The 286,310-nt window shown below is 40.7% G+C and overlaps 2 protein-coding genes and 2 long non-coding RNA genes across 7 annotated transcripts; 1 reads left to right on the forward strand and 3 right to left on the reverse strand.

Moving 5' to 3' along the window:
* Positions 1–8,077: 8,077 nt before the first annotated feature.
* LOC140850433 (uncharacterized) lies at positions 8,078–24,788 on the forward strand. Its single transcript, XR_012133269.1, has 3 exons — positions 8,078–8,190; positions 8,302–8,373; positions 23,490–24,788. It is a non-coding gene; the product is annotated as an uncharacterized lncRNA (long non-coding RNA).
* Positions 19,260–96,672, reverse strand: LOC140850431 (AN1-type zinc finger protein 4-like). Of its 4 annotated transcripts, none has more exons than XM_073241160.1 (10): positions 95,873–96,672; positions 79,370–79,664; positions 64,053–64,128; positions 62,835–62,902; positions 59,403–59,589; positions 41,562–41,709; positions 25,639–26,811; positions 25,078–25,132; positions 21,445–21,562; positions 19,260–20,444 (listed from the first exon to the last, which is right to left on the reverse strand). In XM_073241160.1, the coding sequence occupies exons 2-10, from the start codon at positions 79,548–79,550 to the stop codon at positions 20,309–20,311; spliced, it is 2,142 nt and encodes a 713-aa protein (XP_073097261.1). In that variant the 5' UTR covers positions 79,551–79,664; positions 95,873–96,672; the 3' UTR covers positions 19,260–20,308. The 4 variants fall into 4 exon arrangements, with proteins under 4 accessions (XP_073097261.1, XP_073097260.1, XP_073097262.1 ...); XM_073241159.1 differs by lacking the exon at positions 95,873–96,672 and adding an exon at positions 93,660–94,099; XM_073241161.1 differs by lacking the exon at positions 95,873–96,672 and adding an exon at positions 65,741–65,805 and having other exon boundaries at positions 79,370–79,491.
* A 193-nt stretch (positions 96,673–96,865) lies between these two features.
* Positions 96,866–176,649, reverse strand: LOC118969541 (WASH complex subunit 2-like). The gene is given in 34 exon segments (XM_073241163.1): positions 96,866–97,125; positions 97,127–97,209; positions 98,547–98,579; positions 98,582–98,732; positions 99,536–100,150; positions 104,021–104,233; positions 104,583–104,645; positions 105,617–105,678; positions 105,681–105,735; positions 106,292–106,378; positions 106,506–106,631; positions 119,575–119,745; positions 121,087–121,132; positions 121,134–121,237; positions 125,164–125,266; positions 129,642–129,796; positions 131,538–131,672; positions 133,263–133,364; positions 136,835–136,921; positions 137,958–137,986; positions 137,989–138,081; positions 139,807–139,980; positions 140,350–140,409; positions 141,429–141,486; positions 141,947–142,038; positions 142,041–142,061; positions 143,331–143,417; positions 143,954–144,077; positions 146,233–146,280; positions 148,257–148,315; positions 149,051–149,144; positions 151,319–151,492; positions 164,565–164,627; positions 176,545–176,649. Coding segments are annotated over 34 exon segments (3,651 nt in total). The 5' UTR covers positions 176,575–176,649; the 3' UTR covers positions 96,866–97,071.
* A 245-nt stretch (positions 176,650–176,894) lies between these two features.
* LOC140850432 (uncharacterized) lies at positions 176,895–178,628 on the reverse strand. Its single transcript, XR_012133268.1, has 2 exons — positions 177,675–178,628; positions 176,895–177,584 (listed from the first exon to the last, which is right to left on the reverse strand). It is a non-coding gene; the product is annotated as an uncharacterized lncRNA (long non-coding RNA).
* Between the last annotated feature and the right edge of the window lie 107,682 nt (positions 178,629–286,310).

Consider the following 286,310-nt stretch of genomic DNA (forward strand, 5'->3'; position numbering starts at 1 on the left):
GTTCAGGTGGGGATCCTTTGTCTTATAAGAACTCATCTTTCACGTCACTAAGGGACGTAGATCATTACAGGCTGATTGCCTGCCTGGCTTAATTGCCCTGGGCCATAGAGCAGGTCCGTGCGCTCTGCATGGTCTCTAGATCAGCTCCTGGTGGGCGGGGGTTCTTTCTACCCCGCCTCCGCACTCCACACTGCTACCTTGCCTGCAGGACCCCACCTGGCACCACCTGAGTGAGAGTCGATCAGATATACCTTTGCAAGTTTGTGATTCATCTCTCTGGCTTCCCTAGTTGAAATGAGTTTATTTGTTATTTATCATTTTAGTGCAGAAATTTTCAAAACTATGCAAAACAGCGTCGTGAACATCCATTATCAACAATTACAGACTCATGGCCGATCTTGTTTCATCTTAATCCTGACTCACTTCCCCATCTTCTAGACTATTTTAAATCAATCTCAAACATCATATCCTGAAATCCAATAACATTTTAGTCATATCTGTGAGAGATAATATCTCTTTTAAAATACTACAATACCAATATCATATATAAAATTAACAATACTTCTTTAATACAATGAGATAATCAATGATCAAATTTCCTCAATTGTTTTATTTTAGCCATTTGTTACTTCAAGATTCAAGTAAAGTTCATGCATTGACACTGGTTAATATATTTTCATCTATGTTCTTTTTCCTTGTAATTTACTAGTTGAAGAAACTGAATCATCTTCTACAGAAATTCCTATAACCTATAATAATCTAGTTGTTGCTAATTTCATTCCAGTGATGCCCTTAAAATATAGGTATTCTCTAGATAATTAAGTTTAAAAAAATTGATCAGATTTAGGGGTTTTTTTGGCAAGAGCACTCATATGTGGTAATGAATACTTCTATCAGGAGACACACAATTTCTGGTTTGCATTTTTTTAGAACCAGTTATTTAATCAAAAGTTACCACATAATGAAATTCTTTCATTCCTTCTCTGCTTATTACGTAGAATACTTCTATAAAGTGAATGTTCTCCCAACAACAACTTTATTATCCTGAGGTGGAATTATATAAGAAAAGCTATATAGGCTGGATTATTCTCCTTTATCAGTTTTAAAATAATGCATTGATTCCATAGCATGCTTGAAAGGGGATGAATTAAGGGTCTTTTTTCTCCTAGAATTTTTATGCACTTCTGGATTTAAACATTTCAATTCATAACAAATATAATTACCACTGATGTTTAAATTCTTGCACTTTCTGCCAGTGGGAGCTTCTTCAAGGTGGTTCCTGAGTGTCTGGGCATAACCTCAGTAATTCTTGGTAGTTTCTCTGCTTTCTGGCATTTCAAGGTGCCCCAGATTCAGATGGTACATATCTTGTTTCAGATTTAGAAACACAACTTCTCCAAGACGTCTGTGTTCCATTTAATTTAAAATGATATTTAGAGACCCCAATATAGTTGATAGTGGTGCTCTTTATAACTCAGTGATCATTTCTAGGTGCAAATAATTGGGAAATAAACATTATTTTTTCTTTTAAGAGAAAATACAGGATTGATCAGATTTAGGGATTTCCAGTTCAGATTGAGAACTACAAGATTTCACTAAACTTTATGAATCTTAGATCAATATATCCTTCTTCTCAAGATAGAAATCTTCATTTGTTTTATCTCACCATAGATGGACACCAATCCAAAAATAGCAGTAACAGACAATGTTTCCTGAAAGCTGTTTAAGATCTTCATTCAAGTCTTTTTGTCCTTAGAGTTTATCCCACTAAAGACACACAAATTATTGTGTTTCAAGGTTATTTGAAAAAAATTCTCCATGTGTGTTTAGGCAACCAAATCAATCCATAGCCAAATACATAGCTTTTGCTTTATTTTGCCCTCCATTTTTAGGAATTGATTTTTACCAAATACAATTTTGTTTTATAATTATGCAAAATATTTGCCTGTCATCATCAAAGTCAGATGTATAAAACGGGACATATTTTTTAAAGGGTAGATTTTAACTCTGTCTTCTGAACCTTGTTTCCTCCCTCCTCACAGTTTTGTTATTTTTTATTCCTCTAATTTTAATTTAGGAAAATATGCATATACATCCATATGCCCCAATTTCTTTGATAAATAGTAGCGCACTACTTTTTTTTCCTCTACTTTCTTTTTCTTTCAAGTTAATATTGTGTAGTTTCCTCTTTGTATGTACCATAGCTGATTAAGTTAATGACCTTCTGGTGCATATTTAATTTTTGTTTTTGTTTTCACAAATCATGCTGCAATGAAGACCTTTATGCATGCAACTTCTAGCATTTGTTGCTAGAATTTCAGCATTTATTTAATTTTTATAATGAATGGATATCAAATTTTGTCAAATGCCTTTTCTCCATCCTGGAGATATTTATAGGTTTGCCTTTTTTCTTCATAATTTTATTAGTATGAACAGATTATGTAAATGGTTTTTCCAATGGTGGATATTTCTACAATATATGCCTCTTTGCAATAATAATTTTTAAATGTGCTATTAAATTGTTTGCTTTTATTCATTTAGGATTTTTGCATCAGTATTCATGAGTGAGAGTGGTCTGTGGTTTTTCCATTTGGTTCATTCTTGGGCAGCTTTAGGGTTAGAAGTTATCCTTATGTTCTAGTTTAAGATGCCCTCTGTGAACTGATCCCTTGCAGACATTAACCTCCAGCCTACACTTCTGCCCTCAACTCCAGATCCATTTATCCAGCTGTCTTTTTAACATCTTCCCTACCCTGTTGAGCATTTCAAACTCAGCAATTCCAAAACTGAGCTCCTGCCCTTCCCTTCACACTTGTTCCTCTGTTGTCTCCCATCTCTGGAAATGTTGGCTCCATCCTTCTAGTTGTTCAAGCCATGAGCCTTGGAGCTTTCCTGAGCCACTCCTCCTCATAGTCCAGGTCAGATCTATCGCCAATTCCGGCCAATTCTACTTTTCGTATATCCACCCAGAAGGCAGTCACATCCCACTTCTGTACCACTGAAGCCCTCCTCCCACACCACCGTCACCACTCACTTGGGTAACTGCACTCATCTCCTAATTGTTCTCTCTGCTTGTGTTCAGACCATTTTTAACACAGAGGCAGGGACAATTTTTAAAGATCCATTTGCAAAGTGTGCCTATTTAATTTCAACTGTGAAGTGGCTCCCCCCAATGCACACACTTTTTGCAGTGGCCTGCAAGGCCCTATATGGTCTGGTCCCCTGTCACCTCCCCTCTGCTTCTGCTCTCCACTCACTCGGCACTAGTCACACCACTATAGGTCACACATGCCCCAGCAGCCTCCATCCCTCTGCTGAAGACATTTTCCTCCACTGGCCACATGGCTTTCTTCCTCACACTGCTGGGATACTTGCTCTAATGTCACTTTCTCAGTGAGGCTTTCTTGGACGAAGCCTTCTCTAGCCAGCGTTCATCCCCACTCTCGTGGGAGCATTTATCATGCGGATCCCGACTGTGCACCCCGTTCACTGGTCCATGGTCTGTCCTGTTCACTGCTGCTCACTCCCCAGAGCCCAGAAGAGTGCTCTGCTCACAGTGTCATTCAATAAATACCCGCTGAACTTGTTTCCCAGGGATTAACCCACCTTGGTCATTATCTCATTTATAGTCATTGCTGGATTAGGCTTGCTAGCATTTTGTTTAGGATTTTTGTTTCTTCATTCACTAAGGAGATTGAGTTGTAAAATTTCTGCTCCTTACTTGGCTCTTGTCTGGCTTTGAAGGAATTTGAGCGTATTTCCTCTTTAACTACTTTTCCTGAACATTTTATATAAGACTTGAGTTGAAATTTACTCTCTTGTTTTCTTCTTTCTTGTTTTCTTTGTGAGATTTTTTTTGTAAAGATTTCACTTAAATTTTTTATTTTATTCATGAGTAATTAGAATTAAAGTTAAAATTAAACTAAGTATTCAGTTCTTCAATCCCAGCAGCCACATTTCAATGCTCCACAGCTGCATGTGAGTGGACAGCATAGATATGGAATGTTCCCATCTTCTCAGAAAGTTCTACTGGATAGCACTGGTCTAGAATATTCTTCTCCCAGATATTTTCACGGCTGGTTTCCTTTTGCTCCCAGATCCTAGCACGCATGCCTGCGCCAGCAAGGGGCTTTCCTGATGGATGATACAGTGTGAGTGGGCCCGCCACCCACAGAGCTGTCACTTTCATTTTACTCACAGTCCCAGCACTCTCTGAAAAAATCTTATTTCTTCATCTCCCCCGACTATCGACATGTACAGTCCATAAGAACAGGCACCTTTCTGACGTGTTTACCACTAAACCCCAGAATGCAGACAGAGTGCCTTGGACAGAGTAGGTGTTCAAAAATGATATGTTAAGTAAAGTAGATTAAGTGATCAGGGACACTATGAATGGCAAGTTGAAACTTTTACATAAAAAGAGATAAAGTTGTACATATTATTATCTTAACCTTTTGATCACTTATGTCCCACTTTTTATCCTTCATGGTTTCATTTGTGCCTTTTTATTCTCTCTTACTTATGTCTTATTAATCAGTCTCACCAGAGGTTTGCTTATTCCATTAGCTTCTTTCCAAAAAACAGCATTGACCTTACTGATGATCTCTAGTGCATATTTGGTGTCTCTATCATTTGTATTTGACGTTATTTTATTATTTCCTTTCTTCTGCCACCTTTGGGTTTGTTCTGTTGATTTTATGCTAACTTCTTTTTCTTTTAACTTAGCCCAATAATGTAAAGACATCTTTTCTTTATACCATAAATAAAATACTTAAATGCCCTTTGATGTAATATTTTAGCTAGTACTATGTGTTTAGATATGTTTTTTTTTCATTTTCATTAAAGTTTAAATACGTTTACATTTTAAATATGCTTAAAATGTCTATGTCTTCTTTGATCCCTGAAGTAGTTAGAAGAAGACTTTTTTTGACTGGTTTCTTTGTTGTTAATATTATTCCAAAATGTATGAGGCTGTTTTTAGTTGCTTTGCATCATGGTGAGGGAAGTTTTTTTCTGCATGTTACAGATTCCTTAGAATTTGTTGGGGCTTGCTTTAAAGCTTAATACTTAGTCAATTTAAATAAAAAAATATATATATATACCATGTGTGCCTGAGAAGAATGTTTATTCTATAATCACTAGGTACAATGTGCCATATGTGTCCATTAAAAACTTAATTTGAAACATTTCTGCTGCTCACCAAAAGTGAGTCTGTGGTGACCCTGGTAGGAAGCCAGTAGTAAAAAGAAAGTCCCTTCTTCTCTTCTAGTCATGGGGTCATCCTTGCTCCCCCAGTTGGTAGGGCCTAACAGGAGGTGGCTGGCCAAAGAGAAATGGAGGTGAGTGCCAGCCCCAGCGTCGCAGAGCCAGAAGTAGGAGGCCAGTTTCAGAGCCAAGAGAGAATGTCCTGATAACAGGTGCATACATGCTATGAAATGATGATCATGATTGACTTACTGATGGACATCTGAGGTTCCAAAATACTCTACAGAAAGCATCACAACATGATCAGTCCAGACTCGGGAGAAAAATCTCTACTCTGACTTTGTATAAACAGCACCTCCAGGGAAGGAAGGAGCAGTGAGTCAATAACTCTTTTGAAAATAACTATTTTGAAAAGTTGAATGATTTCCTGTGTCTTGCCTTTTCAAATATCTCTTTCAGGCTGGATGCATTTGAAGTGTTTCTCATTCAGTAGGAAATGACCATTGTTCAGTGAAATAAGCAGAATTTCCACAATATGGAAGAGTCTCCCACACAGTTTTGATTTGTCCAGATGGTCCACACCATCCTGCCCGAGCCTGTTTGTTGGGGTCTCTTGCTCACAGCCTGATTAGCAAGGCCACCACACTTTGTGAACTATGAGTGATGGCTACGGGCATACTCTGCTGGCAGGTGGTAGCCGCACAGAAGAGACAGAACCAAATGTTAATGTTGAAAGGCTGACTATGGTAGAATTACTCCACTGCTTTTTCAAGGTAGTGTCCCATTTCCATCGCTTTGGCCCAAAGTCTCAGAGTTACCCCACCCCTCTGCTTTCTCATAGCCTGTCAGTCCTCAGATGCAGGTGACTTTCATTAGGCATCTGCAGACGTCTCAGTCCTTATCTTCCCAAACATCCCTTTATAGGACTCCATCAACCCAACCCTTGTCTCTTCACACGCAGGCTCCCTGCTGAACAACTTCCCTCACACTACTTTCTGGTTGACCTGCGTGACTCAGCAGAAAGCCTCAGGGCCACCATTCCCGGTTCGTACAAGCCACCGCCTAAACTCCTTAAACAGCTTCCAGCCTCCTCTCGCTGCTGTCTGGTCTCCCTGTTTTGCCCTGCCTCTCCTGCTTTCCCACATTAACCCCGTGCTGCTCATCTTGTGCTCTTCTGACATGTACGGGTCCCTCTCCCCTCTGCCAGCATGGCCAGAGAAGGAAACATCTTCAGGGGAAAAAGTATTTTTAGGAAACTAGTCCCTTGGGATGTTTTCATCTGAAACAGAATCATCCTGATTACCTTATCCAGTATCATTACTTGGTTATCTAACGTGGTCAGATCAAAGTTCTTGTTTTGTTTTGTTTTTCATTCCCTGAGGGATAAAAACATGGTCATCATTACCCACAAATTATAAAATAAATAACCATCTATTTCATGAATGCTTCCTTGAAAATTGCATATCTTTTCTAAGACACATAATTTGCAGGGTCCAGTATAAAATTAATTGCAAGATCCCTTGTTCAAAAATTGTTAAGAATTTTAAGTCGGTGACAGTAGAGCATGACCATTCCGGAGCTCAAAGCCCTATGAAATTTCACAAGTTGCATGTCCATGACTCCAGCCCTGATCCTTCTGTTGTATGTTTGACTTTTTTCCACGGGGAACCTAAGAAATATGAGCTAAATGCAATGCTTAAATATATACACTACATTACCTGAGGCTTCTAATATCTCTGACACAGGCAGACAACCCTCTTGGGTAAGGGCACAGCCCTGGGAATAGGAATGTATGATTCTAATTGTGTTGCCACCACTTCCTAGTGGATTACTTAACCAATCTGTAGCTTCAGCTTCCTCTTCTGTAAAGCTGGGATAATAATAGCACCCACATCATGAGGCCCTTGGAGGGATTTAATAATTTAATACAAGTAATATGCTTAGTGCCTGGGATGTAGCATACTCTAAAATAAAGTTTGGTCTATTAAAATAACCTCTTTTTTAAAAAAGATTTCTGATTTCATTTTTTATCCTTAGTCAAATACTTCCAAAATGTAGCTACACTGTATTACAAGGCTTTGAAGTATCAATTAGAAAGAAAAAACCAACCAATTTAGAAAGTAACACAAATTCCACTTAGGATTGAGGTATAAACAAGAAGCGTGTAAACCTTGGTGTTGAGCCTAAATTAATTTATTGATTGATTGGTTGATTTGATTCTTCATTCTTTCACAAAGTATTCACTCTTGCCTATTGATTTCTGAGGATTTAGAAAGGCATAGATGAACAGAGCAAAATCCCAACTATTGCGACACTGTGTAATGCAGCCCCACAAAAGAAGTAAACACACGCCCGAACGGATGCCCGAAGGGAGTGTGATTCAGTTGTAGAGGAGGGCATGACGGAGAGAATTTGGCAAGTCTTTTTAGAAAAGGTGATGGTTAAGCTATCTCTAAAAAGATGAATCGTCATTTCCCAGGAAGATTCATTCAGGGTAATAGTATATTCAAAGGGCTGATGGTGCAAAAGGACAGGCTGTAACCAGGACTCACAGGATGTGTAGAGTAATAGAAGCGTAAGATACAGATTAGGGGGAAGGACAAAGAAGTGAGACTCGCGGCTGTAAGCTATGCGGTTGCCAGACCTCAGGAATGGCTTCCCACTGTACTCTCTGGAAGCATGCACCATGTGGGCAGGTGGGTGGAAGGTGGACAGTGAGATACAGTAGATACCTGACAAACTGACTGCTCAGAAGGTCATGAGTCCTCCTTGTCTGAGTGGCATATTGGCACACTGACCTTGTCCAGTGAATGTGACCCTGCTCCCCTCCTCTAAGCAAATGACCCAGTGGCTGGCACCTGATATGCAGATCAAACCAGGCTGAGAGAAGGTGTTCTTGTTAGACTAAATCAGTTTGGTTTTTGCAATAGAGGAGATAACTTTCTGTGCTGGACCCAGTACCAAATAGAATTTGGAATTGAAATGGTTTGTTTTATGTAATGTCACTTTAATATGATAACCAAATTTAGGAATCTATCTTTTGGTAGACTGTGTATGGTAATTTTTTTGTTTTTGTTTTTGTTTTTTTGATCATAGAACTTAAACTGGAATTCTGGCTTGTGATGGTAAGAAGGGTTATTGCTTGATGTGTACTTGCATTGGAGAGAGGTAAGTTGTTTTTTGGTTTGGTTTGGGTTTTCTTTTTTCTGTCAGGCATCCACTTTTTGACTCTAAGTCTACACTGAGCATTCCACCTCAAAAAAATAAATCTGTAAAAAGAAAAGGAAAGAATACATGGAAGTGATCCAATCTCCTTGCCAATGATGGCTTATTTCTAGTGTGGATGTCTACCCTTGTTCTCAATTCCCTAGGAGCTCCATACTGGCTTCAGTACCCCTAGTCTCAGCTCCATTTTCAGTGGACAATTTGACAATATGATATAAGCTTGCATTTTGAGGTTTGAATGGTTTCCAGTCCATTTTAGGGCTATCTTCATTGGTGGAATTTTGTCAGATAACTGACTGCAGAATTTTGTCAGATAACTGCTTGCAGAATCAAGCAGAACACCAGCCAGCAGGGTCTTAAGAGAGGAACTCATAGGGAATCCAGGTCACAGGTAACAGGTAATCTGGCATATGATGTGGGTGAATTACAGAGGCTGTGTTCTTTTCAGTGTTGTCACCAAAGCCCTGTGGCAGTCGGTAATGCCAAGCCCTTGCTAATATCAGCTTTTATATTCCTTAGAAGTCACAGATTAGTTGATAATTGCTGTTTCTACCAAATCAGTTCAGAGATTCGTGGGGGAAAATCCATTTTGGGCTGATCTCATCCTGGTCATGCCAAATATCTGTGGGGTTAATTAGATTCATAGATCTCTGTCTATATATATGCAAGAGATAAGGGTTCAACAGGGATACACATTCTTCCAGTTTTCAGTCATCCTTGAAGAGTTGCGGCACAGCTAAAACAAGCTGCTTTGCTGCATTTAGAATGCATTAGACTAACTTCTGTGTTTATGGGGAGGCAAAATCCTGCACTTGGAAACCAACACCGTATTTGACCATATTGTCTGTTTGCTAAAGAGTAAGTTAAGAATCTTACATTTTTAACTTCATGGGTATTAAAATACAATTTTTAAGATGGAATCCTTCCTGCCTTTCACCATGTTGTTCATGTCTGGGCCTGCATGCTAAAATAGTTGTGTAGGTTACAAACTACCTAATTAGGACTGAAAGGATGAAAAAAGAGCATATAGGTAAATGCAAAAAAATAAGCTGGGCCTGCATGATTAACACAATAAAGAAATAGGCTATGCTGAGGTACCCTCCTTTATCTGGGGAATAGTCAAACATTCCAGGCCAAGTTGCTCTTGGCTTTTTGAGCTTTAATTGATAAATTTTGGGTCCTCTTAGTGGACTTTCTGGCCTTTTTCTCTGTCCACCCCAATCATATCTATTTTCCTGCCTAATACAATTATGTCAGCCCCTGTAGGGAAAACGGAAGTTCCATGGGTAGGATCGTCACCTGATACCCATTGTGTACATGCAATGATGTAATACTTAGCCAACTGTACAGGCGTATGCTTGCATACCTGTTGGAAATAAGCTAATACTGCTGGTATGACTATAAAAGAGATCCCCTGGTAGAAGAGCAGAGCCTAGACAAGAGAGCAGAAGCTGGGCACAGAGGCAGAGCCTGGAATAGAGGCAGCACATGGGGCAGAGACTGGAGCTGAGGCAGAGACTGAGACAGGCCTGCCACATGCAGAGGCAGATGTGATTCTAGCACTTGGTCAGCCACCATGAGAATAAAGCTTAGTATGAGCCGCTTTTTACCCCAAACATTTGTTGTCATTGTGGGGTAAATTGCATTATTTTCAGAGTCTCCTGCCTGTCCTTTGTCCTTTTACATATACTGCTGCAGTTTCTCACAGCATCCAGGGCAAGAGGTGGGGAGAGACTGTTCGCTCTTCCCCTCTGTTGCATAATTGGTCTGGCACCTGTCAGTCGCCAGGGATCCACCCACAGAGTTTCTCCGGGAAGGGGCTGGCAGAGAGGTGAGCCCACATGCTGCCTGCGGAGTTGGAGGGTGAGAGCGGCAGCCAGAGGGGCCTAATGGAGCCAGGCCTTGTGGTGAGCAATAAAAGGTTTTCTCCCAACCTGGCCTTTCCCCAGACTGATTTCGGTTACACCAGTTTATTTGCCCACCCCTGGTGGGAATATGTTTCCCCCGGGAGCCACAATCATTTTTCCATCTCACTTACCTGGAGCTGAAACCCTCAGGTGAGACAACCCCCAATATATTCCCAATGCAGAAGAAAATCCAAAGTTCTGGCCTATGAAGTCAGCCATGATGTAGCCCCTTATTGCTTATGGTCCCCTCACTTGTGCAGCGATCTAGACTTTAGTGGCCCCAAGATGTGCCACTTTCGCATGCAGATTCTTTTGAGGTGAAAACCATCAAGGCCCAAAAGACTAAGGAAAATACTTTGACCACCATCCCCACCCCTCCCCCCAACTTCAGAAAAAGGGATTTAGATAAAGGAACTGCTTTCGGAGGAGGGCTATCACAATAGATAGCTATATTATAATATAAACTAGGGATGATAGATAGGAAAGAATGTGACAGAGCATTTGGTTAAATTTTCCTCTCTGCCCCAATTGATTCTGTGTAGCCCATCATGTTTTTTTTAATCAAACATTTATTCTTTTCATATTCCTGTGGATTGCTTCCCTTTTCCTTATAAGTCTCAGATTCCTGCTCCCTTCTCCGTTCAGGATGACATATGTACCTTATTCTCCCTGTCTTTGCAACCCACATCTATGGCTCCCCCATACATATATAACCAACTTTGGGTTTTCTTTATCTGTCTCACATCAATTTGATTCTTAGATCAGCTAGAAAAACTTTGAGGGGTAGATGTTTCTTCCTCCCTGTTAGGCTGGAGGAAGGAAAAACAAGGACATGCAAACAGAACAGAGAGATACCATGAAAGGAGAACAGACCAGACCCCAAGGTCTGTGCCTTATATGGAAAGGGGACAGCTCTTCCTGAATTCAATCCCTCTGATGTGCCAACTAAGACCCAGATATCAGCCTCCTCCCTCTTGGAAGAGAAAAGTTTCTAGTTGTCTATTATGTCACCTTTAGCCAATCATACCTCTCCATGCCCCCTAGGATAGCTTGCCCACTCACCCCGCTCCTAACCCCTTATAAGCCCCCACCTCCCTGACTGGGTGTGACTTCCCCAGCCTGTGATAGCCAGACCAGGGAACATCACCCAGGAATTGCGCTCAAATAAACTGCCTGGCCCTTTGTTTCTTCTTGTTGCCTGCTTATTTTGGCTAGAATTTATCTTACATTTGGTGCCAAAACCCAGGAAGGAGCATGAGCATGGGGCCCCAACTGGCCATCAGCAGCCCTGCCCCCTCCTTCCCCAACCCAGGACCTCTGCTCTCTGCTGCATGGACTATTTTCCTGTGAATCCCTCAGTTTCCCCCGGTCTGTTTCCCTCCCTAACTCCGTTTCACCTGGTCCATTAGAAATTGTAGCTACGTCCAGGTTGGGGCATCTGGCCCTTGGGTATCCAGCCCACACTCTGCAGGCATCTGGCCCGCCCCTGTCCCTGCGGTGTGGGAGACGTCCCTCACCCAGGCTCCCAGGCAGTCTCCCCTGACTTGGTGCACTTGGGATGCTGGGTGCTCCTCTCAGGGGGATTAGTTGGGGAGTGACACAGACATGGGGAACCAGCCCTCAAAAGCAGAGCCTCAAACCCCACTGTGGTGTCTCATTTCTAATTTGGCTACTCTGTATTTGTCCTGGGAAGTTCGCAAATGGAAGCTAGTCTTTCTTTGCTCTGAGGCCGGGCCTCAGTATCCCTTGGACAATCAATCTCGCTGGCCCCCTGAGGGAACTTTCGATTTTGGCCTCCTCACTGACTTAAGTAATTATTGCCACTGGAGCAGAGAGTAGGGTGAAATCTCATATGTGCAGGCTTTTTGGACTTTGCACACCCGCCCAGACCTTTATGTCAAGTGTTCAATGACTCAGGTTCTCCGGGCCTGATCTCCAGTTAAAGATTGTCAGCCTCTTACTCTGCCCAGTCCTTCTTCCTTTTCAGATCCGCCGGAGGACCTTAGTCTCCCACCTCCCTCAGCTCACTACCCCCACCCCTCTCTGCCACCATCTTTAAGTCCTTTGTCTTCACACATGTCGCCGCCATCTTAAAGTCCTACATTCTCAACCATGCTGCCTTCCTGCTCCTCTCCTATTTCGGTGGCTGCAACACCCCTTGCCCCTCTCCTTCTGCCTTCACCGCCTTCTTCCCCACAGGAACACGCTCCTCCCACCCTCCGGTTCTGGGAGCCACGGACAAAAAGCTAAAAAGAAAGAAAGCAATTAAATATCAGTAACTCAAATCTTTATATCAGTTTGTCAGTCTGTGTATATGTTTTTATATGAAAAGTGTTGCTAACTGTAGTCATTATGTCTCAATTTGTAAGTTTGTGTGTCTAAGTGTGCAAATGAAAAGTATTTTCCTACCTCCGGATGGTATTAATAAAAATTGATTTAAAAACAAGCACTTGTGAAAATTGGGCATTCTAAAACTTCCAGAAAATCTGATAAAAAATGTTAAGCATTAATGCTAATTTGGGTTTGGCTGAGGCGGGCATGTCCTTGTGGTTATCAGCTGCCTAAGTTTACCTAAGGTCATTTAAATTGATGTTATCTGCTAAATCTTTTAAGAATAAAATGCTTAAAGGCTTTGCTTTGTCTAATATTCAGTAAAGATCTTGTAAGTAATCTAGCATAGTTGTTATGAATGAGTGAACTAAATAAGTGTGGCAAGTGAACACCTTTTTAATTGTGTGTTAGTGTGTATACCTATCTACAGCCTGAGAATCTTTGTGGTAACCTAAAACCTTAAAGTTTTGCTAAGTTAAGAAGATATACTTTGTGTTTAGTGAGAGATTGTGCTGTAAAGCTCATAGTTACAGAAATTATAAAATGTTCATAAATTTGTCAATCTAAAGAATGCTATTGTAACAGTTTACAATAGCCTGCTTCTCAGTGTTCACTAGAAATTAAGGTACCTAATGGTTTTAAGTTCTAATTAAAACTACTTAAAGTAATAAGGAAAACATTTCTGCATCCTAAAGAATGTGTCTTTTGATAAGAGAAAGTAACTTCGTTCTAAAGTACAGCTGTTTTTACAGAGAGAACTCTAAATGAAAAAAGAAGGGTATAGAAAGTTTATAGAAGAGTTTAATATGGTGTGCTATATATATAAAGTTAAAGCAAATGAGTCTTGGTATGAAGTACACAGCAAAATTAAAATTTTGTATTCAGTTAAAAAGGACAAAGTTTTTTTTAACTGTTAGTCTGCTCTTAATATTGAAAGATTGCAATGGGTTCTCTAATTGTTTAATCAAAGCAGTTTCTCATGCTTAAAGTCTCAGTGAGTTGTCAGAGTAGTTAAGAAAATGAAATCTTAATATTAAAAGAACTAAAAGCTAAACTTTGCTAACAACTGTGTAACCTTCTTTATTTGCCTTTGAGGTACTTTGTTGTCATTCTAGATAAATGGATAAGTATTGCTTCATGGCAACCTATAACCCTATTTAAGCAAGTGCCAAAGAAACTTTCTTCTGACAACTTCCCAAAATCAAGTTCAAAAATGTACTTTCACCTCTAGTTAACTCTGATATTTTCCAGAGGGCCCCTGGAACATGTCAGAGGAACTTTTTCTCATTGGACAAAATATTTGGCTAATTTGGCTTATTTATCTGATATATATTTACCTAGAAAGCCCTGTCAAAAAGAATGATGCTAAACTTTGTTACTGAATGTTTTGTGTTACAGAAATTTCCAAATTTCCTTATGACAACTGTCTTATAGTAAGCTCTCATCAGATCTTTAACCATTGTCATATGTAAGTCTTTTGTCATCTATACTCACTCTTTATTACTCCTAAACTAGAAAGAAACTAGATTTCAGCAGAACAGGTATTAGTTACATAGGATTAAGTAAACTAAGGAAGATGATTTTGTGGCTTTTTGTTTCAAATGTTGTTGATAAAGTGCTTTAAGTTTTTTCTCTTAAGCTGACAATAGTTTAGTAAATGACTGCCTTTATAAGCAGAATTGAAACATTTATCTTTCTCTCTACATGATCTCTCCAGAATTTAAAAACTTTCAGTGACTATTTTTATATTTCATGGCAGTATGTTTATTTGCATAAGTTCAATAAGAACCTGCTTTCCTTGTAAGAGGACCAAATAAAAACACAGGTTATACTACCAAGACTTTGACTAGAATGTCATACCTGAGAGACACGTGCATAAACTCAGGTATGAACAGCTTTAAGGAACTAAGGTTGATTTAATAAAGCCAACAAAGCCCCTTAGAAGAACTGGCCTGGTACCTTGCTTACAGAGTTCCCAGCAGCCTTACCAGGTGAGTAAGGAAGGTCACTTCCTGGCAGGTGCAGGAACCTCATGATGTCTTGGGAACCTCAAGAAGAGAGGGATTCACCCAAATGTACAGTACTGCAGGCACAACCTGATGGCAAATCTGGCTGGGCTTTCTGGCCTCAAGAAGCTTTTAAAGTCCAATCTGAAATTCCTTATAAAAAGTTCCAGCAAAGCATATTTAAAAGAGCCTATGTAATCAATTGCTCTTCTTGCTGCACTTCTGCAAATATTCAAGCCAACTGTTAACTATTTTCTTAATCTGGCTACTTCCAATAAAAATGAGGGTGATTTTAGAGAAAAGTATGATTTCAATAATGCAGTCTTATCTATACTAAATCCTAATACTAGTCATTGAGATGTAAACTCGATCCAGAATTCCAGTCCCCCATAATGGCCCGGCTAATGCCCCTACTGGGCCCCTTAATAACAGTTTGTGGTTTACTCTTAGTTGCCCCTTGTGTCCTAAGGTTCCTCCAGCAGTGGCTAACCCAGATGATCCGGGTCGCCACCAACCAGATGTTACTTCACCGTTACGCACCTCTTCCCACTGAACCCCCTCCTTCAGCCTGATACCAGCCTCAAACCCCCACCACGCCCCTTGTCAGCCAGAAGTAGCCAGATCGAGTCGTCACCCATTATGACCAAAAGGCTGGAATGTTAGGCTGGAGGAAGGAAAAACAAGGACATGCAAACAGAACAGAGAGATACCATGAAAGGAGAACAGACCAGACCCCAAGGTCTGTGCCTTATATGGAAAGGGGACAGCTCTTCCTGAATTCCATCCCTCTGATGTGCCAACTAAGACCCAGATGTCAGCCTCCTCCCTCTTGGAAGAGAAAAGTTTCTAGTTGTCTATTATGTCACCTTTAGTTAATCATACCTCTCCATGCCCCCTAGGATAGCTTGCCCACTCCCCCTGCTCCTAACCCCTTATAAGCCCCCACCTCCCTGACTGGGTGTGACTTCCCCAGCCTGTGATAGCCAGACCAGGGAACATCACCCAGGAATTGCGCTCAAATAAACTGCCTGGCCCTTTGTTGCCTCTCGTTGCCTGCTTATTTTGGCTAGAATTTATCTTATACTCCCTAACAAGGGGATAAAACGAATTCAAGGAGCTCAGTTAGGAAGCTATTGGAATAGCTTAGGTGAAACCTATAGTGACATGGACCAGGGTAACTGCAGAGGCATGGGTGAATTTGAAATAACTACTGTAACAAACAATAACTGATCACTGTGGACTAAGAATATGTCTCCTCCAAATTTACATGTTGAAGCCCTAATCCCCAGTGTGGCTGTATCTGGAGTAGAGAAGTAATTAAGATTAAACGAGGTGATAAGAATGGGGCCTTTGGTATCATAGGATTAATGTCTTTACAAAAAGAGACACCAAAGAGGTCCATGTCCACACACCCAGGAAAGGCCATGTGAGGACACAAGGAGGCCAGGAAAGAGAGAGCTCACCAGAAACCTACTCTGCTGGAACTTGATGTGGGACTTTTAGTCTCCAGAAGTATAAAAAATTGATTTCTGTTATTTAAGCCATCCAGCCTGTGATATTTTGTTATGGCAGCATGAGCAGACTAATACGCTAATAACTGGGAACTAAATATTGAGGTAATGTGTTACCATGCAAGATTCCTCATCTGTAATAACAGAGTGTCAAAAAATAATTTCTAAATATATTGGCGGGGCTGCCCATGGTGAAATTTTTACTTTCATTTTTTAGCCTTATATAATTTTTCTTAAACCATGTACTTTAATTTCATCTATGATTTTAAAAGTTTAATGTAATTTTTAAAGAAAATTCAAGAACATTATACTATTTCCCAGATTCCATTCATATCTACATTTATGATTTTATTGTATGTACCCTTTCTTGTCAATTTTCAGTCAACTTGTAACTTATATCAATTTTACTTCACTTTCAATTTAAGCTATTTATATTTCTATGATTCACATTAAAAATATGTAATTATTTTAAAATGTACCTCTATGTAAATCATCTTATCTCCTAACAGTGGTAGAGGTATTACAGTAGGTAGTTACTAAGGTATGAGCCGCAGAAAAGGAGAAGTGCAAACTGCTAACCTCTCTAGGTGGGTTCATACCCACTCTTTGCCTAAAACAAGAAGCCAGCCAGAGCCGGGAAATCCCCAGGTGGATGTCTGCACACGAGAACTGAGACAGGTTGGAGAACAACCTTGGCCCATTCACATGAACATACTGCATCTGGGGAGGTCTCTCCCTGCACACTAGGTGCAACCTCAACCTCGACAGGGAAGGGTTCTTGATTCTGATCAGGAAAGAATTCACACACAGGCCAGGCAAGTGTAAATAAGGAAGGAATTTATTAAAGCAAGAGTAATAGTGGATGGTGGCAGCCATACAGTTAGTAGAGAGCAAGGAAGAACAGAGGGAAGAAAGAAAAGCTCAATGAACTCCTGCTCAGCATGAGGCCAGTCCCTTGCCAACTCCTGAAACTAGGTCACCTGGCATCTGCTGTCTGCTTGAATCTGCATGGTTCAGGAACTAACCCCTACTACCCCAGGATTTGGGGGAGCTGCAGAGCACTGAATGGAGTGAGAGTATGTCTGGGAACTTCCTCAAAGCAAAGAAAGGAGATTTTCATGCAGGCTACTAAAGAGTATGACTGTACAGCCACAGTCCCATCCAGGTCACTACAATGTGTTCTTTCATACACAACAATAGTAGTATTATACACAGCAGTAATAGTAATATAACTCCATTCAGGTTCCCGGACCCAATTCCAACGTGTGAATGTGGGAGAGGGACTTCCTACACATACACCGAGCAATTGTCAAACACCAGCAGGATGTAGAGAACTCAACTAAATTCTGATGCCGTCTGCCCCAAGACAACACCTGATTCCCCAGGTTAAGGGCTCCAACCTACAAGACTGCCCTCCATCCTCTACTCCAGACACCAGTTGCAAGCCCCAGGCTGTTTGTTACCTGTATTTCTGACCTATGGGCTACAGATTGGAGGTTCCAAAGATCACCCCCCTAGTTTTGATGAATTTGCAGGTGGCTCACAGCACTCAGGAAAACACTTACGTTTACCAGTTTAATGAAGGATACTGTAAAGGATACAACAGCCAGATGAAGAAATACATAGAACAAGGTCCCAAATAATAGAGCTTCTACCCTTGTGGAGCTTGGGGTCTGGCTTGGTGGCACAGGGAGGCATTCCAGTTCCCCAAGCACAGAAGCTTTCTCCAACTGATTAGCAGAATCCAAGAGAGTGATAAGCTCTTTTTTGAGGGCTTCATTACATAGTCATAATTGACTAAATCATTGGTCATTGGTTGATTCAACCTCCAGCCCTCACTCTTGGGTTGGGGTCCAAAGTTTCTCATTAACATGGCAAGACACCCATTTCACCTTTAAGACTCTGCAGTATTTTCAGGAAATGTGGATGAGACCAAATAAACCTGGGAAATATGAATTAGGTCATCTGAATGGCCAAATATGTATTTCTTATGACTCATGATATCACGGTCACCCAGGTTACTGGAACTTGCGAGCCCTAATTAGAGATCTTATAGCCCTTCCCTACCTGTCTGAAGTAGAACAGAGAGAGAGAAGACTAGTACTTAAGTTTAGAAAATTGAATGAACTAGTAAAGTAACAAACACGCTTACCAGTAGGAAAAGGTCTCTCACAGAGACAAAATGCTGTAAGTTAGCAGCAGGGCTTTATTTAAGGCAAAGTACACACTTGAAGAAAGGGGAATGCAGGCAGCCTCAGAGAGGAGGCATGCTTAAAGGTTTAGGATTCTTGTTTTTTAGGGATTTTAAGGATGGGATAAAGGGCCAAGGGAGCATAGCTTTGAATGTGGCCTCACAGTGTCCATCTCCAGTGGGAGACATTATGTCTTCAGGGATAGTCAGTCCTCTTAAGATTCTGTATGATAATAAACTTAACATAAGGAATTTATTGATCCCGTTCTTCTCCAAGATAGTGGTTACCCTCAGGCAGTGGGAACTTATCATGTAGGACTACTTGCCTGCCCTGCCTTAAAATAGGGTCAGTTGTTGACTAACTACCATAAAGTATGTTAGGAATCTTACCTCCTAACTCCCTGGTTTTAATATTCATATTTATTTATAGAATAAACAGGTTTTGGTCCACTTTTTAGCAGCCTGTCCATGTAACAGAGTTCTTCTATTTTCAATGTCTAAAGCACATGCTGTCTTGATAAGAGGGGAAAACTGAACTACTCAACACAGATGAAAATATTTCTCATTAGCCTGTATAGCTCCCCTAAAAGGTACAACATTAACACCTAATTGTGTCACTCCACTAACTTCTCACCTTTCCCTCTGTAAATGTATTTCTCCTTCTTGCTCAGAAGGAGCACCTTCAGATGTCTTTAGGAAAATGAAGGCATCTTTGTCCATTCAGTATTTAGTCTCATACAGGAAGTAGCGGAAAGGTAACCTAACTCTCCAGTTGGACCTTGCGTGGGGAAAGAAGCCTTGTACGGCACCTTCTAGTACCCCAACAGATCCCACCTGGGTTGGGCTACAGTTGCAGAGTCTACCTGTCTACCTGGATTGCTGCCTGTTATTTACAAGGGTTCAGGATCAGATCTGGCTAAGTTTCCATGAAGCAAGTGGTCTCCCAAAAGTTTAGCTGCTTTATAGGTTATATCTGGGAAGCAGAGCACCTTTAATGCCCTAAAAGAATACTTTTATACTTATAGTCATTTATTCCAAGTAGAACAAATTACTGATTTAATTAAATGATTTTATAAAGAAGGTATATATAAAATAAAAATTATTGTAAATAATCAAATAACCAAACTCATAATGAATAAACATTTATTTGAATTTCTCCTGGTAATAGCACTCAACATATAAGAAAAACAAACCAAGCTGTAAGATTTTACTTTAAGTATAGCCATTTTTCAAAAAGTGTAAAGTTGGGTTCTGTATTTAATGGCAACAAGAGGGACAGCTTCTGTTTTAAAACTACCATTCAAAAAGTAGTATTTTAAGAAATATATACTATGATTAACATGCTGTGTTTTATAGAATGGATACATATCTGAATGCCAATCTGAATACGGAAGAAATATATGTGTTAAAACTACACAAGAAAACCAAATGCTCTTTTTTATAAAAAACACCTTAAAATAAAAAGGCACTTGTTTTAGTAAACTCAATAATTTTTACATGGATTTTTTTTAAACTCCCACTTACCCTACTCCAATAAAAAAAAAAACAGGTAGATTTGAATAGAGCTATTACTTGATAGATCATTTCAGTGCAGTGTGGAAGCTGGTCACACAGTTAATGTTAATTTCCTAAAGTGCATCTTTTGAAGACTTGTCTAGTAAAATTGCAGTATCAAATATAACATAACACAAGACATGCAATAACAAAGCTAAATCATTATAAAGTTTTTCAAACTACTTTTAAAACTTTTGATTCACCAAAGAATAAAGATGTCAAATACAGTAGCATTCTCAGTCTCCAACATTATGCATCTTATACTTTTGTCATTTGGCAAATCTTTTGGAGCCGAACAAAAACAATGCCGTCTAAACAGTATTTCTTCTGTCACTGTAATACAATTCTTCAGGCAGAACAGTAGGCACAGAGCAAGAATTAGATTTTTGGAAGTTTTGGTGCATTTACCACAGGATTTGCTTCCTGTAAGTATCTCTTCCCTGCACTCTTGTAATCATAGGTGCAGCCATGAGTTTCTGCGTAGCGATGAGGTGCACAAAAGTTGCTTCCACATCTAAAGCACAAAAAAAGATTGTGTGAATAGTCATGTTTCTATTAGAGGCTCATCTCCAGGAGAGGTGACCCTGACTGCAGGTAGTCCAAAAGGAGCCCTTTGGTTCTCGTTAGCAATTACAGTGCCTTGCACTCATAAATAAGCACAGGAATCCCCCCAGAAGAACAAGTTAACCACCCATGAACAGGAGAGTTTAGAATAAAGAATTCATTATGGAATGAAACAGGGTATAGACATTTATGAAGTAGTAAAATTGCAAAAAGTAGTAGTAAATATGTCCACCAATCTCTTACATCTAGTAAACCTGGGAGAACTCTCAATTTCTGAGAAATTGTCTCCTAAGAAATTTACATTATATAAAACCTAACTATGCCATGAAGGGTTTAAAAAATATTTCTAGCAACAAAATAAGTTATTTACATTTGAACAGAACATGCTCTAAAAAAACAGCTGATATTTTTAATGCCATGGCCTTGGCTTAAGGGCAGACACCAATCTTGAAGCATATTAATCATATTAATCAATGCTAATGAAAAAAATAATTATAGGTAGAAAAAAAATCATTGTTTTGTAAATATATTATTCATCTGTTTTGAAATAAAAGTGTACCATATGATTTTTAAAATTTATAGTACATTAACTTTAAATTTACTCCTTTTTTTGTTCAATCTGAAACAGAATCTTAGAGGAGGGTTCCTTCCAACCCATATTCAAACAAAAAACATGTATATCTAACATTAAACTTAAAGAAAGTACATTCTCCAATTGGTTTCAATCTCCTAATTTAAAGGGCAGGGGAGGATCTCATGTGTTTGGAAATGCATGAGCTGCCGACTATTTGCTCTTCACACTAGCCAATTAGGAGTTCTATTCTAGGCTGCTATCTGAACAGCATCTTAACGATGTAATCAATACCCAACTTAAAGAGTGTCTTATACTGTGTTCCCAGGTGGAGGCACCGCAAAGAAAGCATCTCAGCTTTTCCAGCTAGCCAACCTGCCTGCATTCGTAGCTAGTAGCCAGTCCAGTTTTCTTTCCACAAAGGAAACAATGCTTTGTCGTTTTCTTCTTTGTGTGAATGGGGGCTTTCACAGGTGGGAGGTGATGAATACCTTCTCCTGTTTAGAGAAAGGGCAGCTAGATTAATACAGACATAAAATTCTAAATGTGAAATACTATTAAGCAAAACACAAAATGCGTTCCTGTCACTGCAAAATTCTATGCCATGAAAAATTTGGACTACTTTTTATCCAGAATTACTTACAAAATCTGCAAGTGAAGATGCAGTAGAACTTACATTTTTCGAGATGTGCTAGGTTTCTACTGACTGGGACTTACATTTTAATACTTTTTATACACACCAATACTTTTCTGATTATTTCAAAGAGCAATCAATAAAGTACTCCAACTTTGATAGATCACCAAGAAAAATGTCTGGTTCAAAATCACAGTTATAAGGTCTCTGTGAAAAACCATAATATGTAATAAAATCACCTTGTTCTTTCCCACCAAGAAGGAGCATCAGTATCATAACACTGGTTTTTCATGATTACACCATAACAATTAATCAAACCATGAGCAAGTTATTTACCCTTTCAAAAATTCAATTTGTTTCTTTTTTAAGATAAGAGAACATGTATTTTTTCTCCTAGGTTTCTAAGTATCAACTCAGTTTTCGTGTGTAAAAATCATTCTGAAAGTTTTAAATTTTATAATTATATAAAATATCACGTTATCAATAGTGACTAACATGGTGCCCTATTCAATTTCACAGTGCTATCTATACCTTTTCAAGAATATTTACTAAATTTGGTACTATTGTAACAACTTGACTTTTTAACTTAAAAATAAGAGAACATGTTATTTTATAAGAAATAACTAAATTTATTTCTTTAACTACTAAGTGAAAGGATTTTAGAACTGAGCAAAATTCCCACAAACCCCATTCATAAGTAGAGAGGCTCCAAGTCACTGTCCATTGTTACAATAACAATGCAAGTACTTGGTGGCACTCAAAGGCCAAGAAGCAAGAGGCAATGAAAGAAAACAAAGCACAGGGAAGGAATGAGAAGAAAAATGATAGAGTGTCAGTGGTACAAGTACCTATTGTCCACTACTGGAAAAGTTTGGGAGGCCTGGGCTTACTGTTTATCTGGCAGGTATAAGTCTCTGGACTGGAAACAAATATCTCATCACTTTTATGGAATGTCATTGATAACGCTAAGCACACTTGGAGAAGAAGGCACTTGTTGAGTTGGTGCCTGGGCAGCATTAGGGGCCATTCAGTTGGTTGTTTCAAATTTTTTCTAGTTTGGGGCAAGATCTGGGAACATATTTTAGACTGGTAATAAGGCAGACTTAATTTTGCTGGGATTGTATACCTAGCACCCAATCTGGGTTTTGGCGAAAGACTCAGCACCAATTAATTGTAATTCCAATGTTTTGAACCCTTGAAGGATTTGCAGGGAGGTTTAGCTGCCAGATACACAGTTATCTTCTTCAAGGGCACTTACAGTTATCAAGAACATTTCACAAAGGTGATGGGGTACTTTCTGCTTCTTAAAAAATAAAAAGAAGCATTTACATAGGACACATAAGAAAGACATATACTACCAGAATCCCTGTGGAAGCTCATCTAATTGCAATTATCTTTGAAATCAGGCTTAGGATAGTCTTCTTTAAACAACAGTAGGAAAATCTGTTGATGATAATTTAGTTTGGTGTAGTTATATTTTCATTTTCTTCTTTCTTTGGAGTTGCTTAACTCAATGTTTCCTGAATGTTTTTTCCTTCAGTAACTCCTGTGAATGTGTGAGACAGAGAACAGAGTAGGGACAGGAATGAGGTGGCACAGAGACATAATGCTGTCCTCTCCAAGGAGAATGTATCCCTCTGCCCACCAGAGAAAAACCACTTGTCAGTTATTTATTCTAGGCAATGAACTATCACTGATAGGTTCCCTACTACCAACAGGAAAAATTCAAATTCCTTTGACTGGCATTCAAAGTCATTTGTGTCCAAAATGATACCTTTCTAACTTTCCAGAGTCAAGTTCTGTCATTTACCACATCATACCCACTCTGAATGATGCACCAGAGCCATTCACATGTGCTGTCTCTTCTAAAATGTTCTACTCCACCTTGTCACCAAGTAAGACTCTACTTATCCTGTACGAAGATATCATCAATAATCAACTCCTCTCTGAAGCCTTCTCTCAATGTGTATTGAACATGTGAATAAGGAAGAAGCCAGTTTTTCAGTCAAGATATCAATCCCTTATCAGATACATCATTTGCAAGTATTTTCTCCCATTCCTCAGGTTGCCTTTTTACTCTGGTTGATAGTGTCTTTTGATGCACAATAGTTTCAAAAGAATTGAAAGCAGGGTGTCAAAGGTGTAGTTGAATACTCATGTTCATAGCAGCATTATTCTCAAAAGCTAAAATGTGGAAGCAACACAAGTCTCCATCCAAAGGTGCATGGATAAGCAAAGCAAAATGTGGTCTCTACATACCATGGAATATTAGTCAGTCTTAAGTATGGAAACACTGAGCCATGCTACAACACAGATGAACCCCGAGGGCATTTACTAAATGAAGTCAGTCAGACACAAAAGATGAATACTATAGTATTTAGAGTAGTTAAAACTAACAGAACATAGAATGGTGATTGCCAGGGGTTAGGGAAAGGAGGGAATGACACAATGAGGAGTTAGTCTAAAGGTACAAGAGTTTCAGGTTTTCAAGATGAAAAGAGGTCTGGAGATGGATGGTGGATGATGGTTGCCCAAAAAGGTGAAATGTATTTAATGCTACTGAATTGTATACTTTAAAATGGTTAATATGGTAAATTTTATGTTACCTGTATTTTACCACAATAAAAAATTTGAAAAAAAGTCGATGTATTAAGACTTTGGAACCTTGGGCCTCACACAGTAGTGGAGTGCAAACCTTAGGTATCTCTTTAAAGACAAAACTCCCATGACAACCATAATACATAAAGTATCCTTTGGAACCTTGGGGCTACAGGAGTGGTACATCTTTGGTAATGAGTTTCCCCCCTTTAGTCTGAGCATTAAAACACAAAAGATGATGATAGTAATGGCTTCCTTGGAAATAAGCACTGGTCAGTGCACGTTTAAGGGGTTACTGGTAAGTGCTAATGTTATAGGCATTTTTGCTACTATGCTTTAGAAAATGCTAGTGCTAGCGATTGTCCTTTTCTTTCATCCAGAAATAACCAATTCATCAAAAGGGGCTCTTACTACCACCCTTGATAGTATTGTGATGTTAACAAATACCTTTCTTGGGTACATCCTCACAACCCTCCCAGCCCCCCAATGTGGCTCTAGAGTGGCCAGTGTCTCGGCGGGTTGAGAACTACATGTTAATTCTTCCTTTATCTTGTCTTTTCACATAGACCATATCTCTTCCTCAATAGCAGAGACCTCCATTTAAATTTTTGTTTTATACTTTAAATATGTCCTACAGTGAATTTTCATAATCATTTCCTTAAGTGGAACAAAGTTTAGGCAGAGCATACTCTGTACACACTACAGAGAATTCTTATTTCTCTTTGAAAGGTCAGCAGTATGAATGAGATGATTTTGTTTTCAAAATCATCTGTGGCTTACCTATTCTTTTCCCTGCTGCTGTATTATTTCCATTCATTCCAATACCATGAGCAGACTACAATTAAAACACAAAACATTTATAGAGGTGAGTTAATGGAGAATGGAAGAAAAGTCACCAAACATGAAATACTTGTATTTTATTACAAAAAATGCTGTTGAGCTTTCATTTTTAACTATTTACTCTAATTTTTAATTAAATTAACATGGAACCTGATTCTCACTTCCAGTAATATTGTACTTATTATTTATCTTTGAATAATATTTCATGGTTCAAATAAAATTTATTTGAAGAAAACACTAATAAAAATATCATTTGAAAATCTGTGATAAATTATTTACACAAAATTATTTTCAAATTACAGTTTTCAATACAGGGTTAAAACATTACTTAAAATTCAACTGTCAGAAAGATTTCTACAAACTGGATAAACATTTTAAGAGAAACTTAGGAAAATAATTCAACCTTATGCCTCCTTAAGTATGTAAACAAAAGCCAAACCTTAAATATATTGAATCACTACAAGGATAACTAGTTGAACATACTGAAAGGCAAATACTTACTGAAAAAAATTCTGTAGGTTCTAACTGGGGAGAACTTTTCCTGAAGCTTTCTTCCTGAAAATGCTGGAGGTTTGCAGACAGCCCAATTCCAGAGGTCTGAAGCCTGCCTGCCCCACGTGTGCTCTGTAAACTGTCCCTACTTGCGCTCTGGGCCAGCAAAGCAAGAGAACCTGTATTATTTACACAATCAACAGGCTCTTTAGAAGCCTTGTTAGCCATTTCTGTGATATCCCTAGCCTCAACTTGAGAAATAATATCAGATCTTTTCCCAGGGGAATCAACTTTAACAGCTTGAAAGCAAGTAGACCTTGAGAAAGAAGAATCAGTTTTATTTCGAACATCCAATGACTGAAGGACTTTTTGTGAAGTAGAAGACTGGAGGTTCCCAGACGCAAAACATTTGGGTGGTCTCTGTGGTTTCACCACAGAATTATGTAGTGACATTGGTGTAGAATAGCAAAGAGGTGACAAGAGTCTTTTTTTGTGAGGACTTAAGTCATTGTGGTTGAGAACTGTAGTCTCTACTGATTCACCACTTAACCTTCTTGCAACATGTTCAAGATGCTCCTCTGTAGCTTTCAACCCTTTATCACCATTTGTGAGTAAGAACTCTGGATTTCCCTTCCAAGTGCCTTCTAAGACACTGCTCTGTTCATCACCATTTCCTTCTGCAAACGAAGCAAAAGAACCTACTTCAGGTAGAAGCGATTCTTCAGTTACACACTCTTCTAAAGTCGGAGATAAAACAGTGTCATTCTCATTATTAGATATCAAATTTCCTGAAAAGTGTTTTGTCTGCCTAGGCAAGGATGATCCAAGGTGGAGAAGAGGATCAACAAGCTCTTTGTCACTTTCCAACTCCGTATGGGGTATCCGAGGTCGCAGTTTGATGCTGCTATTGGAATGAGACAGTGGGTTACTCTCCCAGTCATCTTCCGTAGGAAAACCGCTAGCTATAGATGACGTGGGTCCATCAGCAGGGGGCAGAGCTGCCAAACTTGAAATTGCACCGCTGGATATTTCCCGTACATAAGCATCCCCAGGAGAAGGCAAACAAGGCTGCCCAATGTTGGGGAGAGCCCTTGACAATCTGTGGTGAGCAGCTGCCGTGGAACTACTAGAAGGTCGAGGAGCTATAGGTGGATGAGGTTTTACCTTGACAGCTTTCTTAGGCTAAAAGAAAAGAGTGAATATATAATTCCTACTACAGTAATTTTCTTGGCCCATTAACAAAAATTAATGAAGGAAGAAACTTATTTTCCTTTACATATTGACATTTTGGTTACCTCAGTTTAAAATGTTTAAAAATATCGAAAGCTTAAGCTTATGATTAAGAAGAATTTTGCTATTTTCCTTCAGTAAGTAAATTTTCTGAGAATGTTAAAGTAATTTGCTTCACTGATTTTCCTCATTTCTGATTATCTGTCAGAGTTTTGCTGAGAAGTAAACCCACTGGTAATATTGGATATAACATTGCTGACCTACTTTAGATATCCAACAACTTTTCCTAGTAAGATGGTATTTGGCTAGGTAGATATTGCAGAAAAGAGTTAACAAGCCTAAAGTGCTATCTGTGAAAAGGCCTGCTTGCAAGGTTGTCCCTTGGGTGGCTTCTGGGAACTTGTATTTCAGGATGACTCCCATCAACCTAACCAATAAGACTGTCTTCATTGTGCCTAACCTGTTTGTGCAAACAATAGGTTTACACTGACATTAAACTTTCCTTTTGGGAGTCTAGAATTTTGGTACATGCTAAGTAGAGGGTGCCTACATGAGCAGCCCCCAATAAAACCCCTGAGCAGAGATTCTGAAATGAGCTTCCATGGTAGACATCACTTTGCATGTGCTGACATAACTCATTAAAAGGAATTAAGCATGTCCTATGAGACACAACTGGTAAAGGACTCTGGGAAGCTTGTGCCTGGTTTCCTCTGGACTTTACCTTATACGTCTTTTCCCTTTGCTGCTTTTGTTTTGTACCCCTTTGCTGCAATAAATCGTAGCCATCAATACACCTATATAATACTCCTATGAGTGTTCCTAAGCTAATCATCAAATCTGCAGTGGTTTAGGGGTCACCAATACAGTAGGTTATAATAAAGGTGTCATAACAATTCCTGATGTTACGGATAAAGTTGCAAATTAAATATATGGAGTCTTAGCCCTTATCTTTAAGATATGAGCTGATATGGGCATCAGGATACAATGGAATACCTGATGACATACCATACTCCCAACTTATAAGAAATATAATTCAGTGGACATCAGTTGAGGCACAAACTAAAGGAGCTAAACATTCAAAGAAAGAAGAATCTTGGAAAGATACCTAAGCTCCTGTAGTCGCTTTTAGCCTAGGGTCTTGTCTTGCTACTCTGCAATTCTATACTCAGCAAAAATAAACTATTTTTCAAAAATGAAGATGATGACTTCTGGGCTTAGAGGTTAACAGTTGATGGCTAAATATGAATTTCCCTCATGCATCCTCTAAACAATCATACAGATGAACAATATAAAAAAATCAACCATAATTCATAATTTCATTAAACCAGGTAATAGATAAAATTAACTTCAAGTTACCTTAAGTAGGAAAATACCCAAATACAAAATCTAGGGGACTCTGCACAGCTTCTGCCTGTGGTGAGAGACAAGGGTGTGCAGTGAGAGAGAGGAAGGAAGGAAGGCAGGGATGGAGGGAGGGAGGATGGAAGGATTGGAAAGAAGACATGAAGAAAAAGAGTGGTGTGAGAGGAGCTCCAGATGGTGGTGTGACTAGGGCGGCAGAAATCTCCTTCCAAAACCATATGTATTTTTGAAAAACAGCATGTACAATGATTCCTAAAAGAGAGACCAGAAGATACCGTACAAAAGCCAGGCTACATCTACATCTGCAAGAAGTCGGAATCTCATGAAAAGGGTAAGCTACAAAGCCGTGACCAGGCAGAAGCCTAGCACTCTCCCCACCCCAGTGCAATGGTGGGAGGAAAAGAATCAGAGTAGGGAGGGACTGGAAGCACAGGACTGCTAATTACCAGCTCTAGTAATCTGCACCAGGAGCACAGACACACATTGCATGGTGTACTTGAGATTAGAGAAATGGAAAAGTAAAGTCAGAGACTGAGACTGCAAGTGGGTCCCCACAGCCGGCTCCCAGTGGGACAAAAGAAAAGCGGGCACTTTAAAAGTTTAAAGGGACAAGGGCTTAACAGGGGGACAAAATCGTCCTGGCACACTGAGCCCAGCAGGCTGGGGATTTTAAGGAACTTCAGGCACCATAACCCCCTGGATGGCAATGCAGCTCTGAAGCCTCTCACGGCGATAAACAGCTGGCCATTCATTTACCCCACTGGCATTGCAAGCAAACTGGCTGACTCACCACTGCTGCAGACCAGCTCCACCCACAGCAGCCACACAGAGTCTTCTCCTAGCACGCAGCTAACCAGGCCAGACCCAGAGGCTGCTGCCAGCATGCAGCTGACAGGGACAGGAAGAGGAAGCCGGTGTGAAGTCTGGAAGGCACGAAGGGGCACCGTTCTTGCAGGAGAACACACCTGGCAAGTTGGCAACCCCTCCACAGTGCTCTATGCTATCCCAAGGGCTTCCCACCCATGGCAGCTCAGGGGATTAACCCAGAGACTGATCCTAGAGTGTGGGTAACCGGCACAGGCAGCGGAGAAGGGCAAGGTGACCAGCAAGCCAGAAGAGACTTTGTTCTCCCAGCTGACACATGCACCACCAGCTGGCGATCACTTCTATCACCATTAAAAGGCTGAAGAACCTGGTCTTGTCAAAAATCACTCAAACAACCCCAGAGAGAGGGCCGGGCGAGAGAGATATAACCAATGTTCCTAAAAAAGGATTCAAAATAAAAGCCATAACCATGCTGATGGACATGAAGAGAAATATGCAAGAGCTAAGGGATGAAGTCCAGAGGGAGATATAAGAAATGAAACAATCAACAGAAGGACTTAACAGCAGACTGGATGAGGTGCAAGAGACTGTTAATGGAACAGAAATCAGAGAACAGGAATACACAGCAGCTGAGGGAGAGAGAAATAAAAGGATCTCTAGGAATGAAAGAATATTAAGAGAACTGTGTGGCCAATCCAAACGGAACAATATTCACATAATAGGGGTACCAGAAGAAGAAGAGAGAAAAAGGGATAGAAAGTGCCTTTGAAGAAATAATTGCTGAAAACTTTCCCAAGCTGGGGAAGGAAATAGTCTCTCAGAACATGGAAGCCCATAGATCTCTCAATACAAGGGACCCAAGGAGGACAACACCAAGACATATATTAACTAAAATGTAAAAGATCAAAGACAAGGACAGGGTATTAAAGGTTGCCAGAGAGAGAAGAAAGATCACCTACAAAGGAAAACCCATCAGGCTATCATCAGACATCTCATCAGAAACCTTACAGGCAAAAAGATAATGGCATGATATATTTAATGCAATGAAACAGAAGGGTGTTGAACCAAGATTGCTGTATTTGGCAAGATTATTGTTTTAAAATTGAAGGAGGGATTAAACACTTGCAAGATAAGAAAAAGATGAGGGAATTTGCTGCCCACAAACTACCTCGACAGGGTATTTTAAAGGGACTGCTCTAGATGGAAGTATTCCTAAGGCTAAATAGATGTCACCAGAGAAATCAGAGCAAAGAAAGCAGACAAACCAAATATTAAGTAAAGGCAAAAAAATAAAATCAACTATCCATAAAAGCAGTCAAAGGAAACACAAAAGAGTACAGAATAAAACACCTAACATATGAAGAGTGGAGGAGTAAAAATAAGAAGGGAGAGAAATAAAGAATCATCAGACTGTGTTTATAGTAGTGTAATAAGGGAGTTAAAATTAGATGGTTAGATAGCAAAGAAGATTCCCTTGAACCTTTGGTAAACATGAATGCAAATACTACAATGGTGATAAGTACATATCTATTGACAATCACCTTAAATGTAAATGGACTGAATGCACCAATCAAAAGACATAGAGTAATAGAATGGATGAAAAAGCGAGACACATCTATATGCTGCTTACAAGAGACTAACTTCAAACACAAAGACATACGCAGACTAAAAGTGAAAGGACAGAAAAAGATATTTCATGCAAACAATAGAGATAAAAAAGCAGTACTTGTATCAGACAAAACAGATTTCAAAACAAAGAAAGTAACAAGAGATAAAGAAGGACATTACATAATGATAAAGGGGTCAGTCCAACAAGAGGATATAACCATTATAAGTATGTATGTACCCAACACAGGAGCACTGACATATGTGAAACAAATACTAACAAAATTAAAGGAGGAAATAGAATGCAATGCATTCATTTTAGGAGACTTCAACACACCACTCATTCCAGAGGACACATCAACCAGACAGAAAGTAAGTAAGGACACAGAGGCACTGAAGAACAAACTAGAACAGATGGACTTAACGGACATCTACACAACTCTACACCCAAAAGCAGCAGAATAGACATTTATCTCAAGTGCAAATGGAAAATTTTCCAGAATAGACCACATAATAGGCCAAAAAAAGAGCCTCCGTAAATTCTGAAAGGTTGAAATTCTACCAACCAACTCTCAGATCACACAGGTATAAAACTAGAAATTTTACAAAGAAAACAAAAAGGCACACAAACACATGGAGGCTAAACAACATGCTCCTAAATAATGAATGGATCAATGACCAAATTAAAACAGAGATCAAGGAATATTTGGAAACAAATGACAACAACAGCAGCACAATGCCCCAACCACTGTGAGATGCAGTGAAGGCAGTTTTAAGAGGAAAGTATATAGCAATCAAGGCCTGTTTAAAGAAGGAAGAATAATCCCAAATGAATAGTCTAAATTCACAATTAATGAAATAGGAAAAAGAAGAACAAATGAGGCCCAAAGTCAGCAGAAGGAGGGACATAATAAAGATAAGAGAAGAAATAAATAAAATTGAGAAGAATAAAACAATAGAAAAAAATCAATGAAACCAAGAGCTGGTTCTTTGAGAAAATAAAGAAAATAGACAAATCCCTAGCCAGACTTAGTAAGAGAAAAAGAGAATCTACACACATAAACAGAATCATAAATGAGAGAGGAAAAATCATGACAGACCACACAGAAATACAAACAATTATTAGAGAATACTACAAAAACCTATATGCTAACAAGCTGGAAAACCTTGAAGAAATGGACAACTTCCTAGAAAAACACAACCTTCCAAGACCGACCAAGGAAGAAACAGAAAATCTAAACAGAGCAATTAGTAGCAACAAAATTGGATCGGTAATCAAAAAACTACCCAAGAACAAAACCCATGGGCCAGATGGATTCATCGCTGAATTTTATCAGAAAATAGAGAAGACATAATATCCATTCTCCTTAAAGTTTTCCAAAAAATAGAAGAGGAGGGAATACTCCCAAACTCATTCTATGAAGCCAGAATCACTCTGATATCAAAACCAGCCAAAGATGCCATGAAAAAGGAAAATTACAGACCAATACCCCTGTTGAACATAGATGCAAAAATACTCAACAAAATACTGCAAACCGAATTCAAATACACATCAAAGGGATGATACAACATGACCATGTGGGATCCAATGCAGGGATACAAGGATGGTACAACATTTGAAAATCCATCAACATCATCCATCACATCAACAAAAAAGGACAAAAACCTCATGATCATCTCCACAGATGCTGAAAAAGCATTCAACAAAATTCAACATCTATTCATGATAAAAACTCTTAACAAAATGGATATAGAGGACAAGAAACTCAACATAATAAAGGCCTTATACGATAAACCCACAGGTAACATCATACTGAACACCAAGAGGCTGAAAGGTTTTCCTCTGAGATGGGGAACAAGACAGGGATGCCCACTCTCCCCAATGTTATTCAACATAGTACTGGAGGTCCTAGCCACGGCAATTAGACAAAATATATACAGAAATACAAGGCATCCAGATTGGTAAAGAAGAAGTCAAACTGTCACCATTTGCAGATGATATGATATTGGACATAAAAAACCCTAAAGACTCCACTCCAAAAATACTAGAACTAATATCGGAATTCAGCAAAGTTACAGTATACAAAATTAATACACAGAAATTTGTTGCCTTTTCATACATTAACAATGAACTAATAGAAAGAGAAATCAGGAAAATAATTCCATTCACAATAGCATCAAAAGAATAAAATACCTAGGAATAAACCTAACCAAGGAAGTGAAAGTCCTTTACCCTGAAAACTATAAGACACTCTTAAGAGAAATTAAAGAGACACTAACAAATAGAAACTCATCCCATGCTCTTGGCTAGGAAGAATGAATATTCTCAAAATGTCCAACCTGCCTAAGACAATCTACAGATTCAAGGCAATTCCTATGAAAATACCAAAAGCATTCTTCAATTAACTGGAACAAATAGTTCTAAAACTCATATGGAGCCAGAAAAGATCCCAAAGAGCCAAAGCTCCTGAAAAGGAGGAATAAAGCAGGGGGGGATCTCATTTCCTAACTCCAAGTTCTACTACAAAGCCACAGTAATCAGGACAATTTGGTATTTGCACAAGAACAGATCCACATACCAGTGAAACAAAATAGAAAGTCCAGATATTAAACCAAACATGTATGGTCAATGAATATATGATAAAAGAGCCATGGATATACAATGGGGAAATGACAGCCTCTTCAATAGCTGGTGTTGGCAAAACTGGACAGCTACATGTAAGAGAATGAAACTGGATCATTGTCTAACCCCACACACAAAGTAAACTCAAAATGGATCAAGGACCTGAATGAAAGTCATGAAACCATAAAATTCTTAGGAAAAAACATAGGCAAAAATCTCTTGGACATAAACATGAGCCACTTGTTCACGAATATATCTCCCTGGGCAAGGGAAACAAAAGCAAGAGTGAACAAGTGGGACTATATCAAGCTGAAAACCTGCAAAGCAAAGGACACCATCAATAGAACAAAAACGCATGCAACAGTGTGGGAGAATAAATTCATAAATGACAGGTCAAATAAAGGATTGACATCTAAAATACATAGAGAGCTCATGCACTGTGAACAAACAGCAAATAATCCAGTTAAAAAATGGGCAGAGGATATGAATAGACAGTTCTCCAAAGAAGAAATTCAGATGACCAACAGACACGTGAAAGAATGCTCCACATGACTAGTCATCAGAGAAATGCCACAATGAGATAACACCTCATGCAATTATGCACAGAAATTTGTTGCCTTTTCATACACTAACAATGAACTAATAGAAAGAGAAATCAGGAAAATAATTCCATTCACAATAGTATCAAAAATAATAAAATACCTAGGAATAAACCTAACCAAGGAAGTGAAAAACCTATACCCTGAAAACTATAAGACACTCAAGAGAAATTAAAGAAGTCACTAACAAATGGAAACTCATTCCATGCTCTTGGCTAGAAAGAATTCATATTGTAAAAATGGCCATCCTGCCCAAAGCAGTCTACAGATTCAATGCAATCTGTATCAAATGACCAGCAGCATTCTTCAATAAATTGGAACAAATAGTTCTAAAATTCATATGGAACCACCCCCCGAATAGCCAAAGCAATCCTGAGAAGGAAGAATAAAGTTGGGGGTTCTTGCTCCCCAATTTCAAGCTCTAGTACAAAGCTACAGTAATCAAGACAATTTAGTACTGACACAAGAACAGACCCACAGATGAGTAGAACAGAATAGGAACTCCAGACGTTAACCCATTGGTAACTAAAAGTTACCAAATGGAAAGCGACTGGGTACGATGGGTGGGAATGGAGGGATAAGGGGGAAAGAGGGCCATTATGTTAAGCAGACATAATGTGTGTGGGGGGTGCAAGAGGAAGGCTATACAACAGAGAAGACAAGTAGTGATTCTATAGCATCTTACTACGCTGATGGACAATGACTGTGATGCGGTATGTGGTGGGGACTTGATAATGGGTGGAGTCTAGTAAGCATAATGTTGCCATTGTAATTGTAGATCAATGACACCAAAATAGAAAAAAAAAGAAAAAGAGTGGTGTGGATAATCTAGGGCTGATGGAACTAAGATAAACCTGCATGAAAGAAAGAAAATCCCACTTGATTATGAAAAACATGAAAACAGGTTTAAGATCTAGGATATTGTAACATAGGCTATTGAAAAATCAGAAATAATTGATCTGAAACTGTTCAGGACTTAAGGAGATAGTTTCAAGAGGACACCACTTCTGGGGGAAGAAGGCATAAGTCAGAAAGAAAAGGCACCCATTGGTTGAGAACTTGACAGTGAAGATATAGAAGGCAGCAAGAATGTGAAAGTAAAGAGCCTACAGACAAAAAACAAAATCAGAAAATTAGGAAACAAAACTCCACCCTCCAATAAGACAGCACCATTGATTTAAAAAACTGCATTTCACTGTACTGAGACAAGAGGATGCTTTTCAAATAAGATACTTTGCCACACAGAATCTTCACGTTTGTCTACTCACAATTGTTAATATTCATTAAAGCAAATTAAAACCCCCACCCCCCCAGAATCAGGAAGTAAACAGAAAAAGGTAGGCCAAATTCATACAAAGCTACTATAAAAATACATCAGAAAATGAGAGTGTCATTTCAGCTGATGAAAATTGACCTCCAAAACAATGAACCAAAAGAAAACTGATTTACAACACTCCAACATGAATATACTTGTTATTTTTTAAAAGTTCACATCATGGGAGGAGCGAAGATGGCGGTGTGAGTTGGGCAGTGGAAATCCCCTTTCAAAACCATATATATATTTGAAAATACAACAAATACAACTATTCCTGAAAGAGAGACGAGAAGGTACAGCACAACAGCCAGGCTACATCTACACCTGCAAGAACCCAGTGTCCCACAAATGTGGTAAGATACAAGCCGTGGCCTCGTGGGCCCCGAGCATGACCCCCACCCCAGTTCACTGGTGGGAGGAAAGGAGTCGGAGCGGAGAGGGAGAGGGAGCCCAGGACTGCTAAATAGCCAGCCCTAGTCATCTGCACTGGGAGCGCAGACACACAGTGAGTGGTGTGCTGGATACTAGGGAAATGGAACAGTAAAACCTGCAAGTGGGTACCCACAGTCGGTGTTCCTGGGACAAAAGAAAAGCGAGTGCTTTCCGAAAGTCTTAAAGGGACAGGAGCTACACAGCTGGAGGAAAGTGTCCTGGCACACACAGCCCAGCTGCTGGGAATCCCGGGAAACACCAGGCACCCTAACCACGTGGGTGGCAGTGCAGCTCTGAGGCCCCTAACGGTGAAAAACAGCCTTCCGCATGTAACCCCTCTGGCACAGCCCCGCCATAGCGAAGCAGTAGCCTGAGAGCATCCAAGCCCACAGGAGCTGTGCAGAGCCTCCTCCACAGCCGCCCAGCCCAGATGGAAAGGCCCCATCAGCACGCAGCTGCCCAGCACAAGCCGCTAGGGATCGCCATTCTCACAGGAAGGGAAGGCAACTGGCAAAAAGGAAGGGACTTTGTTCTCCCAGCTGACATATGCGCCAACTGCTTACAACTACCTCTATCACCATGAAAAGGCAGTAGAATTTGATACAGACAAGAATAACCCAGACATCCCCAGAGAGGGACCCTGGGGAGATAGATTTAACCAATCTTCCTGAAAAAGAATTCAAAATAAAGCTCATAACCATGCTGATGGAGCTGCAGAGAAAAATGCAAGAGCTAATGGATAAAGTAGGAAGGGAGAACACAGAAATAAAGCAATCTCTGGAAGAACTTAAAAGCAGAATGGACGTGGTGCAAGAGGCTGTTAATGGAATAGAAATTAGAGAACAGGAACGCAGAGAAGCTGACACAGAGAGAGATAAAAGGATCTCCAGGAATGAAACAATATTAAGAGAACTGTGTGATCAATCCAAACGGAACAATATTTGCATTATATAGGGGTACCAGAAGAAGAAGAAGAAGAAGAGAGAAAAAGGGATACAAAGCGTCTTTGAAGAAATAATTGCCGAAAACTTCCCCAAACTGGGGGAGGAAATAGTTGCTCAGACCACGGAAGCACACAGAACTCCCAACAGAAGGGACCCAAGGAGGACAGCACCAAGACACATAATAATTAAAATGGCAAAGATCAAGGACAAGGACAGAGTATTAAAGGCAGTCAGAGAGAGAAAAAAGGTCACCTACAAAGGAAAACCCATCAGGCTATCATCAGACTTCACAAAAGAAACGTTACAGGCCAGAAGAGAATGGCATGATATATTTAATGCAATGAAACAGAAGGGCCTTGAACCAAGAGTACTGTATGCAGCATGATTATCATTTAAATATGAAGGAGGGGTTAAACAATTCCAAGACACGCAAAAGTTGAGGGAATTTGCCTCCCACAAACCACCTCCACAGGTTTTTTTAAAGGTATTGCTCTAGATGGAAGCTCACCTAAGGCTAAATAGATGTCAGCAGGGAAAATAAAAGCACAGCAAAGAAAGCAGACCAACCAAATACTAACAAAAGGCGAAAAATAAAATCAACTACTCACAAAAGCAGTCAAAGGAAACATAAAAGAGTACAGAATAAAACACCTAACATATAAAAAATGGAGGAGGAGGAATAAGAAGGGTGAGAGATAAAGAATCATCAGACTGTGTTTATAATAGCTCAATAAGTGAGTAAAGTTAGACAGTAAGATAGTAAAGAAGCTAATCTTGAATCTTTGGTAACCACGAGTCTAAAGCCTGCAATGGCAAGAAGTACATATCTTTCAATAATCACCCTAAACATAAATGGACTGAATGCATCAATCAAAAGACACAGAGTACTAGAATGGATAAAAAAGCAAGACCACTCTATATGCTGCTTACAAGAGACTCACCTAAAACCCAAAGACATGCACAGACTAAAAGAGAAGGAATGGAAAAAGAAATTTCATGCAAACAATAGGGATAAAAAAGGAGGTGTTGCAGTACTAGTATCAGACAAAATAGACTTCAAAACAAAGAAAGTAACAAGAAATAAAGAAGGATATTACATAATGATAAAGGAGTCAGTCCAACAAGAGGATATAACCATTATAAATATATATGCACCCAACACAGGAGAACCGACATATGTGAAACAAATACTAACAGAATTAGAGGAGGAAACAGAATGCAATGCATTCATTTTAGGAGACTTCAACACAACACTCACTCCAAAGGGCACATCCACCAGACAGAAAATAAGTAAGGACACAGAGGCACTGAAATACACACTAGAACAGTTGGACCTAATAGACATCTATAGAACTCTACACTAAAAAGCAGCAGGATACACATTCTTCTCAAGTGCCCGTGGAACATTCTCCAGAATAGAACACATACTAGGATACAAAAAGAGCCTCAGTAAATTCAAAAAGACTGAAATTCTACCAACCAGCTACTCAGACAATGAAGGTATAAAACTAGAAATAAATTGTACAAAGAAAGCAAAAAAGACTCAAAAACACATGGAGGCTTAACAAAATGCTTCTAAATAATCAATGGATCAATGACCAAATTAAAATAGAGATCAAACAATATATGGAAACAAATGACAACAACAATACTAAGCCCCAAGTTTTGTGGGACGCAGCGAAAGCAGTCTTAAGAGGAAAGTATATCACAATCCAGGCATATTTAAAGAAGGAAGGACAATCCCAAATGAATAGTGTAAAGTCATGATTATCAAAATTGGAAAAAAGATGAACAAATGAGGCCTAAAGTCTGCAGAAGGAGGGACATAGTAAAGATCAGAGAAGAAATAAATAAAATTGAGAGGAATAAAACAATAGAAAAAAATCAATGAAACCAAGAGTTGGTTCTTTGAGAAAATAAACAAAATAGATAAGCCTCTAGCCAGACTTATTAAGAGAAAAAGAGAATCAATACACACAAACAGAATCAGAAATGAGAAAGGTAAAATCACAATGGACCACACAGAAATACAAAGAATTATTAGAGAATACTACAAAAACCTATATGCTAACAAGCTGGAAAACCTTGATGAAATGGACAACTTCCTAGAAAAATACAACCTTCCAAGACTGACCAAGGAAGAAACAGAAAATCTAAACAAACCAATTACCAGCAATGTAATTGAAGCAGTAATTAAAAAACTACCCAAGAGCAAAACCCCTGGGCCAGATGGATATACCATGGAATTTTATAAGACATACAGAGATGACATAATACCCATTCTCCTTAAAGTTTTCCAAAAAATAGAAGAGGAGGGAATACTTCCAAACTCACTGTATGACGCCAGCATCACCCTAATAACAAAAACAGGCAAAGACCCCACCAAAAAAGAAAATTACAGACCAATATTCCTGATAAACATAGATGCAAAAATACTCAACAAAATATTAGCAAACTGAATTCAAAAATATATCAAGAGGATCATACACCATGACCAAGTGGGATTCATCTCAGGGATACAAATATGGTACAACATTTGAAAATCCATCAACATCATCCACCACATAGACAAAAAGAAGGACAAAAATCACATGATCATCTCCAGAGACACTGAAAAAGCATTTGACAAAATTCAACATCCATTCATGATAAAACTCTCAACAAATTGGGTTTAGAGGGCAAGTACCTCAACATAATTAAGGCAATATATGAAAAACCCACAGCCAACATCATGCCAACAGCGGGAAGCTGAAAGCTTTTCCCCTGAGATCGGGAACAAGACAGGGATGCCCACAAGACAGGGATGCCCACTCTCCCCACTGGAGGTCCTTGCCATGGCAATTAGACAAAACAAAGACATACAAGGCATCCAGATGGTAAAGAAGAAGTCAATCTGTCACTATTTGTGTATAACATGATATTGTACATAAAAAACCCTAAAGACTCCACTCTAAAACTACTAGAACTAATATTGGAATACTGCAAAGTTGCAGGATACAAAATTAATACACAGAAATCTGAGGCTTTCCTGTACACTAACAATGAACTAATAGAATGAGAAAGCAGGAAAACAATTCCATTCATAATTGCATGGAATTTTGCACAGAAATTTTGCAAGGGAAACAAAAGCAAGAATGAACAAGTGGGACTATATCAAACTGAAAAGATTCTGTACAGCAAAGGACATCATCAATAGAACAAAAAGGCATCCTACAGTATGGGAGAATATATTCATAAATGACAGATCCAATAAAGGGTTAACATCCAAAAATATATAAAGAGCTCATGCACCTCAACATACTAAAAGCAAATAATACAATTAAAAAATGGGCAGAGGAGCTGAACAGACACTTCTCCAAAGAAGAAATTCAGATGACCAACAGACACGTGAAAGGATGCTCCACATCACTAGTCATCAGAGAAATGCCACAATGAGATAACACCTCACACCAGTAAGGATCGCCACTATCCAAAAGACAAACAAGAACAAATGTTGGTGAGGGTGTGGAGAAAGGGGATCCCTCCTGCACCACTGGTGGGAATGTAAATTAGTTCACCCATTGTGGAAAGCAGTATGGAGGTTCCACAAAAAGCTCAAAATAGAAATACCATTTGACCCAGAAATCCCACTTCTAGGAATTTACCCTAAGAATGCAGCCACCCAATTTGAAAAAGACAGATGCACCCCTATGTTTATCGCTGCACTATTTAGAATTGCCAAGTAATGGAAGCACTCTAAGTGTCCATCAGTAGATGAATGGATAAAGAAGTGTAGTACATATACACAATGGAATATTATTCAGTCATAAGAAGAAAACAAATCATACCATTTGCAACAACATGGATGGAGCTAGAGTGTATTATGCTCAGTGAAATAAGCCAGGCAGAGAAAGACAAGTACCAAATGATTTCACTCATATGTGGAGTATAAGAACAAAGAAAAAACTGAAGGAACAAAACAGCAGCAGAATCACAGAACCCAAGAATGGACTAACGGTTACTAAAGGGAAAGGGACTGCGGAGGATGGGTGGGAAGGGAGGGATAAGGACGGGGAAAAGAAAGGGGGCATTAAGATTAGCATGTATAATGTGGAGGGAGGCATGGGGAGGGCTGTGCAACACAGAGAAGACAAGTAGTGCTTCTACAGCATCTTACTACACTGATGGACAGTGACTGTAATGGGGTTTGTGCAGTGGACTTGCTGAAGGGGGTAGTGTAGTAAACATAATGTTCCGCATGTAATGGTATATTAATGATACCAAAAAAACAAAACAAAAGAACAACAAAATCATACAACCCTACAGAAAAATGGGCAAAAGATTTGAATAGACATTTTACAAAAAAGGGATATCAAAACACCCAATGAACATGTGAAAGTTGCTCAACTTCATTAGTCAGAGAAATGCAAATTAAGCCATAATGTGATGCTGCTATACATCAAGAAGAATGACAAAAATAAAAAAGGACCATACCAAATACTAGTAAGGATGTGTGAAAACTGCCGTTCTCATTCACTACAGAACAGAATGTAAACTGGTTCAATTACTTTGGAATCACTTTGGAAAACTAACTGTACCTAGTAAAGCTGAACATAGGTATACTCCATATCCACACCCAGAAAGAGGAGATACCCATAATACGCAAATATTAACAAAGTATCTAAAAAAGTAATTACTGTAAGATTAAGATGAGGTTCCTTTTATTGTCCTTCTTGGCTCTAGAACTACAAAATTATTAAAAATCATGAATTAGTTTAAGTGCAGCATAAATTACATTACATGTGCTGTTGGCCTAAAAACCCATTCATCGCTTTCAATATGTCAACAAATAACTGAAGGCAAAAACTTGAAATGAGTAATATTTTATGTATGTATGTATATATATATATATATATATATATATATATATATATATATATATATATATATATATATATATAATTTTTTTGGTCAGGACCATCAAAGAGAATGGCCTGGTCAAGTGCAAAGAGCGTCACCTTTTTGCTGGGATTCGTGTTCTCCATCTTGGCCTTCAGCAGCTTCATCTTATTCTTAGTTATTGAATTCTCGATGATCTGTTGCCCAGAGGGAGAATGCTCAAGTTCCTTATCCTCCGCAGTATGTGAACCATACACAGTGCCACGACTGCAAAGAAATAATGACTACCATTGAAATGTGCCTGATATCTGGCCCAACGGTTTAAAATATTCTATGTGCACTAGAAACCACAGATGCTGCTGCTGGTAAAACAATAAATCCGCCATGTCAGTGTAAACTCAAGGCAATTATACTTCAAAAAATATATTTCGTAGGAGAAAAAAATAAATGGGGAGGAATATCACGATCTAGCATTACTGTAAATCTAGGGCAGCCAAGCTTTTTCTGAAGCCAGTATGCCATAAGTAAAGATCTTTTGGCATCTGCTTGCTTATATTATTCCCACAGCAGGAAAATCCATTTCCACAAGAATGTTCAGATTTCATTTTGTCAGCCAAGGCAACCTAGACCATAGGTTGATCAGATTTCCATTAACCAGGAAGAAAAAGAAATTCACACAGAAGTCCAGATTTTTATTCCTCCTGAAAGGATTCTCTGTAAAAAAAGGAAGTCATTCAGACTTCATCAGAATATTTTCTGTTCTTAAAAAACAACAGCAACAAAAAAGTAACTTAAGATTTTTCTTGGTGTGTTTGGAGTAACCACCTAGAAGAGCATAGATTGTAAAATGAAAAAAGACACTCCAGTCATGACACAAATTATTAAATATGTAAAATATTTCAATTACTAACCAATCACCATGACATTTATTCACACCTCAACAAATTATTATTTGGGGGCCCTTCCCTTTTACTGCATAATATAATGGCACTTACCACACTACCCTCACATGTATTCTTCGATGTCACCCTCCCCTCTTACCTCCCATATGTAAGTAAGTGGGAAGCAGAAATTAGGTTTTATTCATCTTTCTAGTCTTAGCACCTGATACAGTGCCTGGCACATATCCAATAAATGTTTGTTGAATTGAACAGAAACATTACTTAAATTTCAACATTACTCAGCATTTTCAATAATGGGAATATTAGAATGGTAAGGGTTTGCTAAAAACACAAGCTTGGGATATTTGAAGAATGACTAAAATTTTAAATAGAGAAAAATAAGAACGTGTGGAAGTCATTCTGCCTGACTGATTTAAAGGAAAACTAAAGTTTGTATCTGGGGAAGGAAACCAAAGATATATGAGGGTTAAGATTTCTTGTTCTATATGGTTGTAAGAAATGAAAACAGTTTAGGATAGCCTTAATAAGGGGCATATTCCATAATGCTTCTGAAGTACATAGTACCACCACATGAAGGCAAAGTAGAGAGTGGAGAGCCCCATTCTTAAACTTTAATGGTAAAACTGATGATATTCTGAAATCATGGGTTACTTATATGCATAGAGGGCATGGGTATCACAAGGGAGAATGCTCGGAATAGGCTCCAAAACCAGTTTAGTCTCTAGTGCTTGACTCATGACCACCACTTCTACTATTTTAGATGCTGACTACAGTATAAAAATTGACACAACAGGCGCAATGCTGAATTAACATTGCTCTATTTACTGAATGCCGTCTGCCAGGTACTTGCCATGTATTATTTCCAATCCTCACAAAAACTATGTAAGGTGATACGGTGTCCCTTTTTATAAATGAAGAAACTGCAGTCAAGAGAAGTGATTTTGTTTGGACCAGAAAGCTAGTAAATAGAGGCCCTAAGATTGAAATCCCCTGATGTCTCATACCAAAGTCCATTCTTTATACAATTTCCTGCTGCTTCCTCAGGCACCAAGCAAGATGTTACCATGTCATGCTTGTGTACCCATGTAAGTGACAGAACTTAACAGTATGTGAAGGCTCTTGTCTTGAAGTTAACTATACCTGAAAAGGAAGGATAACTGAAGATTTTTACCAGTTCATCATTGGAGTTGGAAGGAATGACTCGAGTATACTCTATTCTTATTTTAACTTTACCCTGCAATACTTTAAGTACTTCTCTGTTACATCCTGTAGTATTTTAACTTCAAGTACCCATACTGAATACTGAAAGAGGTTCCTGACTCAACTTTCTGTCAGAACAAACTGGTCCTTTACTATTTTCCTGTGGAGAACAATATGTGCATGTATTTTCAAAAGTATAAGCACAATAAATATTTCATTGGATGTAGTTTAGAGAATTAAAAAACACTTTGAAATTCACCTATTTTTTTCAAATAAACACATTACTGTGTTTTCTTTCATAAAGCACAGATTCATGAGGGTCAGTTAGAAGCCCCTCACAACTTTTTTTCTAAATGGAAAATGTGACTAGACTAGGATAATACAGTAATTTATAAACTTAATCAAAAATATCTTTTATACTATTTAAATATTCCAAATATTTTCTTGGATTTCTAAATACTTTATTTAATGTTGTATTTAGCCTTTTCTAAATCTTTTAATCTAATAATACAATTTAAAAATGAGATGGACAAATGTAATATTTATTTCAACAGGAATAATTGTTTATTCCAAAGTCAATCCTTGTGTGACATTCATAGACAAGTTATCATTTAATTAAGTCTTGCAATGCCTCCTTTTATTTCTTTCCACTTAAAAAAGCAGTAGGTGGCACAATTAACTAAAAAGATATGAGACAAAAAAGTGACAGATACTAGATCTTGTATCAGAATGATTCAAATAAGCACCCAATTCACTCTGTTTCTTCTTAGAGCAGAACTTGGTAAACTACGGTGACAGGCTAAATTCAGTCCACCATTTACTTTGGTGTGGCCTACAAGCTAAGAATGTTCTTTAAATTTTCAAATAGTTGATAAAAATCAAAATAATATTTTATACCATGAAAATTATATGACAAAGTTGTGCCCAGAAATAAAGTTTTACTGGAACACAGCCACACACTCATGTGATCACATATTTCATATGGCTGCTTTCGTACTAAACCAGCAGTGTAGCCCCAAAAGATATATAGCCCTTCATAGCTTTGCATTGTATCTTGCACTACAAATGTGACACAATCAATATTCAACAGCAGTTTGAGTGCCACACGTATCATTGTACCATGATAGGTTGTTTTTACTGCTAGTATATATATCCAACATGTTAAAAAAAGAATGAATAGTGGACTTCAAGTGCTGCAGTTTCAAGGCACAGGAGAAAGTTATCAATTAAATGGCAAAGCATTCTGTGTATTATGCACTGTTACTATAACTGTACTAAAGAAAAACCATGCATTTGGACATAACCAGACTAAGGACTCATCACAGCATTTCAAACTTGCAGAAAAGCAAGTTGAAAAATCAGAAAATTTAAAATGGAGTATGTCATCAGAATAGAATTTCTAAATAAAAATGTACAATGCAAATGAGACAGCAGCCAAAATAAGTTCCTGGGTGACTTATGTACTAGCCAAGCTAAAACTCTGTTTACCAATAGTAAGTTAATAAAACCATGTTTGATCACAGCAGTTGAAGAAATGTGCCCAAAGAAAACAAACTTGTTTAAAGACCAGTCCTGAGGATTAAAGATGGCGGCATGAGAGGTGAGACAGGGGCATTCTCCTAAAACCACATATAATATGAAAATACAATTAAAATGACTAATCCTGAAAGAGCAACAGGAAAGACATCTGCGCCAAACTAAATACACCTGGAGAAAAGAATAAACCTCAAGGAACAGGGTAACATACAAAAGCCGTGGCCCGGTGGGACCCAAGGCCTTCCCCCACCCCAGCTCACCAGTGGGAGGAAGAGAAATCGAGCAGGGAGGAAGTGGAGGCCTGAGACTGCTGAATACCTAACTCCGGAGATGTGCTCTGGGAGCACAAATGTACATTTCACGGTGCTTACGTGGCACTCTTGTGATTAGGGGATTGGAAAGCTAAGACAGACAGAACACCTGGAGAGACTGAGATTCCAGCCAATTGTGGAAAGCAGGGATCCATATCTGGCTGCTCTGGGACAAAAGAAAGGTGGGCAGGCTGAGAGACTTCCTAAGAGCAAGAGGGCTGCTAAAGGGGCAAGGATTGCACAGAGCTTACTGCTCAGGAGAAAGGTAGACAAAATTGTCCGGGTGCACTCTGCCCAGCAGGTTGGGAACTTTCTCGATCTTCAGGCACTCCAGCTCCCTGGCTAGCTACCCACTTTGAAAGACCCCCTCCATGATATACAGCCTACTGCGCCTTTCTCCCGGCCAGCCCCCATGGCTCACAAACAGGCAAACCCTACCCAAGCATTAGGCCAGCCAGAGGGTAGCCACATCTACAGTAACTACAAATGCAAAGCATAGAGGCTTATATCTGTGTGCTCGGCCCACTGATTCTGCAGTGGAGCAGGCATAGCAGCTGGGAACCAGGAAACAGCTCTTTCCTCCCTCCAGGCACGAATACTGCACCCCTGCGAACCCCGACATTGCTTCAGGGGCAGAGCAGCTCCAGAAAGAAGAGTTTCTGGGCACTAGAGGGTGCAATATACAAATATGAAATGCCAAAGAAACTTGGTTCAAAGTAAAATTATGCATACAACACCTGAGAAAGATTCAGATGAAATTGAATTCATGAATTTTCCGGAAAGGGAGTTCAAAGTAAAAATCATTAACATGCTCATGGAGGAACAGAATAATATTCAAGAACTCAGGAATGAATTCTGGTCAGAGATCCAATCGTTAAAGAGCACAATTGAGGGTATTAAAAACAGATTAGATACCGTGCAGGAGATGATAAATGAAATAGAAATTAGAGAAGAACAATATAAAGAAGCTGAGGTACACAGAGAAAAAAGGATCTCTAAGAATGAAAGAATATTAAGAGAACTGTGTGGTCATTTGAAATGAAACAATATTCACATTATAGGGGTACCAGAAGAAGAAGAGAGAGAAAAAGGGAAAGAAAGTGTCTTTGAGGAGGTAATTGTTGAAAACTTCCCCAACCTGGGGAAGGAGATAGTCTCTCAGGCAATGGAGGTATACAGATCTCCCAACTCTAGGGACCCAAGGAAGACAACACCAAGACATATAGTAATTAAAATGGCAAAGATCAAGGATAAGGACAGACTATTAAAAGAAGCCACAGAGAGAGGATCATGGAAAGAGGGTGGCATGAGTAGTTCAGTGGAAATCTCCTCCCAAAAACATATATATTTATGAAAATACAATAAATACAACTATTTCTAAAAGAGACACCAGTGGATGCAGTACAACAGTCAGGATACATCTATATCTGCGAGAACTCAACATCACACAAAGGGGGTAAGATACAAGCTGCAGCCAGGCAGGACGTGAATGCTCCCCCATCCCAGACCTGGTGGGAAGAAAGGAGTAGGAACGGGGAGGGAGTGAAAGCCCAGGACTGCTAAACAAGCATCTCTAGAAATCCGGACGCGGAGCACAGACACAAGGTGCATGGGGTGCTGGATATTAGAGAAACGGAAAAGCAAAACCTGTGGAGAGGTCTCTGCAACTGGCTCCCCTGAGACAAAAGAAAAGCAAGTGCTTTTTGCAAGTCTTAAAGACACAGGGACCCCACAGCTGGACGAAGTCGTCCCAGCACACTTAGCCAGCTGCTGGGAATCCTGGGGAACTTTAGGCATCCTAAACCCCTGGGCAAAAGAGAAGCTCTGAAGCCCCTCATGGCACTAAGCAGCCTGCCAGTCATTCCCCCAACTGGCACAGACCCCGACACACCGGCCCAGTAGTGGGAGAGTGGCAGTGTGCGCCGGGTGTGGTGGCGCTGCAGGGGACTGGGAATGGCCCGCATGCACCGGCGGTACCAGAGGGGACTGGGAGCAGCTCATGCAAGCCCGCCATGGTGGCGACTGAACAGCCCGGGAGAGGCCTATGCGTGCTGGCGGCAGTGACGCCAGAGGAGACCGGGAGAGGTCCGCGTGGGAGAGGCCTGCATGCACCGGCAGGAGTGCCAGAAGGAGCAGCTGCGCTCCCAGCAGCCGACTGGAATCCCAGCCCGATGCACAGCGGCCCAGGCCAGATTCAAAGGCCGCTGCTGGCACACAGCCGCCTGGCAGCGGTGCTGCTATTGTGGAGGAGCCCACCTGGGATGCCTGCAACTCCCTGCAGGGCTCCGCACTGCTCTGATGGAGACCCTGCCCACAGCAGCTTAGGGGATTAAACCGGTGGCTGCTCCAGGAGTGTGGGTAACTGACACAGGCAGCGGAGAAGGACAAGGCAACCAGCAAGCAGAAAACGACTTTCTTCTCCCAGCTGACACACCTGAAACATGCCTATAGCCACTGCAAGAACCAGGAAAAGGCAAAAAATTTAGTCCAGCCCAAAATAGTTCAGACAAGCCCCGAGAGAGGATCTGCACAGACGGATCTAACCAGTCTCCCTGAAAAAGAATTCAAAATAAAAAGCATAAACATGGTGACAGAGCCACAGAGAAATATACAAGAGCTAAGGGATGATGTCCAGAGGGAGATTACAGAAATGAAACAATCTCTGGAAGGATTTATAAGCAGAATGGATAAGATGCAAGAGGCCACTGATGGAATAGACACCAGAAAAACAGGAATGCATAGAAGCTGATGCAGAGAGAGATATAAGGATCTCCAGGAATGAAACAATATTAAGAGAACTGTGTGACCAATCCAAAAGGAAAAATATCTGCATTATAGGGGTACCAGAAGAAGAAAAGAGAGGAAAAGGGATAGAAAATGTCTTCAAAGAAATAGTTGCTGAGAACTTCCCCAAACTGGGGGAGGAAATAGTTGCTCAGACCACGGAAGCACACAGAACTCCCAACAGAAGGGATCGAAACAGGACAACACCAAGACACATAATAATTAAAATGGTGATGATCAAGGACAAGAACAGATTATTAAAGGCAGCCAGAGAGACAAAAAAGGTCACCTACAAAGGAAAACCCATCAGGCTATCATCAGACTTCTCAACAGAAAGCTTACAGGCCAGAAGAGAATGGCATGATACATTTAATGCAATGAAAGAGAAGGGCCTGGAACCAAGGATACTGTATCCAGCACGATTATCATTTAAATATGAAGGAGGGATTAAACAATTCCCAGACAAGCAAAAAGTTGAGGGAATTTGCCTCCCACAAACCACCTCTACAGGGTATCTCAGTGGGACTGCTCTAGATGGGAGCACTCCTAAAAAGAGCACAGAACAATAGAAACAACATATGAAGAATGGAGAAGGAGAAAAAAGAAGAGAAAGAAATAATCATCAGACTGTGTTTATAACAGTTCAATAAACAAGTTAAATCAGACAGTAAGGTAGTAAAGAAGCTAACCTTGAACCTTTGGTAACCATGAATCTAAAGCCTGCAATGGCAATAAGTATGTATCTTTTAATAATCACGCTAAATGTAAATGGACTGAATGCACCAATCAAAAGACACAGAGTAATAGAATGGATAAAAAAGCAAGACCCATCTATGTACTGCATACAAGAGACTCACCTCAAAGCCAAAGACATGCACAGATTAAAAGTCAAGGGCTGGAAAAAGATATTTCATGCAAACAACAGGGAGAAAAAAGTAGGAGCTGCAATACTACTATCAGACTAAATAGACTTCAAAACAAAGAAAGTAACAAGAGATAAAGAAGGACATTACATAATGATAAAGGGCTCAGTCCAACAAGAGGATATTACCATTATAAACATATATGTACCCAATACAGGAGCATCAATATATGTGAAACAAATACTAACAGAATTAAAGGAGGAAATAGAATGCAGTGCATTCATTTTGGGAGACTTTAACACACCACTCACTCCAAAGGACAGATGCACCAGACAGAAAATAAGTAAGGACACAGAGGCACTGAACAACACACTACAACAGATGGACCTACCAGACATCTATAGAACTCTACATCCAAAAGCAACAGGATACGCATTCTTCTCAAGTGCACATGGAACATTCTCCAGAATAGACCACATACTAGGCCACAAAAAAAGCCTCAGTAAATTCCAAAAGACTGAAATCCTACCAACCAACTTTTCAGACCACAAAGGTATAAAACTAGAAATAAATTGTACAAAGAAAGCAAAAAGGCTCACAAACATATGGAGGCTTAACAACATGCTCCTAAATAATCAATGGATCAAGGACCAAATTAAAATGGAGATCCAGCAATACATGGAAACAAATAACAACAACAACACAAAGCCCCTACTTCTGTGGAATGCAGCAAAAGCAGTCTTATGAGGAAAGTACATAGCAATCCAGGCATAGTTAAAGAAGGAAGAACCATCCCAAATGAATAGTCTAACATCACAATTATCAAAATAGGAAAAAGAAGAACAAATGAGGCCAAAGTTCAGCGGACAGATGGACATAATAAAGATCAGAGAAGAAATAAATAAAATTGAGAAGAAAAAAACAATAGAAAAAAATTAATGAAACCAAGAGTTGGTTCTTCAAGGAAATAAACAAAGTAGATAAGCCTCTAGCCAGACTTATTAAGAGAAAAAGAGAATCAACACACATCAACAGAATCAGAATCGAGAAAGGAAAAATCATGACAGGCCACACAGAAACACAAAGAATTATTAGAGAATACTATGAAAACCTATATGCTAACAAGCTGGAAAACCTAGGGGAAATGGACAACTTCCTAGAAAAATACAACCTTCCAAGACTGATCCAGAAAGAAACAGAAAATATAAACAGACTGATTACCAGCAACGAAACTGAAGCGGTAATCAAAAAACTATCCAAAAACAAAAACGCGGGCCAGATGGATTTACCTCAGAATTTTATCAGACATACGGAGAAGACATAATACCAATTCACATTAAACTTTTCCAAAAAATAGAAGAGGAAGGAATACTCCGAAACTCATTCTGTGAAGCCAACATCACCCTAATACCAAAACCAGGAAAAGACCCCACCAAAAAAGAAAACAATAGACCAGTATCCCTGATGAACTAGACGCAAAAATACTCAATAAAATATTAGCAAACCGAATTCAAAAATACATCAAGAGAATCATACACCATGACCAAGTGAGATTCATCCCAGGAATGCAAGGAAGGTACAACATTCGAAAATCAATCAACATCATCCACCACATCAACAAAAAAAGGACAAAAACCATATGACCATCTCCATAGATGCTGAAAAAGCATTCAACAAAATTCAACATCCATTCATGATAAAAAGTCTCAACAAAATGGGTATAGAGGGCAAGTACCTCAACATAATAAAGGCCATATATGATAAACCCACAGGTAACATCATACTGAAGAGCGAGAGGCTGAAAGCTTTTCCTCTGAGACCAGGAACAAGACAGGGATGCCCACTGTCCCCACTGTTATTCCACATAGTACTGGAGGTCCTAGCCATGGCAAATAGACAAAACTAAGAAATACAAGGAATTCAGATTGGTAAAGAAGAAGTCAAAGTGTCACTATTTGCAGATGACATGATATTGTACATAAAAAACCCTTAAGACTCCACTCCAAAACTACTAGAACTGATATCAGAATACAGAAAAGTTGCAGGATACAAAATTAACACACAGAAATCTGTGGCTTTCCTATACACTAACAATGAACTAATAGAAATAGAAATCAGGAAAACAATTCCATTCATAATAGCATCAAAAAGAATAAAATACCTAGGAATAAACCTAACCAAGGAAGTGAAAGACCTATACCCTGAACACTACAAGAAACTCTTAAGAGAAGTCCTCTTAAGGACACTAACAAATGGACCCTCATCCCATGCTCCTGGCTAGGAAGAATTAATATCGTCAAAATGGCCATCCTGCCCAAGGCAATATACAGACTTGATGCCATCCCTATCAAATTACCAATAGCATTCTTCAATGAACTGGAAGAAATAGTTCAAAAATTCATATGGAACCACCAAAGACCCTGAACAGCCAAAGCAATCCAGAGAAGGAAGAATAAAGTGGGGGGGATTTTGCTCCCCAACTTAAAGCTCTACTACAAAGCCATAGTAATCAAGACAATTTGGTATTGGCACAAGAACAGAGCCACAGACCAGTGGAATAAAGAGACTCCAAACATTAACCCAAACACATATGGCCAATTAATATACGATAAAGGAGCCATGGACATACAATGGGGAAATGACAGTCTCTTCAACAGACGGTACTGGCAAAACTGGACAGCTACATGTAAGAGAATGAAACTGGATCACTGTCTAGCCCCATACACAAAAGTAAATTTGAAATGGATCAAAGACCTGAATGTAAGTCATGAAACCATAAAACTCTTAGAGAAAAACATAGGCAAAAATCTGATTGACATAAACATGAGTGACTTCTTCAAGAACATTTCTCCCTGGGCCAGGGAAATAAAAGCAAAAATGAACAATTGGGACTATATCAAGCTAAAAAGCTTCTGTACAGCAAAGGACACCATCAATAGAACAAAAAGGTATCCTACAGTATGGGAGAATATATTCATAAATGACAGATCCGATAAAGGGTTGACATCCGAAATATATAAAGAGCTCACACACCTCAAAAAACAAAAAGCAAATAATCCAATTGTAAAATGAACAGAGGGGCTGAATAGACAGTTCTCCAAATACTAAATTCAGATGGCCAACAGACACATGAAAAGATGCTCCACATCACTTGTCATCAGAGAAATGCAAATTAAAACCACAATGAGATATCACCTCACACCAGGAAGGATCACCATCATCGAAAAGACAAACAACAACAAATGTGGGCAAGGTTGTGGAGAAAGGGGAACCCTCCTACACTGCTGGTGGGAATGTAAATTAGTTCAACCATTGTGGAAAGCAGTATGGAGGTTCCTCAAAATGCTCAAAATAAAGATACCACTTGACCCAGGAATTCCACTTCTAGGAATTTACCCAAAGAATGCAGCACTCTAGTTTGAAGAAGACAGATGCACCCCTATGTTTATCGCTGCACTATTTACAATAGCCAAGATATGGAAGCAACCTAAATGTCCATCAGTAGATGAATGGATAAAGAAGATGTGGTACATATACACAATGGAATATTATTCAGCCATAAGAAGAAAGCAAATTGTACCATTCGCAACAACATGGATGGAGCTAGAGGGTATTATGCTCAGTGAAATAAGCGAGGTGGAGAAAGACAAGTATCAAATGATTTCACTCATATGGGGAGTATAAGAACAAAGAAAAACTGAAGGAACAAAACAGCAGCAGAATCACAGAACCCTAGAATGGACTAACAGTTACCAAAGGGAAAGGGACTGGGGAGGATGGATGGAAGGGAGGGATAACGGCGGGGAAATAGAAAGGGGCATTACGAATAGCTTGTATAGTGTGTGGGGGGGCAGAGGGAGGGCTGTGCAACACAGAGAAGACAAGTAGTGATTTTACAGCGTCTTACTACGTTGATGAACAGTGACTGTGAAGGTGTATGTGGGGGGGGACTTGGTGAAGGGGGCAACCTAGTAAACATAATGTTCTTAATGTAATTGTAGATTAATGATACAAAAAAACACTTAAGAAGGTAGATTTCATTTACATGTTTTTTCCACAATAAAAAATTAGTCATTAATAATGAAGAAAAAAAGCAGCCACAGAGAGAAATAAGATCACATACAAACGGAAGTCCATAAGGCTAACATCAGACTTCTCAGCAGAAACCTTACAGGCCAGAGGCGGTGGCATGAAGTACTTAATGCAATGAAGCAGAAGGGCCTCGAACCAAGAATACTTTATCTGGCAAGATTATCATTTAAATTTGAAGGAGGGATTAAACAACTTCCAGATAAGAAAAAGCTGAGGGAATTTACCTCCCACAAACCATCTCTACAGTCTATTTTGGAGGGACTGCTATAGATGGAAGTGTTCCGAAGGTATAATAGCTGTCACCAGAGGTAATAAAACCACAGTAAAGAAAGTAGAACAGTTAATTTCTAAGCAAATGTGAAATTAAATCAACGACCCCCAAAGGCAATCAAGGGATAGATAAAGAGTACAGAATATGATACCTAATATATAAAGAACAGAGGAGGAAGAAAAAGGAACAGAAGAAAAGAACCTTTAGATTGTGTTTGTAACAGCATATTAAGGGAGTTAAGTTAGACTCTTAGATAGTAAGGAAGTTAACTTTGAACTTTTGGTAACCACGAATCTAAAGCCTGCAATGGCAATAAGCACATGCCTATCGATAATCACCCTAAATGTAAATGGACTGAATGCACCAATCAAAAGACATGGAGTCACTGAATGGATTAAAAAACAAGACATATCTATATGCTGCCTACAAGAGACTCACTTTAAACCCAAAGACATACACAGACTAAAACTGAAGGGATGGAAAAGATATTTCATGCAACTAAGAGGAAGAAAAGAGCAGGTGTTGCAGTACTTGCAGCAGACAAAATTGCCTTCAAAACAAAGGAAGTCACAGGAGACAAAGAAGGACATTACATAATGATTAAGGAGTCAATCCAACAATAAGATATCAGCATTATAAATATCTATGCACCCAACACAGGAGCACCGACATATGGGTCCTAAAAGGGAATATATGATGCAGTGCATTCATTCTAGGAGACTTCAACACTCCACTCACTCCGAAGGACAGATCAACCAGACAGAAAATAAGTAAGGAGACAGAGGCACTGAAGAACACAATAGAACAGATGGACCTAACAGACATCTATAGAACTCTACACCCAAAAGCTGCAGAATACACATTCTTCTTAAGTACACATGGAACATTTTTAACAGATCACATACTAGGCCAGAAAAGAGCCTTAGTAAATTTAAAAGAGTGAAATTATACCAACCATTTCTCAGACCACAAAGGTATGAAACTAGATGCAAAGAAAAAGAAAAATTACACAAACACCTGGAGACTTCACAACATGCTTCTAAATAACCAATGGATCAGTGACCAAATAAAAACAGAGATCAAGCAATATATGGAGACAAATGACGACAATAATTCAACAATGCAAAATCTGTGGGACACAGCGAAGACTGTGCTGATAGGAAAGTATATTGCAATACAGGCCTACCTCAGGAAAGAAGACCAATCCTACATAAGCAGTGTAAACTCACAATTAACAAAACAAGAAAAAGAATAACAAATGAGGCCCAAAGTCAGTAGAAGGAGGGACATGATAAAGATTAGATCATAAGTAAATCAAATCGAGAAGAATAAAACAATAGAAAGAATCAACGAATGCAAGAGCTGGTTCCTCGAGAAAAAAACAAAATAGATAAACCCCTAGTGAGACTTATCAAGAAAAAAAGAGAGTCCATACACATAAACAGAATCAGAAATGAGAAAGGAAAAATCACTATGGACACCACAGAAATACAAACAATTCTTAGAGAATACTATGAGAAACTATATACCAACAAACTCGATAACCTAGAGGAAATGGACAACTTTCTAGAAAAATACAAACTTCCAATCTAGAAAAATACAACCCTACAAGGCTGACCCAGGAGGAAACAGAAAATCTGAATACACCAATTACCAGCAACAAAATTGAATTTGTAATAAAAAAACTACCTAAGAACAAGATCCCTGAACCAGATGGCTTCACCGCTGAATTTTATCGAACATTTAGTGAAGATGTAATACCCGTCCTCCTTAAAGTTTTCCAAAGAGTGGAGGAAGGGGGAATACTTCCAAACTCATTCTATGAGGCCAGCATCACTCTAATACCAAAATCAGGGAAAGACCCCACCAAAAAAGAAAATTACAGACTAATATCCCTGATGAACATAAATGCAAAAATACTCAACAAAATATTAGCAAACCGAATTAAAAAATACATCCAGCTGATCATACACCATGATCGAGTGGGATTCATCTCAATGTTGCAAGGATGGTACAGCATTCGAAAATCCATCAGCATCATCCACCACATCAACAAAAAGAACAGAACCATATGATCATCTCCATATATACTGAAAAAGCATTCGACAAAATTCAACATCCATTCATGATGAAAACTCTCAACAAAATGGGTATAGAGGGCAAGTACCTCAACATAATAGAGGCCATATGACAAAACCACAGCTGACATTATACTTAACAGCAAGAAGCTGAAAGCTTTTCCTTTAAGATTGGAAATAAGACAGGGATGCCCACTCTCCCCACCTCTATTCAACATAGTACTGGAGGTCCTAGCCATGGCAATAAGACAACACAAAGAAATAAAAGGCATCCAGATTGGTAGGGGAGAAGTTAAACTGTTCCTATTTGTAGATGACATGATATTGTACCTAAAAATCCCTAAAAAATCCACTCCAAAACTCCTAGATCTAATATCTAAATTCAGCAATGTTGCGGGATACAAAATTAATACACAGAAATCTGCTGCATTCCTATACACTAATGATGAACTAGCAGAGAGAGAAATCAGTAAAACAATTCCATTCACAGTTGCATCAAAAAGAATAAAATACCTTGGAATAAACCTAATCAAGGAACTGAAAAACCTATACTCTGAAAACTACAAGACACTTATGAGAGAAATTAAAGACACCAACAAATGGAAACACATCCCATGCTCATTTACAGGAAGAATTAATATTTTCAAAATGGCTATTCTGCCTAAAGCAATCAAAGATTAAATGCAATTCCTATTAAAATACCAACAGCATTCTTCAATGAACTAGAGTAAATCGTTCTAAAATTCACATGGAACCACAAAAGACCCTGAATAGCCAAAGCAATCCTGAGAAAGAAGAATAAAGCAGGGGGGATCTTGCTTCCCAACTTCAAGCTCTATTACAAAGCCACAGTTATCAAGACAATTTGGTACTGGCACAAGAACAGATCCATAGAACAATTGAACAGACTAGAGAGCCCTGATATAAACCCAACCATATATGGTCAATTAATATACGATAAAGGAGCCATGGACATACAAAGGGAAAATGACAGCCTCTTCAACAACTGTTGTTGGCAATACTGGACAGCTACATGCAAGAGAATGATAATGGATTATTGTCTAACCTCCCACACAAAAGTAAACTTGAAATGGATCAAAGACCTGAATGTAAGTCATGAAACCATAAAACTCTTAGAAGGTAACATAGGCAAAACTCTCCTGAATATAAGCATGAGCAACTTCTTCCTGAACACATCTCCTCGAGCAAGTGAAACAAAAGCAAAAATGAACACATGGGACTACATGAAACTAAAAAGTTTCTGCACGACAAAGGACATCACCAACAGAACAAAAAGGCATCCTACAGTATAGGAGAATATATTTGTCAATGACATTTCCGACAAGTTGTTAACATCCAAAATATATAAAGAACTTACATGCCTCAACACCCAAAAAGCAAATAACCCAATTAAAAACTGGGCAGAGGATATGAGGAGACAATTCTCCAAAGAAGAAATTCAGATGGCCAACAGAGACATGAAAAGATGCTCCACATCACTAATCATCAAGGGAATGCAAATTAAAACCACAATGAGATATCACCTCATACCAGTAAAGATGGCCTGCATAGAAAAGACTAAGAACAACAAATGCTGGCGAGGATGTGGAGAAAGGGGAAACCTCCTACACTGCTGGTGGGAATGTAAGCTAGTTCTACCAATGTAAGCTAGTTCTACTTAATTACAATTAAGTAAAATGTAATTCCCCCCAAAAAGAAGTCCATTCTTCTCATTAGAAGACCTGACTCGAACACACACACACACAAAGTACTCTAGTCCTATATTTTGAATTTTGTCAGTAAAAAATTTGTGGAAATTTTTCTCTTTTGCTATGTAAGTACCTACATAGTATCCTTGATTTTATCTCTTGACTTGAAAAACCTAAAATAGTCACTATCTGGCCCTTTACAGAGACAGTTTGCTGCCCCCTGTTGTAGAGTAGAAAGCTTCTCCTAGAATAGGCAAGATAAATATCTTTCAAGGTATGACCAGAAAAAGTTTTCTACTCCCTTTCTCATCCACTCTATCCCTTGTCCAGTTCAGATAGGTGAATAGAAAGGAAGAGAAAAATAAAAAAATTATTTTGAGAAGAATAGTAACAATTTTAAAAGAAATCCACAGCAACATTTGGGATATGTCTTAAATACAAATTGAGGCTGACTGGAGAAAAACTGGAGTAAAAGGAGGAAATGATATTTCAGGCAAACGGACAAAGATGTGCAAAAACATGGTATAATAAGGTATCTAAAAAATGATGATGATGACAGGTTGTAAAGGGTATTACAGGCTAAGCTGAGGAGCTTAGATTTTCTCCTTTAGGTAAGGAGAGCCAAAACAGGATGTTCTAAGAAAACCGAAACAGTAAGTTAGCACACAGCCTACGTAAGAGACACAGGATTAAGGCCGTAACCCTCAGTGCTTCTTCTTCTCTACTTCTGGCCCATTACGTTTATGCCATGGTTGTTTGTAGTGCTAACCAGACCCTGACATGTTAGAGTCAACAGTTAGCACCAATTTGTCACAGTCTGCTCTCTGTGGCCACGAAGAATCAGTCAAATCTTTCTTCCACATAACACTCTGGGTTGCGCAGAATCCTGATGAAATCTTTGTGATTTGTGATCCCTGGTGCTCACACTCTGGAGACTCTCCTATCCCTGAGTGTGGGCATGACTTAGGACTTGCTTCTGGCCAACAGAACATGGCAAGAGCAATGGGATTTTCAGATATAATTTAGGCCCCAAATCAGTTGATTCTGAGTTACTCAAAAGGGAGCTGAGGGCACCCTCTAGCCAAAAGCAGCAAAAACGCAGTAACATAACAGCCAGGAAATGAATTATGCCAGCAGTGTGAATGAGCTTGAAAGTACGTTCTCTTCCGCAGTCAAGCCTCCAGATAACAGCTCACCTTTGCCAACAGCTTGACTGCAGCTCTGTGGGACTCTGAGCAGAGCACCCAGATAAACTGCCTAGACTACTGACCCACAAAAACTGTTCCCCAGACTACAGGTTATTTTTTCTATGAAAGGTTTGGCTACTAGGTTTTTATATTGTGGGATTTAATTTATACCTGTAATACCTTTTTCTCCTGTGCCCGCTTGGCAAACACCTACTCCTCTTTTAAGGTCACTTCTACTCAGAACTTGACTTTTAACTGTCTGTCTTTCAGGCAAAATGAAGGCCCTCTCATCCGGTTTTCCAGAGATGCTGACAACTTGTTATACCAACTGCCAACATTGTATCATGGATATTATTTGTAGCAAATTACATGCTCCATGAAAGGAGGGACAATCACCTTTGTAACCCAGTGCCTAGTGTAGAGACTGGCTATAAAAGTTCAGTAAATGTTTAGTGACTTAAAGTGAAAGGTGATTAAGAATCAGAGGAAGACAGAATGCATGAACCCCTTGGTTACCTTGTCCAATTCCCTATTGCCCAGCTAGGTACCTTTAGGTTGTTTCCTTCTGATTTTATAAGTAATAACTCCTTCCCAATTTATAGAGTAGGAAAACAAGACTACGGAAGTAGAGACATCCACCTTTAAGCAGCACAGTTAAATTTTGAAAAAGGTAGCAACTTTAGGTTCAACCCTTTCTACTTCAAGTCTACATGATTAAACACTGTTAAAACAAGACTCTGTAATCTAGCAGGCACCCTAGCGTTTCATCAAGTGACAGAAATAAATCTTTTGTATAAAAAAACCCTACTCTGTAAATAACTTTCAGTTTTAAAATAGTAAATATCAACCATATTGAAGGACAATTTCAGAATTACATACCTGGGGCAGAGAGGGTAGGGGACAATGCATGAAATTTAGTCAGTCTTGGGAATATAATAAGACTATTTTGATGACACAAGGTAAACATAAAGGTATCATACGATGTTCTCTTTTTCTACGTGAGACATGCAAATGAAAACCTATTTACCTTAAAGTTTCAGATGATGGTGTTAAAGTGCCATCTCCCCTATCTACTACACGAAAGAAATTCAATTGATCTCCTTCTCGGTATACCAAAAATGTAACTTGTTTGTTGCAGGAGGTCTTCTCCCAGACTTCACCTCGACTGGAATCCATGCACTCAGCCATCTCCCTCAGTGGATCTTCCATAGGAACTAAAAATGGAAAAGCTGATAAACAAACATTCAATTTATATCAAGCTTTATGCCTCTTGGTACAGTGACAGGAGATAATGTGCTGAATTTGAATAACAATGCTGTGCATACAATATACACACGATACTCTTCAAAGAAGTTTCTGGTCTTTTTACAGTTAAGACAGCATTCCTTATGTGAAAGAAATGAAATGCATTATCATGCCTTTAGGTACAAAGACAGTGCTTAACCAAACACATGAGGTTTACACCTTCTTCCTGTATTTTCCAATATTGTTTCCAACAATTAATAATTAAAAAGCAATATAAATCTCACTTATTACTTTAGATTAAAAACACACACACATAATTGAGAGACATAATGTTAGAAATTCAAAGCAAACAAATCCCTTTTTCTTTCTGGTTTTATATAAAGAATGATTCTTCTTAAAACTGTTTTTTAACCTGAAGTTAAGGTAATTAAAAGTACACAATAAGAACACAAGGGGGCCAGTGAATGTACTGAAACCGCAGTGTGTGCAGTGCGTGATGGTCAGCATGTTTGTTTCTTAGGACCTCAGCTGTCCCGGTGTGAATCCATGGGCTTAGGCACAGCATAAGGACCAGGGTAAAGCCACCACTACTGACAGGCTCCAGCGGCCTAGAGTTGTCCTCTTGTTTGAATGATAGTGCAGCCATGATTACAACTTGCTCTCATCTACAGCAGCCACAGATTCTGCTCCTGCGGTGCAAAGGGCCTCAAGAGACTGGTAGTTCTTAGGGTGAATATTCTAAAAGACCCTGAACCCCAGACTTGGGAGTCTTAAGTAATGGTTACAGGAAAAAAAGTTCACTCCCAAAGACATTATCATGTCAAGCTGCAGAAACATTTGCTCTTTCCTAAAAGAGGTAATAATTTCTCAAACTCCCTTTCATTCAAGTAGCTTATTTATTAACAAAATCACAGCAGTAAGAAATACTAAATTCTGAAATTAACAAGGTGAAAAATTAAAGATGCTCCCATACTTTACATTCACTACCAAACCACAAAACCTCTGGAAATATAACAAGATTTAGGTGATTTTATAAAAATATTTGGAAGTTTGATCAACTCTTTCATAGGCACAAAATGTGTGAATATGTGAAGACATTTTTAAAACAAGTTCTTGCCATTTCTAAGTTAATGTTACACTTTCCACAGTATATTAAGAAAAAATAAAAACTATGCTACAGCTATCATAGAGCCACATGAAAGTCTTCCTTAAATCAACATAGTGTGCCTTTCTTAGGGAGGCATTAGGATGGAATATGTGTATGAATGAACATATATTTTCATAACAGAAAAATCATTTAGAGTTTATCAATTATAAAACATTGTATTTATATAGTTTAGTCTAAAATTAATTTTAGAAAGGAAGTATTTTCTATGCTTTTTTGACAATGGTTAGTTAAAAAAAAATTTTAAAGCTAAATATTATGGGAGCTCATATGGTAAGGGTTCTTTTAAAACAATTTTCAAGTAAGACTAAACAGCTAAAAAATATGGTTTCTTAAATACCATATGGTTAAGTTCTAGATCTGGGTACAGTTTTTCTTTTACACAAAGTTTTCAATGATGTAAGATAGACAAGAGCAAGCTTTTAATTAAAAAAAAGTTGATTTGATAAAGGCAACATTAAATATTTAATGTAAAATGTCAAAAAATAGATGTTTTCTAAATGCTGATTTTTCAGTTCACAAGGCACAGAAAGTTGGAGGGAAAAAAAGTATTATAAAGCTTCAACTATGTAAGTAGTGATACCTTTTATTTTCACTTTTTAAAAAAGCTTTTAAAAAGTGTATATGTATATATGTGCACGTGTGTGTGCGTGTGTATGTATTTTAAGTTAGAATCTGTAGCACTTACACTCCTCCTCATGAACATAAAATAATTTCAGTCCTAGTAAGAAAAGTGAGTGTTCTGATTATAATCATTCTGGCTTAAAGGTAATACTACACACAAATAGCCAACTTTCAGAAATATAATACAATGGAATTCACATGTCATGAAACACTGTATAATTCTATCTTATCATTGCTCAGTAACACTTTAGTGTTCTTGTACTGCCCTCAGAATTGGTATTATAAATATCACTTTATGCCACATAGGAATCTTTGTAAGTCCAATTAATAGAAAGTCCCTGATGTTAGGAGTGCTAGTTAATCAGCTCTAACATTATTAACTTTGTTTTTTCTAACTATCCAAGACAGTTCAACAGCCAAAGCAACACATGTCACAAAATCCTCCCAAATTAGCTAGGAGAAAGATGGTAATAACTCTTTTCTCTAACCAAAATTAGAAAGGATAGAGATAAAATCTGACTTGTGGAAGAAGTAAGTTAGCACTGGAATCAATATTAACCACCAGTTTTTTGGTTAGTGCAGGATCTGACAAATAGGAAGGCCCTCCCCAAAATGAGGCCCACAGAGCAGTCTAAGGATTCGTCTACTTGTTGAGGACTCATGTGACATATCTTAACCAGGGACCAGTATTGACACCCCAGCTCTTCCCATGCTAGAACTTTCTTGTTAATTAAGTCTCTGCTCACATCATCCTCTCAGAGAGCCCTTCCACAATCATCCTTCTACTACCCTACTTCCACGGACACTAACATGCTTTCCTATTTCTCCACAGCATTTATTACTGCTTAAAATGATGTCATTCTTTACACGTTTATTGTGGGCACTGTCATGAAGCAGGGATGTTTTCTCCCACAGAACATTGCACTGAACCTCTAGAAGATGTTCAAATGTATTCACTGAGTGGATGAATGGATTCACAAAGACTGTCCACCACTTTCTGAAAAAGGATTCCAAAGGGCCATGATAATATCCATGAAACCCAAATGCATCACAAACCAGGCTAACAAGCATCTTTGGAATTTCCTACAACAATCATTACTGAAGACTCAGTGGATAAAAAAAGCAACAAGACTGGTATGAACCTAAACGCAATGATAATATGATATTTACACTATGCCATCTCATTTCCCTTCACTGTACAGGTGAGGTTTATTTTTAAATCTCTCTGGGTTGAAACAGGAATCAGGAGATTTCTAGAATATGTGTTCCCCTGTGCATTTAGGCTTTAAATTACAATGCCTAGAGAAATAAGTGTGGTTCTTCTAAGAGAACCTGATGAAAACCCAAGGCTATAAAAACACCAACTGTCTTGAAGATTATTATTGTCAAATTAAATCAGTATACATCATTTTAACATACACCTACCTCTTCTAGTATTTATAGGTCCACCATGCATAGCCAATACCAGCTTCAGGGTACAACCTTCTGAAATGCTGTGGATAGTTAACACAGAAATAAACCACAATCATCAAAATGCATTCAGCGTCAAATGTACACATAATTACGTGCTGAGTTATCAGGCATACAGCCTACCCTCTAAAGCATGTTTTTAAAAGACATGTGAACGTGGAGAAGACACATAATAACTCTATAGCATCTTACTACACTGACAGACAGTGACTGCAGTGGGGTGGGGGTGAGGACTTGATAATATGGGTGACTGTTGAAACCACAAGGTTGTTCATGTGAAACCTTCATAAGACTGTATATCTATCAATGATACTCTAATTAAATAAAAAAAGACATGTGCATAAATATAAAATGTTAACTTTTTCTTGTATAAATAATGAAAAAGTGAAAAAGTTCTAGTAAGCCTTAAATATGACATGAAATCTCAGAATAGAAGTACTGGAAAGGTCCTCTGTGACCATCTGGTTTAGCCTTTTCATTTCACCTGTAAGGAAAAAGAGATCCCAAGAAGAAAAGAAGCTTGTCCAAGACCCAAAGTAGTAGAAATAGCAGATCTATTTAATAAGGTAGAAAATAGAAAAACAGCAAATCTCCAGGTTCTGTTGTTCTCCCAACTATTCCACACCATCACTGACCCCCTTGTTCTTAAGAAAAAAGTGAAGAATTATTATTTGAGAGAAGGGAGAATGACAGACAAAGGTCAGATAGCATCCCTGCAGTCACTGGTGTCACAGTGTCACTTAGTAACATAGTGGGCTTAATGAGGATGGGAGGCTTGGTGAAGAGTGATACTCTCTTACCCGATACTCTTGTGGAAATGGAAAGAAAAGGAATATAGCCAGGTGGGAATGGGTCAATATTCAAAGAAAGGAGCAAAGAAGGCCAGACCAGAAGAGGACTCTAAAAAGGATCTAAAAGGAATCTAAAAAGGACCTAAAAAGGCAGGGGCCAAATAGCATGGCATGAAAATGAAAAGGTAAAACAAAGGGGGCAAGGATCAGGTAGTATGGGTACTGGGCCCACACATCTTAAAGTTCAGGAATTACACTGACATCTAGGGATCAGAACTATTCAGAAGAAGATACATGATCCAGGGACTCAGAATAAAAACACTGGTATACAGAGTTGTAATACTGAAAGTCTATAAAATAGCTAATACGCAGTTACACTCACTTGTAATAATTCAAGCAATATTCATCTTCAAGTTCCATGTTATTCCAAATTAAATGCTGCTGACAGGTGGGAATACCTTAGGGGAAGGTTATAAAAAATGGTTAAAAATTCAATAGAATCTTCAAAAGAATATGATACAAAGCTACTTTATTAAAGAAATAATACACACTTTTAAACTAAATGCTTGGTGCTTAGCTAAAATTTGTAGAATCATGGATAAAAGGCTTGGTAAAAGTATATGTAGTTCAATCCACTCACTTTAGAAAAGAACAATGTTTCAGTAACTCTTGGCCTTGAAAGAAAGCATGACATTAGGGATCCTTCTAAAAGACAAGATATCAAGAAATCAGCCCTGAAGAGCTTGGGATTTAAGGCCTATAAGACATTTTAAATGCTGTAAAGTACAGTCTTTATTTGTTATATTCAGTGTTAAAAGCATATTGACTGTGTGTGTGCGTGTGTGCGGGGGGTGGGGTGGGGGTTTGAAATGGGTTAAAAGGTACAAACTCCCTGCTATTAACTACATAAGTCACAGGGATGTAATGTACAGCATGGGGACTGCAGTTAATAACACTGTGTTGTATGTCAGTGGTCTATATATACTAAGCTAGCAGACCTTAAAAGTTTTCATAACAAGAAAAAAAATTGTTTAATTATGTATGGTAATGGATGTTAACTAGACTTATTGTGATTATTTTGTAATACAGTATACACAAATATTGAATAATGTTGCACACCTGAAATTAATACATCAATTATACCTAAATAAAAAAATACGGAACATTTAATTTAGTTTACTGTCCTTAGGGATTTGTATTCTAAAAATCTGTTCTCAGAGTAACATGCCCATGTGGAATAATGATTCCTTATATGTGAGTTTATTTAATTATTAAGATGGCATCTTTCATATCTCTTCCAAATAGAAATTGCAATAATTTCAAAAAAGGGCAGAAAATATAATTTCCAATAAAAAGCATTATTAGAAAATTCCTTCCACCTTAGAGTTTGTGATTATAGTTCATTACTATATGCTTTTCTGCAGAGCCTGTTTCTTTACATTTTATGTAATATTAAGGGACTATTAAGGTAGATTCCATACTCCAGCAAAATTAATCTATTTTCTTGCAAATAGCACATTTGAATGCTCAAAGAAAATTTGGATTATATTAGCCAAGCAAGTGGGCATTATTTACTCAATAGAACATTTAATCGATATTGATATTGATGAAAACACTTTTCAATATCTCACATACTGTCTTCTCAAATTAATTTTGCTTATGATACTATAAAATAAATTGACCAGAACAACAACAGGAAGTGCTGTATGTACTGACATTTATCACTATAAGCCAGGCACAGTTATAAGTGCTTCATACATATTATCATTACTTAATTACAACAATCTTTTGAAGTGAAAATCAATATTATGTTCATTTCACAGGTGATACAACTTAAGTCCTGAGAGATTAAGAGACACAAAGAAAGTGTATAGATTAGAGATGCAAGGCCCATGCAGGCTCACTCCAGAAACTGCACTCTTAACCTTCATGCTGATCAGTCTCTAGAAAAATCAGCCTACATAAAGTAAAAGTATCTTTCTGGAAGCTATTTACTGCTTGTTGATAGACCTCAGTGTTTACTACATGTTCACCAAATGTTCCAAAAGATCACCATGGAATACAGCTCACCAGGGCTCAGAGGGTGGGTACACATTTATCTCCCCAATGGAACAGTTTGCTTCTTTTGCTTCCAGCTAAAAAAGAATGCCAGTAAGCAAAGGCTTTTAAGCTAGAAAATATTAAAAATATTTCACATTAAAAATATTTTAGTATTTAGAAACATTTTCGATGTGCCCAGGTCATCTTTTCAATCAAAGTTGTGGGATTTCAGCATAAGTAGATAAAGGAATTCTGGCAACATTACATAAATTTAATAATGGAAACTTTGTAACTGGATCGAAGACACAGTAACAACACTGCTTAGACACAACTCCTGTTACCACTTTTAATGGACTTAGCCATCATTCACCAGGCTAAAAATAATAAAAATAATAGAAGGTTGGTAGTCAAGCCAGGGTGGCAAGAGAATCCAAGACAACTGTGGTCCTGACAGGTACTTAACTTACTGAATGACTAAGACAAGGTCATTAACCTCAGTGAGCCTTAGCATTCTCTCTTGCACATTAAAATGGCCAGGGTTCTTTTTGCCACAAACACTTGTAGAATCCCAAATGTATAAAGCAAACCAACTTTGTTTTAAGATAGCATTGCCAGATTTAGCAAATAAAAATTTGGAAACCTTACTTAAAGGTGGCCCTTTGCTTTAAACCTCAACTCTTATTTATTGTACAACTAAATCCAGAAAAATTAATTCCTATAAAACAGACATGTTTTTCCAAAGAAACCCAGATTATATACATACACATTTTCTATTGTTATAAAACTTTTTACTATTTTATTTATCATAAAAGTAAGTCACTTGTGAAAAACTGACAACATAGAAATATACAGAAGAAATGTAATCCTAAACCAGTAGAATCTATTAACATTTTGAGGATATTGAGAAAAATATTTCAATGAAATGGGAACACATTTTGTGAGCTGTTTTATAAACTGCTTTTCTTACTTAAAATATTATATATGTATTTTCATATAAATAGATAAAAGCATACATTGTGTTTAGTAATTGCATGGTCCTTCAGTATGTGCTTTTGTCATACGTTACTTACCCAGCTCCCTACTAAGACATATTTTCACCTATCCAATTTTTCATTATTATAAACAAAGCTGTGGTAAGTGATAAAGTGTGAGTGTATTTGTGAATATGTATATGTATATTAATCTGCTTGGGTTGTCATAAAAAAGTGCCATAGACTGGGTGGTTCGAACAACAGAAATTTATTTCTCATAGTTCTGGAGGCTGGGAAGTCTAAGATCAAGGTTCCAGCAAAATAGGTTTCATTTTGAGCCCCCTTCTCTTGGCTTGTAGGCAGCTGACATTTTCCTGTGTGCTCACATGCCTTCTTTGCAAATGTGCACAGAGAGAGAGGGGGAGCTCTCTTAGCGTCTCTGCTCATAAGGGTACTAGTTCCATAGGGGGATGGGAGCTCATTTAATCCTAATAATAAATCAAAAGTATTTGTTTAGCCCTTTTTAGAATTTTCATGAAGATAAATGTCTTTGAGAACATGTTTACATATGCATTTAGAAAAGAAACCAGAAACAATAGAACTTATAGATAATTAAAGGGGGACCGTAGCTCTGATCTTCCAATATTTCCTCTCCAAACAATACAGAACAAGAAGGGAAATGACTCTACATAGAAACCATGGCTTCAGCTCTCAAAACTTGAAGACAGACAATGTCCAAACTTCAAAACAACTGGGAATAAAAAGGAGGAGTCACCCAATCCCAGTGCAGGGCATTCATGTTCCTGCCCTTGCAGGGCTGACTAAGGAAAATTTCAGAGAAGACAGAGAAGAAAGCTAGTAATGTTAAATAAACTTGATATAAAACCACCACGAGGAAGAAGCCATTCTAAGTTTGAAAAGTCTACAAAAAGGACTTGGGTAGATCAGAGTACTGAGTACAATGAAGGGACTTTAAAGCAAAGCAATATGAAGGAGCTTCTACGGGACGCAAGAGACAAAGAAGACTGTCCTTTAGTAATTCAGTGATCAAGAGGAAAAGGAGCAAGCGGTGAAATCTTAAGAGTCCTGCAAGACCAAAGAGTACCACAAAACTGGAGGACTCACAACTTACCCCCACCCATCACTGTGAAACAAACATAAAACATCTACTAAGATATCTGGACATTGTTATACAGAAAGCACTGGTAAACAGAATCTATGAAACATCCAATACCACAAAAATCAAAAGGGAAAAATTAAATACATAGAGTTAACAATAAAAACTAGAAAACAAAATTCCACACCTATCAACTGAGGTAAATCTGTGCAGAAAAATAACGACAAAGTAGAAGAAAACTGTAAGGTCATACCCCAAACAGAATTAATATATTCAAGCATTTGAGGACATGAAAATATATTCTGAATCAGAATTCAAAAATCAAAAGACAGAAAATGCTCCCCCCACCAAAAAACAAGGAGAAATGAAAAAGAGAGCAGACTGACCTCAGAAAAGAAATGGAGGAAAAAGGCAAAACTACATAAAAAATGATGAATAAATTATAAGATACCAAGAGGTAATAGATTCAAATACATATTTATTATGGGACAAGGCAGGAAATCAATCAAGAGAATGAAAATAGACAGAAGTAATAAGGGTCAGAGAGAAAGTAATAGAAATGTAAGACAGGTGAAGCAGGAATAATAATCATATTATTAAGGTCCCTGAAAAACAAAATAGTGGAATAGAATTAATATTTAGAACTATAATCCTGGGAATCTTCCAGAAGTAGAAAAAGATATGAATCTACACATTGAAAGGACCCACTAGGTACTTGAGAAAATTAACCCAGAACTATTAAGCCCAGGACATAGTCTAGTAATAAAATAATTTTATTACAGTGATAAATGTAAAATCCTCAACAGTTACTCATATACACATGTAGAAAAATCAAGTAACTCATAAGGCAGAAGAATTAGATTACACTCAAAAACAACAACAACAAAGAAAAAACAAATGGGATTTTTAAAATGAGCTGAAATGTCCCCAAAGAAAACATACAGCAAGCCAATAAGCCAATAAAAAAAATGCTCAACATCACAAATCCTGAGTGAAATGCAAATCAAAACCACAATAAAAGATCACACCCAACATGTCCACTATCAAAAAAACTAAGAAAATAACAAATGTTGAGAGCCTGTAGAGAAAATGTAAAACTTGTGCACTTTTGGTGGGAATGTAATATCCTGCAGCCATAGTGGAAAATGGTATGGAGGCTCCTCAAAACATTAAAAATAGAATTACAATATGATCCAGCAATTCCACTTCTGGGTATATATTCAGGATTTGGAAGAGATATTCATATACAGATGCTCACTGCACCATTATTCATAATAGCCAAGAGATGGAAGCAACCTAAATATTTGCTGATAGAAGAATGGATAAAGAAAATGTGATATAAATGTATAATGGAATATTATTTAGCCTTTAAAAACAATATCCTGTCACATGCTACAACATGGATGAAACTTAAAGACACTATGCTAAGTGAAATAAGACAATCCCCAAGAAAAAAATATTGCATGATGAGTACAGTATCTAAAGTAGTCAAACTCTAGAAAGTAAAATGGTGGTGGTCAGGGGCTGGAAGGAAGTGGAAAAGCAGAATTGTTCAATAGATACAGTGTGTGTCTACCACAGCAATAGAAAAAGTTCTCAACTTATAGGAACTTACCATAAAATTCTGCATCCATGGGATGCAACCACTGCATCTCAATGCTTTGATTAAACAATCGACTAAGAGGATAAGCTTCTTCCAACCAAGATATGACCAGAAAAACTTCAGCAAAAAGATTAATGTAAAGATTAGATATTTAAAAATATATAAATGTACATCTAAGACTAAAACAAAAGTGGGAATAAAGTTTGGAAGGCTAATATGATGTTAGATGACAAGTAGAAAAGATTTTCAACTTGCCACACAAAACAAACATCCAACTATATGCTGCAGGAAAAAAACACACCTAAAATAAAGTGATTCAGAAAGGCTAAAATAAGGGATGGTCAAAGGTATACAAGATATCAGAATCAAAAAGGGAGAGACGGTAGAGAGTCTGGTTAATAGGCAAAGTAGAATTCACACCTCAAAACATCAAATGTGACAATGAGGGATATTTTTTAATGCTAAAATTCATAATGGAAAAGTAACACTTACAGATATTTTTATGTACCAAAAAACAAGTGACTACCTTTATGAAACAAAAACCATAGAAGATGCAAAGAGACATCGAGGGAAATAGAACAGTAAGAGACTTTAATATACCTTTCAGTACAAATTATGCCAAGTATGAAAAAACTCATAGAGATAGAACACCTAACCAACTTAATCAATGAGACAGATCTTTATTACCCTATATAAGTAATATATCCATACTCAAGTGTTTATGGCACAAATACTGTTCAAATATTGAGTCAAAAAGAAAAGAAAATATAAGTCCTTTCCCACAAAGTGGAAATACTACAAAAAACACTCTCCGCTTGTGATGTAATAAAAGTTAAAGTTACTAACAAACAAAAAACAGAAAGACCCTTCCAACTGGAAATTAAAAGAGCTTCTATTAACCACCTCTTGGGTGAAAGCGAACATATAAAAATTACAGAATTTTTTAAAGCAATGACAATAAGAATCTAAAGTACACAGTTAAATCAGTAATAAAAGAGAATTTACAGCACCAAACACAAAGAAACTTTTTTAGAAAGCATAAGAAAAAATACAATAAAGTTAAAAGCAGAAAACAAGGTGGAAAATACAATAGCAATTAATAAATCAAAACCATAGTTTTTAAAAAGCATTAAAAAAGTGGACAAACTTCTAGCTGCCTTCACAAAGGAAAAAAAGGAAGGAAATCATAAACAAACAAGAATAGAAATGGTAATTTCCTAGGGAAGAATGTATTGACATAAATTGATGCCCGTACCAATTTCCATAGAAGAACAGGAGAATGTTACTCAGGAACTAAAGCAATAAAAACTACCAGGATAGACAGATTCAAAGGAATTCACTGAGCCTTCAAAGACAAACTAAACCCTAGGATATATGAATTTTTCAAGAGCACTGAAAATGAATGAAAACATCTTAATTTTTTTAAATGAAGAAAAATTTACTAATTTTTTTGAAGAAGCAAGTACAGCATCGACTACTAAGCCCAATAAAGACAGTACTAAAAAAAAAAAACTGAAGACTAATATTATTCATTTATAATGATATAAAAATGTATATATTACCAAATAGAATCCAATGGTAGGTCAAGAAAATAATATATTGTGACCAAGTGAGAGGTATTCCTAGATTGCAGAGTGGTTCAATTACTAAGAAATCTGTTAGTATCATCCACCACATTAACAGTACTAGGAGAAAAAAAAACACAAAACCCTATGTCCATGGGTGCTAAGAAACTCTCAGATGAAACTCAGTATTAATTCATGGTATGAAAAAAAAGTTAAGAAAATAGGAATTGAGAGTATTCTCTTAATACGTTAAAACACTAACCAGTTCCAGACACAAGTAAATTAAGTATCTTAACAGTTATCGTAAAATAGTATCTTATTTAATACTAGAGAATTTCTACTAAGATTGGGAATAAGGCAAACATGTCCACTATCTCTGCTACTATTGAACACACAGCAATAGAAATATCAGTCAATAAAATAATTAGATAAGAGAAATCAACTATAGGCCAAAGAATGGTTAAAGAAGTAGAGAATCTCTATTGTAGATGATATGATAGATAACACACACATGAAAAGATGCTCCACATTGCTAATCATCATGGAATTGCAAATTAAAACCACAATGAGATATCACCTCACACCAGTAAGGATGGCCACCATGCAAAAGACAGACAAAAACAAATGTTGGCGAAGATGTGGAGAAAGGGGAACCCTCCTACCATGCTGGTGGGAATGTAAATTAGTTCAACCATTGTGGAAACCTGTACGGAGGTTCCTCAAAAAACTAAAAATAGAAATACCATTTGACCCAGGAATTCAACTCCTAAGAATTTACCCTATGAATGTAGCAGCCCAGTTTGAAAAATACACATGCACTCCTACGTTAATCGCAGACCTATATATAACAGCCAAGAAATGGAAGCAACCTAAGTGTCCATCAGTAGATGAATGGATAAAGAAGATGTGGTACATATACACAATGGAATATTATTCAGCCATAAGAAGAAAACAAATCCTACCGTTTACAACAACATGGATGGTGCTAGAGGGTATTATGCTCAGTGAAATAAGCCAGGTGGAAAAAGACAAGTATCAAATGATTTCACTTATCTGTGGAGTATAAGAACAAAGCAAAAACTGAAGGAACAAAACAGCCAAGAATGGACTAACAGTTACCAAGGAAAGGGACTGGGAAGGATGGGTGGAAAGGCAGGGATAAGGGCAAAAAAGGGGCATTATGATTAGCAGACATAATGTGGGGATGGGCACGGGGAGGGCTGTACAACACAGAGAAGACAAGCAGTGATTCTATAACATCTTAGTACACTGATGGACAGTGACTGTATCGGGTATGTGGTGGGGACTCAATGATGGGGGGATCTAGTAACCATAATTTTGTTCATGTAATTGTAGATTAATGATATGAAAACAAAAAGAGAAATCTACTTTAAAAATAAGTAGACATATAGATTAATAAAAGCATGGGAAGAGATACATTTATTTTTTAATATACATCAAGCTGGTTTAAAAAAGTAAAGACATGGAGAAAGATATATCATGCCAACACTAATGAAATAAAGTGCCCTAATTAGTTCCAGCCATCCCACCAGGGTGGCCAGGGCACAAAGCACTACAGGACACTCCAGCTCAAGCCTACCCCAGCATTAGCCATCCTGTCAGGATGGCCCCAGCACAGAGAATACAATAACTGAAATGAAAAATACACAATAAGGAATCAAGAGCAGATTAGGGGATGCAGAAAAATGGATCAGCATATGGAAGACAGGGTAACAGAAAGCACCCAAGCTGAATAGCAAAAGAAAAAAAGAATTTTAAAAGTGGGGATAAGTTAAGAGACCTGAGGTAATATCAAACATACTAACATTTGCATTATAGGGTTCCCAGAAGAACAGAGAAAGGGGAAGAAAACTTATTTAAAGAAATAATAACTGAAAATTTCCCTATTGTGGGAAAGGGAACAGACTTCCAGTTCCAGGATGCATGGACAGACCTTAACTAGATGAATCCAAGGAGGTCCACACCAAGACACATAATAATCAAAATGACAAAGGTTAAAGATGATGAGAGAATCTTAAAAACAGCAGGAGAAAAGCAACGAGGCACTTTACAAGGGAGACTGCACAAAGCTATCAGCTTATTTTTCTGCAGAACTTGGCAGGCATTATATATCCAAACTGCTGAAAGGAAAAAACCTGCAAGCAGGAATACTACACACTACACCTGTTAAAGGTATTGTTCAGAATTGAAGGAGAGAGAGTTTCCCAGGCAGAAGCTAAAGGGGTTTATCAACACTAAACCAGCCTTACTAGGAATGTTAAAAGAACTTTGTTAAGTGGAAGAAGCCATAATTAGAAGAAAATTGTGAAAGGAAAAAAGTCACTTATGGAAACAAACATATAGTAAACATAGATAAATCATTTATAATGATAGTATGAAGGCTAAAAGTCAAAAGTAGCAAAATCAATTCTATCTAAAGAAATTAAAGGTTTCATAAAATAAAAATATGTAAAATATGACCTTACATACATATATAGTACATGGAAAGGGGAGTAAAAATGTAGTGCTTGTAGAATGTTATATATGAGCTTCATGGTAATCAAAAACTAAAAACCCGTAAAAGAGGCACAAAAAATAAAGAGAAAGAAATCCAAGCATAACACTAAAGAAAGTCAGAGAATAGAGTGAGAAAGAAAGGAATAGAGAACTACAAGAACCAGAAAACAAAACAGCAATAAGCACATAACTACCAATAATATCTTTAAATGTAAATGGTCTAAATTCTCCAAACAAAAGAAAGAGGGTGACTGAATGGAATAAAAAAAAGACACATCTATATGCTGCCTACAAGAAACCCACTTAAGACCTAAAGACACACATAGACTGAAAGTGAAGGGACTTAAAAATACATTTCATGCAAATGGAAGTGATACAGAAAGTTGGGATAGCAATACTTGTATCACACAAAATAGATTTTAAAACAAAGATTGTAACAAGAGAGTAACAAAAGCATTACATAATAATAAATGGATCAAGCATGAGACTATAATAATTGTAAATATCTATGCACCAACAAAAAAGCATCTAAATATATAAAGCAAATATTAACAGACCTAAAGGGAGAAATTGACAGTAATATAATAATAGTCGGGCACTTTAACACCCACTAATATCAATGGAGAGAGCATCCAGACAAAAGCCATAAGGTAACAGTGGCTTTTGAACAACACATTAGATCAGATTGGCTTAACAGATATATACAGATTATTGTGTCCTAAAACACCAGAATACATGCACTCTTCTTCAAGTGCATATGGAACATTCTCCAGGATAGATCATGTATTAGGTCACAAAACAAGTCTCAATGAATTGATAAAAAGAATGAAATCATATCAAACATCTTTTCCTACTACAACACTATGAAACTATAAATCAATTTTATGGGAAAAAACAAATGGAGGCTGAACAACATAGCATTTGTGGGGAAAATGAAAGTTCCTGCGGCCAGGACCCTCACCTGACCCTAAACTACTTGATGATGTAATTGGCCTACTGCTAAGCTAATGCTCCCACACCCACTGGTAATGAGCTATTACTGACTGAGTCACTATATAAAGAGCTCTGCCCAGTGCTTTTAGAGGAGGCAGAGACAGAGGTGGATTACAGACCTGCAGACTGATGGATACAGACCTGATTCTAGTGCCTGACCTACTGCCATGATAATAAAGCTGGGTATAAACTCTTTTACCCCAAGAACATTCTGTTATCTTTCTTCAGTCTCACCAAATCCATAGTGAACTTGCCCGGGCTGAAACCCTTTGGTGAGACACTATTAAACAAACAATGTGTCAAAGAAGAAATCAAAGAGGAAATAAATAACTAGACAAAAATGGAAATGGAAACACAATGGTTCAAAATGTTTGGGACACAATAGAAGTAGCTCTAAGAGGGAAGTTCATAACAATACAGGCCTACCACAGGAAACAAGAAAAATTATCAACCAGAAGAACCAAAGCCCAAAGTTAGTATAAATAAAGAAATAATAAAACCTAGAGGAGAAATAAAAGAAAGGGAGACCACTAAAGCAATAGGAAAAAAAGCCAATAAAACTAATTGCCATTTGTTTTAAAAGAAAAACAAAATTGATAAACCGTTAGCCAGACTTATTAAGAAAAAAAGAGAAAACTCAAAATCAGAAATGACAGAGAAATTACAAATAACACCTCAGAAGTTCAAAGGACTATAACAGACTATTGATAGCGGAGGTGCATGGGGAAGGCAGTATACACAGAGAAGACAAGTAGTGATTCTGTACCATCTTACTATGCTGATGGACAGTGACTGTAATGGGGCATGTGGTGTGGACTTGATAATGGGGGGAGTCTAGTAACCACAATGTTGCTCATGTAATTGTATATTAATGATACCAAAATAAAAATACATAAATAAATAAAATTTAAAAAAAAATAGAAAATAGAAAAAAAAAGACTATTGAGAAAAATTATATGCCAAAAAATTGGACAACCTAGAAGAAATGGACAAATTCCTAGAAGCATATAATTTTCCAGAACTGAATCAGGACAAAAAAAGAAAATCTTAACAAACCAATTATTAGTAATGATACTGGACTAGTAATAAAAAACCACAAACAAAAATTCAGGACCAGATGGCTTTGATTGTGAATTTGATCAATTCAATAAAAATTTAAAGAAGATTTAATATCCATCCTTCTCAAACTAATCCACAAAATAGAAGAGGAAAGAATGCTTCCAAATTCACTCAATGAGGCCAGCATTATCTGATATCAAACCAGACAAAAACACAACAAAAAGAAGCAGCAGCAGTAAAGAAAATTATAGGCCAAAATCCCTGGTGAACATAGATGCAAAAATACTCAACAAAATATTAGCAAACTGAATGAAACAATACATTAAGTAAAAGGATCATTCACCAGAATCAAGTGGAATCTAGTCCAGAGATGCAATGACGGTACAATATCCACAAATTAATCAACATGATACACAACATTATTTGATGAAAATTCAACAGCCATTCATAATAAAAACTCTCAATTAAGTGGGTTTAGTGGGAACATACCCAAACAGAATAATAGTTATATAAGACAAATCCATCTAACGTCATACTTAATGGCAAAAGCTGAAACCTTTTTCTCTAAGGTTAGGAGCAAGGCAAAGAAAACCACTCTCACAATTCTTATTCAACATAATACTCAAAGTTCCAGCCACAACAATTAAACAGGAAAAAGAAATAAAAGGTATCCAAACTGGTAACGAATAAGCAAAATTTTCACTATTTCCAGATAACATGATACTATTGACAGAAAACCCTAAAGACTCTACCTTAACAATTATTGGAACTAATAAATGAATTCAGCAGAGTTGCTGAAGGCTAAAATGTTCATGTAAAAATATGCTGTGTTTTTATATACTAATAACAAAGTAGACAAAGTAGACAAAAGATAAATTAAGAAAACAGTCCCCTTACAACTGCATCAAAAAGAATAAAATATCTAGGAATAAATTAAACCACAGAGGTGAAAACTCTGTACCCTGAAAACTCTCACACCCTGATGAAAGAAATCAAAGATAATATAAGTAAGTGGAAAAATATACCACTCTCATGGATTAGAAGAGTTAATATTGTTAAAAAGTCCACACTACCCAAAGCAATCTACAGATTAAATGCAATCCCTATGAAAATACTGATGGCATTTTTCACAAAATCCTAATAATTCTAAATTTGTATGGAACCACAAATGACCCTGCAATCTCAATAGCCAAAGCAATCTCAGGAAAGATGTACAAAGCTGGAGGTATCATAATTCTACACTTCAAACTATACTACAAAGCTATAGTAATCAAAATGGTATGGTACTAACACACTAGGCACATAGACCAATGGAATGGACTAGAGAGGCCAGAAATAAACATAAGTTTATATAGTCAACTCCACCCAAACCTGCCCACCCGGAGTTACACACAGATTAACCATTTTCCCCTGTAAAAACACAAATGTTCTACTAAATGCTTTACATTCATTAATTCATAATCCTAAGAAAAGCTCTTTGAGATAGGTACTATTATTATTCCCATTTTAAATTGGCACAACTGAGGAAAAGACATTAAATATTTTGCTCAACTAATAATCTGTAACCAGGCAGTCTAGCTTCAGTGCTCACGTCTCTTCAAAGCCCATTTAAAATCGCCATGTAGGTACTGTTCATTTCATGCTATAGCCTTGCCATTCCTAATCTGGTATTCTCTTCAAGCCTTTTTCTGCAGTTCCCTCCACTCACCCTCCTATCTCCTACTAAGCTCTAGTTCTAAAGTTACCAAAATTTACCAAAAGGAAAAGCTATCTGGCAGAGCAACCGTTTCCCTGAAGGATTAAACCAAGCAGAGTCACCTCTGCCCTCTTATCCTCCCCACTCCATATCTATTGTGAGGGTCTTTCCCATCATGTCAACCCCCAATGTAGTCCTGGGTAGAAATGGAAAGATCACCCAGAAAAGGACTAAAACTGATTTGTCATGGAGGATGCCTTCTTGAAGCCTCCTGAAGAATAGGATGACTGTCACTGCCCATGGCTGCAAGAAGTTACACGGAAGTAGGGGAACAGGAGGGAAGGAGGGGGTGAGGAGTATGAGGACGAGGAATGGCAATAGGAATTCAGATCTACTGACCACTAGTAGGGACTGAAAGTGTTCCCCACAAATTTATATCTTGAAATCTTTACCTCCCATGTGATGGTATTTGGAGACAGGGCTTTTGGGAAATAACTAGGCTTAGATGAGGTCATGGGAATGAGACCCTCATGGTGGAATCGGTGCTCTTATAAGAAGAGACGCCAGAGAGCTCATTCTTTCTCTCTGCCATCTGAGGACACAGACAGATTTCTGGTGGCCATCTACACGTCAGGAACAAAGTCCTCACCTACCCATGCTAGCACCCTTAACTCAGACTTTCACCTCCAGAACTGTGAGATAATAAATTTCTGTTGTTTAAGCCACTCAGTCTATGATAACTTTGTTATGACAGCCCCACCCAAGCTAAGAGAGTAGGAATTTTATGTATTGCCTCATTTAATTTCTAAAAAACTGCATTTGTCTTATAAATGTCTAAACTAGTCTAATAACTACAAAGTCTAAATGTCTGAACTGTCTAATAACTACAAAGCCACTGCTTTTACCCTAACAACACCTCCTCCTCCAGGGTGGACAAGAAGTCTGCATGTCAGCTCTGGTTCCAATCTATCAGTAACAAATTATTTCCCTTGGACATAATCTTCTCTTAAGATCAAATTGACTCTTCAGACATTAAGTGACCTAAATGGATGTTCTCTAAAGTGCTTTTGCTATATGGAGATTATTCAAAATGCATAAAGGGTCAGGGAGTGCAGCAAAATACAGAGATTATTTAGAACACAAGAAGGTTTTATTTTCCTTTTCTTAAAAATGCAGTATTACACCATCACATAAATAAATAAAAAATAGATCAAAGTCAAAATAAACTTTTCTCACTCCATTTTTTATCATCAAATCATTTGGGGATGCAAAAGCTTTACGTGCCATTACTGGATGGTCACTGAACATCCAGAGAAGTTAGTTACTGGAGAAGAGCAAATATTCAAAAGCTCAGATCCCAGGATCCTTGATTTTAGAAAGACAGAAAATTCCAACCCTCCTCATCCTACAATTCCCAACTTAAAACTCAACTAGAGGGCAATGCTAGTTACTGTCTTTATATTACAGCAAGTTCCAGCTGGCTCAAAAAGGCCCATTCATATTAAATAGAACAATTTAATGCTCTAGTCACTACTGGATTTTAACAACTATAAATGGCAAATACGACTTATTTCAGAAATCAGCAAAGTACAAAGGAAAAGACTAATTTTAACACACAGTAATTTATGACACTTTTCTCAAATACACAAACCACAAGAGACATTGCATAACATCCAGTATGCTTGCTATACCGAGGAAACTGCAAATATATGTAAATGTAAGCCCAAAGCTCTTCACAGAAAACCTCTGTATTACAAAAATAAGTATTCACAAAGCACTATAAAAAGGTAAACAAGCTCACTAAAAGGAATTCAATTCCTATTATCCAAGAAAAGTAACTAACTGTAAGGTAGTTACACAGAATTTGCATTCATCATAACCTGCTGAAAAACTATTTAAAAATATTATTTCATACTATTAATATGATGACAGCAATTTGCTTCAAAAGAATCCAGTACAAGAACAGGGTGGGGGAAACATACACATGCAAGCCAGATAGTTCATGAATTGATAACTGTTGAAGGAGTATATGGGGGTTGAATATATGTTTAACCTTTCTCCATAAGAAAAGTTAAAAGTCATTATACACTCTTGATGAAAAAATTTAATCCTCATATCCTGAAAATAAAGACTAGTACCTTTCAATCTTTGAATTTTTGCTTTCACAGAAATGACAGCTTCAAAGGGTGAAACTCTCAGCTCAAAACATGTTCCAGTCACTGTTTCAATGAAGAGCTTTATGGTATAGAAAGGAAGTTTGTAGTAAAATGGTCCCATGTTATCTTCATTGAAGAATGGAGGGTCTTTTCTGTTATCCATTACTTTGACTTTCCTAATTCCTCTGGACTATGTTGCAGACAACTGTATTCCAGTTCTAGCCAAGTCAGCTTTGAACATTGGTAATATGTATCATTCATGTTTTGAGTCTTGCACCTAAAAAACAAGAATATATATTTTTAAAGAAGCTTATCTGAAAGTCTCATTCCTCTATAAAGATTTTCTGAACAACTCTGGCCCATATCAATCTTCCAGACAGCCCCAGATTTCACTTTGATGCTTAGTATGTCTTATCTTGAACTTCTCCCATTTGTCTCTGAAACCACTCTCCCAGTTAGACTGAAAGATTAATAACAGATATATTCGGGATACTTTTCTGTATCCCACTAGAGCTCAAGACAGTTACTTATATATAGTACAAGATCAACAAATATTTGTTCTGTTGTTAATAATTAAACCAATGAACTTAATTTGTAGGTATATACTTGCAAGGCCTTGAAAAATTCATGCACATTTTTCTAAAACATGTAAATTGTTTTCTAACCCATACAAAGTATAACTTTATAACCATTGTACATTTGAATCACACTGGAATAGCAACCATCTTACTAGACTTCTTAAAAGTAAAAGTAGGACTCACTAAATGATCAATGAGCATTTGAGTTTCCAGAGGTTATCTATCAGTACAGCACTGAGATGAGGTTAATACTGGTAAAGGACACTAGACATAATCCCTACAGGCACATACAGTTACTTAATGAGTATGAGAGACAAACACACCAACAGAAGTCCTGAGATAAATTACAAGTATATGATCAGGAGACTAGGAATTACAAAACTGATAAATTGCTATTAATCAGTGAAAACGTTGTTAAAAGGGTCTTGAAAAACTTAAACTACAAGGACAGATGGATGATTCACATCTTCCTGGACAGGTAGGTAAATCCTTTTATTAGCCATATCTAGATATAATTGACATACCATAAAATTCACCCTTTCAGTCTAACATTTACTAGGCTTTAGTATGCTCACGGAACTGTACAACTATCACCACAATCATTTTTAGAATATTTTCACCACCCCAAAAGGAGCCCCATACTCTAGACATCACACCCAAATTCTCCTTTGCCTTCTCAGCCCTAAGCAACCACTAATAAACTTTCTGTCTCTATAATTTTGCCTATTGTGTACATGTCACATAAACAAATCATGCAATGTCATCTTTTGTGACTGTCTTCTTTCACTTACTATAATGTCTTCAACGTTCTTCCATGTTCTAAGATGTATCAGTACTTCATTCTTTCTTATTGCTGAATAATAGTCCATTGTATAGATATACCACTTTTATCCAGCCATCAGTTGATTGGTATTTTGGGTTATTTGCAATTTTTGGTTATTATGAATAATGGTATGAAAACATTCAATTAGAAGTTTTTGTGTGGACATGTTTTCCTTTCTCTTCCATACAGACCTAGGAATGGAATTGCTGAGTTATGTGGTTTAACTCCATATTTACAATTTGTGAACTACCAAACTTCCAGAGATGGTCTAAACCATTTTACATTCCCACCAATAAATGAGGGTGCTGACTTCTCCGCGTCCTTGTAGATACTTTTTGTCTTTTTGTTAAATTAAAGCCATCTTAGTGGGTGTGGGACTGCATCTTATTGTGGTTGTGATTTGCCTTTCTCTGATGACTAATGATGTTGATCATCTTTTCATGGGCTTATTTGCCATCTGTATACCTTCTTTACATAAATGTCTATTCAGAAAATCTGTTTAGATTCTTTGTCCATTTTTAATTGGGTTGTCTTTTCATTATTGAGTTGTAAGGATTTTTTAAAAAATGTTTTCTAGATATAAGCCTCTTAACAGATATAGGAATCACAAAAATTTTCCCCAGTTTTTGTGGGTTGCCTTTTAACTTTCTTGATGGTGTCCTCTGAAGCATGTAAGTTTTTTATTTTAATGAAGACCAATTTGGCTATTTTTCTTTTGTTCCTTGTGCTTTTGGTGTCATATTTTAATGGCTCTGCCTAATCCAGGGTAACAAAGATCTAGTTGTATATATTTTCCTAAGAATTGTATAGTTTTAGCTTTTATGTTTACGTCTATAGGCCACTTTGAGTTTATTTTTGTGGATGGTGTAAAATGGGGTCCAGCTTTATTCTTTTACAAGTAAATAGCCAGTTGTCCCAGCACCATTTGTTGGAAAGACTACACTCTTTTCACAGAATTGTCTTGTCATCCCTGTTGAAAACCACCTGATCATAAGTGTGAGGATTTATTCTCGTCCCTTGATTCCATTCCACTGATCTATGTCTACCCTTACGCCACTACCATACTGTCTTCACAGCTTTGCACTAAGTTTTGAAATCAGGAAGTGTGAGTCCTCTAATTTTTTTTTCTCTTTCAAAACTGTAGGCTATTCTGAGTCCTTTGAATTCCCATATTCAAAGGGATCACCTTGTCTACTTTGCAAAACACTGGTTTGGATTTTAATAAGGACTGTGTTGAGTCTGTAAATTAATCTGGAGAGTATGGCCATCTTGACAATATTAAACCTTCTAATCCATGGATGTGATGCGATGTCTTTCAGTTTACTTATAACTTTAATTGCTTTCAATGATGTTTTAAGAGAACAAATTTTGCATTAAAAAATATATTCCAAGAATTTTATTCTTTTTGATGTTACTATAGAGAAGGCATTGTGTTTCATTTTCATACTGATCACTGCTAGTGTATAGAAATACAGCTGATTTTAATATATTGGTCTTGATCACTGTAACCTTGCTTGGACTCATTGGTTCTAGGTTTTTTTAAATAGATTCCTTAGGATTTTCTACATACAAGTTCATGTCAAACAAATACATGTTTATACTTCCTTTCCAACCTTGATGCTCTTCATCTCCTTTTCTTACCAATTGCCCTGCACAGAATCTCCTATGCAAGGTTGAATAGAAAAGGTGACAGCAGACATCTTTGTCTTCTTCCTGATTGTAGGGGGAATTCATTCAGTCTATCACTGTAAGGCATGATTTTAGCTATGGAGTTTTCAGGGATAATCTTTATCAAACTGAGGACATTCCTTTCCATTCCTAGTTTGCTTAAGTGTCTGCTTTTATTTTATCACAGAGTATTGAATTTTGCCAAATACTTTCCCTTACAGTGTCTGTTGAGATGATGATGTCTTGTCTCTTATATTATTAATGTGGTGTATAACATTGATTAATTATTGTTAATTCATTTTATTATCATTAATCTATAATTACATGAAGAACGTTATGGTTACTAGACTCCCCCCTTCACCAAGTCCCCCCCAACAAATCCCATTACAGTCACTGTCCATCAGCGTAGTAAGATGCTGTAGACTCACTACTTGTCTTCTTTGTGCTGCACATTCCTCCCTATGTCCCCCCCCCCACATTATACATGCTAATCGTCAGGCCCCCTTTGTTTTTCCCTGCCCTTATCCCTCCCTTCCCACCCCTCCTGCCCAGTCCCATTCCCGTTGGTAACTGTTAGTCCATTCTTGGGTTCTGTGATTCTGCTGCTGTTTCGTTCCTTCAGTTTTTCTTTGTTCTTATAATCCACATATGAGTGAAATCATTTGGTACTTGTCTTTCTCCACCTGGCTTATTTCACTGAGCATAACACCCTCTAGCTTCATCCAGGTTGTTGCAAATGGGAATTTGTTTTCTTCTTATGGCTGAATAATATTCCATTGTGTATATGTACCACATCTTCTTTATCCATTCATCTACTGATGGACACTTAGGTTGCTTCCATTTCTTGGGTATTGTAAATTGTGCTACGATAAACATAGGGATAGGGGTGCATCTGTCTTTTTCAAACTGGAGTGCTGCATTCTTAGGGTAAATTCCTGGGAGTGGAATTCCTGGGTCAAATGGTATTTCTATTTTGAGCTCTTTGAGGAACCTCCATACTGCTTTCCACAATGGTTGAACTAATTTGCATTCCCACCAGCAGTGCAGGAGGATTCCCTTTTCTCCGCAACCTCGTCAACATTTGTTGTTGTTTGTCTTTTGGATGGTGGTGATCCTTACTGGTGTGAGGTGATATCTCATTGTGGTTTTAATTTGCATTTCTCTGATGACAAGCAATGTGGATCATTTTTTCATGTGTCTGTTGGCCATCTGAATTTCTTCTTTGGAGAACTGTCTGTTCAGCTTCTCTGCCCATTTTTAAATTGGATTATTTGCTTTTTGTTTGTTGAGGTGCATCAGCTCTTTATATATTCTGGATGTCAACCCTTTATCGGATCTGTCATTTATGAATATATTCTCCCATACTGTAGGATACCTTTTTGTTCTATTGATGGTGTCCTTTGCTGTACAGAAGGTTTTCAGCTATATAGTCCCACTTCTTCATTTCTGCTTTTGTTTCCCTTGCCTGGGGAGATATGTTCATGAAGAGGTCACTCATGTTTATGTCCAAGAGATTTTTGCCTATGTCTTTTCTAAGAGTTTTATGGTTGCATGACTTACATTCATGTCTTTGATGCATTTAGAATTTACTTTTGTGTATGGGGTTAGACAATGATGCAGTTTCATTCTCTTACATGTAGCTGTCTCAGTTTTGCCAGCATCATCTCTTGAAGAGACTGTCATTTCCCCATTGTATGTCCATGGCCCCTTTATCATATATTAATTGACCATATGTTTGGGTTAGTATCTGGGATCTCTATTCTTTTCTAGTGGACTGTGGCTCTGTTCTTGTACCACTACCAAACTGTCTTGATTACTGTGGCACTGTAGCTTGAAGTTGGGGAGTGAGATGCTCCCCACTTTATTCTTCCTTCTCAGGATTGCTTTGGCTATTCGATCTTTGGTGTTTCCATATGAATTTTTGAACTATTTGTTCTAGTTCGTTGGAGAATGTTGTTGGTAATTTGATAGGGATTGCATCAAATCTGTATATTGCTTTGGGTAGGATGGCCATTTTGACAATATTAATTCTTCCTAGCCAAGAGCATGGGATGAGTTTCCATTTGTTAGTGTCCTCTTTAATTTCTCTTAAGAGTGTCTTATAATTTTCAGGGTATAGGTCTTTCACTTCCTTTGTTAGGTTTATTCTTAAGTATTTTATTCTTTTTGATGCAATTGTGAATGGAACTGTTTTCCTGAGTTCTCTTTCTATTAGTTCATTGTTAGTGTATAGGAAAGCCACAGATTTCTGTGTGTTAATTTTGTGTCCTGCAACTTTGCTGTATTCCGATATCAGTTCTAGTAGTTTTGGAGTGGAGTCTTTAGGGTTTTTTATGTACAATATTATGTCATCTGCAAATAGTGACAGTTTAACTTCTTCTTTACCAATCTGGATTCCTTGTATTTCTTTGTTTTGTCTAATTGCCATGGCTAGGACCCCCAGTACTATGTTGAATAACAGTGGGGAGAGTGCGCATCCCTGTCTTGTTTCCGATCTCAGAGGAAAAGCTTTCAGCTTTTCACTGTTCAGTATGATGTTGGCTGTGGTTTATCATATATGGCCTTTATTATGTTGAGGTACCTGCCCTCTATACCCATTTTGTTCAGAATTTTTATCATGAATGGATGTTGAATTTTGTAGAATGCTTTTTCAGCATCTATGGAGATGATCATGTGTTTTTTGTCCTTCTTTTTGTTTATGTGGTGGATGATGTTGATGGACTTTTGGATGTTGTACCATCCTTGCATCCCTGGGATGAATCCCACTTGGTCATGGTGTATGATCCTTTTGATGTATTTTTGAATTCGGTTTGCTAATTTTTTTTTAGTATTTTTGCATCTATACTCATCAGGGATACTGGTCCGTAGTTTTCTTTTTTGGTGGGGTCTTTGCCTGGTTTTGGTATTAGGGTGATGTTGGCTTCATAGAATGAGTTTGGGAGTATTCCCTCCTCTTCTATTGTTTGGAAAACTTTAAGGAGAATGAGTATTGTATCTTCTCTGTATGTCTGATAAAATTCTGAGGTAAATCCTTCTGGCCCCGGGGGTTTTGTTCTTGGGTAGTTTTTTGATTACTGCTTCAGTTTCTTTGCTGTTAATTGGTTTGTTTAGATTTTGTGTTTCTTCCTTGGTCAGTCTTGAAAGGTTGTATTTTTCTAGGAAGTTGTTCATTTCTTCTAGGTTTTCCAGCTTGTTAGCATATAGGTTTTTATAGTAGTCTCTAATAATTCTTTGTATTTCTGTTGGGTCTGACGTGATGTTTCCATTCTCATTTTTTATTCTCTTTTTCTCTTAATAAGTCTGGCTAGAGGCTTATCTACTTTGTTTATTTTCTCAAAGAACCAGCTCTTGGTTTCATTGATTTTTTTCTCTTGTTTTTTTCTTCTCAATTTTATTTATTCCTTCTCTACTCTTTATTATGTCCCTCCTTCTGCTGACTTTAGGACTCATTTGTTCTTCTTTCTCCAATTTTGATAATTGTGTCTTTAGACTATTCACTTGGGTTTGTTCTTACTTCTTTAAATATGCCTGGATTGCTATATACTTTCCTCTTAAGACTGCTTTCGCTGCATCCCACAGAAATTGGGGCTTTGTGTTGTTGTTGTTGTCATTTGTTTCCATATATTGCTTGATCTCCATCTTAATTAGGTTGTTGATCCATTGATTATTTAGTAGCATGTTGTTAAGCCTGCATGTGTTTGTGGGCCTTTTTATTTCTTTGTACAATTTATGTACAAGTTCTATACCTTTGTAGTCTGAAAAGTTGTTTGGTAGAATTTCAATCTTTCTGAATTTACTGAGGCTTTTTTTGTGGCCTAGTATGTGGTCTATTCTGGAGAATGTTCCATGTGCACTTGAGAAGAAAGTGTACCCTGTTGCTTTTGGATGTACAGTTCTATAGATGTCTATTAGGTCCATCTGTTCTAGTGTGTTGTTCAGTGCCTCCGTGTCCTTACTTATTTTCTGTCTGGTGGATCTGTCCTTTGGAGTGAATTGTGTGTTGGAGTCTCCTAAAATGAATGCATTGCATTCTATTTCCTCCTTTAGTTCTGTTACTGTTTGTTTCACATATGCTGGTGTTCCTGTGTTGGGTGCATATATACTTATAATGGTTATATCCCCTTGTTGGACTGACCCCTTTATCATTATGTAATGTCCTTCTTTATCTCTTATTACTTTCTTTGTTTTGAAGTCCATTTTGTCTGATCCTAGTACTACAACACCTGCTTTTGTCTCCCTATTGTTTGCATGAAATATCTTTTCCATCCCTTGACTTTTAGTCTGTGCATGTCTTTGGGTTTTAGGTGAGTCTCTTGTAAGCAGCAGATAGATGGGTCTTGTTTTTTTATTCATTCAGTGACTCTATGTCTTTTGATTGGTGCATTCAGTCCATTTACATTTAGGGTGATTATAGATAGGTATGTACTTATTGCCATTTCAGGCATTCGATTCATTGTTACCAAAGGTTCCAGGTTACTTTCTTACTATCTGAGAGTCTAACTTAACTCACTTAGTATGCTGTTACAAACACAATCTAAAGCTTCTTTTCTATTTCTTCTCCTTTTTCTTCCTCCTTCATTCTTTATATATTAGGTATCAAATTCTGTACTTTTTGTCTATCCCTTGATTAACTTTGAAGATAGTTAATTTAATTTTGCATTTGCTTTGTAATTAGTTGCTCTACTTTCTTTACTGTGGTTTTCTTACCTCTGGTGACAGCTATTAAACCTTAGGAACACTTCCATCTATAGCAGTCCCTCCAAAATAGACTGTAGGTTTGTGGGAGGTAAATTCTCTCAGTTTTTGCTTATCTGGAAATTGTTTCATCCCTCCTTCAAATTTAAATGATAATCTTGCCAGATAAAGTAATCTTGGTTCCAGGCCCTTCTGCTTCATGGCATTAAATACATCATGCCACTCCCTTCTGGCCTGTAAGGTTTCTGCTGAGAAGTCTGATGATAGCCTGATGGGCTCTTCTTTGTATGTGATCTTATTTCTGTCTCTGGCTGCCTTTAACATTCTGTCCTTATCCTTGATCTTTCCCATTTTAATTACTATGTGGCTTGGTGTTGTCTTCCTTGGGTCCCTTGTGTTGGGAGAGCTGTGGATCTCCATGGCCTGAGAGACTATCTCCTTCCCCATACTGGGGAAGTTTTCAGCAACTACCTCCTCAAAGACACTTTCTATTCCTTTCTCTCTCTCTTCTTCTTCTGGTATCCCTATAATGCGAATATTGTTCCGCTTGGATTGGTCACACAGTTCTCTCAATATTCGTTCATTTTTAGAGATCCTTTTTTCTCTCTGTGCCTCATCTTCTTTGTATTCCTCTTCTGTAGTTTCTATTTCATTTATTGTCTCCTCCACCATATCCAACCTGCTTTTAATATGCTTCATCGTGCTCTTCAACGATTGCATCTCCAACCTGAATTCATTCCTGAGTTCTTGGATGTCTTTCTGTACCTCCATTAGAATGTTGGTGATTTTTATTTTGAACTCCTTTTCAGGAAGAGTCATGAGGTCCATATCATTTAAATCTTTCTCAGGAGTTGTATTAATAATTTTACTCTGGACAAAGTTCCTTTGGCATTTCATGTTTGTATATGGTGCCCTCTAGTGTCCAGAAGCTCCACTCTGGAGCTGGTCAGCCCCTGAAGCAGTGTCGGGGGTCGCAGGGAAGTGGTACTGGTGCCTAGGGGGAGGAAAGAGCTGTTCCTCACCTCCCGGCTGCTGTGCCTGTCTCCACTGCCTGAGCCAGTGGGCCGGTCACACAGGTATAAGTTTTTGTCCCAGAGCATTTGAATATGGATCCCTGCTTGCCACAAGTGGCCAGAATCCCAGTCTCCCCCAGGAACTCTGCCTGTATTAACTTTCCAACCTGGTAGTCATGCGAGTCATATGAAAGCACCATGAAATGTAGGTTTGTGCTCCCAGAGCAGATCTCCAGAGCTAGGTATTCAAAAGTCCCAAGCCTTCCACTCCCTCCCTGCTCTGTTTCTCTTCCTCCCACTGGTGAGCTGGGGTGGGAGAAGGGGGGAAGGGCTTGGGTCCTGCTGAGTGACAGCTCTGGTACATTACCCCATTCAGTGAGGACTGCTCCCTTCTCCAGGTGTATGCAGTCTGACGCCATCCTCTTTGCTGTTGCTCTCTCAGGATTAGTTGCGCCAACTATATTTTCTAATTGTATCCAGTTTTAGGAGGAAGACTCTGTCTCTCCTCTCATGTCGCCATGTTTTCTAACATTAACTTTTATATGTTGTACCAACATTGCATTCTGGAATATATTCTATCTCTAAAAGCCACATAGTCCTTCACATATGCTGCTAGATTTGGTTTAGTATTTTTTGAGGATTTTTGTGACTATACCATAAGAGATACCTCGTTTTCTTTATGCCTTTGTCTGGTTTTGGCATCAAGGTACTATTGACCTCATAGAATGAATTGGGAAGTATTCCCCAGAGATGTGTAAGTTTTGAAATGTATTTTAGATTGGGTAAAGTCTCACAAAGAGAATAAGATAGTAGTAAGTAGAATCTAGGTGCACAGAAAGTGAACACTAGGGAAATACAGGATTCAAGAAGAAAAATTGGAGGTGAATAAAGTTTTACATTTCCTTTTTTGGCTAAAGGATATGAGATATCACTAAAGTGATGCAATTTGCATAGCAATGTATCTAAAGGAGCAGTTATTTTTAAAAGATTGTGTTTGACTAATAACCTACATCTCCATTCCAAAGGCATGATACTTCATGCACATCTGAAATCTGGACACTAGACAGACACCTGAAATCCAGCATAGGCAAAACTAATCATCTTTCCCACAAATCTACTTGTCCTACAGTCTCCATCTTGGTAAAGAGCACCACCATCAACGTAGTCACTCAAACCAGAATACTAAGAATCATTTTAGATATTTTCTCCCTCCCCAAAATACCCAGAAGTGATCAATCCTAGCAGTACAATTCTTTCTTAATATTTCTGTAATATGCTACCCTTTCTATCCACACTGATTAGGGTTTAGTTCAGGTCTTCATTAGCTCTCAACTGAGCAATTTTAAAAGTCTAGATACGATCCCTGACTACTGTCCTTTATTCTTCTAATACATTCTCTATAATGCGAACAGTTATCTTTTCTTAAAAAGAAAGTTCAGTGAAAAGTGGATTAGGGTATCACACATTTCGAAAATGATTTTACTCTCAATTATCTACATTCAAGCACAAGGAAAGGTCACACAAAGTTCTAGAAATATTTTATATGTGACTTTGGAAAGCAATGCAGTGAAACCACTAACGCGTACTAAAGGAGGGAAATGAACCCAAGTTAGTATAAAACCTGAATTTTTTTCCCTTCAAATACTTTACCCCACTGCATAAAAACTGAACAGAAAGTAGAGTTCCCAAATACTCCTGGCCCCACACATGCACAGCCTCCCCACTGTTGGTTACAATCAACCACCCTATGCTGACTCATCATGATCACCGAAGACCACAGTTTACATTAAGGGTAGTTTTTGGTGTTGTGCATTCTACTGGATTGGACAGCGTATAATGACGGATCCATCATGTTATGGTATGATATGGAGTGTTTCCACTGCCCTAAAAATCATGTATTTCACCTATTCATCCCTTCCTCCCACCAATCCCTGGCAACCACTGATCTTTTTACCATCCCCATAATTTGCCTTTTCCAGAAAGTCATATAGTTGGAATCATACAGCATGTAGACAGCCTTTTCAGATTGGTTTCTTTCCTTTAGTAATATGCATTTAAGTTTCCTCTGGATCTTTTCATGGATTGATAGCTCATTTCTTTACAGCATAGGATAATATTCCATTGTCTGAATGTACTACTATTTACTTATCCATTTACCTACTGAAGGACACATCTTGATTGCTTCCAAGTTTTGGCAATTATGAAGAAAACTGCTATAAATGTCCACATGCAAGTCTTTGTATAGACATAAATTTTCAACTTCTGCGGATATACATTTCCAACAAGAATGACTGCTGCCTCTTACAATATGTTTTCTAAAAAAACTGTGAAGTGTTTTCCAAAGTGGATGTACCATTTTGCATTCCCACCAGCAATGAATAAGAGTTCCTATTGCTCCATATCCCTGCCAGCACTTGATGTTATTAGTGTTCTGGATTTTGGCCATTCTAACAGGCATACATGTAGACGTAGCTCATTGTTTTAATTTGCATTTCCCTAATGACATATGTTGTGGAGCAGTTATCTTTGTAAAATGTAGAACTGATTGTGTTATTTCTTCGCTCATAGCCCTACGATGGTTTCCCACTGTCTACAGAATAAAATTCAGACTCCTTAGAAATGCTCTTAAGATCATGAACTTCACCTTCCAGACCCATTTTATTTATACACATCTCATCCCATGTGTACCACCTCTGTACTTCAGTCATTTGCACCTGCAGCTTCAGAACACATCAGCCTCTTTACCATTGCTCCTGCTTTGCTCCACCACCCACCATCCCCAGGCTTAGCTACCTAACAAGCACCTAATCATCTTTCAAGATTCAGCTCAAGTAGCAACTATTTCACAAAGCCTATTACGGTTGCTCTCTTTTGCACGCCTACCTATCATATATTGCACCCGTTACAACTAATTTCAATTTTTTTTTTGAAAATAGACTTTATCAAGTCTACTTGTGGAAACAAAATTGGTGAAGTATGCACATTTTTAAGGTTTTTAAGAATTTTGCTAAATTAGCCACCTGAACAAAACTTCTATCACCACTGTTAGAGACCCATTTCCCAACACTCTAGTCAATACCAGTTACTATGCAAAACAAAATCCTTGCCAGTTTGACCAGGGAAGAATATATTTACTATATGTAAATTTGTCTGTCTTTGATTACCAGTGAGGTGGAATAATTTTTCAAGTGGTTACTGGTCATTTATGTTTCTTGAGAAACAGCACAGCACCTTGACTGTGTCTTGTTAAAGAATTACGTTTGCATATGACAAACTCCCACTTAACCAGTGAGAATTTTGAGTCTTCCTCTCTGCCTGAGCACCAGTCTGTCCCACAACTGGTTGCAGTACTTTTTAGTTGAGTATCACAGTCACCTGATACTCTGCAGTGAATTTTTTTTACAACCAGTTTCATTTTTAACATGTTTTTTATACTCTACTGAACTATAAGTTACTTAAAGGAAGGACCAATTCTGACTTACCAGCCTATCACCTTGCACACCAGTTCTGTTACATGGTACTCGTTAAAGATTTGTTCAAATAAAGAGTAAATAAATATTCAATCTCTCAACTGATACTTAAAACAAACCTGTGACATACGTAAGGTATCATCCCTGTTGTAGAGATGAAGGAATGTTTGCTTATGCTCCAGAAGTTAGTTTGGAGGAGTGCTGATTTCCCATGGGAATCTGTTATGATTCACTCCAAATTAAGTCCACCAAAGTTTATCCAGGTCATAACATACATGCACATACAGAGATTTCTGCAATAGTGTGAATTTTTATAACACTAATTGGATTATTAATCAGGGAACCTGAATTGCACTGTGCAGACTGCCAGTGGTTCTAAAGAGTTGGCCTCACAGGAAGACAAGTTTTGTCACTGCCAGTACAACTGCTCTGAGTGCTGTTACACTATCAAAATAATGAGTAAATATAATAATACAAAGCACCATGCTAATACTGCTGGTGATAGGGGTAAAAAGGTCATTACTCTTAAATAAATGGCTATATTATTTAGGTTTTATTTCTTATACCTTTAATACATTGAAACGCCTGTAGGAAAACTGAGTTTGTACACAGCTAATCCCTAACACCTCTTCTTGACCCCTCACGGAAACCGGTTTTACAGTATGATTAGGATAACATGTGGATTCTTAAGAATATACTTATCATACTGTATTATATTTTAAATAAGAATGTACTACAGAATTATCAGAGTCTGTTCCCCCAAAGCCAACAGGACTCCCACCTACACAGCAGCAGCTCTAGCAACACAAGTCAGGGGTCAGGAATGCTGAAATCACCATTACAGAAATAAAAGCATGGGTGACCAGGGCTTGCTTTTAGAGACAGAAGATAAAAGGAGCATTTCCTTCACACAGTATTCTCCCACAGCAATACCCTGAATATAATAAACAAGCCGGGAGTGGGAGAAGGTAACAGAATGAGAGATTTGGATGTCTTTCACCTATCACAAGAATAGGTAAAGTAACTACGGGCTGAAAGAAAGACAGCTGCCTAGTACAGCACTAACTGCAACAGAACACCCACCGTAAATTTGGCGTTTCAAATACCCAAAGGAAGCAAGGTTGGTAACCAAATGTAAAACTGAAATGTATGCCTAGAAAACAGTTACACTTTTCAGCAGTACACATCACCGTAACAGAGGACAAAATGAGGCCATGAAATCTGGTTAAGCCAGGCTGGAACACTAGACGACAGCAGAGGAGCAAATGGAAGCTCCAGCAGGTCAAAGACCTGGCTAGTATTAAAAGGTGGGTTTATAGATAGCTTCTGCAGTCGTGTGTGGTCATGCTAGACAGCATATTACAGAATCCCATGATGTTAGAAAAGAAAGGGCAATGAAGACTCAAAGACAGGATTGGAAATGATGCACGAACAAGAACAAGAACAGCTAATTTATGGGAGAGGAAGAGGCAGATGGCTGGTAAAGAGAAAAGTACTTCTGGAATTTTTACCAATTATTTAAAAAATAGATAGTTATTAAGAGTGATGGCATCAAAAAACCATTTCTCAATCAACTTCCAAAACCTCTCTCTTGAAAAACTTCTAAACAACACACCAAAAATAAAAGGAAGATAGTATAGCGCTGAATAATTTCAGAAACTCGGAGTCAGTTTTATCCTCTGTTCTATGGAATACTAGCCACAAAAGACATCTCTTTTAAACTTTTCCCCCCGCATAGAGATCCAGAATCCTCTGTAGCCATTAAAAATATTGACTTGTAATGAACCGTTTTTTACTAATGTGTGAAACTATCCCTAAGTTATAAAAACGGGTTACAGAATTATATACACATCATCCATACGCTAAACTCTAGGCTGGAATCAATTTCCTAGTGGGACAGGGAAATCCTTCGGATCCAACTTCTACAGGAGCCTTCAATGCACAGCACTTGAAGACTACCGGGTCACCTGCGCAGCCCGCGTTCCTCCAAGATACTCTCCGACTACCCAGTCGCACCGGCCTGACCTGGAGGGCAGCTGTCAGACCCCACGACAGAGTCGGCGACTTGGAGATCCGCACCCGTCGGGAGGGGCGGAGCACACCGCGTCGCGCTTGCGGAGGGACGGAAAGCAAAGGATGTGTTGTCGACTAGACGCCGGGGCAGCTGCGGCGGCGGAAGAGGCGGGCCCGGCTGCCCTGCGTAGGGCAGCCAGTGGCAGCAGCGCGGCCAGGCTCAGCGGCCGCGCAACCCGGGCGCCCTCCGCGGCTTTCTCGTCCACTCCCTCTCCTGACCGCAGGCTTACACGAAGGCGCAGTCCTGCGAGCTAAACCGCTCCAGGTACTACTAGCAACGCATCGCTGCCGTCACACCCCCGCCGCTTCGTGACACCGCGTACCAATCGCTCGCCGGCGCGCGCGTGGCCCTCCAATCAGGGGGAAGCTGCGGACGCCGGTGGTTGCTCGGGAGATGCAGCTCCTTTGCATTCGGCGGTGGTGGTTGGTTAGGAGAGGCCCGGATGTTAACCCTTTATTACTAAGAGGACACCTGACTAGGGCAGAACTGTGCGGGACTAGCTTCGGCCAACAAAGTGTGTACAGCGCCTTCCCTAGACCATTCTAGGTTGCCCTTAAAAGAGGTGCCATGTGGTGGGGTAAGGAGGGTCCCCGGCAGACGATGTCCAGTCGATCAGTCGATGGCCTTTCCAAAGCCTGTGCACTGCCAGTGCATCCCGGGTCGTCCCACCTTGAACAGACACCGTTTCCAGGGCTTCACTGTTCCCTAATGTTTCAGGCCTCACTTCCCTAATCTGAAATCGGGGGCCACTGCTAATGCCTGGTTGAAAACAAGGGTGAAAGCAAACAACCCTCTGAAGTCTTACCCACTTACTCCTCACCAAATTTACTAAGACTTGTAGGCCAGGGTATTCGAGTGGACACCCTGAGCTGTTAAATCCCAGCTTTGGGTAAGCCCAGCCACCCGGCTTCCCATTTCCACCCCCTACCCCCACGCCCCGCATTAATTCCCAAGCTACTGACAAACCTTCCAACCTGAAAACAGTCCCCCACTCCTTTCTCCCTGTTTCTCACAAGTGTTCCAAATGCAACCTTTGAAGATTTTCCTAGCAAACTGGCCTGTTTGACTAGGTGGATTACTCAGCTGACAATGAACATAATCTTCCTCCCACAGCAATTTCACTCATCTTCATCTTTTGGCTCAGAGCAACAAGTCTAAGATGAACCCCAGCACCCAATCTCTGCCCTTTCTCCTTCTAAGACCCCATCCCCCAATTTATCTCCACAATTCAACAAACTATTGAGCATACAGGAAGGTTTATGATGAGGCATGGGGTTTTCATTCATCTTTAGGCTCTCTTCCACTGTTCCTTCTTAAACTCCAACACTGAATAGACTGCAGCCCCTTGAAGACAGAGATGATTATCTTTTCATACTAGACTCTAAAATAGTGCCTAGATGAACTGGATCTTACTTAATCAAAAATTTTCTCAACCTGCCTCCCCACTTGTCAGGGATGACTGAGAGCATGGAGGCTTTGGAGTCTGGTAGATGAATTTAAAGCCTTGGGTTCCAACACTGGACGCTCTGTTACTTTGGCCAAATTATTCTTTCTCATTATCATCATCTACCATTTTTCAAGTATTCTATAGTTAACAAGGGACTTTGCATATTCTCTCCCATCACATTCCTGCAAGGTTGGTACTGAAACCCCTACTAGACATGAAAGGAAATAGACACTAAGAGTGGTAAAACAATTTGCGTATACTCAATAAACTCTTACGTGGGAGAAGCAGATTTAAATCTAGGTCTCAATACAAAAACCCAAACTTGTTCCATTATTCTGCACTGCTTCCAGATTTCTGTCTTATCTGTAAATTGAGGCCATTACCTATCTGGTAGTTATAGACACCAAATAAAATAACATGCAAAGTACCTACAACTGGACCATTAGGTTCCCTCCCACTTTCAAACCTCTCAAAATAGCAATTGACATATTTTCTGACTCAACTGTCTCATAAATTCCCTGGAATCAATCTTAATGGTGGACCATTAGATTCCATCACTCCAAAAAAAAAGCAGCATGTTTAACAAATGCTTGTGAGTCAGCCCCACAGTAGGCCCAGACTTGGAGCAGAAAACTATGTACACAAGTAACCTAGCAGACAGAAGGTAGGTGGACAAAAGGGACAGGGAAAAGGAGTAGGCAACTAGTAAGCACCCACCTCTGCCATCAAGTCGCTCTCCTAGCACACAGTAGGGCAAACAGCTGATCTGTGAGAGCTGTACAAATTCTTTTGACTCTTGAGCATGAACAACTCCCAGTTCAATCTTAAAAGTGCCCAAAGAAGAAGTCGGTGGTTTCGGGACTGGTGAAACCAACTGGGCCTGCCTACAAAGTTTGTGCCGTGGTATAGATTGAATACTCAGCACCAAGATGACACAGCATAGGAAACACAGACTGGAGAGGGTGGGGGGGAGCAGTCATCCACAGGCTAGTGGCTACCACACTGGACAGAACAGTTACAGAACACTCCCATCAATGTAGAGTTCTATGGAACAGTGCTGCTCCAGGAGCTGACATTTCCACCCTCAGCACTTCTCCCTAGCATTACATGGGTTCATTCTGCTTCTTTCACAATATAATGCAAAGCTCCAAGGAATGGCAATGGATGCCTTAGAGCAAGGGTCAGCAAACTGTTTCTGTAAAGGGCCAGGTAGAAAACGTATCTTAGGCTTTGTGGGCTATCCACTGTTACAACTATTTAACCTCTAGTATTGTAGGTAGGGTAAAAACAACCATAAATAATATGTAAATGAATGGATATAGTGTGTTCCAATAAAACTTTATTTAAAAAAAAAGACAGTAGAATGCCATAATTTACCAGACCTGGCTTCAGTGAAACTGTACAGGCATCTTCAGAATACAGTGGAATCAGAGGAAATCCCCCTCTCCTATTGCAAAGAATCGTGAAGTATATAATCTCACATCTTCTTTCTTTATTACTTGTCCACGCTCTGACTAAGCTCGGGCTCCCATTCAGGTTAGAAAGACTCCTGGCCATTTGTCTGGCATCTTCTACATCTAGGATTCCCTGCCCACCCACGAAAGGTACAAATATATTTATTGTCCAACATGCCCTAAATCATACTGTGATCCTACCAAGGCTAATTAAAATATAGTTTAAAGGGGAAAAAAACAATGAAAATACCCCAACAACATTGTGAAACATTTATTTTTGTTTTGCAGTATTAAGCCATGATTAAAACCACTGTAGAAAAATACAAAGTACACTGGATAAGAGGTAAGTTAGCTGTTTCAGTATTTGCTTTTATAATTCAGTTAAGACAATGGGCACCTAAGATAGCATCATTAACTCAAAGATGCAGCTGAAGGGTTAGATATGATACCCTGTCCATTCTACTAGCCTCCAAAAGCATTCAAGGGATCATCAAATATGTCTGACACCTTCTTTTCAGATTTTTAGTTCAGGCACTGCCTGTGAGGATCGACTTTTCGGTTTGGTTTTCTTAGCCTGGACACCAGAGGAGCGTAAGTCATCTTTAAAAAGAAAAAGAGAAAGAAAGAAAGAAAAAGAGATGTGAATAGGCAAGAAAATGAGTGCTTTTAAGGTGCATCTACACAAATCACAAAAGACTCAAGTCTGGTAACAGTATGGGACCAAAAAACACTATGACAGAGTCAAGCCTCCTAGATTTTGGTCCTGGCTCTGCAACTAACTATTTGACTCACATACCAGTCATAGGTTCTTTCTAAGCACAATTTTCTCAGCTACAAAGGTATATATGTACATATGCAAGAGAGGGAAAGGGAAAAGAAAACGATCTCCAATCCACTCCAACTTTATGATATGTAACATTGTACTTCATTCAACCTTTTCCCATTGGATTTTAAGAGCAATAAAAGTAAGCAACGGGAAATTCAAAATAGGAGTTGCCCTCTTTTAGAATAAATGCATCAATCTGCGGCATATCTATGTAAGTGCTAAGAATGTAAGTCTTGATGACTCCATTCCTGCTCAGTTTTCCACTGACACCAGTGTTTTATTAAAACAGGCATGCATTACTTTTTTTATAATAAAACAAAAGAAGTTTCTTCTGCACCCCAGGTGACGGGAAGCACATGGAGACAAAGCACAAGGCTCATGTAGGGAACAGTCCCAGTGTGGCCCTGCAATACCAGCTTTCTCCCAGTTAACCCCCAGATCAACCCCTGGGGGAGGAAGGGGAAAAGTAATAAATGGGTATTTGGCCTCAACTCAAGCTCTATCTACCGACACAGAACATACCAGAAGCTGTACATTTAGGTTTATGGGACATTTGGATTGGCCCTCAGTAAAGTAGTTACACCATGGAAAGAAAATGAGTATGTTTACACACAGAGATTGTTGGTGAAATGCAATGTATGAGTTATAACCTGCTTTCCTATATAGTCCTGCTCTCCTGCACCGCCCCTCCATTCTCTAAACCACTGATGCTCACTATCCTGTTAGGACTCTGACTCAATCAAATACCTCACACCCGAGACAGCCACCTCAATATACTTTAGCCTGTGGGGTAGTTTCTGGTCTCCTTTCATAATCAGAGTGTTCCAGGTAATTGGCAGTGGGTGTACTAAGATATAAACTAAATTATACTTAAAAATCAGATTCTGCCCCTTCAAATTCCTTCATGTCCATCATACCCAAAAGTTGTTTCACCAAAATGACTAATCCATTCACTTGTCCATCCTTAGCCTAACTCAGGGTTAGATAGCATGCCAAAGGAAACCCACTGGGGTGCACTGTCCAGGCAAGGGCCAAGACAAAGGTAGCAGGAGAAATAATCAAGTCACTGAATGAATGACTTTCTATGTCATATGAAGACAACCAAACTTACCCATATCATCAGCAAATACAGACTTGGCTTCACTTTCTTTTCGGACATTTCTTTTGGTTTTACAGTTAAGTCAGCAAAGATGTCAATATTATCATCAAACAAGTTAGACTCAAATGTTCTTTCCTTCTCTCTTGTTTTCTGTGAGGGTTTAATTGCTTCTGTAGCAAATATATCATCCTTGTTAAGCTAAAAAATGAAACAATTTTAAATTAAAAAAAAACTTGATTTAACTGCCCCCTCAGCCTGGAATGCACTATTCCAGGATCTCTGCCAGCCCTGGTCCTTCTCAGGCCTGTCTCAGCTCAAACGCCAGCTCTGCGGAGCGGCCTTCTCTACCACTCCACATGCAGGAGCTCCTCCCATCCCTATTGGTCATTCTTGTCCCAAGGCCTTGGATTGTTTTCTTTATGACACTTAACTTTGTCTGAAAACTTCTTATTTATCTGTGGCCCTGCCTGTAGCCCCCGCTCCTCCCTAAGAACTCTGAGGAGCACAGTGCCGGTTCTCGTTCTCCCTGTGCCCGTTTCTGGATGCTCAGTGAACCCCCGCCAGAGAGTACCTGACCACTGAAGGCCTTACCGCTGCACTAAATCGTCAGCCCCAGCCAGGGCCTGTTTTCCCACAAACCTGAGGTTCAACTCTCAAGCTGTACCAATAGTGGTTGATATATGTCAGAGTGGCATGCCAAGGAAGCTGCACTGACATTCTGGTAAAAATGACAAAAACCAAGACCTGTACCAGTGGTTATGGCTAACCAGGAACTACCCCCTACATGAAACAAAATACTACTTCTAGGTAAGTTTCAGAGTTATTAATAAGAAAACCTTATTGTAGTTACAAACCAAATAGTGATCAGATAGCAATGAAACAAGCTTAATGCAATCTTAATTATGCAAATGTAATGTACATTAATGTCATCAAATAAGCCAATCAGGTATTTTTCCCTTAACATAGAACCAAGCACAAAACGTATTTTTATGTCTTATTACCTCAAAAATATCTTGTGATTTTGAGATGACATCCTGCTGATGGTTGGATTTTGACTCATTTTTCTTACCCTTCTGGTCTATAAAGAGATCATCCTCATCTTCCAGGAGAGGGAAGGGATTTGTTTTCTTTGCTGGTTTTGGTGTAACAGACTGAAAGAGATCATCATCACTGCCTGCCTCACCTAGAGCAGGAAACACGGAGCTCTTTTCTTTACTTCCCCCTGGAGGTGTACCTAGGCTCTCTGCTGCCTTCACCAAGACTGTTTTTCTCCCAGTGGACTGAGAACCAGGGCCCTTGGAAAAAATGTCCTCCAAATCAAAAATGTCATTCTCAAGAGGCTGACCAAAAGATTTCGCAAAGGAGTTTCCATACATTCCAAGCACGGGAACACCTGCCCAAGGTGGAGTAGCAGTTGCCACAGCTTCCTCAGAGTCTTTTCCACCACGTGTTCTGGGCTGTGGCTGACAGCCATCTGGTGAAATGGTGCCATCTGCCAATTGTGCAACATATCTCCTGGGGACACTCACGTCCTCAGCCTCACTGGACTCCAGGGCAGCCAACTGCCGAGCTGTGCGGGTCTGTGGTCTGCGCTTTCCTCTGACTTTGACCCTGCTCTGCAGTGGCAAAAATCAAATGTTGATATGATGATTAAAAAAAAAGTTTTCAAGACACTGGGAGCCAAGATGGCGGCATGAGTAGGACAGTGGGAATCTCCTCCCAAAAACATATATATTTTTGAAAATACAACAAATACAACTATCCCTAAAAGAGAGACCAGAAGACACAGGACAACAGCCAGACTACATCCACACCTGCGAGAACCCAGCGCCTGGTGAAAGGGGTAAGACACAAGCTGCAGCCCGGCGGGACCCGAGGTCCCTCACCCCAGCTCCCGGCGGGAGGAGAGGAGTCAGACCAGGGAGGGAGAGGGAGCCCAGGACTGCAAAACACCCAGCCCCAGCCATCCGCACCAGAGCGCAGACACACAGTGCATGCGTGGGGTCCTGGAAACCAGGGAAGCAGGACAGTAAGACCTGTGAGGGGGTCCCGCAGCCGGCGACCCTGGGACAAAGTAAAGCGGGTGCTTTTTGAAAGTCTTAAAGGGACAGGGACCCCACAACTGGACAGAAGCATCCCGGATCACAGTCCAGCAGCTGGAAATTCCAGGGATCTCTGGGCGCACTAACCCCCTGGACAACAGCTGTGAGACCCCTCACGGAGGTAAACAGCCAAACAGCCCCCCTGATCATTACCCCTCTGGGGCCCTGCCATAGCAGAGCAGCGGCCTGAGGCTGGCCACGCCCACAGCAAGGGAGCGTCCTCCATACCAGGCCAGAAGAGAGCGGCATGATATACTTAATGCAATGAAACAGAAGGGCCTCGAACCAAGAATACTGCATCCAGCACGATTATCATTTAAATATGAAGGAGGGATTAAACAAGTCCCAGACAAGCAAAAGTTGAGGGAATTTGCCTCCCACAAACCACCCCTACAGGTCATCTTACAGGGACTGCTCTAGATGGGAGCACTCCTAAAAAGAGCACAGAACAAAACACCCAACATAAGAAGAATGGAGGAGGAGGAATAAGAAGGGAGAGAAATAAAGAATCATCAGACCGTGTTTATAATAGCTCAATAAGCGAGTTAAGTTAGACAGTAAGATAGTAAAGAAGCTAACCGTGAACCTTTGGTAACCACAAACTTAAAGCCTGCAATGGCAATAAGTACATACGTTTCAATAATCACCCTAAATGTAAATAGACTGAATGCACCAATCAAAAGACAGAGAGTAATAGAATGGACAAAAAAGCAAGACCCATCCATGTGCTGCTAACAAGAGACTCACCTCAAACCCAAAGACCTGCACAGACTTAAAGTCAAGGGATGGAAAAAGATATATCGTACAAACAACAGAGAGAAAAAAGCAAGTGTAGCAATACTAGTATCAGACAAAATAGACTTCAAAATGAAGAAAGTAACAAAAGATAAAGATGGACATTATATAATGATAAAGGGCTCAGTCCAACAAGAGGATATAACCATTATAAATATATATGCACCCAAAACAGGAGCACCAAGATATGTGAAAAAAATACTAACAGAATTAAAGGAGGAAATAGAATGTAATGCATTCATTTTGGGAGACTTTAACACACTGCTCACTGCAAAGGACAGATCCACCAGAGAGAAAATAAATAAGGACATAGAGGCACGAACAACACACTACAACAGATGGACCTAATAGTCATCTATAGAACTCTACATCCAAAAGCAACAGGATAGACATTCTTCTCAAGGGCACATGGAATATTCTCCAGAATAGACCACATACTAGGCCACCAAAAGAGCCTCAGTAAATTCCATAACATTGAAATCCTACCAATCAACTTTTCAGACCACAAAGGCATAAAATTAGAAATAAATTGTACAAAGAAAGCACAAAGGCTCACAAACACATGGAGGCTTAACAACATACTCCTAAATAATCGATGGATCAATGACCAAATTAAAATGGAGATACAGCAAAATATGCAAATAAATGACAACAACAACACAAAGCCCCAACTACTGTGGGATACAGCAAAAGCAGTCTTAAGAGGAAAGTATATAGTAATCCAGGCATATTTTAAGAAGGACGAACAAACCAAAATGAATAGTCTAAAGACACAATTATCAAAATTGGAGTAAGAAGAACAAATGACGCCTAAAGTCAGCAGAAGGAGGGACATAATAAAGATTAGAAAGAAAACTACAGACCATTATCCCTGATGAACGTAGATGCAAAAATACTCAACAAAATATTAGCAAACTGAATTCAAAAATACATCAAAAGGATCATACACCATGACCAACTGGGATTCATCTCAGGGATGCAAGGATGATACAACACTGGAAAATCCATTAAGATCATGCACCACATCAACAAAAAGAAGGACAAAAACCACATGATCATCTCCATAGATGCTGAAAAAGCATTCGACAAAATTCAACATACATTCATGATAAAAACTGTCAACAAAATGGGCATAGAGGGCAAGTACCTCAACATAATAAAGGCCATATATGATAAACCCACAGCCAACATTATACTAAACAGCGAGAAGCTGAAAACCTTTCCTCTGCGATTGGGAACAAGACAGGGATGCCCACTCTCCCCACTGTTATTCAACATAGTACTGGAGGTCCTAGCCATGGCAATTAGACAGAACAAAGAAATACAAGGAATCCAGATTGGTAAAGAAGCAGTCAAACTGTCACTATCTGCAGATGACATGATATTGTACATAAAAAACCCTAAAGACTCCACTCCGAAATTACTATAGCTAATATCGAAATTCAGCAAAGTTGCAGGATACAAAAGTAACACACAGAAATCTGTGGTTTTCCTATACACTAACAATAAACTAATAGAAAGAGAAATCAGGAAGACAATTCCATTCACAATAGCATCAAAAAGAATAAAATACATAGGAATAAACCTAACCAAGGAAGTGAAAGACCTATACCCTGAAAACCATAAGACACTCTTAAGAGAAATTAAAGAGGTCACTAACAAATGGAAACTCGTCCCATGCTAGTGGCTAGGAAGAATTAATATCATCAAAATGGCCATCCTGCCCAAAGAAATATACAGATTCGATGCACTCCCTATCAAATTACCAACAGCATTCTTCAATGAACTGGAACAAATAGTTCAAAAATTCATATGGAAACACCAAAGACCCCAAATAGCTAAAGCAATATTGAGAAGGAAGAATAAAGTGGGGGGGCGGATATCACTCCCCAACTTCAAGCTCTACTACAAAGCCACAGTAATCAAGACAATTTGGTACTGGCATAAGAACAGAGCCACAGACCAATGGAACTGAATAGACTCCAAACATTAACTGAAACATATATAGCCAACTAATATTCGATAAAGGGGCCATGGACATACAATGGGGACAGTTAAGTGTGAGCAGAGCTGTCCGTGAGGAGGAGCGTTCCTGAAGCAGCAGCCAGGCTGGTGGCAGCAGCAGGCAGGGAAATGTGTGTGCAGGGAATGGTGCCTGATATGACTGTAGTTTAGCCTCGCCGTATGGGGCGACTGGTGGGAAAGTTGGATGCTTTGGTTAGCATGGATTATAAAAGGCTTTAATATCAAACTGAGGAGCTCAAACTCAAAAGGGCAGTGAGAGACCATCAGAGAGGGACATGATCTGCTCTGTGTTTAGAAGCCTTTCAAGTGGCAGTGCAGGAGAGCCTGGAGGTAGTGGGACTTCAGTGTGGCTACTGATCAGGATGTAAATCAAACAAATGGGAAAGTAGACAGAGAGTTAGGGAGGTGGAAGGAGGACAGAAAAGATGAAGGAAAGATCAGATGCCTCCTTCATATGGGGAGTTAGGGTCAGCCTAATGTGTGTAACAGATGGACTAGGAAGAAACATACAAGTTGTTCTGGTTAAAAAAAAGGGAAGCAAGCAAGCAGAGGCGGTTGCATCACCTTGTTTGCACTGTGTAGAGTGTCTGCCTGAGCTGGAAGATCAAAACTCACACCGGCCTCCCCACTTCCAGAAAGAGTGGGCATACTTCCCAGACTGTGGGTCCTCCCAGGTTCAGATAAAGGGAAAGCCAATTCAGGCAAAACAGGCCTTGTTCCAGAGATCTGGGGAGTCACTGCAGGCAGCAAGGCTGCTGGATTAATTGCTAAATCTGCCTAAAGAAGAAAATTGACACTTATTCTGTATGTTTTCTTAAACACAGCAGCCTGTTCTTATTATTATGACACACAGTGAGAGACTCATTGTACATAACGTATATTATGAGAGGAGAAAGAGACATGCAGGATAGTCTCCTGATCTAGTCTTAGAATTACAACAGAAGGCTACCTGTACCCACCACTGGGACCAAAAAAAGGACATTATAGACAGCACACAAGCAGCAACAACTAGAGGGTGGGGAAGAGATAAGAAAATGCCTAGCAGCAGCTGACAAAAGTAAAAACCCCAAAAAGTTTATAGATGCCACAAGGCAGGCAATGAAGATTCCAGACATGGTATAATTACTTGTATTTTCCAGATCTGAGGGGATGGCTCTTTGGTTTTAAATGGAACGGGATCTGGTGAGTCCTGTGTGAAATTACAGTCAGTTAAAAACCCACTGGGGATAGAAAATGTTCCTTGGATTAAATTTATGCCTGTAAATAAATGTGTGAATGAGGAAAGCTGTCACTTTCTGTAGTTCTCTAATGGGAAAGGCATTCAGATGTCTCCTGGGGCCTCACAACATTTCACTGACATCACTTCACTTATGTATGCCTCCTTATCCACTGGGCAAGTAGAAGGCTGTCAGACTGCACACAGAATAAGGGAGATGGAGACCATGAATAGGATTCCTAAAACTATTAGGGTATCAGAGCACCAAAACCTGACCAGTTGGGGAAATTATCATGCTGGGAATCTCACATGGCAAATATTACAGAGCACACAGAAATTCACACACAGCCTAATGCACTGGTTCTAGAAGCCAAAGCAGCTGAGACTTGGGACAAATCACTGGGGATGTGCTTGTCCTAGAGCCTTGCTGTCAGAGCTCAGGACACTGAGGCCTCAGTGAGACATCCAGGGGCAGCAGCCAGCTGGACCCAGTACTCACTCTCCAGTTCTGAGCTGCCTTCAGGAAGCACTCCACAGAGAAGACTGCTGAGGACAGACGCCTATCAGCAATGATCTCAGGAGCAGTAACAGAGGGGGAACCAAGAAACGGGATGTGACTGATATTTAATTCTAAGTAAACCAAAGGAAGAGCCAGGGGTTCTGGTGGGAAGAAGGTTCTTCACCATACCTCAACTTTATCTTGGAATTGAATGGAAGGACTTCAAAAAATTATTAGTAAGCACAGACTCATAGGACTGGGGTGTGGAATGAGGAGGGGCTGGATGAGCAGGGTTGAAAAATACAGTCAAGGAAAAGAGGTCATCCTAGTCGCTGTTTCCCCCTTAATTAAGAGAACTCTGAATACCCTTGGGCCTGCACGATGGAGTTATTCTATACTGGGATGCAAACAAGAGCCAGAAGTCCTTAAAGAGATCGGTTCTAACCTGAGGTGTTTCCAGTTTCCATTCGCTTTTTTCTTTGATACCTTGAGTGGACTCCATATGCTCTGGTTCCTCAAAGAGGAAATAGAGTGGTCTTTTTTCACTACCTTCTTTTCAGGTATCTTTAAAGAAAAAGAATACCAAAAGTCTATCAAGTATCTTAGAAATTTTAAAAGAAAGTCATATTGCAAAAAAAGGCTCTGGTTTCTGCGTTTTAAAAGTCACTTCTCAAATGAAGGTTTTGAACCAACACAGAGGCGGCTTTTCAGAAATATTCTAAAGACTGACTTTCTTAGGAGCCCTCTCTATGATAAAAAGAAAACAGAACTTATAAAATCTACTGGGCAGGGGGAAAAGGTCACATAGGCAAGCTAACACTCAGATTTAAGGTTCTGCACCTGAAAGGCATGAATAGTTAGTCACCATATTTTATGCACTGGTCTTTCAGTAAGCAACTTAAAAACCAAACAAACTTAAAATACACTAAGAGAATCTGGGTTAGTTAATGCTTTACTATTAGGGAACTTAAGATGGGGACAATACGAACAATACGTTATCTGCCTTTCATTTACTGGTAATCACCACAATTCCGTGTATTTTCCTTAACCGTGTAACTGGACATTAATTTCCTTTCCCAGAAATCTTTCCACTCCTCCACCAGTATTGAGAACAAAAGGCTGGTATCAAAGGCTTCAACTTGGCAGAGCTGAACATATCATCATCTTCATCATCCCCAAACAGGCTCCCAACACTTGGCTCTAACAACTAGAATAGAGTATAAACTCAAATTCAACATCCAAACCAAAACAATTTACAAAGAACAAGGTGAGCAGCTGAGATAATTTCTAATACAATAGCAAAGTCACGATATGGAGAGCCATTCGTAACTGACCCTGGTTTTTTTGGTGCTGGAGAAAATGTCAACATCTGGGTCATTGTCCTAGAGCTTGTGACTGAAAAGGAGTTCTTCATCCTGAAAGACACCCGTGCTCTTGGGCCAGGCATCAGAATCAGAGCCCTGGGAGAAAGAGGAATCTAAGGATTTACCTTATAAGGATCACACACACATGTAAAGATGAAACAACAAAAATGCAGCTTTGTTTATAATGGCTAAAGGTTGGACACAGCCTAAGTCCTAACCAGAAAGGAGTGACACAGTAATATGATGCAATATTACAGAACTATCAAAAATAAGGGAGAATGTATTTATAAGTACAGGTAACATAAACATACTCTGGAAAGATCATTGTTCAACTTTGTGTAGCATCTCAATGTTTTATATTAAAAACAATAAATTAGTTCCACAATAAGAAACATTTTAGGGGTAAATATACACAAACTTAAACAAGTTCTCTCCATTTCATTCCCAACGGGAGGAAAAGACTTAATACCAGAAAATACATGGTGGTCAAGCATGTATCCTTCTAACCTGTCAGCATCGAAGTCCAAAGAACTGCACAGGTATGACTAGCCAACCTTCCCCTATGCCCATCCACCTCTTATCCCACTACCTTCAGATTCCAAACAAGTTCTTTTTGTTTCTAGGACAGCTGACATTTGAAAATTACTGTTCACATTACTTGGTTGGATACTATAATGCCCCAGACTTTACATTCTAAAATTCTCCCCTATTTATTCTTTACTATCACACCCACAGATTACAACAAAACTCAATTTAGATAAAACGTGTCACATTAAAAATTAATAATTATTGTTTATTATACATAAAAACCAGTGTAACATAGCAACTACATTTGTGAGTGTCACAACTATGAACATCAATACAAAATCACACACAGTAAGAGACTGGAAGAAAATATACCAAATAATTCATATTCACTCAGTGTAGTCCTCATTTATAAACAGGGTTATACTATTTATGTAATAAAAAATTCTTTAAATGTTTTCTTACAGAAATCAACATGGACTATATCATCAGTTTGAAAAACACTGGAAGAGGGAGGCAAGATGGCGGCATGAGTAGAGCAGCGGAAATCTCCTCCCAAAACCACATATATTTTTGAAAATACAATAAATACAACTATTCCTAAAAGAGAGAACAGAAGACACAGGACAACATCCAGACTACATCCCACACCTGTGAGAACCCAGCGCCTTGTGAAGGGAGTAAGATACAAGCCGCGGCATGGCGGGACCCCGAGCGTCCTACACCCCAGCTACTGGTGGGAGGAGAGGAGTCAGAGAGGTGAAGGGACAGGGAGCCCAAGACTGCTAAATAGCCAGCCCTAGCCATCCGCACCAGAGCACAGATTACACTGCGTGCGTGGGGTGCTGGAAACTATGGAAACAGGACAGAAAGACCTGTGAGCGGGTACCCGCAGCCAGAGCCAAAGGTACAAAGAAAAGCGAGAGCTTTTTGTAAGTCTTAAAGGGACAGGGGACACCACAGCTGGACGGAAGGGTCCAGAGACACCACAGCGGGATGGAAGCATCCAGGGACACTTAGCTCAGAAGCTTGGAATCCCAGGGAACTCTGGGCACTCTAACCCCCTTGGCAGCAGGGCAGCTGGGAGGTACCTAATGGAGATAAACAGCCTCCGGGCACGTTTCCCCTGTGACGAAGCTCCGCGATATCAGAGCTGCCACCCTTGAGGCAGGCCATGCGCACAGCAACTGCAGAGCTAAACTCCACAGCGGCCGGGCAAGAATCAGAAAAGCCGCCTGCACGCAGCTGCCCAGCACAAGCTGCTAGAGGTCCACTGTTCTCCAAGGAGAAGAAGGCCACAAACCAACAAGAATGAACATTCTCCCAGCTGTCACATGTGCCAGCTCCGCAAACTATATCTATCGCCATGAAAAACGCAGAAAAATTGATATGGACCCAAAATCACAACCCCTGAGGAGATAGGCCACTAACCAGTTTTCCTGAAACAGAATTCAAAATAAAAATCATAAACATGCTAACGGAGCTGCAGAGAAACATACAAGGGCGAAGGGATGACGTCCCGGAGGGAGACTACAGAAGTGAAACAATCTCTGGAAGCATTTCTAAGCAGAAAGGATAAGATGCAAGAGGCCATTGATGGAATAGAAATCAGAAAACAGGAACGCATAGAAGCTGACGCAGAGAAAGATAAAAGGATCTCCAGGAATGAAACAATATTAAGAGAACTGTGTGACCAATACAAAAGGAACAATATCCGCATTAGAGGGGGTACCAGAAAAAGAAGAGAGAGAAAAAGGGATAGAAAGTGTCTTTGAAGAAATAATTGCAAGAACTTCCCCAAACTGGGGGAAGAAATAGTTGCTCAGACTACGGAGGCACAAAGAAATCCCAACAGAAGGGACCCAAAGAGGAAAACACCAAGACACATAACAATTAAAATGGAAAAGATCAAGAACAAGGACAGAGTATTAAAGGCAGCCAGAGAGAGAAAAAAGGTCACCTACAAAGGAAAACCCATCAGGCTATCATCAGACTTCTCAAGAGAAACCTTACAGGCCAGAAGAGAATGGCATGATATATTTAATGCAATGAAACATAAGGGCCTTGGACCAAGGATACGGTATCCAGCACGATTATCATTTCAATATGAAGGAGGGATTAAACAATTCCCAGACAAGCAAAAGTTGACGGAATTTGCCTCCCACAAACCACCTCTACAGGATATTTTAGACGGACTGCCCAAGATGGGAGTACTCCTAAAATGAGCACAGAACAAAACACCCAACATAAGAAGAATGGAGGATGAGGAATAAGAAGGGAAAGAAATAAAGAATCATCAGACTGTGATTATAATAGCTCAATAAGCAAGTTATGTTAGACAGTAAGGTAGTAAATCAAGCTAACCTTGAACCTTTCATAAACCACGGAATCTAAGGCTGCAATGGCAATGAGTACATATCTTTCAATAATCACCCTAAATGTAAATGGACTGAATGCACCAATCAAAAGACACAGACTACTAGAATGCATAAAAAAGCAAGACCCATCTATATGCTGCTTACAAGAGACTCACCTCAAACCCAAAGGCATGCACAGATTAAAAGTCAACGGATGGAAAGAGATATTTCATGCAAACAACAGGGAGAAAAAAGCAGGTCTTGCAATACTAGTAACAGACAAAACAGACTTCAAACAAAGAAAGTCTCAAGAGACTAAAGAAGGACACTATATAATGATAAAGGGTCAGTCCACAAAGAGGATATAACATTAGAAATATCTATGCACCCAATACAGGAGCACCAATATATGTGAAACAAATACTAACAGAATTAAAGGAGGAAATAGAATGTAATGCATTCATTTTGGGAGACTTTAACACACCGCTCACTCCAAAGAACAGATCCACCAGAGACAAAATAAATAAGGACATAGAGGCACTGAGTAACACACTATAACAGATGGACTTAATAGTCATCTGTAGAACTCTACATCCAAAAGCAACAGGATACACATTCTTCTCAAGTGCACATGGAATATTCTCCAGAATAGACCACATACTAGGCCACAAAAAGAGCCTCAGTAAATTAAAAAAGATTGAAATCCTACCAACCAACTTTTCAAACCACAAAGGCATAAAAGTAGAAACAAACTGTACAAAGAAAGCAAAAAGGCTCACAAACACATGGAGGCTTAACAACATGCTCCTAAATAATTGATGGATCAATAACCAAATCAAAATGGAGATCCAGCAATATATGGAAACAAATGACAACAACAACACAAAGCTCCAACTTCTGTGGGACACAGCGAAAGCAGTCTTAAGAGGAAAGTATATAGCAATCCAGGTATATTTAAAAAAGGAAGAACAATCCGAAATCAATAGTCTTATGTCACAATTATCAAAATTGGAAAAAGAACAAATGAGGTCTAAGGTCAGCAGAAGGAGGGACATAATAAGATCAGAGAAGAAATAAATAAAATTGATAAAAATAAAACAACAGAAAAAAATCAATGAAACCAAGATCTGTTTCTTCAAGAAAATAAACAAAATAGATAAGCTTCTAGCCAGACTTATTAAGAGAAAAGAGAGTCAACACACATCAACAGAATCAGAAACAAGAAAGGAAAAATCATGACGGACCCCACAGAAATACAAAGAATTATTAGAGACTAGTATGAAAACCTATATGCTGACAAGCTGGAAAACCTAGGAGAAATGGACAACTTTCTAGAAAACTACAACCTTCCAAGACTGACCAAGGAGGAAATAGAAAATCTAAACTGACCAATTACCAGGAACAAAACTGAAGCGGTAATCAGAAAACTATCCAAGAACAAAAAACCCGGGCCAGATGGATTTACCTTGGAATTTTATCAGACATACAGAGAAGACATAATACGCATTCTCCTTAAAGTTTTCCAAAAAACTAGAAGAGAGGGGAAGACTCCCAAACTCATTCCGTGAAGCCAACATTACCCTAATACCAGAACCAGGCAAAGACCCCACAAAAAAAGAAAACTACAGACCATTATCCCTGATGAACGTAGATGCAAAAATACTCAACAAAATATTAGCAAACGGAATTCAAAAATACATCAAGAGGATCATACACCATGACCAAGTGGGATTCATCCCAGGGATGCAAGGACGGTACAACATTTGAAAATCCATCAACATCATCCACCGTATCAACAGAAAGAGGGACAAAAACCACATGAGCATCTCCACAGATGCTGAAAAAGCATTCAACAAAATTCAACATCCATTCATGATAAAAACTCTCAACAAAACGGGCATAGAGGGCAAGTACCTCAACATAATAAAGGCCATATATGATAAACCCAGCTAACACCATACTGAACAGCGAGAGGCTGAAATCTTTTCCAATGAGGTCGGGAACAAGACAGGGATGCCCACACTCCCCACTATTATTCAACATAGTACTGGAGGTCCTACCCATGGCAATTAGACAAAAAAAAGAAATACAAGGAATACAGATTGGTAAAGAAGAAGTCAAACTGTCACCATTTGCAGATGACATGATGTACATAAAAAACCCAAAAGACTCCACTCCAAAACTACTAGAACTAATATAAGAATTCAGCAAAGTTGCAGGGTACAAAATTAACACACAGAAATCTGTGGCTTTCCTATACACTAACAATGAACTAACAGACAGAGAAATCAGGAAGACAATTCCATTCACAATAGCATCAAAAAGAATAAAATACATAGGAATAAACCTAACCAAGGAAGTGAAAGACCTATACCCTGAAAACTACAAGACCCTCTTAAGAGAAATTAAAGAGGACACTGACAAATGGAAACTCATCCCATGCTCCTGGGTAGGAAGAATGAATATCGTCAAAATGGCCATACTGCCCAAAGCAATACACAGATTCGATGCAATCCCTCTCAAATTACCAACAGCATTCTTCAATGAACTGGGAACCAATAGTTCTAAAATTCATATGGAAACACCAAAGACCCCGAATAGCCAAAGCAATCCTGAGAAGGAAGAATAAAGTGGGGGGGATCTAGCTCCCCAACTTCAATCTCTACTACAAAGCCACACTAATCAAGACAATTTGGTACTGGCACAAGAACAGACCCACAAACCAGTAGAACAGAATAGAGACCTCAGATATTAACCCAAACATATATGGCCAATTATTATACGATAAAGGAGCATTGGTCATGCAATGGGGAAATGACAGTCTCTTCAACAGATGGTGCTGGCAAAACTGGACAGCTACATGTAAGAGAATGAAACTGGATCACTGTCTAACACCATACACAAAAGTAAATTCAAAATGGATCAAAGTCCTGAATGTAAGTCATGAAACCATAAAACTTATAAAAAAACATAGGCGAAAATCTCATGGACATAAACATGAGTGACTTCTTCATGAACATACCTCCCTGGACAAGGTAAACAAAAGCAAAAATGAACAAGTGGGACTATATCAAGCTAAAACGTTTCTGTAAAGCAAAGGACACCATCAATAGAACAAAAAGGTATCCCACAGTATGGGAGAATATATTCATAAATGACAGATCCGATAGTGTTGACATCCAAAATATATAAAGAGCTCACACACCTCCACAAACAAAAAGCAAATAATCCAATTAAAAAATGGGCAGAGGAGCTGAAGAGACAGTTCTCTAAAGAAGAAATTCAGATGGCCAACAGCACATGAAAATATAATCCACATCTCTTGTCATCAGAGAAACACAAATTAAAACCACAATGAGATATCAAGTCACACAGGTAAGGATGGCTACCATCCAAAAGACAAACAACAACAAATTTTGGCGAGGTTGTGGAGAAAGGCGAACCCTCCTATACTGGTGGTGGGAATGTGAATTAGTTCAACCATTGTGGATAGCAGTATGGAGGTTCCTCAAAATGCTCAAAATAGAAATACCATTTGACCCAGGAATTCCACTTCTAGGAATTTACCCTAAGAATGCAGCACTACAGTTTGAAAAAGACAGATGCACACCTATGTTTATCGCTGCACTATTTACAATAGCCAAGATATGGAAGCAACCTAAATGTCCATCAGTAGATGAATGGATAAAGAAGATGTGGTACATATACACAATGGAATATTTCTCAGCCATAAGAAAAAAACAGATCCCACCATTTGCAACAACGTGGATGGAGCTAGAGGATATTATGCTCAGTGAAATAAGCCAGGCGGAGAAAGACAAGTACCAAATGATTTCACTCATACATGGAGTATAAGAACAAAGGAAAACTGAAGGACCATTACAGCAGCAGACTCAGAGAGCCGAAGAATGGACTAACAGTTACCAAAGGGAATGGGACTGGGGAGGATGGGTGGGAAGGGAGGGACAAGGGTGGGAAAAAAGAAAGGGGGCATTGAGATTAGCATGTATAGTGTGGGGTGCCACGGGGAAAAAAAAAAAAGAAAAAGCACTGGCATCCTATGGCCTACCAAATGTTGTTGTTGTGTAGTATCTCAGTTCAGTATTATTTATATACCAAAAAATTCTATATAAAGTGTTTACTTTAATGATTTTTAGTATATTCATAGCTGTGGAAATACCACCACAATCCAAGTGTAGAACATCCTCATTACATCAGAAAGAACTCCCAAACCTATTTATTAGTAATGACTCTCCGTTCCTGTCTGCCCCTTTCCTTACACCCAGGCAACCACTTAGCTATTTTCTTTCTCTATATATTTGTCTTTCAGGACATTTTAAATAAATGGAATCATATACTATATGTCTTTTGTCACTGGTTTCTTTGATTCAGCATATGTTGTCAAGGTTCATTAATGTTATACATAATTCTTTTTAATGCCTAATAATATTCCATTGTATGGTAACACCACATTAGTTAATGAACATTTATTTAAATTATTTTCACCTATAGGCTATTTTGAATAATGCTGTTGAAAACATAAAAGTTTTTGTGTGAATGTATATTTTCATCTCTTGCATACATACCTAGTAGTGGAATTACAAGGTCATGTGGTGACTCTTACGTTTAACAATATGAGGAACCACCAAACTGTCTTCCAAAGTGGCTACAGTATCCTACATTCCCAAAAGCAATGAATGACGAAGGTTCTAGTTTCTCCACATACTCACTAACACTTGGCTAATATCAAAAAGTATACAAGGGACAAAGGAGCCAAGATAGTGGTATGAGTAAGGCAGCAGAAATCTCCTCCCAAACACATATATATTTTTTTGAAAATACAACAAATACAGCTGTGCCTAACAGAGAGACCAGAAGATGCAGTACAACAGCCAGGCTACATCTACATCTGCAAGAACTCAGCATCTCACGAAAAGGGTAAGATACAAAGCCACGATACAGCAGGACCTAGCACTCTTCCACCCCAGCTCACCGGCAGGAAGAAAAGAGTCAGAGTGGGGAGGGAGGGGAAGCGCAGGACTGCTAAATAACCAGCCCTAGTAATCTGCACTGGGAGCAAAGACACACATTGCATGGTGTACTGGATATAAGAAAAATAGAAAAGTAAAATCTGCGAGCAGGTCCCCACAGCCAGCTCCCCTGGGATAAAAGAAAAAAGAGTACTTTTTGAAAGTCTTAAAGGGATAGGGGCTTAACAGCTGGATGGAATAGTCCAGGCACACTCAGCCCAGCAGGCTCGGAATCCTAAGGAACTTCAGGCTCTCTAACCCCCTGGGTGGGAATATAGCTCTGAAGTACCTCACAGCAATAAGCAGCCTGCCATTTGTTCCCCCTGGCTGGCGCTGCCCTGCTGCAGCGGCGGAGCAGCTGGAGCGTGATACCGCCCACAGTAACGGCCCTGAGTCTCCTCCCAGCGTGCAGCTACCAGGGCCATACAAACCCGCTGCTGCTGGTGTGCAGCTGCCTGGCAGAGACAGAGAAAGCTGGAACAAGGCACAAAGGGGCTCCATTCTTACAGGAGAACACGTCCGGTGAACCTGTAACTCTCCACAGGGTTCTGGGCTACCCTGAGGGCTGCCCCGCCACAGCAGCTCAGTGTATTAAACCAGAGGCTCCTCCTGGTGTGCGGATAAACAACACAGCAGCGGAGAAGGGCACGGCACCCAGCAAGCAGGAAGGGACTTTGTTCTCCCAGCAGACAGATATGCCACCTGCCTACAACTACCTCTATCGCCATGAAAAGGCAGAAGAATCTGGGCCAGTCAAGAATCACCCAGACAACCACCGAGAGCGGGTGTGGGGAGATAGATATAACTAATCTCCCTGAAAGAGAATTCAAAATAAAGATCATAACCATGCTGATGGACCTGCAGAGAAATATGCAAGAGCTAAGGGATCAAGTCCAGAGGGAGATAATAGAAATGAAACAATCTTTGGAAGGACATATGAGCAGAATGGATGAGGTGCAAGAGACTGTTAATGGAATAGAAATAAGAGAACAGGAGTACAGAGAAGCTGAGGCAGAGAGAGATAAAAAGATCTACAGGAATGAAAGAAATTAAGAGAACTGTGTGACCAATACAAATGGAATAATATTCACTTTATAGGGCTACCAGAAGAAGAACAGAGAGAAAAAGGGATAGAAAGTGTCTTTGAAGAAATAATTGCTGCAAACTTCCCCGAACTGGGGGAGGAAATAGTCTCTCAGAACATGGAAGCCCACAGATCTCCCAACACAAGGGACCCAAGGAGGAAAACACCAAGACATATAATAATTAAAATGGCAAAGATCAAAGACAAAGACAGAGTATTAAAGGCAGCCAGAGAGAGAAAAAAGATCACCTACAAAGGAAAATCCATCAGGCTATCATCAGACTTTTCAACAGAAACCTAACAGGCCAAAAGAGAATGCCATGACATATTTAATGAAATTAAACAGAAGGGCCTTGAAGCAAGAATACTATATCCAGCATGATTATCATTTAAATACAAAGGAAGGATTAAACAATTTCCAGAAAAGCAAAAGTTGACGGAATTTCCCTCCCATAAACCACCTCTACAGGATTTTTTAAAGGGAATGCTCTAGATGGAAGCACTTCTAAGGCTAAATTGATGTCACCAGAGAAAATAAAATCACAGCAAAGAAAGCAGACCAACCAAATACTAAGTAAAGGCAAAAAATAAAATCAACTATTCACAAAAGCAGTCAAAGGAAACACAAAAGAGAACAGAATAAAACACCTAACAAATAAAGAAAGGAAGAGGAAGAATAAGAAGGGAGAGAAAAGAATCATCAAACTGTGTTTATAATAGCTTAATAAATGAGCTAAGTTAGACAGTCAGATAGTAATCAGCGAAGAAATAAATAAAATAAATAAAACTGAAAACAGAACAGTACAAAAAAAATCAATGAAACCAAGAGCTGTTCTTTGAGAAAATAAACAAAATAGATAAGCCCTTAGGAAGACTTATTAAGAGAAAAAGAGAATCTATACACATAAACAGATTCAGAAATGAGAAAGGAAAAATCACGATGGACCCCACAGAAATACAAAGAATTCTTAGAGAATACTATGAAAATCTATATGCTAACAAGCTGGAATACCTAGAAGAAATGGACAATTTCCTAGAAAAATACAACCTTCCAAGACTGACCAATGAAGAAATAGAAAATCTAAACAGACCAATTACCTGCAATGAAATTGAATCGGTAATCAAAAAACTCCCAAGAACAAAATCCCGGGGCAAGATGAATTCACTGCTGAACTCTATTGGACACATAAAGAGGACATAATGCCCATTCTCCTTAAAGTTTTCCAAAAAATAGAAGAGGAGGGAATACTTCCAAACTCATACTATGAAGCCAGCATCACTCTAATACCAAAACCTGGCAAAAACAACACAAAAAAAGAAAATTACAGACCAATATCCCTGATGAACGTAGATGCAAAAAGACTCAACAAAATATTAGCAAACCGAGTTCAAAAATACATCAAGAGGATCATATACCATGACCAAGCGGGATTCATCTTAGGGATGCAAGGATGGTACACCATTCGAAAATCCATCAACATCATCCACCACATCAAGAAAAAGAAGGACAAAAACCACATGATCATCGCCATAGATGCTGAAAAAGCATTCTACAAAATTCAACATCCATTCATGATAAAAACTCTCAACAAAATGGGCATAGAGGGCAAGTACCTCAACATAATAAAGGCCATATATGATAAACCCACAGCCAACATCAGACTTAACAGCAAGAAGCTGAAAGCTTTTCACCTAAGATTGAGAACAAGACAGGGATACTCACTCTCCCCACTGCTACTCAACATAGTACTGGAGGTCTTAACCATGGCAACCAGACAAAATAGAGAAATACGAGGCATCCAGACTGTTAAACAAAAAGTCAAACTATCACTATTTGCAGATGACATCATATTGTATATAAAAAAACCCTAAAGACTCCACTCCAAAACTACTAGAATATCTGAATTCAGCAAAGTTGCAGGATACAAAATTAATACAGAGAAATCTGTGGCTTTCCTATATAGTAACGATGAACCAGCAGAAAGAGAAATCAGGAAAAGAATTCCATTCACAATTCATCAAAAAGAAAAAAAAAAAACCTAGGAATAAACCTAACCAAGGAAGTGAAAGACCTATACCCTGAAAACTACAAGACACTCTTAAGAGAAATGAAAGAAGACAGTAACAAATGGAAGCTCATCCCATGCTCTTGGCTAATAAAAATTAATATTGTCAAATGGTCATTGTGCCTAAAGTGATCTACAGATTCAATGCAATTCCTATCAAAATAACAACAGCATACTTTAAAGAACTGGGAACAAATAGTTCTAAAATTTATATGGAACCATAAAAGACCCCGAATAGTCAAAGTAATCCTGAAAAGGAAGAACAAAGCAGGAGGGATCTTGTTTCCCAACTTCAAACTCTATTACAAAGCCACAGTAATCAAGACAATTTGGTACTGGCACAAGAATAGACCCACAGACCAGTGGAATGGAGTAGAGACTCCAGACATTAACCCAAACATATATGGTCAATTAATATATGATAAAGGAGCCATGGACATACAATGGGGGAAGTGACAGCCTCTTCAACAGTTGGTGTTCGCAAAACGGGACAGCTACATGTAAGAGAATGAAACTGGATCATTGTCTAACCCCATACACAAAAGTAAATTCGAAATGGATCAAAGACCTGAGTGTAAGTCATGAAACCATAAAACTCTTAGAAAAAAACATAGGCAAAAATCTCATGGACATAAACATGAGCAACTTCTTTATGAACATATCTCCCTGGGCAACAGAAACAAAAGCAAAAATGAACAAGTGGGCCTGTATCAAGCTGAAAGAAAACCTTCTGTACAGCAAAGGACACCATCAACAGAACAAAAAGGCATCCTACAATATGGGAGAATATATTCATTAATGACAGATCCAATAAAGTGTTGACATCCAAAATATATAAAGAGCTCACAGACCTCAACAAACAAAAAGCAAATAATCCAATTAAAAAATAGACACAGGAGCTGAAGAGACAGTTCTCCAAAGAAGAAATTCAGATGGCCAACAGACACATGAAAAGATGCTCCACATCGCTAATCATCAGAGAAATGCAAATTAAAACCACAATGAGATTATCACTTCACACCACTAAGGATTGCCACTATCCAAAAGACAAACAACAAGAAAGTTGGTGAGGGTGTGGAGACAGGGGATCCCTCCTCCACTGCTGGTGGGAATGTAAATTAGTTCAACCATTGTGGAAAGCAGTACAGAGGTTCCACAAAAAACTAAAAATAGAAATACCATTTGACCCAGGAATTCCATTCCAAGAATTTACCCTAAGAATGCAGCAGTCCAGCAGTCCAGTGTGAAAAAGACATATGCACCCCTATGTTTATTGCAGCACTATTTACAATAGCCAAGAAATGGATGCAACCTAAGTGTCCATAATTAGATGAATGGATAAAGAAGATGTGGTACATATACAGAATGGAATATTATTCAGCCATAAGAAGAAAACAAATCTTACAATTTGCAACAACATGATTGGAGCTAGAGGGTATTATGCTCAGTGAAATAAGCCAGGCGGAGAAAGACAAGTACCAAATGATTTCACTCATATGTGGAGTATAAGAACAAAGAAAAACACTGAAGGAACAAAACGGCAGCAGAATCTCAGAACCCAAGAATGGACTAACAGTTACCAAAGGGATGGGGACTGGGAGGATGGGTGGTAAGACAGGGATAAGGGGGGAAAAAAAGGGGGCATTAGTATTAGCAGACATAATGTAGGAGAGGGCACAGAGAGGTTGTGCAACACAGAGAAGACAAGTACTGATTCTATAGCATCTTACTACGCTGATGGACAGTGACTGTAATGGGGTATGTGGCCGAGACTTCACGATGTGGGGAGTCTAGTAAACATAATGTTCCTAATGTAACTGTAGATTAATGATACCAAAAAAAAAGTCTACAAGTGTTGATGAGGATGTAGAGAAATTGGAAGCTTCAATTCTCGAGCAACTCACACGACAGAACTAACATCATGAAATGAGATTCTTTTATCCTTTCAAAACTTGAACTGTACTACTTTTTGCTCACCTTTCCTACTGTCTTTGGCACTTGGATGCTGCTCTGATCCTCTGTTTTATCCTCTTCCTCATCATACAAGCTAAGAACAGTTTTGGTTCTATTTTTGGTTGCTTTGTCCAATGGGGAAGATGAAGAAAGTAAATCAGAATGCTTGGCTGGAAGAGAGAGTCAACGTCCTTCCTGGAAATGGAAATAATAAGGAAAATATTAAGTATCACCTGGAAATACAAATTCTATTGTGGGGCCTCCCAAACTCCTCATTAATTCAGTAACTGCCACATTTGCATGTTTCGGGGCCCTACAGCTAATCACATCTGCTCCCAGGTAACAAAACCCTGAGCTAGTTCTTCATTGGCTGCTCCAATAAAGAGTCCTGCACAGATAATTCATAGACAAAAGTAATTTTTCCAAACAGTTTAAAGCCATGGGTCCCTCCTTCCTACCATTATATATATATACAAACACTGATACACACAGGTTGCTCAAGAACTGTAAATTCTAAGTCATAAAGACAACACAAATGCCAGTCATTAGGAGAGGATCATGTATTTCCTAGTATTTAACTAATACATGAGTCTCTAAGAGAAACCTAATTGACAAAATCAGACACTTAAATTTTAAAAGGCTTACACTGTATCAATTATACAAAATCACATAAAATGTGTACACTCAATGATAAGAATCTTTGAAATAATCTAAAATGCAGCATTTATTCATTCCACAAGTATACCACATTTCAGGTAAGATGCCACTGATTTAAGAACCACTATTACTATATGAACCACCAAGGTCAAAAACAACAACCTCAATTAACATGCCACTGATTGCAAGAGGTGTATCCTACTTTCAGAGTGGTTAAACTGTGGGAAAAACATGCTTCTTTGAAGAAATATAATTTTTAAGGTGCCTACTATGTGCAAAGTAATATGACAAGTAGTACAGATACAATGGTCAACAAAACAAACCTGGCCCCCATCTTCACGGTGCTTATACTCAAGCAGAGAGATGGTAGCACAGGAGAGCACCTGGAAAGTGTGGACTGGGTTATGACTGGGGTAAGCCAGGGGCTTCTGGACACAGAAAAGGTCTTCATGCAAACTTGGGGAAGACAATGTCACACAATAATAAAATACAGTGTTTCTATCACTGCAGCCCCATGGAGTCAGAAAAAGCAGACATGCCAAGAAAAAACACCATGGCAAATAAGATGAGGAAGATCCTAGGGAGAGAAAGGAACAGACACAAAGGGACAATAATGTAAAATGGGAAAACAACACATCACTGTGTGCACAAGCACACCTAGAGAGGTAACTGAAAGGCAGGAGCAACGTTGAAGGCTTCCCTGAATGGGGAGGATCACATGTTTTCTTCTTTATACTTTGTACTGTTTTCAAATCTCTCAAAAAAAATAAGTCATTTATTTTCTGTGGTAGAAAATGTAAGGTGTGTGTACGTGTGGGTTTTACAAGAACAAATGAGAGACAAACCTATCAGAATATACAAGAAAAATAAAAACTTGACCTTTTCTGACTCCTCCACCTGAGTTGTCCCAAGCTCTGATGATTCCAGCAGACTCAACCTTCTTACCCACAGGTTTCACTCCAAACTGTGCCTCCTTCTCTTCTTCCTTGCTAAATAGCAAAGGTTGTACCTCAGGAATGGTCTCTTTTTTCTACCAAAAGAAGAGTAAATGACAACATCAAAATCAAAAAAAGTGTGTCTAGCAGGACAATGCGTAACACACGCCGAAACCACAGCTCTGTTTAGGGCATCTGCTAAGTATGGTTGTGGGAAAGAGAGGAGAGCATAGTGAAAGGGCACAAACAGAAAGCAGTAGGCATTACAACCTCCAATGCACAGACACAGCACCTCAGTTTCTGCCACACCGTCTGCTCCCGTCTCCTTGTGCCTGCTGACTGCACGACGCTGCCACTGCCTGGATCCTTACTTCTGCCACCCAACTACTGGTCTCTCCTCTCTGCTTCCCTCCTCTTACATTTCAGTTACATGACCACCATCCAGAGCTCTTGCTAAAATAAAACACCCATCCAATTACTTTATTTCCCACCCCAAACCTGCATTTTTGTAATAAGTTAAGTATTGAACATGACAATCAACTGACACCTCATTTTATCCCTCTAGTCACCTGCACCCCATCAGTTCTCACCTATTCCTTACATGTAAACTCTCACACGTCCACACTTGTTTCTCCCTCTGTAGAAGCAAATCCTCCTCATCTTTTAAGCAAGGCTCAGCTTAGCCCATCCTGCCACCCATAAAGGTTTCCTGTTGTCAGTAAGAATCCATTTACTTCATTGATAAGAATGCTATTGATATCTCTACCTAGCCCTTACATTACTCTCCCCCTAATTTACATGAATAGCTATCATACAGCTTTTTATCCATCCATTTGGAAGGATCATACAGTGCATTTCCACAGCCAGTCATGGTGTTTTATACCAGGGTAGGTATTTTGACACAGGTTTTTGAGCGCTTTGCACATCTCTCATCTCTTTCTTACCTGGGAGCTAGGGATTTCAGAGATTAGGAAACTGAGGTCACTAACTTACCTAGAGTTATTGGCATCCTTGGGGCAAGCGACTTATCAAAAATTCTTGAGGAAAAAAAAACTAACTCCATCATACTAACTAGACTATAATATGTAAGGAAGTAAGCTTAATGCAATACTCATCAGGTTATCAAGACATTCAGGAAGTAGAACAGGATAAAGAGATTTTTTGTTATTGTTAGGAAAAGGTCCTTAAAATGCATGCTCATTTAAACTTGAAATAAAAGACTGGAAACCCACAAAAGAATTTCAGAAGAGGTATGGCAAACTGAAGTGATTGAAGGAAAAAATTTCTGTGCAATGTGCTGGACTCACTGAAAACTACATATAATTTCAATGCAAGCTGATAGGGAGAAAAATGAGATTAAGTATGGAGAAACATAACCTTTCATATAACCATAGTCCTTAAATCAAGGAATATGCTGCCCAAACTGTTGATTTTAAACCTTCCTAAAGATAAACTGACTCATCTTCTTCATAAAATTAATTTTATTGATAGGCTTCAAACTGAGTCAAATTTAATTTACTTTGAAATATCCTAGGATCTCTAAAGAAAAAATATCTTATCTGCTAATGGTGATTCTGTCTCACAAATGGTAAAAATAAAGTGTGCAGGTGGTTTAGCTACCTAAGAGGCGTATCTTTGACCTTTTGTCTTATTTAACAATTATAGTTAAACAGGTTGAAAGAAGTTTTACATTTCCAGAACTTTCAAAATTCATTAGATTATTGCTCATTTATCCAGGGTAGAAGTTATTTTTATGATTTACAAAGAAAATCAGATCTCTCAACTTTTAACCATTCAGCCACTAGATGTCTTCTTTAGGGAGACTGAAGGGTAGGGTTATGAGCACCTCAGAAGCAGGAGCAGGGAGCTCCAGAGCCCAGGGAAGGCAGTGCTCCCCCAATGCTGAAAGCTTCTGGAGTAAGCTGTGCAATTCCAAATGTGGTGAGGAAAGAGTGCTTAAATCATGGACCTGCACGTGCTTCATCCAGGAAGCTTCACAGGACAGGTTAACATTTCTACCATGTCTCAAAGTATGAAGAATGTTTCTATATAAGAGACAATAACCCTCCTCTGGAGTATTCTGGGATAGGATGAGTCACCTAGAATATATGCAAATGAGGCTAGAAAAGAGGTGTCCAGGTTGGAAGAGATTACAGATGGCACAGTAGGCTCAGATAAGGCATTTTGCCAAGAGGACAATGGGACTGGATCTCTGAGACAAGAATGAGGGCAATGGTCAGGAGAGCAGATGGAGGGAAGGAGCATTCACAGAGAGACCAGATAAGAAAGCACCTCACCAGTCAAGGCTAAAGATGACAAAGCAACAGGGATGGGAGGAAACAGCCTTAACTGGCAAGAAACAATGACGATTCCTCCATCAAAGGAGAAATAGCCACATGTGTCCTAGTGGTTATATTGCAGAATACTATATAGTGGTAAAAAAGGGCAAGGTGAGGCTTATGGGAATGATAAACATGCTGTGGGACAAAAACTAATGCATAAAAATGTAGACATGATCATATTTAAACAACGCAAAACACATGTGGATGCCTAGAAACAGGCCTGGAGGGACTGGCAATGCCTCACTACCAGTGATTACATCTTGGAACGAGTATGGAGTGGGACTCTGGGTTCTTTATGCATTTGCTAAACCTTTCTTAAGAAGACATCTGTGTATTACACTGTAATTTAAAATAAGCTTTAAACAGAAAATATTTAGGAGGTATAGAAAAACCAAGTATCAGCCTCTACAAACAGGAAGTTCCAGGTTCTTTTATTGCCATGTGCCTATTTCACTGTACACAAGGAGAAGCCAGGTCCCTAGGGCCACACAGGTTTCAGGAATGTGGTCAACCATCACCACAGTGGGAGGGGGAAAGTCTTCATCAAGTGTCGGGGTAGGAGCTGCCATTTTGGATTCTGTGGCTGTTCCAACACGGGAAGTTTCCCTGGAGGCTCATACCTCCTGCTCTGTCTTGCAGGGCTTTCTGCCCTCACGCATGCCAAACTGGAGTGGTCTCAAGTTGGGTTGGAAGGCCGTCACAGCAGGCTGTGAGCTGGCTTGACTCTTGGCCTTTTAGGCTAATCCAGCACAGGTAAAGAGGTCTCCATGGGGCCTAGCCTAGAAAGTTCACTGTTAGCAACTGCCAGTCGGTAATAAAAAAGTGCTTGGCCTCACTCTTCTATGTGCACATACTTCAGGAGTGTGCTGGGGAGGGATTAATGACAGGCCAAAAGCAGGCTTCCAGTGTGTCTACGTTCCAGACAAGCATTACGTTAATGACTCCTTCCTCTCATTCTCTAATACTCCTTTTTCACATAAAATGAGATTGGCTATGTTTTAGCTTAGGTAACTGTGGTAGTGATGCCATTTAGACAAAATCACTGGAAGGACACTTAGATTAACTACTTCTTTTCTTATCATATATTTTAATTTTTAAAAAAACTTTAACTGTGGTAAAAAACATATAATAGAAATTTTTCCATCTTAACCATTTGAGCATATAGTTCAGTGGTGTTAATAATAATCGCACTGTTGTGCAATCATCTCCAGAATTACCTTGCAAAACTGAAACTCTTCACATCAAACAGCTCCCCATTTCCCCCTGCTGCTACCCTGGCAACCACCATTCTACTTTCTGTCTCTGAATTTGACTGCTCCAGGTACTTCACGTAAGTGGAAACATATAGTATTTGCCTTTTTGTGCTGGCTTATGTCATTCAGTATAATGTGCTCAAGGTTGATCCATGTGGTAGCACGTGTCAGAATTGCCTTCCATTGGTACTCTGCCCCCCGAAGACTATACCCGACACTGAATGGGTTACAGACACAGAGGAGTGCTTTTTTTCCAGGCTTCTGTATGTGTGCTTCATCTGTAAAATACCACTAACCAGAAGCTATCTTTCTAAAACTAGGAAAACAAGTTTTCCAAGGTCAGGTTTTAGGAGCTGATTCAGGGAGTATCACTATTCTGTAACACCACCTCAAGGATGTTTCCTGGGCCTAAGAGGTTAAGAATACCTTTGTTGCAGGAGGAACAGATGCAGGAGGAGAGCCAAACAGAGAACTTCCACTATCGGGATCCTCTTTGAAGAGCAGTGATACTCTCTGAGTCCTCTTTTGGCTACACAAACAGATGAAAGACCAAATTAAAGGCAAATGGGATTTTTAAAAAAATACAATATTCTTTCTAGGTCACACCTCTATGAACCCACCTGCCACCAACATGCCCAAGCTATCAGCTGACCTTATACAACTGAAAGCAAGCAAGAAAAACCTTTGAAGTAGGTGCGATTTGTGCCTAGCAAGTCATCAGCCTCTGTCCCCCACCCTTATGTAGAAGAGCTAAGGCCCTCCTCAACCTGGCCCTTGTTAGTTATTTCTGACTCGGTGTGGGTGCACTAGCTGTTCGCTTTCAGAGGCACACGACACTGCTAGCACTCTGTCTCACCACTTCCTAGGGCACAGGAAGAAACAGAGAACATGAGTGCCTATTTCCAAAGTGGTCAGAAGGCAGCTGTCAAAAGATCACAGGGCCAGGGCCTGCTTCGGGCTGTGACCTGATACCTCCTTGGCCACCTAATCCTGTCTTTCTAAGCATCCCCATCCTTTCCCTTCAAACCCCAAATCCACCCCTTTACATCCCCAACAGACAAACCTCTCAGAGCTGGAAAAGCAGAACTCATTTCCCTGTTCATCACATCACTACGCACCCAGCTCCTACCCCATGTTGGGCAACCAGAGCCGAAATGCGGTCACAGGTCTCCTCACCACCTTCCTCTAGCCTGTCTTCACCTACCTCCTTACCTGGGATTCTGGCAGGCCCCTACACACAAGGTGCTCAGTAAATGCCAGAACAACTATTCATCAGTACATCATCAGGAACAGAAATAATATGAAAGTGAAAAAACACAGGGAGGCTTAGCACTGGACTGGTTTTTACTATATGATAAAGAATAATACAACTAACATACTAGGGAATTACCAAAGTAATGAAAACTTCAAAATCAGTTTTTGCTAGGAAAAAAGCATAGTAATAGTAAGTCACTTCAGTGAATTTTTTACCATATCCATCTACTTCTATTAGAACAAAATTATAATTAACAAGGCAAAATCTATATAACTTGTTAGTTTGATACTGATGTCTACATCTTAAAAAAACAAAAAAACTAAGGATCAACCAAACAGTTGAGTGCACTTACACTGGACACATACACTAAAGGACAGTTACAAACTAAATCTGCACCTTGAAGAAGTTATTAAAGCAAAGAGCCAATTTGCAACGGCACAGTAAGATGCTACCTAGTATGCCTTTAAGGACATATACCAATACAGAGTTACACAAATTATAACCAAAATATCCGACTACTAGGTGATGAATGATCACAAAGTATTAATGACTATATCAGATGCCTGAAGAGTGCCGAACACCTCATAAAGCAGCTATAGCAGAAAAATCTTACTCATTATCTTCTGAACAAGAATTTCTAAACAAACTAACCAACCAAAACCCCCGAGAACAACCCACAAGACATCTGGTGACTGATTCTGAAGGTAAGCTACTAGAGAAGAGCTAGTTAGCTCTCTGGACAAGGTTACATAAAAGACTACAATCCTTACACTCGGCCTCATTCCCCAACTCTCAGCTACTGCTGGCTAAATGGGGGCTTCCCGTGGAGACCTGTCCTCAGGAAAACATGTGCTTGTTCAGTGAGCTACGGTATTTCTCATTATAAGTAACAGGTTAAGTATTTTGATTTATTTAAAAGGTACAGAGAAAATGATCATAGAGTCTATGGATCTAAACCAGGCACTTTTGAGAGTGAAAGGGAAAGTTATTAATAATCATCCTGAAATGAAAGGAACAAAGCAGGGCTGCCAGGCAAGCCAGGGCATTTGAATGCCTTGCTAAGATAATATTTCACAACTTCATTAGGGTCACAAAGCTTCTTTCTTTTTTTAGAATGGTTGTGAGATATAATTTACATACCATAAATCTTACACTTTTATAAAAGTGTACAATTCACTGATTTTTAGTATATTCAGAGTTGAGCATCTATCACCATAATCTAAGTTCACAGTATTTCCAACAACCCAAAATGAAACCCTACTTGTTAACATTCACTCCCAATTCTCCTTTCCCCTCAGCCTCAGGCAAACACTAATTTACTTTCTGTGGCTATGGATTTATCTGTTCTGGACATTATATACCAATGGACTCATACATGTGGTCTTCTGTGACTGGCTTCTTTCAGTTAACACAGTTCATTAATATTGTGGCATGTCTCAATATCTTGTTCCTTCTCATTGTATGGGCAGAATACATTTTGTTTATTGTTTCATCAGTTGATGGACTTTTCAGTTACTATGTACAATGCTGTGATGAACATTCATGTGTAAGTTTTTGTGTGGACAGATTTTCATTTCTCTTGACCGTATACCTAAAAATGAAGTTAAGTCCTTTGGTAGCTCCAGGTTCAACTTTCTAAGGAACCACTGTTTCCCAAAGTGGCTGCACCATTGTACATTCAGTGTCTGTAAAAGCAATTTTAGAGAGTCTGATGAAAGCAATGAATTATTTCCTCAGAAAAATGCCCATACACAAAACTTATAGACAACTTTAAAACCAACTGGAAATGGAATAAATCGGGAGCAGAGAAAGCATTAATGAAAGCTAAGTATTGGGTGTAGCTGGTATTGGAACCTCCAAGTGAGACGTTTCCAGATCTCTAAACTAGTGACCACGTGTGCGTGGTAGGGGGCAAAGGGAGACAGGGCACATATGTAACGTAACTTCTACACAACCTAGAAAATGCTCAAGTGCAACATGGCCAGAGATGAGGGGCATATACAGAGGGAATTATTTTTGCTCTAAACTTTCACTTTTTCTTCTCTCTCTCACCTGTCTTTTAGGTCAAGAAAGGATTCTTATAAGAGAAGGCTTAAACTGAGTCTTGAAGGAAGATGGTCAGGTAAGAAGGAAGAAGGGCATGTCTCAGGGGAGAGAGTGCAAGAAAAATAAAGGAATGAAATGTTATTTCCTCTGAGTCATGATGATAAATGGTAACATGTTAAGTGACTGAAATTTAACAGCTATGCTAAGCATTTCCCATTTTTTGGATTTCATTTAATCCTCTCAATGATCCTATGTGAGAGGTACTATTATTATTTTTGTTTAACTGATGAGAAAACTCAGGCCCAGAGAACTTTGGTAACTTGCCCAAGGTTATTGTTATTCAGAAAGGAACTGGCAGGGCCAGAATTTATCAGGTACTGGAATTCCAGAGCCTATATTCTTCTTCTTTTTTTTTTTTTTTTTAAGGAGAGCAAGGTACCAGCTTTTATTTAGAGATAAAGTGAGAGGAAAGAGCTTCCAGCTCACACCAGGAGGGGACAAGAGAGCCCCCCAGAGCCTATATTCTTAACCAGAGGCAAAATATATACCCAAGGGTAAAGCCACCAGCACCTAAAAGAAATGGTGACATTTCAAATGATTACAATATTTAGAGATAGAAATATGAGGTACTTTTGAATCTATCAAATCAAAATTAAGGCTTAATCGCACCAACCCACAGGATTTATATGTCCCATCAATTACCTCTTTATGGTACTATCATTCAGTTGAATTCCACAGTAATCATTTAAAGCTCTTGAGGAAAAAGTATGTATTTGCAAGGTTATTATTCGGAATGTACAGCTAATCTGGCAGCATGTTACACCACCAATCACAGCCTGTGCTCAGACTACACATCCTGCTGGCTTCAGGCCAAGTGTTAATGTGAATCAGCTAACACTTACCAGCAACTGGTGGGATAAACACAGCACTGTAGAAAACCATTCTCCTAACAGGATGTGTATCAATGCTGAGGGTATTTCTGTTCAAATGACAAACTTACATACCCTCAACCACACTTTGCATTCTTTAGGATTTCCCAGAGGAAAAACAAATAAAAGACAACAAATTGCACTAAATCTCTAACAAACTAAGAAAGATGGTATTTTAGGGTTAAAGAGAAAAAAGTTAGGAAGAAGAAATTGTGTAAGGACCCATCAACAAAAAACAATGCCCAGTATTGGGGAAGGATACCTTACAAGTGAAAATCAACATATTTATTTTTATGACTACTGGGTAATGAGTGATTATCATGTCACCCCAAGCAACTGCACCTTGTGAATCAAATACATCTGACACTTGGACAATATGGCACTTAGGGGCATGTCATCTGTCCCACAGCTGAAAATCCACACATAACCTTTAACTCCCCCCAAACTTAACTACTAACAGCCTACTGTTGACCAAGTCTCACAGACAACACAAACACTCAATTAACACATATTTTGTATTATTATATGTATTATATACTGTAGTGTTACAATAATATCTAAGTGGACCCACTGCAGTTCAAACCTGTGTTGTTCATGGGTCAACTGTACCTTTATACTTATTATCACAGACACTGAAACACTTATTAAATCACTTCTTTCCATGACTAGCTCACCTGTTCTTAGCAATAACAAACAGGTCATCTTCATCATGGTCCTCAAACAGGCTGGTCTTTTTCACAGCCTTGGCCTCCTGGACCTGGGTGGTCCCAGAGTCCCGAAGTTCTCCTTTAGACCTATTATAAGGTGAATCAGTAATATTCCACTGGTCCTTAAAATATAAAATGTATGTTAAAATCCAGTAGTAATTTAGACTGAGGAACCAGGGAAGTAAAATAATTCATCATTAAACAAAACTGTATTTAAACTAAGCATTAAATTAAGTACATTACTCTTGAAGAAAGCTGACGTCCAGGACTTTTCTTTGAAGTCAAATCTAGACAGCTGGGTTCTCTAGCCTCAAAGACATTCTCTTACTTTTCTCCTCCACTGCCTGCCACAATGTTTCCCCCATCTACGGTTCTGTTGTGTGTTAGGACAAGGGAAGTTATCTACTTTAGGGGTTGAAAATTAATTTTAGAGGGGAATGAGAAGGAACAGTGTTGAAAAAAAACTAACACTTGGAGGAAAGTGATATTTTAATTTAAAAACCTCAATGCAAGTTGGAAAAAAATGTGTAAAAAGCTCATGTAAACAAGACACAGTGAAGCTGCTAGTGACCTTTTTTAACCACAAGTCTGAATCTGGCCTTTATAAAGCATTTGAGGGAAACCCCACCTGGCTATGCTCACCCCTTCATATCAAGTAACTCTTGAGCGCTTGCCAAGTGGTCCTTTGGTCTCTAGAGGCTAGGGCTTCAGAAATCAAAGTGGGGTACACAGGAAACACCATTGGTTATGTAGAATCTCAGATTTCACCCCGACTTTCTGAATCAGAACCTGCATTTGTAACAGGATGCCCAGGTGATTTCTCCACACTTTTTGGTTTGGGATATGTTTCTCTAGAACAGTGACACTCAACAGTGACTACATGCTAGACTCTCTGACAGAGCTTTAAGAAATTCCAGTGATAGACAATACCCAAATTAAACAATTCGTAATCTCCACTGATGGAATCCAGTATCACTACTCTTTAAAGTTCTACAGGTGATTCCAATGGGCAGCCAAGGTTGAGAGTCACTGATCAAGACCCTGGGTTACCTTCACTTGGCCAGTACTGTTGCTCCTGGCTTTGGCAAATGTTTTTACTTTCCCGGAACCACAGTAATACTACGGTAGGAAAATGTCCTATCATGACGACAGGCCTTTACTACAGGGAGAATAAACAACTAACAACAATGCTAAGAATAAAAAAAAGGAAAATCCATGATAAAGTCATACATTTGAGTAGAAAAAACAAATTACGTTGTATAATTTAAAGTTACTTTCCATAAAAAACATTAACATGCCTCTGGTTTATCTATCTACATCATACCCTCATAATTTGCCTATGATATTAAAATGAGGAGGAGTAATTATAATAATGAAGATTTTTAATGCTTACAGTTTTTAATATAATGTATGAAGTCTTTTTCTGTATAGCTCAATCTGAACAGCAGATAAATTATATTTACTACTGGCTCTGCTTATATGTATGTAGATACAGCAAATGGATCAAGACTCACAAAAAAGGAGTTCAACTTGCAAAAGCATACACCTACATCTAGCTATAGTTCTTAACTAAACACAGTGATCATTTAACAAGTTAAAATAAGGCCTAACTCATTTGATTAGCATATATTACAATTTCAGGGACATATTTTATTCCTAACCATTTTGAAAAGATTAATCTTTTAAGTTAGTATATTAAGTACCTTTCTACAAAAAAACAAGTCCTGTGAACATACAAGTCTTTGGTGACTGAACTTCACTAGATATAAAAAAAGATAGAAAAAGAAAATGTTTGGATAGCTTTAACTCCTAAATCCCATCAAACTATCTCTTCCTCTTTTCTAGGAGAAACTTTCAACCCACCTCCTCATCATCACTGCTGAAAAATAAGGCAGATGCTTTTTTTCTAGAGGGCTCAGAGGATTTTGATTTCTCTTGACTCTGAGTTAGTAGAGATGATGTCTGTTTCTTACCAGCTGTAGTCCCAAAAAGATTATCCTAAAAAACAAATGGCAAAATGTTCATACACTTAAAACTTCATACACATGAAACTAAGGGTCTAAGACAGTCTCTCAGATCAGATTGTTTTAAGTTTCTAGTCAGGTACAGAATACACGTAACATCTCTTGCAGGGGGCAGGGGGAGTATCACAAAATTCTTATAAATCCCACTTCTCTCATGTATAATCCCATAACAATAGTCTACAGTCTTCTAACTGTATACTCTATCCACAGAAGGTAAACAGATACCTTAGAACTCAAAGGTAGAACACTTGTGGGGGAGGGATGGTAATGTGGGAGACCGGCTCAAAGAAATGGGAGGAAGCCTGGTCCCACCCAGACCTGCTGGGGCGGGCCCTCTAGACTCTGTAGGGAGGACCTGCAGCCTACGTGGGCAGCAGAGCCCCACAGGCCCCTGCAGCAGACAGCAACTTGCACCATTCTTTCTATGAATTAGAAACTGGAGCAACAGACAGAAGAAGAGAAATAAAGAGCTTTCTCTAATCCCTTACATGTATTTAAAATAAAGACCCACACCTGGAACAGAAGAAAGGCATGACTGTGTTTCTGGTTAATTTTAAAGAGACAATATAAACTGATGAAGTAGTTTACTAAATAACATCACTAGCCTACTAAAGAGCTGCTTCTAATAGGTTCAATGGCATTTGTCAATAATTGTATAGTCAAGCACTCCAAAAGTACCTTTTAAGGTACTTTCATTAAGGTAATGGAACCAAAATCATCACAGGGCCTGAGCCCAAGTTAGAGAAACACTCTTTAACAATATCCTAGGTGAGTAGTCATGAAATGTAAAGATTCAAAAAAAGGCAGGCTTTAAGAAGAGTGTGGGAAGGTAGGAAAGGCCATGAGAAAATGAAGTGGCATCCAATGAGGATACTAATGATAGGAGCTAACATTTACTCTGCATCTACTAGTGCCAGGCTCTGTGCCCAAAACACTGTACATCAGCTGTTTAAGCTGTCACAAAATCCTATATATTACTACACCATATGAGATTCAGAAAAGTGAAGTTGCTTGTCCAAGGTCCCTAAATTCCAAGTGGAAGAGCTGGGATATGCACACAGGGGTCTGACGCAAAGCCCATGAGCTAAGCGACTGCACAACGCTGCACGGAGGGAAGGTCTGTTTTGTCTTCTTCCTGATTTCTTTCCCCCACTTTGCTCTCATTCACGGTGGAAAGAAAAGCAAGGTGAGATATAACCTTCTCCACTCCACTCCCACTTTACCAAGACATTCTTGTATCACTGGGTTTAAGAGAATTATAAAGTATTCTTTTTATCCTCTTAAAGGCAGATTTCAAAAATGATATCTGGGTCAAGAATTTAATGTCCTGCCCACTGCACAGTCAACAGAACCACTGCACAGTCAACAGAACCTAAGAAGAGTCACTTAAGTTAAAGAACTTAAGAAATAAACCCAAGATATTTTTGTTATATAAGCCTCGGACAGCGTGCCTGCTTCTCTATCACCTTGCCCTACTGAGTGAGCCTCTGGCTATAAAGCTACATCAGCAGTGGTTTTCTATTTATCAGAAACTTGATGATCTTCTGTTGCAGTAACAGTTTACCTCTTCATTTTCATCATCGAAAAACGAGGCTGACATTGGGGGTTTGCTGGGCAGGAGAGATGCATCTTTTGGCTTACTCACATTTTGAGAAGAAAACAAATCCTGTTGGGTCAAGATTAAAGTTCTCAGTTAGCAAGATGTATTGGTTTTTAGAGTACCAGTCAGATATGAAACTAAAGACTATGACATAATGGCCAGGTCTAGGTCCCTGTCAAAGAGGGATGCTGGTAGGTTCAAGCTTAGGTCCTTTACTTTCCCTAATAAAACTCTTCCCTTTTTAAAATAAAATTAAAAAAAGAGAGAAGCTGGCTGAGACAGACCTTGAGGACCATGCTTCCGGCTGTATGCAACAGAAATACTTCTGTATGAGAAGGGAGAGACCCACATGAACTCCAGAGGGTCTCACTGGGACTCAGAGTTTTCTACATTCCCACTTGGATGGCTTAAGGTGGAGGAAATTTTCCAGTCAATCTCCTATCAGACTAAAAAGAATGAGAATGACTTCCTTTTCTTTGTCTACAAAGATATTAAATTCAGTAACAGAAATAGAGGCTACATTCCCAAAATACTGGATGTTACAACTCTGTTTTACTAACACTCCTCTGTCCTTTTATGAGAGTATGCTATTTCTTACAAACCAAAAAAAATTTTTATTTTAAAATATTTGATATTTTTGCTTGAACTATAGCTAGGAGATGTTGCAAAGTAGAGAAAGACCTGGTAGACTGATTTTTCAAAATGCTATAAAGAATCAACCTATAAAGCAAAGAAAGATCTGCAAATTTAGCTCCATGAATCAGAAACAAAAATAGGACTATTCCCTCCAGAAGAAAAACTTAAATACACAAGAGCCAGACAATTAACTAGGATAAGAACATAATTTATAAGTCTTCTTTGGAAAATATTTCTTACTATGGATTCAGTCTACTCTTTAAATACAGACCTAATGAATTCATTAATTGAAAAGAGCTCCTTTCAGCCCAGTGGTTTTTTGCCTGGGCCTCGTGGAGTTTCATGGGCCTGTTCAGGTGTAAGAGGTCACACGGGCGGACTCCAGGCTTCTCATGCTTCTCCTGCATTTTACACATTGGCAAGAGTTCACTTAGGAAAAGGGTTCTACTGCTTTAAAAAGTGAATGAATGAATGAATGAATGAATAATAAACAAAACAAATTTAACCTCATGGTTTTGGACCTTTGACATTAGTCTTCTTTGGTGTAATAAAAAAAGGCTTTTCCATTACCTCAAACAAGTTTCCAAAATTATTTCACAGAGCAAGTTTTAGCTCCACACTTGAGATACAGAGGCAGGAGTACAAAAAAATAAAATCAACCCTTGTCTAAAGTTTTCTCTCCTAGACTGCATTGTTTTACTTCTTCTTGACCAAGTACTCTAACAGCATAAAAAAAAAACAATCTATGATAATACTCATGGGAGAAAGCCTTTGGTGATGGTATTAAAACCTGTCTGCAAATTCTTTTACACTCTACCCATGATGAGGTGAAGTCTGTGCTGCCTGCCCTTGGACCATGGCAGGCCTTTTGTGATGGCTGTGACCACAGAGTGTGGCAGCAATGATAACGCTCACTTCCGAGGCTGGGTTACAGAAAGCAATACAGCTTCCGTGCAGCTAATGTGGGAATCTTACTTTGAAGCCCTGGGCCACCACGTGAGAATACAGCTTTCCCGAAGCTGCCATGCTGGGAGACCACAGAGAGACAAACTGGGTGCCCCAAGAGTCCCAGCTGTTTGAGTCTTTCCTATGCAGGCACCAGACATGTGGATGAGACGACTCAGCCTGGCCACCTCCAGACTGGAACGTATGAGAGACCCTAAGTAAAAAACTGCTTAGCTGAGCCCTTCTAGAACCATAAAAGGTAGTAAAACTTACTGTTTTTTTTAAGCCTATAAGTTCTGGTGTATTATTTCACAGTAATAACTAGCTGAAAGACCTTTTAAGTCTGAAATTGGTGCATGTTTGTTTGTTTTAATATAGTTGAATACTACTTGATGACTTACCAGGTGCCAAGCACCAGTCTAGATGTAACATCTTGCCCTCACAGAGCTTATTCTAGCCGAGGCAATGAACAAGTACGGCGACAATGAGCATGCTGAAATGACGTGTCATGTGGCAGTACATAATGTGGCGAACAATAAAGCAGAAGAATGGGCTAAGCAGTGCGCCGCGGTGTGTGCTGGCAGGCTTGCTATCATGCAAAGGGTCATCGGGGGAAGCCTCATAGTGTGGGGGCCCGGCCGAGGCTGAGCCCCACTCTAGCTGGACAACGCCCTAAAGATGGCGCCTGCTTCCTGCTCACCACCCTTTCCCCTCTTCCCTGTTGGGGATTGGCCCAGCAGACTTCCGTACCCGTGCACAGCTCGTGCTGCCCGCTTAGAGTGACGCGTGACACCTATCCGCTTAAAGGACACGCATGATACTGTCCCGGATTGGTTGGGTGACTGAATATAAGGGAGCCCGCCGGTAGGGAGAGGAGCTTCCCAACAACTGCTGTAACCACCGTGAGAGATTAGACAATAAAGCCTAGAGAAGAATCAAGACCTTGGGCGTGTTGCTTCGGTCCCTGAAGGGTCGCGACATCATAGGGCAGTGGAAAAATGTGAAGTAGCAAGCCATCCAGATTCTGCTAAGTGTATTTCCAGAGGGAGGGATAGGAGGAGAGGGGCAAAGACCCCAAAGTGCAGGTGTGTTTAATGATGAGGAAGTGAGAGTGTGGGTTAAGACCAGAGTCTGAGGTCCCAGTTTGCAGTGCTCACGTGTCACGAGTTTGCCTTAAGTGGACTTTTTAATTCCTATCTTCTGTACACTGGCTGTAATAAAAAAATAAGCCTCAAAAAGCTTTATTTACATCAATGGCAATCACTCTGCTTCCGAAGAGCTGTGTGTTCATCCTGGCTGTTAGTGCAATGTAACCAGAAAGCTTAACCCAGAGTTCACGGCTTCTTGAAATTACAGGTAAACTTCTGCCACGTCCACATATCTTTCTGTGCATGGGACTTATTATTGCCCACTACCTTCTCAGATAGGGCTTCAAACCCCTAAAAACCTAGCTGAAAATTATCTCCAAAGGGATGTGGGCCTGTGGGAGTCAGACAAGGCAGTGACACTTTTGGAAACCGGTACTGTTCCACTGGAAGGGTACTTCAGGCAGATGCCAGCCCACAAACCAACACTGGTTACAAGAGAAAAGGCTATGCTGAAATATATGTCACTAAACCTGCTATTTAGTGCTACTGAAAAAGGAAGTAGTGTGCTGATTTCCATTCTGATACAAGCACCTCACTGCACTGTGGGTCAACAAACAGCCTTAAATTTGAACATCCTGAGCAGAATGTTTTCCTCCTAGGACATAAACTGGATTCAAACCCAACAGTGAGAAGTACTGCATACATAATGATTTCTAAAGGCCAGGTGTTCAAGACATTATTTTCAAAGAAGGAACTAAAGTCTTTAATAAAGTCTTGCATCTCTACTGACAAAATCCTGATTCAGAAATAGTTTCTAATGTCGTATCAAAGGACTAATTCCCAGAACTAAGAAAAAAAATTCCTTACATCAGAGTCCTCCTCATCTGAAAATAAGCCTTTTTGAGTCTCTGTTTCTGATGAGAGCTTGAGATTTTTGCTGGAAGATATGGCAATCTTTGAAGGAAAAAAAAAAAGAGAGTTAAACAAGACACCTGAAAACAAGGGTACATTCAATCATTCATTTAGAAAATGTAGGCAGTCTCTGCTAGGATAAGGCACCAGGCCATGCACCAGGGCAAAGGAGATACTATGGACATGTATCAAGTTTGTATAAAGAATAATACAAAAGGACAAGTATCATAAGAAAGAATTTAAAGATTGGTATATAGGAAAGAGAGAAGAAATAGTTCATTAGGACAGAAAAGGCCTGGACTTGGGAGATGGTACAAGCAAGAACATCCTCAGCAGGGGAAGCTGTGTGTGAGAAGAGAAAACTAAGGTAAAGCAGGGGGTGGGTACATCAGGTGGATAAGAAAGTTGGAGAGACCGCCCACCTGACACACAAATGGCCAAAAATGGGACACACGTGACTGAAGTCAGCAAGGGTGGACAGCCCTAGGATCCTGCCAGGGTGTGAGTGTTGAGAGCTAGGTGGCTGGCAGCGAGAAGGTCAGGGTATCATGGACAGGACAGGACACAAGATTTGCTTTAGAAAGATCAAGCTGTGCAGGGCAGCAAGGGAAGGGAGAGCAGCCAGAAGAGCTTAAAGACAAAGGCAGACACATCCCACTGGCCAAATCCAGGGCATTTAGCACAGAAAAAAGATGATGACACTCATGGACTCTAGAATGTTGGCTGAATGGAAAACCCATGATCCTATTCCTACAGTGATATTAAAAGAGTGGTAGAGGAGGAGGAGAATGCCAGCCTATAAACGTGAAGAAATGAAAGAATTAAAAAAGCATTCTTTTGCACCCCCCAAACATGGTCAGACAAATGCTATCAATGGAGGGGAAAACCAATGAGCAAGCAAAATACAACTACTGAGCCTGAGTGGTAGTTCTGTGGGCGCTCACTGTAGTTTTCTTTCAATTTTCTGTGTTTGAACATTATACACACAAAAGGAAACAATACTTCCCTCTGAGTTCCAAATGAATTAACAAGATGCCCCAAATAAATACTCCTGTGTTTAGTCTTCCCACACACTTACCCTTTTTTTTGCTCTTGCTTGGTGTTCACCTGATTCACAGTGGCTTCTGGCAAAGCCGCTGCTTTTTCTTTGAACAGATATCCTTCCTCATCATCAAAGATATTGGCAATGGATGTGACTTTGTCTTTAGAAAGACACGCCAGCATAAAATTACATGAAGGTCAAAAATGCCTCCACAAAAATCCAAACAAAAAACTCTTCTCAAACAATAAACAGAAAAGTGTGTTATTTTGTGACAAGCTTGAAAAATATTATGTGAAACTAAACTGGAATTTTTCAAAGACCACAACAGCAGCTCAAATGAAACACGGGACAGACTGCTTAATCATCTGGCTCCCATGCCATCCTTACGAGTAGCTTGGACTGGCTTAAAAGGCAAAGAGACACCTGTAAGAGAAAAATACCATTTGAGAGTAACAGCTCTAGGACTCTGAGACGTGAGGGTTGTCCAGTTTTTTTTAAAGTCAAACTGTACAAAAGGCACATAAAAGCAAATTCTGAAAACACCCCTGTAGCTCTACCTGCCCATCCAAACATGGTGGCCATCAGGGAAAGTTTGGTATACATGCTTTTAACTTACCCAAAGGATATACTAATGTATTAACTTTAGTTATTTATAAGTAAGGCTATAAATGGTAAGATAATTTGCATTCTCCACTTAATGCACATGGGGAATGTTCCCATGCCAAAATTATAGGCTTCATCCTTTGTAATAGCTTCACAGAATTTCAGAGTGGAGGGACCACAGTTTACCTTCTGATGAAATACTGGGCAGTTCCCAACCTTTAACTACCATAGCACTGTTGCACCAAGTGAGGAGTGTGGCACTGAAACGAGGACAAGGACTCATTAAAGTTCCACGAGAGGAACAACTGTCAACTTATTTGTGATTCCTAATCAGTTCTCAATGATATCCACTAAATGAAAAGCTCCAGGCCAAGAGATGCACTATTGCCTTTATTTACTATCATCTCATCTTGTCGGCCTATATCTATCTGCCTCTATTATGTCTGTGCTTATACTCTTTCTAAAATAATGAGGTATTATTTCCCTCATGTTTGCTTCTGTCCTTCCTTCCCACGCCTGCCTCTCAGTGCATCCTGTTCCATCTCGTCCAAATTTTCTCAGGTTGCTGGAAATCCTGTGCACATTAGTGGTCTACCTTTTTCAGGGAAAAGCACCCAATGGACCCAAGCCTTACTCTTCCAAGTGCCATCCACAGAGCAGCAATCTCTGCCCACCAGGGAACTCGTCAGAACATAGAATTCCCAGTACCAACCCACACCCACTGAATCTGAATTTTGCCAAGAGTCCTGGGAGAGTCACCCGCACATGAAAGAACAGCTGGTTTAGAGGAGTGACTTTTATGAACACACTGACTTAACCGTGAGAAGAGAGGAGAGTGCCACAGGGACCAAGGGGCTGGAAACCTTGTCATATTAAGAAAAGGTCAAGGTTACCTGGGCTTTCTGTTCTGGCACAGAGAACAGCTAGCATGTGACATTCTGCTCATATATTTTACTAAGGGCTGCCAGAACAAAGTGTGATGAACACTTTCCTGTAATTCCAAAGGTCAGAACTAGAAACTTTGAGCAGCAGACATTACAAGGGAACAGATTTCAGCTCTCTAAAAGAAAGAATCCTAGTGATTGGTTTCCAAAGCAAAAAAGATTGGCTCATAAAACAGAGACCTCCAAGGCACTGTAATTATTTAGGTGGAGATGAGACTGCTCTGAGCCAGGAGGGGTTCTGCACTGCACAAGGTACAGAACCAGAGGAGCGTTCTGTCCTCTTTAGGTTGACATTCTTCTTCTGGCTACATTCCCAAAAAAGAGGCAGGAGCAGGTACCTGTCATGGAAGACTTGCTAGATGATGCCGCAAAAAAGGTGTCGTCATCATCAGTGTCATCGAAGAGGCCAGTGGGAGCTGCGAGGTACGGGCTTTGCCCTGCGGTAGGCTGCTCGTGCTTCTGGGGTTCCTTCAGTGACGGAGCAGAGGTGGCACCAAACACATCGGTGTCCCCTGTGGGTGGAGAGAAAGGACAGTCACAAATGTGAGCCAGTGTGGGTGGGCCTCCTGACTTTACAGAAAAAAAAACCAGTATCACCCACCAAGAATTTTGTTTTGGTTCATCCATAAAACCATTAAAACAACCCAATAGCCCCTATCCTTCTATGCTACAGAATCACCTGGTCAGTGGAACACTAAAAAGTCCAAGGCCACTGGTTTCTAAGAGAATATGAACTAATGCCAGTAAACAAGCTCTTTCTGTAGGCTGTCAGATGCCCTTGGAAGCTCCTCATGCTCTCAAGCCACGCCTTAGCTAACGAAACTTTAAAAATGACCCAACACACTTAGACGGTTTTAAAAAACAAACTCTAAGTTTGATACCTGAAAATACTGAAACAGCTCCTGCTGGGATTTTCATTGCAGGTATCGAGGATGGAGATGCTAAGATGAGAAAGAAAAAGAAAATCATTTCAACAGAAAAATGACTTGTTAAATGCACTTGCCTGAAATATGTACAACACAATACATAGCTAACAGGAGACCTGTTCAAACAAATTTTTCCTGTAGAGCCATTTAAAAATTCCTTAGCTTACTTAGTCTTCTCTACTGATGTCATGAGTTTTTTCTTAGTCCTAATACAATTTAATCTGTGATTCCCATGCAAGATCACTCTGACTCTGATCAACAATAGCAGTGCGGTTTGCAGGGGAGTCCAAGGAAGGTGCAGAGCATAGATGTGGGAAGTGGGGTATGCGCAAGCAGGCTCCTCAATCAACTCTATCTATTCTGATTTGATGAGAATGAGCAGGTAAAAGAGAGCAGCTACAAATCTGAGACATCAGTGAAAAAAATGAAGACAGTTAACAGGAAAGAGGGAAACGAGGCAACTTACTGGTGCCAGAAAGTGGAGAGCATGGCCTGCAGAACAGTCAAGTCAGCCAGCATCAAAGCAAGTACAAAATCTGACGACTCATGGCCTGGGGAGGTAAGGTCACTTAAAAGAACTAATTCTCAATTCACCAGAACTACCACAGAACTAATAGAATAAATATTACCAGCTGTTTCTTTTTTAATGTATGCTCCACAGATGAGTCTGATGCACACTAGACTGGGGATTTACTGATCTCCAACTTACATGGAACTTTAGAAATGTTTAAATTAAACAATTACATAAAATATCCTCCACACCACTATAGAGTACTTTTCATTTGACTTTGTATGAGTTCTAAGAAAGAAGCAAAACTGTGATGTGAGTCTATAGTTGGTGCTTTTTGCTTTTTTCCAAAACGTGTAGTGAAGATGAACTGCTTTTAACTAGAACAAGGCAAACACAACAGCTTCCTGCCTAACTAAGAAGCAAGGCCTGGGAACAGCCTCAGGGGTTCTATCTCCTGGCGAGAGGTAAGCAGTTCTGGAAATCTGTTCAGGAAGAAGCAGAGTCAGCCCCAATCCAAGCTCACCTGCACTAATGGAGGCTCGAGCTTCCTGATCCTGAGGCGCTTCCGTGAAGAGGTCGCTCTGCTCATAAGAAGGTACACGACACAGATTTCAAAACAGCACAGGACATGGTAGCTGCACTTGAGGATTTCTAAAGAAAAGATCTTTGTAAAGTGTAAAGATATATATTTACTGTTCTGCCAGAAAACCAGTTCCAAAGTGAAAATTATGGCAAAATCAGACTTTAAATAATCTGGTCTGTCCAGGAGTTAAATACAAACATGGAAGAAGAATGATAGACAAGAAAAGAAACAGTTGCCTAATCAAGTAAATTATTTACTACTTACACTCCAACATCCTCTCCCCACCTCACAAAGAGTATCACTTAGTGATTCTTACTTTAAAATGTCTCAAAATATGAAAGTAGAAGCAACTTCTAACTAAGAAGCCATTTTTCCCCTGCCAATGGACCAAAGTGCATTTCTTCCCTGCGGACCCATGACAAGGCTTTGGAGAGCTTCACTGCTTACCACCAACTCACCTCGTCCTCCCCATCAAAAAGTCCCTTCCCTCCACTGAACAGGCCGCCTCTGGAGCCAAATGGTGAGAAGTCTTCATCAGTCAGCTTGGGAGCACAAAGAAGTTATCGTCTTCATCTAGCAAACAGAAAGAAAGTTTTGCAGGGAGGGATAAAGATGGGTATTGGCAGCCAGACATTTCACAACAGAAACTCATTCAACAGTCCACCAAATCCCTTAAAAAGCTCTGTGGGTTCCCACCCTCAAGTATATAATGTCTGGAGCAGGAGGAATTCCACGGGTATTCCCACCATCTAGATTCACTTCTTTTTTAAAACTAGTAAATATATGGCTTAATTGCCATTCAAGACCCACTCCACCAAGAACTTGAAGGAAGAAAGGGCAGACTGAAGAGACATCTATATACTGACCAGTCACAAGCAGGAACACAGTGGATGCTCCTGTTTACTACGAAAGCACCTAACATATTCTTTACTGAGAACAAATGCTAGAGATCCTTAGTTTCTATATTTCTAAAGAATTCTGGAAAGATGGCTAATGGTTGCTATAACACCTAATAAGTCAGATTCTACAGTATTTCTACCTCATACCCTCATCTCCTTCCAGCATCCCAAAGCATGCTTTTAAATGCTTTGGAAACATGAATGGCAAAAGACCCAATCTGTCAGCACTTATAGAGGTACCTTATGAATTACAATGACCATGTCCCTGAGTTCAGTGCCTCCCAAAATAGCAGACTGGAGGGAAGAGGCCTACCATCTGAGGGAGTTCTTTCTTTCTTCTCTTTTACTGTCTCCTGAGGTTTCGCTTCTCCTGGAGACAAGACCTGAGGAATAGTTCACAGTTTTAACCATATTCAGTCTACCCTCGGTGTTTACCCACTGCTTCTTTACACACAGGCCTGTCATCCTCATGGCTCCTAATCTTAGAGCAAGACATCAACTTTGTATCTCAGTAGTGCCTCTTTCCAAGGCAGAAAGCTTCAGCTTACATCCTAAGGTATGTGCATACCAGGACTGCACCTGCTGAGAATTATTCTGACATCTCTTTACCCCCTTAAATCACTAGTATATACTATATAGTATATTTTCATTTAGTCAAAAGATAAAAGTAAATATTAAGCAAGAGAGTCTTAATCTGGACCCCACGGTTTTCGGTGACGTCTATCAGTCCCCTGAAATTGCATACAAAATGTGCGTATGTACATTTTTCTTCAGAGTTCCTCAGTGTTCAGTTATCAAAGAGTCTAGAAACCGAAAAAAGAATAAGAACTACAGGTTAAGGCTCTCATGCCTCGGTAAATTAAACAGAGAAGTCTACCCTCCGTGAAGCCCAGCAGAGGGTCTTGCACTTCCCCACCACCATCAGCTCATCTCAGTGGCTTACTTATCTGCTCCTCTTCTTTCTGGCTCCAGGCACCCCCGTTGATCCTAGCAGCCAGCTCATCAGCAAACGATGTGGTCTACTTTTTGTCTATCAGCAGAAATAACAAAAATAATCACTTTTGGTGACATACAAATTAATACAGTTTACTTCCAGATACCTAACAAAATTATGTAAAAACAGCAAATAAATTGAACTGATGAGAAAACAGGGTTTAACTAACTGAATGTAAACAGATGCACCCCATACAGATCACCAAGAAGCAGAACTCAGTGGTCCTTCAAAGGAAGATGCTCCTTATTTCCCTACCTTGTTAATACTTCACTTTAATATTCGAAGAGCTAGATATGAAAGCTTCCATGAAGCACTTGGGGGTGAGGGGAGGAGGGACTTTAGGGTTTTAAAACTCTGAAACTGAATGCATTTTGAATGATGTGACTTGTAAAATTTTAACATTTGGAAGAAAAGGTAGTACTTGTAAAGCAGCTTGGGATCCTCAACCATTATTTTCAAAAGCGTAAATGAAATGACAAGTATGCAAAATGAGAAAGTTATAAACATAAATGACAATAAGGAAATGAGGCCTAGGTACCATTTCTAAAACCTTGGCATGAGATAGCAAATACCAGTCTTTCTTACAGGTCTAGTATTTTCTTCAATGTCCTCAGTATCTTCCTCCTCCTTCTCAGAGTCAGCAAAAATGTCACAACTATCGTCCTCCTCCTCTTCATCACTCATCTGTGCAGTGTGCTAAGAGTATAAAACCAGTTAGAACAATCAGATAAGGTCACCAAGCTGAAAAGAGATACTGCCATTCCGCTTTGAAGGCAAAATGGTAGGCAGCTTGCTAAATGATGATGATAAAGCACAAGTTATGAAGCAGTCAATGTGCTGGAACAAGTTAACACTCAAATTTCAGTGCAAGAAAAGCAAAATATTGAAATATTAACAATGTCCATCACTAGAGAAATGAATACACTAAATAGGGTTTTATCTTAATAAGAATGCTAAGTTAAAAGTAATAAGCTGTAACAACCGGAGGGACCATCCAAAGCACTGAGGAAGATAAATGCTGATGGGAAACCCGGTGTGCCACCAGGCCCACTCCACCATTTCTATGGACACAGCTGTATTTGTAGAAGCAAAGAAAAACACTTGGAAATAGATACTCTCAGATCACACCACCAGGCACCTCTGGAGAGTGAGAAGATGAGGATTGGAAGGCTCAAACTAAGTTTAATGGTTAAGTTCTAGCTTTTATAAAAACAACCACTGACATGTATAATTTGCATTAAAAAATTTTTTAATGTTTAAATCAATAAACCACCAGGCACTATGCTAAAGTACTTTATTGTATTGCTTGAAAACTGTCTGAATCTATGAATCTCAGTAGTAAATTTCATAGAAATAAATATCCTTTAAAGAAGAATTAAGATTATAGAGACTAGGAACATTTGTAAATACAACTGGAAAAAATATAAGTACCAACCAAAAAGTTCTAAATCCTTCATTTGATAGTTGAAAATCTTTGTGAAAAATTATTTCCTAATTTGCAAACTGAAATGCAAAATTAGGGTGACCTCAATAGAGTAGTCTCCCCCTTACCCAGTTTCATGTTTGCAGTTTCAATTATCCATGGTCAACCATGTTCTGGAAACAGATGATCCTCCTATTAATCAACAGATCAATAGTAGCTTAATGCTAGATCACAATGCCTAACTAAGCCTTTCACCTCACTTCATCTCATCATGTAGGCATTTTACCATCTCACATCATCATTAGAAGGTAGAGTAAAGTAAGATTTTTTCAGAGAGAGACCACATCCACATAACTTTCATTAGAGTATATGGTTATGATTGTTCAATTTTATTAGTTGTTCCTCTCTTATTGTGCCTAATTTATAAACTTTACTGTAAGTATGTATGCATAGGAAAAAAACCTTAGGGTTCAGTTTCGGGTTATGCCTGAAACCATACTGAGTACTATCTGCAGTTTCTCCCATTCAGACTGGGGGTCCTGGAACATATCATCCATGGATAAGGGAGGATTACTATATACCACTGTACATATATTATGGTAGCAAAAATCATAATCCCAGTGACGATGAGATGGTAGGAAAATCATTACCCATGATCTGTTATCTGGAATGTCCACCACAGATAATTGTATCAAGAGCCTTTAATGTAACTCTACACCACCTTATTCTTAAGGCAACAGTTCACATAAGCAAAGGGTTTTTATGTGTGAAAATACTGAATATAGCATTCTCTCAAAAATAAAATCCTCAAAATAAACTGTTTTCCATTCATATTTAGGGACTATGACAGCATCATTTCATCAGTATTCTTAGAATACAGAAGTTTGCAAAGGAAATTACAAAGATAATAACAAGGAAACCCTTATGGTATATAGGAAATATGATAGTAGAAAATAAACTATGCATATTATGAAAAGAGTATTTCATCGATTCCTTAGAAAGGTAGACAAAAATTAAGACAACTAGGCTAAGGCAGTAGGATTACAAGATTTTCATCTTTTGAGTGTTCCTAACATTACTGCTCTATTATCTCAATTTTTAAACAGGGGAGGAAGATTCATGTGAAAATTAAGTTTGGGTACCTGGGTCTTCTTTCAGAGGCTCTGTTTCTCAATTTTGCTTTTTAAATCTTTTGTTTCCCAAGAAAAAAGAAAATAAAACATCAAGCAAAACTGGAGAAATATGTAGTGGGAGGTACTTAGCCTTAGCCTAAAAACATGAAATGCTTGAAGGAAAATTAGTTGTAAACAGGGATAAATGCTTACTTTCTCACAAGCCATTCAAAAGTTAATTCTAGCATATATTTAGAATGTATGTTACATTTCAAGTAAATTTCAAAGTCAAATCACTTCAATACATGAAGCTTACCCGGTTTCGATCATTGTCACTACGGTTGGCAAAATCTTCATCTGACTCCTTTAGGAGAAAAAAAACTTTGTTGTTAATGTTAGGCAGGTAAATAGATATGAGTGGGATGGAAAGAGAACAAGGTCAGTAAAGCCCCCTAGAAAGGACTCAGTTAACCAGCTAAAACTAGAAATCAAGAAAAGACTCAGTTAATGAGTTAATCAGGTAGAGCTCAAAAGATCAGAAGCAACTTGGCCTGGAATGTTTGAATATTCGCCAGATAAAGAGAAGTATCTGAGCACTGCCTGTGTCTTCATTGTGCCATTGTAAGATTTACTCTAGCCTGCTAAAAGGCCCACCTATAAACAGCCTGATAAAGACAGAGAGATACCACCGTAAAGTCAAAATTGCATTTTGAAAAAAACCCAGGAAGTCAAAAAGAAAAATTCTTAACATACTCTTTAGCAAATAACAAATAACTCTGACCACCTTGGAGGAAGGGCAGACAGTCTTGATTGATGTGCTCCCAAACCAGGAAGCTGCTATCCTGGGAGTCTGGGACCAAAGCAGTAAATTTCTTGTTAAGCTAATTTTGCAGAATTACCTAGAGGACTGATAAGAAACTTAATGCCTCATCAAAAATTCTTGAGACTACTTAACAAATCCACACCTTTGTCACATTCCTGAAATCCTTAAAAGGGGGAACCCCCAACCTTTCAGGGTGCTCCTCTCTCTCTGAGGTCACCTGCATTTTCTAAGTAATTTTAAAATAAAACTTTTACTCTGTTTCATGACTGTGTCTCTGCCCTTCAATTCTCTGTTGCGGAGGGGACAAGAACCGAGGAAAATACACAACGCCTCTCCCCAGTATTAATAAAGGCTTTGCTCAAGAGCACAGAAGTTCCATCAGGTCTAAGTCTCCAGGGCACATCAGTACTGTATCTCTTTGTACTGATTACTGTCACCCGAAGTATCAAAGTGCAGATACGGTAGATTAGTTACCAATATGCCTGAGGGTTGTCCTGGCAAATGTGTAATTTTTGTGGTCAATTTAAGTATATCTAACAATGTATTCATATCTATCTGAAGTATCATTTCTAGCCTTTCAATTTAAAGAGTTGCACATTTATTAACTAAATTATCAGAAGTTGGTTTATTTCACATTTTGGACTCCACTCTCTCTCTATATTCCTTCTAGGTAAGATAACAACTTCATTTGGCCCAAAAAGAAAACATCAGTGTTTGCTACCAGCAATTAGGTAAACAGCTGCATTGACAGCTAAAAGCAAAGGATTCAACTAGTAACCATTAGCTATAGTGACATTACTCAGGAAAAGCCTATTTCCTACTGTTAAGGAATTTTGTTTGGAGCATGGGTGGAAGGAAGGCTATGGAGAGGAACTGTGGAAAGAAAGAGGGAAGAGAAGAGAGAAGCATGCATACAATACTGTCTCCTTTTAGAAATCCACACTCAAGAACTATCCTTTGAACTCTCTGCCCTCTGCAATGAACATGTTGTCTAAAGGGACATCTCCAAATACAATAGTCAAGGTCCTCAGACCCTGAGACCCTAGAGCAAGGAGTCAGATTACGCTCCATGGACATGCCAGAGTCAGAAGCAAAGCTAAAATGTAAGTGGATGCATTTTTCTAGTCTAGAGGTTTTACAGTAAAAAAGTTTTAAATGTGAATGTTTTTCCATAGAATTATTCAAATATAGAACTTACTCAAAGACTATACATACCTCAGGCAGAGATTCCACCAAAATATCTAAACTGCCACCCTCAGGACATACAAGTATGAAGAGGACTTGGTGCAGAGGTGGGAAAAAGTAATGGTAAAAGGGATTAAAGAAGTTTTCTTTCTTTGTGTACACACAAGACAAAGAGGAAATCCCAAGGAAAAACTTCAGGATATGGACACTACCACTGTTAAAGGATTTATGAAAACAGATTGCTAATTCACAGCTATGTTATTTACTTAGCCTACTAAATACCCCCTAAGTTTCCTTCCCACCATAACCTGGAGACACCAAACAGCACTTACCTCTTCATTCTCTTTGTCACTGTCCACAATACTGCCACGATCGCTGCCTACTGAACCTTCTGCTTAGAATCAAGAGAAGGGATATTGCCAATATTCATAAGAAAATGTCCTGAGTTCCTTCTCAAAATCCCAAATCACCATACAGCATCACAAAGATTCAGATAAAACCATCTATACCCATTAACTAGAATTAAAAGTATCTTCACTGTAGTGAGCAGTGGAACATTTACATAGCCTCAGAATATCTCCCCACAAGACAATTAATTAACAAAAATAACTATCATTAATTATCAAGAAAAAACCTGGTCTATACTCTTCAAAAATACCAACTGTAATAGACTAAGAGAGATTTACAATTAAACACGGTGAGTGATCATGAATTGGATCCTAAGCCAGAGGAAAAAAGAGACTATAAGAGGACATTATTGGGACAACTGGCAAAATCTCAATTTAACTAAGGATTACCTAATAGTATTATGTCCAGTAAAAATTCCTGACTTTGATAATAAGACACTGTGACTATATAAGAGAATGTCCTTATTCTTAGAAAATACACAGAAATTTTGGGGTAATAAGGCATGATGTCTTGCAAATCAGTTAAAAAAAAGTACTATGTATATATAGAGAGAATGACAAAAAAAATGTAATAGGTTATCAACTGGTAAATCAGGGTGAAGGATACATGGGAGTTCTTTGTACTATTTTTACATTAATGCAAAGTTTGAAATTAATTAAAAATATACGTTAAGATATAAATTTTAAAAGTAACAGAAATGTTTGATGCAAAAGAGTACCTTCACTAGACAACTCTCCAAGACCCACGTCTTCCTGCTCCATGAATAGCTTTGACCCAATTAAATAAGGTAAAGGACGATCAACGTATAGATCCTGTAAGTAATGAAAAGAAATAGCCATTATAGATCAAAAAATAGTTTTCCATTTTGTTCCATAGGACTACTTCAAAAAGTTACTTTAATAAAAGTGGAGAGTAAGAAAAACAGGAATAAAAGTCCAAAAAAAAAAAACCCAACCCACTGATATAAAAAAGGTCAAATCCTCAGTAAAGATGGCAAAGTAATGTTGAATCACACAAAATTGTGATTCTGCTTAATTGTGATTCTGCTGTGTTACTGCTTAATTACAGTAACAAAAACAGCAAAGGCACACAAGAAGTTCATCCATCAGCAGTAACCAGAAAAGAAGGGGCACAACTTCACATACCCTGTCCAGAAGGAGGAGGACCAAGGAAAGAAACTAAGCTCTGACCTGCTCAGATGAGTCCTAACCCTACCTGCCTCCCCAAAAAACAGCACTGGTGAGCAAAAATCCACAAATCAATCTTGAAAATGATCAGTTAAGAGTCCTAAATTTGGAGACAAGCACAATGAGGAAATAACTCAAACGCTTTAATTTGACTGTGAGAAGGTGGGTAGGTATGTCCAAGGTTTTGTGGGGTTGGGGTGGGGAGTGGATAGACAGGTCACCAACAAGGCAGCAAGGGACTCAAGGAGGACTCTTTCATGCTACATCAGAGAAAAAAGAAGGCTGAACAGAGCACATACAGCAAGGGCTGGATGAAAAGGCACAGACGGCAACTACACAGATACCTGCACTCCCCACAGTGAGCTAAAGGAACACATCCGAAAGACTGATGAGAACCTACCTGGGAGAAAAAATAACCCCAAGAAGAGAACAGTATCTCCCAGAGGTTCACACTGTGTACTTCAGTAAAGCAAATTCGGTAAATTAAGACTAGGTGATTAAACCAAATAAAGCGGAGGAGACTGTGTACACAATGACACATGTTGGAGATCTTTCCACTTCAGTCCTCTACTTCTGAGCCCCACCCTCCACAGGAATTAAACATTATGGTCAAGAAAGTGCTCCACCCTAGGACAACATCCCATCTCCACCTGCCACAGAAAAAGCTAACTTCTCCGTTACCAGGCATGACCTTTGGACATATCTCCTCCCTAATGACCCTTGGGGGACAGGGGAGAACAGTTCTGATGCTTCCCACAACAGAAATTCTGGGAAGGTTAATGTTAAGGTTAAAGACACAATGGCAACCAATTTAGTGCATACAAACCGAAGTGCTAATTGGGCTAACTGTTTCACTGACTCAGAGGGTGTTCCCACATCTTCCTGTCAAAGAGAAGGTGATGTCTGACTTGGAAGTAATATGTCTGGCAGGCAATGTTTCCTAGGGTCCCTGCTGACTTCTACATCTCTGCAGTGGCAAAGCAAGCCAGCAAATGTACAGTGCTAACGGATTGGCCTCAACTTGGTATAACACTGGAAGCTCCAATCGGAAGAAAAGTGTGCTAAGATACAAGTGACTTCTAGAAGAATTTTTTGGCATGTTTTGTGGTTTTGTGGCATATTTCACTTCATAAAGCATTGGGTGCCAAGACTCTCAAAATCAATACAGCAACCTTTTGTGTTTACTAATGAGTGGCTCTATGTTGCCCTAATTGTCTCCTTTGCCAACAGGAGAGCAATAACTACCTGCTAGGCTAACAGTCTGTTCATGAATGCTCACAGAAGCTTTATACATAATAGCCAAAACCGAACAACCCAAATGTCTTTCCACACCTCCACGGTCTCCCTAAGAGCAAGGTACTGAGTTTCAGGTTCCCAAAATCTCTACCTGTCATGAGCCTCTTTCTTCATCCTTTAAATACCAGTTCAAGTCTCATCTTTACCCTGATTTCCCCCAGCTGGAAGTCAGTTCGCTCTCAGAGGACTCACAGTGGTGACTCATATAAGTATCTTTTCTCTCCTGCCATCTGCTAATGCTGCAATAAACATCAAGAGAATAGGAACGATGTCCTGCACCTTTGTACTCCATACTTGGCATCCTGCCTGGTACCTAGTAAGTACTCGATGTAAATGCTCGAGTAAAGCAAGTGTCTTTCAACATGACATTGCTACATGACATGCTCACTTCCTCAAAGCAAGGTCCATGTCTTCCTAATTCTGTGTCCAAATAAAGTACCCAAAAAACACAAAAGGCGCTAACAATATAAATAAGGGAATTGAATGTCTTTACCTTTCTTTACCTTGGGTTCAAGGATCAGTTCCACCCGTTCATTAGCATCATCTTCTTCAGAGTCTGAGTTTCCTGCTTTTATATCCAGTTGCTCAAATGCACTGTCCAATACTTGTAAACCATAGTTCACAGCCTCCTGAACTTTAGGAATCAAATCCACTTCTTTCTGTTCCTGGGTCTTCTCCTACAAAAAACTACTACTCAGTATGGATCTCCAATAAATTGATACCACCCTAATAAAATACTGCGACTGTCTCCTAATGCCTAAACTAATGCTCCCCATAAATATCTCAAAAATGTTAACTAAAGTCAGGTTCTGCTGAATGGCTCAACACAGACTTTGGAGTAAGTTTTAAATCCCAAGCTTGTCACTTCAGGTCATGGATCCAACTTCCTAAGGTACCAGAGCTCCAGATTCATCATCTTCAAAAACAAAAGCACAACCATTGTGTTAGGATTCAGCCAGATAACTTACATAAAGGCACCTGGCAATGAACTGGCACATCATAAGCCCTCAAACAGCATTTTACTTCCTGCTGTTGGAATGAAGGGCCTAGACCTTTAGCTTCACCAAGACTGTATCCCATTAACCTTGGTTAATGGTCCTGTGGACAATTTTTAAAAGAAAATACTTCAGCTAGAGATGTCACTTTCAATTACAGTTAAAAACAAAAGCAAAACATCAGAGAATTATACTTATTTTATAAATCTGTTTCAAACAAAGTTTCATCTCTCATCTATCCTTTACCTCACCCTAGAACAATGCCTCCCACCCACAAAAGTCTGGACATCACCAACCTGCTGAAAATACTCCACAGGTGTCCATTTCCTATTATAGCTGCTCTCAGTGACAGTCCCCTCACTCAACTGTGTCACCAGTTGTGAGAAATATTGAAAAAAAAATTGTGTCATTTTTCCTCTTCACAAATATTCTAGAACTTGATAACATAATTATAGGAAGAACCAAACCATATAGTATTGTTCTGAGGACCAAAAGGGAAATCCCTGTGAGTTACTTTATACTTTACCTCTAGTATGGAAGTATGTCTAATTAGACTTTTTTGTTTTGGCTGCATCTTTTTTCCACTCTGGTATGCTTGGTTCTAGTTAAATACCTATCATTGTACTTACATGTGTGAAACATGTTTCTGAAATAAATATATAATGGCTTTAAAAAAATAATTCCCTAAATACCTACCACTTTAAAATTCAACACTGATCTGGTGTAACCAGATACCATTGCATTTAAATAGTGAGCAAATCCTTGAGTACTATTAAAAATGAAATAACTTCTTTAAAAAGGCTAGTAGGCAAAACTATAGCTGGGTTCTAATATCCTTTCCTAGTGTAGTCTCATAGCTTCATGTTATAAGTAATAGTTACTGATAAAGTACCACTTTTTCAAGTGATTTGTATTTTCTGAATAAATTAGAGGTGATTAAATGCTACTCCCACAATAAAACTTAACACACTCCACTATGCTTTCCTAAGTGGAAAAAAAAGGGTACTGAAGGGCCCCCACACATAAGATGGCGAACTTCCTGCTTCTCTTCCGGGTCCTCGGTTTCCGCCGGTGACACCTGAAGCCCAATCACCCCTCGCCCCCCTAATCCCAGCACCTAGCCAATAGCCACCAGCCCTGTAGAAGTGACACCTCAATCAGCTCATGCCCCTTCCTATATAACCCAGCACCTTTTCCTAATAAAGCGGAATTCTCCGGTGAATTGCTGCTGTGTGTCGTTCCTTTCCTTTCATTGGTGCCGAAACCCAGGAGATGGGACACCTCAACTGGGCCCCGTCTTCCCCCGACACCAGCAGCAGCTTGCCCTCGTCCTCTTTTTCTGGCGCTGGCTCCTCACACTCACCACTCCTCTTTGGCCTTTGGGTAAGTTTTCCCCCAGAGCGGGCCGCTCTTCCCCGACCTATCACAGCGCCATTGACCATGATCGTCTGACAAGGCCCTGATGCTCGGGGATGAGGAGAGAACTCTCCCCGCCTCAGGCCTTCACGGTTGCGGCGGACCCTCAGGCCCTTCCTCCAACAGCCATAAACGAGGTGACTCCTTTGCGGATGAGAACGCTCCCTTTTCCCACCACTCCTCCTTCCGTTCCTTCCGCTGAAAATTCCTTCTGCCGAAAATTCCTAGTACTAGGTTCCTCGTGACTCCGGCACTCTGCCTTCTTAGAGCAGTCTGGGTGACGACCCACACTTCCCAAGAAATTCCGACTCGTATACGAGTTTCCGCAGACCACCAAGGATCATCGGGGATGCCCTTTGTCTCCTTGCAGCCTGCTCCCAGTCCGAGGATCTCCATTTGTCTTCCCCTGTTTGTCTCCTTCTCTGTCCTTTAGCCACGGGAGCCTCCTCATCCCTCCCTGAAAGTTCACCTCTTGAATGCCTGCTCAAGTATCTAGCCACCCTCTCCCTGACACCTGATATAAAACCAAAACTCCATAAATACTGCTCCCAAGATTGGCCGACATACCCCCTAGACAATAACAACCAATGGCCCACAGGGGGAACTCTTGATCCTAACATCACTCGCGATCTCTTTAACTACTGCCAGCGCCTGAAAAAATGGAAGGAGATTCCCTATATCGAAGCTTTCCACCTCTTCCTCCTGCCCCCATCGCCACCGCCTCCTCCTCCTCCCGCCTCCCCCCAAGTTCTCCTAGCCTGCAAGCTGTCTCCCCTGCAGAAGCCTCCAGTTCACTCCCTTCCCTCTCCTCCTCCCGTACCCCTCGCCTCCATGCCTCCTTCCCCCACCTCCCCACAAGTTCTACCCTGCAAGCTGTCTCCCCTGCAGAAACCTCCCATTCACAACCTTCCCCCTCCTCTCCTACAACAGCCCCTCCCCTTCCTCCACCACCATCTCCTCCCCCACCTCACCCCCCCTGCAGATCAAGCCTGATCCTAGGTTCCTTTTCCACTGATCCCATGACATGTACCAGGGAGTTTCAATGGACCCTCCAGTCATACAGCCTCACACATCATGACATTTTCATGCTCCTGGCCAATACCCTCCTTCCTGAAGAGCGTAGACGAGGAGTTTGGGACTTCGCCCAAACGCACGCTACCGAAACCCACAAGACTGACCCCACCTATCCCCCCTAGCCGCACCGCTGTCCCCGAACAAGACCCACACTGGGATTATAACACCACCATAGGTCTCCACTCTCGAGATATCTTCGCCTGCTGCTTAATAGCAGGTCTGAAAAAGGCAGCTCATAAAGTAGTCAATTTTCAAAAGCTCCAAGACATAATTCAAAGGAGGGAGGAAACTCTCCCCGAGTTCATAGACAGACTCACTCAAGCCCTATTACAGTATACCAGCCTGGACCCAGAAATGCCTGATGGAAGACATGTCCTTATGACATACTTCCTAGCTCAAAACTACCCCGACATTAAAGCAACACTCAAAAAGTTAGAACAGGGCCCCGCTACCCCACAGACTGAGATTCGAACAGTGGCCTTTAAAGTCTTCCATAACTGGGAGGAGGAGAAAGAACGCCATAAACAAAAGGCTGATCAGGCCAATTTCCAAATGTTGGCCCAGCTGATAAAACCACAACCTGGGCGCCCCTCTACAAACAAGCCCCCCACAGAAGCTTGTTTCAAGTGTGGAAAAGAAGGACATTGGTCAAGGGTGTGCCCTTCCCCCAGATCTACCACCCCATGACCCAGATGCCACAAAAAGGGCCACTGGGGGGGGTCTGATTGCCCAACCACCCGAAGGGGAGGCTGGACGAACAACCCCCATCCTAAGCCCGCCATAGTGGGGCTGGCAGAAGAAGATTGACGGGGCTCGGGGGCTTCTCGCCCGACCATTTCCATCACCAAACAGGAGCCCAGGGTTACTTTAATAGTAGACGGTCGCCCCATCTCCTTCCTCCTAGATACAGGAGCCACCTACTCAGTCTTGCGAGAATACCGGGGCCCTACCACGCCAGCCATTACTCCTATAGTTGGGGAAGGAGGTAAACAGATTTTCCCATTAAACTCCCCCCCTCCCCTTTTAATGCACAATCCAAGACAATCCCATACCTTTCTCCCACTCCTTCCTGGTTATGCCCCAGTGTCCCATCCCTTTACTAGGATGGGACATCCTTTCTCTCCTCTATGTTTCCATAACTATATCCACTCCCACAGCCCATAGTACTCCCTTTCTGATGGCTCTCATAGCTGATGACCCCCCTCTACCCAACGAAAGCTCCAGTTCCACCCTCATACACCCTGAAAATCCCAAAGTTTGGGACATTACAAGCCCCTCCGTGGCTCTATGTCCTCCTGCCTCTATCAAATTACGTGACCCCTCTCAGTATATCTGTCAGGCCCAATATCCCCTAACCACTTCAGCCCTCATAGGCCTTCAACCCATCATTCAAGATCTCTTAAACAAAAATTACCTCAGACCCACTCATTCCCCATTTAATAACCCCATATTAGCTGTTAAAAAAAAACCCAACAGATCTTTCTGCTTTGTCCAAGACCTTCGCCTTGTCAACATGGCCGTTGTCCCTATCCATCCCTTAGTTCCAAATCCATACACCCTTTTATCACGGATCCCTGCCTCGGCCTCCCACTTCTCAGTCCTAGATCTCAAGGACGCATTTTTTTTTTCTATCCTTCTGGACCCCTTCGCCCAAGATTTTTTACAGAAAATGGCTCCTCTCTGACCTGCCCATTCCCAAAACCAAGACAGAAATCCTTTCCTTTCTAGGCCTGGCTGGGTATTTTAGAGTGTGGATCCCTAACTTCTCCCTGTTGGCAAGACCCCTATACAACCTCAGCAAGGGCCCACCTGAAGAACCATTATCCTCCTCACCCCGACACTACTTCATTAAGCTCTGTCGAGCCCTTGTGGAAGCCCCAGATCTCCATCTTCCTGATTTGTCGAAGCCCTTCTCATTATACATTCATGAGAGGTCCAGTCAAGCTCTAGTAGTCCTAGGCCAACATTATGGCTCATCCTTTGCCCCAGTAGCTTATCTTTCCAAGCAATTAGATATCACAGTTCGGGGATGGGTCCCCTGCCTATGGGCATTAGCCGCTGGACAGCTCTTGCAGAAGGAAGCTCATAAACTGACATTCGGGGAGCCCCTTACCATTCTGTCCCCACATCACCTAAAGAATCTCTTAAGCTACAAAAGTTTACAGACTCTCCCTCCCTCCAGCCTCCTGACCTTACTGTCCTCTTTCCTCCAAAATCCCGTTCACCCCCTTTGTCATCCATACCCGAATCATGACTTTTTCCTCCTTTACTGCTCCCTCGCTCTCTCTCGCTTTTTTTCCTCATTCCTATTGTCTTCCCCACCACCCCAGCCTCCTTTGTATGGCGATTCAAAGTCAGACAGACTTACACACAGCATCAAACAAAAATTACTGCCCTCATTGCCGCATCAGACTGCCCTCTGAAAGGCTGCTCCGAGCCTTTATACCTCCACTTTACTCCCTCCATCGAAGTGTTCACTAGCAGCTACCTTTATTCTCCCTACCTCTGCTTCCTCTATGACCAAAAACAAGCCTGTTGCAGGCAACGGCCAGACACCTACCGGAGATGTCCCTACTGGTCTTGCGCCATTCACTACATGGGTAACTCCCGGTACCCACACTATTACTCCTCCAACCCATTCTCTTCAATACTAACAAACCCCTTCCTTACCTGGCTTTAGCCCACTGCAGGCTCTATAATAATCATTCTCCTTGCCTGTCTCTTCTTGCCTTGTAAAGTTTATCAAATCCCAAGTTAGTAAAATCTCTAATCAAACTTTCAACCAGCTTTTACTCAGGAACTACCAGCTTTTAGCCACAGAAGATCCCTCACCCTCACGTAACCTCCTCACCACACACTGAGATGGACCCCTCTCTGCTAGAAACTGTTCCTGGAAACAATAGCCACAGAAGCCTGGCTTCTGACACCCGTATCCTCTTGGCACCATTAGAATCAACAAGTCCTCGACCTATGGTTACAGGGGACCTTCATTGGTTTACAACCTGAACAAGTCCAAATCTACTCGTTCTTAGTGTGGCGAGTCCTATCAACCCTTTCCTCCCAATCCTCAAGCCCTCACTCCCTTCTCCAACCCCATTCAGCAGGAAGCAGTCAGAGAGAAAGCAACGTCCACAACCCCATAGAGGAGAAAGGGGGGAATGAAGGGCCCCCACCCATAAAATGGCAAACTTCCTGCTTCTCTTCCTGGTCCTTGGTTCCTGCCGGGACCACCTGAAGCCCAATCACCCCTCGGCCCCCTAATACCAGCACCTAGCCAATAGCCACCAGCCCTGTAGAAGTGACACCTCAATCAGCTCATGCCCCTTCCTATATAACCCAGCACCTTTCCCTAATGAAGCGGAATTCTCTGGTGAATTGCTGTGTGTCGCTCCTTTCCTTTCAGGTACAAATTCTGCCAGAGTGCTAGAAAGTCAAGATCATCTGATGTAGACTTTGGCCCTGGCATGTGAGAACCACCAGGAAGAATGCTTGCGCATCTGTAGGATGAGAGGCCCCCAGGGAACAAAAGGTAGAAACTGCTGCCCCTCAACTCCTTGGGCTGTTTATGAATCTCCTACTTCACTCCCTTTTCGTTGCCCTTACCTGACGTCCAGTTGCTTCCACTAACACAGTCCATAAAATACCAGGTACAACCCAACTCTGAGCCTTAGCTCATGGCACTCTCTCTTGCTGCATTGGCCTTAGAATCTGGTCCATCTTTCCTCACCCAGCTAACATCTCATCCTTGAAACTTTTCCCTGCTATCTTACATCACTGAGCTTCTTCTCTTCTGAACTTCCAGAACAGCAGCCACGCAGCTCTGACATGCTCTGTCATGTTGCCCCAGTCAAGACTATAACCTCTTAAGGACAGTCTTTCTCAAAGTCACCAGTTTCCTGCAATCTGAGTCAAGTCAGAAACTGTTCACTGCACATTCAGTGTCCTCTAATAACACATCGTGTGGCACTCAGAAGGCACTCAATGTGTGGGCTATGCCAGCATTCACCATGCTGTCATTTCATACTGGTAGGAATAAGAGTCAAAGCAGTTAACAGAAAGATAGGGAAACACAGCCTTCCAAGAACAAATGACAGCCCCACCTGCGACCTGCTTTTCTATAGCCCTCAAGGTAAAAACGTTTTTTTTTTAAAGAGGGAACAAGAAGGTAAAGAAGGAGGAAGAGACAGAGAGCATTGTAGCATGCAAAACCTAAAATATTTACTATCTGGCCTTCTACAGAAAATCTCTGCGGACCTAGGCTCTATTACAATTATTTTTTTTGGTATCATTAATCTACAATTACATGAGCAACATTATGTTTACTAGACTACCCCATCATCAACTCCCCACCACATACACCATTACAGTCAAAGTCCATCAGCATAGAAAGATGCTATAGAATCACTACTTGTCGTCTCTGTGTTCTACAGCCACCCCCATGCACCAACCCACTAGATTATGTCTGCTAATCGTAATGCCCCTATTTTTTCTCTTATCTCTCCCTTCCAACCCATCCTCCCCAGACCCTTTCCCTTTGATAACTGTTAGTCCATTCTTGAGTTCTCTGATTCTGCTGCTGTTTTGTTCCTTCAGTTTTTTTCTTTGTTCTTATACTCCACAGATGAGTGAAATCATTTCATACCTGTCTTTTTCCACCTGGCTTATTTCACTGAGCATAATACCCTCTAGCTCCAGCCATGTTGTTGCAAATGGTAGGATTTCTTTTCTTCTTATGGCTGAATAATATTCCATTGTGTATATGTACATCTTCTTTATCCATTCATCTACTAATGGACACTTAGGTTGCTTCCATTTCTTGGCTATTATATATAGGTCTGCGATTAACGTAGGGGTGCATATGTATTTTTCAAACTGGGCTGCTGCATTCTTAGGGCAAATTCCTAGGGCGGAAGTCCTGGGTCAAATGGTAGTTCTATTTTTAGTTTTTTGAGGAACCTCCATACTGCTTTCCACAATGGTTGAACTAATTTACATTCCCATCAGCAGTGTAGGAGGGTTACACTTTCTCCACAGCCTCACCAACAATTGTTGTTTGACTTTTGGATGTTGGTGATCCTTACTGGTGTGAGGTGATATCTCATTGTGGTTTTAATTTGCATTTCTCTGACGATTAGCGATGTGGAGCATCTTTTCATGTGCCTCTTGGCCATCTGAATTTCTTCTTTGGAGAAGTGTCTGTTCAGATCCTCTGCACATTTTTTAACTAGATTATTTGATTTTTGTTTGTTGAGTTGCATTAGCATTTTATATAATTTGGATGTCAACCCTTTATCGCATGTCATTTCTGAATATGTTCTCCCATACTGTAGGATGCCTTTATATTCTGTTGGTAATCTCCTTTGCTGTACAGAAGCTTACAGCCTGATATAGTTCCACTTGTTCATTTTTGCTTTTGATTCCCTTGCCCAGGGAGATATGTTCACAAACAAGTTCCTCAAATTTATGTCCAAGAGATTTTAGCCTATATTTTTTTCTAAGAGTTTTATGGTTTCATGACTTACATTCAGGTCTTTGATCCATTTTGAGTATACTTTTGTGTATGGGGTTAGACAATAATCCAGTTCATTCTCTTACATGTAACTGTCCAGTTTTGCCAACACCAGCTGTTGAAGAGGCTGTCATTTCCCCATTGTATATATCCATGGTGTCTTTATCGTATATTAATTGACCATATATGTCTGGGTTAATATCTGGACCTTCTATTCTGTTCCACTGGTTTGTGGGTCTGTTCTTGTGCCAGTACCAAATTGTCTTGATTACTGTGGCTTTGTAGAAGAGCTTGAAGTTGGGAAGTTAGATCTCCCCTGCTTTATTCTTCCTTCTCAGGATTGCTTTGGCTATTTGAAGTCCTTTGTGGTTCCATATGAATTTTAGAAGTATTTGTTCCAGTTTGTTGAAGAATGCTGTTGGTATTTTGATAGGGATTGCATTGAATCTGTAGATATCCTTAGGCAGGGATGGACATTTTGACAATACTAATTCTTCCTAGCCAAGAGCATGGGCTGAGTTTCCATTTGTTAGTGTCCTCTTTCATTTCTCTTAAGAGCATCTTGTAGTTGTCAGGGTATAGGTCTTTCACTTCCTTGGTTAGGTTTATTCCTAGGTATTTTCTTTTTTTGATGCAATTGTTAACGGAATTGTTTTCCTGATTTCTCATTCTCCTAGTTCATCGTGTATAGGAAAGTAACAGATTTCTGTATATTAATTTTGTATCCTGCAACATTGGTGAATTCAGATATTCTAGTAGATTCAGAATGGAGTCTTTAGGGTTTTTTATATACAATATCATGCCATCTGCAAATAGTGACAGTTTGACTTCTTCTTTACCAGTCTGGATGCCTTGTATTTCTTTGTGTTGTCTGATTGCCATGGCTTGGAGCTCGAAAACTATGTTAAATAACAGTGGGGACCAAGTGGGCGTCCTTGTCTTGTTCCCTATCTTAGGTGAAAAGCTTTCAGCTTCTCGCTGTTAAGTATGATGTTGGCTGTGGGTTTGTCATATATGGCCTTTGTTATGTTGAGGTACTTGCCTTCTAAACCCATATTGCTGAGAGTTTTTATCATGAATGGATTTTGAATTTTGTCGAATGCGTTTTCAGCATCTATGATGATAATCATGTGGTTTTTGTCCTTTTTGTTGATGTAGTGGATGATGTTGATGGATTTTTGAATGTCGTACCATCCTTGCATCCCTGGGATGAATATCACTTGGTCATGATGTATGATCCTCTTGATGTATTTTTGAATTCGGTCTGCTAATATTATGTTGAGTATTTCTGCATCCATGTTCATTAGGGATTTTGGTCTATTTTTGGCATTAGAGTGATGTTGGCTTCATAGAATGAGTTTGGAAGTATTCCCTCCTATTCTTTTTTTGGAAAACTTTAAGGAGAACGTGTATTATGTCTTCTCTATATGAATGATAAAATTTAGCGGTGAAACCATCTGGTCTGGTGGTTTTGTTCATGGGTAGTTTTTTGATTACTGATTCAATTTTGTTGCAGGTAACTGGTCTGTTTAGATTTTCTGTTTCTTCCTTTGTCAATCTTAGAAGGTTGTATTTTTCTACGAAGTTGTCCATTTCTTCTAGGTTATCCAGTTTGTTAGCATATAGATTTTTACAGTATTCTGTAAGAATTCTTTGTATTTCTCTGTGGTCCATCGTGGTGTTTCTTTTTTAATGTCTGAGTCTGTTTATGTGTGCAGATTCTCTTTTTCTCTTAATAAGTCTGCTATGAGTTTGTCTATTTTGTTTATTTTTTCAAAGAATCAGCTCTTGGTTTCATTGTTTTTTTCTGTTGTTTTACTCTTCTCATTTTTACTTATTTCTTCTCTGATCTTTATTATGTCTCTCCTTCTGCTGACTTTGGGCCTCATTTGTTCTTCTTTTTCAAGTTTCAGTAATTGTGACTTTATGGACTATTCATTTGGGATTGTTCTTCCTTCTTTAAAAAGGCCTGGATTGCGATATACTTTCTTCTTAGAACTGCTTTCACTACATACCACAGAAGCTGGGCCTTTGTGCTGTTGTTGTCATTTGTTTCTACATATTGCTTGATCTCTGTTTTAATTTGGTCATTGAGCCATTGACTATTTAGGAGCATGCTGTTAAGCCTCCATGTGTTTGTGAGCCTTTTTGTTTTCTTTGTATAATTTATTTCGAGTTTTATACCTTTTTGATTTGAGAAGTTGGTTGGAAGAATTTCAATTTTTTGAATTTACTGAGTCTGTTTTTGTGGCCTACTATGTGGTCTATTCTGGAAAATGTTCCATGTGTACTTGAGAAGAATGTGTATTCTGCTGCTTTTGGGTATAGAGTTCTGTAGACGTCTGTTAGGTCCATCTGTTCTAGTCTGTTGTTCAGTGCCTCTGTGTGCTTACTTATTTTCTGTCTGGTGTATCTGTCCTTTGGAATGAGTGGTATGTTGAGTTCTCCTAGAATTTTCTTACTGGTCTGTTGCATTCTATTTCCTCCTTTAATTCTGTTAGTATTTGTTTCACATATGTTGGTGCTCCTGTGTTGGGTGCATACATATTTATAATGGTTATATTCTCTTGTTGGACTGCCCCCTTTATCAATATATAATGTCCTTCTTTATCTCGTTACTTTCTTTGTTTTGAAGTCTATTTTTTCTGATACAAGTAACTCAACACCTGCTTTTTTCTCCCTGTTGTTTGCACGAAATACCTTTTTCCATCCCTTCACTTTTAGTCTGTGTATGTCTTTGGGTTTGAGGTGAATCTCTTATAAGTATTATACAGATGGGTCTTGCATTTTTATCTATTCTATTACTCTGTGTCTTTTAATTGGTGCATTCAGTCCATTTACATTTAGGGTAATTATCCAAAGATATGTATTTATTACCATTGCAGGCTTTGGATTCATGGTTATCAAAGGTTCAAGGGTAGCTTCACTACTATCTAAACATCTAACTTAGCTCTCTTATAAGCTATTATTAAGACAGTCTGATGATTCTTTATTTCTCTCCCTTCTTATTCTTCCTCCTCCATTCTTTAGATGTTGTTTTTTCTGTACTCTTTTGTGTTTCCTTTGACTGCTTTTGTGTATAGTTGATTTTATTTTTTGCCTTTAGTGAGTATTTTGATAGTTGGCTTTCTTTGCTCTGATTTTATTTTCCTGATGACATCTATTTAGCTTTAGGAGTGCTTCGATGTAGAGCAGTCCCCTTAAAATATTCTGTAGAGGTGGTTTCTGGGAGGCAAATTCCCTCAAGTTTTGCTTGTGTGGAAACTGTTTAATCCCTTTTTCAAATTGTAATGAAAAAGGATTCAGTATTCTTCGTTCAAGGCCCTTCTGTTTCATTGCATTAAATATATCATGGCATTCTCTTTTGGCCTATAACGTTTTTGTTAAGAATTGTGATGGGTTTTCCGTTGTAGGTGATCTTTTTTCTATCTCTCGCTACCTTTAATACGCTGTCCTTGTCTTTGATCTTTGACATTTTATTTATTATATGTCTTGGTATTATCCTCCTTGGGTCCCTTGTGTTGGTAGATCTGTGGGCTTCCATGGTCTGAGACACTGTTTCCTTCCCCACCTTGGGGAAGTTTTCAGGAAATATTTCTTCAAAAATATTTTCTACCCCTTTTTCTCTCTTCTTCTGGTACCCTAATAATGTGAATATTGTTCCGTTTGGATTGGCCACACAGTTCTCTTAATATTCTTTCATTCCTAGAGATCTTTTTCTATCTGCCTCAGCTTCTCTGTATTCCTGTTGTGATTTCTATTTCATTAACAATCTCTTGCACCTCTTCCAGTCTCCTCTTAAGACCTTCTATTGATTGTTTCATTTCTGTTATCTCCCTCCAGACTTCATCCCTTAGCTCTTGCGTATTTGTCTTCAAGTCCATCAGCATGGTTATGACTTTTATTTTGAGTTATTTTTCAGGAAGACTGGTTATATCTATCTCACCAAGCCCTCTCTCTGGGGATCTCTGAGTGATTATTGATTAGAACAGACTCTTCTGGCTTTTCATGGGGACAGAAGTGATTGCACGTGTGTCTGCTGGGAGAACAAAGTCCCTTAATGCTTGCTCGTCACCTTGCCCTTCTCCGCTGCCTGTGTCGGTTACCTACACACCAAGAGCAATCTCTGGGATAATCCCGAGCTGCCATGTGCAGGGAGGCCCTTGGGATAGCCTAGAGCTCTGCCAGGTGTTGCAGGTGTGCCGGGTGTGTGCTCCTGCCAGAACTGCACCCCTTCCTGCCTTCCTGACCTTGCTCCGGCTTCTGCTACATGTGCAAGTTACCTGCACACTGGGAGCAGTCTCTGGGGTAATCCACTGAGCTGCCATGGTAAGGGCAGCCCTCGGGATAGCCTGGAGCCCTCCGTGGGGTCACAGACACACCGGGTGTGGTCTCCTGCGGGAACAGCACCCCTTTGTGCCTTCTGACCCCTGCTCCAGCATCTTCTGCCAGTGGTGGTTATCTGCACCCCAAGAGCAGTGTCTGGGATAATCTCCTGAGCTGCCGTGGGTGAGGTGGCCCTCAGGATTGCTAGGCTCTATTCTTAAGCCTGAATTCAGGAAGTTTGTATTCCTTAACACACTATATTTCAAAATACAAACCAAAGACTTTAATTGTTGGGCTTTCAGAAGTAGCCTTTCCCATTTCCTCCAATAACCCCCTTGCCCACCATCCCCCACCAGACACATTACAAATGTCCATCATTTCTCACTTCCAAGTTAGTAACTAAATGGAAGAGAGATTCAATGCAATTACCTGTTCTGCTTTCTCCACCTCAGGCCTGAGTACTGGCTCCTCCACTTCTTCATCATATATATGCTAAATATGGAAGAATATTCACTTTTAAATGAATTATAAACATCATGTGGAATTAATCATAATGGAAGATCTCAACATACAATAAAAAAGGGCAAAGACAGGGAAGGAATATTTCAACAGCCAGAAGGAATGATTTTTCAAGAAATGCCTGGGGCCACTGGTCAGGGACAAAAAGCAAAGAAGAGTAATCAATTAACCAAAAAATTACATTTTATAAATACTAAGAACTACAGATTTAGAATTCAAGATGGCGGCATGAGAGGTGAGACAGAGAATTCCTCCCCAAATCACATACAGTGTGAAAACAGTTAATACAACTAGCCCTAAAAGAGCAACAGGAAAGAAGGCTGCACCAGACTGCATACAGACCTCACGAACAGAGCAGACGTCATGAAACAGGGTAATGTACGAAAGCCTTGATTTGGCAGGACCCAAGCCCTACCCCCACCTTAGTTCACCAGTGGGAGGAAGGAAAAGGAGCCGGAAGTGGGTGGAAGCCTAAGACTGCTGAAGACCCAACCCTAGAGGACTGCTTTGGAGGAAAAACCTACATTGTGTGGTGCTCTGGAGGTTGGTGGGGTTGGGAAGCTGGGATAGGCAGAGTGCTTGAGAGGCTGAGACTCTGGCAGTTTGTGCAGGATGGGGATCCACAGTCAGCTACTCTGAGAGAAATGAAAGGCAGGTGGTCTGAGAGGCTTCCTAGCAGTGAGAGGGCTGCTGAAGGGGCAGGGCTTGCACAGAGATAGCTATGTGGGAGAAGGGATACGTGGACAAGTTTTTCTGGGTGCACTCTGCCCAGCAGATTGGGAACTTTGAGGAGCTTCAGGCACTCCATCCCCCTGGTTGCCTACTCAGCTCTGAGGCTCCCCCATTGTGATATGCAGCCTGCTGAGCCTTCCTCCTGGCCTGGTGGCACCTGCTTACAAACCAGCAGTCCCTGTGCTGGCCACAGGCCAGGCAGGAGGCCCCGCCCACAACAGCTAAAGATGTCAAGCACAGAAGCTGATACCTGTGTGCTCGGCCCACTGGCTCTGATATGGAGACAGACACTGCAGCGGGGAATCAGGAAACAGCTCTTTCCTCCCCCCAGGCACCAGCGCCACTCCCCTATGACCCCCAACCTCACTCTAGGGGCTGAGAATCACCAGAGACTAGGGCTTATGGGCACTAGAGGGCACCACATAGAATTATGAAGCATCAAAGGAACCTGGATCAGACCAAACTCTCACAATCCCCAGAAAAAGGGAAAAATGAAACTGAACTCACCAATCTTCCTGAAAGAGAGTTTAAAATAAAAATCGTAAACATGCACATGGAGGTACAGAAAAATATTCAAGAAGTCAGGGATGAAATAAGAGGGAGATTCAATCAGTAAGAAATTCCATATCTGAAATGAAACATACAATGAAGGGATTTAAAAGCAGATTAGACGTAGTAGAAGAGATGGTAAATGGAATAGAAATTAGAAAAGAGGAATACAAAGAAGCTGAGGCAGAGAGAGAAAAAAGGATCTCTAAGAATGAAAGAATATTGAGAGAACTGTGTGACCAATTGAAACTGAACAATATCTGCATTATAGGGGTACCAGAAGAAGAGGAGAGAGAAAAAGGGATAGAAAGTGTTATTAAGGAGGTAATTGCTGAAAACTTCCCCAATCTGGGGAAAGAGACAGTTTCTCAAGACATGGCGGTACACAGATCTTCTAACAAAAGGGACCCAAGGAAGACAACAACAAGACATATAATAATTAAAATTGCAAAGGTCAAGGCTAAAGACAGACTTTTAAAAGCAGCGAGAGAGAAAAAAGATCACATACAAAGGAAAACCCATCAGGCTATTATCAGATTTCTCAACAGAAACCTTACAGGCCAGAAGGGAGTGGCATGATATATTTAATGCAATGAAGTAGAAGAGCCTTGAACCAAGAATAGTCTATCCGGCAAGGTTATCATTTAAATTTGAAGGCGGGATTAAACAATTTTCAGATAAGCAAAAGCTGAGAGAATTTGCCTCCCACAAACCACCTCTACAGTGTATTTTGGAGGGAATGCTATAGATGGAAGTATTCCTAAGGCCAAATAGATGTCACCAGGGGAAATAAAACCAGAGCAAAGTAGAACAATTAATTACTAAGCAGATCCAGAATCAAATCAACAACCTCCAAAGTCAATCAAGGGATAGACAAAGAGTACAGAATATGATACCTAACATATAAAGAATGGGGGAGGAATAAAAAGGAGGAAAAAAAAGAACCTTTAGGTTGTGTTTGTAATAGCATACAAAATGAGTTAAATTAGCCTGTTAGATACTAAGCAAATTACCCTTGACCCTTTGGTAATCACTAATCTAAAGCCTGCAATGGCAATAAGTACATACCTATTGATAATCACCATAAACATAAATAAATGGTCTGAGTACACCAATCAAAAGAAACAGAGTCACTGAATGGACAAAAAAACAAGATCCATCTATATGCTGCCTATAAGAGACTCACATTAAATCCAAAGACATACACAGACTGAAAGTAAACGGATGGAAAAAGATATTTCATGCAACTAATAGGGAGAAAAAAGCAGGAGTTGCAGTACTTTTATCAGACGAATTACACTTCAAAATAGAGAAAGTAACAAGAGACAAAGTAGGACATTAGATAATGATAAAGGGTTAGTCCAACAGGAGGATATAACTATTATAAATATCTATGCTCCCAACACAGGATCACCAACATATGTGAAACAAATACGGACAGAATTAATGGGGGAAATAGAATGCAATGCATTCATTTTAGGAGACTTCAACACACCACTCACTCTGAAGGAAAGATCAATCAGACAGGAAACTAGTAAAGAGACAGGGGCACTGAACAACATACTAGAACAGATGGCTCTGACAGACATCTACAGAACAGTTCATCCAAATGCAACAGGATATACATTTTCATCAAGTGCACATGGAATAGTTCAAAGAATAGATCATATACTAGGCCACAAAAAGAGCCTCAGTAATGTCAAAAAGATTGAAATTGTACCAATTAGCTTCTCAGATCATAAAGGTATGAAACAAGAAATAAATTAAAGAAAGAAAATGAAAAAGCTCACAAACACATGAAGGCTTAATAGCATGCTCCTAAATAATCAAAGGATCAATGACCAAATTAAAACAGAGATCAAGCAATATATGGAGACAATGAGAACAATAATTCAGCACAGCAAAATCTGTGGGACACAGTGAAGGCTGTGCTAAGAGGGAAGTATACTGCAATACAGGCTTACCTCATGAAAGAAGAACAATCCCATATGAAGAGTCTAAACTCACAATTAACAAAACTAGAAAAAGAAGAACAAATGAGGTCCAAAGTCAGTAGAAGGAGGAACATAATAAACATTAGAGCAGAAATAAATAAAATTGAGAAGAATAAAATAGAAAGAATAAATGAAAGCAGGAGCTGGTTCTTTGAGAAAATAAACGAAATAAACCCCTAGGCAGACTTATCAAAAAAAAAAAGAGAGTCTACAAAGATAAACAGAATCAGAAATGAGAAAGGAAGAATCACTATGGACACCACAATAATACAAAGAATTATGAGAGAATACTATGAAAAATTATATGCTAACAAACTGGATAACCTAGAAGAAATGGACAACTTTCTTGAAAAATACAACCTTCTAAGGCTGACACAGAAAGAAACAGAAAATCTGAATAGACCAATTACCAGCAAGGAAACTGAACTGGTAATCAAAAAACTATCTAAGAACAAAACTTCTGGACAAGATGGTTTCACTGCTGAATTTTATCAAACATTTAGTGAAGACCTTTTATCCACCCTCCTTAAAGTTTTCCAAAAAGTAGAAGAGGAGGGAATACTCCCAAACTCATTATATGAGGCCAATATCACTCTAATACCAAAACCAGGCAAAGATGCCACAAAAAAAAGAAAATTACAGACCAATAATCCTGATGAACATACATGCAAAAATACTCAACAAATATAAGCAAAACGAATTCAAAAATACATCAAAAAGAACATCAATCATGATCAAGTACTATTCATCCCATGGATGCAAGGATAGTGCAACATTCGAAAATCCATCAACATTATCCACTACATCAACAAAAAGGACAAAAACCACATGATTATCATCATAGATGCTGAAAACGCATTCGACAAAATTCAACGTCCATTCATGATAAAAACTCTCAACAAAATGGGTTTAGAAGGCAAATACCTCAACATAACAAAGGCCATATATGACAAACCCACAGCCAACATCATACTTAACAGCGAGAAGCTGAAAGCTTTTCACCTAAGATAGGGAACAAGACAAGGACGCCCACTTGGTCCCCACTGTTATTTAACATAGTTTTCGAGCTCCAAGCCATGGCAATCAGACAACACAAAGAAATACAAGGCATCCAGACTGGTAAAGAAGAAGTCAAACTGTCACTATTTGCAGATGACATGATATTGTATATAAAAAACCCTAAAGACTCCATTCTGAATCTACTAGAACTAATATCTGAATTCACCAATGTTGCAGGATACAAAATTAATATACAGAAATCTGTTACTTTCCTATACACGATGAACTAGCAGAATGAGAAATCAGGAAAACAATTCCATTAACAATTGCATCAAAAAAAAATACCTAGGAATAAACCTAACCAAGGAAGTGAAAGACCTATACCCTGACAACTACAAGATGCTCTTAAGAGAAATGAAAGAGGACACTAACAAATGGAAACTCATCCCATGCTCTTGGCTAGGAAGAATTAGTATTGTCAAAATGGCCATCCCTGCCTAAGGATATCTACAGATTCAATGCAATCCCTATCAAAATACCAACAGCATTCTTCAACAAACTGGAACAAATACTTCTAAAATTCATATGGAACCACAAAAGATCCCGAATAGCCAAAGCAATCCTGAGAAGGAAGAATAAAGCGGGAGGAATTAATGCTCCCTGACTTCAAGCTCTACTATGAAGCCTCAGTAATCAAGACAATTTGGTACTGGCACCAGAACAGACCCATAGATCAACAGAACAGAGAGCCCAGAGATAAACCTAAACATATATGGTCAATTAATATCCGATAAAGGAGCCATGGATATACAATGGGGAAATGACAGCCTCTTCAACAGCTAGTGTTGGCAAAACTGGACAGCTACATGTAAGAGAATGAAACTGGATCATTGTCTAACCCCATATACAAAAGTAAACTCAAAATGGATCAAAGACCTAAATGTAAGTCATGAAACCATAAAACTCTTAGGAAAAAACATAGGCAAATATCTCTTGGACATAAACATGAGGAACTTCTTTATGAACATATCTCCCCAGGCACAGGAAACAAAAGCAAAAATGAAGAAATGGAACTATATCAAACTAAAAAGCTTCTGTACACCAAAGGACATCATCAGTAAAACAAAAAAACATCCTACAGTATGGGAGAATATATTCATAAATGATATATCTGATAAAGGATTGACATCCAAATTACATAAAGAGCTCACGCACCTCAACAAAAATCAAATTATCCAATTAAAAAATGGTCATAGGTGCTGGAAACAGTTCTCCAAAGAAGAAATTCAGATGGCCAAGAGGCACATGAAAAGATGCTCCACATTGCTAATTATCAGAGAAATGCAAATTAAATCCACAATGAGGTAAACAACAAATGTTGGCAAGGATGTGGAGAAAGGGGAACCCTCCTACACTGCCAGCGGGAATGTAAATTAGTTCAACCACTGTGGAAAGCAGTATGGCGGTTCCTCAAAAAACTAAAAATAGAAATACCATTTGACCCAGGAATTCCACTCCTAGGCCCTAAGAAGACAGGAGCCCAGTTTCAAAAGCACATACGCACGCCTGTGTTTATCACAGCACTATTTACAATAGCCAAGAAACGGAAGCAACCCAAGTGCCCACCAGTAGATGAATGGATAAAGAAGATGTGGCACACATACACAATGAAATATTATTACTCAGCCATAAGAAGAAAACAAATCCTACCTTTTGTAACAATATGGATGGAGCTAGATGGTATTATGCTCAGTGAAATAAGCCAGGTGGAGAAAGACAAGTATCAAATGATTTCACTCATCTGTGGAGTATAAGAACAAAGCAAAAACTGAAGGATTAAAACAGCAGCAGACTCACAGAACCCAAGAATGGACTAACAGTTACCAAAGGGGAAAGGATCAGGGAGGATGGGTCGGAAGGGAGGGACAAGGGGGGAAAAAGGGGCATTATGATTAGCACGCATAATGTGGCAGGGTGGGGGTACACAGGGAAGGTAGTATAACACAGAGAAGACAAGTAGTGATTCTACAGCATCTTACTATGCTGATGGACAGTGACTGTAATGGGCTATGTGGTAGAGACTTGATAATAGGGGGAGTCTTGTAACCATAATATTGTTCATGTAATTGTACATTAATGGTAGCAAAATCATTAAAAAAAAAGAAAACTACCCACCCGCGGAAAAGATATTAAGAACTTCAAATGACTAGAAAAGAGGAAAAAAGGAAAGCTCAAACTCATTGCTGACCAAAGAGTCACAAAACAGTAAGATACCAGTTTTCATACCTTTTTGTTTAACCTCACACTTAATGCAGACAGAGCAATGAGACAGGTACTCAAATGTGAGGCTACTGAGGTCATCATCCAGGAGAACTTATCTACTAGGTAACAAGAGCTTTTAGTATTTTGAGCAATGGACATGGTAAAGGTTAAAGTTATTTTTACCCTCTTGTTTAAAATGGTTGGTAAGTTTTTATTATCCCATTTATATGAAAGCAGGCCAACCCCACGAATGATCTGCTAGGCCAGGCATCTGACTGACTTAGACAGCATGGGCAGGCAGGCCTCTGTTTTGAAATAAGGCTATTGTTCTGGAAACTTGTTGTGATTTTCTTTTAACTTTTTATTGTTTTTTAAGCTACCAATGTAAAATATGCATGTTATAAATAGTGGGGTGATGAAAACACTCTGAAATTAGATACTGGTAATGGTTACAAAACATGAATATACTAAAACCTACTGGCTTGTATTAACTGTTAAATGGGTGAATTTTATGGTATGTTAATTGCACTCAATTAAAACTAAGTCAATTTAAAGATATTTGTGAGAAGAATATATTTAAAAACATTCCATCCCTACATCCAACATAAACCTCAGAATAACCAAGGTAAGCTTGGTGTGGGTGCCTTTATGTTTTCCATGGCTCTAATGCAAATACACACAGAAATAAGCAAATATTCAGAGTTCTCCCATCCTTTCTGCTTCTGAATAAAAATGCAACCAATCACATCCTGTGCCCCAGTTTTTCACTTAAAGCTCTCATAAGCCACTTTCCAGATCAATGAATACAGATTTGACTCAGTTTTTTAAATATCTGCGTAATATTCTTTGGCATGAACTTCACCATAACTAATTTGACAGCTCCTCATTGGTAAACATTAAGGAGAGTTCCAGTTTTTGGTGTTATAAACTGCTGTAAACATATAAACACATGTATTCTTAGGCCCTGGCCCTTGTATTGCTACAGGCTTCCCAAAATAGGATTGCTATACCAAAAGACAAAGCTGATTTTTAATCTTATTTGGTACTTCCAGATTACTATCCATAAATGTGCAATAACTCACCCTGTCACCACCAATGTATTCAAATACCCATTTCCCAAACCTTTGCCAGCAGTGGATATTGTCCACTTTTTAAAAATATCTGTCAATCCAATCAATGTTTTTAAATATTTCTATCTTCTGACACAAGAATTCTTTTTCTTGAAATTTAGTTAAAAGAATAATCATAAATCCAAACAGTAAGATGCTTATAACAAATTTTAGTGGACAGTCACAAACACTAAATTTTTAATTCTATGTAATTCCAATCACTATGCCATAGGATTTTCTGTGGAATTTAGCAAAATCCTCAAATTCACAAATCCAAGGATAAACATGACAATTCCGAAAAAAAGAAGTTGTGGGGACTTGCCTATTAAGACTTATGAGAAGTACCTATTAAGTATCTATAAGACTATTATGAGAAATCTCATATTTAAGATTGCGATGCTCACATACAGCAAATAAACAAAAGACTGAAACAAGAGACAGGCCGACAGTCACATGTAAGCATGATTTTATATTCATAAGAACACACACAAATGCATATACACCCATACACACAGTCAGTGAAAAGGGAAAAACACAAAACACAACCCCTACCTCAGCCTACACAACACGCACTCCTACACAGCCATACAGATGTATCCACTCTAGGCAGGAAGAATAAAAAGGCAGAGATACAAAGGAACCCTCACCCAACATGTGTAGAGTTAAGGCAAAAATAAAAATAGGGAGCTGGTTCCTTTGATGCAAATATGGCAATTATTAAAATCTGTCAGTGCAGGGTGATGTGTATTATTAGCAGTGTGACTATTACCCATTCTTTCATAGACATATGAAATTTCATTAAAGAATTTGATATCAAAGGATCATTAAATTATGACAGTCATATAAAGGGATTAAGAACAACTAAGTTCACAAGTCTTAAAGATGTGTTAAAAGACTTATAAGTTAATATTAAGAAAAATGAGGCCTACAAAAAAAATAATATATATATATGTATACACACACACACACACACAGAGAGAGAGAGAAAGAGAGAGATGGGGTGAAGAAAGAAAAGGTTAAAGTAAAAAAAAGCAAAGACTAGAAAGAAAGACATAGGCCAAAACATTCAATGGTATGTCTCTTTTACACTTTCATACTTTTTAACTATGTCAATCCTTCCTACAAAGAGTGTTCATTACTTTTTTAACAAGAAAGGAAAAAACTGAAAGCCCAACGTCTACAAGGCATTCGGACTATACGCCAAAAAGATGCTAGCCTCCTGGCTAGCATCTGAAATTTTCTGATGCTGCTTCTTTTTCTAGGTTTTTTCCTAATGGTTCTATAAAAATAAAAAATTTGGGGGATGATTTTCAGACAAGAACAAAAAAATATTTATCTTAAAATTGAGACTTCTAGACATAGCAGCTACCAAGGTCACCTTAGACTTTAAATAGCAAGACCAATTCACCTAAAAGGTTGAGCTTCACACTGAAGTCTAAACAGGACCAACACCCTACTTCTTTTCCTGCCCACCTTTAAAAACTGCCTCATATCACATCAGCAGCCTCCAGCTGGAAAAGTCAAACAGGACATCTAAGAAACCAACAAATACATGAATCCCCTGGGATCTTTCAAGGGTGACTTGGACAATGTATCTCAAGTACTCAGTACCCAGCAGACAATTAACCCTAAATTCCTTCGCCCTTAATAGGCTGAACTCAAAGCGTCACATGTTTTTGGTAATTTTAAAATCAGGTAGTTATTCCCAGAATTGTGAACAATTTTTGGTATTTCCTCTCAAAGGATCTTTTCCTCATTTGGAGAGACCGGATAAGAGGGGAAGGTAGGGAACTGGAGAAAAACGGACTAGAAGCCAGGGACTTCTTAACAGATCATATACAGCCCTTGCCCTTTTCATCCGTTTTCTCATTCCTTCATCCAAATACTCACTGAGTCCCCACAGATAAGGCTTGTGCCAAGCCCAAGGAAAACATTTAACAAAAATATGGGGCTTGATTTAGTAGGGGAGTTTAATGTATCAAATCACATAAAAAAATGTAGACTTGTAATTGTGGGGCATGCTACTAATGAAGTCATTAACTAGGTCACAATGTTTCAGGTCAAATTCCTAAATTAACAGATTAATTAACAGATTAAAGCTTTAAGAACTGTACTCCTTTCTGATAACACATTTATGCACTAGCCACTGTTAACTAGTCTTTCTCCCCCTTCAGAGTCCTCTCTTGAGCCTTTACTAAAGGTACTAATTTCTGTTGCCCTAGAAAGTCCTGATTGCTCTTCAGTTTCACAATTCTATAATGCAGTTTGCAACCTGGTAGCTACTCCAGGTTAATTACTAAAATCCAGAAACCTGACTTTGAATTTCTTTCCAATAAACTGCCATGAACCAAATAGCACCATCATTCAAGCCAGAAGTATAATACATGAATGAGTACCAGTGGCAGGGTTTGAAGAAAACACATAAAAAGCTAAATCACTGCCATATGTATTTCCAGTATGTAGATTTTTTTCAGAATTCTATTAAGCATTAGCTCTGCCACATCATTATGCTCTGCCACAAATGAAAAGAACATGTAATGGCATAATGCGGCCTGGGAAACAGATAAATTTGCCAATGACAACAGGCCCACCTAGTGTGGAATTCTGGCGGCAGGTGGAAGGGGAAGAGGCATAAGGGGCAGGAGAGATGGATGGAAAACGGAGTCCAAGAAGTGAACAGAAATAAAGAACTATTATAAAAAAGAAAAAAAGAGAAAGAAAAAGAAAAAAAGGAAGAAAAAGGTCAAGAAAACAAACAAAAAATCCCCACAAAAACTAAATCATGGAAAACTCAGAATCTAAGAAAACTTGGCCAAAAAAAACAGCTGGAGAAAAAAAAAGGCCTAAAGGCTGTGATTCAGAAAGAGAAATTTGTAATCCCCACTCACCTCCACCGTCAAAGATCAATCAGGTATCAATCGAGTACCAATGGGATACAGGCACATCAGGTACAAAAGAAGCCTCCTAGTTCTATTCCTTGCCCAATCTAGAGCTGCAACACTGACTACAGAGAAGAGCTGGGCACCTAATTCGGCAAGAAAAGGCACAGAATGAGAGCAACAAGTACATTTAAGAGGACACCAAATTCAGCTTAGTGAAAACCTGATGGGGCTGCATCTATCAGTAGTAGAGGTGAGTCCTGTAAACTTCCTCTTCCAGTAAGAAAGATGCTCAGGACCAAGCATGGACATTCTGTACAGACAATCAGAAAATAACTACAGAGTTTACTAGAATTCTCATTACATTTTAAACTTACTGACAAAGAGATTTCTAAGAATTTTATTAAGATCTTTATTTCACACATGGCGCCTAAAAAAGCTACCAGCAGTAGCATTTCAACCCAAACTACTAAAAAATGCACAATGATGCATAAGATACCTACATGACAGTATTTTATCTTAATCCTGATTCTTGGGCTTTTTACAATCTTCCATTTTCCAAATCTTTCCTATTACTGTACATCTAACAGTCTCAGGAGATAGCCAACTTTAACAAAATCATTTTTTCACAAATTAAGTAATGCTGATAGTCAGTCACCCTCTGAGAAGTACAGATCAACTTAAGTTTCCACTCCATCCTCATCTCTTAACAGCCTCTTCACTCACCCAGCTCCAGCCACACTTGAGCCCTTTCTATTACTATAGTGTAACAGAAAACTGTAATCTTCTCTAAAAAAAGGCTCTGATTTATGTATTACCAGGGCCTAGCACTTTCAAATACAATATACAGACAAAAATCACACACAGGTTAAAGCTCAATAATTGTTTAAGGATGAGTCTTACCAGATTTGGCCATAACAACAAAACATTAATGAGAATATTCCAAGTAAACATATAGGCCTATAATATACTTTATCAGAACATATGGACACAGTGACTGCAACCACATGCTGGGGTCCAAAGGATTAGAGCAGGAGTATGGCTCTCCTTACACAATTTGCACAAGGGTTGAGGGCCACACAATTCAGCACAACTGCTAGCTATTCTCAATACTAAGGGAAAGACTAGAATATGAGGAAATTTCACTATTAAACTTTTTAAAGGCTTGGCAAAAAAATATTTTCTTCACTTTAGTGATTTTAAAAAACGGATTAACCCTAGAGAAAGAAGCTTCAATTACCCAGAACCACTGTGTCTATCAAAATTTGGGAGGGACCCTATTAATAGATTACATAGTATCACAATGACTCCTGCTCCTAGGAAAAAGTATTACGTGTAAGTTCGAGGTAACTAAGTAATAACTCACGTTTTCAATGAACTGGGTATTAGACAGCATAAGGAAGTCATTGAAGACATTATGTAGGCGACAATCTGTGGCTTTAGTTTCCTGAATTAGTCCATCCACTTGTTACTTGATTTCATGGGTCCTACAGATAGTCTTCTATGAAAATTCCTGCAGAAACTGTAGTAGCTATTTAAAAAATAAACGTACAGTAGTATCACTATTTTATGCATCTATGTGTCAAAACAAGAACCCATTCCCATTCACCTCTGTGTGTTGACGTGTATTGGAATGTGAAAGTGATCATTTCTGACGGTACTAAAACCAAACAATTCAAAGACATCACCAAAGCTCATCAAAACAGTGGCAAGGAGTCAACGAGTACTTGCTATTTTATTTCCGGAGGAATTTTCAAGTCCTATTTGGTTGTCATTGTACAGGGATCACAAAGAGTAACATAAAACTGCCACTCTGATCCAGAAAGTGCTATTCATATGGGACTTAAGAATCACAGTTTTGAGCGTCTTGGGTCCTTGCCCTGAGGAAGTACCATGCAAGGATATCCACATACTGACGGCTCTACCCCCGAATCAGTCCAGGTCCCAACTTGAAACCGCCTCACCAGTGCCACAGTCGTCCCCCGTCGCAGCGGAAACCTATCTGCCCCGTTCAGGTGCATCGCTAAGAACCCCAAACCAGGGAAAGAACTCCGCGTCTGGACAGCAGGCAGAGTGGGGGCGCTCAGCGGCTACGGTGAGCCCCCGCCCTGGTGCCAAGAGACCGCCACAGTGGAGTTTTCGAGGGAGAGAAGGGATGCGTTAAGACCAGAAGCAGCGGGGCGCACTGGATGTTGAGGGAATCAAGGCTCCATCCTCCAGTTCGCAGGCCGGGGGCCATCCCAGGCGGCCTGCTCTCCCCTCCCGTCTCTGGGGCCAGCCTCTCACGCCCGCGTCGGCCGCCAGCGACCACCTCTGGCTGCTTCTGAGGATCTCCTCCACCGACCAGGGCCGCTCCCACACGGGCTCCGACACCGGTGTCCGCTCCTGGTCGGGGGTTGTCCCGTTCTGCAGCGAAAAGGACGAGAAGAGGGGCTGAGCCGCAGGGAGGCCGTAGCCCCGAGGCACCCCCGCCAGACCGCGGCCCGCCCTCCTCACCATTCCCGCAGTGAGGCTCCGCCAGCGCGCGCGGGGACCGCACCCTCCCACACAGGCAGATTTCCGGAAGCGGAGCTCCAAGCAGGTCGGGCTCAGCACGTGACCTAAACTCACGGAACTCACACGCACGTGACCGGGCGTGTGGCGCAGCCGGAAGGAAGCTGCGGCCTCCGCTGGGGACGGGAGGTAGTCGGCATGCAAGCTGGGGTGGCGAAGCTGGAGAACGGAAGGCTTCGTACGCCAGGCGGCGCTGGAGGGGTGGGGTCGGTCCGGTCACACTTCACCGAAGAGAGCAGATGACTGCGCCGTCAACAGCCTTTGGAGCACACAGCCAGCCCGCGCGTCCCAAGGAGCGCAAAGGGCAGTTGTGGAACCAGTCTAGGGCTTTAGACGTCGGCGATGTGGCAGGAGAATACGCTCGTCCCTGCTGAGCCCCTTTCATGCTGCACCTCCGTTGCCTGTCGCAGAGCCGGTATACAGGTGCTCAGTAAATGGAGAATGACCTATCTAGCTGTCATCATGCTTTTGGTAACATGCTTAATGTCAACTCACTTTGTAGGGCCTACTTAAAATACTTTACTCCCTTGGCATTGCCCAGAGATTCAAGTCCAGGCTTCTCATACGGCGGGCAAAAACCCTATATAATCTGATCCCTTCCTGCAAATGCATCTTCAACTCTCCCAGCTCCCCACTATGCTCAATGATCAGCTATTTTATCTCACACTTTCTTGAAGTTCCTTCTGCTGAGTCCCTCTTGTGCTACTTAAACTTACTTTTTAAAGTAAAGATCCCAATTTCGTCCCATGCCTTTGTGCCCAAGACCAAGTTATCGAACCTCCCTGAGCTTTCCGCAGTGAAAGACAAATAAATTATCCGCAGGGATGTGATAGTAAATGTGATAATATTTGTATAACAGCTAGCACGGTGCCTGCCATACCATGGGCATTCAACAGATCTGACCACTTCTCCTGTGCCATTTTGTCTAACTCTTAGACTTCTTTGTTTTTGCCTCTATCACCACAAAACTCCCTTGACTATCCCCAGTATAGTTTATATGCCCCTCAGTTACTTTCTATATGTTTCATATGTAATATCAAAGGATTACCTTGTATTGTCATTTACTTAGGTATCTTGTCTCCCCCTTAATAATAGCAAACATATATGAAGTGTTCAGTATTTCCCATTTTATTTAAAACCTATTTCTCACAGTGACCCTAGGAGGTAGGTACTATTATTCCCATGTTGTAGTTGAGGAAACTGAGGCACAAAAAGCTAAGTGACTTAAGGGGAGGATAACTAAGGTTAGACAGTCAGTAAAGAGGCAGAACCAAGAACCCGCACAGTTAGCCGTTATGTTACAGTGTAGCTAGTCTTTCTTAAGGGAACTGCATTTTTCAGTTGCCATCTACCAACCTCCTAGTCATCATTAAAAATAATACAGTATAAGGAATATAGTAAAAAATATTATAATAACTTTGTATACTGAGAGAAGGTAACTATGCTTACAATGGCGAGCATTTAGTAGGGTAATTGTTGAATCACTATGTTGTACACCTGAAACTAATACAATATTGTATGTCAACTATGTAAACTACACTTTAATAAAAAAATTTTTAATTTTTAAAATAAAATCACTTCACAAAAATATATAATTTTAAAATTAAAAAAATAAAATGTATGAAACTATGGATAATGACATTGTCCAAAAATATAATTTAAAGTCCTACACAGGAATATCTCCTAAAGGTGTAGCTAAAATGACAAAAAACATTCAGCAAGTTACTCATAAGAATTTATATATTAATATATAAATTTATTTTTCAAATCAATATGTTGACATCCCACTATTTAAAAAAACCCAAATCCAAAAACTTCAGAATTTGATTAGTAAAATTGAGGCGAACGAGTTATCAAGTTATCTAATATCATCATGGGCCACTTCGGTCGCTGTGTGGATGAACTTGGCTTCAAGGTGCATTAACAACCTTAATCTATATCCCACTTCTCAAAGCTCCTCATCACCTGCACCTGGATCTTACCACCTGAAACTTTCTTACTTCTAAATCTATAGAAAAGCCTCTTAAACTTTCAGATCTCTCTCTTGTTCACTGGTCTGTTCTCAACTAACCCAAGCCTCAGTCTCTCAATGCCTCTTTCCACCCCCTTTCCACCCTTTTAGCTTTACTTCCTTGCCTGTGCTGCCTAGAGCCCACGGTTTAGCCTTCAGCTTCCTTGACGGTCCTTTAATATCCTCACTTTATGTTTTGACACATACTCTCTGCCAGCTCCTAACTTTAAATCAGTCCAACTATACCCTTTCTCCTTTTCTGCACCTAAGTTCCTGAAAGAAATCACCACAAATTCATTCATATTCTGCAAATTTGGCTGGACCTTCAGCACTGATTAGCAGTCTTTTAACTTATCCTTGATCTTTATGCTTATCCTTGATCAGCTCCCTTCGATAACTTCATCACATTTTTCAAGCTATCCAACCCACCTGCCTCTGTGAGAGAAAACAGACTTCCTCTTCTCACCTAGTACCTAAAGGGTTTCTGTGTGTACACTTTCCGTATCTCACACAGTTCTTTATTTGCACAAAACAGAATTTGACTGGAAACTCAAACAAAATACAATTTTTTGTAAAGATAATACAAAGCTTACAGAACTTAAGGAACAGCTAAGCAGGCAGGTTTTGGGAAGAGCATAACTAGAGAAACTCATAATGTCCTTTGAGCCACTGTCATCAGAATGACTCAGCTCTAATCATTTGCCTTCGTGTTTCTCTTTTCAAGTTTCAAATTCCTAAGATAAATAGAATCTAACTGGCATTTCTTAGGTTATATTCCCACTCCTCTAATTAGTACTTCTACCAAGACTACACAGAATGGAAAGAAGTGTGTCTCCAAACATACATTTGGGACTGTTAACCAAAAGCAGTGAGAAGCAATGCAGAGCAAACAGAAACAACAGGCTCTGTGCTCCCTCAACCCCTTTCTTCCAGTCTGGTAAAGCAATCCCTGCTCTTGCCCAGGACTGATAACCATGCTCTTGACAGAACCCCTCCTGCCTCCCCTGGGATGGTGCCGTCTTGAACTCCCCTTCCTGGGATAAACCTGTGGTTTAATCCTGCTGTCTTTACTGGCCTTTCTCCCATAGACCTTTTCGTGTTTTTCAGTCATGTCTTTTATTGAAGTTGTTCTCACATTAGAGAATTCTTGCACTGCCATAACCATGCCTGAAAATTCATAAAAATCTACGCATTATATAGTATATAAAACTTAAATTCATGTGCATTTTGAAAAGTTCACAATCGTTTACATAGTTACAAGTGTTGGAATTTTAAATCAGCTACAGGTCTTTAGATTTTTGGTACTGTAAGATATTAAGTCATACTCCCATATATTTATCTCAGTTTCTCTCTCAATAATATGATCTGACACAAGATTTTGCCAGAAAAGAAGCATAGCGTTAGGGTCCAGGAACTCAGCGTTTTCCCGAGAGAACAAAGCACACAGGCATGGAGATGTAAGTACAGGCAAAGTCTTTATTCAGCCAGCAAGCTGGGGTCGACAGCACCTCCCCTGACAGGCAGGCCGAGTCCAAGCTGCCGACCCCCAGGCAACTTTAGGTATTGCTTATATAGGATTTTCACAGCCGTTACACCGAAGCCCGCGCATTTCTACAACCAATAATTTTAAAACACATTCTATATTGTAACCTTTTAGGGAACACTCCAGTTGACTGACCGCTTCAATTGTTATCTCTTGCTTACCCAAGCATGTCTATGTGACTTATCACAGATCACGCCCCCAGGCTGTTGCCCACTTCTAGTTATCTAACTTAAAGCAGGCGCATTTCTAAGCTTGGCCTCAGGTTGTTTATTCAAAACTGGGTGGCCCATGCTTTAGGCAGTTAGGTTAAATGTTATTAGTCCTTTTTCCTGACTCTTGATGCCCTCTGCCCTCCTTTACAATAGTTTTCAGGGAAAATACATAAATACATGCTTCAACATCTAAGAGATTATTTGTCATCTTGTTGGTCTTCAAGTGAAATCTTCAGTTTAACCAACAATCCTTTGTTTTTCTTTTTAAGCACCTACCTCCCCTTGGTTCAGCTACTCACCCAAATACATCGTAAGTCAGGCATTCAGCTTGCACCCTCAAATAATAACCAAAATCTTTGTCAGAAGTGGCTGTTACATCTATCAAAAAACATTGCAACCCTCCTATGAGTCCAATTCTTGAAGGGACAGTTTAATTAAACCTAAACTATTATAGGAAATGCTCTCTATCAGGATTAGGTTTACTCACCCATATGCTTCACTCTTTCCATTAGCAAATCTGAAACTCCTGCATTTGGTAAAGAGATTGGCTTTATATATAAAGATATATATATATATATATATATAAAAACATATATAATCTGTATATTTAAATGCTTATAATGAATATGTATTATATAGAGTATATTTATTATATGTAATTATTATATACGATTTGAATTTTTCTTTTAATGTTTTATTTTTCATTTGAATTCATTTCAGGTTTTGTTTTCCAGTTACAAAAACAGTACAAAGAATTCCCATATATATTTTATCCAGTTTCTTCAAACGTTTGTAAGTTACTGTGGGTAAAATTGTAACATTTCCAGAATATCTTGCCTGGCTTTAGTGCATTTGCATATCCTCAGGGCTGGAGAGAAGTTCATCTTCATATCAATGGGTAATTACCTGGGCAAACAAGGGTGTGTCTGAATCAGAGAGGTTAAAGGGAGGGGCTTGCTTGCTTGCTTGCTTACTTCCTCCAGAGCAGAGGAGAGAACCCTGGAGTGCAGTTTGTAAGCAATAAACAGGTTTTAAACTTTATTTCTCCCTTTGACTGATTTTGATTTTTAGAGGTATTTTGCCCTGGAATTTCCTCTCCCAGACTTACACTTACATAAATACAGTACAATCAAAACCAGTAAATTAGTATTAGTGCACTATTATTATCTAACCTATAGTCCTCACTCAAATCTCATCCCTTGTTTGTGTCCGGTGACGAATTCCATCCAGGAGCACACAGTTCACTTGTCATGTTTCCTTAGGCTCCTTTAATCTTGGAAAATTCCTTTACCTTTATCATTCACGACCTTAACTCTTTTAAAGACTACTAGCCTATTGTTTTATAAAATCACCCTCAAATTTGGTTTCTCTGTTTCCTCATTAAATTCAGGTTATCGCTCTTTTAGTAAGAATGCAGTGCAGAAAAAAAAATATACAAGAATATTTAGGAAAGCAATGAACAGGGAAAGCTGAGGGGGACTAGCTTTACTAGACATGAAAACGTACTATTGAGACAGGGATCGTGGATGTAGTCAGAGAAAGGTGAGGGCCTCCGGAGGCGGCAGGGAGAGATATTTGCAGTCAGAGCAATGTAACTACATGAAAGGAAACCTCCCTACTAAAACTCTAGGTTAAACATTGAGCTCTAGTATCATTGTTCAGTGAAATCAGTTAATGTTCCCCAGATAAAGAAGAGTAGCACATGTTTTATTATGCTAACCATTTATAATCATGTGTAAGGTTCTCTTTATCATACTAAAAGGCCCAGGCCTTTTTGCTGTCTTTCCTACTTCAGATCTGATGAAGTGATTCTGCAAACTGGGTAACTAATTTAGCAAGTAAGCCCAGGCATAAACAACACAGTAAAAGGCAGGAAGGATTCCATCTTAAAGATAAGATTGCATTTTAATACCCAAGAAGTTGAGACGTTAGAAATTCTTAACCTACACTTTAGTAAACAATACCTTGACCCACCTTGGGGGCTGAGCAGGTGGCCTTGTTTCATATGCTCCCAGGCCAAGATGCTGGTATCTCAGAGAGAAATTATCAGAGGAAGTTACTTGTGTTAAGTTAATTCTAAATATTCAGGGACCACTTAATAAGTTCACACCCCTAAGTTTTTCCATGTTCTCGAAAAATCCTCAGCTGCCTATAAAACCCCCTAGACAACGCACCACTACGGACTCTCTTGTCCCCTCCTGGCATGAGCCAGGAGCTCTGTCCTTTCACTTATCTCTAAATAAAAGCCTGTACCTTGCTCTCCTACCTTGGCTGTTTGTGAAGCTGATTCTTCGGCTCCGCAAACAAGAACCCCGGCATCACTATAAGGCCTCTATAATTAAAACAGTGTGGTATCAGTGGATGGGTAGACAAACAGAGCAGTGGAATAGGAGAGAAAGCCCCAAAATAGACCCTATCTATTTGGAAATTTAGAATATTGATAAAGGCGGCCTCTCAAGAAAATTGTACAGAAATGGGCTTTTACAAAAAAGGTGCTGAAACAACTGGGTAACCATGTAGAAAAAGATAAAAGTAGAACCATACCTAACACTTGACATAAAAATAAATTCCAACTGGATTGAAATCTAAATGTAAGAAATGAAACCATACAAGTAATAGCAGAAAACATGAATAACTTCCTCTGTAACCTCACTGTAGGAAAAATTCTGGGACCCAAAATACAGAACATTAAGAGAAATGACTGATAAATTTAAATACATAGAAATAAACTTTTTTCATGGCCAAGAAACCATCATAAATAAAGTCAAAAGACAATGGACAAACCAGAAGAAAATATGTACAACATGTCTCACAGAGGAATGACTAAAATCCCTCACACCTAAAGGACTACTCATAATTGAGTGGCAAAATATCAAAAACTCAATAATGAAGACTGAAAAAAGAAAAGAAAAATCGCACTTACCTGAGAAAAATATGCTCAAATATTCAAAAATTAAAAGCAAATTAAAACAGCACACATACTGTTTTTTCACCTAACAGACTGGCAAAAATTAGAAAGTATGACAGCACATTCTGTTAAGGCTGAGCAGAAAGCCTTTCTAGCACAGTATTGGTGGGAATGCAGCCCAAACAGCAGGGGAACTTGGCAATAGCTAGAAATATCCAGCAAAATTATACATGTATTTTTTCACCCAGGAATACCAACTTGAGAAATTTACCATGAAGATACATTTCCAACAATATGAAAAACATATGAACAAGGATGTTCAATGCAGAATTGTTTGTAATTGCAAAAGCTTGGACACAACCTATAAGCCCACCAAGAATTAGAAAGCAACTGCTGATATCTGGGAGCTGATTTGGTACTCTCAGCTAGTCCTGTAGTTCTGTTGAACATAAGCAACTGAAGGTCATGCAGCATTGTTTGTCCCCATGAATAGTTTTAGACTGTGGAAACTCCTGAGGTTAGAATTAATTCCAAAGAGAAATAGACAGGGGAGGAGGTTTGCTGATTTTGACGGAGCATAATATAACCTAGAAGTGCTTAGATTAAGTTTTACCTGTGAAGCTGCCATGGAGACTTTAATTGTAAGTTATTGCAATTGCAGTCACACCAAGATTTGTGACCTTGGCAAAGCATAACAGATACATGGCTTTCTCCTCTGCCTGTGCACATTCACAGTGTTGCTAGTGTAAGTATTACAGTAGATCTATACAGGACTCACTAATTTAACATAAGCTTTGGTATCCGATAGACCTGAAGTCAAAATCCCATGCTGTTTTTTTCTTTTTTTGGTATCATTAATCTACAATTACATGAAGAACACTATGTTTACTAGGCTACCCCCTTCACCAAGTCCCCCCAACAAACCCCATTACAGTCACTGTCCATCAGAGTAGTAAGATGCTATGGAATCAATACTTGTCTTCTCTGTGTTGCACAGACCTCCCTGTGCCCCCCACCCTACACATTATACATCCTAATCGTAATGTCCCCTTTTTTCCCCCACCCATATCCCTCCCTTTCCACCCATCCTCCCCAGTCCCTTTTCCTTTGGTAAATGTTAGTCCATTCTTGGATTCTGTGATTCTGCTGCTGTTTTGTTCTTTCAGTTTTTCTTTGTTCTTATACTCCACAGATGAGTGAAATCATTTGGTACTTGTCTTTCTATGCCTGGTTTATTTCACTGAGCATAATACCCTCTAGCTCCATCCATGTGGTTGCAAATGTTAGGATTTGTTTTCTTCTTATCACTGAATAATATTCCATTGTGTATATGTACCACATCTTCTTTATCCATTCATCTACTGATGGACACTTAGGTTGCTTCCATTTCTTGGCTATTGTAAATAGTGCAGCGATAAACATAGCGGAGAATCTATCTTTTTCAAACTGGGCTGCTGTATTCTTAGGGTAAATTCCTGGGAGTTGAATTCCTGGATCAAATGGTAAGTCTATTTTGAGCTCTTTGAGGAACCTCCATATTGCTTTCCACAATGGTTGAACTAACTTACATTCCCAACAGCAATGTAGGAGGGTTCCCATTTCTCCACAACCTCACCAACATTTGTTGTTGTTTTGTCTTTTGGATGAGTGTGATCCTTACTGGTGTGAGGTGATATCTCATTGTGGTTTTAATTTGCGTTTCTCTGATGACTAGCGATGTGGAGCATCTTTTCATGTGTCTGTTGGCCATCTGAATTTCTTCTTTGGAGATGTGTTTGTTCAGCACCTCTGCCCATTTTTTAATTGTATTTTTTACTTTGCGTTTGTTGAGGTGTGTGAGCTCTTTATACATTTTGGATGTCAACCCTCTATCAGATCTGTCATTTATGAATATATTCTCCCATACTGTAGGGTGAGTTTTTGTTCTATTGATGGTGTTCTTTGCTGTACAGAAGCTTTTCAGCTTGATATAGTCCCACTTGTTCATTTTTGCTTTTGTTTCCATTGCCCAGGGAGATATGTTTATGAAGAAGTCGCTCATGTTTATGTCCAAGATATTTTTGCCTATGTTTTTTTATAAGAGTTTTAGGTTTTCATGACTTACATTCAGGTCTTTGATCCATTTCGAATTTACTTTTGTGTATGGGGTTAGACAGTGATCCAGTTTCATTCTCTTACATGCAGCTGTCCAGTTTTGCGAACACCAACTGCTGAAGAGACTGTCATTCCCCCATTGTATGTCCATGGCTTCTTTATTGTATATTAATTGACCATATATTTTTTGGGTTAATGTCTGGAGTCTCTATTCTGTTCCACTGGTCTATGGCTCTGTTCTTGTGCCAGTACCAAATTGTCTTGATTACTGTGGCTTAGGAGTAGAGCTTGACATTGGGGAGCAAGATCCCCCCTACTTTATTCTTCCTTCTCAAGGTTTCTTTGGCTATTTGGGATCTTTGGTGTTTCCATGTGAATTTTAGAACTATTTGTTCCAGTTTGTTGAAGAATGGTGTTGGTAATTTGATAGGGATTGCATTGAATCTGTATATTGCTTTGGGCAGGATGGCCATTTTGATGATATTAATTATTCCTAGCCAAGAGAATGGAATGAGTTTCCATTTGTTAGTGACCTCTTTAATTTCTCTTAAGAGTGTCTTATAGTTTTCAGGATATAGGTCTTTCACTTCCTTGGTAAGGTTTTTCCCTAAGTATTTTATTCTTTTTGCTGCTATTGTGAATGGAAGAGTTTTCCTGATTTCTCTTTCTATTAGTTCATTGTCAGTGTGTAGGAAAGCCACAGATTTCTGCATGTTAATTTCATATCCTGCAACTTTGCTGTATTCCTGTATCAGTTCTAGTAGTTTTGGAGTGGAGTCTCTAGGGTTTTTAATGTACACTATCATGTCATTTGCAATTAGTGACAGTTAACTTCATCTTTACCAATTTAGATTCCTTGTATTTCTTTGTTTTATCTAACTGCCATGGCTAGGACCTCCAGTACTATGTTGAATAACAGTAGGGAGAGTGGGCATCCCTGTCTTGTTCCCGATCTCAGGGGAAAAGCTTTCAGCTTCTTGCTATTCAGTATGATGTTGGCTGTGGGTTTATCATATACGGCCTTTATTATGTTGAGGTACTTGCCCTGTATACCCATTTTGTTGAGAGTTTTTATGATGAATGGATGTTGAATTTTGTCGAATGCTTTTTCAGCATCTATGTAGGTGATCATGTGGTTTTTGTCTTTCTTTTTGTTTATGTGGTGGATGATGTTGATGGATTTTCGAATGCTGTACCATCCTTGCATCCCTGGGATGAATCCCACTTGGTCATGGTGTATGATCCTTTTGATGTATTTTTGAATTTGGCTTGCTAATATTTTGTTGAGTATTTTTGCATGTACATTCATCCTGGATATTGGTCTGTCATTTTCTTTTTTGGTGGGGTCTTTGCCTGATTTTGATATTAGGGTGATGTTGGGTTCATAGAATGAGTTTGGGAATATTCCCTCCTCTTCTATTTTTTGGAAAACTTTATGGAGAATGGGTATTATGTCTTCTCTGTATGTCTGATAAAATTCTGAGGTAAATCCATCTGGCCTGGAGGTTTTGTTCCTGGGTAGTTTTTTGTTTACCACTTCAATTTCTTTGCGGGTAATTGGTTTGTTTAGATTTTCTGTTTCTTCCTTGGTCAGTCATGAAAGGTTGTATTTTTCTAGGAAGTTGTCCATTTGTTCTAGGTTTACCAGCTTATTAGCATACAGGTTTTCATAGTATTCTCTAATAATTGTTTGTATTTCTGTGGGTTTCATCATGATTTTTCCTTTCTTGTTTCTTATTCTGTTGATGTGTGTTCATTCTCTTTTTCTCTTAGTAAGTCTGGCTAGAGGCTTATCTATATTTTTATTTTTTCAAGAAGCAGCTCTTGGTTTCATTGATTTTTTTTCTATTGTTTTATTCTTCTTAATTTTATTTATTTCTTCTCTGATCTTTATTATGTCCCTCCTTCTGCTGACTTTAGGCCTCATTTGTTCTTCTTTTTCCTAATTCGATAATTGTGACATTAGACTATTCAATTCGGATTGTTCTTCCTTCTTTAAATTTGCCTGAATTGCTATAAACTTTCTTCTTAAGACTGCTTTCGCTGTGTCCCTCAGAAGTTGGGACTTTGTGTTGTTCTTGTCATTTGTTTCCATATTTTGCTTATCTTGATTTTAATTTGGTCTTTGATCCATTGATTACTTAGAGCATGTTGTTAAGCCTCCATGTGTTTGTGGGTCTTTTTTGCTTTCTTTGTTCAATTTATTTCTAGTTTTATACCTTTGTGGTATGGGAAGTTGGTTGGTAAAATTTCAATCTGTTTAAATTTACTGAGGCTCTTTCTGTGGCCTAGTATGTGATCTATTCTGGAGAATGTTCCATGTGCACTTGAGAAGAATGTGTATCCTGTTGCTTTTGGATCTAGAGTTCTATAGATATCTATTAGATCCATCTGTTCTAGTGCTTTGTACAGTGCCTCTGTGTCCTTACTTATTTTCTGTCTGGTGGATCTATCCTTTGGAGTGAGTGGTGTGTTGAAGTCTCCTAAAATCAATGCATTGCATTCTGTTTCCTCCTTTAATTCTGTTATTATTTATTTCACATATGCTGGTGCTCCTGTATTTGTGTATATATATTTACAATGGTTATATCTTCTTGTTGGACTGAGCCCTTTATCATTATGTAATGTCCTTCTTTATCTCTTGTTACTTTCCTTGTTTTGAAGTCTATTTTGTCTGATACCAGTACTGCAACACCTGCTTTTTTCTCCCTGTTGTTTGCATGGAATATGTTTTTCCATCCCTTGACTTTGAGTCTGTGCATGTCTTTGGGTTTGAGTTGAGTCTCTTGTAAGCAGCATATAGATGGGTCTTGCTTTTTTGTCCATTTTATTCCTCTGTGTCTTTTGATTGGTGCATTCAGTCCTTTCACATTTAGGGTGAATATTGAAAGATAGGTACTTATTGTCATTGCAGGCTTTAGATTCATGGTTACCAAACTTCCAAGGTTAGCTTCTTATCTGACTGTCTAACTTAAGTCACTTATTGAACTATTATAAACACTGTCTCGTGATTCTTTCTTTCTCTCCTTTCTGATTCCTCCTCCTCCATTCTTTGTATGTTGGGTGTTTTATTGTGTGCTCTTCTGTGTTTCCTTTACCTGCTTTTTTGGGTAGTTGATTTTATTTTTTGACTTTAGTTAGTATTTGGTTGGTCTGCTTTCTTTGCTCTGATTTTATTTTCTCTGGTGACATCTGTTCAGTCTTAGGCGTGCTCCCATCTAGAACAGTCCCTCTAAAATACCCTGTTGAGTTGGTTTGTGGGAGGCAAATTCCCTCTTTTGCTTGCCTGGGAATTGTTTAATCCCTCTTTCATATTTAAATGATAATCATGCTGGATACAGTATTCTTGGTTTAAGGCCCTTCTGTTTCATTGCATTAAATATATCATGCCATTCTCTTCTGGCCTGTAAGGTTTCTGTTGAGAAGTCTGATGATAGCCTGATGGGTTTTCCTTTGTAGGTGACCTTTTTCCTCTCCCTAGCTGCCTTTAAAACTCTGTCCTTGTCCTTGATCTTTGTCATTTTAATTATTATGTGTCTTGGTGCTGTACTCCTTGGGTCCCTTCTGTTGGGAGTTCTGTGTACTTCCTTGGTCTAAGCTATTATTTCCTCCTCCACTTTGGGGAAGTTTGCAGCAATTATTTCTTCAATTACACTATCTATCCCTTTTTTTCTCTCTTCTCCTGGTACCCCTATAATGCGGATATTCTTCCTTTTGGATTGATCACACAGTTCTCTTAATATTGTTTCATTCCTGGGGATCCTTTTATCTCTCTCTGTGTCAGCTTCTATAAGTTCCTGTTCTCTGTTTTCTATTCCATCCATGCCCTCCTGCATCTCATCCATTTTGCTTTTAAATCCTTCCAGAGATTGTTTTATTTCTGTAGTCTTCATCCCGACTTTCCATTATCTCTTGTATTTTTCTCTGAAGCTCCATCAGCATGGTTGTGACCTTTATTTTGAATTCTTTTTCAGGAAGATTGGTTAGGTCTATCTCTCCAAGCTCCTTCTCAGAGGCTGTCTCTGTTATTTTGGTCAGGATCAAATTCTTCTGCCTTTTCATGGCAATAGAGGTAGTTGTGGGGAGCTGGCATGTGTGTCGGCTGGGAGAATGTCCCTTCTTACTAGTTTGTGGCCTTCCTCTCCTGTGAGAATGTCAACCCCTAGAGGTTTGTGCTGGGTAGCTGTATGCAGACGGGACCTCTTATTCTTTCCTGGCCTCTGTGGGGTAAACTCCGTGGTTGCTGTGCATGTGGCTGGCTTCAGGCTGCTCTTCTGCTATGGCAGAGCCACGTTGGAGGGGGAACTGGTGGGAAGCTGTTTATCGCCATGAGGGCCCTCCAAGCTGTGCTGCCACCCAACGGCTCAGGGCACCTGGAGTTCCCCGGGATTCCCAGCTCCTGGGCTGAGTGTGCTGGGGCACTTCCATCCAGGTGTGGGATCCCTGTCCCTTTAAGTCTTTCAAAGGGCACTCACTTTTCTTTGTCCCATGGGTGCCAGCTACAGGGACTCACTCACAGGTTTTACTGTCCCATTTCCCTAGTGTCCAGCACCCCATGCACTGTGTGTCTGTGCTCCCGGTGCGGATGGCTAGGGCTAGGTATTTAGCAGTCCTGGGCTCCCTCCCCCTTCCCACTCTGATTCCTCTCCTCCCACATGGAGCTGGGGTGAGGGGCGCTCATTTCCCACCAGGCCATGGCTTGTATCTTACCCCCTTCATGAGGCACTGGGTTCTCACAGGTGTAGAAGTAGTCTGGCTGCTGTCCTGTGTCCCCTGATCTCTTTTTCAGGAATAGTTGTATTTGTTGTATTTTCAAAAATATATATGGCTTTGGAGGAGATTTCTGCTGCTCTACTCACACCGCCATCTTGGCTCCTTTCACATTCAATTGGTCTGAACTTTTGCAATGACTTTAAAAATTGAATCTGAAACCCATGATTCTTGGCACTTAAAGATAAAAACATTCTTTTTCCAAGAAAAATGAGAGATTGTTACCTGTAAAGTATCATTTTATATTTAGCAGATTCATTTCAACTAAACTTTCCTTCCGTATATTTCAACAGGTTTCATTTATAAGAATACAATAGAAAAGAACTGGTCAGTTTCAGACCTGATATGATCCCACTTCTTCTAAATGTACAAGAGACACTAGAGTTCTTCTAAATATGGTAGAAATTAGACCCAACATAGAACTGTCTTGAAAGACCTTGGTCACGATCTCTGCCAGCCTTTATTGGCAGGTCACACACATATCTGTCTAGACTGCAGAGCTTTGAAGAGTGTCTTGACTGTTTTGCCATGATCTAAGTTCTTCAGGACTGAATAGAAGCTTTACAGAGTTATTTTCTTTCAGAAACTTCCATCTTAGTGCTGATACAGTTCTATGATTCCAGTGGAGGGGAGGTGGTGCAGTTTGGCAACAAGAGGATCTTCCCAAATGTTCAAATCTAATAGGATTGCTGACTTGGGTGTGTGTTTTCATTATGGCAACCAGGTGCATCCATGTACAGAGTATTTTTCAGGCATGAAAGTGTACCTTGATGTCTATTAAGTTTCTGAAAATAGAAGTCTCAGTGTTGACTTAAAAAGAGAAGAGATAAATTATAGCGTCAATGCACAATTGATGTGTCACATTATCAAAGACAGCTGTTTTCAAAGTGCTATGAAAATGGATTTAATTGAGAAAATGGTTTATGCTATGGCGTTTTGGAACATATTTTTCATTTTAAAAATGTAAAATATATGGCAAATATATCAGTGGGGCCATGTGAACACATCACTTTTTATGCTTTTGTCTTTTTTATTCCTGATATCCAACTATTTAAAAATTCCAGCTATTAAAAAATATTGTAGTCTGTTAGGATTTTAGATGCTGGTAAACTGTTATTCATGACTTTTCCAGTGTTTGATTCTGAACTTGCTGGCTTATCAACTATAACTTTTAAAATCAGATGTATTGCACTAGGAGTTGAATTATTTTTAAGTCATAAAATGAGCTGCCAAAAGCTCTTTTCCTACAGTTTTCTGATAAATGTTTTCAGAAATACCTTTAAAATATCTAATTGGAAAATATTTTACATTTAAAAGTGCTCACTAATAAAATTAGAGACAATATTTTTTTCTGCACTCTTGCTACGACTAAAGAAGTTGCTGTAATTTTGGGATTCCATTCTTGTTCACATACCTGGGGTCCTCATGGGAAGGTGTTCTGGTGGCATAGATCCAAAGACACTGAAGTAGCTCTGAAATGCAGCCACTTTCAAATACATTCAGTTGGCAGAGCTCCCAGTGCTCCTTGTAGGATTTTATAATATAAATAGTAGATGCTGTTGGTGCCCACCCTCTCTCCTGGTTCACCTTACGCTTCAGGGGACAGTGTTCCCATATATGGAGGGCTTCCTACCTCAAGATTCTGAGTTCCTTGCCTGGGGACTTTCTTTAGTCACAGGAATTTGCCTGGCTCTCTGAAGGAATTCATGGAAAGGAAATACCTCAGCTTGCCCCCTTCTCCATGGGACAACTCTGGAGTGTGTTCTCTATTCCCTTAGAGGCCCCAGTAGGCTTGCATCCCATTTACCCACAATGGTACTTCACATTCTTTCACACACCCTTGATTGATTTTCCTTCTTTTGGTGGCTCATTTTCCTAATGTCTGACAGTGCTTCTCAAAATATTTGGCCTCAAGTCTTTGTCTCAGGGTCTCCTTTCTGGGGAGCCCAAAAGAAGATACCACATGGGCTAAGTAATATGACAGAACTGTTAGTCTTATTGGGCGGTAAGAAGTCTTTGTGGCCTCAAAACTACTTGAAAGAATGGGGAGTTAAAAAAAATTACCAAGCCCCAGTAGGAGAGGGTGTATTACTAACAAATCTGATGGACGAAGAGAAATAGATGAAGCACTACCCATACCCACACACAAACCCACACCCACACCCCCTACACACACACACCACACCCACACCTACACAACCTACATGCACACACACACCCTACACCTCCCCACACACCCACACTGACACACACTACACACCCACCCCCCCACACCCACACCTTACACACACACACACCCTACACACCCACAACCCCCCACACCCCTGCCTCACCCCACACCCCCCCTCCCACACACAGATATTGTGAATGAAATGAGTTTTGAACTCAGCATTTAAGGTGAGTTGTTAAACTGCTTAATGAATGATAAATATTTATTTGTCATCTGTTAGCTTTTTAGATGTTAGTAAACTTTTATTTATGACTTTTCCAGTATTTGATTCTGAACTTGGTGCCTTATTAATTACAATACTTTTAAAATAAAATTTATTGTGCTAGGAGTTGAAATGAGTTGTTTTTAAGTCATAAAATGAGCTGCTGAAAGCTCTTTCCCTACATTTTTCTGATAAACATTTTCAGACATACCTTCATGGATAAAACTTTAAAATATTTAATTGGAAAATATTCTACATTTAGAAGTGCTTACAAATATAATTATAGACACAATATTTTTTCTGTAATTTTTAAACAGAAATATAAGTATTTATTATTTAGACTAAATAATAAAAGAATAGGAAAGGATGGGAAAGTGGACTGAGAGACATAAAGAATCACTGAAGTCCTACATTTCATGAAGGGCAAATACAGTTTTGCATGGTTATTGTTATTTTAAGATATATTTTAAATGAGGCTGATACTGTTTCAGGATAACAACTGTAGGATCAAAACTGCGCTGTTTTCCTGCTTAACCTTTTAAAAAGAGTAGAAGTGAATGGGAATACATTCACTCATCTAAAAACAAGAAATAAACAAGCATAAAAAGTTGGGTGTGGTTTGGGAACGTCCACAGTGTGCCTCCCTGATGGCACAGAAGCCCCTTCCCCCTCCCACGGTCCATCAGACACTGCTTCCTCCCAGTTTTACTCCTAACTATTGGATCGATCTGCTGCCTCCTCTCTTTCCTCTCTGCTTCTCCACAGCATGTGGACTTTTTTTTTCTGGATTTCCAGCATAGGTTCTTCAATGTTGATTTGTCTACAAATTATAATTCAGTATGCATATCAGGTACCCCATAAATAATAAGCCTTATTGGCTAGAAAAAAACTCCCAAGAAAGGACTTGGGAGCAGTCCCAAGTCTGATGCTTCTAGAAACAGGTGTGTCTATGTACACATTTATGCATGTTACATATAATGTAATCCTCACAATAACCCTATGTTGCAGGCACTGGCTTTCCCTCCACCCAAGGCACCCATTTTGTGCTCAAGGTCTCCCAAAGTGGTCAGTCTGGGATTCTGCCCAGGTCTGACTCCAAGGGCCTCACTCCTTCCAACTCACTTGAGTTGTCTTGATGGGGTGTGCACTGGACTGCACCAGGGTCCCTTGAAACAAAATAACCCAGAAAGGCTTTATCAAGTATAAACAAAACACTGACATTAATGTTAACATTAAAAAAGCATTGTTTAGTCAACAGAATTTGGATTATATATGCAGCATTTAACAAAAATTATGATCAATACTAAAGATGCTGTTTTTAAAACTGTGAATTTTGTTATTTTTTGACAAAGATTTTGACATAAACATTAAGAGTTAAGGAATATTTGACAAAATGTGCTATTTAGAAACTTGAATTTACTATTATCAGTTTATATTAAGTTAAGCTGGCAAGAGTAGGTATAGATTACAAAACAATAAAACAGAATCAATTGACAGGATTTGAGCTTTAGAGACTTCCTACTGTCTGAAATCTTTATAAATTATGACGTATAAAGAACCAATACATTACAAAAGTAGAAAATTTTGCAGGCTATAAACCCTTTCCACAATATAGCAAAACTGGTAACAATGTATATTTCAATGGAATTACAAAACTATGCATTAAAATTGCTCATTTCTATTTCAAGTAATAATTGGCCAGAGTGGGAAATTAAAGACTACAGCAACATAATATTTATTGAATGACAACACTACGTATGAACATCTGCAGTATTTATCAAAGTAATACTAAGAGAAAATTCACATGAAGTGTTTTTTTTACCACCAATAAAGAAAAAAACAAAAGAAGAAAACACTCAATATTCATTTCTTGGAAAGGGGGATTTAAAGAAGTATCAGACAAAAATAACATTAATAAAAGGAACATTAAGTTAGAAAACAGAAACTAAAAATTATAAACCTCACAAAAGACAACTCACTAAAAAAATTGGTCAAGGACAGATAAATATGTACAAACAGTACTATAATTAAAGAGTCTGGCAATGGTATAATTTACTTTATAAAATTATAAGCAAATACTGGTTGTAACTCAAGTACTTTGGGGAAATTTAATAGGTATTTTGGTGTGATTGGTCTCGCTCATGACCACCAGAAGGCATAGCACTTTTAAGTTTCTTTCGCCCTCTTCTTTCCTGCAAAGTCCTGGATGAGTTCTAGGCAGTTTACTTCATCGACAGAGTGGGAGCAGCAAGGCTGCTCGAGGCTTAAATGCTCATGTTCCGAAGGGATCAAGGAGATTCTTGGTTGCTCACCCTCCACTGGAGGGAACATCAGAGTGACAGTCCTAGGGACCTTCTGGGAAAAGAAAAAGACATGCAATTTATAGCATGATTGGTAAATTGATACAGTTTCTATGAAAAGAGTAGAGGATTTGAACAGGAAAAAGATGCTAGCTCAAGCTGTGAAAGTCCAGTTGAGGAGCACTGGGCAGGGAGGGACTGTGCTTCTTCTCTCCGTGTTGAAGGGGCTTCAGAAACCCAGAGGGGAGGAATGTTGTCCCTGCCCCAAGAGGGCAAACAATCTCTCCAGAAAAACAGTGCCAACTTAGGAAAGAGGTTCACCAGAGTTCCTTCCCAGCCTAAGGATTTTATCCTTAAATAACTTCCAGGACCATCTTTGGCCCCATGGTGGTAAGTGTACAAATGCAGGAATCACACACCTGGCAGAGATCCATCATTCTGTGACCCTGGGAGACCACTGGGGGTGCTGTGTGTGTCGTGGAGCTGTGAGGGTTAGATCTGGTAGTAATGTTTCACTCTGTGAACAACATGAAGCTGCCTGTGTACATAACGGTGTCACATTACCCAGTGGTCCTAGAACTGCCCTCACTCCCTCAGACATTCCACAGCACTTTGTCAGTGTGTTTTGCAAACCTTGCTCTTTTCTATGCAGCATTAGCAATAGTTACATATGTCTCCTCTTGACTAGGAGAGCAAGAGCTTGATGAAGGGCATCTGTGAACTCCCTTCATTACTGGCAGCAGCATACATGTAGCAAGTAGTCAAAGACTATTTAGGAAATGAATAAATGAACATTTGTTCAATAATCCCCAAATGCTTCCCATCTTTATTTCTAACCTCCAGAGTAGACAAAGCATGCAGATTGGAAAAGAAGTAGTGAAACTGTCATTAGTTTCACTTTGTGCTGTATGTAGAAAATCCCATGGAATATGGGAATAAGACCATTAGACTAATAGGATTCGGTTAAGGTCACAGGACACAGTCAATAAACAATTAATTGTATTCATATATAATGACAATTAGAAAATGAAATAAAAGCACTTTTTAATAAGAACATCAAAACCACCAAATATCTAGGAAGAAATCTAACAAAATACCTACAAGATCTCGATACAAACATTGTATGACTCCACTAGCATCAAGGACCTGGAATCAAATTCACTGAGACAGAAAGTAGAATGGTGGTTGCCAGCAGCTGCAGGCAAAGTAGGATGGGGAGTTAGTGTTTAGTGGGCACAGAATGTCAGTTTGGGAAGATGGAATAGCTCTGGGGATGGGTGGTGGTGGCTGCACACACAGCAGTGTGAATGTACTTAATGCCACTGAGTTGTATACCTATAAACGGTATGTTCTATGTTATATATATTTTACCACAATAAAAAAGAGTAACAGAATTTTTCATTGACGCTATGTACAGATTGTCATCACAAAAGTTGTGATGACCCGCAACTTCTGTGATGCAGCAGGGAAGGACAGAGCAGAGCTCATGCGTCTCCCTAATGGCACGCTCCCAGATTGTCCCAAAGTCCCACGGGTGCCACAGGCATTGCCACTTGCTCTGTGCAGGCCCTCTCCCAAGTGCTCTCAGAAAGTTGATTTGTGTGCATGATTGGTAAATTGATATAGTTTCTATGAAAAGAGTAGGTTATTTGAACAGGAAAAAGATGCTGGCTCAGGCTGTTAAAGTACAGTTGAGGAGCACTGGGGAGGGAGGGACTGTGCTCTGAGTGGCAGTGGGGTATGTGTTGGGGGCACCGTCACCCTCCTGGGAGAAGCCTTGTTGGGGAGGCTGTGTTAAAGAGCTTGCCCCTGACCCTGAAGCCAGGAAGTCAGCCCCAGGTTTGCAATCTCTGACCACTGGACCCCCTGCCCCCACATGTCCCTTTCTCAGCTCCATCTGCCATGCCACCCCTCATGCTCCACTTTCACCATGGTAGCTCTTCCCTCAGCAGGCAGCATCCGGTCCTGTTTGGGAGGGAGACCCTCCAGGCCTGGCCCAGCTCCTCCAAATGCAGCCGCCAGAGCAGGCTTCCTGGGGCCACCCACTGCCTCTGTTGGAAGCACATGGTGTTTTCTTTTTGCCCAAGGTCAAGCACTCCAACTGCTTATCTTCTTGGGGAACGTGCTCTTTCATATAATCCTCACTTGCTTCCAATGTCCTTTCTTTTTTAAAGCAAAGATGGTTTTAGGATTTTAGGAACAATACAATTTGTAAGAATACAGAAAAATGCAAGGAGGAAAAATTTGTTACTATCAGAGAAAATCACCATGAACATTTCCGTTTCTTGGATGCATTTTAAAGATGCAATGTGGTCATATTAGTGAATAGAAACGGCCCCCCCTCAGTTAAACAGTTATTATTAATTATAACTATGCTTAGGTTGTTGGACACTTAGGAGGTTTCAAATGTGCACTTCAACGCTGGGTACCTTTTAAAGGTTTGTAGGGCTATTTTACATTATTGTGGCCCCTCCTTTGGGAGGTCCTCAGAGCTTCTCCTGCCCACCGAGATTAGGGCACAATCTCTCTCACTTTCTGGGGCTCAGAGGCCACCTCATATAGGATCTCCTCTCCTGCCGTTGGAGGCTCTTCCAATGTGCAGGTGGATGGCAGAGGGAACAGTGATGGGGGACCCCAATGGCGACAACCCACAGTCCTTACAGCACGTTTGTCGCCTACTTGGGCTGCTCGTTGACCCAGACCTGGCGGCCAGCCCGGCACGCTCTGTGTCTGCAGGCTTGAATGGGGCACTGCGCAGCCCACTGGCCCGTCAGTGTCGGGTGGTGTCCCCCGAAGGCCAGCGGCTCTGACGGGCGCACACGACAACCCAGCAGGGGCGGTGGAGCAGCAGGCGCGGCAGTTCATGGTCTCCTTGGGGCGGAATCCTCGGAAAGCTTGGAAGGCTAGATCTTTGTTTATGGTCTGAAGTTCATCGACTTTCCCTGCAAATGGGCCATTCCTACCGGAAGGCAGCAACATTGATTATAATCAGTGGATCCAAGGGAACTTGCTACCCCCCTTTGCAATTTCGTGTGATATATCTCACACTGTGTGACAATCTGGCCACAAGGACGGCCTGCGGGAGGGGCAGGGAGTTGGCGTCCGCAGGTGCAGCCGTGGCACGCACCGTCGTGAGGGTTAGAGCCGCAGGCTGCAGGAAGGGCCTTTGTGGCTGGCCAGAGCTTGCCGGCAGGCTTGGGCATCAGAGAAGTGCAGCTCCCACGATCTTCTCAGTTCCAGTCTGGCTTCTTTGTCTTCTATGATTGATAGAGGTAAAGTAACCACTTCCTGGTTAACTCTGCCGAGTTAGTGATTGCTCAACCATTTTAGGTTTAAAACTGTCTGAATCCTCCTCCCCTCGTTCTTGGGTTGATTCTAACCAGGGAGCACAGGGCTTGACACAACTGCACATCTGGCGCTGGGGCCAGAGTGAGCCCTTCTGAGTGCCCCCGGGGGGTGGTCAGGTGGAGGTCCCAGGCCCAGCCGCAGCCAGGTGGGGCCTTTCTCATGACCCTTCACTGTCAGTTCCCAATCCTTTACTGAGAAGAGGAGGATCGGGGCAGGACTCGGGAAGTGTTGGGGTCTCTGAGCAGATACAGTAAATACATCCCCATATGTCCAAGTTCTGAACAAATAGAGGAATATCCCATGAGAGTGGTAGATGGAGGCCAAAGCATGTCTCCAGCGATGTAGTCAGGGCCAGATGCCAGGCTCCCATCTCAGGTCTGTTATTCTTCCCTTGGCTTATTCCAGGGTCTTCAGATTCCCACTAAAATGTATAATTCAGCTCAGATTGTGGGGGTGGGGTGGGGGCAGGAGGACTTTATGTCGGTGGCTTGGCAGGCAGTGCAGGACACAGTGCCCACTCCCCGAGGACGGGGTCCCACTTGCGGAGCCACGGGCAGCTGTGTCGGCGGACCTGACTCGTGGGGGCTGCTGGTGGCTGGGTGGTGGGAGACGGGGCTGCAGGAAAGGAAGGGAGGAAGGAGAGCTTGAGCGTTTGTCTCTCGGGTTTCCTGAGATAACTGCTGGTGGGCCCCTGGGGCCTCACCTTCCTAACTCCGGTCAGAGCAGAATCAAACCTCAGCCTGCGTTTTGAGTGCCGTGGGCGTCTTGCTGAGTCCCGCTGGGCTTGAAGAAGGTAGTCTGCACAACATGCCAGGCCCAGAGAGGTCCCACGTTCTGACAGGAGTCGTTGTACGTGGATGAGGAGATGGAAGCTGGTTAGAGCTGATTCAGGGACTTGTCAGTTCATGGCGGAAAGGGGGTTGGCTGAGCCATAATACTCAGCCTTTCCCTTGCAGCATCCCTTTCCCAGGGTCCTAGAGAGCTCTAAAGGGCCTCTGGCCCATTGTACTGCTCCCCCCACCGTGTACCCACAAAGATCCATTGTCCCCACACTCAGCGCCAGGCTGCTCCTGTGCAGCTGTCATAACACAGATCCACTGGCCCTTCCTCAGACAGTTTTGTTACCAGATCTGGATCTCACATTTGCACTTTATCTTGCCCCCACTCCAGGCCCCACTACACGGAGCTCTAGGCATCCCAGGTCCCCTGCGTCCTAGCTGACAGGCACCTTGGGCTTCCGGAGTCTTCTCTGTGCCCACACCTGTTCTGCTGTGGGAACTTGACCTGGCTTCTCTCCTTGCCTGAGAGTGCTGGAAATGTCAGACTTGGGGGCAGGGGACACCGATCACTGCTGTTCCTTTCCTCCTTGTTTCCCTAGTGAATACAGAGGTTTTGCTTTAAATTAGAGACGATGGCCCTTATAGCTTTGTAAATACCCCTTGGTCTCCGTCTCTGATGGTTTTCCTTCTTCCTCTTGACACCGGGGCACTCATCCCTGGGTCCCGAAGCCTAGAGCCATGTTACCGACTCTCTCCCCGTGCTTCCTGGTTTTAGTAGAAGCAGACACTTTCCTCCAGTGTCCTATTCTCACTCCAGCCTCTCCAGCCCAGGATTGTACTTGCTAATTATGTGCAAAGGGTGTTCATTTCCTAGTCACATAACTTCTGTGAGGTCACAACCTCCGGTAGTGAAACTGAGGCAGGAGGAGTTCAGGCGCTGACCCGGGATCATGGAGTCACTGGAAGAGCTTGGCCTCCCTAGGGTTCTCCTGGGCCTCAGCTCAGAGCCCTTTCAGAATCGGAGCTGCTGTGCTCTGCCATGTGGCCGACTGCCCCGCAGAAGGGCTGCCATGCAGAGTGCTTGAACCAGCAGGTGCCAATGACCTCTTTTCTGTCATTCCAGAGTTGGGTGGAAACAAGCTGGTGGGACTCACTTACCTGAGAAAGGCTTTCTGTTTGCAGAACACCTTCAGCGTCTTGCAAAGCACCAGTCCAGCCTGCAACGACGGGCGAGAACAGCACAGCGCCGCCTCCTTCCTCCGCCCTCCTCCCTCCCATCACCCAGTTCCAAAAGTTGTGGAAGAGAGATCTTTTTGTCATTTACACGACATCTTCTGGGACTCCTGTGAGTTAGTTGCTCGCTAACTTAAACTGAACAAATGATAATCGCAAAACCGGAGAAAAATTGCCACTCAAATTCCTGCTTGGCATAGAACTGTGTATTATAACAGTTTCCAGTAGGTGGCAGGAAGGTGTCGTGAAGGGCAGGTGCGGTGATGCGATTTGTGCAGCGTCTGTTAGCTGGCAGCGGGCCTACCCTTGGCACCTCTGTTAAAGCTGTCTCCACTGAGCTGGGGCTGGGGCTGGGGGAAGACCTCGCTGGGGGCATGACCTTGAGGCTCCTGCTGCCTGGAGCCCTGGAGGGAGCGGGTGCAGGGTCCTCCCTTCCACCAGAGCCAGCAGGTGCCCTGGAACGCAGGCCTGGTCCTCGGGACTGCCCTGGTGGCTCCCAAGGCACACGGTTTAGTCCAGGGTCCTTGAACCGTGGCAGGTGGGCCGAATCCAGCCACTGCCTGGTTTTGTTTGGCCGGCAAGGTAAGAATGGTTTTTACATTTTTTAATGGTTGGGGAAGAAAACTCAAAAGAAAATAATTTTGTGATATGTGAAAATTACACAAAATTTAGATTTCAGTTTCATGAAGGGTGCTTTATGGGAACACAGCCGTGCTTTTTTTGTTTACCTGTGGCGCTACAGCTGCTTCTGCTCTCTAACAGCAGAGCTGAGAAGTCGTGACACACTCTGTGGCGGCAAAGCCTAATATGGCCCTTTACTCGAAACTGTTGCCATCCCCTGGGTTGGTCCTTTGGGACTTCCACTGGCTCCCAACTGTCATGGTGTTTTCGGGTCTGCAGACATAAGGGGCACATGAGCTTAGGCTGAGATGGAGCAGGAAGCAGTGGGTGGTCTCTAGGACCCCTGGTAGAGGTGGCTGTGGGCTCTCTGTTCCTGGCCGTATGTGGGGGCCCACTGCCTTGGGGGAAGGGTCTTCCCTCCCCTGCGGGAGCTGGCCCCAGGCCTGGCTCCAAAACTCCGGCGTGTGTCTTTGCTCTAGCATCCGTCTGACTGTCCCTGCATCCATGGTGACCCCTGGGCCTCGCAGAATGCTTTCAGCTTTTCACACTCTTTTGCTGAGTTTCTAAGAATATGTAAGGGAAATCCTTCCGGACCCTCCAGACAATAGGGTGATGTTCTTGGTCAAGAGGCTGCTATGCTCCGAAAACCTTGGCCTGCAGCTCCTGGTCCAGCAGTGGTCCAGGGTTCTCCGTGGAAACATCTCCAGCAGACCAGTTTGGTAGAAGTGGTGTCCACAGCCCAGTGGTGACTTCCTGGGCCACATTCTGTCCAAATGATGTGCTTCTGATATCTGACCAATATCCACCATTTGCCAGGAGGTCTGTCTCTACTTTCAAAAAATATCCAAGTTTCAATTTTACAAGGTGGGAAGAGTTACAGGGGATCGCCACACAACACAGTGTGAATGCGTTTAATACCACTGAACTGTACACTTAAAAATGGCTAAGATGGTACATTTTATGTTCTGTGTATTTCACCACAGTAAAAATGAAAAAGGAAAAAAATGCAAAAAAAAATATGGTGTTTGAAAAGCTGGAAGCATTCTGTGAGGCCCAGGGATCACCGTGGATGCAAGGATAGCCAGGGGGATGCTAGAGCAAAGACACGTGCCAAAATCCAATCACTTACGTCTCCTGTGCTGTCACTTGGTCCAAGCACTGCCACCGTGTTCCTAAGGATTATTGTGAGAACTTACCTGTCTCCCTGCTTCACGCTTCCTTGGCTGTGGTCTGCTGTCACCAGAGCAATTTCAAATATCAGAGAGCTCACCGCCCTCTTCTGTTTAAATTCCTGCCATACCTCTGAGCTCACTGAGAGCAGGAACTCAGTCCTTTAATTGTGCACAAGTCCTTCTACAATCTGGACCCGAATCTCTGACCCATCAGTTTGCCCCTCCCTCATTCCAGTCTGTTTCCTGTGGCCTCCTTGCTGTTCCTCTGTAGCAGCAGGCATGCACCCCTTGAGAACATTTGCACTGACAGCTGTCTCTATCTGGAATATTCCTCCCCCCGGTATTCTTCTAGTCAAATGTCATTTTCTCCATGAGGTTGAGCTTGACTCTCCTTAATGTGGCACCTGCCTTCCCACTGTCTTTGTGCTGCCCTGTTTCTTACACTATTATACTTATCCTCTCTGATGTACTGTATGATTTGCTTGTTTATTGTCTGCCATTTATTCTTACGAGGGTTGCAAACTCCATGAGGTCAGGCATGTTTTGTTCATTGATGTACGCCAGGTGTTTAGAATAATATCTGGCACATAGCAGCTGCTCAACACATATTTTTTGAATGAATAAACAAACAAATCCTTGAGAGGCCAGCTTTCCCCAGGACTGAAGACTGTGTTGCAACTATAGGTGCCTCCCCTGCTAATAAACTGTCTCGAAACGGATAGAGGTTGTTGTAACAGGGTTCCTGGCTAGGATCCATGAGGCAGCTTCTTTAAGTGAGGTAGATATTCTTACTATTTTTGTTAAACAGAGGAAGACACCAAGGCAGCCCACGGACTTGAACCCAGGGCTGCTGGCTCTGGAGTCCATGTTGTTAATGCTACGTCATGCCCCTTACCTGCAGTGTGCCACAACCCAAACTCATCTTCTCTCCAGACAAGGTCATTTCCTGCCTATGCCTGATTGGCTTTTTCCTTAGTTGCCCTGCCCCTTTACCCCCACTTTTCTGGGAGGGAGTACATATACTTTTCCCTTTCCAAGGGGGGAACTGAAGCCTAGTTATTTTCAGTAACTTGACCCCAATCACAGTATTAGTAGGTAGTAGAGCTGGCCTGGGACCTGGGCCTTCCCAACTCCACAGCTGAGTCCTTGTCAATAAATAGGGTGAAGATACCGAGTAGTTGCCAGTTAGGTCAACAATAGTAGAGGTGGGTTTATATATACAATATAGAGGAAGAATTTAGAAGTCTCACTGGGGCCCTTGCTGGCAGTCTGCAGCAGTTTCCCACGTTGCCTAAGTGTCACATTTGGCATGCACTCCTGAAAATGAGGAAATATTTCAGTCTTTTTCAATTAAATTCCATGATGCTGTCCCTCTTGCCAGCCTGGTGTTAATTTGCCTCACAATGCTGCACCTTCAGTGGGTTCCCATTTCCTTTAGCACAGACTCCAGAGAAATTCACAATCTGGCACCATATGCCTGAGACTGTTACTTCCCTCCCATGTCCTCTACTCCAGGCTTCGCCTCAGCGTGGCCTTGGATTCCTGAGATGGGGCCTCGGTGCTCTGGGTCTCTGAGCCAGGGGGCCGGGTATATCAGCGGGGCACAGCCTTCCCTTCTGTGCCCTGGGGTTCTTCTTTTACCTCTTCTCATACTGTAGTGCAGTGGAGGCTGTGATGAGCAGGGAGGGAAAGTCACTCTTTCTAAACAACTGTGGGCTTCTTTGAACTCAGCCAAGATTGCAGAGACTTACACGTAGCAGGCATTCAGCAACAGGAAGCTCCACAACTGGATAATTCCTGCAGTGTGGAGGCACCTCATTGTCTGGTCTATTTGATCTTCACATGGGAATCCCCCTGCAGGTAAGACACAGCTCACATCTCCTTCCAAGTCACCTGCCTGCCAGTCTAAGCATGCCTACCTCCGCTGTCCCTCCTGTGGCAGCACCTTTCCCCTTCCTTGATGTTCAGGCTGGCACAGTGTGCTCCTCCTATAATTATATTTGCCACCTCCCCTCATCTTACTATTTTTGTCATAAGGAGGCTATAAACTAAAATCAGAGAGAAGAAATGCAAAACAGTTCCTTTCAGAATCAAATGGGACTAGACCAGCACTGTCCAGTAGAAATTTAATGTGAGCTAGATTTATACTTGAAAAATTTCTAATAGTAGGTGAGTTTAATTTGAAAAATATATTCTATTTAACTCGATAGGTGCAAAATATTATTTCAACACATATTAATATTAAAATGATCAGAAATATTTTGTTTTCTGATTTGCTGTTCCAGGCCTTAGAAAACTGGTGTGTTTTTATCCTCAGGGCACATTTCAGTTCAGCCTCGCTCTATCCCAAGTGCTCAGCAGCAGCCTCTCATAGCAGGCGGCCACTGTGCTGACATGGCAGGTCTGTGGAGGGTGGAGGCTAAAGGGTGCTAGCTCTAAAGTCACATGGAGCCGAGTTGGAATCCTGGATCTGCCGCTGCTAGGCTGTCTAGATTAAGACAGTGCCTTCACTTTTATAAGCTTCAGTGTTATCTATAAAAATGGTGATATTAGTTAACCCACAGAGGGCTGTTGTAAAGATAAAATGAGATAATGCACATTCTGGCACATAGTAAACATTTAATAAGTGTTAATTGCTCTTATTATTTTAGCTAGATTTAAAATTTGAACATTTATGTGTAAGACTAGTGATGGTATATTTTCTTGCACCAACTTCATTCCATCAGTGTCCATGGGAGACAAGTTAAGTTACTTTGAGGACTTCAGTTGGTGGGCAGACTTAAAGAACACAACCATGAAGCTGATTTTAAAAATTTGTGTCTTTTTAACATTTTATTATGAAAATATTCAAACAGAAAAGTTGAAGGAATAATGCAATGAACACCTGTATATGTATTGTCCAGAATCTAAAATGAACATTTTACTCTATTTACTTTATTAGATACCTATCTTTCTATTGTTTTATCCATCCATAAACTCTCTTATTTGATTTTTTGAATTTTTACAATTATTGGGGCCAATGTTCATACTGCAAAAGTTAAAAAACCTGTTAAGATGCATTAATTGTGTGTTTTTGCACATCTTTCAGAGAATTGCCAAAATACTGACAACAAATGTATAAGAGTTTAGATGATTTTTGTAATACAATTAATATTATTGATGTACTGTAATATTTAATAAATAAGACACATACTCTTTTCTAAGACCCGGGGAAATTTTATGACTATTACTACAAAAATAAGCAAACATGCATACTATCCTTTCTGGAGGCAGTAACTGCAAAAAAGGGAGTCCATCCAAACTGATCTACTTTGAAAATAAAAACAAAACCAAAGAAACTAAACCACGGTTCTAAACAATGCTTGATTATAGGGAATATCAATTAGGAAGTGCAGACTATTTAGAAATGAATACTACCTGCAGCGTGACATATTATATCTCCATGCAACTCAGAAGAGGGTTCCTGCTTTTAAATGTATTTTAGGAAGAAGTCATTAAACAGTAAAGAAAGCTCAAATTAATGAAGATTGACAAGGGAAAAAAGATGATTCTTTGAAAGTATTAAAATAGATGAACTTCTTGACAGTAATCAAGAGAAAAAGAGAAGACAATATCAGGACTGCATAATGAGAAACAGTGTGGTTCATGAAAGGTAAGGTATTTTAAAAAGAAGAAATTCTTTACAAATATTTTTGAACAATATAAATGAGAAGAACAAATTCTGGGAAACTATAGATTTCTAAACTTGATTCAAGAAGGGTCCAAAAAGCTCCCATAAATATGGAAGAAATTGAAAAGGTGTTACAAAATACTATGAAAATAGTCACTATCTTTCAAGGAACTGATACTTTCTATTATTTAAACTGTTCCAGAACACAGCAAAAGATGAAACAGTCCTCATTTCTTTGTAAACTGTGAACATAACCCTGGTCCCACATTGGAAAAAAGAAGAGCATGAAAAGTAAAATGTATAGGGTAGCCTCATTCATAAACAAAGGTGCAAAATCTTAGTTGAAATGTTAACAAATCAGTGTTCATAAAGAGTAGTAGGTACTGACCAAGAATGGTTTGTCCCAGCCATGCAAGGATAGTTCAACAAAAGGAAATTTGTTAACATTATTTGCAACGTTACTAAGGTAGAAACAAACTAACCCCCTGATCTTCTGAATAGATGCCAGAAAATACATTTGAGGAGTTGTAAAACTCTTACTTGAGGATGTCCACTGGGTACAGTGCTTGAAAGGGTAAACAGATGCCACTAAACAGTTGTCACAATGGCCCTTCATTGTCCCCAAGTGGGTAAATGTCTATTGGATTAAATTAATGTGTTCTTTAACCCCTGATTCTGCCTAAGTCAGTTAAGAAACACCTCCCTCCATGGATATGCAATGGGGAAATGACAGCCTCTTCAACAGCTAGTGTTGGCAAAACTGGACAGTAACATGTAAGAGAATGAAACTGGATCACTGTCTAACCCCATACACAAAAGTGAACTCAAAGTGGATCAAAGACCTGAATGTAAGTCATGAAACCCTAAAACTCTTAGAAAAAAACATAGGCAAAAATCTCTTGGACATAAACATGGGCAACTTTTTCATGAACATATCTCCCTGGGCAAGGAAAACAAAAGCAAAAGTGAACAAGTGGGACTCTATTAAACTAAAAAGCTTCTGTACAGCAAAGGACACCATCCTTTGGTGTGGAACAAAAAGGCATCCCACAGTATGGGAGAATATATTCATAAATGACATATCTGATAAGGGGTTGACATCGAAATTATATAAAGTGCTCATGCACCTAAACAAATAAAAAGCAAATAATCCAATTAAAAAACGAGCAGAGGATCTGAACAGACACTTCTCCAAAGAAGAAATTCAGATGGCCAACAGGCACATGAAAAGATGCTCCACATCGCTAATCATCAGAGAGATGCAAATTAAAACCACAAATACATATCACCTCACAGCAGTTAGGATGGCCAACATCCAAAAGACAAACAAGAGCAAATATTGGCAAGGATGTGGAGAAAGGGGAACTCTCCTACACTGCTGGTGGGAATGTAAATTAGTTCAACCATTGTGGAAAGCAGTATGGAGGTTCCTCTAAAAACTAAAAATGGAAATATCAATTTGACCCAGGAATTCCACTCCTAGGAATTTACCCTATGTATGCAGGAGCCCAGTTTGAAAAAGACATGTGCACCCCTATGTTTATCGCAGCACTATTTACAATAGCCAAGAAATGGAACCAACTTAAGTGTCCATCAGTAGACGAATGGATAAAGAAGATGTGGTACATATACACAATGGAATATTATTCAGCCATAAGAAGAAGTCAAATCCTACCATTCACAACAACATGGATGGAGCTAGATGGTATTATGCTCAGTGAAATAAGCTAGGTGGAGAAAGACAAGTATCAAATGATTTCACTCATCTGCTGAGTATAAGAACAAAGCAAAAACTGAAGGACCAAAACAGCAGTAGACTCACAGAACCCAAGAATGGACTAACAGTTACCAAAGGGTAAGGGTCTGGGGAGGATGGATGGGAAGAAGGGATAAGGGGGAGAAAGGAGCATTACGATTAGCATGTAAAATGTGGTGGGGAGAACATGGGGAAGGCAGTATAACACAGAGAAGACAAGTAGTGATTCTATAGCATCTTACTATGCTGATGGACAGTGACTGTAATGGGCTATGTGGTGGGGACTTGATAACAGGGGGAGTCTAGTAACCATAATGTTGTTCATGTAATTGTACATTAATGATAGCAAAATAGAAAATAATTTTTAAAAATTAGGTATTCTGTGTACTTGGATTGATAATATAGCATTTTACTGTGAAACACACATGAAGAAAAAAAAAGAAACATCTCCCTGTCTTCAGCTCTGTTTATTTACATCTTGGAGAACATTTATATTGTTTTTGTCAATTTTAACCCCCAAAATGCAGGACCTACAGCTATTTTACCCCTCCAGGATAGAAGTGGAGTTACAGGCTCTGAGATTCCAGGAGGTACATGCTTCTGTGCTAATGGCACAGAGTCTTCAGGCAAAGTTAAGACAGTGCTCATTCCAAATGGGAGACTGTGAGCAGGGTCCCAAACTGTGCAACACACATGGTCATGCTTTGACCTTTCTCGTGATGTGGGGTAACTGGAGGATTTATACAAATCGTGTTTTAATTGTAGCATAAGTTGTTAATTTAAACCAGACAAATGCCCTTGGGGATTCTTCATTCTGTGGAGGGGTTTTTATAAACTTCCATGATTTTTCACCAAATTCTCCCATGTTGACTTTTGTTGAGACATTGCAATATTTTATAGTTTAGACTTTTTCACCTTTGGAAATAAACCAGACTTGGAAAAAAAAATCTTTTGTGAGAATTTTGGATGAATTTAGAAAGCTGTGAAATCAGGAATGCTAATTTAAGGAAGTGCAATAGACGGAGTGCAGCCTGGGCCTGGGTCAGTCAGCACTGGGCCTCCTGATGTGGGCCGGGGCTCAGATGCCCGGAGGCTGTGGTCTTCTGGACCACTTGTCCATGATGAGCCCAATGGGATGAACAATCGACCTTGGTTTTCATGGTACCCAGCACAGAAACATTTGGCAGAAAGGGACCCCATGAGAATTCAGTTAATTTCTCTGAATTTTTAATTAGATCAGTAAATAGTTTCTTACAGAACAGCGCACCAACTGACTTCAGGCAGAACTGGCCCACTTGCACATGGCAAATTTATCTCAAAGGATCAAAGGATGTGTGTCGTGGACACAGTTAATCAACTATTTGGTGTTTGCATCCTGAAAAACTCCCTCAGGGGCAGAGCACACACAGTGGTTAACTATGCTGCCTCTACTGTTGTCCACATAATCTCTTGAACTTCTCCCTTTTTCTATTTCCTACCCCCTGGGATGAAGCTGAGCACCCACCCCAGTTCTTGCTGTGGATGGGATACAGAAATCTTTATTGGAATAGCAGGGTCTCCTCTGGGCAAGAATGAAGGTGCATGTCATCTGGGACAAAGACAGAAGCTCAGAGCTTCATGACATTGCAGAGTCCCTGTGCCAACCAGTTCTGGAGCTGTCTTAACTCTTGGACCTCCACTTACATGTATTAATTGTTTTGAGCAGAGCTGAGTTGGGCTTTCTCTTATGTGCACTGTTAAAGCTCCTAAGTAAGAAACAGTGAGAATTATTCTCCGTAGTTTTCTGAATGTATGACTCCTACTTCCCTTTCTATGGACTCTTTCCTCACTTACAGCCTTAAAGTAAAAAATCTCCCAAGCTAGCCATTTCTTCCTTTAAGTTGTTTCTTTTTAATGGTGTTTTTAAGCCCTGGATCATGGAGTAAATAGCCAATATTTACTGTGCATTTGCTACTTGTTGGGCACTTTCAGAAGCATTTTTTTGTGTGCATTTCATACAGTAAAACAGAATGCATTTAGAAGGGGTAAGTTTGCCTTTTCCCCAAGAGAATATTTCAATTATTCCTAGTGTGGGTGGGTAGTTAAACTCTATGTATGTATTTATTAACTAACACCTACTCTAACCTTCTATTCAAATGGCTCTATAGTGCTCTGAGGCCAAGGCTGTCAGTCCCCAATTTTAAAGACTGAGGTAGAGACAGGTGCCTGAGGCCACACACTGATGGCAGGGCTGGACCCAAGTGCAGTCCCTGGGACTGTGCACTTTACCTCCTCCGTGCGGGTTTGACAGGACATGACTGGGCTATTGCTGCATCTTTATCCAGATATCATGGGCAGGCTAAGCAGAGAGGTGAGTTTTATGATAAATATTTGAACTAACATTATCTCTCTGTAATTGAAAACACGATTAATTGTTATAATTGACCCTAAAGCACTATTTGGCAATCAAGTGCAAAAGTAATGTGAATGCTTCTGAACCAAAGACTGATTACATAGTATTTAGATTCTTTATATCTTCACTTTTATGTACTTGACCTGTATAAAATGTGTATTAAATATATAATAAAATGTATATTAAAGTAGACATGTTAAAAACCTCTCAGAACACTGGTTTATTTTAGTTTGCCCTTATAATTCCTGTAGGAATAATTTTATGTGTTGACTTAGAATGTTATTTGGGCCTGGAACCTTAGTAAGGGTTAAGTGTCCTTTTTAAAAAATTGTCAAAAATTTTTTTATTAGAAATATTTTGAGTTGAAGTATAGTTGACATAGTGATTTAACATTTGTATACATTACAAAATGCTCACCACTGTAAGTGTAGTTACCATCTATCACCATCTGAAGTTATTATAACACTATTGACTATATCCCCTATGCTGTGCTTTCATCCCCAATACTTATTTTATAACTGGAAGTTTGTACCTCTTTATCCCTACTTCCTCTGTCCTCTTAACCTATGGCAATCACCAGTTTGTTCTCTGTAGTTGTGAGTTTATTTCTGTTTTTTCATTTCATTTTTTTGGATTCCACATATACATAAAATCATATGATATTGTCTTTCTTATTTCACTTAGCATAATACCCTCTAGGTCCATCCACGTTGTTGTGAATGGCAAGATTTCATTCTATTTTGTGGCTGAGTAATATTCCATTGTATATTACAGATCTTTATCCATTCATCTATTGATGAACACATCACAATATGACCATCTTTGTGCCTTTGTATGTCTTTCCTGCCCCTAGAATTCTATGTTGTGTTTATTGGGTAAACATTAAAAAACTATTGAAGATTTGTAATTACACCTTTAGTAACAGACCAAGAACAAAGGTATGACATGGCTTCTTTAAAAGATTGTTTCTTCCTTGTTTATTCTTTATTTGCCCCAACAAACAAACAAGCAAACAACATGGAGACCAGTGGAGAGCCAAGGAAGGGCAGTTACTATCTGTCAACATAGGAAGATGTTACGGAATCACAGGCTATAAACTTCATGCTGTAATGCCATCCCCATGATCAACTTATGTTATGACTGAGAATTTTTGTGCCCCTTAATCCCCTTCACCCTCTCCATCCACCCATCCCAACCTCTCTCCTATGGTAACCACCAATCATTTCTCAGTGTCTCTGAGTCTACTGCTATTCTGTTCCATTTGTTTTGTTCTGTTTTTACACTCCACAAGTAAGTGAAATCATATGGTGTTTGCCTTTCTCTGTCTGGCTTATTTCACTTAGCATAATACCCTCTGGGTCCATCCATGCTGTTGCAAATGGTAGATTTCTTTCCTTCTTATGGCTGAATAATATTCCATTGTGTATAGGTACTATGCCTTCTTTATCTATTCATCTATTGATGGACACTTTGGTTGCTTCCATGCCTTTACTATTGTAAATAATGTGGCAATAAACATAGGGTACATAGATCTTTTTGAATCAAGGATTTTGTTTTCTTTGGGTAAATTCCCAGAAGTGGAATTACTGGGTCATTTGGCATTTCCATTTTTATTTTTCTTGAGGAACTTCCATACTGTTTTCCACAGTGGCTGTACAATTTACATTCCCACAATCAGTGTAGGAAGGTTCACCATCTGTTCTAGACATTTAACAAATACTCTTTCACATAAATGAGCTTATCTTAAAACCTATACTTATATTTTGACTAGGGAAATAGTTATCTACTTTACAATTTGGATTTACCATATGCTATATTTCAGACTATTCCTGACCCAAAGGGACAATCTAGGCAAAGTATAGTGAATAGACATGGAGGTAAAATGAGTTTTATATTTCCCTCAAAACCACTGTTTTCCACAGTTTTGTATTAATATCATGGCCTCAGCTTTCTTTTGGTTGGTTTGCACTGGTCCCTTCTTTGACTTAAAGGTTTCTGAGATTTCACTTTAGGGATCTCTTTTAAGTTGGACTTGACTTTTTTGGGCCAAAGTATTCTTGACTCTGTGGTTCAAAATGATTTTTCCTGGTATGATCTTTTTAGTTGCTGTTTTTGTTTAAATCCATGGTAACATAGTTGAATTACTGTTGGGAGTAGCCATTTCACATAACATTAAAAAATATTGGCCAAATCTGTTTGGCATAGCACTTTACAACAGTAGGATTAAATTCTCTTTAACGAATGTTTTAATTGCTGAGAAATGAAAGGAACCTGGGAGGGCGTCTGGAGGAGTCTCGGCTGGTGTCCCTGTGCCTGTTACCAGGTGCTCTCAGTGCCGTGAGGAGCTCTGGGGGGCAGGAGGATACCAGGAACCAGTCCTGCCAATTCGGCATGTGGCTTCTGCAGGTTCCTGACTGTCCACCTCTCCCCTCATGCCTGTTGGACATGGCGGGACTCACTGTGTCTCTATCCCCAGAGTCCAGTCAGGATGAATTGCATGGGCCCTTGGTGAGGGAGCAAGGAGCCTGGGACGGGACTTCCGCTCCCTTCCCAGGACGTGTCTGCCTACACAACTGGTCGGTCTCCCATGCAGAATTGCTTCAGTGCTCATGTATGCAGTTCAAAATAAGTTGTCACTTGATTCAAAGTTGTTATGCTTTATTTTGAAAATTAACATGCGACAAGTGTGACTTCCCTGGGGTGTGCGCAGTTCTATGAGACTGAACACATGTACACACTGTCCACGATCAGGACCCAGCACCGTCCCTCATTCCAGAAACTCCTTGGGCTGTTCCGCCTCAGCCCCTGGCACCTACTGAACTGCTCTCTGTCACTATAATTGGGTCATTTTGAGAATGTCGTATAAACGGAATCAGGGCACATAACCTTTGGGACTGGCTTCTTTGCCTCAGCATAATGTCTTTCAGATTCATCCAAGCTATTGTGTGTATGATAATGTGTCTTTTTGCTGAGTAGTATTCCATGCATGGTATGGGGACACCACAGTTTGCTTATCCATTCAACCACTGAAAGAAACTAGGCTTATTTTCAGCTGTTGGTGGCTATGAATAGAGCTGCTATGACCACATGTAAAGGTCAAGTTATTTTTAAACAGCTCCTTTTTATGAGATTTCTTTTAAAGAGGTTTCTTTTTGAGTATCATTGCTTCCTGTGGAGATTTAAAAATGTTCCTGTAAATTCTTTGACATTCTTCCCATTAAAGGTAGTATCTATGCCTCTTTCCCCCAAATCTGCGTGGGCTGCCATAAACAGTAGTACATCGCAGAGGTGGTGCTATGTAACTTTGGGACTAGGTCGGAAGAGACACGCGGTTTCTGCCTTGTTCACCAGAACAACCTGCCCTTGAAAGCCTGACACCATCTGAGAAGTTGGCTCCTCTGAGTCACCGTGCTGGAGAGAGTAGGGCTGGACTCGCTGGCAGCTGCAGCTGAGCCGACCTCCAACCTCCTCTATGTTGCTGGACACGAGTGAAACCAGCTTGGTCCCTGTAGAAGAGTCACCTGCCAGCTGAGTACCGCCAAGTGACCTCTGGAATGCCACGAGGAGCAGGAAACCCCCCAGCAAACTGCCACATTTCCCGAGCCAAGAAACTGGGAGATATAATACCATGGCTGTTGTTTTACCCAGGAAGTTTGGGTTTGTGGGGTGAGCCGCTGTGGATAACTGGAACGCTCCCCAGTGTGTTACGCTTCACAGGAACACGGACTGTGTTCGCTGACAGACCTAAACCTTTCGCTGCAGTGGTGGTCAATAAGCATCCCTTTTAGTTTTTAAGACTGATTTCCGCATTGTGCTTGGCAAGGCACCTTAATAATGCTGTGTGATGGTGATGATAAGGACGTGGAATTACTTTAACAGTTACCTCGGTGATAAGAAAATTATCCAATAGCTATCAAATGCCCTTTTTTTACTCATGGATTTGCCACCTGCTGAAGCTGGAAAGGGGGTTAAAAGGCCATGTATTGCATCCCTGAATCAATCAGGCAGGCTCTGAGGTCTGAATGTAGGAGGCTCTGGCAGGAGTGAGGATTTGAAACCCAATGTCTGATTTCCAGCTCCAAGGGGATCAATCCAGGCCTCTGTTCACATGAACAAAGTGTGGATGGGCCGCAAGGCACAACTGGGTGGCTCTGTGAGCCAACTGTGCATAAGCAGGGGTCTAGCCAGGCAAGCAAAGGACCTGACTCAAATAACTGACACAGAAAACGAGTGTCTTTACACAGTTCTGCTCTGTGATCTCAGAAGACATTCAGGCCTAGTGCTTTGGTTAAACCCAAGTGTAAGGGTGTTATGGAAAAGGAGCAATAGGAGAACAAGAGTGTGCTTCTGGGAAAAAGACTCCACAAGGCCCAAATTAAAACAAAACTCACTAGAGTGACAAATGACCCTAAACTGAGGTGGAGAAGGAGTGGAACTTGAGGAATCCTCACAGATCAGAGCAAAAGTAAAAGTGCTGGAGATTATGGGGAAGAAGATATAAAGGAGAAAGATTTAGGGCTATGAGGAGTTTCTTTGTGTTTTCCATTTCTTCTTATTTTAGTTGTGGTAAAATAGACATAACATAAAATGTACCATTCTGACCGTTCATAAGTGTGAAGTTCCGTGGCATTAAGTACATTCACACTGATGTGCAGCCAGCACCACCATCCACCCCCAGAGCTCTTTGCATCTTCCCAAACTGAAGTTCTGGGCCCCTTAAACATCAACTCCCCTCTGCGTCTCTGGCACCCACCATATTGCTCTCTCTGCTTCTATGCAGTGGCTGCTTGAGGTAACTTCAGGTACCTCGTACACTGAGATTATATGGTATTTGTTCTTCGTGAGTCGAACACCCTATTTCACTAGTATAATGATCTCAGGGTTCATCTGTCTTGTAGCATAAGTCAGAATTTTCATCCTTTCCAAGGCCGAATAATATTCCATTATAGACAGACACATTTTTCTTTTCCATTCACCAGTGGATGAACACTTGGGTTGTTTCCACCTTTGGCTATTGTGCATAATGATGCTGTGAACATGTGTGGACATGTATTTCTTGGAGACTCTCACTCTCAGTTCTGTTGGGTATATGCCCAGAAGTAGAATTGATGCATTATAAGAGAGTTCTATTTGTGGAGCAACCACTATACCATTTTCCACAACAGTTGCACCACTTCTGTTTCTACCAACAGTGCATAAGGGTTCCAAATTGTCCACGCTTTTGTCAACACTTGCTATTTCTTACTTCTGTTTGTTTGTTTTTTTGTTTGGTAGTAGCCATCCTAGTGAGTGTGAAATGTGGTAGAGGTTTCTTTTCAAGCTACATAAATGTTACTGTATTTGATTTTACTGTAATGATCTGATCGAGGGGGAATTGGAGGAGGCAGAGAGAAGCTGCTGGGTGATTGAATAGACAGAAGTGTCAGAGTCTAATCCTGGGTAGAGAGCATCCTGGCTAAGAACTCAGAGGCAGGAGGAGAGGCAGAGCAGATGGGCACATATGCAAGTGGGGGGATTGTTCTTCCGAATACTCAGTCTTCTCAGGGAAATAAAGGCCACTGTCCTAGAGGGAGCATTTGGGGAAGGTGCTGGAAAGTTAACGAGAGAGTAGAGGGTATCAATAGTTGCTAAGGTGAGTGGAAGTGTGAGGTCTGGGGCTGGAGGGGTATTTACTTTCAGGCAGCCCTGGGAAGCCCCTGAAGATTCTTGTGGTCACTAATTTGAGATGCCACCTGTCCTTCCCAGGCGCATTCAGCTGCTCGGGTGCAGGCAGCGAGGAGAAGAGAGTAGGATTAACCATGTGAATGCACAGAACTGAGAGAGGGACAAGGTCCTTGAGGGCATATTTAAGGCAGGGCTTCAGTTACAGGTCATGGAATTCAGGCTGGGGACCAGGACAAGCGGGCGACAGTGGTAAGGTGCAAGACTGAAGTACCCAGTGAGGGCAGGACTGTCAGAGTCAGGGCACAGAGGGCACCATGGGGGTCAGGAGAGGAATGGAAGTGGTTGGTGAGCATGTCCTGGCTGACCCGAGCTCCTAGGGTGACTCCTGTGATCAGGACAAAGTCCACGAGTCAGCCACCGGCCCCAGCCCAGTCCCTGGCCCCAGGAGTGAGTGTGTGTGCAGGGATGGTGGGTCTGGAGCCCACCTGCCCTTGGTTGACATTGGTGTGCGGGCTGTCTGGGGTGCTCCACCTCCCCTTAAATCTCTGCAGAGAGCCTGCCAGTAGGCACGACTGCTACTGCCCGTCATTATTGACTCCTTTGCACCAAGTCTTGTCAGGGGAGGGGAATAAGAACTGGAAGCAAGGCCTTTGTGCCCAGCACAGCTCCTCATCTCCTCATGCGCTGGCCTCTAGCACAGAATGCCGGCTCCCACCTCCACCCGCCTGCTGAACTCTTGCATTTTCCCCTGACTCAGGGCAGGATACATGGTTCACCTCATGGATGCATAGGGACACTGGAAATGCCAGGCCCAGGTGCCCAACCCGCTCTGACCTTAGAAGGAAACAGATATCTCTCTGCAGCAAGTCCAGGACCTCTGGAGAGCTGGGGTTGCATTTACTAATGACCATCACAATGGGGAGCACTCTTTGTGCCCAGGTGGCCACCATCCACCTTGGCCCAAGTGGCTTTTGTCCACCACCATGTCCACCTGCCTCCTCCGACAATGGGCCACATGCTCACTCCTGCTGGAGCCAGCCACAGATATTGGGAATGTGTTTCTTCAATGGAGACTGAGAAGCTGACCATGACTCTCAGCAGGAGAGCTTCTCTGGGTAATAAACCCTGGTGGGGAAACTGGCTGCTGGGGGACGGCTTGCTCTGGTAGGCGGTGGCTTCCAGATGCTGGTAAGGTGGTCAGGAGGAGTGGAGGGTGGGGGTTCCCTCTCCATGTCCTTGCTGCTGCCTTAGTGGAGGGGGACCTCTGACTGATTGGATCTGTCCCCAGGTCCCAGAGGGGGTGCAGTGGGATAACATCTCTTTTTGACACCATGTGCTCTCTGCTAGCCCCTACTCCTTAGGACAGAAGCCTGGCTGGTGGTCTTGGAGTAGTGAAAGGAGAAGGAAGCACTCACATGATTAAAAAAGAAACATTTTTTTATTGTGGTAAAGTACACATAACAGAAAATGTACCTTTTAAATCATTTTTATTATACAGTTCAGTGGTATAAAGTGCATTCATATTATTGCAACCATCACACCCTCCCTCTCCACAGTTCTGTTTACCTTGCAAAACTGAAACTCTGTACCCATTAAATAAAAACATTCCATTCTTCCCTCCCCCCAGCCCCTGGAAACCACCATTGTACTTTCTGTGTCTATGGATTTGACCAAACTCGTATGTTGAAACCTAATCCCCAACATGATGGTATTTGGAATGGGAGCCTTTGGGAGGTGATCAGGTCATGAGGGTGGAGCCCTTATGAATGGGATTCATGCCTTTAAGAAAGAAACCCCAGAGAGCCCCCTGGTCCCTTCTGCCATGTGAGGACACAATGCACCAGGAAGTGGGCTCTCACCAGACACTGAATCTGCTGCCATCTTCATGTTGGGCTTACCAGCCTCCAGAACTGTGAGATATAAATTTCTGTTGTTTATAAACTGCCCAGTCTGTGCTATTTTTGTTATAGCAGCCTACCGGAACGAAGACCTGTAGGCACCTTGTTTCAGTGAAGTCATACCATACTTGTCCCTTTGTGACTGGCTTACTTCTCTTAGCATAAGTCTTTAAGGTTCATCCCTATTGTGGCATGTAAGAATTCCCTCCCTTTTTAAGGCTGAATGGTATTCCATTGTATGGATATACCACCTATTGTTTATCCCTTCAACCACCAATGGACATTTGGGTTGTTTCTACCTTTTGGCTGTTGTGAATAGTGCTGCTGTGAAAATAGGAGGACCCATATCTGTTTGAATCCCTGCCTTCAATTCTTAGGGGTGTATATACACAGAAGTAGAATTGCTGGATCCTATGGTAATTCTGTGTTTAATATTTTGAGGAACCACCATTCAGTTTTGCATAGAAGTTGCATGATGTTTTGGAAGTGGCATATATTCGACATACTTTTTAAGGTAATATTTTTGACCAAATGGTTGTCCTAACCATGGTGAAGAGCTGCCAGACCCTGGGAAGGTGGCCGGACAATGGCATTCTTTTTCTTTCTTTCTTCATGTCCCTGCCAGGCCTGTGCTTCTGATGTCAGCTTGGTTTCTATAAAGAACTGAGGAGAGGCCCGGGTGTGGCACTCTGGGGCCTGGCGTGCCCTTTCCTTAGTGTCCACTCACTCCTCTTTTTTCCTAAAAGAAACATAATTTCTATGTGAGTCTCCCTCCCTCTCTATATAGCTGTCACAGTAAGTTGAATGTTTCTCATTTTGCTTTGGGGGAAAGCAGCGGGATCTCAGGAGGATGCAGAAGAAATGGCTGTAGACCAGCTGCTCAGCAAGAAGAAAGGGCCATGAACTGCTAGGATTTTGGAGGTGTTGAGCCTCTCAGAGTTCTGGGCCCTATTTTACAGATAAAGGGGCAAATACTGCTGGAAGGAGGAAAATATGAAAGAAGACAGTTTCAAGGAAACAACATGCAAAGATGTGCTTACCAGTCCCAGAGGAGGACAGCATCAGTAGTCCTGGGTTCCTGGCCTGGGGCTACTCGTGGCATTGTGTGGACACTGCGTGGGCACTGTTCATGTGGACAATTCACATTTTCCTCCATGCATCATGGATGATCCTATAGGTTTGTTTGCCTGTGTTGACTGAGGCAAACTGGGAAGTTTGTCTATTTAGTATTTATCTGCTATGTGTTGAAAAGAGAGGTGGGGGTACAAGATTAGGAAACCTTTAAGCAAGGCTTTAAGAGAGCTAGCTTGACATTCAAAATCGAACACTTAGATGCCTGGTAATATGAAAGTCTTGCCAGTTCTCATTACAACACACATTGCAACATGCCTCTCTGCTCGTAAATGTCTTTTCAAGGTCACGTCAGCCCGGCCTGATGCCTCTGTCACTTGACCTTCTGCCAATGCCCAGCTGTGAATCAGTGGAGCCAGCTGCCCTCTGCCTCTTGCTCACCTGCAGGTAAGGGCTGGCCCAGGAGCCAGGGGAGGTACAGGATCGGTTCAAGGACCAGTGTGTGGTCTTTACACTCCACTGCGCACGGGCCTGTGCCTGGCAGCCTCTGCTTTCTCACAGAAGCCCATGCCACCCATCCACACTCTCCTCCAACCTGTCCCTGCCTCACCCTTCATCCCAGTGCCTCTGTGCACCTCCTACCTTGTGTAGAAGAGGGTTCCTGCAGTTTTCTTCCAGACCCATAGGTGCCCTTGCCAGCTGCTCCTTCTGTTCTCAGGTCTCTGAAGCAAAGGTGTCGCCCTCTCACCCAGGGATGTTCCTTCATCCTGGATCTTGATGCCTCATCTCCTTTCTCTTAGATACTTTGTTTCTTTCTTGTATTGAATCCCTGACTTTCCTGAGCCCTCATGTTTCCTTCTTTGACCCCTTCCCACAGACTGTGAGCATGTACAAGTTCAAAACACCAGCAGCAGCAAAATGGGGGAAGAGAGCAAAAATGCTCTTGCTCTGCAGCCCGGCTGAGAGCAGTCTCAGCTTCGCAGGCAAGCTTCTGGCAAGAGAATCTGGCATATGCTGCTCCTCTCCCATTTCCCCTTTCGTCACTCAGTGCAGCGTTTACCCCCCCCAAACTCCATGGGACCTGGGCGGCATCCAAGCCCCAATTACCAAGATGCCTGGGAGATTTCAATGGTCTCCTCACGTGTTCTTCTTCCAGCCTCTGAAGGCGTGGCGTTCCCCTTCTGCTCCAACAATCCTGTGGCTCCCAGCATGGTGGAGAGAGCAAGCGCTTTGCAGTAAATCGCAATCTTAGCTCTGCCACATATTGGCTCTGTGGTTTTGTCAATGAACGGCTCTGAGAGTCACGTTTCTCATCTTTGAAAAGGTGAGAGTAGCAGCAATGGACAGTCTTTGGGATGACTGATAAGACACAGAGAGAAAGCACTTGGCACACAGAAAGGTGTGTACCTCACGCATATCTTCGTTCTATAAACTGTAGGAACTAGGTGCCCCATGAGGCTCTGCTCCCTGTTAATTTGCCAGATGCCCTTTCTGAGTACCTCACACCCCTCGGTTTTCTCCTACGATGTACCTGTTTCCTGACCCCAGGGGGGCCAACCTGGCTGCTTACTGGATCGCGGCCCTGGATGGTCCTGTACTCACAGTCAGGACTGAACTTCTTTCCTCCCTGACATCTCCTCTTCCCTGTTCCTAGTCTCAGTCAGAAACACCACCTTTGGCTCCAGCTCCTCACCCTTTGCACTGGGGTCCCTTCACCCCTATTACAGCAAATCTTTGGAACTCACTCTCCTTTAATAGGCCTGGGATTACTCTCCTTTCCTTATTTATATTGTTACTTCCTTAGTTTAATTCTTCAAGAACTTGGCATTTCCATGAGGCACTTCCTCTCTCTGAACTGCCTTTCTCTTTTCCTCTGCCCGTCAGATTCCCACCTGTCCCCTGCTCAGTGTCACTTCCTGGACTCGCTGTTCACCCCCTGTGCTGGGTGCCCCCCTTGTCTTCCATCACAGGCCAGCTGTGACAGTCCGTTCTCCGGCAGCTGGACCCAAGCTGCTCAGGCCGCCACCGCCTCTGCTCCCCATGCATGTGGAGAATCCCCAAAGGTGCAAGAAGTGAGTTAAATGTTCAGAAAAATACACCTGTGAGTAGCGCATTTATCTCAAACAATATTCATATGATTAAAATTTAAAGGCAGCCTCTGTGGACCCTGGCCTGTGATGTTAACAGGCATGACGACATGATGTCAAGCTGAGCTGGGGGCTCTGCTGATGAGTTTCTGGGGCCTTCAGTGATGCACTTGTGTGACCAGGCTGAGTGAATGACACTCAACGTACTGGAGCCCGATTCTTCCTGCCAGGAGAGTCCCGTGCAGCCAGTGGCCCTGCAGGCGGGGTGCGCAGTGAATGGTGAAGCTCCCTGATGTGGCAGGGAAGCAGGTCCCTGGCCCCCGAGAGCCCACGAAAGGAACTCCAGGGCCCCTTGTCAAGGTTGTCAAGGCCATTTCTGTCTTGAGTCTCCTTCCGCTGTGTGTACCTCCCCTGGCCAAGCTCCCCACACCACCTGATTCTCTTCCAACCCCTGGCTGCTCTGGCCTCCATGCTCCTGAGACCTCTTTTCTCCAGCATGCTTTCAACCTGTGGGATTCTTTCTGCTAGCTGAATGGCTGATGCAGATGTTGGTTTTGAAACAGTCAGCACTCTGACTGCAGAGCTCTGACACACAGAGGCTCTGGGGGGATGCAGCACACATGGCTGATCCTGACCTGGGACCGACACTCCTGGGTCCCTAGGACTTGCCCTTTGCCCCCTCCTCTCACAGCTCCCCTTGGCCATTCAGCCACACTCTGGGTTGTAGTCTTGGGGCCCCTGGCTCCTCTGTAGTGATTTCAATGGTCAAAAAGCACTGGCAGGAGGGTTGTTATAAATAGATGGTGCATTAAATACCCTGTGGATAGTCCCATTGAATGACCTCATTCCTTAAAGGAAATAATTTGACCACCATATGAGGTTGTGGTTACCGCTATATGACAGTGGAGTCCCAGGGACACCAGCATGGCAGCAAGTGTTTGTGAAGAACTCCCAGGGATTAAAATCCAAGCAGGAAGCACAGAGAAGGAAGCAAGGAGAAGGTTAGCCAAAGGTTTGCTATAGGTAAAGGCATGGTTCTGCCGCAGCAGAATCACCCAGTCTACTCCTTGGACAGGGGTAAAACCAGACTGGGCTTTGGCTCTAAAGCCCACAGGCTTAGAGTAGGTAGCTCTCTGTGCAGCCAGGGCACGCACAGCATCCTGTCTTCCTTGCCTTGGGTTTAGCAGCTTTTCTTTCTTCTGGGTTTACAGGTTCTTTAGCTGAGAATATAATGCAGTAAAGAAGAACTGCAGATTACAGTCCCCATTTTCTTCCTGCCACTGGGACTTCCCAGCAGGGTAAGAAGACTGTTCCCTTTCTCTCTTGAGCAATTTCTTGGGGACACCTAGGCTCCTTATGTTCTGTTACTGGCGCTGTGTTGGTAGAGATTTTGACTCTTTGCACTCTATCTGCCGGCCTAAGAGAAAACCCGATGCTGCCCATTTAGCCTCACCTTTGCAGCTTGATGGCTTCAGCCACACCCTCGATATCCCCAGTCTTACTCAATTTGATCCACTTTCCATGTCACCACTGGCATGTCCTCAATGGGACACATACATGAGGGTGTCACTCTTTGGCTCTTGTCCTTTGCTGGTTCTTTGCCTATGAAATGGCCTTCAGATTTCTGAGTGTGCAGCTCAGGGACCCACCCCACCTCTTTACACACCACCTACACTTCAGTTTCTGCGACTGAGAATATCCTTATTTTCCACCCCACCACATCCTCTGTAAAATGCTCTGACCTCTCAGACTGCCCTGTCGCAGAATTATTTATGGGTGTGCCTTAGCTCTTCCAGCAGTGAGTGGCCTCCTGCATTTTATTAATTTTTAATTTCCCCATGGGAGCTAGCATGGGGCTGTGTGTGTGTGAGTGTGTATGTGTGTGTGTGTGTGAACGTCAATGTATATGAGTGTGTGAATGTGAGAGTGTGAGTGTGTGTGTATGGTTGTTATTGATTTTCTAGGCTCAAGTTTTGAAGAAAATTGATTCTGCCTCATCAAGTTATTTCAGGTAAATAGAAAGGATCTCAGCGTGCTTTGCTATAATCCAGCATCATTTTCAAAAGAGAAATAGTGTCATTCATACTCACTCTTGCCATTTATGATAAAGGCAAGGAATCCTATGAAGCTTAATGATAATTGATTTGAGGAAAGGAATCTATTACAGTGATTACATTACATTAAGCTGAGAACACTTAGTTTTGATTTATTTTGAATTAGACATTTAGAAATACAGATGTACAAAAAAATTCATGCTTATTCTGCACTGTGGAGGGGGGATGTCATCCATTATGTCACTGACCTATTATCATTTAGTTTAAAAACACGTCTGGTAGAAAGCATCTTCTTCTGAAATAGAAAGTGAGAAATGTTCCCACACAGCAAATTCCTTTAGGCCGAGTGGGTGGCAGGGCTTGCCTGCCGTGTGAGTGAGTGCCCACGTCTGCCAGGCGGGCCCCCCATGCGTGAGGCAGGCCCCGAGGATGCAGTGGGACCCAGCTGCCCCCCAGAGGGGCTGGCTGTCACTGGGCAGGAGAAGCAGTCCCTGCCTCTGCCTTCATCAGGGCCCCTTGGGAGCTGGCCTTCTCTGAGCATCTGCTCTTTTGCCTTCTTGGCATTGGCTTCTCCTGTCAAGGAATTTCCCCAGTGCCTGCAACCCCCGTTTCTGCACAGTGTGCACAGCTGCTGCTGAGAGGTTAAACTGTCCACGGGAAATGTGATAATGAGATTTGAGTTTAATCGAGCTGGTCTTATGGACGTGATTTGTCTGTGTTGATCTGCACTCAACTCAAGCTGGTTGTCCCTGGACTTCAGCGAAGCCCCCCACGTCCATGTCTGCACTCCATGCTATGTTTTCCCTGACTGACCCCCTCCCTGGAGTGGGAGGGGGAGAGTGCCAGCAGATGACGGGGCTTGTGTCCTCCACACCAGGGAGTCTAGGGGGAGGAGTGCATCACCCTCCAGTCCCAACAAAAAGCCTCAGAGCGGGACCCTGGTGGGCCAGCTGGGCCCGCTCTGCCATCCCTGGTTCCAGGGCTGGGGAAGGGGACCAGTCATGGCCATGTGCCCACGTGGCCCTTCCTCAAGGCATGTAGGTGTTCTTACCAATCGGGAAGAGAGTAGGTCCTTGGGGCAGAGAAAGATAGCACACGTACACCACACCAGCTACATCCTACAAAATGTGTTCATGTCTCAGAATCATGATACCAAACTTTAAATGAACACTTTGTAAAATTACTGTTAAGTGAGGGGCATTGGAGGTCACCAAGCAGCGTCTTGTCTCTCCACCTGGACAGGTTGGGTCACCACATGTCCCTCTGCATGTGTTAATGGTGACTGCTTTTCAGAAAAGGGTCAGGCTGGGTCCCTCCGTGGGGACCCCAAGACAGTGTTCTGTACTGTGAAAATGCCAGAATGGGGTGAGGAAGGAGAGGAGGGACTGCACGGCCTTATTTTCTCTGGTGTTCCACAACCTCTCCAGGCACCATGACATCACCATTTCATGCCAGAGGATTACGTGTTTCTGCTCTGCCTAGAGACATCTCTGTGGGGTCTGCTGGGACTCTGACTGCCCCCTGCCACACCCCCCACCTGACTCACAGGCCAGCCGGGCCTCGTATGTGAGATGGCACTGAAGTCAATGGAGAAGCCCTGCCTTATTTACTTCTGAGGGTTGTGTGGGTGTACTGGTTTTGTGCTGTGTCTAGGTGAGCAAAGATATGTGTTCATGCATCTCAGTGCCGGGATGTGATTGCACGCAGTTCTCCGTGCATTTTTGTGCATCCGCATTTGTGTCTCTTGTGCTCATGTGCACAGGTAAGAAGACATGTGAGCTGGATGGGTGTCTGTGTTTAGGCTGATCATGGGTATATCTGAGTGACCAGGGCAACAACGTTCCTTTCCTTACATTTGGTGGTTTTGTCCTTGAGGTGCTCACTTTATGAAGCTGCCAGCTGCCCCCTCTCCCGCATCCAAGCAGAAGGCAATCTGGCCCAGCTGTCTTGCTGGAATGCTCCAGCTTTTCCTGAGCAAGCTTTATTCCGATTATTTTTAAAGCTTTTGGAAGACCTTGTGAGAGAGGTGCTGGGAGTTCATTGCAGACTATGCTTAATGGCAGAATTCCAGAGGGACGTGGAGAGCTGGGTTTCATTGGCAAACTCTTTTCTCTTCTCCATCTTTAAAGTAAACAAGGCTTCATTTTCTACATTAATGTGTCCTGCGTCCCTTCCATTTTTAATAATCTTACAAATGTACCCATGGGCTCCCAGCCGATGTGCATGGAGCCCTGTCTGGGGACACATGTGTTCCTGGCCCTGTGTGGGAGAGGGGCTCAGCAGAGCCTTGAGGACCCCGCTCTGTGCAATTCCATGGGTCCCCACAGAATCCCCGGCCTCCCCCTACTAAGGTCAGAACATGGAGTGGAGGGCACCCCATCAGCTGGAGAAGCTTCTGCTATGCTTGGTGGCAGCTCCTTCCTCCAAATAGCCACTTTGGTCTAACACAATCCACTTTGGTCTAAATATGTATGGCACCCCTGCTTAGTTCCAGGTGTTTTTTTTTTTCTGTCTGTGTGTGTGTATGTGAATGAAGGCTGAGACCCCTGCCTCTCCTTGAGAGTGTTGATGTGTCAATGATACTGGCCCAACCTCAGTTCTTCAGGCTGTGATATGGACATCCTGTGTCTGTGGGTCCTGCTGCACCCTGGAGCTGATGGTGGCAGCTTTCCTAATCTGCTTTGGTCATGGGCAAGGAAGCCTGCCCTGGCTTCGGCAGGTCCGTGTGTAGCCAGCCCCTGGTGATTCCTGTGCTGTCAGGGTGTGGAGCCGCCTGCAGTGCCTGCTCCCTGCCTCAGTGCAGCCAGCCTCCCATGTGGCCTCAGGCCCCCAGCATGCCCTGCTGGCTGTTGCGGGCTTGCCACGTTTCTCTGAGTGAACAGAAAGAATTTTGAGTTGTGCACTGTTGTGCCTAGCAATGTATATGGAACACACAGCCAGGGAGGTGCTTGTTTCCCACCACTTTCATAGGATCACTACTTGAAGGAGAAATTGCTTATGGTTAGCAATTTCAGGAAAATGGTTCCCTCACTATTTCCAGGATTCCAGGAACCAGTGAGGGCTTCGATATATCTGTTTCTCCAAAGCCTATCTTCCAGCCTTCCCCTTCTTCATCTTTCTCCCTCTCTCCTCCTCTTTTTCTCTCCCATATCATAAAATGTGAAAGCTGCTCCCTGTGTCACAAGCCCAGCTCACAGTTAGCTGGAGGGCTCACAAATCTCTCCGGTATCAGGCCTGCACAGCTGTAAGAGCCCAGGTGTCAGGAGCAGAGCCAGGTCTGGGGACTGTCACAGCCCTCCAGGGGCTGGTACTCTCCAAGGGGCAGAGGATGTGTGCACAAATGCCATAAGGAGAGCGTGGTGAGTGCTGGGAATCTGGAGTCTGGGGGGTTCCTCCTGGCTGAGGCTCAGGCACAGCTCTGCAAAAGACAGAATGCAGGCTGCCCTTAAGCTGCGTGAGATCCAGACAACTTGGGGAAGAGGAAGACAGCCAGGGTTGGTGCACCGCATGGCAGGAGCACAGGGCTGAGCAGCTCCAATGTGTGACCTGCTCCACGTCCCCAGCACTGAAGGGGCCAGCAGGAGCTAGATGGGAAAAATGGGCTGAGCCACATCTAGGAGGAAATGAAGACAAGAAGCAGGGGTTTGGATGTTGTTATTGAAATATCTTGAATAAGGAGGGATGTAGGCTGCACTTCATGCAATGGGAAAAATAATACACTTCACAGTAACTGGAGGTTGGCAAGGACAGGGTCATGAGCACCCCACTGGAACACTGCCGCATGCTTGCCAAGCCTCAGTTTAGCCCAGGTGTATTCTCAATTGTTTGACTTATTTAGTATTAGAGTGACTATTCTTAGTAATAACAATAACAGGGACATTACTTAATCCTCTTTGTCTCTACGAACAATTTTTTTAATGCTATATTTATACTTCTTTCCTTCCATTTATCCCCGTAATAAAAATACTTCTGATACGTAGGACAATTCCATGGTTTTAAAAAACTAAGAGGAGAGGCTTTTTTCCCTTTCTTTTATTACGGGTTTGAACTTCTGTCTTGGAGCTCTCGCAGCCTCTCACACTGTAGGAGGTTTGGAGGTTTATGTGACCTAGGTGTGTGCATGCTCTGGGCTGGGCAGCTTGGAGTAGTGGAACGTGAAACACAGAAGGTGCATGTTTGCAGGTGAGTCCACCCCACCTCCCCACCTGTCCACATCTTCACTGTTCATCCTTTTGAGCTGGGGATTGTCAGAGCCCCCAAAAGTCTCTTCTGCTGCTTCAGGCATGATAGTTAACCTCCCCCTTCATTTGTATATCAAATGTGCTGTAGAATAGCTAGTTACTGTTGGAAATGGCCCAGGAAAGAATTATTCTTTCCTGAAAGCACATGCAGAATCCCTCTGTTCTGACTCCTGCAGGTGGTGGGGTTCAGGTAGGTTGGGGAACCCTCTGAGCTCTGATACACTGTCACAGGAGAGCTGGCTGCTTGCTGGTGGAATGTTTTCTCAGATTCTCATCTTTCCGGGAGTAGGACAGCAGGTGGGGGCAGTGTTCCCGCCAGGGACTCATTCTCCAGGGCAGAGGAGGGAGGGTGTGAGGGGCGGCTGCTGCTGGAGTGGTGGGCGCCCAGGTGCCTAGCTGGCATCCTTGTTTTTCTGCCCTTCCTCAGCGATCCTTGCTTGTTTCCACTAATGACTGAGGTATGGGAAAAGGACAGACCTGTTCAAGCTTTCTCTGGACTGCTGCCCTCAGCCCTACCGGGCAGAGGAAGGTAGGCATCTACAGCAATCCTGCCTCTGTCCTGGCCACAGCTGTCCCCGGATGCTGCCCTGGGCTGTCACTGGCTTGCTCTTGCTCAGTAAATGTGTCTGGGGGCAGGCTGACCTGGGTTGTGGACCTCCAGAAGCCACGCCGGGTGAAGACCAGGGGCCCCGAGAGGAGTCTGGGAGTTCCCACGGACCCAGTCTGAAGTCTCAAGGGGGAAGGAGGAAGAGGCCTGCAGGGAATGCGGACAGCGGCTGCGACAGGCCTCAGGGCAGCCAGGCATGCGTTCTGACTGAGGATGGGAGCCTGGTCTGTGCGCTGTGGAGCTGCCCCTGGGACAGAGCCCCACACGTGGCTGAGGAGCATATCAGGGGCACTCGCAGCATAGCCCTAACCTCGGTTCTACTGGAGGAAGATGCAAACCTCAGGATTCCCAGCAGCCAGCAGGAGCTCTTTGGAGCCTCGTCCCCTGAGTCCACAGCAACGTCACACACTGACTCCCCATCTGGGTGGTGCTGGTGCTTTCTGATGACCTTTGATAGCCCCTTCTGTCCTGTGACCTGTTATATCCCAGCCCCTTGACCTACATCCCAGCGTGGTCCCAGATGAGCGTCTGCTTCCCAGCAACTCAGCCAACTCACCTCGTTTGTGCTCTCCTTACTGAGAACCTACTGTGCGTCAGCTGTGGACTCCAAGCCTAGCTGTGACCCGAGGCAATTTTAGCCCCGACTGATCCCTCTTCCAACTTGTCCTTAAAATACACATGAAAGCACAGAAAATGACCAAAACCACACAAACAGTCCACAGGAACACTGTCAACAATTGTTAGCCTTGTTCCATTATCACCAGCAACAATGAGACAGATTCACAAACACAATTGATGACACTTTCATTGTTAGTGGCTCAGTTGGCCAGAGGTAGGTGAGAAGAGGCCCTCTACTCCCCAAGGTCAAAAGAAATTCTCAAATGAGCGGAGTATTGAATGGGACCCTCCCCTCCTCCTCTGCCCCAACCCTTTATGATCTAGGGCCTTGTGGGCCAGGCACAACGAATCCTGACAGGTGTGCCCCAAAGGCACAGCGCTGCTGTCAGGGCTGAGGGAGGAAGAGCACTGCGTTGCCTTCTGTGTGTTGTATCTGACAGAGGAACTTTACGCCCCCTGCCCCACATATTTATGAGAGCAGAAAGTGTCCCTCGGTGTGCCAGCCGAGTGAGTACCTGACACCAAGCATGGACACTGGGATGGGTGTGAACCGACTCCTCTTTCTGGCTTTGGCTCTGCAGGGGGCCTTCCCAGGGGACCAGGGGCCACGGGGTGTGCCCAGGGGGTGAAATTGGGCTGCAAGTCTTCCTGCGGCAAGATGTTTATGCAGGATGAATATGCAGAAGACTGGACCATGGCAGAACCCATGAAAAAGTTCCAACCACATTTGAAAATACAAGGTTTGCAAAAATTACTTTTAGGAGGAAATAAAAAATAATTTAAAGAACACTGGTTTATGTTCTCAGTGAGCTTTAAGAACATGTGAGATCATTAGAAGAGATCAGGATGATGAAAAAGCAATAGGCTCTGAGAAGGATTTTGAGGGAAAGGATGACACAGAAATTGGGAACAGATTTTTAAAAACTTACTAGTGACACAGAGGTAACATTTATTGGAGACAGTAAAGGAAAGCACAGAATTGGCTGAAAAGTGCTACAATGTTGAGGGGAACCATTAATTGCTCTCCTAGAATTCATTGAAGACAAAGGGATCAAAAAACTAAGAAGAAATATACAGGCACACCTAGGATATACTGCAGGTTTGGTTCCAGACCATTGCAATGAAGTGAGATAAACAAATTTTTTGGTTTCCTAGTATGCATAAAAGTTATGTTATTTGTTAAGTGCACAATAACAATACGTCTACTAAAACAAGGTACATACCACAGTTAAAAAATACTTTATTGGCCATACATGACAACCCACAGCCAACATCATACTTAACAGTGAGAAGCTGAAAGCTTTTCTTCTAAGATCAGGAACAAGAGAGGGAAGCCCACTTTCCCCAATGTTATTCAAGATAGTACTGGAGGTCCTAGTCATGGCAATCAGACAAAACAAAGAAATACAAAGCATCCACATTGGTAAAGAAGAAGTCAAACTGTCACCATTTGCAAATGACATGATACTGTACCTAAAAAACCCTAAAGACTCCACTCCCAAACTACTAGAACTAATATCTGAATTCAGCAAAGTTGCAGGATACAAAATTAATGCACAGAAATCTGTGGCTTTCCTATACACTAATGATGAACTAATAGAAAGAGAAATCAGGAAAACAGTTCCATTCACAATTGCATCAAAAAGAATAAAATACCTAGCTATAAACCTAACCAAGGAAGTGAAAGACCTATACCCTGAAAACTACAAGACACTCATAAGAGAAATTAAAGAGGACACCAACAAATGGAAACTCATTCCATGCTCTTGGCTAGGAAGAATTAATATTGTCAAAATGGCCATCCTGCCTAAAGCAATCTACAGATTCAGTGCAATCCCTATCAAAATACCAACAGCATTCTTCAATGAACTGAAACAAATAGTTCTAAAATTCATATGGAACCACAAAAGACCCTGAATAGCCAAAGCATTCCTGAGACGGAAGAATAAAGCAGGGGGGATCTTGCTTCCTAACTTCATGTCCTACTACAAAGACACAGTAATCAAGACAATTTGGTACTGGCACACAAACAGACCCACAGATCAGTGGAACAGAATAGAGAGTCCAGATATTAACCCAAACATGTATGGTCAATTAATACATAATAAAGGAGCCATGGACATACAATAGGGAAATGACAGCTTCTGAAACAGCTGGTGTTGGCAAAACTGGACAGGTACCTGTAAGAAAATGAAACTGGATCACTGTCTAACCCCATACACAAAAGTAAATTTGAAATGAATCAAAGACCTGAATGTAAATCATGAAACCATAAAACTCTTGGAAAAAAACAGGCAAAAATCTCTTGGGCATAAACATGAGCAACTTCTTTATGAACATCAAGGGAAACAAAAGCAAAAATGAACAAGTGGGACTATATCAAGCTGAAAAGCTTCTGTACAGCAAAGGACACCATCAATAGAACCAAAAGGCATCCTACAGTATGGAAGAATATATTCATAAATGACAGATCCGATAGAGGGTTGACATCCAAAATATATAAAGAGCTCACACACCTCAACAAACAAAAAGCAAATAATCCAATTAAAAAATGAGCAGAAGAGCTGAATTGACAGTTCTTCAAAGAAGAAATTCAGATGGCCAACAGACACGTGAAAAGATACTCAACATCGCTAATCATCAGAGAAATGTAAATTAAAACCACAATGAGATATCACCTCACACCAGTAAGGATTGCCACTATTCAAAACACAAACAAAAAAAAAATGTTGGTGAGGTTGTGGAGAAAGGGAAACCCTCCTACACTGCTGGTGTGAATGTAAATTAGTTCAACCACTGTGGATAGCAGCATGGAGGTTCCTCAAAATGCTCAAAATAGACATACGGTTTGAGCCAGGAATTCCATTCCAAGAATTTACCCTAAGAATGTATCCACCCAGTTTGAAAAAGACAGATGCACCCCTATGTTTCTTGCAGCACTATTTACAATAGCCAAGAAATGGAAGCAACCTAAGTGTCCATCAGTAGATGAATGGATAAAGAAGATGTGGAACATATACACAATGGAATATTATTCAGCCATAAGAAGAAAACAAATCCCACTATTTGCAACAACATGGATGGAACTAGAGGGTATTATGCTCAGTGAAATAATCCAGGTGGAAAAGACAAGTATCAAATGATTTCACTCATCTGTGGAGTATAAGAACAAAGAAAAAAACTGAAGGAACAAAACAGCAGCAGACTCACAGAACCCAAGAATGGACTAACAGTTACCAAAGGTAAAGGGACTGGGGAGGATGGGGGGGAAGAGAGGGATAAGGGGAAAAAAATGGGGGTATTACTATTAGCAGACATAATGTAGTTGGGCACACAGGGAGGGCTGTAAAACACAGAGAAGACAAGTAGTGATTCTATAGCATCTTACTATGCTGATGGGCAGTGACTGTAATGGGGTATATGGGGGGGGACTTGGTGATGGGGGGAGTCTAGTAAACATAATGTTCCTCATGTAATCGTAGATTAATAATACCAAAAAAATACTTTATTTGCCAAAAATTGCTAACCGTCTCCGGAGATTTAAGCAAGTGGCAATCACTGTTTACAGATCATCACATCAAATACAATGATAATGAAAAAGTGTGAAATATTGTAAGAATTGCCAAAATGTGACACAGGGACACAAAGTGAGCAAATGCTTTTAGAAAAATGATGCCTAGATACTTGGCTCGAAGCAGGATTTCCACAGGCCTTCAATTTGTGAAAAACACAGTACCTGAGAAGCACAATAAAGTTGGCTATGCCAGTAATAGTTACAGAGTCTAATAAAAGGAAAATCAATCTTTGAACAATACAGCTATCATGAGGGAGAAATAAAAGTAAATGTAAAGAGGCAATAACCAAAGCATGTTTGAAAACTTCTCTTGGCTGGGAAACATGTTTTTGGTTTGTATACTACTTAAATACTGATATTTAGGGCAAATTTGTCAAAAAAACCCCCAATCAGACATTATATCCTAGTAATTTAATCAGTGATTTAGAAATGGGTATGAAAGCATTCAATCTGAGAGTAAATGTAACTCTGAAAGGAACAGAATGCCAATCACGATAATGTTAGACCTTCCATAGCAGTACGTTTTGGAAGACAATGAAGCAACTTCTAAGTTTTCACAGAAATAATGTTCATTGCCCCCAATTTGACTTTTGTAATTTAAAATGATGATAGCACTTTTCACATGCAAGGGGTCTGAAAATATATGCTAAGCCTATATTATTACAACTGGGGTGGAGAGATCAATTGATAAGTGTCTGCGTGATGCCAACTTGCATGAAAAGCCAGAGATCAGAACCAAGGCTAAAAACACACAGTGAAGAGGTACAAACTTCCAATTATAAAACAAGTAAGTCACGGGAATGAAAGTACAGCATAGGGAATACAGTCAATAATGTTGTATTGACTTTTTGTGACACATGGTAAGTACACTTACTGTGGTGAGCATTTTGTAATGGATATAATTGTTGAATTGCCACAGGGTTTTTCAGTTAGAATGTACTTGTCTTCTGGTAGTAGAGACCAAACATCATAATGTCTAGGATCAGAAAGAAGGGTGTTTTTCCTCTCGTATGTGAAGAGTAAGATTTGCATCCAGGGACGGCATGGTGGCCACAGAGATCAGGGACAGAGACATCTTCTAAGTTTTGCTACCCTTAGCCTGCAGCTTCATCCTCAAGGTCAACTCAGAGTCTGTGATGGCTGCTAGAACTCCAGCCATCACATTTCGAAAGAGGAAGGACAAGAAAGCTGGAAAGGCTCATGCTACCTGTCAGTCTCCCTCTTAACCTGCTTTCCTGGGAAGTTCCACTCACAACTTCCACTTACATCTCTTTGGCCCCCTCTGTCTCAAGGGAGGCTGTATTGCAGTTTTTCTGACTTTTAATATCCTCAGCTACAAAAATAGCCTCAGCTTCACCCCTTTGTGGTCTCTTATTCATGCATGCACCCATGGCACCAGGGCTGAGGGTGCTGCTGAATGTGTTGGGCCTGGTGATAGGAATGTGCACACGACAGGCTGGGTGCAAAGTGCTCTGTGGCTAGCCCTTCACCTAATGCTCTCCATGGCACTGGGCTGCCTTGGGTCCATTTGCTGCACAAAGACAGTGGGCCAGCAGTGTGGACCTGCAGGGTGGGCCTGGAGATGGGCCCACCCCAGTGCCATCAACATGGTGAGCCCCATGGGCCCATTCAGGGAGGCCCTGCAGACTTGCTGATGACCGGACAGCTCTGCACAGGGTGCAGGAAGTGTCTGAACAATGACTCTCTGCAGCCCTGAGGTCTGGGCACGCCCATGGAGGTTTCCCCTGCATTCTGGAATGTTTAGTATGACTGACCTTGCCAGTGATTTAAGAAATACCTTAAAAATAGTTTTTACCTAGAGATAAAATATGGCCTGATTCATGCACGTACAATGACCATTGTACTTGTTGATGACTTTAGCTATAGTTTTTTGAAATCAGTATTATATTCACTCAGAATACTTAATAGTTTCCCCAGTGAGCACCCTGCTTCAGAGAATTTCCTCTGGTGGTACAAGAAAAGCACTCATGTCTTACCCTTAAGAGGTGATGGATAAAGTTATCTTGATTATGAAGAAATTATTTGCCCAGTGAAAAAAGTCTGCTGACTCCATTGTGTAGATACCCACATTTTTTGGAGTCTGACCTCACTTGGCTCTGGCCCAGATCACTGCCCCCTTGCTCTGGAATGCCTCCTTATGTGGCCAATGGGAGGATCCCTCCCCACCTGCCCAGCCGGTTCTGGTCTGGGCATCCACCTCCCTAACTCTACTCGACAAAGAGAAGGCACCTGATTCACGGTGTTTCAGTTTGCTTCTCATTAATTGGCATTTCTGTTTAAGCATACCAAATGTCCTCAGTTTTTATGCTAAATTCGTAACATAATTTATGGATGCACATCTTCCTCTTTACATTTCTTTCCAGATCAGACAGGTGGCAGCAGCCTCTCCTGCCAGCTCTGTCCTGCGTGTGGCGCTGACCGAGTCCCTTGCCTGTCCCATGGGCAGTCTACGGGCACAAGGCCAAGATGCCCTTGCCCTTGGCTCAGAATGAACCTAGAGAGTGGGAACGAGGAAGGGCTGGCGATGCGGGAGTCCACAAAGTGCCAGCCCTCAAAGGAAGGCTGAGTCAGGGTCACCTGGCTGTCGTGGGCTCATTAGAAATTGTGGGTGATAGAGCAAGGCAGGAGCAGACCCCAGACTCTAACTCCTCCAGTCAGTGGCTTGTGACCTTGCGATTGTTACCAACCCTCTCTAAGTCACTTTCTTTATTTTTCAATTTTTCGAGCAGTTTTAGGTTGACAGCAAAATTGAAAGGAAGGTACAGAGATTCCTCATCATATGCCCTCTTCCCCCACACATGCATCCGTTCCCCACTATCATCTTCCCCCACCAGCGGGGACATTTCTTACAACTGATGAACCTACACTGACACATGTCATCACTTGAAGCCCATAGTGTACGTCAGGGTCACTCTTCCTGGTGTGCTTGCTCTGGGTTTGGACAAATGGATAATGATGTGTATCCACCACTGTAGTGTCACAGAGTGTCTTTACTGCCCTAACATCCTCTGTGCCCTGTCTATTCATCCTTCCCTCTTTCCCAACCCCTGGCCACCACTGAACTTTTACCATCCTGGGAGTTTTGCCTTTTCCGGAATGACATGTAGTTGGAATCACACAGTATGTAGCCTTTTCAGATGGGCTTCTTTCACTTAGTAATTTGCACTGAAGTCTCCTCCATGTCTTTACATGGCTTGATAGCTTATTTCTTTTCAGCACTGAATAATATTCCATCATCTGCAAGTACCACAGTTTAGTTGTCCTTTTATCCTCCCAAGGGCATCTGGTTGCTTCCAGGTTTTGGTGATTGTGAATCAAGCTGCTGTAAAGGTCCATGTGCAGGTTGTCAGTGTCACGTTCTTCCTCAGCAGCAATGTGGGGACGTGGGAAGCCTTAAAACAGGGAAGACACAGACAGCCCCCAGCACCCTGCCTGGTGTCCCGCGTGCTCCTGGCCTATTCCCTAAGACCACTAGTATCGCCTCCTCTCCTGCACTAGTGACAAGCACACTGATGAAGACACAGGACAGTCTTTAGGTTTCACTTACTGGAAAGGGAAGGGAGGTTAACGGAACATGACTCTCCAAAGAAAAAGAACATCATGAAATGCCCACATCACCCTGGGAAGGAGCATGCCCCCCACGAACTGCACAATTTGTACTTTCAGGGATTTGTGGGGGCTTGAAAGAAGGCACACAGGCCATACACAGATTTAATTCATGGACCTAACAGAGAGGACAAAGGGTGTCCACCACTGGGCACCTGCCTGCCACTGTGACTCCTGGAGGTTAGAAGCATGAGTCTTACAGTCAAAGAAAAAGTGACAGTTAAAAGGGACATCACTGCATGGAAAAGGGCTGGAGGGAGCTCCAAAACTCAGTGCTGGGGGAAGCCTGGACAGCAACAGCACTCACCCTATGCAGAAACCCCTGTGCATCTGTGAGGAATGCAGCCTGGCGGGGAAGGCCTGGGCTTCCTGGCTCTGCTGTGTGGCTCTGGGGAAGTTATTTAACCTCTCTGATCCTCAGCTGGGAGATGGCACTTTCATCTCTCAGGGTGCAGGGGGTTAAATTAAGTAATATTTATACAGTACTTCAGGAGTGGGTGGCCAGCGTAGATATTGGTAGTTTTGACAGCCAGCCACCTGGAAAGGCAGAATGGTCCCAAGTGTTGCTTGCAACCATCAACCAAGGCGACCCATTCCACTGTCACATGTGCCCTTCATCTAAGCTGAAATCCATCTCCTGGTAGCTGAGCTGAAATCAGTTCTCCTGTGCACATAGAATGAATTTAGAACATGCTAACTTCTGCTGTGTGAACTATTTCGACATGTGTGGGAGTGACGACATCTTCTTTGTGCCCTGACCATGCCCTCTCCTGGCTCGGGTGTCCTCAGTGACTCCAAGTGCCCCTGGGTGGGAGGAGATGGTTATATCACTTATCAGGCCCGAGATCAAGAACTGGAATTTGACACATGAAATCACAATGATTTATTCAAAGCAACAGGTTGATAATGGCAATTCTATCTTATTATTATGGAGGATTTACAGAAACATTTTCTCTACATATGTTATCTCATTAGATTCTCATTTGAGCCTATGAATTAAGCATGGGAATTATCATCATTCCATTTGGAAAAATTAAGGAAGTGATGTTCAGAGCAGCGATCTATCTGCCTGGAAGTAGAAGGGGATAGGGCTGGTGCTTCTCTACTCCCAGTCCAGCTGTCAGGCTGTATCATGAACGTGTCATAGGGCATAGGGTTATCACCCTGCTCTGGGAAAGCATGAAAAGCACACACTGGTTCTGTCTACAGCATGAAGAGTGTGTTTGTAGGCTGGAGAGACATAGCAAATATGGCAGACAGTTCTTAAGATCATTTTCAAAGCTAGAAATCCACATGCTCAAGTTGAAATGGAAGCTTGAGAATGCCAGCTTTACACAGAAGCCTGACTGGTCCATGTGGGGAATGGTGGTTATCAGATAGGGTCAAGCTGGACAGAGTTGTATCTTGAACAGGGCTTAACAATTGAGACATATGACATATGATGACAGGCTGGTGGGTGGAGGGAAAGGGGTGGGGCACTTGGGAGGAACTGGGATGAAGACAGTCAGTTGCCTTCCAGCAAGCATGAGTGAACTGGGGGCAGGGTTATGCAGAGGCCAGAGAGCCACACAGCCCCATTCTAAAGTATGTTGGCAAGAGGCCCTATTAAGAACCCAAGAATGAGCAAACAGACATAAACAGCATCACAAAGGGCCACACAGCAGGGCCTGAGCTGCCGCCAAATGCCAAATGTGCTCAGCTAACTGAACACGTGGAGGGAAACGTGCAGGTCTTGTCTCCAACCCACCAAGGACCTTGAGCACAATCAGATCCAAAGTCAGTAAACCGATGCCCTCACGGTGGGAGCAGGAGGGAAAGTGAGCTGGAAGCAGGATGTGGTAATTCTGGAAGGAACAAGGCTGATCGTGGCAGAAGTTTCAGTGGGCGCTGAAAAGAAAACCAAAATCAGAGAAGGATGCTGGGGGTGGGGTGTGGAAATGAGGAAAGAAATGAAAGGGGAAGTGTGACTTCATGAGCTCTGGGAAGAGCACACATAACTGAACAGGGGCTGATGGGATGGGTTTGGAAAGAAAGAAGAATCTTAAGTTGAGAATGTCTGAAGTGGTTCCTGAATCATCACTTTTGAATTAAAATTTTATATGTAAGATTAAGTTCTGTTGAGCTATTGCTGACAGGATATGTCACATCTCTGTTCATCTTGTTTGCTGCTCCAAGGGTTTGTAAGGATAACAGAATTCAAAGTAAGTTGCCATTTCCCCCCAGGAGGGAAGCCTGGAACTAATTAGGAAGACTTTTCTCTGGTTGCTCCAAGTTGTAGTTAAGAGAGAGGAAATGAGCTAAGAAAATAGGTGGGTGCTTGCTATGGGCTGGAATCTCAGTGGCTTAACTGGGTCTTTAGCGGCAAAGCTCCATGGGCAGGAGGTAGAGGGGACAGCATAGTGGACAGCAGACCAAGGAGGACAAAAAAGTGGTAGAGAGGGCCTGAGGCCTCAGCCATGGGGTTGAAAGGTGATGCGATGACTTACCTAAGGTAGATGGGAAGTTACCAGCCCCAAGATACCAACGCGAGGCCCACTTGTACAGGGATGTGAATGTCAGACAGGCTTTTGATTACTACCCAAAGTATAAGAGGTGGGAAACATTAGAGGCACTGTAACCAAGAGAAGTCTTGATGAAAGTTGCTTTAAGAAAGATCACTCTACGACTGTATGATCAGGTTCTTCAGAGAAACAGAACCAATAGGATCACAGGAGACTCATTATAGGAATTGGCTCATGTGGGTATGGAGGCCAAGAAGTCTACAACCTGTCTTCTGTCTGCAAGCTGGAGACCCAGGGGAGCCAGCACGAATCACCCAGAGACTGAAGCCAGAGAACTGGCGGTGGGGCTGATGATGTAAGTCCCCATCTGAACTTGAGAAGGGGGGCACCGGTGTCCCAGGGCAGGGACGTCCCAGCTCAAGCACAGTGAATGTTCCCTCCCTCCACCTTTCTGCTCCGGACTGGATGGTGCCGACCCACATGGGGGAGGGCCATCTGCTTTACTCAGTTCACCAGTTCAAGTACTAGTCTCCATGGAAACACCCTCCCAGACACACCCAGAATTGTATTTTACCAGCTAACTGTCCTCAGTCCAGGCAAGATGGCACCATCACAAACTGGCTATGTCAGCTCCTCTCTCCTATGCTTTTTTTTTTTGGTATCATTAATCTACAGTTACATGAGGAACATTATGTTTACTAAACTCCCCCCATCACCAAGTTCCCCGCCACAAACCCCATTACAGTCACTGTCCATCAGTGTAGGAAGATGCTGTAGAATCACTACTTGTATTCTCTGTGTTTTACAGCCCTCCTCTTGCCTCTCCCCACATTATACATGCTAATCATAATCTCCCCTTTCTTTCTTTCCCCCTTTATCCCTCCCTTCCCACCCATCCTCCCCAGTCCCTCTTCCTTTGGTAACTGTCAGTCCATTCTTGGGATCTGTGAGTCTGCTGCTGTTTTGTTCCTTCAGTTTTTCCTTTGTTCTTATACTCCACATATGAGTGAAATCATTTGATGCTTGTCTTTCCTTGCCTGGTTTATTTCACTGAGCATAATACCCTCTAGCTCCATCCACGTTGTTGCAAATGGTAGGATTTGTTGTCTTCTTATGGCTGAGTAATATTCCATTGTGTATATGTACCACATCTTCTTTATCCATTCATCTACTGATGGACACTTAGATTGCTTCCATCTCTTGGCTATTATAAATGGTGCTGCGATAAACATAGGGGTGCGTATGTCTTTTTCTAACTGGGCTACTGAATTCTTAGGGTAAATTCCTAGAAGTGGATTTCCTGGGTCAAATGGTATTTCTATTTTGAGCATTTAGAGGAACCTCCATACTGCTTTCCACAATGGGTGAAGAAATTTACATTCCCACCAGCAATGTAGGAGGTTCCCCCTTTCACCACATCCTTGCTAACATTTGTTTTTGTTTGATTTTTGGATGGTGGTGATCCTTACTGGTGTGAGGTGATATCTCATTGTGGTTTTAATTTGCATTTCTCTGAAGACTAGCAATGTGGAGCATCTTTTCATGTGTCTGTTGGCTATCTGAATTTCTTCTTTGGAGAACTGTCTCTTAAGCTCCTCTGCCCATTTTCTATCGGATTATTTGCTTTTTTTGTTGAGGTGTGTGACCTCTTTATATATTTTGGATGTCAACCCTTTATCAGGGTTATTTGTGAACCCTTTATCAGGGTTATTTATGAATATATTCTCCCACACTGTAGGATGCCTTTTGTTCTATTGGTGGTGTCCTTTCCTGTACAGAATCTTTTCAGCTTGATATAGTCCCATTTGTTCATTTTTGCTTTAGTTTCCCTTGCCCAGGGAGATATGTTCATGAAGAGATCACTCACGTTTGTGTCCAAGAGATTTTTGCCTATGTTTTTTCTAAGAGTTTTATTTTTTCATGACTTACATTCAGGTCTTTGATCCATTTCGAATTTACTTTGTGTATGGGGTTAGAGAATGATTCAGTTTCATTCTCTTACATGTAGCTGTCCAGATTTGCAAACACCAGCTGTTGAAGAGGCTGCCATGTCCCTGTTGTGTGTGCATGGCTCCTTTATTGTGTATTAATTGGCCATACATGTTTGGGTTAATATTTGGAGTCTCTATTCTGTTCCACTGGTCCGTGACTCTGTTCTTGTGCCAGTACCAAATTGTCTTGATTACTGTGGCTTAGTAGTAGAACTTGAATTTGGGAAGCAAGATCCCCCCTGTTTTATTCTTCCTTCTCAGGATTGCTTTGGCTATTCAGGGTCTTTTGTGGTTCCATATGAATTTTAGAATTATTTGTACCAGTTCATTGAAGAATGCTGTTGGTATTTTGATAGGGATCGCATTGAATCTGTAGATTGCTTCAGGAAAGATGGCTATTTTGACGATATTAATTCTTCCTAGCCAAGAGTATGGGATGAATTTCCATTTTTCAGTGTCCTCTTTCTCTTAAGAGTGTCTTGTAGTTTTCAGGGTATAGGACTTTTACTTCCATGGTTAGGTTTACTCCTAGGTATTTTATTATTTTTGATGCAATTGTGAATGGAATTATTTTCCTGATTTCTCTTTCTATTAGTTCATTGTTAGTGTATAGGAAAGCAACAGATTTCTGTGTATTAATTTTGTGTCCTGAAACTTTGCTGAATTCCAATATTAGTTCTAGTAGTTTTGGAGTGGAGTCTTTAGGGTTTTTTATGTACAATATCATGTCATTTGCAAATAGTGACAGTTTGACTTCTTCTTTACCAATCTGGATGCTTTGTTGTTGTTGTTTTTTTTTTATCTGATTGCCATGGCTAGGACCTCCAGTACTATGTTGAATAACAGTGGGGAGAGTGGGCATCCCTGTCTTGTTCCCGATCTTTGACGAAAAGCTTTCAGCTTCTCGCTGTTAAGTATAATGTGGGCTATGGGTTTGTCATATATGGCCATTATTATGTTGAGGTACTTGCCCTCTGTACCCATTTTGTTGAGAGTTTTTACCATGAATGGATGTTGAATTTTGTCAAATGCTTTTTCAGCATCTTTGGAGATGATCATGTGGTTTTTGTCCTTCTTTTTGTTGATGTGGTAGGTGATGTTGATGGATTTTCGAATGGTGTACCATCCTTGCATTCCTGAGATGAGTCCCACTTGGTCATGGTATATGATCCTCTTCATGTATTTTTGAATTTTGGTTTGGTAATATTTTGTTGAGTATTTTTGCATTTATGTTCATCTGGGATATTGGTCTGTAATTTTCTTTTTTGGTGGGACCTTTGCCTGGTTTTGGTATTAGAGTGATGCTGGCTTCATAGAATGAGTTTGGAAGTATTCCCTCTCCTTCTATTTTTTGGTAAACTTTAAAGAGAATGGTATTATGTCTTCTCTGTATATCTGATAAAATTCCACTGTAAATCCATCTGGCCCTGGGGTTTTGCTCTGGGGTAGGTTTTTGATTACTGATTCAATTTCATTGCTTATATTTTTCTAGGAAGTTGTCCATTTCTTATAGGTTTTGCAGCTTGTTAGCATATAGATTCTCATAGTATTCTCTAATGATTCTTTCTATTTCTGTGGGGCCGATCATGATTTTTCCATTCTCATTTCTGATTCTGTTGATGTGTGTAGATTCTCTTTTTCTCTTAATAAGTCTGGCTGGGGGCTTATCTATTTCATTTATTTTCTCAAAGAACCAGCTCTTGGTTTCATTGATTTTTTCTATTTATTTATTCTTCTCAATTTTATTTATTTCTTCTCTGATCTTTATTATGTCCCTCCTTCTGCTGGCTTTGGGCCTCATTTGTTCTTCTTTTTCTTATCTCAATAATTGTGCCTTCAGACTATTCATTTGTGATTGTTCTTCCTCCTTTAAATATGCCTGGATTGCTATATACTTTCCTCTTAGAACTGCCTTCGCTGCATCCCACAGAAGTTGGGGCATTGTGCTTTTGTTGTCGTTTGTCTCCACATACTGCTTGATCTCCATTTTAATATGGTCATTGATCTGTTGATTACTTGGGAGCATGTTGTTAAGCCTCCATGTGTTTGTGAGCCTTTTTGTTTTCTTTGTACAATTTATTTCTAGCTTTATACCTTTGCGATCTGAGAAGTTGGTTGGTAGAATTTCAATCTTTTTAAATTTACTGAGGCTCTTTTTGTGGCCTAATCTGTGTTCTATTCTGGAAAATGTTCCATGTGCACTTGAGAAGAATGTGTATCCTGCTGCTTTTGGGTGCAGAGTTCTGGAGATGTCTATTAGGTCTATCTGTTCTACTGTGTTGTTTAGTGCCTCTGTGTCCTTACTTATTTTCTGTCTGGTGGATGTGCCCTTTGGAGTGAGTGGTGTGTTGAAGTCTCCTAAAATGAATGCATTGCATTCTGTTTCCTCCTTTAATTCTATTAGTATTTGTTTCACATATGTTGGTGCTCTTGTATTGGGTGCATATAGATTTATAATGGTTATATTCTCTTGTTGGACTCACCCCTTTATCATTATGTATTGTCCTTCTTTATCTCTTGTTACATACTTTGTTTTGAAGTCTATTTTGTCTGATACAAGTACTGCAACACCTGCTTTTTCTCCCTATTGTTTGCATAAAATATCTTTTTCCATCTTTTGAATTTTAGTATGGGTATGTCTTTGGGTTTGAGGTGGGTCTCCTGTAAGCAGCATGTAGATGGGTCCTGCTTTTTTATCTATTCTATTACTCTATGTCTTTTGATTGGTGCAGTCAGTCCATTTACATTTAGGGTGATTACTGAAAGATATGTACTTATTGCCATTGCAGGCTTTAGATTTGTGGTTACCAAAGGTTCAAGGGTAGCTTCTTTAGTATCTAACTGTATAACTTATTTCACTTATTAAGGTATTATAAACACAGTCTGATGATTCTTTATTTCTCTCTCTTCTTATTCATCCTCCTCCATTCTTTATATGTTAGGTGTTTTATTTTGTACTCTTTTGTGCTTCCTTTGACTGCTTTTGTGAGTAGTTGATTTTATTTTTTGCCTTTAGTTAGTATTTGGTTAGTCTGCTTTCTTTGCTGTGATTTTATTTTCTCTGGTAATACCTATTTAGCCTTGGGTATGCTTCCGTCTAGAGCAGTCCCTTTAAAATATCCTGTAGAGGTGGTTTGTGGTAGGTAAATTCCCTCAATATTTGCTTGTCTGGAAATTGTTTAATCCCTCCTTCATATTTAAATGATAATTGTGCTTGATATAGTTTTCTTGGTTCAAGGCCCTTCTGTTTCATTGCCTTAAATATACCATGCCATTCTCTTCTGGTCTGTAAGGTTTCTTTTGAGAAGTCTGATGATTTCCTGATGCATTTTCCTTTGTAGGTGATCTTTTCTCTCTCTCTGGCTGCCTTTAATACTCTGTTCTGGTCCTCTGTCTGTTCTTTTATCTTGTCATTTTAATTGTTATATGTCTTGGTGTTTTCCTCTTTGGGTCCCTTGTGTTGGGAGATCTGTGGGAATCCATAGTCTGAGAGACGATTTCTTCCCCAGTTTGGGGAATTTTTCAGAAATTATTTCTTGAAAGACGCTTTTTATCCCTTTTTTTTCTCTTCTTCTTCTGGTACTCCTATAATGCGAATATTGTTCTGTTTGGATTGGTCATACAGTTCTCTTGATATTCTTTCTTTCTGGAGATCCTTTCATCTCTCTCTGCCTCAGCTTCTCTGTATTCCTATTCTCTGATTTGTATTCCATTTACAGTCTCTTGCACCTCATCCAGTCTGCTCTTAAGTCCTTCCAGAGATTGTTTCATTTCATAATGTCCCTCCTGACTTCATCCCTTAACTCTTGCATATTTCTCTCCATGTCCACCAGCATGGTTATGACCTTTATTTTGAATTCTTCTTCAGGAAAATTGGTTATATCTATCTTTCCAGTCCCTCTCTTGGGAGTTGTCTTGGTGATTCCTGCCTGGACCAAATTCTTCTGCTTTTTCATGGCAATAGAGGTATTCATAGGGAGGTGGTGTGTGTCAGTTTGTAGAATAAAGTTCCTTCCTGCTTCCTGGTCTTCTTGCCCTTCTCTGCTGCCTGTGTCGGTTACCTGCACACTGGGAGCAGCCTCCGGGTTAATCCCCTGAGCTCCTGTGGGTGGAGCATCCCTCGGAGTAGCCCAGAGCTCTGTGCAGCATGGCAGGCATGCTGGGTGTGTTCTCTTGACAAAATAGCACCCCTTCGTGCCTTTCCCTGGCTTCCTCTGTCTGTGCCATGTAGCTGTGCACCGGCAGCAGCTTCTGGGTCTGGTCCGGGTATCTGCATGCTGGGAGGAGACTCTGGACAGTTGCTTTGGGCACAGCCACTCTCCAGCTGCTCCACCACTGTGGAAGTGCAGCACCGGCCAGGGGGAATGAATGGCAGGTTGCTTATCACCCTGAGGGGCTTCAAAGATGCATTGTCACCCAGGGAGTTAGGGTGCCTAAATTTCCTCAGGATTCCCAGCCTGCTGGGCTGAGTATTCTGGGATGATTCTGTTTACCTGTTATGCCCCTGTGCCTTTAAGAGTTTCAAAAAGCACTTACTTTTCTTTTGTCCCAGGCACACCGGCTGTGAGGACCCGCTTGCAGATTTTACTTTGCCGTTTCTCTAATATCCAGTACACCATGCAGTGTGTGCCTGTGCTCCCAGTGCAGATTACTGGAGCTGGTTATTTACCAGTCCTGTGCTTCCATTCCCTCCCAACTCTGATTCTTTTCCTCCCACCGGTGACCTGGGGTCAGGGGTGTGCTGGGGTCATGGCTTTGTATCTTACCCTTTTAGTGAAATGCTGAGTTCTCTCAGATGCCAGTATAGCGTGGCTGTTGTACTGTATCTTCTGGTCTCTCTGTTAGGCATAGTTGTATTTGTTGTATTTTCAAAAATATATATGCTTTTGGGAGGAGATTTCTGCTGCCCCACTCACACTGCCATCTTGGCTCCTCCTCTCTTCCTATGCTTTTAAAAATCTACATGGAGCTCCTCAATGTCCCAGAGCATAGGCCACAAGATAAGATCCCTTTGTGTCCCTGCAGAGGGGCAGGGGTGTCTGTGTGGTGCAAGAGGTGAGTCTTCACTGAAGTTGGGGCAGAGGAGTGGAGAAACCCAAAGGGGCACCAGCCGACATGAAACCACACCAACATTTACCCATGACCAAGGGCATCTGGAGCCATTCACCACCCTGTATGAGGGCAGTGTGTGCCACCACTTCACACATTTGGTCTGCTGACTGAATTCCGTGAGGCTAGCCTGGAGTGAGGATTTAGAAATTTATCCAGAAGTAGTTTTAGAGTGGCAGGAAGATTGCAAAAATAGTACGGAAAGTTCCTGTACCTCCAGCCTTCACCAACAGTGACATCTTACAAGACTGTAGCCTGATTATCAAAATCAAGAGATTAATGAGGTACAATGCTAGTAGGTGAACCACAGGCAATGTTTTTATTTATTTTATTTTATTTTGGTATCATTAATGTAGAATTGCATGAGCAACATTATGGTTACTAGACTCCCTCGATTATCAAGTCCCCACCACATACCCCATTATGGTCACTGTCCATCAGCATAGTAAGATGCTATTGAATCACTACTTGTCTTCTCTGTGTTATACTGCCTTCCCCATGCCGCCCGCCTAAATTATGTGTGCTGATTATAATGCCCCCTCTTCCCCCTTATCCCTCCCTTCCCACCCACCCTCCCCAGTTCCTTTACCTTTGGTAACTGAGTCCATTCTTGTCTTCTGTGAGTTTGCTGCCATTTTGTTTCTTCAGTTTTTGCTTTGTTCTTATACTCCACAGATGAGTGAAATCATTTGATACTTACCTTTTTCAGCCTGGTTTATTTCACTGAGCATAATACCTTCTAGCTCCATCCATGTTGTTGCAAATAGTAGGATTTGTTTTCTTCTTATGGCTGAATAATATTCCATTGTGTATATGTACCACATCTTCTTTATCCATTCATCTACTGATGGACACTTAGGTTGCTTCCATTTCTTGGCTATTGTAAATAGTGCTGCAATAAACATAGGGGTGCATATGTCTTTTTCAAACTGGGCTACTGCATTCTTAGGGTAAATTCCTGGGAGTGGAATTCCTGGGTCAAATGATATTTCTATTTTGAGTTTTTTGAGGAACCTCCATGCTGCTTTCCACAATGGTTGAACTAATTTACATTCCCACCAGCAATGTAGGAGGTTCCCCCTTTCACCACATCCTTGCTAACATTTGTTTTTGTTTGTCTTTTGGATGGTGGTGATCCTAACTGGTGTGAGGTGATATCTCATTGTGGTTTTAATTTGCATTTCTCTGATGACTAGCAATGTGGAGCATCTTTTCATGTCTGTTGGCCATCTGAATTTTTTCTCTGGAGTAGTGTCTGTTTAGCTCCTCTGCCCACTTTTTAATTGCATTATTTGCTTTGTGTTTGTTGAGGTATGTGAGACTCTTTATATATTTTGGATGTCAGCCCCTTATCAGTTATGTCATTTATGAATATATTGTCCCATACTGTAAGATGCCTTTTTATTCTACTGATGGTGTCCTTTACTTTACAGAAGCTTTTTAGTTTGATATAGTCCCACTTGTTCCTTTTTGCTTTTATTTCCCTTGCCTGGGAGATATGTTCATGAAGAAGTTTACATCCAAGAGATTTTTGCCTCTATTTTTTTCTAAGAGTTTTATGGTTTCATGACTTACATTCAGGTCTTTGGTCCATTTTGAGTTTACTTTTGTGTAATGGGTTAGACAATGACCTCAAGTTTCATTTTCTCAAATGTAGCTATAGAGTTTTGCCACCAGTTGTTGAAGAGGCTGTCATTTCCCCATTGTATATCCATGGCTCCTTTATCATGTATTCATTGACCATATATCTTTGGGTTAATATATGGATTCTGGATTCTGTTCCATTGGTCTGTGGTTCTGTTCTTGTGCCAGTACCAAATTCTGTTGATTACTGTGGCTTTGTAGTTGAGCTTGAAGTTGGGAAGCAAGATACTCCCTGCTTTATTCTTCCTTCTCAGCATTGCTTTGGATATTTGGGGTATTTTGTGGTTCCATATGAATTTTAGAACTATTTGTTCCAGTTTGTTGAAGAATGCTGTTGGTATTTTCATAGGGATTGCACTGGATCTGTAGATTGCTTTAGGTTTTTTCACCATTTTCCCACTGAGGTCCTCTTTTCTTTATCTTTCATGACCTTGGCACTTTTGAAGGGCAATGGCCAGTTATTTGGTAGAAGGTGTCTCACTTTGGTTTGTCTTTAGTTTTCTCATGATGAGAGGAGGTCATGCCTTCTGGAACTTGCATCACCAATACGAGGTGCCTTTATCAGAGCTTCAGAGCTGTGGGTATGATGTCAGGATAGTGTAGCGCCATCTTTCTGCATAGCAACCATTTCAGTAACTGACACAGGCTTGTTTGTAAATCTGGGAAGCCGAGCAAAGACGAGATATTTTTTTCCCTCTTCTTAGACTGACTGAAGATATGTGAGTCCCTTAGAAGCACATCATCTCCTGAGACTTACAGTGTCATCCAGTAAACCTTGGGGCACAAGGACTCTGAGATTTGACCTAACAAGCCTGCCTGTAGACCTGGAGTTAACTCCACAGCTTCCTCATCAGACAGTTACCCAGTGTTTTCTGGTAATGGAGTGACAACCGCTGTCAGCAGTCCCACTGCACAGCCTTGTGCGTATGTCACATGCGTGCTGGGCACACAGTCATATTCGATATATATTTGTTGAGTGGGTGAGTGTAAGAACATTCTTTTTTTTTGAGCTGAACTCAGACTCTCTAAATTCCACCCTCTGGGTTTATTTTGATTCTCTGAATACAGGCAAATATACACTTTGCTCATTGTAACTTTGGATAAGTTTTTTTCTTTTGTTAGACTTCATTTTCTTTGTTATTAAATGTTAGACTTCATTTTCTTTGTTATTAAATGAAGTTGAATTGTGTTTCCCTCAATTCAGTAATCCTTCATTTTTGTGTGTTTCAATCAAGTGAGGCCGGGGAGTGAGACTGGCTCACTGGCTGAGGTTTCCAGAGCATGTAAGTGCTCTTTCCACAGGGAGCTGACCTGTACAATTCAAGGGGGGCTCTGAGATCATCAGCTTTCATGAGGCTTTGCCTGCCTGATGCCCATGTTCTTTTCTGGAGCTTCCTGGACTTGACATATACAGAGTTGGCACAAATCTAGTTGCAGAGGCTGAGGGTGCCTCATCCATCCCACACAGATAGGATGGCACTCCCTCAGACCCTTTAGGTGGGTGAATCTGGTTGCAGGAGCCCTCAGAGTGCTCTTGTGTCTTCTGTGGCTCAGGATCCTCCTGAGGGTGACCTATTTGTGTCACTGACTCTTCTGTTCCCTGGAGACTTTATCTTCATCTGCACATGTCCCAGACCCTTGCAGACAAAGTTCTCAGGCCTCCAGAGATGACACAGGGAGTACTACCTGGGGGCTGGGGATGGGGAGAAGCCTGAGTTAATGGTGATGCAGGAGCAATTCTATGGAGACATGATGGGTCTCACATTTTGGTTGTAAATTTTCTTATCAGTAGTACTTTATTGTCACCTTAAAAGTAGAATTTTAAGATTTATTTTTCAGCTTTCTTGAGACGTAGTTGACAAATAATATTGTATACATATAAGGTGTACAACATAACTTGATGCATGTTTGTATTGTAAAATGATTGCCACAATACAGTTAGTTAGAACATCTATTATCTCACATAATTACCATTAAAAAGTAGTGATATTTTGGAACAGATTAGAGAGCCCATATATATACCCAAGCATATATGTTCAATTAATATATGATAAAAGAGTCATGGACATACAATGGGGAAATGACAGCCTCTTCAACAGCAGGTGTTGGCAAAACTGGACAGCTACATGCAAGAGAATGAAACTAGATTACTGTCTAAACCCCCATACACACGAGTAAACTCAAAATGGATCAAAGACCTGAATGTAAGTTATGAAACCATAAAACTCTTAGAAGAAAACATAGGTAAAAATTCTTGAATATAAACATGAGCAACTTTTTCCTGAAGGCATCTCCTTGGGCAAGGGAAACAAAGTAAAAAATGAACAAATGGGACTATACATTGCTAAAAGTCTTCTGTACAGCAAAGGACACCATCAGCAGAACAAAAAAGGCATCCTACAGTATGGGAGAATATATTTGTAAATGACATATCCAACAAGGGGTTAACATAAAAAATATGTAAAGAACCCTCATGCCTCAACACCCAAAAAGCAAGTAACACTATTAAAAAAATGGGTGGAGGATATGAACAGACACTTCTCCAAAGAAGAAATTCAGATGGCTAACAGACACATGAAAAGATGCTCTACATTGCTAATTATCAGGGAAGTGCAAATTGAGACCACAAGGAGATGTCACCTCACACCAGTGGCCACCATCCAAAACACTAGGAACAACAAATGCTGGTGAGTTTGGAGAAAAAGGGGAACCCTCCAACACTGCTGGTGGGAATATAAAAAAGTTCAACCATTGTGGAAAACAGTATGGAGGTTCCTCTTAAAACTCAAAATAGAAATACCATTTGACCCAGGAATTCCACTCCCAGGAACTTACCCTAAGAATGTGGGATCCCATTTTCAAAAAGACATATATACCCATATGTTTATTGCAGCACTATTTACAATAGCCAAGAAATGGAAGCAATCTAAGTGTCCATCAGTAGATGAATGGATAAAGAAGATGTGGTACATGTACACAATAGAATATTATTCAGCCATAAGAAGAAAACAAATCCTACTATTTGCAACAACATGAATGATACTAGAGGCTATTATGTTTGGTGAAAGAAGCCAGGTGAAGAAAGACAAGTATCAAATGATTTCACTCATCTGTGGAGCATAAGAACAAAGCAAAAACTGAAGGAACAAAACAGCAGCCGACTCACAGAACCCAAGAACAGACTAACAGTAACCAAAGGGAAAGGGACTGGGGAGGGTGAGTGGGAAGGGAGGGATAAAGGGAATAAGGGGCATTACAATTAGCACACATAACTCCTAGGGGGGAGGGGCCAGGGACAGCAGCAGAGCACAGAGAAGACAAGGAGTGACTCTATAGCATCTTACTACATTGATAGACAGTGACTGCAATGGGGTATGTGGTAGGGACTTGATAATGGGGGAATCTAGTAATCACAGTGTTGCCCATGTGATTTTATATTAATGATACCAAAAAATCGTGATATTTAAAGATATCTGTGGGGCAGAGATATCACACAGTTAGTATACACCACAGAGAAACTCTACGTTAGGGTCTCACTTTTCTGCAGTAGCCAGCACGCACTTGGTGAGGCAGGCTGGGTGTGGCCTATTTCAAAGCACCATGACAACACCATGCTTGCTGAGTTGCTGCACAGGAGCCCCGGTCCAGCATTGTTCCTTTAAAGTGTTGAAAAACATGTTGGCTTTCAAACTATCGACATCTGCAAGCCAGATATGCCCACAGGCTGTAGCCTGCTCCCTGTTCTGCACTGTCCAAATGGAGAAATCTTCACTAAGAAAGAAAGAAAAGCCCATGGCAATATTCTCCAGTAGGTCCATCTCAGTTAGCGACTTGATATAAAAGTTGACTTAACCCAGCAACAAGCTGCAGCTGGGATGACACCCGCCAGGGATTTTTGAAGAACGACCAATGGAAGTCATTTCATCCACTCATTTTCGCTGTGTACCTGCTATGTTAGACAATGTGCTGGGCAGTTTGAAGCACACAAAAATTAATCAGCCTTGGGGAGCTATAAAGAGTTGGTGTTATAGGTCATAAACCCAGGAAACCAAAAAACTTTACCATGAGAAAGAGGCAATTCATAAAGAGCAAAGTTGGAATTAATGACATAAACATGGCAGAAATGATAAATAAAACCAAAGACAACTTTTTATAAAAGACAAATCAAACATGGAAAAGTTGGCTCTTTTAAAAGAGTAATTAAGTATATGAATGCCTGATCAACATTTAAGAAGAGGAGGGAAAGCAAAATGAATCACAGATATAAAAAAGACATTAAAAATGGTAAATTATACCATGTGTCACTCAATGACATTAAATATGAGAGAGATAAGAAATAAATGATTGTCTAGCAAAAATTTAAGCCACCAAAATTAGCCCAAGGAGCAGAAAACTAAATAGATCATAAACCACAGAAGAGAGGGAAAAGTACTTAGATATTTTCCATTAAAAAAAAATCCAAATGGATTTTGAGAGGTGATTTATATTTATGCTTTTAAGATCATAGTACTATTTCTGTTTCAAACTGTTCCAGACCATAGAAAAATTTGGAGAGTTCCACAATTTGTTTTGTAAGCCTAGCAAAACCATAATTCCAAAATCTGCAGAAAAAGAGACTATTTTCACTTCTGATTATAGATAAAAATTCTAAATAAGTTATTAATTACACTTATCTGGCTGCATATTTATAGTAATACAACACAATCCAATAGAGTTTTGGAGAGAAGAAAGAAGACAGGGTTGGAAAAGTTGTCAAACAATGGCTGAGAACTTCGGCAAAAAACACAAATCTACAGATTCAAGTAGTTAAGTAAACCCAAAACACCAAACTGTAAGTAAATAAACCCAAATAAATCTATATTTACAAGACATATTATAGTCAGACTTCTGAAAACTAAAGACAAAGGAAAAAGTTTGAAAGCAGAGAAAAATACGTCCTTAGCTATAGGGGAAAGTAATTCAAATGACAGTGGATTTATCAAAAATCAAAGTCCTGGAGATCAGAAAAAGTAGCACACCATTTTTTAAGTGCTGGAAAAAAGGGATTGTCAACCCGGAATCTTTTTTTTTCTTTCTATTCTTTCTATTAAGGTATTATTGATATACATTCTTATGAAGGTTTCACATGAAAAACAATGTGGTTACTACATTCACCCATAGTATCGAGTCACCCCCATACCTGATTGCAGTCACTGTCCATCAGTGTAGTAAGATGCCACAGAATCATTATTTTCCTTCTCTGTGCTACACTGTCTTCCCCATGATCCCCCCCACACCATGTGTGCCCATCATAATACCCCTCAATCCCCTTCTCCCTCCCTCCCCACCTGCCCACCCCAACCCTCCCCTTTGGTAACCGCTAGACCCTTCTTGGAGTCTGTGAGTTGGCTGCTGTTTTGTTCCTTCAGTTTTGCTTTGTTGTTATACTCCGCAAATGAGGGAAATTATTTGGTACTTGTCTTTCTCTGCCTGGCTTATTTCACTGAGCATAATATCCTCCAGCTCCATCCATGTTGTTGCAAATGGTAGGATTTGTTTCTTTCTTATGGCTGAATAGTATTCCATTGTATATATGTACCACATCTTCTTTACCCATTCATCTACTGATGGACACTTAGGTTGCTTCCATATCTTGGTGATGGTAAATAGTGCTGCAGTAAACATAGGAGTAGATGTGTTTTTTTGAATCTGAGAACTTGTATTCTTTGGGTAAATTCATAGGAGTGGGATTCCCGGATGAAACAGTATTTCTATTTTCAGTTTTTTGAGGAACCTCCATATTGCTTTCCACAATGGTTGAACTAGCTCCTTTCCCACCTGCAGTGTAGTAGCGTTTCCCTTTCTCCACATCATTGCCAGCATTTGTTGTTCTTAGTCTTTTTGATGCTGGCCATCCTAACTCGAGTGAGGTGATATCTCATTCTGGTTTTTATTTGCATTTCTCTGATAATTAGTGATGTGAAGCATCTTTTCATGTGCCTGTTGGCCATTTGAATTTCTTCTTTGGAGAATTGTCTGGTCATATCCTCTGCCCATTTTTAATGGGGTTATTTGGTTTTTGGAACCCAGAACTGTATATCCAATGAAATCACCATTTAGGAATGAAGGAGGAATCAAAACATTCTAAGATGAAAGGAAACTAAGAATTTGTTGTCATCAGACTTACCCTAGAAGAATAGGTAAGGGAACTTTTCTAAACATAAAATGAGAAAAGAAGAAATCTAAGAGCAGGAAGGAAGAACATGGTAAACAAAAATATGACTAAATACAATACTTTTTTTCTCTTCTTGAATTTTCTAATTTGTTTGATAATTGAAGCAAAAATCATAACTGTTGTAGTTCTAAATGCATGTAGAGAGGACGTCAGTGGTGATGGTGGGTTAAGGACCTCAGGAAATTATCTCTTCCATAAAATCAATGAGAATACTGTTAAATTGTTAAAATAATTTTACAGAACCCTGGAAATTAGCAAAAAGCTTAGTTTAATTCAGGGAGCATTCAAGAAAAACACCTGAATCTTGGTAAGAACAGCAAATTATGTAGCATTTTAATTGGCAATATTCCCATCCCTCCTCCCCTGCTCTGTGTAACCTTGGAAACCAACATCATATAACAAAAATGAAAGCCAGCAGACTGACAGCCACATAAGGGGATAGAATGGGCATGAAGCAGCTTCAAAGACCCATTCCCAAAGAACTGTCATTAACTGACCTGTCTAGAGGTTACCCACTCACAGACTTGTCTGTATTTGACCTTACTTGGAACTTCCCCAGTGTAAAAACTGGCATTTGTCAAAAACAATCAGTGGTGATGCTTTTGTATCATGGCTGCCTGAGGTGTTGATAGCAGCTGGGGCCAACAACAAGCTGACCAAAATAAAACCTCAGAAAGGCAGCCTGGAGAATTATATGGCTGCAGAGTGTTTTGAAAAGATTTGACATATTCCTGGGAATATTGAAGGCAACGTACATGCATAAGTTTGTGCACAAAACCAAGGCTGTACAAATGCTCAGGAAAACCCTGAGAACACTCTAAGCTCTCACTTCTGGCTTAAGGCTAAGGCAGAATTGTTGAATTTCTGGTTGAGTATTGAAGCCATGTCCAAAATGCATACCCTTGGCATTTAAAGCAATCTATGTACAATAAGTAGCCAACCACTACGTTAATGTAACAGAGATGTCCGTGGCCACATATGATAAGAAAAAATAGAGACTTTACAGTTTTAGTTCAAGAAAGTCACTAAACAAACAGCAACAAAAACAAATCCCAGGTTGTGGGGAGAATCTGGTTTTCAGAGTAGCCACATTATATTATTTAAAATGTCTTGTTTTCAACATGCAAAGAAACAAGAAAATATGTCCCATATGTGGGGAAAAAAAGGAGCCAAAAGAAACTATCCTTGAGGAAGTCCATACATTGTACTTACTAAATAACATTTAAATCAGCTATTTTAAATATGTTTGAAGAACTAAAGGAAACCATATATAAAGAACTAAAGGAAAGCATGAGACTAATGTCTCACCAAATAGAGAATATTGGTAAAAGAGAATTTAGAAACGATCCAAAAGAAATTTTAAAGTTGAATGTTACAATAGCTGAAATCAAAATTTTATTAGAGAAAATTACAATAATTAAAATAAAAAATTTACAACAGCAGATTTGAGCTGGCTGAAGAAAGAATCAGCAGACTTGAGGATAGGTAAACTGAGAATATAGAATGGAAAGAAAGAAGAATGAAGAAAAATAAACAAAGCCTAAAAGACCTGTGAAACACCATCGTGTATAAAATATGCATACTGAAAGTCCCAGGAGAGGAGAGAAAGGGGCAGAAAATATTTGAAGAAATAATTGCTGAAAACTTTCCAAATCTAATGAAAAATACTCATCTATACATCTCAGAAGCTCCATGAACTCCAAGTACAATAAAGTCCAAAAGATCCATATTTAGATGCAGTAACCAACTGTCAAAAGCTGAACATGAGAAAATCTTGAAAACAGCAAGAGAGAAATGACTATCATATACAAGGGGACTTTGATAATATTAACAGATGATATTTTTTCATCAGAAATGAGATACATGCTTGTCAATTATATGTCAATAAGTCTAAAAAAAAAGAAATGGGGACAGACTGCAAGGGATGACATGTTCAAAATGCTAAAAGAAAAGTCTGTCAACCAAGAATGTTATATACAGTGAAACTATCCTTCAAAAATGAAGAAAATAAGATATTCCAGGTAAACAAAAAGTGAAAGATATTGTCATTAGTAGACCTGCCCTACAAGAAATACTAAAGGCAGTCCTTCGGGCTGAATGAAAACTCTAGAGAGTAGTTCAAATTCACATGAAGAAATAAAAGGTACTATACAGCTAAATAGGAAGACAGCATAAATGTACTTTTTTGTTTCTTTTTTTCTCCTGTCTTAAAAGACAATAGCATAAAGCAGTAATTATACCACTGTGTCAAGTGCATACAAAATAAAGATGCAATTTGCATGACCATACTAAGACAAAGAAGGGAATGGAGACAGTGGAGCTATGTAGAAGCAGTTTTCTTTTTCTTCTTCCATTTCCCTGGACTCTACCCCTGACCCCAGCCCCTGGTGACTACTATCTAGTCTCTGTTTATGTGAGTTTGGCTGTTTTAGATTACACTTATAAGTGAGATCAAACAGTACATTCTTTTTCTGTCTGCCATATTTCATTTAGCATAATGTCCTTAAGATCCATCCATGTTTTTGGAAATAGCAGGATGTCCTTTTTTCTCATAGCTGAATAATATTCCATTGTGTATATGTACCACATCTTTATCCATTCATCTGTTGATGGAAACTTAGGTTGTTTCCATAATTTGATATTGTGAATAATGCTGCAATGAACATGGGGGTGAAGATATCTCTTTGAGATCCATAAAGGAGATGGCTGGGGTGTGGGCTTTGGACTGGTTGGTTTGCATATGAAAGACCCACTTGCAGTTGAATGGCTTACTCTCTCTAGGAGATGGTCCATCCTCTGGGAAAGGCAGCTCCTTCATGGTCAGCAAGGACCCAGATGTCAAAGTGTCAGTATACTGAAAATAAGACACGGTTTATGCACCCAGGCCCAGTAGCTTATGTGGTTCTGATGTGTGGAATGGGCTTCCCCTGCTCCTTTTTGCTGACTTCTCTTTATCCTAAGGTCTCAGCTTAAATGTCACCTTTTCGGAGATAGCTTCTAGGACCATAAAGTGTGAGGCCCCTGCCCACATCATGCTCCAGTGTTGTGCCCTGTTTATTTCATTCACAGCATTCATATTTTTAGTTACTTGTCTGTTACATATTTGTTCCCTCCATGAGCACAAGACCACATCTGCCTCCTTCACTGTTATATCTCCAGGGCCTGGAAGAGGAATCTGCATATAAAGCGCACTCAATAAATATATTTTGAATGGATAAAATAAACAAATGAGGGTCTTAGAGAATAAGTGGTTTTCCAAGGTGGTACAGCTGGAAAATAGAGAAAGCAGAGATGAACGTGGTTCTTTGATTTCAATTTAAAAAATTGCTATTTTGACACACCATGGTCCCTCCAAAGTCACAAAGGAACCCCCCACCAGCTTTGCCCACATCTGGGCCCCAGGAGGAGGCTCAGCAATGCCGTCAGGTATGATGTATTAAGTGCCTGTGAGTTTGAGGGAGGCTGTGCAGCTCTGGCAGAGGGCTCCTCACCAGTGCCCTGTCGTCCTGCTGGCCAGAATTATATGAGGTCTTGTTTGAAATTTCAGATTATTAAGCCCATCCCAGCAGCTCTAGAGAGACTTCGTTCTGTAGGCCTGTTAGGATCACCAGATTTGGCAAATAAAAGTATGAGTTGCTCAGCTAGATTAAAATTTCAGATGAACAACAAATATTTTAAATATATATTTCAAATATTACACAGGACATAATTACAAAAAAATTATTCCTCATTTATCTGAAATTCAAATTTAACTAAGCATCCTGTATGTTGCCCGGCAACCCTACCTGTGGGCTATCCCAGGAGACTGTATTTTATAAATAGGGCCTTGGGTTGGTTCTTTTCATCTCCAAGGTAGCCAACCAGTGATTTACTAGATTCCATTTTCACTTCAGTTGTTAATTGGCCAGTTTATATACTTTTATTCGTATATGGATCTGGAGCCTTGTCATTGACATTCCTTCTCATTGGCACCCGAGACTAGAGAAAGCATTATTTTCCAGGATTTATAATTTATAGAGGAGATTCATTAGAAGAATGTCTCCAGGGCAGGCAAAGGACTTGCCGGCAACTGTTTTGTACGTGTTCTGCCCCTCCTCGTAGAATAATGGGATTGTTGGCCAACAGGAGGGGCAGTGTAGGGGAGTGACATCTGGGATGACCCTCTGTTTTTATTGGGGGTGGGTGGATGATGGCATCAATAACCAGACTGAGGCTGCATGGGAAGTGAGTTTGGGAGAAGACACCATAGTGAGATAATTTCTGGGGATTTTCATGTATCTTTGTTATATTCAGGTGGAGTTTACCAGGCAGTTCAGTGTTTGGGTCTGGCTTTCAGGAGAGTGGTCTGGGCTGGGAATATGTGTTTGGAATGTCCAGCCTCTCCCTTCCCCTCAGTGGAAGAGCCCTGCACCTGGGAGAGGAAATACCAGGAAGTATTCATCCACTTTCACTTGTATAGTGGCCGCAGAAGGACCTGCAGTCCTTCAGCCCTGGTGTTACTGTGGGGGTAGCAGAGGCTGTTGTGGCCCACCTGGTCCCCCTCAGGACCGAGGCACTCCATGTCGGCTGCTGACAGTTCTCAGCCAAGGCCCTCTGCCTGGGAGTCCCCATCTGCCTTGGCCAAGGTTCCCTGCTTTCCTGGACAGCCTGCATCCAATGATGGGTTGACAAGAAAAGGTGTATCAAGGCCCAAGAAGGAAGAACACCAAAGGGTCATCCCAGCTGCAGAGAGTCCCATAGCATCAGCTGAGCTTTCCACAGCAAGTGCCTTGCAGTTCAACTTCTCACTCAGACCAGTCTTGCTTCCCTCACTCTTTATAGATGTAGTTCCCAAGAGTAATCCTAATAAACATTTTGCAGGAAAAGCTCCGAGCTTTAGAGAAGACATTTTGATGATGTTAGATATTTGGTACCAAAGTGGTCCTAAGAAACACAATCTAAAATTAGATTTTTAAGATGGACCACCCATTGGTCTGCTGGCAATAAAGACCCTGTTCCTGGGGGGTTGGTACCTTCTGGTGTGAAGATGTGGCACAGTTGTTGAAATTTTCCACAGTAGTGAACTGAGAAAGGGGTGCTGAAGGGGGGCAGCATGCTGGCACATGCAGTATCTCAGGTGACTAAGAGTATGTTTTGCTGGTGGAAGGTCAGGAGTTAGTCATTCTAAGGGCTTTGGAACTAGACGGCACCACGACAGGACCTGCTGACTTTACTGACAGCAGTTTAGGGAAATTGCAGCAGTAGGGGGCAGACTGTCTACATTTAATTCCTGTTTTTAAGTGGTATTTTGCCATATATTAAATCCACATATATATGTATGTATTATGTATATTTGGATCTATTTCTGGATTCTGAAACTTTTAGCTACTATAGCTTTAGGGTAAGTTTTATTAGTGAAATGTATGAAATCACTAATATTCAACATTTTTTTGGATATGAAAAGTCAGTTTTATAGGGTTCAGCCTAGTATCTCACAGGGTCAGTTCTGCACATACCCCTTTTTCTACTCCGTCACTCATTTAAAAACTGTAATTGTTCTGGTTATTCTCACACTTTTCCTCTGATACATTTAGTGTCTCTTTGTCAAATTCCCCCTTGTGGACTGAAATGTGTCCCCCCAAATTTATATGTTGAAGCCCTAGCCCTTAATGCGACTATGTTGGAGATGCAGACTTTAAGGTTAATAAGGTTAAATGAGGTCATGGGGTGGGGTGGGTGGTCCTGATCCAATAGGACCGGCGTCCTTATAAGAAGGAAAGGTACCAGGAGCGCATGTGCACAGGAGAAAGGCCGAGTCAGGACACAGCAAGAAGTGGGCCATCTGCAAGCTGAGGAGAGAGGCTTCACCAGAAACCAGCCCTGCCAGAGCCTTGGTTTTGGGCCTCTAGCCTCCAGAACTGTGAGAAATGAATTTCTGTTGTCTAAGCCACCCCGTTTGCGGTACTTTGTTAGGGCAACCTGAGCAGACTAAGACACTCCTCCAGTGTGTTTGTTATTTTTATTGGGACAATATGGATGTCTAGATCAATTAATGGAGAACTTAGATCTTTAAAATATTTAGCTTTCCTACGTAAAAAAACAGTTTTCCATTTAATCAAGCTTTCTTTCATGTTACTCACTGGAGTTTTAAAGCTTTATATATTGAGGAGTTCTTTTTTTAGTACATGTTATTGATATTTTGAACAGATTTTCTTCTTATTCTGTTTTATTCACTGCTAAAAATAAAGTTTAATGTTAAGTTTAAATATCTCTATCTCTATCTCTATCTATTATCTATCTAGCATCTATTTATATCTATCATCTATCTATATCTATCTCTTTATCTATCTATCTATCTATCTTTCCATCTGTATCTATCTATTTATCTATCTATCTATCTATCTATCTATCTATCTATCTATCTATCATCTATCATCTATCTATCATCTAAGTTTTGGAGGAAAATAGCTCAGAAGTTTTGTTACAAAACCCAGCGGATCTGTTCCCCTTGCCTGCTTCCTGGAGTGAGACACTTGCATGTCTTTTAGCTGATTGTTTTGTATTCATTTTGTATTTTTACAAAGCACACTGTATTGCCAGTTCCTGATGTTGGTTTTAGATGATATCCTGACATGGAGACTGAGATAGCAAACCTCTTTCTATTCCCCAGCCACCTTGAACAAACTCATACTTCCTTTCTTATCTCCTCCAAATATAGTTACAGCATATTATTTTTGGATCATTCTTCAGTGTCTATGTTATTTGGACCATGTAAACATTATTTGTAACAGAGCCATTTCATAATTAAGATGAATTGATTTTCTTGCTTGTGCTGTTTTTTCTCCTGTAGTTAGTAACTGCCTTGTTTTTGCTTAGTTTTTTCTGTATTGATCACTAATTCAACCCTATGTTCTTCCTCCCATGTGTTTGTCTCCTCTCAATGTGCTCATACAGATTACGTATTTTACATATCAGGTTTTGCCAAGGAAGTTGTTCCTGGAGCCTTCTGATCCAGTCTAGAGAGTCTGCCTTCTCAGCCTGCTGACCCCACTTCCCAGAAATTCCCATCACCTTCTTCTTGCTGTGGGTCTCCTGTGTTCTGGATCTCTCCTTTTCATTTCTTGGCTTGCTGTCTCATCTGGGAAAGCCCATCCTTTGGGAGTCACCTAAAGAAGGTTGTGTGGGAGAAGCACAGGAAATGCTTGTGGGGTTGGCAGCATGTTTGCAGTGCTGCAACAGCTAAGATGGGGGAAAAGATACATTTAAAATAACAATAATATATGCCCCCAAAAGCAGAGGAGTGTGGCTCTGTGCAGATCTTTCTGTTATTGATTTCTAATTTAATTACTTTATGGACATGAAACATATTTGATATAACTCAAATCTTTTACATTTATTAAATTTATCTTATGGCCCAGAATATTCTTTTGCTGTTACTATTGTATAACTACTTTTGTTTCTATCTGTATCTTTTTATGTTTTGAAGTTATTAGGCACATAAACATTTAAGATCTTTATATTTCTTAATGAATTGATCCATTTATCATTTTGAAATGAACTTCTTTATCTCTGATAATATGCTTTGCTCTGGAATCTATTTTGTCTGATATAAATATAGCCCCTTCAGCTTTCATTTGGATCAGTGTTGGCATGGTATATTGTTTTCCATCATTTTACTTTAAGCATATTTGTGTATTTCTGTATAAAGTGTGTTTCCTGAGGGAAGCCTGTACTTTTGTTTTACTTTTTCAATTTAATCTAACAATTTCTGCCTTCTAATTAAAGTATTTAGACCATTGACATTAGTAGTATTATTGTGATTATTAGATTTAAACCTATCATTCTTATTTGTTTGGTATTTGTCTCATCTGGTTTTATTCTTTCTTCTTCTGACATTATAAGATTAGTTAAATGTATTTTTCCATTTCATGCTTTTTGTTGCTTTTTCAGTGGTGGCTCTTATTTTTGGTATTTTAGTGGTTAGAGTTTATAATGTATAACTTATCACAGAATATCTTCAAATAATATTATATCACTTCATGTTTATCTGTATGTGACATCTTATATCTTTAACTACTTAACGTATTTTCTGTCACTGATTTCAAACAGTTGGTTTGTGATGTGCCTTGGCACAGTTTTCTTCATGTTTCTTGTGTGTGGCTTGTACGTGAGGTTCAATTGGCTTCTTAAGATCTCCATTAAATTTGGAAAATTGCAGCCATGATTTCTTCAAGCATTATTTATTTATTTCTCTCTCCTCTCCTCTTAGGGACTCTATTTATATGTGGACCAGGTGACTTGAAATTGTCCCACAGCTTACTAGTTTTTTATTTTATTTTCTCTCTGTTTCATTTTGGATCATTCTATTGTTTATTGAAGGAAAATAATTTCTATTGCTTGTTTCCTTGTAGAGATTTCCACTATTTAAATTTGCCAATTTTCTATTTATTTTTTATGTAAATTGGTAGTTAAGCCTGGAGGTTGGATTAGATTCAGATTCAGTTTTTTTTGGCAAGAATACTTCTTGGTGGTGTTGTGTACTTCCATCAGGAGTCACATGTCTGATTTTTCTTTGGTGATATTAACAGCCTTTGACAATCATCAGTTATCTCAAATTTTTCAGGATAACAAGAAAGACTTCCACAAATATTATGATATATTTCTCCTTGAACTCAGTGTAAGAGTTGTTATAGTATTTATTTATAAGTATTAAAAATATATTTAATCCTTAAAAATTTACATAATATGAAAATGTTTTATACATGGAATATGGAATGCAAATGTTGGGTACCTTAATTATCATAGATTGTGGCCCTGTACAACCTTTATAAAAGCTGTTTTATGTTTCGGTATTGGCCCTTGGATAGGAAAGATCTGACTTTTAAAAAAATTATAGTTTATTAAAGTAAACATCTCATTTTTTACAAATTCCTTGAATCTGCTACTTTTCTCCTTAGTGGTTCAACAAAGAAACATGCACTCACACACCAGAGAGCCCTGTGTGAAAATCTCTGTGTTGGTAGTTCTGTGGTGATTACCCTTTCAGTTGTTCAAATTCAAACTTTCTAAAGAGAGTGGAAGGGAACTGAACTCCTTTTAAGGCTTTCCTGCCTATATCCATGTCCTTGCGGGATCTGCGAGGCTCCCAGCAGTTCCAGCAGGCAACTTAGCCTGAACTGAAACAGAAATTTCTTAGCTGGCTTATATTTTATTAACAAATAAGTGTGCCTGATTCTTTGGCCCAGAGGCCTGTGTTTTTCATCGGGTAGATCAATGATAGAGCCTTCAGTTCAATTCCTTGAATTTCCTATGCATTCTGTGGGGAGAGCAGGAATCCTCGGGCTTTCCTCTGTGCCAGGCAGCGATGATGCCCCCAGCCGGAGCAGGCAACATTTCTATTTTTGCCCAAGCCACTGTTTTATAAGTGCACTTACTGGTTCACTCCTTTGGCAGAACTTTAGGAAGCAGCGTGACATGCTTGGTAAGAGCTAAGGATGCAGAGATAAGGCTGATGCTGATAACAGTGTGTGAGTAGGTGTGTTTCCTTTCTTCAAAGGCGGAGGCTGTTTGTCCATTGCATGAATATACTGCACAGGATTTACCAATTTCCCTATTTATTCACAGTTAGGTTGTTCATAATGCTTATTAATTATTCCAGTGACTTACATGTATCAACTGTTTTCGTTCTCACAGTAACCCTATGAGGTGGGCAATTTTGTTAATGCCTCCATTTTACAAGTGAGGAAAAAGACACACAAAGTTTAAGGCATTTTCTAAGTGCTAATCAGTGGAGAACCTGCAATTCCATCCTAGGCTCCAAAGGAGACTGTGTGTTCGTGAGCACTGCTATCTCCACCGCCTCAGAAGTATTCATTGTTCTAAGGACTTCACGGGCTAATAGCTTGATGTGTAAATAAATCAACTTGATTTCAAGGTAAAGGGAAACAATAGTGGAACATTAAAGGTGCAGGTGTAGCGCAGAGAGGGGACCAGCTCACCTTTGGGAGGTTGGAGGAAGTCTGCTGGGGAAAATTTGCTGTTTTGAAGGTGCAGAGGCTGAGTCCAATCAATGCAGATTCTGTGAGAAGGGCATTTGTGCACATCCAGGCCCTGGTGAATGATGTTGATGGTGTGAGGTCCAGTGGGCAGGGCTGCTCCCTGGGGTGAGTCCCCAGGGTCAGAAGTCCAGGCCTTGCCTTCTTCTGAGTTTCATAGCCTTTGGCAAGTCACTAAACTCCCCTGATGTGGTTGTCACTTAACCACCTTACATAGTTGGTCTCAGTATCAAAGGGAGTAATTAACGCAGAGGTTCTTTGTAAATGGCACATGCTGGGCAACTGTGAAGGGCTTTAGTTTTCCTTGAAGAGGGAAAGCAAGGCCCAGCAGGTCTCACTGGGAAAATGTGAATTGTAATTCTGTTGCCTTGCTCCAGTGACTGCCTCACAAAACTCTTATTAATCTTTAAGTTCCAGCCTTGAGCTCCTTAGAGAAGTGTCAGGTACCACGTTTGACCAGAGACTCTGGGCTGAGGAGTATGGACTGATGGGAGGGAGATCAGCTAGAGAGCTCGGGATGTGCTTTTCCATCCTGCCTTGTCATTATTTCTCCTCTAGGCTGAACAGCATGATAACTAGTACAATAATTATTGGTCCACTACTAACATAGTCACCAAAATGGTCCAAACCACCAGAGTGACAGTGTTTGTTAACTCTGTGAATGGAAAGAGGGGCTTTCCCTAAAATTGTTCTCAGAAGCTGCAGAAAGCACAACTGGGCTGAGGGTTCATCCTGGGAGGATTTGGCACTTAGTTCTTCCCTTATAAAGGGTTTCATTGTGACTCAACCATAAATCCAAGAACTCTCACTTATTAGACCTGACAAGTTCTCCATTAATAATGATGATAGAGACGAAAATGGAAAGGATTACAGATTTCTCTAGGTCTCGAGTCCCTCTAATGTCCCTAGCTCCTTCTAGAGAAACCTTCCAATCAGATCCTGGGGAACTTACATTTAGGGGGTCCATCTGGGTCTATTCTGCTGGCTGGAGGAGTCCCCCTTGGGTGATGGATGGTGATGCTGTCAGGGAAGGTCTCACCCCTCCAGCTCTGTGTCATTCTAGGGAATGAGCATCAGTCCCTGGGTTCTCCTGGGGTGGGAGACATTTTCCTCTTTGGAGTCCATCACTGGGTGAGTCTAGAGGTCTAGTAGTCCCTGTGCTCCCAGATAAGCTGCCTTTGGCTGTGGGCCTGCTGGGGTGACAGGGTGGTGATATGTACCAGAAGGAGAAGCCATCACACCGCTTGGATGGAGATCCCAGCCACCTTCATGCCCCCACCGTGGCTCCCAAGCTCGCTGCCGTCCAGCCCTCCCCACCCGGCCACAACGTGTGTACGTGGCTTGGGGACAACACAGCTCTGCTTCTTTCTGAAGCTTCTAAGGCAAAGAACTGCCCCAGTGATACCGCCTTGGAAGACTGCTGCCTTTCATTCAGCGAGTCCTGGATCTCACCCAACAAAGGCATCAGCTTCACAACCGCCGAGATCTTGAGGTTTGAGCTCCATACTTGCTTTCTAGCAATTTCCGTTTAATTGACCCCATGGCTACTGTAAGCTACCCGTTAGTATTTTTGTATCTTTGCTAAATTATTTTTAACATATTTTGCTCTTCCACACTATGTAGTTTTAAATTGGTTTTACCTTGAATGACAGATTTATTTCATGGAAATGACTGGTTCTAAGACCCCAGTTCTTTGTGTCCACTTTGGCTAAAGTCATGGTTGAAGCACTAAGCCACACATGTCAATAGCACATAATGAGGAGCCTAGAGAATTGTTGACACAAGTGCATTTGTGAGTGGGCAGCACTGGCTCAGTTGTTCCCTTTGTTTATGTTCTTACGTCCCTCTGCTGACCCCACTCACAGTTACAGCCAAGGTTGCCCCTGCCCTCATCTCCTAGCCCGACTTACCCCAGGCAGCACACAGGTCTTCTTGCTGTGCCTGACTCCCCAGGCCCTGCTGCCTTGACCTTCACACTAGTGTCCCCTTGGCCTGCACACATTCCTGCAGGTGTGCACAGGATGGCATCCTCACCTCCGCAGGTCTTTGTCCCAAAGTCCCCTTCTTTGGGGTTTGTCCTTCATTGCTCTGTAAAAACCGAACAGCTTCCCAGAATCTCCTCTCCTTTATTTTGCCCTATTTTTCCCTGTAGTCCTTACCACCATTGACATAATTCCTATTTTGTTTATTCTGTATTTCTCCCACCCAGGATGCAGCCCTTATGAGAATAAGACTTTTGTCAGATTTGTTAAATTGCCAGCATCCAGATGAGTGTTTGGCATGAACTAATGAGAAATGAATATCTTTCATTTAATGAATGGACACTATATCTCTTTATTCAATTAAAGATTTCACTTGAATGCATTCTTCCTTCTGTAACATCTTTTCAAGCAAAAATTAAATGCCTTTAACAGAATAAACAACACAAAAATTTCATTTTCTACAGACATACGAGTGTAAGACCCAACGGCCTTATTCTGGTCTGCGCTTCCCCCCAGTGAGGAGACGAAGGCCATTGCAGATCGATGCAACAAGCAAGAGGTTTATTATTATTCCAGCTAGCTGGGGTCCAAGTGTCTGCCCGACACAGCAGGTTTCAACAAGGACCCCGACCACTCAGAGCCAAGGGTTTATATAGCATTTTCAAAGCACTGAACTCATAGTAATTTTCCACAGCTGCACATTATTCTTACAAGACATACATCCTGGGGTTAAGCAAGGGCAGGATAAGACTACTCCTCAATGGTTAGGGAGGTTCTGCATGATAAGCTTGGTATGTAAGGTTAACTGACCAAGGTTAGCTGACCAAGGGTCACAGCTGCCCACCACCTGGTGCTCATGATTAACTTGTTTTTCAAGGCTTTACCCAGGCCCAGTTTTTTTCTTTCTAAATAAAATGGCTTCTAGGCTCCTAAGATGGCTACTCTTATGTTAACCTATTCCCATTCTTACAATGAGTTCAAGCTGTTTTCCTCTTTTTATTTTTTGAAAAATGCTTTTTTTCCTGGCAATAAATAGAATACTGATTTATTGTAGGAAGCTCAAAAACACATGAACAATTTAAATTACTAATAATCCCAGAGATAGCTTTGTTAAAGTTTTATGTACTTCCTTACAGACTTTTCCATAAGCATACATGTGTGCACGCACATGCTTTTCTATGGATACATTAATTGTATGTTTTTACATATATATATATTTAAGTTAGAATTTAGGATATACTATGTTTAATTTTATCATGTACCATGCCAGAAACATACTATGTATCATTGTGGCATCTTATTGCAACTCTTAAAGAAGCATGCTTTTGGAGCTGTTTTAAGACAGGAGAATTTGTTCACAGTTCAACACTAAGTTACAAAAAAATAAGGTAGGATCCAAAACTTCTTACTTCATTTGATTCCAATTTTGTTGTTTGTTATGGTAGATATTTTTGAATGATTCTGTTATAAGTAATTTCCAATATTGTCCAAATGTGTATAATGTGCATGGATAATTCTATGAGAAATGACATGTTATTGAAATAGTGTACAATTAAAAAAATATTTTCTTGTGGACATTGAATAATAAAATGAACTCCCATCCATAGACCTATCACCCAGATTCAAAAATTGCCAACTATTGGCTAATCTTGTTTCATCTGTGCCCTCATCTACTCCCCCCTGCCCATATTATATTTGAATTCATAGAAGTTATTTTTTAGAGCAGTTTTACAAAAAACTTGAGCAAATAATATGTAGAGTTCCCACATATCCCTCCACCTTTCCCTGTTTATTAACACCTTGCATTGGGGTGGAACATTTGTTGCAACTGATAAAACCAATTTGATACACTATTATTAATTGGGAGCACATAGTTTATTTATATTAGGGTTCACTGTTTGTGTTGCACATTTTATTCAGTAGTGTTTAGAGCTGGCTAGCCCTAAGACTACAAACTTCTGAAACGGTCAACCCTTTGAAGTATCTAAATTGCCTTCTAACTCTACAGTTCCGGAAACAGTGAAGCAATGAGGAGGCCCTTTGGAACCATCTGGAAATTGCAAAGTTGAAAAAACAGCAGACCATACTAAAAATCACCACTCCTAGTACACAAAGCAATGCAAGAGCAAGTCATGTTTGCCCAAAGTGTGGGTGGGGCTGCAGGTGGGGGAGAAGCCTGAGTTGGGCCACAGCCAGGGTGGGCCTGGAGAGGACAGAACCCACTGTCTAGGCAATAGCAACTTGATTAATTGATTGATTTACACAGGATTGTTTTGTGTTTTGATTTTTTTAATTGAAGTATAGCTGATATACAATATTGTACTGGTTTCAAGTAGACCACATAGTGACAGTTACATACATTATCAAATCCTCACCATAACTAGTGCTGTTACTACCTGTTAGCATAAAAAGATGTTACAGAATCATTGACTATATTCTCTATGCTGTACTTTCATCCCCATGACTAATTTATATTATGATTGAGATTTTGTGCCTCTTTATCCCCTTTGACTATTTCACCCACCCACCCTAACCCCTTCCCCATGGTAACCACCAGTCACTTATCAGTGTCTATGAGTCTATGGAAGTTTTGTTCATTTTTTATTTCTAGATTCCACATATAAATGAAATCATACGGTATTTGTCTTCCTCTTCCTGGCTGATTTCACTTAGCATAATACCCTCTAGGTCTATCCATGTTGTCACAAATGGGAGAATTTCTTTTTTATGGCTGAATAATATCCCATTGTGTATATGTGCCACATCTTCTTTATCTATTCATCTGTTGATAGACACTTTGGTTGCTTCCATATCTTGGCTAAGGTAAATAATGAGGCAGTAAACATAGAGGTGAATATATCTTTTCGAATCAGAGGTATTGTTTTCTTCAGGAAATTCCTAGAAGTGGAATTATTGGGTTGTATGGTATTTCTATTTTTAGTTTTTTGAGGGACCTCCGTATTGCTTTCCAGTGTCTGCACCAGTTTGCAGCCCCGCCTTCAGTGCACGAGGGGGAACAGTAACTTTAATTGGAGTGCAGTTGTTGAGGCAGAGAGAGTGGGAAGGAGCATAAAGAACTTCATAAAATCAGGATTGGAACCAGAATTTACAAGGGAATTAAAAAAATAAAAAGTTAATCTTCTGGCAACGTAATTAAAGGGAGGATTTTGCAGCCGTAGAATGGGGGTGGTATGTGGTGGCTATTGCCTCACTGCTGCTGCCCTGCAGCTCTTTATTTCTGCAGACACCTGCAGATGCTAATTAGTCAAACCCTGGGATCCAAGAGGAGGGGCGGGGAGCAGAGGTCACCCCGCCCAGGAAATTTTCAGCAAGTCAGAGTTCAATGCTTCATCCTCCCAACCAAGCACTAGACTTTGTTTCCTACACACAAGGGATCAATTATTGTCACAGCTCACTGACTCAGTCCCTAAATCTGTCATGCCAGTTGTTGCAGAGATTATGGTGACTGCTTGATATTTAACAGTATCAACAGCAAGCCTTTACTGAGCTGCTAGGCACACGGCACTGGGCATACCTGTGGGGATACTGCAGTGACAAGACCAAATCAATGCCTTGTGGCACTGACCTTCCACTGCGGGACATTGGTGGCCCCAAGGTCACTGTGATCCGCTCCCCATTTCCAGGGGTCCAAATTACCTTCACCCCACCCTAGGTATAACCGAAAGGATACATCAATTCATTAGACACACATAGCCTGTGTTTTCTGAGAATGCAGCAAATCTGAACCTGAATTCTAAGTTTAGAAGTCACCAAATACTCATCTTACTGTAACAGTAAGGGGCATAGCCTTGGGATGGAGGCAGGGCTGGACAAATACTGTCCTTTCCAGCTATCTGGTAATCTCTGGCAGTCTCGTGGGCTGGGGCCAAGGGAGAGCTGGGTGCCGCTAATTGTCCATCCGACTCTGTCACTTCTCATCAGTGAGTCTGCATGCCTTCCTAGGAGGAGCATCAAACTCTCAATCCAGAAGAACCACCCTGATTTTTTTTTTAACTAAGGTATCATTGATACACAATCTTATAAAGGTTTCACATAAGCAACATTGTGGTTTCAACATTCACTCATATTATCAAGTTCCCCTCCCCTGCACCCCATTGCAGTTGCTGTCACCAGCATAGTAAGGTGCTATAGAGTCACTACTTGTGTTCTCTGTGCTGTACAGCCTTCCCCGTGAGCCACCTACATTATGTGTACTGATCATAATGACCCTTAATCCCCTTCTCTCTCTCTCCCCAATCCCTTCCTTTTGGTAACCGCTAGTCCTTTCTTGGAGTCTGTGAGTCTGCTGCTCACAGGTTTTGCAGAACCACCCTGATTTTTAAGATACTAAAGTTAATCTGAAAAAAACTACATATAAAAACAACTAGAAAACTTTAAAAAAGAAGACTAGAAGGGGTGTCTGCAGAAAGAAAACACAAAGCTCTACATGATTAAAAAATAAATCAACATGGAAAATGGAACCTGATAAGAGTTCCAGATACAGCTTTACTTCCCTTTCCAAGAAAGTTTCTATGAAGAAGTAGAAAAAACTGGATAGTAACGGATTCTCAGAGTATGTATTTGATGTCAGGTGCCATGCTAATGCTCAGTGAAGTCAGCAGTGCACCAGACCCCATTTGACAGAGAGGGACACTGGCTCTGGGAGGTGGGAGACTGCCAGAGATTACCAGATAGCTGGACAGGACAGTATTTGTCCAGCCCTGCCTCCATCCCAAGGCTATGCCCCTTACCATGGCCTCTCAATTGACTTTCAGAATCCTGGAAGCATTTCGACAAATGTGAAGACTAAGGAGCTGAACTGAGCATCATAGTGGAGGCTGCAAGGGTCTGAGCCCAGGACCGGTTGGGAGCCTGAGGTGCTGTGGGACCTGCACATCACCTCTCTGCTCACAGTCCCATGTGGTTGGTTTTTCAGGCTGCTAAGAGGCCATACGTCTGAGATTTGGTTCTTAAGGGTACCCTGGGTGGGAACATCCATAGTAGACCTTGCTTTCCTCCTCTTACAGCCTGAGATGGAGCAATTGTCAGCCCTGTTCAAGGGGGTGCTACCTTCTTCTCTTTAGGAGTAGCTCCTGGCTCAGAACCCAGGCCACGATCAACCCTGACACATGCTACCTGGGAATTACTCTGTGTTTATCACAGAACTGCTCCCATCATCATTTATCAACCTCTTTCTTCCACTTCATTCTCCCATAAGCCTCTCTCTCTAGATCAATTCAAGGCAACAGCTCCACCAGCTGCAGACCAGAAAGTAAGGGACAGGAGGCTGTAGCACTTGGTTTCCCTAATTCTTGCCTTGCCCTCACCTCTACAGCCTAGTCTCCATGCATTTGCTAATGGATTCTTGTCAGATGTAAGTCAGGCCTTGCAGCCACTCTGCTCCCATATGTCCATAGACTTTTCATCTCAGAGCAAAGCCTCACCTTCCCACTCACTCCACTCCTGCACTAACAGCCTCTATCTTTCTCAAAACACCAGGGCAGCTCCTGCCTCAGGGCTGTTGCCTGGGATGTTCTTCCTCCAGGCGTGTGCATGCTCTGCTATGCACACTGTCCGCTTGAACAAGGATGAGTTCACTCTCTAGTTCACCAAATCCGAGGATCTCAGTTTCTGGGATATTGGTGATGCATAAAGGAGTTTTGGCTTGAGCTAGAGAAGCTGGGTCTATCTGGCCTTATGAAATCTCTTGACAATACATAAGGGTGATTCAATAAGGGGGACACGAATTGACCTTTCCTCCCTTAAGTGAGCCACCAAGGAGAGGAAGGGGATCCAGAACTTTCAGGGGAAAAGTCACATGTTGGAAAGATGCCTGCTCACATATTTGTTCAATAAACACCTCCTGAGCACTGACCATGTGAGACAATGACTAGGTGGTGGGAATACCACATAGAATCAGAGCCCTTACTTCAATGGGCTCATGGTCTAGTTGAGGAGACAGATGTTCATTAAGTGGCCACACAAATAATTATAAAATCCTGACTGAGGTAAGTGAAGTAAAGTGAAATGGGCAGTTCTAGTGTTGTGCCCAAAGTCGCGAATCCCAGAAGACCACCAAGGAGCCAACACCGATGCAAGAGCAAAGAGCCTTTATTCGAGCTAGCTTGAGCTCAGTCTCTCATCTACACCAATGCAGTGGCAAGATGACAGAGAAAGAGAGCGAGTTTCAATACCACAAAGGTTTTATGGGGTTCTAGGACAATTGGGGGGGTGATGGTAGTGGCTCTGGCTGATAGGCTGGATCTAGGGGTAGTTGGTGGGGTGATAGGTTGTGGCTCTGGTCAGTTGGCAGGGTCTAAGGGTGGTGGGTGAGCTCTTTGCTGACTGGAGAGGAGAGAGACCAAGCTCGGATTGGGTGAAATAGGATCCAGGTCCTGATTGGCTGAGGTTGGATCCGGGTCCCAATTGACTGAAATAGAATCTGGGAGCTTGCCCTTTCACTAGGAAGTCTGTGTGGGGGCCACAGAACACTTCCCAAGGACAGATGGGGTTGGAGAGGCATTGAACTGCCTTGTAAGATTTCTGGCTTGCACTACTTGATGGGTTGTAGCAAAATTCAGTGAAACAGAAAACACAGAAGATGGGAAGACCAGGGGTGGGTAGGGTGGGGAAAATAAGTTCTCTCTTTGGGATTTTAGTTTGAGGTAACTTTGAGAAATTTAAGAGCCAATATCATGTAGATAATTGTATATTCCTGAATATATCAAGTTGAATATGCAGACAAAAACATGGAAACCAGAAGCATGGTCTTGCTCAAGTTGCTTGGCATGTGTGAACAAGCCTTGAGTGTACACGAGTTCATCTGGGGAAAGGGTGTAGAGAGAGAAGAGAGGCCTGGGGGCAGCCTTGAGGAGCTCCAACATTCCAAGTTTAAACAGAGAAAGATGAACTTGCCAGGGAGGCAGAGAAGTTTCCTGATCATCAGGAGGAAAAGCAGAAGAGCATGGTGTGAGTGAAGTCGATGGGGAATTCTTTGTTTTATTGTTGCAACATTTTTGTAAGTCTGAAATTATTTCAAGATACACAGTAAAACCATCACTTTCTTTTTCAGGGTTTATTAGTAAGGAGGAGAGGCTGCCTCTCTGTCTTGGATAACTGCCCCATCCATTGGGACCTTCTTTAATGGAGGTCGTTTCCCTCTACAGCCTCTTCAAAGCACCAGTTTAATTCTTTGAAGCCTCTATGCTCCTTGATTATTGCTGCATTGGAAACATTATTATCCTAGGAAGTAATGGTTAAAAATGGTACATCACTTAATTTTTAACCTTTTATATTTAAAGAAAGGCTACTCGCTTGTTTGTTGTATACTACATTTTAAATGAATTCTCACCTATTTATTAAACAAAGAAAACACATTTAAATGAGAGCACTATGCAAATTAGTACCCACAGGCGCCAGTCAGGACAGACCCGGCTGTGTAACAAACCAACCCCCAAACCTTAAAAGAGCAAAAGTTTCCGTGTTGCTCAAATGTCACATCTAGTGCATGTTGTGGGAGAGCTCTGGTCACAGGGACCACCCTAAGACTTGGCTCCTGCTTGACACTGACCTCCATGGTGGCTGTACCTCATTCCTTCAGCCCGGGTGCTACATACCTCTGCCCACACTCTGGGAGCTCCCGGGAGACATGAGGCAACTTCAGGGGAGGGCAGAAGCATCCTTCCTGTGGACCCGAAGCAGAAGAAACCCAGACTCTGGTAACTTGTACGATGCGATTTAAGATCTTAGCCCAGAGAACTATAGAAACCAAGGGCAGGCTGCCCCAGGATGTGCCCTTGGGACACGGAGATTCTTGTAGAGTTGGGAACAATCAAGGCCCAAAGGGCTCTGAAAGGAACTTCGACTTCCCACTCCACAACTGTGCAAAAAGAAGTTAGATAGAGGGCATGTTCCAGGAGGAGAGCTATCCCCTTAGATAACTGTATTATAATGTAAACTAGGAATGGAAGGCAGGGAGGGATGGGGCTAAGTCTGTTAAAATTCCTCTTTGTGCCCCCTCATTGTTACTGTGTGGCCCATGATTATTTGATTATCAGACATTTACTCTTTCATATTCCTGTGAGTTGTTTCACTTTTCCTTTGAAATCCTTGACACCTACCCCCTTCTCTTTGGTTCAGGGTGACATATATACCTCACTTTCTCTGTCTTCAGAACCCATGCCTATGGCTTCCAGTTACATATGTAATTAAACTTTGTTTTTCCCTCCTGTTAAAAAAAAGGTTCTACCCCAGAAATGATTCAAATCCTGACACTGTGGCAGAAACGGCAAATGTCAATTATCCTCTACTTCCTACTAGCAGAACCCTGGTGAGGCAAGGAATAACCAAAAGTTTTTAGCTCTACCGATGCCCTAATAGCTATGGGTAGACATGTGTCCAAAGTCTGTCTGCTGCATCTGAAACAGAAGTCACTAGGTGGAGTTTAAAGCAACCCTGCTTTTTTTTTTTGATCAGACAAGACCGTCCTGTGCTGTTGGCCCTGACCTTCATCTCACCTACATTCATCCACTGTCCTCCTGCCATCTGGGGCTGGGGACACCCTGCCAGGTGTGCAGCAGCCTCTCTGTAACTGTGGCTCAGGAGCCTCATGTGAGGATGCTGTGTCAGGACTGCAGGTGGGCCCACAGCCTCATGATGCCAGGAGCTTCCACAACAGCTGTGGGCTGCTCCCACCACATCACTTGTTACTACAGACAAAAAGCTAACACTGTGGGGTCTTCTTTTACTTGCAGACAAACTCAGTCCTAAATGATGCAAATAAAATACTTTTATTACTATGTACCATAAATAGTGACTTAGTCATACAGTTTCATGATTCTGAGCATTCTAAAAATATTTACAAAAAGTGTCACATTACCCTCATCTTCCTTCAGGTAGTTAAATGGTAGATAGCATTCTGTAGTGAACTTAGAACAGTTTTCTACTATAACACTGAAGAAAATTAAAGATTACCAAAGCCCACAGGTAAGGTCTGCTTTGGAGTTGTACTTACTGATCTTATCATAGCTCCAGACAGAGGAGGTTCGCAGCTCTGGGCAAGTTCACTATGAATTCGTTCCTACCGAATAATGGCAACAGAATGTTGGGGGTAAAAATGGGCTCATATCAAGTTTTATTCTCATGGCAGTCACCTGGCTGTCTCCAAGTGGCAAGCCCATCTCCGTCTCTGCAGGCCCTGCCTCTGCTTCAGGCACTGCCCAGTCTCTGCTCCCTTCTGCTCTCCTCTCTGGGCCTCATTCTCCTGCTTTCCTGTGCTCTTAGCACCAGGCAGAACTCGTCTTAAGGCACTATCTGCCATAAATAGCTTATTGCCAATGGGTATGCAAGCAGGTGCCTACACAGTAGGCTAAGTATTATACCTCATTGCATGTATACAATGGGCAATATTAGAATCAGGTGAGAATCCTAGCCATGGAATTTCCGGTTTCCCTACACTTATAAAGCTAATCAATCTAACCTAATAACTTAAGACATTGAAGTTAGTTATACAAACACCGACAGTCATAAATATGTCAGTGGTATGTCCTTCCTCCAACTAATCAAATAATTAGTTGATAGAAATTAGTTAGATGCCTCCACCTGGGGATGGGTCACGGGGATGCTGGTTGGAAAACATTTCTTCCTGTGCTGTGGACATTTCAGTATTTCTGTAGCCCACATTTCTACTACATTGGCTTATTCTTTGAGCATTTCCTACCTATTTTATGTCCACGCAAATGTTTCCCCAATCTACCTTCTCAATACTGAGTCATCACTAATCCCACCTTCTCTCAGAGATTTTACAGATCTCATCAGCCACTCCCTCTAGAGGCCCATGGTTTTTGCCCAGGTCCCAGTGGGCCTCTTCTCTTGGGCCTTCCTTACTCAGATGCTTGCTCTTAGAAGGAAGACATTGCTCAGATCCACCTCTGGTGGACCCCAGTCTGGCACACAGTGTATGGACCTACAGTGAACTTCATGTGTGCTTGAACAGAAGAAAGGCATTTGTGATTTTCCCCATCATGTGGTTGACACTTTTTCTGTCTCATCGTGATAAGTGGATATGGGTGTGAGATCTCTGGAGTGGTCTGTGGCCTTCATAAAATTCAAAGTGGAGAGACCGTGGGTTAATAAAAGAAACGGAAAAAGACCAACTGCTAATTTTCTTTGCCAAAGGACAGGGCATTACTTCTCTGAATTGCCGAAAGAGAAACTTCCCTCAATTTGGGACAGATAAGAGTAATTAGGGGCAGATAAGAGCTTTTGGGAAGCTGTCATTGTCCACTGGCTTGGCAGTGAGGTTGCTACAAAATGATTCTCTAAGACTTCTTTTTTTCTCTAGTTTGAGTTACTTAAAAAATCCAGGAATCATCTGATTTAAAAATAACAGATCAACTCTCCTGTGGCTCCTGAAGCTCAGAGCGTATGCAAAGGGGGCCTCAGGTGTCACCTGGGAAACTTTCCAGATAGCCCAACACTCTGTAGATGTAGCAACTCAGCATCTCTTTTTTTTTTTTTTTTTTGAGAGGGCATCTCTCATATTTATTGATCAAATGGTTGTTAACAACAATAAAATTCAGTATAGGGGGGTCAATGCTCAATGTACAATCATTAATCCATCTCAAGCCTAATTCTCGTCAGTCTCCAATCTTATGAAGCATAACGAACAAGTTCTTACATGGTGAACGAATTCTTACATAGTGAATAAATTCTTACATGGTGAACAGTACAAGGGCATTCATCACAGAAACTTTCGGTTTTGATCACGCATTATGACCTATAAACAATCAGGTCAAATATGAATATTCGTTTGATTTTTGTACTTGATTTATATGTTGAACCCACATTTCTCCCTCTATTATTGTTATTATTTTTATTTTTAATAAAATGCTGAAGAGGTAGGTAGATGCAAGATAAAGGTAGAAAACATAGTTTAGTGCTGTAAGAGGGCAAATGTAGATGATCAGATCATCAGGTGTGTGCCTGTGGACTAAGTATTAATCCAGGCTAGACAAGGGCAGCAAGACATCCACGGATGCAGAAGATTTCTCTCAAAGCAGGGGGGGTGAGGTTCTGAGCCTCACCTCTGTTGATCCCCTAATTCTCACCTGATGGCCCCCCTGCGACTGTGCCTGTCTTAGGTTGTTCCTCCCTTGAGGAATCTTACCCGTCTCTGGCTAACCAGTCCTCTTCTGGGGCCATACAGGGAAATGTAAAGTTGGTAAGTGAGAGAGAAGCCATATTGTTTGCAAAGGTTAGCTTTTTTACTTCTTTGCAGATTTATGCCCTGTGACTTCTATGCCCAGCACTTGTCTCGAGGTATCTTTACCACCTGGAGGAATTATGATACTCGGTAAATTCGATATGAGGCACGAATTCTATTTAAGGGTTGTAATTAGGAAGGAAGAAGAAAAGCTATAGATGTAGCATATGGAAGGAAACATGGGAGGATTGATTATTTCTTTGACATATCTTCTTGTAGAGTACCTTAAGCATGTATAGGTTTTAAACTACTAACTGATTTGCACACACATATTAACATAATAGGAATACGGTGACATAAACAAAGCAAATCTATAATTACCAGCCATCTCCAGTGAAGCCAAGAAAACCATTTAGGCACCCTAGGCATTTGTGAAAATTTATCTATGATATGATGGATATTGTCCAACTGTACATGAACAATCAGACAAATTAAAGCAGCCCATTTCTGGGATCTGTTCACATCCCATATGTTCTTTTAACCATAGATAGTCTATAGTCATGAGATTTTGGAGTGCTACAACTTGCACCCCTCCAACTCCTGGTTGAGTTTCAACAGTACAGATCCGGTCAAATTCGTTGTCTCACTGTATGCACATGCCAGCCTAGACATCTCCCTCCTCATTCCTATGGCAAGTCCAGGAGACGGTGGGCTGGATGCAGCCACAACCGCAGCATCGGCTGGATCCCTGTGGAGGCTTTTTGATGATCATCCCCCGGCACAAGTCCTCCAGAGAGTGCTGATGCCGGAAGCTCCTCCTCATATCATATCTTAGTTCATTTTCTGGGTATCCAAGCTAGGCCTTGATCTTCTGCATAGAAACAAACAGACCCTTTGCCCACACTTTGACATGCCCTCTATACCACTGTGCAGAACTCATTGGAGGTCAGCACACAGGAACTGCTTTTTTTTTTTTTTTATTAAGAGAAAGGAATATTATCAGAAAAGAGTACCTCCATAGCTGATCATCTGACACCCTTTAAGTGATCAACATTAAGGACATTTAAAGCATGCGTTGATCTTTGATTTACCAATAGTTTTATCCTATCAAGGAGTAATCCCACTTTTCATTCATTCTTTCTTTCTTTCTTTTTTTTAATTTTTAATCTACACTTACATGAAGAATACTATGTTTACTATGCTCTCCCCTATATCAGGTCCCCCCTAACAACCACATTACGGTTACTGTCCATCAGCTTAGCAAAATGTTGTAGAGTCACTACTTGTTCTCTCTATGTTGTGCAGCCCACCCTCCCCTTTCTCCCTGCCCCCCATGCATGCTAATCTTAATACCCCCTTCTTCTTACCCCCCCCTTATCCCTCCCTACCCACCCATCCTCCCCAGTCCCTTTCCCTTTGGTACCTGTTAGTCCATTTTTGGGTTCTGTAATTCTTCTGCTGTTTTGTTCCTTCAGTTTTTCCTTTGTTCCTATACTCCTCAGATGAGTGAAATCATTTGGTATTTCTCTTTCTCCGCTTGGCTTATTTCACTGAGCATAATACTCTCCAGCTCCATCCATGTTGCTGCAAATGGTTGGATTTTTCCACTTCTATGGCTGAGTAGTATTCCATTGTGTATATGTACCACATCTTCTTTATCCATTCATCTACTGATGGACATTTAGGTTGCTTCCAATTCTTGGCTATTGTAAATAGTGCTGCGATAAACATAGGGGTGCATCTGTCTTTCTCAAACTTGATTGCTGCGTTCTTAGGGTAAATTCCTAGGAGTGGAATTCCTGGGTCAAATGGTAGGTCTGTTTTGAGCATTTTGATGAGCCTCCATACTGCTTTCCACAATGGTTGAACTAATTTACATTGCCACCAGCAGTGTAGGAGGGTTCCCCTTTCTCCACAGCCTCCCCAACATTTGCTGTTGTTTGTCTTTTGGATGGCAGCTATCCTTACTGGTGTGAGGTGATACCTCATTGTAGTTTTAATTTGTATTTCTCTGATAATTAGCGATGTGGAGCATCTTTTCATGGGTCTGTTGGCCATCTGTATTTCTTTTTTAGAGAACTGTCTGTTCAGTTCCTCTGCCCATTTTTTAATTGGGTTATTTGTTTTTTGTTTGTTGAGGTGTGTGAGCTCTTTATATATTCTGGACGTCAAGCCTTTATCGGATCTGTCATTTTCAAATATATTCTCCCATACTGTAGGGTTCCTTTTTGTTCTATTGATCGTGTCTTTTGCTGTACAGAAGCTTTACAGCTTAATGTAGTCCCACTTGCTCATTTTTGCTGTTGTTTTCCTTGCCCGGGGAGATATGTTCAAGAAGAGGTCACTCATGTTTATGTCTAAGAGGTTTTTGCCTATGTTTTTTTCCAAGAGTTTAATGGTTTCATGACTTACATTCAGGTCTTTGATCCATTTTGAGTTTACCTTTGTATATGGGGTTAGACAATGGTCCAGTTTCATTCTCCTACATGTAGCTGTCCAGTTTTGCCAGCACCATCTGTTGAAGAGACTGTCATTTTGCCATTGTATGTCCATGGCTCCTTTATCAAATATTAATTGACCATATATGTTTGGGTTAATTTCTGTAGTCTCTAATCTGTTCCACTGGTCTGTGGCTCTGTTCTTGTGCCAGTACCAAATTGTCTTGATTACTATGGCTTTGTAGTAGAGCTTGAAGTTGGGGAGTGAGATCCCCCCTACTTTATTCTTCTTTTTCAGGATTGCTTTGGCTATTCGGGGTCTTTGGTGTTTCCATATGAATTTTTGAATTATTTGTTCCAATTCATTGAAGAATGTTGCTGGTAATTTGAGAGGGATTGCATCAAATCTGTATATTGCTTTGGGCAGGATGGCCATTTTGACGATATTAATTCTTCCTAGCCATGAGCATGGGATGAGTTTCCATTTATTAGTGTCCCCTTTAATTTCTCTTCAGAGTGACTTGTAGTTTTCAGAGTATAAGTCTTTCACTTCTTTGGTTAGGTTTATTCCTAGGTATTTTATTCTTTTTGATACAATGGTGAATGGAATTGTTTTCCTGATTTCTCTTTCTATTGATTCATTGTTAGTGTATAGGAAAGCTACAGATTTCTGTGTGTTAATTTTGTATCCTGCAACTTTGCTGTATTCCGATATCAGTTCTAGTAGTTTTGGAGTGGAGTCTTTAGGGTTTTTTATGTACAGTATCATATCATCTGCAAATAGTGACAGTTTAACTTCTTCTTTACCAATCTGGATTCCTTATATTTCTTTGTTTTGTCTGATTGCCGTGGCTAGGACCTCCAGTACTATGTTAAATAACAGTGGGGAGAGTGGGCATCCCTGTCTGGTTCCCGATCTCAGAGGAAATGCTTTCAGCTTCTCGCTGTTCAGTATAATGCTGGCTGTGGGTTTATCATATATGGCCTTTATTATGTTGAGGTACTTGCCCTCTATTCCCATTTTGCTGAGAGTTTTTGTCATGAATGGATGTTGAATTTTGTCAAATGCTTTTTCAGCATCTATGGAGATGATCATGTGGTTTTTGTCTTTCTTTTTGTTGATGTGGTGGATGATGTTGATGGATTTTCAAATGTTGTACCATCCTTGCATCCCAGGGATGAACCCCACTTGGTCATGGTGTATGATCCTTTTGATATACTGTTGAATTCTGTTTGCTAATATTTTATTGAGTATTTTTGCATCTACATTCATCAGGGATATTGGTCTGTAATTTTCTTTTTTGGTGGGGTCTTTGCCTGGTTTTGGTATTAGGGTGATGTTGGCTTCATAGAATGAGTTTGGGAGTATTCCCTCTTCTTCTATTTTGTGGAACACTTTAAGGAGAATGGGTATTATGTCTTCTCTGTGTGTCTGATAAAATTCTGAGGTAAATCCATTCGGCCCCGGGGTTTTGTTCTTGGGTAGTTTTTTGATTACCGTTTCAATTTCTTTGCTCGTAATTGGTTTGTTTAAACTTTTGTGTTTCTTCCTTGGTCAGTCTTGGGAGGTTGTATTTTTCTAGGAAGTTGTCCATTTCTTCTAGGTTTTCCAGCTTGTTGGCATATAGGTTTTCATAGTAGTCTTTAATAATTCTTTGTATTTCTGTGGAGTCTGTCGTGATTTTTCCATTCTCATTTCTGATTATGTTGACTTGGGTTGATTCTCTTTTTCTCTTAATAAGTTGGGCTAGAGGCTTATCTATTTTGTTTATTTTCTCGAAGAACCAGCTCTTGGTTTCGTTGATTTTTCCTATTGTTTTATTCTTCTCAATTTTGTTTATTTCTTCTCTGATCTTTATTATGTCCCTCCTTCTGCTGACTTTAGGCCTCATTTGTTCTTCTTTTTCTGGTTTTGATAATTGTGATGTTAGACTATTCATTTGGGATTGTTCTTCCTTCTTCAAGTGTGCCTGGATTGCTATATACTTTCCTATTAAGACTGCTTTCTCTACGTCCCACAGAAGTTGGGGCTTAGTGTTGTTGTTGTCATTTGTTTCTATATATTCCTTGATCTCTATTTTGATTTGTTCATTGATCCATTGATTATTTAGTAGCATGTTGTTAAGCCTCCATGTGTTTGTGAGCCTTTTTGTTTTCTTTGTAGAATTTATTTCTACTTTTATAACTTTGTGGTCTGAAAAATTGGTTGGTAGAATTTCAATATTTTGGAATTTACTGAGGCTCTTTTTGTGAGCTAGTATGTGGTCTATTCTGGAGAATGTTCCATGGGCACTTGAGAAGAATGTATATCCTGTTGCTTTTGGATGTAGAGTTCTATAGATGTCTATTAGGTCCATCTGTTCTAGTGTGTTGTTCAGTGCCTGTGTGTCCTTACTTATTTTCTGCCCGGTGGATCTATCCTTTGGGGTGAGTGGTGTGTTGAAGTCTCCTACAATGAATGCATTGCAGCCTATTTCCCTCTTTAGTTCTGTTAGTATTTGCTTCACATATGCTGGTGCTCCTGTGTTGGATGCATATATATTTAGAATGGTTATATCCTCTTGTTGGACTGAGCCCTTTATCATTGTGTAGTATCCTTCTTTATCTCTTGTTACTTTCTTTGTTTTGAAGTCTATTTTGTCTGATATTAGTACTGCAACCCCTGCTTTCTTCTCACTGTTGTTTGCCTGAAATATGTTTTTCCATCCCTTAACTTTTAGTCTATGCTTATCTTTGGGTTTAAGGTGAGTTTCTTGTAAGCAGCATATAGATGGGTCTTGCTTTTTTATCCATTCTATTACTCTGTGTCTTTTGATTGGTGCATTAAGTCCATTTACATTTAGGGTGACTATTGAGAGATATGTACTTATTGCCATTTCAGGCTTTAGATTCGTGGTTACCAAAGGTTCAAGGTTAGCTTCTTTAGTATCTTACTGCCTAACTTAGCTCGCTTATTGAGCTGTTATATACACTGTCTGGAGATTCTTTTCTTCTCTCCCTTCTTATTCCTCCTCCTCCATTCTTCATATGTTGTGTGTTTTTTTCTGTGCTCTTTTTAGGGGTGCTCCCATCTAGAGCAGTCCCTGTAGGATGCCCTGTAGAGGTGGTTTGTGGGAAACAAATTCCCTCAGCTTTTGCTTGTCTGGGAATTGTTTGATCCCACCATCATATTTAAATGATAGTCGTGCTGGATACAGTATCCTTGGTTCAAGGCCCTTCTGTTTCATTGCATTAAGTATATCATGCCATTCTCTTCTGGCCTGTAGGGTTTCTGTTGAGAAGTCCTATGTTAGCCTGATTGGTTTTCCTTTATAGGTGACCTTTTTCTCTCTAGCTGCCTTTAAAACTCTTTCCTTGTCCTTGATCCTTGCCATTTTAATTATTATGTGTCTTGGTGTTGTCCTCCTTGGATCCTTTCTGTTGGGGGTTCTGTATAATTCCATGGTCTGTTCGATTATTTCCTCCCCCAGTTTGGGGAAGTTTTCAGCAATTATTTCTTCAAAGACACTTTCTATCCCTTTTCCTCTTTCTTCCTCTTCTGGTATCCCTATAATACGAATGTTTTTCCTTTTGTATTGGTCACATATTTCTTTTAGTGTTGTTTCATTCCTGGAGATCCTTTTATCTCTCTCTATGTCAGCTTCTATACGTTCCTGTTCTCTGGCTTCTATTCCTTCAATGGCCTCTTGCATCTTATCCATTCTGCTTATAAATCCTTCCAGGGATTGTTTCACTTCTGTGATCTCTCTCCTGACATCTGTGATCTCCTTCCGGACTTCATCCCACTGCTCTTGCATTTTTCTCTGCATCTCATCCCATTGCTCTTGCATTTTTTTCTGCATCTCTGTCAGCATGTTCATGATTTTTATTTTGAATTCTTTTTCAGGAGGACTAGTTAGGTCTGTCTCCTTCTCAGGTGTTGTCTCTGTGATCTTTGTCTGCCTGTAGTTTTGCCTTTTCATGGTGATAGAGATAGTTTGCAGAGCTGGTACAAGTGACCGCTGGAAGAGCTTCCCTTCTTGTTGGTTTGTAGCCTTTTCCTGGGAGAATAGCGACCTCTAGTGGCTTGTGCTGGGCAGCTGTGTGCAGACAGGGCTTCTGCTTCCTGCCCAGTTGCTTTGGGGTTTATCTCCGCTGTTGCTGTGGGCTTGGCCTGGCTGGGGCTGTTCCTCCAAAATGGTGGAGCCCCGTTGGAGGGGGAGCAGCCAGGAGACTATTTATCTCCGTAAGGGGCCTCTGTGCTCCCTGCTGCCCAGGGGGTTAGAGTGCCCAGAGATCCCCAGATTCCCTGCCTCTGGTCTAAGTGACCTGTCCTGCCCCTTTAAGACTTCCAAAAAGCACTCTCCAAACCAAAACAACAACAACAACGAGAGAGGGAACAGAAAAAAAAAAAAAAAAAAAAAAGGAAAAAACACGCGATTTTTTTTTTCTCCTCAGTCGCCAGTCCCAGGCACCTGCTCACTGGTCATGCTGCCCTGTCTCCCTAGCACCAGGGTCCCTGTCCCTTCAAGGCTTCCAAAAAGCACCCACACACCGGTCCCGCAGGGAAAAACACACGATATTCTTTGTCCTCAGGCGCTGGTCCCAGGCACCCGCTCACCAGTCCCGCCGCCCTGCCTCCCTAGCACCGGGGTCCCTGTCCCTTTAAGGCTTCCAAAAAGCGCTCACCAAAAAGAGAAAAAAAAAGGGGAAAAACACGCGATTTCCTCCGTCCTCAGGTGCCGGTCTCAGGCAGCCGCTCACTGGTACCGCAGGGAAAAACGCGGGATATTCTTTGTCCTCAGGCACCAGTCCCAGGCACCCGCTAACAAGTCCCGCCACCCTGCCTCCCTAGCAACGGGGGCCCTGTCCCTTTAAGGCTTCCAAAAAGCACTCGCCAAAGAAAAAACCGCTTTGGTTTCTTTCCACCCGCCGGGAGCCGGGGAGAGGGGCGCTCAGGTCCCTCAGGCTGGGGCTTGTATCTTACCCTCTTCGCAAGGTGCTGGGTTCTTGCAGGTGTGGATGTGGTCTGGATGTTGTCCTGTGTCCTGTGGTCTCTATTTTAGGAAGATTTTTCTTTGTTATATTTTCATAGCTCTATGTGTTTTTGGGAGGAGATTTCCATTGCTCTACTCACGCCGCCATCCTGGCTCCTCCTCTATCACAACTCAGCATCTCTTTAGATTCTTCTGTCATTAGTTGCTCACATGATGGAAATATTATACAGAATGAAGTGGTGCCCTGGGTTGAAGATCTCCTAAAAGAATCAAGGAGGACATTTTTGTCTGCCAGTTCAGAGACTTTCATGGGAGGATTTATCTTAAAAGAAAAAACAAAGTGAACTTGATTAGGCTTATTCCTGGCAAACCCAAAGAGGGTGCAGTAATTATCTGTGGGCACAAGCTCAACTCCAAGGCCCTGCATGCCTGCCCTCTCCTCACTGCAGCTCAGTAGGGAACAGAGGAAGCTGATGGGAGAGATGTGTAGCCCCCAGCTCTCTTCTCTGCTGAGATGCCCTTTCAAAGCTGGACAGGGGAAGACATCCCAACACCTCCTCCCGCTGGGGCTCCCCGCCCTCACTCCAGGGAGTCTCACACCCTTCTCCCTGTGAGGTGTCCAGGTTTGTCCCATCTGGTGGAATCCAGGGCAGAGGACAGGCACGGAGTTTGGGGGCCTCAGGCCCAGAGGTGTGACCGATCCCAGAGGCCTGTCGATAACTGCTGGATGTGCACCTGGTTGGGGTGGTGAGCCACTGACTTCAGGCTAGCAGCCCCCAGAAGGGCCAAGGCCAAGGCCTCCCATGCCTGTTGCCTCACCCCTGCTCCACAGGAGTTTGTACTCACTTTAAAATATTCTAAGACACCGTATCACTCTACCCGAACTCCTATAAGGGCCATCCCTGCATTTAGACAACTGCGTGTTCACACAGTGCTGCCCATTCCTAGGATGGAAGCCCAGGCCCAAGGAAGTGCCAGGGTGACTCTGTTCAACAGCTTCCAGGACAAACCAAGTCCAGTCTGTTGGGAGCTGACACTGTGCAAGGGACAGTTGAATTTTTGGATGGGGGCAAGTAGAGTGAGGAGACTTAAGAGCAAAATGGAAGCATCTGGAGACTTCAGGTCATTTTTCCCACCCTTCAGCCTCAGGGTGCACTCAGGCCCCCAGCGTGCCCCCATCACACCCCTGTCCCCCAACCTCTGCTGTTGGACTGGTTTTTCTTCCTCACACCATTTACTCCCTACCCATTCTCTCATCCCCCTCAACATAAACAGCAGCTGTGTAGACTCCCTCCTTTTTTAATTTTGGGGTGAAAGGGAGAAAGGATGGCCAGGGATGGGATGTGGGGTGGGAAGTAGCAGAGAATTCAAATATCTGCGAGGTGGGACTGGGATCCTCTTCTTCACAGGTGGACTCTGGCTCTGCCCCATGTGCGGCTGCCAGCACCACAACCAGCCAGGAGCAGGCTTTCCCTGGCTCTCCACCCCACTCCACGCAGGCGGGACTGGGCCCAGAAGAACCAGGTTTCCCAGGCTGGTTGGTTGTGTGCAGTTATTTGAGAGCGATGATATTTAGGAACAGGGCTGCTTTAGGCTCTGGTGTGAGGAAAAGGGCTGGACTAGCAGTGAGAAGACCCTTGTTCCAGGCCCAGTTCAAGCTCTTTGTGCAACATTGGCTGGGTCACTTACTGTCTGCAGCCCTGGCTTACCTGCTACCTTTGGCGACTTTGGCTAGCACTGATCTGCTCTCTGGTGGGAAACAATAGGCTGTTAGAGAACGCACTGTATCTGCCTTTATTTCCAAT

The sequence above is a fragment of the Manis javanica genome, chromosome 7, assembly GCF_040802235.1.
Source record: "Manis javanica isolate MJ-LG chromosome 7, MJ_LKY, whole genome shotgun sequence".
Classification (NCBI taxonomy): Eukaryota; Metazoa; Chordata; class Mammalia; order Pholidota; family Manidae; genus Manis; species Manis javanica.

Bases quoted from the DNA above. Each gene is read 5' to 3' on its own strand.
- LOC140850431 (XM_073241160.1), bottom strand. From the start codon at position 79,550: ATGGATAACAGAAAAGACCCTCCATTCTTCAATGAAGATAACATGGGA. The intron at 62,903-64,052 runs GTGAGTGTAACT...AACTATCCACAG, and splicing joins TATTGCTTGAATTATTACAA to CATTTCAGAAGGTTGTACCC. The intron at 21,563-25,077 runs GTAAGCCACAGA...TTCTCTAAACAG, and splicing joins AGCAGCAGGGAAAAGAATAG to GAGAAGGTATTCATCACCTC.